Source organism: Budorcas taxicolor, chromosome 19, assembly GCF_023091745.1.
Source record: "Budorcas taxicolor isolate Tak-1 chromosome 19, Takin1.1, whole genome shotgun sequence".
In the NCBI taxonomy this organism is placed as follows: domain Eukaryota; kingdom Metazoa; phylum Chordata; class Mammalia; order Artiodactyla; family Bovidae; genus Budorcas; species Budorcas taxicolor.
In genome coordinates this window covers 20,760,680-21,023,990 of record NC_068928.1, presented here as the reverse complement: position 1 = coordinate 21,023,990, position 263,311 = coordinate 20,760,680, and the positions used below count along the sequence as shown (strand labels likewise).

Genomic DNA, 263,311 nt, shown 5'->3' with positions numbered 1-263,311 from the left:
GAAATGGAAGTCCTAGGTCTGCCATTAATCATGTGGATAATCTTGGGCAGGTCATTGGATCTCCCTCAGCCTTAGTTCCCTCATCTGTGTAAGTTGGACTAAATCCATACATAACAACCCTGTAGTCTCTGAGAATTACTTAATGTTAAGAAGCTTATGTTCTGATTGCAACAAATTAATTCATCTGAGTGTATTTTCTATCTCACTATTACACCTTGCAGGCAGTTGCTGTGTCTTTCCTCTGTTGTTAGCCTAATAAGGAGGCCAACAAAGATCCAAGGAGGCCAAAGAATTCTGTGATACTTTGAGGAATTGTCTGAGTTTTATTTATTAAATTGGCTTTACTAGAGAAGGTAACTATGGTTGATGCAAAACTTATTAAAGGAGAAACTAGAAAATGTAATGTGTAAAATAATTTTCTACCTTTTAAAATTCAGGAAAAGAAACTTCCTCTGAGAGTATTACTGCTTTGTAAGTATTAATTACTCTTCACAAAATCCCAGACAAGGAGGAAGGTAATACTAGCTCCATATTATAGTTTAGAAGTGGGAAGTATCTCAACTTTTATGAGTTAAGTGGAGTGAGTTAATAGCAAAATCATGGGCTCCGGGATAAAGCCTGGATTCCATTTAACCTCTTTATGGTATTCAACCTGCTGGCTCCACCCAGTCAGAATACACAAGTACACTCTCCTCACATTTCCATATGTCCACATCTTCTCTGTGTCAGGCTCCCGTTTAAACACCGCTTGTCCACAAAGCCCTCCCCAATCCTTGAAAGAAAGTAAGCTCTCCTTTCTACCATGTAATTATTTTTTCCTTCTATTACTAAACTGAAGACTGCTTAAGAGTGCAATCCACATTTGATTCAGCCTTATGTACCATTCAGCCAAGTGTCCTATGTAGTATGCACTCAGTGATGTTTGATGCCCAGATAGATGAATGAATGAATAGATTTTTTATCCTAGCAGCACATGCATAACTATATTAAGTATGGTCTTGTACTTGATTATCATTTTATTGTATTTTTGATTCTTAACAAGTTATTTTGTAACAAAACAGGCTTCTCTCTAACATTCTAATTCTCTTAACATCTCTAGGTGTCAAAATTTAGAATTCCAATATTATATTTATGGCATTGCTTTTACCAGCTTAATTTTCACGAGCCTTGGCTGGGACTTGGAAACAATGCATCTTGTTTTGATGACTTTCTGATGGGCCAGAGGCCTCAAATGGATGTCACATGATGTTTGAGCAGATCTAACAAAGAAGACAGACAGTTGATCCTCTTTGTTTCAAGGAGCTTCCCTCCCCTCTCCCTCCCTCCTTCCTTGTGTGTGTGTGTGTGTTTGTGAGCATGCGCATGTTCAGTTGTGTCCAACTCTTTGTGAGTGTGTGTGAGAGAGTGTGTGTGTGTGTGTGTTTGTAAGCATGCGCATGCTCAGTTGTGTCCAACTCTTTGCGACCGACCTCATGGACTGTAGCCTGCCAGACTCCTCTGTCCATGGGATTCCCAGGCAAGAATACTGGAGTGGGTTGCTATTTCCTTCTCCAGGGTATCTTCCCAACCCAGGAAGCGAACCCCCATCTCTTGAGTCACCTGCATTGGCAGGCAGGTTCCTCTCAACCCTGTTAGATTCTGGAAATATTTTTGAGCTTTAAGGACAAGTAATAATTTCCTTTCTTATATCAAGTTAATCACAGCAGCATCTAGTAAATACTCAGTTTATATTGGAGTGAATGAAAAGGCAAATAGTGGAATGCATTGTAGCAAAGTGGAAATAGCATGAGCCTCTGAGGAACAAAAACCTAGTTTAAATAGTGATTCTCTTACTCTCATTTTGGATGAATTACTTGACTGAGTCCCTCTACTTTTATCTGTAATATGGAGATGATAATACTTAAGATTTTTCAACACTCTTGTTTTTAAAAATGTTTGTCAATATACATTCTGATTTTTTGTTTGGAAAATATGGTCATCATATTTTAGTTCTTAGACTTTTCACTGTGAAATTTTTAAACTATGTACTTCTGGACACATTTTTTAAAATAAAAGGTACAGACATGAGATTTAGAGGAAATTCATGTAATTTAGTCACCAGTTTGTTTAATTATGAAAAATAATAATACCAAATGCTGTATTTTTAAAGATTTTCTATGATTCACATTAGAAAATCAACCAATCTTCAACTAGACTTTTTCAGTTGTTCACTTGCTACTTTGATCTTGTTTTTCTGCCTATTTATTATTTATGTAGCTTAGATAATTAAGAATCATCTAAGAGGTCATGAGTATCATATTGCACCATTTAAGTTTTTCTTTTTACGATATGATCTCATTTATGTAAAATTAATCTGTATTTACCTGTATGTTCACAAGAGGAGCATGAAGTAGAGAGGCCAAGATCATAACAGAGATTGTGCCAATGTGATAACATTTCAAAGTGACTTTAGTTAGGATGTGGCTAGATTTTTATCTCATTCTTTTCCATATACCTTCACTGATGCTTATGACTAGCAATACATTATTTAATATGGAATATCTACTGTAGTAGGAATCTAGAAGAAGTCTGTGTGCTGTGTTAGGTAATATGGTAGTATTTGCAACCCAGATTCTCTTGATCTTCTCATTGTTTCCATGTATTTCTCCAGTTGCTTTTGAAATATCTTCATTCATTGATTTATTAATTCTAAAAATATGTATATTTGATATCACTCTGTATCAGGTACTGTGCTAGGCAATAAGCACCTACTGTTCTAGTCAATCAAGTATTCTTTGATGAATAAAGCAAATATAGATCCGTCTCTCATGGAGCTTATTCTGTATAGGAGTGAACATAGAACTATGCGTGTAGACAAATATGTAATTACAAGTTGTAGTAGTTCTGTGACTGAAACAAAAAGGAGCAGTGCTTAAACTGGAGATTAGGAAAGACCTCCCTGCAGAAGTCAAACTTAGTGGGGAGGAGCCCGCCATAAGAAAATAAGGAAAAGACTAGTCTAAGCAGCGTGAATAGCATATCCAAAGGCCCTGAGGTGGAAAGAGTTTGGCATATTTGTTGAGTCAATGAAAAAAAAAAACACTTGAGAAGTAGGCAGGGGCCAGATGTAAGATTTTATAGGCAATAGTAAGAAATTTGAATTTTTTTCCCCCCAAGAGGGTTATGGGAAGCCATTGGAAGGTTCTCAACATGGGAGTGACCATGACTGTAGGAGATAAAGAATGGAAGCAGGCAGGCGAGTAGGGAGGCTATTGCAGGTAAGACAAGAACAGATAGATTTGAGGCAGGACCTGGAGGGCTTACTGATAAGTTGGATTGAGGGTTGGGGTGAAGGAGTAAGTCAGAGACTACTCCAGCTTCATGATGAGAGCCACTGAGCTGTTGCTTGTACCTCTTTATGAGATGAGGAATTCTAGGCCAGGGCAGATTTGTGGAAGGTGGAGTAGGGGTTGGGATAGGGAGTTCACAGGTAACTGTGAGATCCCCACTGGAGATGACAAATAATTGAACATGAGTCTGGACCTTACAGGAGAGGTTTTGGCCTAGGGGTGTACATTTGGGAATCATCAATGAACGGTTGGTTTTTAAAGTCCTGTGACTAATAAGATCACCAAGTAGGGAGAATTAGACAGAGGGCTCAAGACCAACTCTATAATCCTTTGAGATTCTGCAGCATTATAACTAAATTTTCTGACCCAATCAGGTGTTACCCGACAATCACAGAGAATTCTGCATCTCTGTGTTCTCCTGTCACAACTCACAGATAATAAATGTAGCAAACAGAACCATGTGGTTTTTTGGTTTTTTTTTTTCTTTTTTAGCTAAAAATCCCTTGTAACTATCTGTCTTTGGTATATTATAAACTTTTCTGGAATTTAGTTGTGAATTTTGAATGCTTGTATTTTTTAATTAATTAATTAACTAACTTATATCTGTGCTGTGTGTCCATTGCTGAGAGGGTTTTTCTGCAATTGTGGTGAGCTGGGGTTACTCTGTAGTTGGTGGTGCGCAGGCTTCTCATCGCGGTGGCTTCTCTTGTTGCAGAGCGCAGGCCGTAGGGCACTCAGACTTGAGTAGTTGCAGCACGTGGGCTCTAGAGCTCAAGCTCGACTCGGCAGTTGTGGCACACAAGCTGAGTTACCCTGCGGAATGTGGAATGTCCCCAGATCAGGGATCCAACCCATGTCTCCTGCATTGGCAGGTGATTCTTAACCACTGAGCCACCAGGTAAGCCCAAACACATCTTTTTTAAGAGAGTACAGATGTGGAAAGTAAAAGAAACTGGCCAAATATCAAATATTTGAAGAACTTTTCCTAGAAACTTGTTTCTAAATCAGTCAGTTGGTGTTTTGTCAATAACCTCTTCTAAAAACAATATTGAAGGAGTTAGGGGGAGAGGAAGACCTTCCCCTGGATTAGAGTTTCCAATTATTTTAAATTTGCTCTGTTCAGGTCATTTGCCCTATACTAATAATAGGTGTTGATTGATGTTTTCCTTGGTATGTGATGTCAGTAAGGTCAGCTTTTCTCTTGGATATGTGGTCTGTGTGTATGTGTGTAATTTATTTCTATGTGTTTGTTCCACATGTTTCTTTAGAGATTTTTGAGTCCCTTATACATTTTAAAGCCTATTTTTAAAAATTGTATTAAAAGCCAACCTACCCAATTCCATTTCTCTTAGGTTTTTAGGTAACTCATTAGTAAGTATAGCTATTTTGTTTTGCTTGCATGTTGGCTTGCTTGTGTGTTTCATTAATGCTGTAGCTCTAAAACTCATCAAAATTGATTTTTAAAAATTCTTCTTTCAAACATGAAGCATTTCAGAATCTTATTATTTGTACCTCACCTGACCTGCCTCTTGAGAAACCTGTATGCAGGTCAGGAAGCAACAGTTAGAACTGGACATGGAACAACAGACTGGTTCCAAATAGGAAAAGGAGTACGTCAAGGCTGTATATTGGCACCCTACTTATTTAACTTATATGCAGAGTACATCATGAGAAACGCTGGACTGGAAGAAACACAAGCTGGAATCAAGATTGCTGGGAGAAATATCAATAGCCTCAGATATGCAGATGACACCACCCTTATGGCAGAAAGTGAAGAGGAGCTAAAAAGCCTCTTGATGAAAGTGAAAGAGGAGAGTGAAAAAGTTGGCTTAAAGCTCAACATTCGGAAACCTAAGATCATGGCATCTGGTCCCATCACTTCATGGGAAATAGATGGGGAAACAGTAGAAACAGTGTCAGACTTTATTTTTGGGGGCTCCAAAAATCACTGCAGATGGTGATTGCAGCCATGAAATTAAAAGACACTTACTCCTTGGAAGGAAAGTTATGACCAACCTAGATAGCATATTGAAAAGCAGAGACATTCCTTTGCCAACAAAGGCCTGTCTAGTCAAGGCTATGGTTTTTCCAGTAGTCATGTATGGATGTGAGAGTTGGACTGTGAAGAAAGCTGAGTGCCGAAGAACTGATGCTTTTGAACTGTGGTGTTGGAGAAGACTCTTGAGAGTCCCTTGGACTGCAAGGAGATCCAACCAGTCCATTCTGCAGGAGATCAGCCCTGGGATTTCTTTGGAAGGAATGATGCTAAAGCTGAAGCTCCAGTACTTTGGCCACCTCACGCGAAGAGCTGACTCATTGGAAAAGATTCTGATGCTGGGAGGGATTGAGGGCAGGAGGAGAAGGGGACGACAGAGGATGAGATGCTGGATGGCATCACCAACTCAATGGATATGAGTTTGAGTGAACTCTGGGAGTTGGTGATGGACAGGGAGGCCTGGCGTGCTGCAGTTCATGGGGTCGCAGAGTTGGACACGACTGAGCGACTGAACTGAACTGAACTGATGCCCAAAAAATATCTTTTCAGCTACTAAAACTTTTCATCTACGCTGTAGGCCCTACTTTTGTGCTCCATATCACCATGTTGTGAGAGCTCTATTTCTAGTTGTTCCTGTACCCACCTAACCATATGTGAATATTATCACCCTTTTTTGCTGGGAGAGGGAGCTTTGGCTTTTCTCTTTTAATGGAGTCTTAAGACATATGAGTATACACTGATTTTTATTGTTGCTATTGTTTCTTGGATGGGAGACCAGTTTTCATGCTAATGTACTGTGCGATTATGTCCAGTGGGTACTACTAGTCACCAGTTCCTATTGTGAGATGCTCAGACAAGCTTAAAGCTCTAAACTCTCAGTTTTCTAGAATCAGAGCTATAATTAGTCTAAAACCAACATGTACATAATTCAAAAGAAATTGTTTTAGCCTTTTGTCACTTTAAAAACCTAGCATCTCTGATGGACCACTGCTTTTCATCACTATTTTTCTGATTTTAAAAACTGATTCAGACTTAATAAAAGATTTAGCTGAAATAAGACTCTCCTTGTGTTTTGCTAAGATACTCATTTCAACATGCTATAATTTAACTGTTTAGCTGTTGAATATTCGAGTTGCAATATATATATGATTCCATAGGGAATATTTTGTACATAAATCTTAAAATTTTTTTGGAGTATAGTTGATTTATGATGTTGTGTTACTTTCTGCCATATAGCAAAATGCATCAGTTATATATATATATATATATATATATGTACTTTTTTAAGAGTCTTTTCCCATATAGGCCATTACAAAGTGTTGAGTTCCCTGTGCTGTACATTGGTCCTTATTAGTTATCAATTTTATATATAGAAGTATGTCTGTATTAATCCCAGTCTCCCAATTTATCCCTCCCTCCATTTCCCCCTTGGTAACCATAAGATTTTCTATATCTGTGATTCAGTTTCTTTTTTTTTTAATATATAAATCTTTATATACATCCATGATTATTTCTTTAAAATAAATTTTGGAATTTTCTCAGTCTGAGATAAGGAATATCTTCAAGATTTTTGGTGCAATATCATATTACTTTTGAGAAAAATTTTACTATTTTATACTCCCTGCCATTGGGAGGTGAGAGTTCTCCTTCTTTTCCTTCAGAGCTTTGGAAACTTGGATAGTCTATTATTTTTTCCAGCCTGAAGGATGAAAATTGTTTTATTTTGCATTTTTGATTAACTAATGAGGTAGGACATGTTTATTTTCTGATTTCTTTAGAAAAATCAAATGAGTCAGAAAGCACTAATGTAGATAGGATAGTATGCCTTCATTCCACATGGATATAGAAAAGATCTGCTTATGTGGCTGTAAGAGAGTGTATTTTCAAGCCTTATTATCTTCAGAGACTAGACGTAGTTTCATTTTCACTATGAATATCTCCAGCTCTAACCAGTGTTCACTAGGATATTAACATTCTGAATCCAGTATTTTAGAACATAAATTTGCCAGTTCTCTGAAAAGACTGGACAACAATTGGAAAATTCAACAGCCCTTCTTCATTGACTTGCTTATGCTCTACCAGTGGGCAAAATGCAGGCAAAACTGCCAGCTGCTCTGCATCTGCAGACATTTGTGCAGAACTAATTTTAATAGCAGATGTTGGAAATTAAAAAAAAATTGCAGCCTCCCCTCTGAGAAAGCCAGACCTATCCCGTGACTTCTCAGATGCCCCATAACCCCATTAGCCAGAGTTTCATTCCTAAAATTCCATATATTGCTTCCTTTCCTTCTCATGTGAGCAGTTTTAGAAATGCTTAAGGGAATCTCACAGCTTCAGAAAGTCTTGAGACTACTTTAGTTGCCACCCTGTGATGTTGTCGTAAGAAGACTCTGTGTACCCATGAAAGATTCTATTTTGACCTTTGAAGATACCCAAACTTCATTCGCCTTATGTCCATCATAAGAAAGACTACTTCATTTTGTATCGAGGTAAAAATTACAGGTAGACTTCCCTGGTGGCTCAATGGTAAAGAATCTGCCTGCAGTGCAGGAGACACGGGTTCGATCGCTGGGTCAGGAAGATCCTCTGGAGAAGGAAGTGATAACCCACTCTAGTATCCTTGCCTGGGAAATCCCATGGACAGAGGAGACTGGCAGGCTACAGTCCATGGGATCTCGAAAGGGTTGGACATGACTTAGCAACTAAACAACAACAGCAACAACAGTTCTGTTCACAAACACTTTGTCAGACATATTTCACAAATATTTCTCCCAGTTTGTGAAATTTATCTACAGTTGTAGATTATTTTTTGTTTTTCTTAAATATATTTTTCAGAGAGCAAAAAGCTTTTACTTCTGCTGAAATCCATTTTATAATTTTTTTCTTTTATAATTTGTGCTTTTTGCATCATTAAATCTTTGCCTAACCCAGTGTGGTAAGGATTTTCTCCTATATATTCTTCTAGAAGTTACACCTATATTTTGGTAACCATTTATAGTTGTCACAACTTGTTTTCCCAGTTGATGAAATTAGGCTCAGAGAAGTTAAAACCATTTGCCTAAGGTCATTTACTCTTTAGGTGTCATTATGTCTTCTGATTCTAAATTCTGTGTTTTTCTTGTTGTACAAGTCTGTGCATATTATGTCAGAATATGTATACAGGAAGATCATAAACCCATGTTGGTCTAATATATCCTCAGGGTAATCATTTAGTTTGTCAGTTCCTAAGCAAGATCTTGCCTTCTCTCTTTCCTTCTGGGATCTACCATTTGTTTAGCACATCAGTCAGAGGGCAGGTAAGGGAGAAATTGTTAAATTTGCTAATCAAATGTTATTTTTTTTAGTGCCCCCTTAAAAAGTATTATCTAATTACTTGTATTCAATACAAATTTTGATTTATGGACCACAATATTAATAATATAAGAATGCATATTGAAGAGTCAGCCAACAAATATTTATTGAGTACTTGTTATAAATACCAGGCCCTGTGTGTAGTTGTTGGGTATATAGAATGAGGGAATTAGGTACACTTGATCTTTTTCCTCATGAAACTTGTAGATTAGAGGAGTAGCTTTCAAATTCTTAAGACTGAGATCCACAGTAAGAAACACATTTTACATTATGACCTGGTATGCTTTTGTAGGTGTTCTTGCATGCATATCTAAAACAGAAGTTTCATGAAACAGTTCTTTGTCTTCTTTCATCCAATGTACTCTGATATTTTCTATGCTATTCCAGTTTAAAAAAAAACAAAGCTATGTTGCTGCAAATCACTGAATTGATTTCACAAGCTGTTCATGATTCTCTCAGCCTGCAGTTTGGGGAAAAAAAAGAGTTGAAGCTGGTTTGTTACTGTGTTTTGGGGAGATTTACCCACTGTGATTTGTTGCCAAGGGGCTTGCAGGGAGAACATGAGATTCCCAGCTGCCCTTTGGCCAAGTGGGACAGAAAGTAACTATACTTTCCCCCTAAACACACCAAAACTTTCAGAATTTCAAAGGAAGTACTTGCTTACTTCCTTCTCAAGATTCTGTAGTGCTGGAAATGGCAAATTTATGAGGCCCCATATTGAGTTAAGAAGGGCTTCTCTGGTAGTTCAGCAGTAGAGAATCTGCCTGCCAAGCAGAAGATGTAGGTACAATCCCTGGATCAGAACGAGCCCCTGGAGAAGGGAATTGCAACCCACTCCAGTATTCTTGCCTAGAAAATCCCATGGACAGAGGATCCTGGCAGGCTACAGTCCATGGGGTCGCAAAAGAATTGTATACAGCTTCGCAACTAAGCAACAACATGGATTTAGGAGTAAGTAGGAAATAATTGTCTAAGGAAATCTGTCACTCAAACTCTAATGCTACAACATACACAGAAACCTGTATAACTGTTTCAGTAAGAAAATTTTAAAGTTTCTTCATTTATTGTTCCGAATTGAGGAAGCTGGGTATACTGAGTGTTGTTACTTGGCTAGATGTAAATTATGAACAGTCCTCAGAGAAGGGACTTTTATGAACCACAAGTGACCTTTTATTTTGCATTTTTACTTTATCAAAATATAAATGTTTCTTATCTTTTAAGCAGACAATTAACTTCAGAACATGAGAGCGGTCTATCCATTTATTTCAATTTGTAGTTATTCGAGGATTAGAGAAGGAAGGGCGTTGCTTCAGTAATTTGAAATTAGAAACTTTTAATCGGAAGAAGTTATATTCAGTTATATTTTCTAGTCTGATTTCTACTTAAGTGGGACCTTAAAATTTGGGTTTTACTTAGTGGAGGTTTCTTTTTGTAACTCCCAATGGGAATGTAACACTATAGTAGGGTGATTTTTTACTTTGAATCTTTTTAACCACATACCTTTGACATCCATATGAGCTAATTAACATTGATTTGAGGACTAACAGAAAATGATTTAAAGTTTCTGGAGGGTGTAATATTCCATTGCATTTCTTGATGGGCTGGTGCCCTTTCTAATGGGATTATTTTGTTGTGGCAAAGGGATGATAGTAAATTACTGTATTTTAAACAATAATTTTCTAATATGCAATACAATAAACAATAATTTTCTAAGATTGGTTTAAATACCAATCAAGAATACCAATGTTCTCGTACCATTATTCTCCATCTAGAGAGCAGGAATAGTGAAAATAAAAAAATGGGCCTAGGACAACTCCCCAGTCTAAGCCTTCTCAAGTTTTTGCTTGTTTGTTTACTTTTGTTTCCCCAGTTAGAAGAAACTAGTATATTGAAAAGAATTTCCTTGGTTATGAGAAACAGATTCCATCATCTTTAGAGGATGTGTTAACATGAGAACTAAGATATTTCTTTAATGGAATTAATGTGTTTTTTTAGAGAAATTTTTCTCCTAGGAGACGATTTTATGCTGGAATATCCCTATTTCTGCCAGTCCAGACCAGGCTCAGACAACTGTGGCTGTCAGAACCTGACTGATGTAAAAGACATGGCACTTGTCACTTTGGTTTGCTTAGGGTCCCTGCATGGGCCTGGAGGTCTTCTTGTGCTGACATGTCCCATGCAAGAAGTCCATACATAAGCTCCAGGTTTTCTCTAGGATCAGGATAATGACTGTCATACATTCTGGTGCTTTAGTACCTGTTCCTGCTGCCCAGGGATAGATAAAGGGCTGCGGTTTCAACTGGGCCTGGGCTCTGTGCAGAGGTTGATGTGGACTTTGATTTCCATGGGGGACCTCCCTGCACTTTGCCTCTACTTTTTTTTTTTAAATTTTTTTTTTTTCAGATTTCAAATCATTTTACTTTATTTTACTTTACAATACTCCTTCCCTGCAACTATCTTTTCAGAGAAACTCCCTTCTGAGAAAGTAACTGGAGGGTTTTATTCACAAGGGTCTCTAACCCCCTGGGCCTAGGCAGAGTAACTCTTCCCTTATGAGTTCCCCAATCCTGCATTCATCCTTGATATTCTCCTCTTTTGAGTCTCTAGTATCCTTGCTTCTGTCAGTTGGGGCAAAATCCATGTCCTGGCTCTTCCCTTTGGCCTGAAGCTTAAGGACCCTGAGGTCCAGAGGTGTTTCCCTCTGGCCTCCATAAGGACACACAGCACCTGGGAAACTGCTGTGATCTCAGTGGAAACGCTATGAGACCTTAGAAGCCAACTCATCTGGATTGAGGACTACTGCAAGGGGATAGCCCTGTGGCTGGTGGTGGAGCCCTACCTCAGATGTGAGCTTTGACTAACCAGCAGTCTCCTCTTTAAGGCATGGTTGGCTTGTTTGGGCTTCCCTGGTGGCTCAGATAGCAAAGAACCTGCCTGCAATGCAGGAAGTCCAGGTTTGATCCCTGGGTCAGAAAGATCCCCTGGAGAAGGGAATAGCAGCCTGCTCCAATATTCTTGCCTGGGAAATCCCATGGACAGAGGAGCCTGGTGGGCTGCAGTCCATAGGGTCACAAGAGTCGGATACGACTGAGCAGCTAACACACTGGCTTGGATTTAGGGTAACCAACATAATTGATTGTAGGAGACACTCCTTTGTTATTGGATCCCCTGGATCACTTTAGCTTTGGGGAGTTTCTCACAGTGGTTCTTAAGATGTCTTCCAGTTGTGGTTTAGGAGATAAGACGCCCTGGGTATTGACCATTGCCCTGAAATCTCTGGCTCATGAAGCAATTTCTGAATTGATTTCCAAAATTCTTTTTTCTAAAGTGGAAACTGAACTCAGAGACATGCCACCTTTCTTTGATGGGTTCTTCCCTCCAGCTTCTCTTCTGGCTCTGGAGCATTGCTGTTTTATGTCTGGAATCTCTGAGACATTTCCACTCTCATCTCTCTGCTTGTTTCCTTTCATTGCTCAACTTGTAGTCAGCTCTGAGCTGCTATTAGCCCTCCACAAAGTCCCATTTTTCCAGATTATTTTTTATGATGCTGGATGAGAGGGGCTGAAAAGTTTTTTTTTTCCTGAGAGGAGTGGGGAGGACTCCACAGGCCCATGACTAGAATGTGATAGGGACCCTACTCAGAATTCTCTGGTGGAAACAAGATTTGATGTGATCACTTTATCTCTGATCTATATGAGTTTTCCCCAAGGACTTTGGCAGTCTCACTATGATGTCAGCTGCTGAAATGTGGGTGACGGAAGAGAAAAAGATTAGGACAGATTCCGTAATTGGTCTTCTCTTGCCTTTAAATGGACATGAGTTTTGAGCAAACTGCAGGAGTTGGTGATGGACAGGGAAGCCTGGTGTGCTGCAATCCATGGGGTCACAAAGAGTCAGACATGACTGAGCGACTGAACTGAACTGCCGTTAAACAGCTTTTTGAATACAAGTATCGTGACAGGTAAGGCCTACCTTTGCCATACCTGAAGCTGAAAGTGATTTATTTTAGCATATGTTGAGAGTTTGGATCAAGAAAGAAGAGCTTCAAGATGATATTCAGGTGATGTTCCCCTTGGATAGTTTGAACTGTTGGTGTAACTATTTATCTAGAGAAAATTTCTTCGGAAGATGATAACCTGAGGTGTACAACCTTTCAGCTTCTGGACAGCTTCTCTCATCATAGTCCAGTTTATCAATCAGAATGAAAAAATTCCCTTTGTGCATTGTGAAGATCTTGTGGCCAGAATGCTATATAGGAAATTAATTACAAATCATGGCTTATTTTACTCCCAGTTCAGCCTGTTAGGTATCTCTAGCCTTCCTTGCTATCAACCTAGATTCTTCCTCCAGTACTAGAGCTAAATCTTTTAGTTCTCTAATTTATTGCAGAAGGAATCAAGCTCTTTACTTACTGGGAAATAGGTCTAATCCTTGGTTCTCAGTAAAAACTGTTCTTTTCACAATCATCTGAAACCTGACTTGGTAATGTCTCAGGACTCTGTCTCGGTAACAGCAATCTTTCTTTCCTGGCACACATCCCCAGACAATTGTCCAAGGAGGCTTTTCTCTCCTTTCTTACTCAGTGTCTTCTTGTCTTCAAATTCCTCTTGTTTCCTGAATTCCCCTACTTTCTCTGAAATAGCTTTGTCTTTGCTCTTCAAACCTACGTTCCCCAAAGGAATAAAGAGCTTCACCTCTATGCACACTCTACAGAAGCTTGCAGTGGTCATATTACATGGTATACACATTAGCATCTCTAAAACCCAATTCACTGTCATAGCCCAGGTTTCAAATTAAGCTACCCACAAAAAATTTTAAGTGTGTGTGTAGCGGGGGGGAAGGGATTGGTGTGATTAATAATTGTATTTAAACCACAGAGAGTGCTCATACATTGGTCTGAGGAGAGAAATAAAAAATTAGAATTTTGAGGTGTTTGAGGCTGTAAGATAATATGCAGGATGATTTACAAATAATTGGGGGTCGACAAGAATTGTATGCTTTCGGCAGATGTGGAGTTAAGCTTTCTGTACCTCCTTGTTTTGTTAGCCTGCTGTCAGCTCATGAAGTTGTCAGAATTGGGTTTGTTTTTTTTTTTAACTCCTACGCAGAACAGGAGAATAAGCAGCTAATTTGTCAGTAGCAGAAGCCTAACCAAAAATGGGAAATAATAGAATATTTGGTTTGCCTAAATCGAGACACACTAGTCTTTATAGGTTAAATATAAACTTTTGAGCCACTTAACTAGCAACTAGAGACATAAATCTAAAAGTTTTCTTTTGTATCTTGAGATTCCAGTCTTGAAGTTCTGAAATGCAGCTGCAACTCTCATTCTTTCTGTGGGCTTGCAGCAAAGGTTGAGTATCTACCCCCAGCCCCCAGCTTCTTTGCTTTTATCTGTGTTTATGAACTTACTACTTGTTTATTAATTTCTTCTTACTTCTGTGGGTGATTGCTTTTCATAATCCATCATAGTACCTAAGCTTAGTTACCTCATATAGGCATTCATTGAATACAGGTAGTAAGTTGAATAACCTGTGCATATGAATAACTGTTTATGTCTCACTGTCCACTTTCCTTACTTACCACTTTCCTTTTGTTGGTTTTGCTATCCAGAGTTAGTTTTGGAGTGGTACGATTCCATCATTCTGGACCGAAAGCAGTGATTTAAGTGCTATCTACAGATGCAAATACTTTAGTTCACTGGCTCTCTGACTTTAACATATATTTCATGTGTATCAGAATCACTTGGAGGGCTTGTTAAAAAGCACATTTCTGGGTCCTAACCCCAAATTTCCTAATTTGGTAGGTCTAGAATGGAGCCTAACCAGTTCACAAGTGAGGCATCACCTGGTGGTCTGGGCACCACACTTTGAGAATTACTGCTTTTTGTAAAATAGATATTTTTCTATTTCAGAAACATCTTCTTGGAGGACAGATGGTCATATCAGGAAAAGAATATAAAAGAAACCAAACTTTGTGGAGATCACAGGATTTCGTGGGCTTTAAAAAAATATATTCAAATTATCTCTGTGTGAGGGTGCGAATTTGCTGGTACAAGTCACGTGGCATTTGCAGAGGGTCTGAAATACTATCATAAGTGAATATTCAGAGAATTAAAAGCAAAACCTAGATCTACAGAATATCCATATGTCAAGTCATTATGTTGTATTCCTTAAACTAATGTTATATGTCAGTTATATCTCAGTAAAATTACAGGGAGATAAAACTATGATCCATACAAAGATTAGAGACAGTTCTAGGCGATTTATCATTATTGTTATTGTTTAGTTGATAAGTCATGTCCAGCTCTTTGGTGACCCCATGGACTGCCAGGCTTCTCTGTCTGTAGGATTTCCCAGGCAAAAATACTGGAGTGGGTTGCCACTTCCTGCTCCAGGGGATCTTCCGGACACAGGAATTGAACTAGTGTCACCTGCATTGGCAGGTGGGTTCTTTACCGCTGAGCCACCAGGGAAGCCCCAGTTTATCATCAGGCTGAACTGGGTTGTGTGCTCTAGGCCGGGGATCCACAAACTTTTTCTGCTAAAAGCCAGACAGTAAAAGTTTAGGTTTTGCCAGCCTTAAATGGTCTGTGTTGCATATTCTTCTTTGCCTCTTCTCTAAACAAAACAAAACAACCATTTTAAAATGTGAAAACCATTCTTAACTTACTGGTCATGTTAAAATGGGCTGTAGTTTGCTAACCCCTATCAAGCCCATGAAGGCTCAGAGGAGAGGGAGAGAAGTGAGGCTGAAGTCATCATTTTGAAGCTTCCTGAAATTCTGGGATTTGAGTGGTGCTTTGAAGGATGGCGAAAATTTAGATTGAGAGATTATTTCTGAAAGGAGAAGTGATAGCAAAATGAGCTTGTGATGTTTAGTATAAAGGGCTGTAAATTAGATACAAAGAGTGTAGAGAGCCACAGTACCTTTACAGATGAAATGGACTAACTGCAAGCCGGAGTTAGGGAGTCCTGTGGCATGAATCCTTGGACAGTCTCAGCCACTGACAAGCCAACCTGCTAAGTAGCTCTGAGAAATGGAGATGCTCTTTTGGCTTAAAGACTCCATGTTGACTTGGAGCCCAAGGAAGGCAGTGTCTCATGTAACAGTTGGCTCTTCAGTAAGAGCTGTTACTACTATGACTAATTAAAGAACAAACATCATGTGTTTAGGGTTGTGAAGACTATTGGTCTCTTAACCAGAACTATACACAAAGATTTTAGCTCATCTTAATTTGTATTATTGCTATTGGCAACAAAGAAGAATTGTGATGAATAATGCTAAGTCACTTACTCATTCACTGAACATTTATTGAATGTTATTCTGTGCCAGGCTCTAGAGATACAACTTGAGAAGATCCCCCTTCTAGTGAGAGAGAAGCAGTATGTATAGAAATAATTACAGTAGAGTGAGGTAAGGGTTAGAAAATGTATGTGCAGGGAACTATGGATACTTAGAAGAAGGAACCACCAGTTCACTCCAGTTGTCAAGTTGACTCAGTCTAATTATTACTGGCCATGGATTATATCCTTAATACTAGGCAATTATCTTGCATATGTGTACTATTGATTATAAAGAGGCCTGTGTAAAATACTGTGGTTGGATCAAATCCAATTCCTCATCCAGAAAAAAACATTTCAAATATTCTACTGTTGCTGCTAAGTTTTTAAGATCCTCTTTTAAGTGCAAAATATTGGGTTGGCTAGAAAGTTCATTTGGGTTTTTCTGCACAACTTGGAAAACTGAACTTTTGTTTTTTAATAGCTTTTATTGAACTACATGGGCTATATACTTAAAAAAAAAAAAGCTGACTGTTTTTTTGGCTGCACCTGAGTGGCATATAGGATAAATTCCCCCACCAGGCATCAAACCTGTGCCCTTGGCAATGGAAGCACAGAGTCTTAACCACTGGAAATGAAAGTGAAAGTCGCTCAGCCGTGTTCAACTCCTTGTGACCCCATGGGCTATACAGTCCATGGCATTCTCCGGGCCAGAATACTGGAGAGGGTAGCCTCTCCCTTCTCCAGGGGAACTTACCAACCCAGGGATCAAACCCAGATCTCCTGCACTGCAGGTGGTTTCTTTACCAGCTGAGCCACCAGGGAAGCCCAAGAATACTGGAGTGCATAGCCTATCCCTTCACAGCGGATCTTCACAACCCAGAAATCAAACCAGGGTCTCCTGCATTGCAGGCGGATTCTTTATCAACTGAGCTATCAAGGAAGCCCCCTTAACCACTGGACCACCAGGGAACTCCCCAAACCAAATGAAGTTTTTTACCAGTGCAGTAGATAGCGCTAGTGTTGCTTGGTCACTTAATTTTGTGTTTCCCACTATTCTGATGTGAATATTAAATTCTAAAACACAGTAAAAATTCTAAAACACAGTAAAAGTTGCAGAAAAGAAGATTCTGTGGTAGGCAAAAGAAAAATGCGCTCCCCCAAAAGAGTTGTCATCTGTGAACCTGTGAATATATTATGTTACATGGTAAAGAGGGGAAATTAGAGTTGGATGGAATTCAGGTTGTTAATCAGATGACTTTAAAATAGGCAGATTATCCTGGGTTATCAGAGTAGGGGACAGTGTCAACATAAGGATAATTAATAAGTGAAAGAGGGAGTCAGAGAAGAGGCTGGACTGATGTGATCTGAGAAATACTCAACCTGCTTTTGCTAACTTGAAAGATGGAGAAAAGGGACCACAAGCCAAAAAGTTCAGATTGCTTCTGGACACTGGAAGAGACAAGGAAGCGTGTTCTGTCTGTATTAGTTTGCTGCTGCTGCTAAGTCGCTACAGTCGTGTCCAACTCTGTGCGACCCCATAGACGGCAGCCCACCAGGCTCTCCCGTCCCTGGGATTCTCCAGGCAAGAACACTGGAGTGGGTTGCCATTTCCTTCTCCAATGCATGAAAGTGAAAAGTGAAAGTAAAGTCGCTCAGTCGTGTCCAACTCTTAGCAACCCCATGGACTGTAGCCCACCAGGCTCCTCCGTCCTTGGGATTTTCCGGGCAAGAGTGCTAGAATGGGATGCCATTGCCTTCTCCTAGGGCTGCCATAACTAACAAGTGCGGCTTAACAACAGGAATGTATTTTCTCTCAGTTCTGAAGCTGGGAGTCAGAGATCAAGGTGTTAGCAGGATTGATTTTTTCTCTGAGGCCTCTCTCCTTGGCTTGTAGATCTGTCTTCTCTGTCTGCGGATGATCTTTCCTCTGTGTGTACCTGTGTCCTGATTTTCTTCTAAGGATGCCAGTCATACTGTGTGACAGCCCACCCTAATAACCTCATTTTAATTTAATTACCTCTTCTCCAGATACAGTCACATTATGAGATACTCGGGATTAGGACTTCAATGTATAAATTTGGTGGGGGTGGGGGGACACACTTCAGTCCATAACACTACCTTAGAGTCTATAGAAGGATCATGGGTTGGCCATCACTCTGATTTTCGGACTCCTGACCCCTGCAATTATAAGAGAATAAATTTGTGTTGTTTAAGCCATCAAGTTTGTGATAATATAGCAAATGAGAAAATAAATACAAGTCACCTGAATCTAACAATAGTAGATTGATTAACTAAATTATGGGACATCTATTAATATACAATGGAATATCATGGAGCCATCAAAATCTTGAAGTAAATGTCCTTTGATGGATGAGTGGATAAACAAGATGTGGCATATACATACAATGGAATATTATTCAGCTTTAAAAGGGAAGGTAATTCTAATGCCTGCTACAACGTGGATGAACCTTGGAGATATGTTAAGTGTAAACAAGCCAGTCTCAGAAGACACACACTGTATGATTCTACTTATAAGAGATATCTAGAGTAATCAAAGTCATAAAAACAGGAAGTAGAATAGTGGATGCCAGGGGCTATGGGAGGGGGAAATGAGTAATTTTTTTTAATGGGTATAGAGTTTTAGTTTTGCAGGATGAAAAAGTACCAGAGATTGGTTGAACAACAATGTGAATATACTTAACACTGGTGAACTCTACACTTAAAAACGTTCAAGATGATAAATTTTATTTTACCACAGTTTTAAACATTTTAAACAAAGGTGAGTTTAAAAGGCAATAACAGAAAAATAGATGCAGTGTGTTTCCATTGTGTGCTTTAGAGAAAGGATATGTACACATGTAACAGGTTTGTGTACAGTATATCTCTGAAAAGATGCCCAAGAAACTAGTGTAGTGAATACTTCTGGGAATGGGGTTGTAGAGAACTAGGAGGTGTGGGGGACAGTGATGGGAAGAAAACAAATATTCTCCAACAGCTTCGGAATCTTGTTTACCATGTACATACTAAAATAATGTTTTTACTTAGTTCTTAGATACAGAGAACAGATTGGTAGTTGCCAGAAGCAGGGAGTGGGCAAAATGGGTGAAAGAGTGAAAAGGTGCAAACTTCTAAAATAAATAAATCATGGGAATGCAATTTTTTAAAAGGAGAAAAAAGAATGGTTTTAAATGTGTAAGTTGGGGTTAGGGACTGCAGAGAAGGTTTTCTCAGCTGGGTCCTCTGAGTGTGTGCATGCTCAGTCACTTCAGTCATGTCTGACTCTTTGCAACCCCATGGACTGGAGCCTGCCAGGCTTCTCTGTCCATGGGATTTCCCAGGCAAGAATCCTGGAGTGGGTTGCCATGCCCTCCTCCAGGGGATCTTCCCGACCCAGGGATCAAACCCACGTCTCTTGCATCTTCTGCACAGCAGGCAGACTTTGCAGGTGGCTCAGACATTGCAGGTGACTGAGCCACCACATCTTTAGGCTACAAGATTGCTTTGTTCAATCTAGTTACACTTCAATGTCAGGATAAGTAAGACCTATTTCTTATCCTGACCTTTAAATGTGAAAAGCTCTTAGCCCCCAAGTGGTCATCAGGTTTTAGGGCACACATGTGTTTTATTTTTTGCTGTCTGAAAGTATATTTTCAAAGTCTCTAGTTCTTTAAGAACAACTGCAATTTATTCACTTAATTAGAGCCCCTTAAAAAGTTGGGAGGAGAAAAGAAGGAAAAAAGGAAAGGTAAAAATATAATAATCATAAATGTTTTCTGCTTCTTAAAATCACATAACCTGTAACAAAAATAGAATAGAAGAGACAACAGTACAAACAGGTTTGGGCTCTTGTGGGGTTATTTCTTAAGACTTCTGCTTGCCAGTTGTTAGGTAACTGCACAAGTTAACAGGCTTCAAAACATCCTCCTTAGTACATGAGACTTTGCATCATACATTCCATATAAAGATTGCAACATTTTATTACTGTAATTGTTGCTCAGAAGCTGTTCCAAATTGAAATTTCTTGTATATATGAATGTGTTTTCCTTACCTGCAGTGTTAGCCCTTGTTTTTCTCCAAATGATACTTGGCCAAAGGGCCATATTTCCACGGAGCCATATCCTTATCTTTGTGGTTTATGCATCTCCATATAAGCTAAAAAGTATTTTTGGAACCTGTTCAGTTATCTTTCCCTTTTGTTTGGAGTTTTACTATAGCTAATCTAGAACCAAGTAAAGTGCTTATTAGTTCTTAGTAGGGGTACGATAAGTGGTAATGAATACCCATTGTGAGTTCAATACTTCAAGGTTATGTAGGGAATGCCAGTTTGTCTGGATTTAGAAGTAAAACACTTAAAATTTTGTAGAAACAAAATTTCCCTTGATGGCGAAAGTTCCTTTGAAAGAGAACTTAGCCCAAATGTGTAAGTGTTTTACTTTCAGGGAGATTATTATTACTTTAGTTATATGTATTATTATTGGCAGCAGTAGTATTACCAACATGAGTAGCTAAATTATGTTTTTCTTATATCATCTCTCATACAATTTTTCCAGTGACCCTATTAGATAGATGCTATTGTTGTGCCCATTTTTATGGATGAGGAAATTAAGCTTAGAGAGATTAATTAATGTGTTCAACATCACATGACTAGTAAGTGACAGAATCAGGATATAAACTCAGTTAAGATTTGGGCTTGATACTTTCAATGCAAGAATATTATTAACAGTTTGACTCTATTGTCTTCAAAATTCCTACTAAAAATGACCAAAGGAATATTGTAAAAAGGAAGATAGGAAGGAAAGACAAAAAAGAAGGGAGAAGAAAATTGATGCCTGCACTACAAACTCGGCACAGTCGCTGTTGTCATGTTAGAAGAAACACTGCAGGACTTTCTACAACATGAAATTCAGGCAAGATCACCTGAGAAGGGCCTACTTTTAGGTTGAGGGAAGGGCCTACCCACCTGAGAAGTACTAGATGTAAACTAAACTCACCTGGGGACTGAGTTTAAGGAAACATCTTTTATTCCTAGCTTACTAAAAATATTTGAAGCCAAAAATGACCTTTAATTTTATCAAATGTCTTTTACTATTTAGATAATCATACATTTTTTCTTATTTTTCATAACTATGTGCTAAATTATATTAATAGAGTTCCTAAACATTCATTCTTAGGATAAACTCTTTATATTGTCAGTGGAAATAATAAATAGCCTATAATAGGAATAAAAAAGTTTGATTTCAGCCAAACTGAGGGCTATAGCCCAAAAGACAGCCTCGCAGAGAACTGTGAGGAACCACTCCGGAGGAGCATGGGTTTCAGCATAGGTTTATACCTTGTCAGAACAAGGAAAATTAGACAAGTCAGAGACACGTTTCTTCAAGATTTAAAAAAACAAAAACAAATCAGCATGTATACAGCCAGTCAATATGGCCTTGGCTCCTGGGAAGAACTCTTATCATCAAGGGAGTACCAGCATTGGAAGGAAGGCACTTAATCTTTATTTTTAACATGGACATTCTGTACTTCTGGTCAGTGCACCTTATTTTTTTTTTAATGATTAAAGCAGATGTACAATGTATGTTTGATAGGCCACGAACAGGCTGTTTAGTTAGCATAAAATTCCAGTTAAATCATGTACAAGCCAGAATGACTTCCACATACCTCAATAGGTAGGAGTTTCTCCTATCAATTGTCATAAGCAGTTAATTGAATTTCAATTAATAAGTATGTAGGAAAGTCTTAAAATAACTTTAGGAATGCAGATGCCATTATAGGACCTCTTACTTTTTTAATATAGAAATTTATTGATTTATAATATTAGTGTCAGATGTACAGCATAGTGATTTTACTTTTATAGCTCATACTCCTTTAAAGTTATTACACAGTGCTGACTATATTTCCCTGTGCTGTACAATATATCCTTGTTTCTTATCTACTTTATACATGGTAGTTTGTATCTCTTAATCCCCTACTCCTATCTGGCCCCTCCCCTCCCTCTCTCTACTGGTATCTTCTAGTTTGTTTTCTATATCTGTGAGTCTGTTTCTGTTTTGTTATATGCAATATTTGTCTTTCTCTGCCTGACTTATTTTACTAAACATAATACACTCCAGGTCTATCCATGTAGTTACAAATGGCAGAAATTCAGTTTTTTAATGGCCAATAGTCCATTTTATATAAAAGAACCTCTTTCTTAAAAGGTCATTTTGGAAGAGCTCATGTAACCATGCTGCAATATATACAAGAATGAAAACCTAAAAATTGTCAACTAGTGTAATTAGGATTAAAGGCTATGGTTTTTCCAGTGGTCATGTATGGATGTGAGAGTTGGACTGTGAAGAAAGCTGAGCACCGAAGAATTGATGCTTTTCAACTGTGGTGCTGGAGAAGACTCTTGAGGGTCCCTTGGACTGCAAGGAGATCCAACCAGTCCATCCTAAAGGAGACCAGTCCTGGGTGTTCACTGGAAGAACTGATGCTGAGGCTGAAACTCCAGTACTTTGGCCACCTCATGCGAAGAGCTGACTCATTGGAAAAGACCCTGATGCTGGGAGGGACTGGGGGCAGGAGGAGAAGGGGACAACAGAGGATGAGATGCTGGATGGCATCACTGACTCGATGCACATGATTTTGGGTGAACTCTGGGAGTTGGTGATGGACAAGGAGGCCTGGCGTGCCGCGATTCATGGGGTCACAAAGAGTTGGACTCAACTGAACGACTGAACTGAACCGAACTGAATGTGTACTTTTCTCTCTTGACAGTGACAAACCATGTTTGATATGCCTGATATCATCTGTTGTGATATAAGGAATTTGGGAGAATTGAAAGCAGCTTTGATTTCTGCCTTTTTCCTTCAGATATTTTGTTATTTATTAATGCATTAGCTTTTCTAATATGACTTTCAGAAGTAGTCACATATTTTGTAGACTGATTTTTTTAAGACAAAGGAGAATAAATATTCTTATTTTTTCCTCCTCCAAAATGCAAAGCAGTAAGAAAGAGACTTTGCATTTGCAAGACCTAAAAATGATTTTAAATATTTAATTGTTTGTTTACTTTCTGAAAGAGGAAGAGAGGAGAAATGGAATATGAGACTTGGTTGTAAGGACAAAACCCAAAAGTAGGCAAAGGATCAGGGTGGGAAAAGATAAGAAGGAAATAAAACAGAAGACAGTTACCAGAAGTAGGAACTCTGAACTTTACTCTGTTTATCTGCACTCTAAAACTCATCTCTGCAGGTATTCTACAAGTCAAAACAGTCTCAGCTTTGAAAATACAAAATATCAGTCAACCATGATAGCCATAAAGTAGTTGTGTATGATTAAGTTTCAGCCACAGATAGTCACAATTTTTTTGTTTAATAGACTTATTGAGATCTGATTGATAAACTCGACATAGTTAACATATCCAGTTTGATGAGTTTGGACATGTGCATACATCCATGAAAATCATCAATGGATAATCAAGGTAATAAAAATATCTATTAACTCCAAAAGTTTCCTTAGGCTCCTAGGGGTTTTGTTGTTTGTTTTGTGGTAAGAACATTTAAAATAAGATGCAGACATCTCTTCAAGACCCTGATTTCTGTTTTTTTGGATTTGTACACAGAAGTGAGATTGGTGCATCATATAGTAGTGTGAAGTTTTGATGACATAAGTGTATACGTCTCTATGTAGGGATAACTCAAGTTTCCAGCAGCTGTTACCCAAACAGCAAATATTAGAAAGAACTTAATGGGTCACAATTGGAGCTTTTGTGTGTGTGCTCCTTTTAGTCATAAGGAAAAAATTCTCTTGTGTTACCAGCTAATTGTTTCACCCCTTTGTCTCATTTTTCTTATCTGTCTTCTAGACAGATTTTGAAAAAGAGATTGGAGAGTGGAAGAAAGGTTTTAAATTGTTTCCTGGCATATATCAGTAGGACTTGGCTAGGGCACGTTTTTTGGCTCTCCTTATAAACACTTGTTAGCAAAGGGCTAATGAGGCTGGCTAGGCTAGTTCGAACCCCTAATCGTGTGCCCTGTTACATTCGAAAGCCTGTCTCTAAACAGTCATCTTATACATATCTTTGAATATGAGGACAAGTGAACACAAACTTACCCTGTTCTGGAAGAAGTCCAGAGTACATACTCTGAAGGGTCAGTAGCAACATTTTTACAGAAAAAGGACGTCCCATGGCCCAGTTGGAAACCACAGAAAATGCTTCGGCTAATCCAACATGCCTCACTTTTCCTAACCAATCATCTTGTTGGCTTTATTCTCTCCAAAACAGCCGTTACTAATCAGAATCAGCTTCTCACCTATGAGCTAACAGCAACACAGTGATTTCTGCTGGTCTTTCTCCTCATGCTGTGGCCCCAGTATCTGGATCTCTGAAATAATCTCGTTTGTGTTACAGAGCTCTCACCTGGAAGACAGTGAATCCGCAGCGTTACTTTGCTGTGAATGTGAAGACTCAGAAATCTTTAGTGATTCCAATGTACGTAGGTATTTGTCTTTCTACAGCCTTTGGTGATTCAGGTGAAAGTTTTTAGAGTAAATTTGGCTCTTCAGCGCAGCTGAGATAGTGCCAATTATTTAATCTTTATCTGTTTGGCCTAACTCAGCCAAATAGCTTGGGAAGGCAAATAAGTGACTTGAAATGAGGGTATGTATAAATAGCCTGGTATATGTGTATGTGCAATAATCTCCCCTCAAAGCATATCTATCAAAGTAGATAAATGCTGTACCCTGGAACCTTAAGTAAGTCTTCTTCACTAAGGAATGTTGTTGTTTTTGTGGGTTTTTCACATTTTTTTATGGTCTTTTCCCTGTGACAGCTGGTATTGGTGCTGCCACTGGACCTTTATCCCCCACATACAAAGACCTAACATATCCTGGCTGTTGATAACGTTAAGACAAAAAAGTGTTATAAATCCTAGAGAGTCAGCCAGATCATCTCAAACTTAGAACTATCTAACTACATATCATGAGGTATTGTAAATTATATTGATCTCATCTGGAGCCTGGCCTGCTACAGTCCATGAGGTCACACAGAGTTGGACGTGACTTAGCCACTGAACAACATCTGATTCCCAGCATAGTTTTCTGATTATTGCAGATTACCCACAGAATCAGGCTGAAGTTAGAGAATGACTTAAGTTGACTACATATCGCTTTTAGTAGGGTAACTGCCTTTGCAAGCCATAGTTCAAACTAGGTTTTACAAACCTCGATCATAAAATCTGGATTCTGTCTATTCCAGAATGCTTATTGTGCATAGTAGATATTCTATAAGTATTGTTAAAGTTTCATCAATGAAAACTCTCTCTCGAAGTTGTGCCTGTGAAGTATACCAGCATAGTACTGCCTGCTTTAAACTGTCTTTACTTCACCTTCATGGCACAATGAAGATGATCATTGGTTTAGGACCTTGTTCAACCATTATGTTGATTCATCTGGTTGCACTTCATTCAGCACTGATGAAGAGTTTGAAATGGCACGAAGTCAGTTATTGTGACTCACTAATAACTCACTTCCCTAGGACTTGAAAACATTAATGAATTCACATGAACACTCATTTATTATCTACATGTAGCAGATGACAGACTGAGGGTGGAAAGGTTATATTCTTTGCCTAGTGTTGTGCGATAAGCAGGAGCAGCGCTGACATCAGATCTTAGCTGGCAGCCGTCAGTGAGCGCATTATCAGCAGGCAGCATTATCAGTGATGGAACGTGTACTGGTCTCCTTACATGTAGTATCCTACAAGATTTATTTGGTTCAGTCTGCAGTGGGGTCCTCTGCACTTGGACTGAGGATGTTTTTAATCCTTCTTGTTTTGGCTGACTTTTGTCTTACAGAGATTGGTGCATGGCAGTCCACATAAAGATTTTTATGAAGTTGGACACATAGGGAAAAGATTCTAGTTTTAATAGTTTTCCCCATTAGGAAAAATTAGATGGGTATATATATTTGCAGATTACTCTGCATTGCTTGCTTTTTTAAAATATTTATTCATTTATTTATTTTTGGCTGTGCTGGGTCTTTGGTGCTGTAAGCGGGCTTGCTCAGGTTATGGAGGGCGAAGGCTACTCTCTAGTTGTGGTGTGCAGGCTCTAGGGCACGTGGGCTCGGTAGTCTCAAGTTCAACGACCCTAGAGCATGCTGACCTCAGTTGTTTTGGCAAGTGGGCTTAGTTGCCCCATTGCTTGATTTTATTGCCAGAACTTTCAGTCATTTAAGTCAGGTTTGTTGCCTCTCTGAGAGGCAAAAGCAGTTTCATGTACTTGACTGGCTTCACCTGTGAAGGTACTGGATCCTCCTGTTTTGTTTGTTCAAGGAGTGTTTCCCACACTTTTTTTTTTCTCACCTTCCCATTCCCACTCTGCACATCAAAGGAGATTAAAAAGGTCCTTCCCAATTTGAAGGTTTAAACTCTAAAGCAAAATTATTTGCAGAGCAAACTGACTGAAATCCCCACTTTGGATTTCCTTCAAAGAAAATGGTAGGGATCTTGGTAACTATTTGAAATAGAAGTTAACTTGTAATGAAAAGTAGAAGATAAAGAACTTCTTCAGTCAACCTTGGGAGAACAGAAATATGAACTTTGGTGAGCTATATTCATTCCTTTACTTACGCATGGATTCATTCATTCACCAAGTCTTGATTGATTCTCATGTACAAATTCCCAGTCCCAAGGCTGTGGGAGTTAGGCATAAAATATAAAATCTACCGTAAGAGCAAACATACAGCTACAAGGTAAATAAGGTCTGAGAATCGAATGTAAAACATGGTGACTGTAGTTAACATTGTATTTTATAATTGAAATTGCTAAAAGAGCAGAACTTAAATGTTCTCACTAATGTATATATGAAAGTGAAAGTGAAGTCGCTCAGTCGTGTGCGACTCTTTGCGATCCCATGGACTGTAGCCTACCAGGCTTCTCCGTCCATGGGATTATTTATATATATATAACCTGTATATATACATATATATTACATATGTATAGATATACTCACCAATACTAATATATATATATATATGTATATATACATATAAAGTATTAACCAGATGAGGGGAATCATTTCACAATGTATTCATATATAAATCACCACAGTGTACACTTTAAATAGCTTACAATTTTATTTGTCAATTATACCCCCAGTTAAGTGGAAATTAAAAAGAATTTACTCTAGGAGAATGTTTAATCTACCATTCAACAGGTTAGTCTCATGGTATTCATGGAAATGCAATACATGGGGAGAAGAGAAGAGATCTGTGGGTGAGTGGAAGGAGATTTGGCTGGAGGCAGAGAAGGGATGAGGGCTTGGAAGAGGGCTGGCTGCCTGACATCTCCTGAGGGTTTCATGAAAGAGAAGAGAGGAATGTAGAGAGACCTCTGCCCCTTCCCTGGTCCCACTCAGCCTCTAGGGAACCAGATACAGGGTAGAAGCAGAAGCAGCTAATTCTCCCTCTGCTATGCACAGGGTCTCTGGAGGCCTCCATAATGGGAAGAGGGACTGCCTGCCCTAGAGCACGGTGAACCTGTGACTGACAGAGGTCATAAAGGAAGAAGACACTGGCCCAAGCAGCAGGAGTTTCACTTTGGCTCCAGATAAGAAAGAATGTAGACAGGGACTAGAGCAGGTTGGGTACTGGTGGCTGCAGCAGCCGCTGAAGACTCCTGAGGCTCTCTTCGTTTCCCATCCTCATACCTACTGCCCTCCTGCCTTAAAGGAAAAGAGCTCTGCCTGACCCGGGTTTCCAGTTATGGTGATTGTGGACTTCAGCTGAAATAACTGGATTCATCCCCATTGTAGGTTATTTCTTCCCTAGCCTATAGGTCAGGAAAATGCTTGTTGTGTTAGTTTATCTCCTAAGAATACAACTTAATTCTTTCTCTCCTTTCTCTGCTCTTCTGACTCCTCCCCTACCCTACCAGGCAGGAAGAGGGATGGATACTCCTTTGCTTGGATATTATACCCTTGGAGGGAATGCACTTTCCCTGTGTGCAATCAAAACACATTTTGTGTTTGAATAGCCCAGTAAAAGGGAGAGGTGTTAAGCTTTTTGTTGTTAAAGAAAGAAAAGGAAAGCTACCTTCTAGAATTGAATGTGGAGAAGGCAGATGAAAAGAAAGAAAAATCTAAAATGTAGAAACTATTTGGTTTAGAATACTTTTTTTTTTTTTTTACTTTACAATATTGTATTGGTTTCGCCATACATCAACATGAATCTACCATGGGTATATACATGTTCCCCATCCTGAACCCCCCTCCCACCTCCCTCCCTGTACCCTCCCTCTGGATCATCCCAGTGCACCAGCCCCAAGCATCCCGTATCCTGCATTGAACCTGGACTGGCGATTCGTTTCTTATATGATATTATACATGTTTCAATGCCATTCTCCCAAATCATCCCACCCTCTTCCTCTCCCAGAGTCCAAAAGACTGTGCTATACATCTGTGTCTCTTTTACTGTCTTGCATACAGGGTTATCATTACCATCTTTCTAAATTCCATATATATGCATTAGTATACGGTATTGGTGTTTTTCTTTCTGGCTTACTTCACTCTGTATAATAGGCTCCAGTTTCAGCCACCTCATTAGAACTGACTCAAATGTATTCTTTTTAATGGCTGAGTAATACTCCATTGTGTATATGTACCACAGCTTTCTTATCCATTCATCTGCTGATGGACATCTAGGTTGCTTCCATGTCCTGGCTATTATAAACAGTGCTGCGATGAACATTGGGGTACACATGTCTCTTTCAATTCTGGTTTCTTCAGTGTGAATGCCCAGCAGTGGGATTGTGGGGTCATAAGGCAGTTCTATTTCCAGTTTTTTAAGGACTCTCCACACTGTTCTCTATAGTGGCTGTACTAGTTTGCATTCCCACCAGCAGTGTAAGAAGGTTCCCTTTTCTCCACACCCTCTCCACACCCAGCATTTATTGCTTGTAGACTTTTGGATCGCAGCCATTCTGTCTGGCGTGAAATGGTACCTCATTGTGGTTTTGATTTGCATTTGTCTGATAATGAGTGATGTTGAGCATCTTTTCATGTGTTTGTTAGCCATCTGTGTGTCTTCTTTGGAGAAATGTCTGTTTAGTTCTTTGGCCCATTTTTTGATTGGGTCGTTTATTTTTCTGGAATTGAGCTGCATGAGTTGCTTGTATATTTTTGAGATTAGTTGTTTGTCAGTTGCTTCATTTGTTGTTATTTTCTCCCATTCTGAAGGCTGTCTTTTCACCTTGCTTATAGTTTCCTTTGTTATGCAGAAGCTTTTAATTTTAATTAGGTCCCATTTGTTTATTTTTGCTTTTATTTCCAATATTCTGGGAGGTGGGTCATAGAGGATCCTGCTGTGATTTATGTCAGAGAGTGTTTTGCCTATGTTCTCCTCTAGGAGTTTTATAGTTTCTGGTCTTACATTTCGATCTTTAATCCATTTTGAGTTTATTTTTGTGTATGGTGTTAGAAAGTGTTCTAGTTTCATTCTTTTACAAGTGGTTGACCAGTTTTCCCAGCACCACTTGTTAAAGAGATTGTCTTTTCTTCATTGTATATTCTTGCCTCCTTTGTCAAAGATAAAGTGTCCATAGGCGCGTGGATTTATCTCTGGGCTTTTTATTTTGTTCCATTGATCTATATTTCTGTCTTTGTGCCAGTACCATACTGTCTTGATGACTGTGGCTTTGTAGTAGAGCCTGAAGTCAGGCAGGTTGATTCCTCCAGCTTCATTCTTCTTTCTCAAGATTGCTTTGGCTATTCAAGGTTTTTTGTATTTCCATACAAATTGTGAAATTATTTGTTCTAGCTCTGTGAAAAATACCATTGGTAGCTTGATAGGGATTGCATTGAATCTATAGATTGCTTTGGGTAGTATACTCATTTTCACTATATTGATTCTTCCGATCCATGAACATGGTATATTTCTCCATCTATTAGTGTCCTCTTTGATTTCTTTCACCGGTGTTTTATAGTTTTCTATATATTGGTCTTTAGTTTCTTTAGGTAGATATATTCCTAAGTATTTTATTCTTTTCATTGCAATGGTGAATGGCATTGTTTCCTTAATTTCTCTTTCTATTTTCTCATTATTAGTGTACAGGAATGCAAGGGATTTCTGTGTGTTGATTTTATATCCTGCAACTTTACTATATTCCTTGATTAGCTCTAGTAATTTTCTGGTGGAGTCTTTAGGGTTTCCTATGTAGAGGATCATGTCATCTGCAAATAGTGAGAGTTTTACTTCTTCTTTTCCAATTTGGCTTCCTTTTATTTTTTTCTGCTCTGATTGCTATGGCCAAAACTTCCAGAACTGTGTTGAATAGTAATGGTGAAAGTGGACACCCTTGTCTTGTTCCTGACATTAGGAGAAATGCTTTCAGTTTTTCACCATTGAGGATAATGTTTGCTGTGGGTTTGTCATATATAGCTTTTATTATGTTGAGGTATGTTCCTTCTATTCCTGCTTTCTGGAGAGTTTCTATCATAAATGGATGTTGAATTTTGTCAAAGGGTTTCTCTGCATCTATTGAGATAATCATATGGCTTTTATTTTTCAATTTGTTAATATGGTGTATTACATTGATTGATTTGCAGATATTGAAGAATCCCTGCATCCCTGGGATAAAGCCCGCTTGGTCATGGTGTATGATCTTTTTAATGCGTTGTTGGATTCTGTTTGCTAGAATTTTGTTAAGGATTTTTGCATCTATGTTCATCAGTGATATTGGCCTGTAGTTTTCTTTTTTTGTGGCATCTTTGTCAGGTTTTGGTATTAGGGTGATGGTGGCCTCATAGAATTTGGCAATAAGGAGTTCATGATCTGAGCCACAGTCAGCTCCCAGTCTTGTTTCTGTTGACTCTATAGAGCTTCTCCATCTTTGGCTGCAAAGAATATAATCAATCTGATTTCGGTGTTGACCATCTGGTGATGTCCATATGTAGAGTCTTCTCTTGTGTTGTTGGAAGAGGGTGTTTGCTATGACCAGTGCATTTTCTTGGCAAAACTCTATTAGTCTTTGCCCTGCTTCATTCCGCATTCCAAGGCCAAATTTTCCTGTTACTCCAGGTGTTTCTTGACTTCCTACTTTTGCATTCCAGTCCCCTATAATGAAAAGGACATCTTTTTTGTGTGTTAGTTCTAAAAGATCTTGTAGGTCTTCATAAAACCATTTAACTTCAGTTTCTTCAGCGTTACTGATTGGGGCATAGACTTGGATAACTGTGATATTGAATGGTTTGCCTTGGAAAGGAACAGAGATCATTCTGTTGTTTTTGAGATTGCATCCAAGTACTGCATTTCGGACTCTTTTGTTGACCATGATGGCTACTCCATTTCTTCTGAGGGATTCCTGCCTGCAGTGGTAGATATAATGGTCATCTGAGTTAAATTCACCCATTCCAGTCCATTTTAGTTCACTGATTCGTAGAATGTCGATGTTCACCCTTGCCATCTCTTGTTTGACCACTTCCAATTTGCCTTGATTCATGGACCTGACATCCCAGGTTCCTATGCAATATTGCTCTTTACAGCATCGGATCTTGCTTCTATCACCAGTCACATCCACAACTGGGTATTGTTTTTGCTTTGGCTCCATCCCTTCATTCTTTCTGGAGTTATTTCTCCACTGATCTCCAGTAGCATATTGGGCACCTAATGACTTGGGGAGTTCCTCTTTTGGTATCCTATCATTTTGCCTTTTCATACTGTTCATGGGGTTCTCAAGGCAAGAATACTAAAGTGGCTTGCCATTCCCTTCTCCAGTGGACCACATTCTGTCATGAACTCCTTATTGCCAAATTCAGACTTAAATTGAAGAAAGTAGGGAAAACCGCTAGACCATTCAGGTCTGACCTAAATCAAATCCCTTATGATTATACAGTGGAAGTGAGAAATAGATTTAAGGGTCTAGATCTGATAGATAGAGTGCCTGGTGAACTATGGAATGAAGTTCGTGACATTGTACAGGAGACAGGGATCAAGACCATCCCCATGGAAAAGAAATGCAAAAAAGCAAAATGGCTGTCTGGGGAGGCCTTACAAAAATAGCTGTGAAAAGAAGAGAGGCAAAAAGTAAAGGAGAAAAGGAAAGATAGAAGCATCTGAATGCAGAGTTCCAAAGAATAGCAAGAAGAGATAAGAAAGCCTTCTTCAGCGATCAATGCAAAGAAATAGAGGAAAAGAACAGAATGGGAAAGACTAGAGATCTCTTCAAGAAAATTAGAGATACCAAGGGAGCATTTCATGCAAAGATGGGCTCGATAAAGGACAGAAATGGTCTGGACCTAACAGAAGAAGAAGATATTAAGAAGAGGTGGCAAGAATACATGGAAGAACTGTACAAAAAAGATCTTCATGACCCAGATAATCATGATGATGTGATCACTAATCTAGAGCCAGACATCTTGGAATGTGAAGTCAAGTGGGCCTTAGAAAGCATCACTACAAACAAAGCTAGTGGAGGTGATGGAATTCCAATTGAGCTGTTTCAAATCCTGAAAGATGATGCTGTGAAAGTGCTGCACTCAATATGCCAGCAAATTTGGAAAACTCAGCAGTGGCCACAGGACTGGAAAAGGTCCGTTTTCATTCCAATTCCAAAGAAAGGCAATGCCAAAGAATGCTCAAACTACTGCACAATTGCACTCATCTCACATGCTGGTAAAGTAATGCTCAAAATTCTCCAAGCCAGACTTCAGCAATACATGAACCGTGAACTCCCTGATGTTCAAGCTGGTTTTAGAAAAGGCAGAGGAACCAGAGATCAAATTGCCAGCATCCACGGGACCATGGAAAAAGCAAGAGAGTTCCAGAAAAACATCTATTTCTGCTTTATTGACTATGCCTTTGACTGTATGGATCACAATAAACTGTGGAAAATTCTGAAAGAGATGGGAATACCAGACCACCTAACCTGCCTCTTGAGAAATCTGTATGCAGGTCAGGAAGCAGCCGTTAGAACTGGACATGGAACAACAGACTGGTTCCAAATAGGAAAAGGAGTACGTCAAGGCTGTATATTGTCACCCTGCTTATTTAACTTCTATGCAGAGTACATCATGAGAAACGCTGGACTGGAAGAAACACAAGCTGGAATCAAGATTGCTGGGAGAAATATCAATAACCTCAGATATGCAGATGACACCACCCTTATGGCAGAAAGTGAAAAGGAACTAAAAAGCCTCTTGATGAAAGTGAAAGAGGAGAGTGAAAAAGTTGGCTTCAAGCTCAACATTCAGAAAACGAAGATCATGGCATCTGGTCCCATCACTTCATGGGAAATAGATGGGGAAACAGTAGAAACAGTGTGAGACTTTATTTTTCTGGGTTCCAAAATCACTGCAGATGGTGACTGCAGCCATGAAATTAAAAGACACTTACTCCTTGGAAGAAAAGTTATGACCAACCTAGATAGTATATTCAAAAGCAGAGACATTACTTTGCTGACTAAGGTCCGTCTAGTCAAGGCTATGGTTTTTCCAGTAGTCATGTATGGATGTGAGAGTTGGACTGTGAAGAAGGCTGAGTGCCGAAGAATTGATGCATTTGAACTGTGGTGTTGGAGAAGACTCTTGAGAGTCCCTGGACTGCAGGGAGATCCAACCAGTCCATTCTGCAGGAGATCAGCCCTGGGATTTCTTTGGAAGGAATGATGCTAAAGCTGAAGCTCCAGTACTTTGGCCACCTCATGCGAAGAGTTGACTCAGTGGAAAAGGCTCTGATGCTGGGAAGGATTGGGGGCAGGAGGAGAAGGGGACGACAGAGGATGAGATGGCTGGATGGCATCATGGACTCGATGGACGTCAGGGAGGCCTGGCGTGCTGCGATTCATGGGGTCGCAGAGAGTCGGACACGACTGAGTGAGTGAACTGAACTGAACTGGCCTCATAGAATGAGTTTGGAAGTTTACCTTCCTCTGCGATTTTCTGGAAGAGTTTGAGTAGGATAGGTGTTAGCTCTTCTCTCAATTTTTGGTGGAATTCAGCTGTGAAGCCGTCTGGATCTGGGCTTTTGTTTGCTGGAAGATTTCTGATTACAGTTTCAATTTCCATGCTTGTGATGGGTCTGTTAAGATTTTCTATTTCTTCCTGGTTCAGCTTTGGAAAGTTGTACTTTTCTAAGAATTTGTCCATTTCTTCCAAGTTGTCCATTTTATTGGCGTATAATTGCTGATAGTAGTCTCTTAATGATCCTTTGTATTTCTGTGTTGTCTGTTGTGATCTCTCCATTTTCATTTATAATTTTATTGATTTGATTTTTCTCCTTTTGTTTAGAATACTTTACATTTTTAAACTTCAGGTTTGCTTTCTCTTCTAGGGCAGGGCAGGTGTCTCAGAATATAACAGTACCCTTCTAGTGGCAACATTTACGGAGGTTTTCACATGCAGTGGGGTAAGAGAATTGCTTTGGGAGAGAGAGAATATTTAACTTGGCTAATACTAAATTCAAGATGAAGGATTATATAATATTAATAAGTTATTAGCATTAAGATAAACCCTGGTTCAAATAAGTAGCCAGCCTATGGTTTGAAGATAAGAGTCTTAATCTTCAGGTTTCTTTGGAAGCATCCTAGTTTTCTTGTATGTTTTAAGTCTTAGAATATGGTGGTGGTGGTGTTTAGTTGCTAAATCATGTCCAACTCTTTTTGACCCCATGGACTGTGTCCTGCCAGGCTCCTCTGTCCATAGATTTTCCCAAGCAAGAATGCTAGAGTGGGTTGCCATTTCCTTCTCCAGGGGATCTTCCCAACCCAGGGATCGAACCTTTGTCTCCTTCATTGCAGGTGGGATTCTTTACTGCTGAGCCACTGGGTAAACCCAGAATATGGTGTAAACCCAGAATGGTAAAAATAATGAATGATTTGTTGGCTTAAAAAGTAAAACTGCACTTAGGAGGGGAGAACTGGAAATTGCTAGGAAATCTTCTTTTCTAAATCTCTAGAAATTGTGAGCACAAACAAGATGTTTGTAGATAAACCTACAGCTAGAGTGATAACAAACTGGTTGGTTGGAAAGTGATAATGGTATGTGGGCCAGCGAGCATGTGCACCTGGTCATTTCTGATGATTTGTGTTTACCCTCTTCCTTTCAGCTCCCTGTACTGTGTGTGTGTTTTATTTCTTTTTCAGACTCACTTGCAGAGACACCATTTCACTAGCCAACACACACAAATGTAAAAAGAATTTAAAAAGGGAAATTCGTTGCTAAGGCTGTGTGGGTTTTATTACGAGTTTCAAACGGCCAGTTAGCCAACAGCGAACAGCTGTCTGACCAGAGTTCAGAAGGATTTGAGTTTTTTCTGCCTCACTTCTGCTGCATAGCGAAGAGATTGCTGACTAGAGCACCTGGTCAGAAATTAGGTTAAAAGTGTTGCTAGTGGCAGAAACAGCTTCACCATGAACAGTATTCTTATTTTTTTCCCTTGGAGGGACTCTGATCCGAAACATTATGCTAGTAGAAAGCCTCCTATGATAATTTTTGTTGCTGTTGTTCCAGAATAAAGCATATCTCAACTGTTTTTATCCTAGAATAACAAATGAGAACTAATTTTCAACTTTTCTTTTTTTAAAGTCTTAAGTGATTTGAAGAGAAATGAGATTTGTAGGAATCTTTGGTACAAAGGCTACTTTAAAAATTAGCTTTATAGTTTAACTCAGTGGCTCTCATCTTGGCTGCATGTTAGAATCATCTGGTGACCTTTTAAAATAATTTAATAAAAGGGTCTTACCTCAGTCCAGTTAAACCAGGATCTCTGGGTGGGACCCAGATATTGGTATTTTAAAAAGGCTTCCAGGGTTATTCTAATTTGAATCCAGGATTGTGAAAATGAAAGTGAAAGTGTTAGTCTCTCAGTCATGTCCGACTGCAATCCCATGGACTGTAGGCTGTCAGGCTCCTCTGTCCATGGGATTCTCTAGGCAAGAATACTGGAGTGGGTTGCCATTCCCTTCTCCAGGGGATCTTTCCAACCAGGGATTGAACCCAGGTCTCCTGCATTGCAGGCGGATTCTTTACCAGCTGAGCCACTAGGGAAGGGTTTAGAACCACTGTTTTAACTCTAGCTGTGCTAATTTTTTTAGCTCGTAGAGCTCCAATCTACGACATTTGTAACCTCTAAAGAGTGAATAAAATGTAAGATGGAGTGGAATAATAAGAGTTGACCATATGCATTTGCTACCTCAGGTAGAATGCAACTAACTTTTATTCAGTGAAATTCCCTGGCTAGGCTTCTGTTAAAAAGAGAAGCAAGATACTGAAATTAGGTGGGTCAAATCCTACTAAGGATTTTGACAAATCCTGTGTCAATAAGGGGTAAAGTTTTCAACAAGTCTACTAAGACTTACTCTTCTTGAGTCAACAGTGCTAGGATCTGGCATAGAAAAGAATCAAAGAGCACTTTTACACTCTGTGAATTATATTTTTATTAAAATAAAATATACATACAGAAAGGTATACTTTCATGTTTATCTTGAATTTTCACAAACTGGAGTTTTTACAAACACACCAAGAAACTGTGTCACCTGGACCTAGATCAAGAGACTGAGTATTACTACTCTCCTCCACCAGTTCCCCTTCCTCCATCACCTCCTCCTTGGTTCCTTCCCATCACTACTCACCCTCTGGCCCTCACCCCGTAGAGATAACCACTCTCCTGAGTTCTTGACCATATGATTTTGATGTAGGCATCAGGCTATGCTCTTTAGATGACCTCTCTGAACTCCAGAATCAGAGATAAGCATTGTGTAACCTTTAAGAAAAATTAATTGGAGGATAGTTGCTTTACAATGTCGTATTGGTTTCTGCCGTACAACAACATGACTCAGCCATAAGTATGTGTATGTCCTCTCCATCTTGAGCCTCCCCAACCCCCTCTCACCCCACCCCTCGCGTCACAGGGCACTGAGCTGAGCCCCCTTTGCTCTGCAGCAGCTTCCCCGCTGTCTGCTGTGCACATGGCAGTGCACATTTGTCAGTGCTACTCTCTCAACTCATCCCACCCTCTCTTCCCCCCACTCCATGTCCACAAGTCCATTTTCTACATTTGCATCTCTGTCTCTGCCCTGCAAATAGGTTCATCAGTACCATTTTTCTAGATTCCATATATAGCATCATGTAATCTTTAAAGAGTTCAGGCTAAGATTCTAACAGCCTGAGTCAGAGTCCCAGCTCATAGTTAAGTCACTCTTATTGGCTGTGTGACTCCACTTGACTAAGCCTCACTTCCCCCATCTGTAAAACAGGTGTAACAATAGCACCTGTCTCATAGCATTGTTAGAATTAAATGAGATGGTTTCTGGGTCTGGCACATTATCTGTGCTGAGAGCAGAGGCAGATATAGGATTCCCTGATGTCATCATCTCTTCAGCAGAGTCAGGACAATGCCACTGTTGTCCGTGGGCACAATTAAGTTCATAGTCCAGCTCTGGGGGGAAGGAGGAGGAGAAAGTGGGCATCCTGACTGTCTTTGCTTCTCTTCACCATCCTTGGTTTGGCCTGTGGCATGACTAACTCATGGCGACCTGTAAAATATGTTATTTAAATTCATAAAATGACTACTGCAGGGCCAGAAAGTTTTTCTTATCCATCTTAGAATTTGCCATAGCGCCTGGCACAGTGATTTGCAAGTTGCATGTAGTTTTGTGTCTTGGCTAAAGGAATCTGAAAACGATGCTTCTAGCACATCTTGCTTTCCTGTGCTGGATTTGTGTTGGTCTGGTTTCTGGTCCTTCTTTTGGCCAGAGACGTATTTTTGAGACATCTGGCATGAGACTATGCAGAATGTTGCAGTTAAACAACTACAGGCAGAAACCAAGAACTTGGCCTAATTTTATAAAACCAACCAAATAAAAGCTCTAGCTGAGTTATCCTGCTTCCATGAACTGAGGCCAAGGCCTGATCAGGTATATTTTCCCTTTGTTTTGGTTTAGGAGAACAAGCAGAGCAGGAGATGGCAGGAATTGTAGGTTTTTCATTAATAAAATTGTACAGACTTAAAAAAAATTATATCTTGGAAATAATTTGCCCTTTGAAAGGTTAGTGAGACAATTTGTTGAGCACTTACTATTTACTGGATGTGCTAAATGATTTTCTTATAACGTCTAAAATCCAAGTCTCTGAGCATAAGTACTTTTAGTATTTCCCATTTAAAGTTGAGAAGACATAAGCTTGCGTAAGATATGTGAGTATGCTGATACTGGGACCCAAGTCTGCCTGGCACTCCCTGCTTGAGCCCTTAACTTTGTGCTGGATTGCCTTTACCCTTGAATAGAATGTTGTTCTCCTGCTAGGAGGTCAAGAGCAAATGAAACAGTAGGTCTTAACTCTGGCTTTGCAGCATAATAATCTTGAAACTTTGCAGAAATACAGACAATCAAATCTCACTTTAGGAAGTTCCTAGTTCAGTGAATCTTAGATAATTCAACATTTTTATTCTTTACAAAGATCCATAGGTGGTTCTTTGTGCACCCAGAGTTAAGAATAGTGATTCATAGAGATTTCCTCCAGAGAAGGCAATGGCACCCCACCCCAGTACTCTTGCCTGGAAAATCCCATGGATGGAGGAGCCTGGTAGGCTGCAGTCCATGGGATCGCTAAGAGTCGGACACAACCGAGCGACTTCACTTTCACTTCTCACTTTCATGCATTGGAGAAGGAAATGGCAACCCACTCCAGTGTTCTTGCCTGGAGAATCCCAGGGACGGGGGAGCCTGGTGGGCTGCCGTCTGTGGGGTTGCACAGAGTCGGAAATGACTGAAGTGACTTAGCAGAGATTTCCTCAGTTAAGACTCTGAGCTCTCAGGTTTGATCCTTCGTTAGGGAACTGGATCCTGCGTGCTGCAACTAAAGGTCCCCGTGTGCAACCAAATAAGTAAATAAAAATTAATGAATAAAAAAAAAACAAACTTCAGTACTTTGGACTTCCCTGTTGGTCCAGTGGTTAAGGATCTGCCTATAAATACAGAGGACATGGGTTTGAACCCTAGTACAGAAGATTCCACATGCTACAGGGCAACTAAGCCAGCCACAGCTACTGATCCCACTCTTTAGAGCCCATACGCCGCAACAAGAGAAACCACCACAATGAGAACCTGGTACCCTGCAACTAGAAAGTAGCCCCTACTCGCTGCAACTAGAGAAACCCCGGAAGCAGCAACCAAGACCTAGCAAACCAAAAAAAATTAAAAATAAATATGTCTTAAAAAAAAAAAAAAAAGAATAGTAGTTCATAGAAGTTCCCTAGGGAGGATTTATAAGATTACAGATTTGGCGGCACTTGAAGACTGAATTTGAAATATAATAAAGACATATGTTGTTAGAAACGTAGAGAAGGAGGAAGTAGCTTAATAACAATCAAGTTTTGTGTTTTAGGAAGTAAGATAGTATTTATCACCAGAAATTGGATATATCACCGGGATATTTTGTAGCCAGATTGATTTTCCATTCTTTCTATGAATTTCTAGAGTGCTGCCGCTGTTACGCTCAAGCAGTCCTCCTCAGCTTAGTTTGCTCTCCCAGTCTGTTTCCTCTGTGCTAGGGGTGAAATGCCGATTTCAGAGCCATTAGGCAAGAACGATTAACCTTGGAGAGAGCAGTAATGGCTCTGATTGAGATGTCATGGGAGAGTTGTACACGTAACAAATTCTTAACCTCAGTGGATCTTGTCTTCTGAGTTCCTCTTAATGTCTTTTGTTTATGTTTTTATAATCTCACGGTGTGCTTTGGCGGTAGGGGAAGTCTAGTCATTCTTCCTTTCACTTTACAATTAAGAAAATTAAGTTACAAAGGCCATGACTTCTGAGAACTGTAACTGAAATAATGGCTTAACATTTGTTGAGCACGAACCATGTGCCTCACTCTGTCCTAAATGTTTTTATGTGTACTCTCTCATACTACGTCTCTGATATGAATAGTTATTTATCCATGTTTTGAGATAAGAAAACGGAGTTCATTTATTCTACTCTTACTTGAGTGTACTCTGTGTCAGTCCCCATGCTGAGAAATGAGTATCCAGTGATGAACAAGTCAGACCCTACACTTAACGGAACTTACAGTCCATTGGGGAAGACACATAATAAAAATCAAATAATAATTCAGTTTCAACCTGTGATTGTGCCATGAAGAATACAAATGGGGAAATAGTAATAAAGAATAACGAGGCAGAATTGTGATTTTGATAATCAAGAAGGGCCTAACATGGTGATATTTTAGTTCAAAATAGTTATGAAGTTTACTTAGAGTCCTATCTAGTAAGTAGTAAATTTCAAGTCTGATTCTGAAAGCTCTACTCACCATGCCTGCTGCCTGTCAGACTTGTACTTGAAACCTACCCCAGGTTTGTGACTCTCCTCTCTGGTCTGACCCAGCATTCATACCATGACACTGTACCAAGTTTCCAGAAGGGGTATCCTAAAGGAAGAAATTAAACAGTAAGATAATTTTTTCAGAAGTTTGCCTCCTAAAATGCTTCTTTAAAAAGAGCCCCAGGAGGCAGCATAGAGAAGGGGGAGGAACAAAGGTGGCGAGTAGTATGTGAATTTCAGCAAATGATAGAGAGATGCAAAGAAGCTGAGCATCTCTGCTGTAAATACACTAGATATATTTGCATGAGGAAGTGCCCTCTTGGCATGCATGGGCCAGGGTAGATGTTCCACTTGGAATCAACATCTTATTTCCTGGCCTTGCTGCTGCTGCTAAGTCGCTTCAGTCGTGTTCGACTGTGCGACCCCATAGACAGCAGCCCACCAGGCTCCCCCGTCCCTAGGATTCTCCAGGCAAGAACACTGGAGTGGGTTGCCATTTCCTTCTCCAGTGCATGAAAGTGAAAAGTGAAAGTGAAGTTGCTCAGTCGTGTCTGACTCCTGCGGCCTACCAGGCTCCTCCGTCCATGGGATTTGCCAGGCAAGAGTACTGGAGTGAGTTGTTCCTGGCCTTACTTGAACTTAATTTGAAGGCCCTGATATAGGGAACCAAGCAGAAGACTGCTCATGGAAGATGCTAAGAAGTGTTAGATGGTGCCGAGAACCTCAAGGTGCTTGGAAAGAATGTAGGAGGAAGGGAAACCGTTCCTGGGGAGGGAAAGGACAGAGGGAGACAGTCTTGAAATACCGTCTTGAATTTAAATGCTGCTGTCTTCTTCTCACTCTGTTGTAATGCTTGATTTGCCAAGTTACTGTCTTAGAATTTTCCAGCAGAGGCCTCTGCATTGCCCTTTGCTCCAAAAGAATTTGTTTACTTACTCTTTTTTTCCTCCCAGGAAATAACAGTTCTTCGGCTGGTCAGTTCCTGTAGAACTGTGATGCAAGTTTTTAGATTCTAAATTATGAGCCTAACTATTTTGATGTAAATAGTGCCTAGTGTAATTTTCTGTTTGGATAAGATTTGTGCTTGATATTCATGTATACATCTTACTTGATTGTATTGGTAAAGGTTATAAATTGATTAGATCCTGGCAATCTGACAGTTTAGTTATAATAATCCTTAAACTCTGACCCAGAAATCTAATTCTTAAAAATGTCCTCTGAAGAGATTATTTAAAATGAAAAGTATATGTACTAACATAGTAATGAATATGTTTAGTAGTAGGAGAGAGGGGATGGTTAAGTAAACTATGGTAATATTAATTCAGTGGAGCCATTACAGTGAAAAACATGAAAACTAATTTTGTGAGAAATTATATTTGAAATGTTAAGTGAAAAAGTAAATAAATGGAAAAATTAAGTTGCAGCTCTACCTCACTCTTATGACAAAATAAATTATAGCCAGATCAGAGAATTAAAGGGCTCAGACATTAAAGAATCTACCTGCAATGCGGGAGACCTGGGTTCGATCCCTGGGTTGGGAATATCTCCTGGAGGAGGCATGGCAACCCCCTTCAGTATTCTTGCCTGGAGAGTCCTCATGGACCGGAGGAGCCATGACTGAGTGACTAAGCACAGCACAGCACAACAAAGAACTAAATGTAAAAACAATTTGATATTACAAGTTAGAACATACAGGAGAAACTTTTTTCATAATCTTGGAGCAGGACAGACTTTTAAAAAAAATTGACACAAAACTCAGAAACCATAAAAGAAACTTTGATAAATTCAAATATAAGAAGTCAAAACTTCTACATTAAAGGATCCTATAAACAAACAACACATTGGGAGAAAGATTTTCAACACATGACAAAGATCTAATTTCTATAATACATAATGTGTTCTATAATTTTTTAAAAGACCACAAACAAAACAATGTGCAAAAGTATTTAACAGACTTTCACAAAAAAGGATATACCAATGGCTCTTCAACATATGTAAAGATATTCAATAGTCTTCATAACCAATACCATTTTTTACCTCTCAGATTGGCAGAGGTCAAAAAATTTTGATAATTGCATTGTGTTGGCAGAATCACAGGGGAAGCAGCATTGCTATTTATTGTTGATGGGGTGTAAATTAAAATTGCCACCATTGAGGACAATTTAGAAATTGTCTATCAAAATTCTGAATGCCCCTAGCATTTGCTCCAGAAATTTCACTAGGAGAAATTTATCCTCCAGAAATATTCCTATATGTATAAAAATTGATATTCAAAGCTATTCATTGCAACATCATTTATAATAGCAAAAAATTAGAAATATCCTAAATGTCCATCATGGAGTTTCCATGTGAACCAATGTGAAGTTATCTCCTATTGTGAAACGATACCACCAAGACAACACCACCAGGACACGAAGCAATATGTGTATCATTTGTGTAAAACAAACAAAAACTCAAAACCAAAACAGGTGAAAAAAGAATATATTTAGATTCTTATATATGCTTAGATTGTATATGGTAATAGACAAAAAATGGAAAACAGCAATTGCTCTTAGGGAGAAAAACTTGGCTGGGAAGCAGATATAAGGTAGATATTTATTCTATTTATCATATTGTCGTTTTTTAAAATAAAAAAATTTATTGAAGTATAGTTGACTTTGAATATTAATTTCAGATGTATAACATAGCGATTCGGTATCTTTATACATTCTGCACTATACAAAGTTAGTATAACATGGACTGTTCCCTGTGCTGTACATTATATCCCCACTTATTTTATAACTGGTAGTTTGTACCTTTTAATCCTCTTCACCTGTTTCACCCATCACCGGATTCTTGGTTTCCACTGATCTGGTACTGAGCCTCTATCCTGAACTATTCTGCACTATTTAAACTACCACTTCCCTGAGTGGTCCCTATGCCTTAAGGGCATGAGCTTAGTTTCCATGTTTTGTGTATATGGTTTAGTTCAGTTCAGTTGCTCAGTTGTGTCAGATTCTTTGTGACCCCATGGACTGTAGCATGCCAGGCTTCCCTGTCCGTCACCAGCTCCCAGAGCTTGCTGAAACTCATATCCATTGAGTTGGTGATGCCATCCAACCATCTCATCTTCTGTCGTCCCCTTCTCCTCCTGCCTTCAATCTTTCCCAGCATCAGGTCTTTTCCAAGGAGTCAGTTCTTCACATCAGGTGGCTACAGTATTGAAGCTTCAGCATCAGTCCTTCCAATGAATATTCAGGACTGATTTCCTTTAGGATTGACTGCCTTGATCTCCTTGCAGTCCAAGGGACTCTCAAGAGTCTTCTCCAGCACCACAGTTCAGAAGCATCAGTTCTTTGGCACTCAGCTTTCTTATGGTCCAGCTCTCACATCCATACATGACTACTGGAAAAACCATAGCTTTGACTAGATGGACCTTTGTTGGCAGCGTGATGTTTCTGGTTTTGAATATGCTATCTAGGTTGGTCGTAGCTTTTCTTCCAAAGAGCAAGCATCTTTTAATTTCATGGCTGCAGTCATCATCTGCAGTTGCGCATGGAATTCTCCAGGCAAAAATACTAGAGTGGGTAGCTGTTCCCTTCTCCAGGGGATCTTCCCAACCCAAGGACCGAACCCAGGTCTCTTGCATTGCAGGTGGATTCTTTACCGACTTAGCCATCAGGGAAGCCTGTGTATATGGTTACCTTTCACTTATTCTTTCAACAGATATGTACAGAGTACATCTGATGTGCTAAGACGCTGTGCTGGTTGCTGGGGATATAGTGTACTTATAACAAACACGGTTCCTCCCTTGGAAATTTACATTCTCCTAGAGAAAGTTGATTAAACAGCTAATAATTCAGTGTCTTTATAAATTTTGATTGTGATAGACTCTGAAAAGAGGAAAGCATACCATCCTGTGAGAATATGGCCAGACGAGACTGACCTGCTGAAGGTTAGTGGTCAAGGGAGGGCTTCCTTGGAGAACTGGTATTTTGAATTGTGCTCTGAAGGATGAGTCAGAGTCAACCAGAGAAATGTTGGGTGGAGAGAGTGGGGAAGAAAATACTTAGAGGTCAGGAAACTTATTCAAGAAATCAAAAAAAGGTCAGTGAGGTTGGAACATAGAAAATAGGGAGGAAATAATAGAAAATGACGCTGGCGAGGTCAGCACAAGCAAGATGATGCAGAGCCTTATAAACTAAATTAAGGATCTTAGTCTTTATTAATCAGACAGGAAGAAACCATCAAAGAGTTTTCAGCTAGGGGCATGAATATGGTACCATTAGATCTACCTGGCTTTACTATGAAGAATGGACTTCCAGTTGATGGACTGATTGATTGATTTTAACCATAGACAGTTGGGGCATTGTTTTTTGTTTTGTGTGTGTGTGTGATTTGATTTGGTTAACTCATTCGTTGGGCGACAGTGCTCTTAATAAGAAGGCTTCCCAGATGGCACAGTAGTAAAGAATCTGCCTGCTAACACAGGAGATGCAGGAAACATGGGTTTGATCCTTGGATTGGGAAGACCCCCCTGGAGGAGGAAATGGCAACCCACTCCAGTATTCTTGCCTGGAGAATCCCATGGACAGGGGAGCCTGGCAGGCTGCAGTTCATGGGGTTTCAAAGAGTTGGACACGAAGACTGAACAGGCACGCACACTCTTAAGAAGAGGGAAGTTGATAGAAAGGCAGTATGGTGTGGTGGTGAAGAGTGTGTGACCCTGGGTAAGTCTCTTTCCTTCTCTAAGTCTCAATTTCTTCATCCAGAGACTGGAGATAATTAATAGTATTTCTGCCTCCTGAGGTAATTTTGAAAATTGAATGAGATAATATCTGTGAAACACTTAGATTAAGGTTGGGAACACTGTAAACCTCTATTAAATGTTGGCCATTGTTGCAGTCTAATAATCTCATGAAGTGTTTAACTGCTGTTCTGAGAACCACCCATTCTTGGTGGTCCATGGAGTAGCTTTCCATCTAGCAGTCACAAGTGGGCTTGTCTAGCCATCACTGCTGGGCTGTAGTCGTCTAGCCTAGTCAACTGGTAGAGAAACATCACGTCTGACGTTCAATTTCACAAATGTCGCTTGGAGATGGAAATGAAAGCTGAGGACTGGCAGCTTGCTTTAACCCTAGCTATGGTTTTGCTTTGAAGCTGGCTTTTGAAAGGTTTCTGACACTTGCAGGAAATCAATAGAATGTAGTTGTTGCTTGGAAACGCCTGTTATCTCTTTGTTTCCCACAATACTAGGTAACTAATGTGTGTAATTATACAGCTGAGCAAGGCTTCAGGTTGATCAAGGTTAATTGTTGACAGTATTTGAAATGTTAATAATGTCTCCTCTAAAACTGCTTTTCCAAAATAGACCGCTCCAGCTTCACAAAAGGTTTAAATGCCACTGATTTCTTCATTCAGTGAGATGTAATTCTAGGCCTGGAATCTGGGAGCTTCCAATTTAATGTTTTCTAAGAAATCAGTGCCCAGAAAATGTGTTTTCTCTTCTGCTTTAAAATTTGCCACATCATGTGATTATAGAAATTCTCATTGCCTGACTTTTGTTATCATTGCCTGTTCTCTAAAATTATACATTTCTGCCTTTGATTTATTTTGTGGAACTAGGCAGAAGGGCTAAAGCATGCCATTTTTTAAGAGCCCTGGGAAGTTTGGGTAGGTGGGAATCTATTCTGAAAGTTCGCAGTGGATTCAGAGTCTGCCTAAAAAGTCTTTTTGTGTTTAAATTTGTCTTCTATCTTGAGAACATAGGAAGGCAGAGTTTTAAAGGGAGTTTTGCTGCCAAATGCTACAGAGGGAAAAATTAAAAGTTTCTTATGTAGTCAATGAGATTTCCCTGCAATCAAGTTTACTTACTGAATTTGTCAGAGACTTCCTGTGATGAGATGGTTCACAGATGGTGGATAATTCATTTTAAAAATAAAAGAGAGCCTTGTGTTTTGTTCTTTCTCTTGTCTAACATGATGTCTCCCCCTGCCTAGCTGCCTTTTCTGTCTCTCTGTGCTCTAAGGGAAGACCCAAACGTATTAGCTAAATTGTTCTGGCAGCAGACAAAGTACTGGGTGAGGAAGGAGTTGACCAAAAATAGGGCTTTCCCTAGCTGTTGCAGGAAGATAAACAGAGGTTCTACCATATGTAACTACCTTCTTTAAAATGATTAACTAATGTGTTATGTAGCATTACTACTAAAACCTAACGTGGTGTGGTGATCTGTTCGCATATAGATTCTATAGGTGTTGGTTTTTTTATGTACTCATTCATTATGTTTTTGTTTTTCTTTCATTGCTTTGTGTTTTCCTATCCAGCTTTAAAGGAATGTAGCGCATCACAGTGTGTTCAAACCTAGCGTGACTGCGTGTTGTCTCTGACCTTGCAACGTTACTCTTTTAAGCATAGTAATCAAGTTGTCATGTTATCATTCATTTGGAAAATGAATGATTCTTAGAAATCATCCCTTGCTTTGGTTCTGTAAGATGAAATTTTCTTGTTAACTACTTAGATTTGTACTCAGAAGAGCTTTATGCAAAATAAATTTTGTCCCAGGATTTTCCTATATATGTTCCCTAGTATGTTCTTACAGTTGACCTGACTTACCATCAGCAACAGTTTGTAATAAGTAAGCCAAGACCACATGAGTTTATGTTTATAGAATTTAATCTCACACATCAGAGGTGAGGGGAATGATGGAGGAAATGGAATAACAGAATCCTCTAGGTGTATAGCTGCTACGTTTTTGGTATGGTCTGCTTTTCTTCTGGGAGCTTATATGCTCTACTTCATGTGATTCTAGGGGGGCTGACGATCACTTGGCCCTGCTTTTCTACCACTGGGATGGTCATATGCCCATATACCCACGTCAGACTGGTCAAAGTACCCCTTTTCCCTGGATACCATGATTGGTCCACACACGGTCAATTAGAGTCCTGTTGAGAGAGAGATGGATGCTGGGGGTAAAAAGTTGAAGTTCTGTTTTCTGGACTCTGCTTAAGTGAATGATATATGCTTGGTGTGGTTGGTGGTCATCTTACTGCCACATAGTCTAGTCAGCCTAAGAAGAGGAAGCAGGCAGAGCCCAACGAGAGAGGGAGAGTAGAGACCTAATAACATCGTTGCATTTTTTAAATTCCTCTTGGATTTACCAATTACATGAACCACTAGCTTTTTTGTTTTCCTTAACTCACATTGCTTCTTGTATAATAAGGTATCCTTATGTATTACTGTGGTAGTCATTTGTGTTTGCCAGTATTTCTGGGTCTCCTTACTCTGGATAATGGTAGAATTATACTTCCTTGAAAGTTGGGCATGATCATGTGACTGCTTTGGCAAATGAAATATGTGACTCTTGTCTCTTCTAGATGGAAGCCTTTAAGAGCTGATGCATAACTCATTATATTCAGTTCTTCTTGCCATAATGACTAGTCATGTCCCAGATAAGAGAGGGTAACATGGAGCAAAATCTCCACCAACCTAAGATGGACATGTAGCACAAATGAGAAACTTCCTGTTTTAAGTCACTGAGATTTTGATGCTGTATGTTGTTGTAGCCCGTCTAACCTGATACTTGTTTGGAATATATTTTTCTATATTAAAATTTTCTGGGACTTCCCTGGTGGTCCAGTGGCTAAGACTCTGCATTCCTAATGCAGGGGGCCAGAGTTTGGTCCCTGGTCGGGGAACTAGATCCCACATGCTGTAACAAAGACCTGGAACAGCCAAATAAGTAAATATTTTTTAAAAAATGTAAATAATTCAGGTGAAAAGATCTTTTAGTATGCCATCTAAGAACACTAATGTCCACAGAATGAGACTATTAAACTATTTAGTATAGTATTTAGTTACTGTTAGTTAAGCACTAAGCTACAAGGCTAAAAGTGAACAGCAGTGTTTCCTGGTTTTGTTGTTGTTGTTTAGTCGCTATGTCTTCTCTGACTTTGTGACCTGTAACCTTCCAGGCTTTTCTGTCCATGGGATTTTCCAGGCATGAATACTGGAGTCGGTTGCCATTGCTTCTCCAAGGGATCTTCCCAGGGATCGAACCTGCATCTTCTGCATTGGCAGGCGAATTCTGTACTGCCTAGCCACCAGGGAAGCCATTTCCTGGTTTACCCTACAGAAACTAAATCTGCTTTTAGGGCTGTGACCTCTGACCAAATTATAGTTGCCTTGTTTTGTATTATGTGGCAGGACAAAGTCTATAATGATAGGTGTTTAAAACTCAGACACTATGTAAACACTCTAGCCTTACCCATGACAGTTTCTCTTCTGTGGCCAGGACAAGGATGGAATCTCTGTAACCAGACCTTGCTATCTGAAAACAGAGAAACCAGACAGGTAGGAAGAAATGGTTTAAGGACAGATCGAACAGTCTGATTTGCAGCTGCGTGTGTGTGTGTAAATTATTACGGTCTTCGGTATCTGTGCTGGACTCCCCAGCTTATGTGAGGGACAACATATTCTCATGGACAAAGCACAGTAGTGATCTTTCATTTTCACCTGTTGATGCTCTAATTTTTCTACCTTTAAAGTGGAAATAAAAGGTTTTTCCTTTTCTTACCTCTCCCTGATGGTCCACATGGGAAAATGTGGTTCATAATATATTTGTCAGGAATCTTGGTTGAGAACAACAGAAACTGGCTTAAATAGAAAAATAAAGGTCATTTGTTGTTGAAAATAAAGGTTTGTTTGTTGTTTCATGTAGCAGCCAATCAGAGGGTACCATCCTTGCCCAGCCAGAGGCTGGCTTAAGAGTGAGCATGTGTAAAGTTCAGATGAGAAGACAGAGTGCAGGGTCACGTTTGGGGAGGAGACCACTGGGACAGTTTTCCACATGCATAAGAGACACAGAGGAAGAGCTGTTTTCTTCAGCTGACTGTTGTTGATCAACTCTATTGTGATTTTGCAATCAAGTGCATTCAAAATGCAAAGTGCAGCATTCCTAATGTCCCTTTTAAAAATTTAAACTATTGTTTATTTTAATATATCACATGAAATGTCTTCAAGCTGTGTCTGTTTGATTAAAGCAACTTCAGCTCCCCAAGTCAGTTTATTTTTGCATAATGCATAGATTTTATTATTTATAGTCTGTGTTTCATCTGTCTAGAAAACACTTTTCGTTTTAGTTTTCAGTGGAGTAGAACTAAAGTATTTAATTTTTTCACAATGATACCATGGCACTTTTTAAGAGTTTCTGAGGAAACCTGATAGAAATTGCCCTTTAGGGGAAAGAGAATGGGCTCACTGATGTCCCAAACGGTTTGATTTCATAAGCAGAAACATTAGCTCACCATTAGTACCAACACAACAGCATGATATGGTTGCAGTCATTTTGCAGACGTGATTAGGTAGTCAAGATTAGCCCATTTTATTGGTATGGTAAGTATGGCCAATCTAGATCTCACTGTGATCATCGGGCAGAATTGGAGCCAGGTTGACTTTCCCAAAGCCAGGAGCTGTATATTGTGCATTAAATAAGATTTTATGGGAATGAGGATTGGAAGAAACCAGAACCAGTAGAGAGGGAAGTAAAAGAGTACCTGGCTCATATGAACTTTTTCTTCAGTGATTATATGACATCATTTTAACAAAAGCTTTTCATACATAGTAATATATACCACTTAAAATTTGCTTAATTTAATAAGACTGAAGAAGTGCAACACTTTTTAAAAAAGGTATTATATTAACTGGAGGATAATTACTTTACAATATTATGATGGCCTCTGCCTTACATCAACATGAATTGGCCATAGTTATACCTGTGTCCTCTCCCTCTGAACCCACCTCCCACCTCCCTCCCCACTCCATCCCTCCTGCGTCATCATACAGCAAACTCCCACTGGCTGTCTGTTTTACATATGATAATATATATGTTTCAATGCAATTCTCTCAAATCATCCCACTCTCTCCTTCTCCTACTGTGTCCAAAAATCTGTTCTTTAGGTCTGTGTCTCCTTTGCTGCCTTGCATGTAGATCATCAGTACCATCTTTCTAGATTCCACATATATGCATTAATATACAATATTTGTCTTTTTCTTTCTGACTTACTTCACTCTGTATAAGTTGCAGGTTCATCCACCTCATTAGAACTGTCTCAAATGTGTTCCTTTTTATAGCTAACATTCCATTGTGTATCTGTACCACAACTTCCTTATCCATTCATCTGTCGATGGACATGTAAGTTGCTTCCATGTCCTAGCTATTGTAAATAGTGCTAGTGCAACACTCTGTTAACTGTCTCAGGGCCCTGAGACTGGGTCACATATCACTGGAGATGCTGCAGGGGTAGGTTAGTGACCAAGGAGGTAGCAGCATTTGTGAAGAGGGCCTTGGTGCTTCTGGTTCTGTGACTGTATGAAGTGTGTCCTTTGCCCTTAGCTACAGATTTGACCCAGCTCATTATTTAGCACTTGTTTCCAGTCTCTCATCACCATGAATTCTAAGGCTGATTAGGCATAATACATTTAGATATTCTCTTGGTTGTTATTGACTTGTTTGATGGGTTGGTTTTTGTTTAAATCCTTTTTTCTGGATAGTGGATTACAATATTCACCCTCCGTGGTTTTTCATTATTTTGAAGTCCAGTTTACTCATTTTTCTTTTCCTTATCTAGAAACATTTTTTTCATAGTTTATTTGTCCTGATGACTCATTCATTCAATTAATATTTATAGAGTATCTATTAGGTACTTTACTCTCAATAAATCAGAATAAGATATAATTACCTATAATTATAATTCAAGGAAAAAGATAAATAGGAGAAGAAAGAACAATAGCTTTCCTTTTGGAAAGGAGAGGTCAGATCCAGTTGAGGGGGATCAGAGACTTTAGGATTTTCTGTGATTTTTTTTCCTCCTTAAGATGCAAGAACCATAATATGTTCTTCATGAAAGAAAGTCAAAGCATACTATGTTTTTTGACTGAGGCGTTTCCGTGGGACATGGTGCAAAGAATAATTTGAAAAGAGTTGGAATTCTAAATGGACTCTTACAGATGCTTGTAGATGGTACAGGAGAAGAGAAAAATGAAAGTGCCAGAGTTCCCACTGCTGATGGTTCCCTGGGTAACAGAGGCCAAAACTGCTGCACAGTCCAAGGACCCCTGGGAAGAGTTAGAGGTGGCAAGGGGCTGAGTTTAATCTGAATTTCATAAAAATTGAAATTTTGTGTTCTTTCTTGCTAGCTTTCTTATCAGTGTTCAGTCGTTCACTCTTACCGACTCTGTGGCCCCGTGGACTCTAGCCTGCCAGGCTTCCCTGACCATGGGATTCTCCAGGCAAGAATACTAGGGTTGCCTTTTCCTTCTCGAGGGGATCTTCACAACCCAGGGATCCAGACCTCATCTCTGCTGTGTCTTGTATTGGCAGGCAGATTCTTTACCACTACCGCCACCTGGGAAGCCGAGTTTTCTAATAAGCTTCCTTGTAATTTAAATCCTAAAGTCTACATTGATGACCTCTGGTTGAGGTAGTCTCCAGGGCAGCCTCATACAGAAAAATCAGGAGAGATGTTTTATTTCAGTTTGTTTTATTCAGTAAACCAGTGAAGAGGAATGAAAGAAAGAATTGAGGAATAACTTCTAGAAGGGAGTTAGGATTTTTTACATAACTGCTAGGACCTGGGGCAGTCTGTCAGCGTGGTGAAAACAGGTGCTACTATTTTATCTCCCAACTATTGGTAGTTGCAGTTTTACTTATGCTTATATGATTGATTGCTTCCTTTATCAAACTGAAAACATAGCACGAAAACATTTTGTTTGCCATTTCAACTAATTTTAATAGGTTGAGAGGTTTTTTTTAATCTATAGCACACTTTATAACTACTATTGATATTTTATGCCATAGTTTCAGTTGACTTTGTTCAAGTTGTATGAAATAGCAGTCTGTACTGTTTCATTTTATTGACACTGAGTAGCCTTGGTTCCTCTTCACTTTCTGCCATAAGGGTGGTGTCATCTGCATATCTGAGGTTATTGATATTTCTCCCGGCAATCTTGATTCCAGCTTGTGCTTCATCCAGCCCAGCGTTTCATGATGTACTCTGCATATAAGTTAAATAAGCAGGGTGCCAATATACAGCCTTGACGTACTCCTTTTCCTATTTGGAACCAGTCTGTTGTTCCATGTCCAGTTCTAACTGTTGCTTCCTGACCTGCATACAGGTTTCTCAAGAGGCAGGTCAGGTGGCCTGGTATTCCTGTCTCTTTCAGAATTTTGCAGTTTATCGTGATCCACAGAGTCAAAGGCTTTGGCATAGTCAACAAAGCAGAAATAGATGTTTTTCTGGAATTCTCTTGCTTTTTCCATGATCCAGCGGATGTTGGCAATTTGATCTCTGATTCCTCTGCCTTTTCTAAAACCAGCTTGAACATCTGGAATTTCACGGTTCACGTATTGCTAAAGCCTAGGTTGGAGAATTTTGAGCATTACTTTACTAGCGTGTGAGATGAGTGCAATTGCGCGGTAGTTTGAGCATTCTTTGGCATTGCCTTTCTTTGGGATAGGAATGAAAACTGACCTTTTCCAGTCCTGTGGCCACTGCTGACTTTTCCAAATTTGCTGGCATACTGAGTGCAACACTTTCACAGCATCATCTTTTAGGATTTGAAATAGCTTAATTGGGATTCTATCACCTCCACTAGTTTTGTTCATAGTGATGCTAAGGCCCACCTGACTTCACATTTCAGGATGTCCGGCTCTAGGTGAGTGTGAGTGATCACACCATTGTGATTATCTGGATTGTGAAGCTCTTTTTAGTACAGTTCTTCTGTGTATTCTTGCCACCTCTTCTTAATATCTTCTGCTTCTGTTAGGTCCATACCATTTCTGTCCGTTATTGAGCCCATCTTTGCATGAAATGTTCCCTCGGTGACCCTAATTTTCTTGAAGAGATCTCTAGTCTTTTCCATTCTATTATTTTCCTCTATTTCTTTGCATTGATCGCTGAGGAAGGCTTTCTTATCTCTCCTTGCTATTCTTCGGAACTCTGCATTCAAATGGGTATATCTTTTCCTTTTCTCCTTTGCTTTTCACCTCTCTTCTTTTCACAGATATTTGTAAGCCCTCCTCAGGCAGCCATTTTGCTTTTTTTCATTTCTTTTTCTTGGGGATGGTCTTGCTCCCTGTCTCCTGTACATCACGAACCTCCATCCATAATTCATCAGGCACTCTGTCTATCAGATCTAGTCCTTTAAATCTATTTCTCACTTCCACTGTATAGTCATAAGGGATTTGATTTAGGTCATACCTGAATGGTCTAGTGGTTTTCCCCACTTTCTTAAATTTCAGTCTGAATTTGGCAATAAGGAGTTCATGATCTGAGCCACAGTCTTAAAGCGTAAAGCTCAACATTCAGAAAACTAAGATCATGGCATCTGGTCCCATCACTTCATGGCAGATAGATGAGTAAACAGTGGAAACAGTGTCAGCCTTTATTTTTGGGGGCTCCAAAATCACTGCAGATGGTGATTGCAGCCATGAAATTAAAAGACACTTACTCCTTGGAAGGAAAGCTATGACCAACCTAGATAGCATATTAAAAAACAGAGACATTACTTTGCCAACAAAGGTCCGTCTAGTCAAAGCTATGGTTTTTCCAGTAGTCATGTATGGATGTGAGAGTTGGACTGTGAAGAAAGCTGAGCGCCAAAGAATTGATGCTTTGGAACTGTGGTGTTGGAGAAGACTCTTGAGAGTCCCTTGGTCTGCAAGGAGATCCAGCCAGTCCATTCCAAAGGAGATCAGTTGTGGGTGTTCATTGGAAGGACTGATGCTAAAGCTGAAACTCCAATACTTTGGCCACCTGATGTGGAGAGCTGACTCATTGGAAAAGACCCTGATGCTGGCAGGGATTGGGGGCAGGAGGAGAAGGGGACGACAGAGTATGAGATGGCTGGATGGCATCACCAACTCGATGGACATGAGTTTGAGTGAACTCCGGGAGTTGGTGATGGACAGGGAGGCCTGGCGTGCTACGATTCATGGGGTTGCAAAGAGTCGGACACAACTGAGCAAATGAACTGAACTGACTGGTTTATAACTTCATATTTTTTCCTTCATTTCAGTACCCATGTTTCATTTCAAGTAAGTTGGGAGGCTTTGGGTTTGTTTGTTTAAGTGCTGAATCAACTTTTTCTGAACTTTTGTTTTTCAGTCTTTTGTTTATGGAAGACAAATAAAGTTAAGCGGCATGCTTGTATTCTTAAGGATTACACCAGGTAGTCATAAGCATCTGACCTTCTCTTAATATTTTATTAACTTCCACCCCACCCCCACCACCAATTAACTTCTGTCTTAGTTTTCAATATTCAGCAATGTTAACTTTAAACTTACATACAGCAGTCCTCTGCACTCAGATCTTTCCACCAGAAGTTTCTCTAACAGCAGAGCAGTGTGGATATATAAAGTTTAAAGGAGCTTAATACAAGGCTGGAATGTATTTGAATTCTTATGATTTACTTTAAATTTTGTGCACTTGTTTATGTATCTGTATCTCTGTTACTGCAAAAATAATACTTCTTATCAAGTAAAATTGATGCTGCTGAAATATGCCTCAGTCTAGAGGCATCAAGGAAAAGCTCTGGAGAAGGGGACATCTGAGCTACAGTCTGAAGGATGAGTAGAAGTAAGCAAGCAAAGAGGGGAATGTATTTCAGGCAGAGGGAAGAATATAGCAAAATCTAAGAAATAATATGAAACCTGTCAATCCTAAAGGAAATCAACCCTAAATATTCATTGGAAGGATTGATGCTGAAGCTCCAATACTTTGGCTACCTGAATGCATAGAGCCAACTCATTGGAAAAGACCCTGATGGTGGGAAAGATTGAAGGCAAAAGGGGAACGGGCTGCAGAGGATGAGATGTTAGATAGTATCACCAACTCAATGGACATGAATTTTGAACAAACTCTGGGAGATAGTGGAGGACAGAGGAGCCTGGCATGCTGCAGTCCGTGGGGTCACAAAGAATTAGACACAACTTAGCAGTTAAACACAACAACAAGAGATAAGGTGGCCTAGCTTATTAGAAATACTAATTTTAGAATAACAAATTTCATCTGCAGTTGAAGTACATAATCTCTGACAGTAAATGTTGTCATTTTCCCAGGGGAAAGAAAGTGCTTGCGATGTGAGCATTGGTCAGGAGTGGAGGAAAACTACTTCCAGCTAATGGCAAAAACTCAACCTCCTAAACAGAATTGTCCTTGCACCTTTAATCATGACATTTTGTAAGAGAGCAAAACAGGAAAAGTGCTTATAGTACTTTGCAGATCTGTCTTAGCATCTAAATGTGTGATGGAATTCTTCGTCCTCTTATGTAGATATTAATATTGATGCTGTGTTCTAGTTAGTGAGACCCAAGGAAAAAGTTGGCTTAAAGCTCAACATTCAGAAAACAAAGATCATGGCATCCGGTCCCATCACTTCATGGGAAATAGATGGGGAAACAGTGGAAACAGTGTCAGACTTTATTTTTGGGGGCTCCAAAATCACTGCAGATCGTAACTGCAGCCATGAAATTAAAAGACGCTTACTCCTTGGAAGAAAAGTTATGACCAACCTAGACAGCATATTCAAAAGCAGAGACATTACTTTGCCGACTAAGGTCCGTCTAGTCAAGGCTATGGTTTTTCCTGTGGTCATGTATGGATGTGAGAGTTGGACTGTGAAGAAGGCTGAGTGCCAAAGAATTGATGCTTTTGAACTGTGGTGTTGGAGAAGACTCTTGAGAGTCCCTTGGACTGCAAGGAGATCCAACCAGTCCATTCTGCAGGAGATCAGCCCTGGGATTTCTTTGGAACGAATGATGCTAAAGCTTAAACTCCAGTATTTTGGCCACCTCATGCGAAGAGTTGACTCATTGGAAAAGACTCTGATGCTGGGAAGGATTGGGGGCAGGAGGAGAAGGGGACGACCGAGGATGAGATGGCTGGATGGCATCACGAACTCGATGGACGTGAGTCTGAGTGAACTCCGGGAGATAGTGATGGACAGGGAGGCCTGGCGTGCTGCAATTCATGGGGTCGCAAAGAGTCGGACACGACTGAGCGACTGAACTGAACTGAACTGAAGGATTCCTCCCAACACCCCTGTATGACAGCTCCTCAGCCTGCCAAGACAAAGGCACATGTAAGAGCCTCTGTTGATGTCACCTTACTCTTACTTTGTTGTTGCTCTTGTTCAGTCGCTCAGTCATTTCCGACTCTGTTACCCCATGCACTGCAGCACTCCAGGCATCCCTGTGCTTCACCATCTCCTGGAGCTTGCTCAAATACATGTCCATTGAATTGGTGATACCGTCCAACCACCTCATCCTGTGTTGTCCTCTTCACCTCCTGCCTTCTATCTTTCACAGCATCAGGGTCTTTTCCAGTGAGTTTGCTCTTCACATCAGGTGGCCAAAGTATTGGAGCTTGAGCATCAGACCTTCCAATGAATATTCAGGACTGATTTCCTTTAGGATTGACTGGTTTGATCTCCTTGCTGTCCAAGGGATTCTCAAGAGTCTTGTCCAACACCACAGTTCAAAAGCATCAATTCTTCGGCATTCAGCTTTCTTTATGGTCCAACTCTCACATCCATACATGACTACTGGAAAAACCACAGCTTTGACTATATGAACTGTTGTTGGCAAAGTAATATCTCTGCTTTTTAATATGCTATCTAGGTTTGTCATAGCTTTTCTTCCAGGAAGGAAGTATCTTTTAATTTCATGACTGCAGTCATCTTCCATAGTGATTTTTGGAGCCCAAGGAAATAAAGTCTGTCACTGTTTCCATTGTTTCCACATCTATTTGCCATGAAGTGATGGGACCAGATGTCATGATATTAGTTTTTGAATGTTGAGTTTTAAACCAGCTTTTTCACTTTGCCCTTTCACCTTCATCAAGAGGCTCTTTAGTTCCTCTTCGCTTTCTGCCGTAAGGGTGGTCATCTGCCTATCTGATGTTAATGATATTTCTCCCAGTAATCTTGATTCCAGCTTGTGCTTCATCCAGCCAGGCATTTCCCATGATGTACTCTACATATAAGTTAAATAAGCAGAGTGACAATATACAGCCTTGACATACTCCTTTCCCAAGTTTGAACCAGTCTGTTGTTCCATGTCGAGTTCTTACTGTTGCTTCTTGACCTGTATACAGGGGATATAAGTCGTTAGGACTAAGTACCTCCCCAGTTGACCAAAATGAGTACCTAGATTGAAATCATGGTCCAGATAATGTATACACATTATCATGCTATGTCATGAGTAGTGTTTACAGTGTTCCTGAGATGGGTGGGGAGGATTGAGGTAAATTAGCCAGTGATGAGCACTGCCGTCAGCATTCCAGGTATGCATGTCACGTATAAGCACATGTGCCTGTTAGCCAAGCCAGATTCCCAAAGTATAACTTTTGCACCTGTCCACTTTGCAATTAAGACACATTTTATACCACTTAAGCTATTCTGTGAAAGATTTATCTGCTGACTAAAGGCTTTTTCCAAGGTTAAGGCACTAGAAGTGGTCTTTAAGCAGCAATGGTGTTCACTCTTAATGTTTGCTGTGGATACCAGTTCCAGGGATCCACCGGTTCCAGTAGGGTTTGACTTGTCTGCCCTCTAGTGGAGATGTGGTTAAATTAACCAGTGTATCCTGGCTTTAGGAAAAATACCTAATTTTTCTCAATTGGCTTTCCAAATTTTAGTCTTTTTTTCTTTTTCTTTTTTAGCCTCTGTTCTCTTAAAGAATTTTAATTACCACCAGAGCAGCATATTTATAATTTTTTCTACTTTCTAAGATTCTGATAAATCCCTTCTCTGGCTTCCTCCTAGGATCAGGTCTAGATTGCCGCTCTCTGCTCTTTGCAGCTTACCTCGAGGCAAGCCCTGGGTTTCAACTCAGCTGGTCAGCTGACCAGCAGCCCAGTGTGTCAAACATAATCCCCCTGTTTGTTCCTCTTGTCCCTGTCTCAAATGCTCTGTCAGCCTCTGTGCCTCTTCAGACATTCCTCTTCCCTCAAGATTGGACTCAGAGCTCACTTGTTCCTGTGAACCCTGGACCCGTGGTGATAGCACACTTTCTAAACTCCAGGGACGTGTATTTCCTGTGCCATACATTTGCACTGTACCTGTTGCGTCATTGTTTCCAATATAACAGCCTTATTGCTTCAGGCAGATAAACTCCAGCGTAGTATTATCTCGTATTTCTTTGTATCTCTGATGGACTCTAGCAGCTCTGAATGAATCAGTTTATTATTTATTGTTATGCAGGAGACCCCGGTTCGATTCCTGGGTTGGGAAGATCCGCTGGAGAAGGGATAGGCTACCCACTCCAGTATTCTTGGGCTTCCCTTGTGGCTCAGCTGGTAAAGAATCCGCCCGCAATGCGGGAGACTGGAGTTCTATCCCTGGGTTGAGAAGATCCCCTGGAGAAGGGAAAGGCTACCCACTCCAGTATTCTGGCCTGGAGAATTCCATGGACTGAATTCCATAGTCCATGGGGTCGCAAAGGGTCCGACACAACTGAGCAACTTTCACTACTACTACATTCAAAGATACTGAGTAACGTGACATATTTCCCCTGTTGGTGGCTTAGAATGATGTCTAGATTTAAATATAAATATTAACAAAATAGCAATGTATTTCCCCCTAATCAAAACTGACAGCAGTACATCTGTTTTAAATATTCTATTCTCTTTTTGGTCAGAACCATTAACAGTATTTATCAACTCCTTATTTGGGAAGTGATTAGTAATTTGGAAACAATCATGCTTGCTTAGTTTAGTAATGTTTGATAAGTAATCAGTGTTGTTTCATTACTATTCTGCATTTGTTCTTTGACCTTATTTCTGAATAATGTTTCAACTGAATAACTTTGGTTGATCATACTTTAATTCTTTATGTCCATAAACAATTTAAAGGTTTAATATAAAAAGACTCTTCATAAGTGGATTTTATTTAGCTTCCCTGGGTGTTATCAATGCCTTTTATAGCTTAAATTCCTTGTGAAGAAATGGTAATCATGTGTAACAGATGACTAGTAATAAGAGCAGAAGGCAAGCCAAGTAATTGGGGTATAGCTAGCAGCACACACAAACAACAGAACAGATTATAGAGGCACTGCCTCCAAGGTGAAGCCAAGATCAGAGTCAAGAATTTTAAACCAAAGTTTAGAGAGCAGAGGAGATGTTGAAGTGGTATTCAGAATATTTAGCAACTAGTATGGCATAGCTATCAACCAATCAGAATAGGCAGGAGTCAGACCTAGACGTCCTCCACATTGCCTGGCACTAATCTGATTGTTGAAAAGCTATGACAAACCTAGACAGCATATTAAAAAGCAGAGACATTGCTTTGCCAACAAAGGTCTGTATAGTCAAAGCTGTGGTTTTTCCAGCAGTCATGTATGGATGTGAGAGTTGGACCATGAGAACTGGACCATAAAGAAAGGTGAGCACCAAAGAATTGATGCTTTTGAACTGTGGTGTTGGAGAAGACTCTTGAGAGTCCCTTGGACTGCAAGGAGATCAAACCAGTCAATCCTAAAGGAAATCAGTCCTGAATATTCATTGGAAGGGCTGATGCTGAAGCTGAAGCTCCAATACTTGGCCACCTGCTGCAAAGAACTGACTCATTAGAAAAGACCCTGATGCTGGGAAGGATAGAAGGCAGGAGGAGAAGGGGATGATGAGGATGAGATAGTTCAATGGCATCCCCATCTCAATGGACATGAGTTTGAGCAAGCTCCGGGAGTTGGTGATGGACAGGGAAGCCTGGCGTGCTGTAGTGCATGGAGTTGCAAAGAGTCAGACACAACTGAGCGACTGAACTGAACTGAATCTGATTGTTGCTGGATCATGAAACAATCTGAGGGGCTCTAGGCAGCCACTGTTTACCATTCGGTATTTCAGCGTGTAAGCAGTTAGTACAGTTGTACCACTATGTCCTGGCTGAACATAAGACCATATGTCCATCTTGAGACCTCAGGCTACGGTAAAGGAAATGGACCAAATATGAAGTCTTCAAAGAGTAGGAAGTGAAATTTCACTTTAGTAGTAGGAAGCAGAATCTGGACAGGGAGATAAAGACAAGGTCTAAGACCCCTATTGGTGTACCTGGCATATTCCTGTCATGCAAGAAGAGCAGTTTGTTCTGATAGAAGGGTTATTTGTCCTTCCCAGACAGAATCGTGATTCTGCTGCTTACTCTTAGGTTACTATGAGCAAATTATCTCACTTCCATGAGGCAGTTTCTTCAGCTGAAAAGTAAGTGTTAATCATGCCTGTGCTGCATTTATCCTAGGTTGCTTCAAATGAGATAATAGTCATGAGAAGACTAAATTATGGAGCAGCACAGAGACAGAGTCTTATGATGGATGCTGCTTGCTCTCTACCCCATGTTTAAGCGCTCTTCTTGGATTGACAAACCGAGAATATGACCAATAATTTAATGGCGATGAGGCACATGATATACTGAGTTAATGTAAGGTGGAGGCCTAATTTTGCCACTTACCGGTTACCATACCTTGAGCAATACTTATTATTTCATCTAGTATCCTCTGAGCATTTTCTGTGTGACTGCTGCTCTGCAAACGTAGTTCTGCCCTTACAGAGCTTACAGTCTAGGACGGGAGCCATAGATCTTTCGGGAGAGCTGAGTTTCTGTCATCACTGGTCTCCCTGGCACCTTTCATGGCACAGTTACCTGGAGAGAGTAGTAGCTTTGTTTACCCTGAACTTTTGATATTTTTCCAAACTTTTAAGACAAACATTTTCAATCTAAACTGCTTGTCAGTTATCAAGAGCTTTGAAAATGTGCAGATCCTAGGGCCCCACGCCTCATGGTGGGCTGGTACATGTTCAAAAACGTGTTTTCCAGGTAAGAGCTGCTTTGTAGCATTTGCTAATATTCCTAGTAAAAAAAAAAAAATAGTCCCACCATAGCCAGTTTCAAGCTACCAGGGTGAATCTCATAAGATCCCTAAAAATCTTAACAATTGGCTCCAGCACACCACTGGCTTCACCTCAGGGCTAAAGAATAAAAGTCTGTAGGTGTGAGGCCTGGAGATTTGTGTTATTGAAAAAGTTCTGAATGGAGCCAGAGTTAAGATCCAGTGACCTGTGAAGTTACCATACTGCATGCTTGTCAAATGTGACAGGTTCAGAACATGATAAGACTTGTTGCTTTTTCAAACCAAGTAGCCTCAAGGAGTCGGATCTCTGTGATAGAAAAAAACAGTCTAGCTACTCTGAAATTATGGCAAGTGGGGGGTGCAGGTGGGGTTAAGTTGCCTGTATTAAATAAAAAGTTTAAGTAGAATAAGGATTATAAACAAAAGGCATCCAGTAACAGCTCCGCACCCAGAGCTCGGGTTTTCTAGAGGGCAGCAAGCAACTGTACTGTGATACCTCTTCAACTAGCTGTTGAGCAAAGACTTGGTGTTCTTCAGAAGCAAAGTCACATCAGCAAAGTTCTAATCAAGCTGGCTTTCTTATCACTGAGGAAGTACCTCATTAACCATTCCAACTGTGATTCATATGTATTTGTATTTGGAAGGAATTCAAAGGAAATACTTGAGAAATAGTAGGTGTCTCACAGAGGTTTTCTATTGCTTGAAATCATGGGCAATAAGTTCTTTTACAGCTTCTTAAAACTTGTCATAATGACGGCATAGTGTGGCTTTGATTTCAGAAATAAGGATTGCTCTGTATTCTGGCTTCCTTATTTTTACTTTAATGTGTCTTACATCTTCCTGAAATATGACTAATTTGAATCTCTGTTTTGAATCTTAATCCCAGCAAGTATCACACACCTGAATTAAAACAACTTTAAAACAAAGTCATCTTATATTGGGACTGCTGATTTGATTAGGTTTGAGCTTCCTACATACCAGCTTCTCAGATGTAAGTGCCCAGGTTATTCATCCTGGTCCTGGACAGTAGTGTGTGTGTGTGAATGGCCACACTTTCAGGTCCTTTCTTATCTTCAGAGAGGACACTTCATTATAGACACCAGACTATAAAATTATCCATATGGCCTTCCATGCATCTTGTACTGAATAAGAATCATCTTCTTTATTCTCTTCTCTCCTGGATATTTCTGTGGCCCTAGTCTTTAGAAGTTCTACTTCATTAACTCTTCAACTGCCTTTTTCCTGTCCTGTTCATTTTGCCTACATACTTACTTGCTAGTCATTGGTATTGAGAGGGTATCATAAAGATGACTATGAAGTCTTTGCTCTTTCCCCCACTGAAAGATAGAGTCTAACTCCCCTCCCCTTGAATCTGGGCTAGACCTCTTTAAAACACCAGCAGAGTATGGCAGAAGTGACACTGTGCCAATTCTGTGCCTAGCCTCCTGGAGTTCTAAGCTCCCGTGCGAATAGACCAACCCTGAGGCCCTAATGGACTTTGAGAAGACCCAGTCCTTAGGCGTTCTAGTTGACTGTCCAGTTGAGCCCAGCTTAAGTCTTCCAGGCTAAGATGTCAGGCATATGCATGAAACTGCTTGGACTCTCACTTAGCCCATCTTCCAGTTATATACCACCAGAGTAGCACTGAGTGACCTTTAGCAGTACTATGTGGAGCAGAAGAATCACCTAGCTAAATACTGCTTGAAGTTCTGACCCATGAAATATAATAAATTAGTGGTTTGTTATAAAGCATTAGATAACTCAAACATGATTCCATCCCCGTCTTCTTTCTCTCTTGTTTCTTAGAGAGAATCTGAGCCTTCTCTTAGCAGTAGCCAAGTGGCAGTATGGTGCCCTATTTCCTCCTCAAGCCTGTATCCTTCACATTTGCTTCTTTCAAAAGCCAGAAGCAGGATTTTCCTGATTTCAAAGCTCATGTTCACTCTTAGAAAGACTACTAGACTATTTTTTCCTGACAGATACCCTCAGTTTTTTCCCAGGGACAGAAGTGACTGATGAATAATTTGAAATCCAGTTAATGAATAATCCACAACCACTTTTTGTGACCCTAGGACTGTTATCTTAATATTCTACCCTTATGGACTCATAACATCAGTATTACCTGATAGCCTTAACCTCCAGTACCCATCCTTTTGTTCCAGGAGTTCACAGCTGCTCACCATTCCATACACGTCCAGACTCTTACTCCTCTTTCTATTCCTTTTGCCAGCTCTTCTGCCTGAAATATTCTTCCTCCTATTTTCCATCTAACACAAACCCACTAATTCAAGCCTAGCCTGAAAATTAACTTCTGTGAAGCATATCCAAGCCCCACAGTTAGTCATTTCCTCCTCTGTTGTTTCTAGAGCACTTTGTATATAAGTGTATATACAGCTTCTGCTGTAAGCCAAATGACATATAATTTTTGGCTTATGAAACTGTCTCCCCTACTACGATATGAACTATCCAAGGACAAGGGTGCTTCTGCTTACTTTGAATTCCTGGTGCCTAGTACCTAACACATCATAGGTGGTCAATTAATGTGGAATGAGTGAATGAATATATAAATGAGAGCAAGTGAATGATTCTCTCTGCTTAACCAAAGGAAAAGCCTAAGGTATTACTTCCAGATCTTCATCACAGGCTAACTCCTGAGCAACAAAAACTGTTCTATTAACCGGCTAAGGGTAAAACATAGCTGGCATAGTCCTTACTAGCTAAGAATGCACAGCCAGTTAGCTCCGTGTTTGCATGGTTTTAGTTCACTGCTCCAATCATGCATTCATTCACCTCTTTATCGAGTTCCATGTGCACATAGGGCATTGTGCTAAACACAAGGTGAGATGCAAAGGGAAAATAAGGCAGATTACAGTTTGATGGTGGAGTAAAACAAGAGCCCAGTGGTAACTCACAGACAGGTCTCAGTAGTGCCATAGGAAGCATGCACAGTAATTGTCAGGTTTGGAAGGAGGCAGACAGCCTCTCCAGGAAGATGATAACAGAAGCATCATGAACTACTGACTTTTAAAGCCAGCTTTTAAGGTTGCAGAAAGATCTAGGAGGGTGGGAAAGGGCCTTCCACCATGATGAAACAACATGGACCTTTGAAAAATGATGAATGAATCTACTTGGATTGGAGTGTAAAGAATTTTGGTATGGAAAGTGTAAAGAACTTTGGACCATAAAGGTTGGGAAATTATTGCTGAACACCTACCTAGCCTGGTGTTTTTCAAGGCTAGCAGCACTTCCAGCCTATTTCTCAACAAATATGACTGAGATGTTTATGTTCTTTTTCAAACATCTTTTACTTAAGTGACCTACTTTTGTGTTCAGGTATTAAGATTAATAAGACTGTATTAACTTATCAATTCATACTTAATGGTTCCTGAATACTCTAAAATTGTGTATTATGTTTTAATTGAAATATAGTTTATATACAGCATTATATTAGTTTCAAGTGTACCACATAGTGATTCAATATTTTTATAGATAACACTTCATTTACAGTTATTACAAGGCTGTATTTCCCAGTGCTGTCCAATATATTCTTTTTATTCATTATGCACAGTGCTTTGTATCTGTTAATCCCATGCATCTACCTTGCCCACCCGTTCCCTCTCTCTCCACTGGTAACCACCAGTTTGTTTTCTATATCTATGAGTCTGTTTCTGTTCTAAGTGTTCATTTATTTTATTTTTTTAGGTTCCACATGTAGATGATAACATGGAGTATTTGGCTTTCTCTAACTTATTTCACTGAGCATAATACCCTCCAGGTCCATCCATGCTGTTGCAAATGGCAGAATTTCATCTTTTTTATGGCTGAGCATGGACAGAGGAGCCTGGCGGGTTACAGTCCATGGGATCACAAAGAGTCAGACACAACTTAGCAAGTAAACAACAGCAACAGTATTCTATTTATTCCATTATATATATATATAAAACACACACATACACACATATGGCACATCTTTCTCCATTCATCTGTTGATGGAAACTTAGGTTGCATCCGTATCTTGGCTATTATAAATAGTGCTGCTGTGGACATTGGGGTGCATGTATCTTTTTGAATTAGTGTTTTCTGAATATCCTAAAATTAAATGCATATTCAGAATCTCACACCATATTGTTTATAGGTCAATTTTTCCTTTAGAACATCAGGAAGAAATTGTACTCTTTAAATAAAAACTACTTAACAATAGTATTCTGGAACATTTTTTAAAAAGTCAACAAACTTGTGTTTAATCATTTAATTATTTCATTCTCCTTACCCATCAAAAATGATTCTATCTACTTAGAAGAATTGATAGTTATATCTACACTTTTCTCCTGGTGTTTTCTAATGTTCTGAGCACACTGACTATTTGCATTTTTTTTTCTTTTCTTTTCTTTTTACCAACAATATGTCAAGTAATTTGACAAGATAGGTGGTTTTATATGGTCTAGTGTACACACTTGTTACAATAGAATGGTAAGCATTCTCCCTTTAGCTACCGTTTAACTGCCACTATTCAAGGTAACTGTGTTACCTGATCATTAATCCTGCTGAATAAGCAGTGTTGAATCTTTGTATTTTTGGCAGTGAATTCCATTGAAATAAGCATAGTTGAACACTTTCTTCATTTTTTAAAAAAAATTCCATTTTACCTTGCCTTGACATACTGAGTTGTTTTTTTGTTTTTTTTCCTAAGCCTCTTTTTCCAAGTAAGATGAAAGGGAAGCAAATAATTCATTGGCCTGACTATTGTAAAATTATCTGAAAAAGAAAAAAAAAGGTCATTTGGGGATGTTGTGTTAGAAACACTGTTCTGGCTTACTTTTTTTCTGTGCAAAAGGAATTTTCCATGCCTTTGACACTATTTTAAAGTGTAGACGTCATAGAAGAAAGATTACAAAAGGATATTGTTTTATTATAATCCTTGAGAAAAGTTATACTTTCTTCTGCAGTTCCCTTCCCACCCCCTGTCCTGGGGTTAAGGTACCAAAGGCAGATTTTTAGTTTAGAGGCAGCTATTTATAGCAGAAATAAAGGCCTGTGTTCAAATTGTGACTCCCGTCATTTATTGGCTTCGTGACATTTAGCAAGCCCCACGGCATTGTGGTGCACATTAAATAAAATAATGTATAAATTATCTGGCCTGTAGTGGTATTAAATAAATGTTAGTTCACCTCTGTCGATGTAACTGGTTTTGGCTCTTTGCACCCTCCAAGGAAGCATAGTTCCCTTAGGCTCCAAAATCTAACATTTGTATTTGCTTATGAATCTTTTCATTTTCATTCACGCAGACTTTCCGGGTTATGACTATTGACCCTAGAGACGATTGGTTCTTCACTGTTCTTCACTTCCCAAAAGGCATCCTTCTAAACCTAAAACTTCGCCTAGAGGCAGAGTGTAATATACCATGACACTCTCCCTGTCCTCGCTCTGAGGGTACGATCTTCGCTGTCTCCTGATGTTTGTACAAAATAATGGGCATACCTGAAATCAATCATGAAAATAAAATGAGAATAAAAGCTATAGAGCTGGCCGTTTCTGCCCAGGAATGGAGGCAGGATGATGTAGAAGTAATGGGGTGGTTCCATAAACTGAAAATGTGGGTGACTTACCAGAAGACAATACTCGTATTGTTTGAGTTATTTTTCCCGTATTTTTGTGTTTGCCAAATAGGGCAAAAGTGACCAGAGTGCAAATATAAAATGTCAGAAAGGAAATTTAAAGACAAAGTTAGCACCTCAATATCATTCTCTCATCTTTTCTCACACCTTTCCTTCATGTTGCTATTCTTGTCTCCATGAAGATCTATATAATATCTTAACATATAATAATTCCTAACCTAGATCAGGGTGAATGATATCCTTTTTCAGTGTGTTGGGAGGCAGTATTTTATCAGTTTTAATTTTAGCTTACCACATGAGTTTCCTTGAGCAACTTCTTTCCTTTTTGTGAATTTCAGTTTCTATAAAATATTCATATTTCATTGAGCCTAAATTGCTGTATGACACCTCAATTATTTGATGTGCCACTATAAAAAATAAATACTGCAATTAAACGATGATTCAATGCTATTTAGTTGCATTGATTGTAGATTTAGGTGTATGTGTCAGACTTGGTGAAAACTAGGGTACGATCAACCTTCTCAGTTTTTAAGGAATAAGTTGGACAATGTACTTAAAAGTATTGAGCAAGGCATCTGGAATGTTATAAATATTCAGTAAGTAATAGTTCATTAAGGTGATGGTCATGTGATCAAGAGAACTTTCAAAATGGTGTTCATTATTTAGGTGGTTCTTTGGGGATCAGAATCATTAATAGGTCACCTTGATGATATTTGTTGGTGAAAGAATGCCCACTTGTTTTAATTGAAAGTAACAGTAACATAACATCTCCAGTTATTTTTCAGAAGTATTCTTTTCATTATGAATACTTTGTTATTAAAAAATTCATAGGCTATTGTTAAAGTTTCCTCCAGGAATACATTCTGTTGATATATCAACCCAGTGGGTTGGTTGAAGTCACTTTTTATGGACAGAATTTAGTTTAAGTATACACCATCAATGAGATACTCCCTACATGTAAAGGTTAATTAAATTGCATTCATTGTTGGTATTATGATATGAGACCTCAGATTTTAAGTAATTTTTTTCTTATTTTCCTCTCTCTACAGGAGGCAGACAGTGGGGAGGAGGAATGCCGATCACAGCCCAGGAGGTATGTTTGTTCATTACATCCTATAGCATTTCTATAGTGTTTTTTCTCTAACTCTTTTTCAGTCTTGTCAGATGAGTTTGTCCTGGTTTTCCAAGATGGTTAGTTGATGTCTCAAAATGGAATTGCTTTAAGAATCCCGTTACTGACTCAGATTTTAAGTGGTGGACTGCATTATGTTGTACACGTGAAACTAATGTAATTATTATATGGCAAGTATACCTCAATATATAAATTAACTAATTAACTTAATTAAATAGTAGATTTCTTTTTTATTTTTTTAACCAGAAAGGCCAATATTGGCCTAGCTTTGACCCAAGTCTGTAAACCTATCTTACGTAATAAAAAAGAAAATTTTCCTTACCTAACTAAAGAACGTTTCAGCCTTCAGTTTTGTCCTTATGTTTGTCATTCATTTTGACAGGTTTTGGCATTTTTTTACAGATTGGTTAATACGAAGGATATACTAATTAGCTTGTGTGTGCGTGCTCAATTGGTTCAGTCGTGTCTGACTCTTTGCAACCCTGTGGACTATAGCCTGCCAGGTTCCTCTGTCCAGGGAATTCTCCAGGCAGGTAGAGTGGGTTGCCATGCCCTCCTCCGCTAAGTAACTTACCCAGTCTTTTAAAATACAGTGAAACTTTTTTCCTTCCTCTCATGGAATAGTGGGCATCTTATAAGGATACCAATACTTGCTGTCATTAAAAGAAAAGAATTATGAGAGATATCTAGGATGTATATAATAACGTTTCTGTTATCTTCTTTAAAATGCTTTTTATGGTTATATTAAAGATTTAATAATAGTTCACTGAAATCCTTAAATATTTGAAAGTTTGTAGCACTGTCAATGTTGTAACGCAACAAACTATATTTTATGATATTTTAGTTTCTCAAGATGGCATAGAATTCTACTTTCTTTCTTTTATAAGTACATTAGTATACTGTGACCCAATAGGCTATATCTTTTGTATGAAATAAGCACCTTTTAAAAATATTTGTTTAAATGTCTGTGAAATTAAAAAAAAAAAATTTAAATCAACTCACTTGAGGACATTATGCTAAGTGAAAAAACCCGGTCCCCAAAAGACACATACTGTATGATTCCACCTATATGAGATACCTAAGGTAGTCAGATTCTCAGATATGAAACGTAGAATGTTGGTTGCCAGGGTCTGATGGAGGATAGATGAGGAATTATTGCTTAATGGGTACAAAGTTTCATTTCTGGAAGAGAAAAAGTTCTTGAGATGGATGGTAGTGTTAGTTGCACAACAGTGTGAATTACTTAATCCCCTGTACATTTAAAATAGTTAAGGCAAATTCTATGTTATATGTAGTTTACTATATTTAAAAAACAAATGATCTATTCATGCCCACTGGGTCCTTTTTATGATAGCTAATTCTGGTGATATGTTGTCTTTCGCAGAAGATAGGCATAAAAATATCATAACACAGTTGTAGAACTGAAAATCAGGTTATGTATTCTTACCTTTTTGGTAAAAATATAAATGGATGAAATTCAGTTCCAGTCTTTCCTTTTGCATATTTATGAACTCATTGCTTTTCATCTTCTTTCGTTCTGACCCACTTTGCTGACTGGAGAATAAACAAAGCCATGTAACATGCCATTTTGACTTACAAATAGCTGTCTCATGCGTCAGCCTAATAAAATTTCAAGGTAATAAATGTTCTCAGTTGTGTCTGACTCTTTGTGACCCTGTGGACTGTAGCCCGCCAGGTTCCCCTGTCCATAGGATTTTCCAGGCAAGAATACCAGAGTGGGGCGCCATGCCCTCCTCCAGGGGAGCTTCCCGATGCAGAGATCAAACCTGTGTCTCCTGCACTGCAGGCAGATCTTTTCCACTGGGGCTTCCCTGGTGGCTCAGAAGGTAAAGCGTCTGCCTGCAGTGCGGGAGACCCTGGTTTGATCCCTGGGTTGGGAAGATCCCCTGGAGAAGGAAATGGCACCCCACTCCAGTACTCTTGCCTGGAAAATCCCACAGACAGAGGAGCCTGGTAGGCTACAGTCCATGGGGTCCTCAAAGAGTTGGACATGACTGAGCGAATTGACTTTCTTTCTTTCTTTCTTTTCCACTAGTGCCACCTGGGAACCCCCAAGGTAATAAATAAAAGTGAGCAAAAGGAAGATACCATTGAAATAAATCTTTGAAATCCCAAGATACCTTTTTTAAGATAACTAGTTGTGGAAGGAAATAAAGTACCTTAGATCTAAATTTAGAAAATATTTTAATTATAGTAGAATTCTCCCATTTCTGTATATATCAACTGTAAGTAAGTAGGTTTGCTACTTCAAACCTAGCAATGAAAGTTTTGTAGCAGGTGGGGAAGACAGAGAGCAAGCAGTGTGGGCCAGAGGAATATCAGAAAATATCCTGGTAAGTTCTGGGTATTGGATAAATGGGATGTAGTTAGGAGAACAGAAGAGCATTCCATACACAGGAGGATGGGGAGGTGGGAGGATATGCCCAGAAGGATGGAAGTAGGTACTAATGTGTTCCAAGGGCAATAAGAAGATCATCGTTCATATCTTAAGAGTGGAACAACTTTGATTTGGTAGATCTTTGTCTAAAAGAATGCATGACTGCTGGATAAGAGTCTGGCAGTGTTATGCAGTATGAGAGGAGGCAGGAGAATGAGCTAGAAAGCCATTGCAGACAGATGGCTAGAGATAGGCAGTCACCTCCCTAACTGATAGCAGCATGAAGACAGAAACTGTGTCTTTTATCTCAGCATCCACAGCAATTAGCCTATAGTTGGCACTCAATAAATGCTCATTAAATGAATGAACAGGAATAGAAGATTGGTTGATATCTTTACTAGAAATGGTGTAGTTGAAAAAGAGAACTTGTAAGACGATGTATGAAGAGTTCACCTCTGCACATGTGAAACAACAGGGCAATAGTCAAGTGGAAATAGCTTAAAGAGGGCTGAAAGAAAACGTAGAATTAGGACATGTCTTTGTGTAAGATGTAATTTCAAATGGTGGTGGTTTAGTCACTAAATCGTGTCCGACTCTTGTGACTGCCCACCAGGCTTCTCTGTCCATGGCATTTTTCAGGCAAGAATACTGGAGTGGTTGCCATTTCTTTCTACAGGGGATCTTCCCAACCCAGGAATCAAACTCAGATCTACATTGCAGGCACATTATTGCATTGCAGGTAGATTCTTTAGCAACTAAACTATGAGGGAAGCCCTAATTTCACATGGTGCCGTGTTACTAATGCATTCCTTTTGTAGACACATCTTTCTTCCAGATCTCTGTCTCTGGTACCTCATCAGGTTTTCCTTCTCTTGCCTTTGGTCTGTTTCTTTTTTACTTTCGAGATATGGCTTCATTTCAGCCTGTTCAGTGAAATAATTTTTGTATGGATTTAAGTATCATAATGACAATAAATACTACATTACCCATCTTTTGCTGTGGAAAGGAAACAGGTGTACTTCTACCTGAGTGTGTGTTCTAGTTAAAGAATTTGTTAACTTAGAGAATAAGAGTATTATACCTAAAAATTTTTTAAAGGTGGTAAAGAGGAAAAGTCTATTATAAATATAAACTGTTAATTTATCCTCATATATATATTTCGGGAGGGGGGCTTCCCAGGTGACGCTATTGGTAAAGAAGTAAAAGTGATAGTCACTCAGTCATGTCCAACTCTTTGCGACCCCATGGACTATACAGCTCATGGAATTCTCCAGGCCAGAATACTGGATTGCATAGCCTTTCCCTTCTCCAGGGGATCTTCCCAACCCAGGGATCGAACCCAGGTCTCCCACATTGCAGGCGGCTTCTTTACCAGCTGAGCCAAGGGAAGTCCAAAGTTGCTCAGTCATGTCTGACTCTTTGCAACTCCATGGATTATACAGTCCATGGAATTCTCTAGGCCAGAATACTGGAGTGGGTACCCTTTCCCTTCTCCAGGGGATCTTCCCAACCCAGGGATTGAACCCAGGTCTCCTGCATTGCAGATGGCTTCTTTACCAGCTGAGCCACAAGGGAAACCCTTGGTAAAGAACCTACCTGCCAATGGAGGAGATGTAACAGATGTAAGTTCGATCCCAGGGTCAGGAAGATCCCGTGGAGGAGGGCATGGCAACCCTCTCCAGTGTTCTTGCCTGGAGAATCCCATGGACAGAGGAGCCTGGTGGGCTACAGTCCATAGGGTTGCAAAGAGTCGGACACAACTGGAGCGACTTAGCACACAGCACATATATATTTTAAAATTTTAAAACAATCTCATACTTATATAAAAATTGTTGATACTACAAAGAACTTTTTATTTTCTGAGCCACTGGATAGTAAGATGCCCCCATCACGTCACTTTTCTGTTTTAAGAAATAAAATGATATTATTTCACAGAGAAACCTTTTATTGAACTTAGAATATGTACGTGCGTGTGATTGATTGATTTATAAAAGGAAAACTTTCCCATGTGTTAAAAACCAGCTCTAACTGATGATAGTGAAGCTCTACATCTTTTGCTTTTGGCCTGTCTTAAGTCTGAATCTCCGCCTCTCTCCACATGGGTTGCTCTTCTGATCCAGAAAACTTTCAGCTGTTTATAAGTGTTTTGATGTGGCCACCAGGGGGTGTAGTGAGCCATGCTCCCATCCTCGAGTTCTGCCACTGTGTGGTAAGTGCACAGTTTGGAAGGTTCTTTCCTAGCCACTCAACAAGAATAAGAATTTTCGTTTCACTGAAGTACTCTTTGTTTCTGAAGAATGTGTTCACAGACTCTATTTTATATTTATCTGACATGTTCTGCTTCTGAGAACAAGAGGCATTCCTTTTAAATCTGATTTGAAAAACTATCGCAGCCACATGAAATTAGGTATATCTGTTAAAGCTAAATAGTTAATTCTACTTTTTTCCCGCAGATGTTATTCTTCAGGGTATAAACAACAAACAAAAGTTGCTTCCCATTAATTCTTGACTTGGCCAAACTAAATTTTTGAAAAGTTGTTTTCTTATAAAATTCTGGAGACTAATGAAGTGTCATATAATACCTATTGCTTCTGGGAGAGGATGCTGGGAAGATATTGAAGAAGGAAGCACCAGGAATCTGCCTCTCCACTTTGACAACAATTGTACTGGAGAATCTGTCTGATGTAACATGAGTTTGAGTAGACTCCAGGAGTTGGTGATGGACGGGGAAGCCTGGCATGCTGCAGTCCATGGAGTTGCAAAGAGTCAGGCATGACTGAGCAACTGATTGTGGAGCTCTGTGGTCTATTGAAGGCTTGCAACCTCCAAGGAAAGAACTAGAGGGTAAACTGTGATCAATTTTAGCTCTTAACTCTTAGTAACTACTCATCCCTCACTCTCAGCTATATGGTAAATAGCTGTGTATATGTTCCTGGTACAGCTTGCATACAGCTTGTATTAATAGAAAATGGGGTGAGCAAAAAGGATCCTATCCTCTGGATATCAAGATATCAGGGATCTGTGATCTGATAGCTGAGTGCCCCTTCTGACCATTGAGGTACAGACAAAGAGGCAGGCAGCCACTGTTGTGGAATAATCCCCCTTTTTGTTGCAAGCCCCTCTTCATGCTGAAGTGTTTCAGGGATTTAAAAGACTAGCACCTTTTTTTCCTCCCCTTTCACTTTTTGTCTTTCCGCCTTTTGAGAGTCAGACATTAAGGATGAGGACTTCAAAAACATCTCATATGGGGGAAAATTGAACATGTCTATGTATGCTTAGGGAAAAGCTCAGAAAAGACCTGAAAAGAGCTTAGGTTTACATCTCAGCCTAATCCTCGGTGAGATGGCCTTGTCATCATGCTTAGTTGCTTAGCCATGTCTGACTCTTTATGACCCTTTGGACTATAGCCCACCAGGCTTCTCTGTCCATGGGATTTTTCAGGCAAGAATATTGGAGTGGATTGCCATTTTCCTCCTCCAAGGGATCTTCTTGACCTAGGGATCAAACCTGCGTTTCCTGTATGTCCTACACTGCAGGTGGATTCTTTACCTGATGGCCTACAACAATCAAAAAGACAAAAACAATAACAAAAAATAGTAAACCCTAGGGAAGGTGAAGAATCAGATTTCCAAAGTTACTACATTATTAGATTCAAATGTCTTGTGTTCAACAAAAAAATCACAAGGCATACAAAGAAACAGTAAAGTATGGTCCATTCAAAAGAAAAAAATAATAGAAACTGTCCCTGAAAAAAAGATGTAATGAAGATATACTATACAAAGACTTTAAAGCAGGTATCTTAAAGACATTCAAAATACCAAAGGAAAATGTGGAGGAATTTACAAAAATGATTTGTGAACAAAATGAAAGTGTCAATAAGGAGATAGAGAGTCTAAAAAGAAACCAAAAAAGAATGTCTGGAGCTGAAAAGTACAGTAACTAAAAAGAATTTCACTAGACAGATTCAAAGGCAGAGTTACCAGGAGAGAGAAAGGAAAATCAAACCTGAAGATAGGGTAATGGAAATGATCAAGTCTGAGGAACAGAAAGAAAAAAGACTGAATAAAAACAAGCAGAGCCTAAGGGACTTACGGGAGATCATCAAGAGGGCCAACATATGTGTCAGGAGAGTTCCAGAAGGATGAGAAAGAAGGAGGCAGAGTAAATGTCTAAAGAAGTAATGGCTTAAAACTTCACAGTTTGGAAGTTTCCTGGTGGCCTAGTGTTTAGGACTCTAGGCTTTCACTGTTGTGGCCCAGGTTCAATCCCTGGTCCAGAAACTGAAATCCTGCAAGCTGCATGGCACAGCCAATGGCGGGGTGGGGGGGGGGGGGGGGGGGGAATCTTCCCAAATTTGATAAAAGACATAAATATCCAAGAAGCTCAACAAACTCCAGGTAAGATGAACTCAGACTCACACTAAGACACATTATAATCAAATTTCCAAAAGACAAAGAATCTTGAAAGCGTCAAGAAAGAAGTGTATCATCACATACAAGGGATCCCTAAGGTTAGATTATCAGCAGATTTCTCATCAGAAACTTGGAGGCCCAAAGACCTATGAACCAATACATTCAAAGTTCTGAAAGAAAACAACAGTCAACCAAGAATCCTACATTTGGCAAAACTTCCCTTCAGCAGAGAAAGAGAAATTAAGACTCCAGATAAATAAAAGCTGAGGAAGCCTGTGACCATGAGACCTGCCCTGCAGGAAATGCCCAAGGTTTCTCCTGCCAGGTGAAAATGACAGGACATCAGACAGTAACTCAAAGCCATATGGAGATATAAAGATCTCAGTAAAGTAAATACACGGGCAATTATAAAAGCTAGTACTATTGTAACATTGATTTGGAACTGCATTTTTTGCTTTCTACCTGATTTGAGACTAATACACTTAAATGAAAAAACCTTCAGTTATTAGTGTAAAAACTAGTGTTACAATAACTTTGCTTTGTAACTCCATATCTTGTTTTCTGCATAATTTAAGAGACTAATGCATTTAAAAGAATTAATAGTTTATGTTTTGGGATCCACAATAAAGGTGTTGTGACATCAGCAACTGAAAAGAGTGGAGACAGAGCTGTAAAGGAGCAGAATTTTTGTATGTTATTGAAGGTAAGCTGGTATAAATTGAATTTAAAGTGTTAAAACTTTAGGTTGTTAAATGTAATCCCATTATAACCACACACAAAAAATTAGCTATAAAACATATGCAAAAGGAAGTGAAAAAGGAATTTAAACATTTCACTACAAAAATGCAGCTAAACACAAAAGGAGACAGTAATGCAGGAAATAAGGAAAAAAAATGTTTAAAGGCACATGTAAAATAAATAGCATAATGAGAGAAGTGAGTCCCTTCCTATCATCAGTTACTTTGAGTAATTTCTCCATTGTAGGGAAGGGATAGTTTAGGAGTTTGAGATGGACATGTACACACTACTATATTTAAAATAGATAATCAATCAGCAAGGACCTACTGTATAGCACAACGAACTCTGCTCAATATTATGTGACAACTTAAATGGGAAAATAATTTTAAAAAGAATATATGTATATATAACTGAATCACTTTGCTGTATACCTGAAACTGTCACAACATTGTTAATCAACCATCATATAAAATAAAGTTTTTTAAAATACATTAAAAAACAAAATGGAATTATATTTTTAAAAAAATCTCACCTTCCTCCAGAAAATTTTCAGGAAACTTTGAAAAATTAATAAAGTTAATATACTTTCCTTCTTGTTCACTACAAGTTATTTGTTTTGGATGAAAGAATAAGAGGCTATTAGGGAAGATTTATTCTATACACTTAATTCAAAACTGCTGAGTTCAATATGAGGTCAAGTTTTTATTTTCCTTCTCTCTTTCTGATATTCTTATGTTTATGGGTTTAAACAGTATAAACTGTAGGAACTCCTAATATACATGATTTTTCTTACCCTAAAACATAGTTACATAAACATATGCATCTACACACACAAAGTATACACATACACATACATATTTAAAACTATATGTATGTATCAGCTGTATGTGTTTGTTTTAAAGATATTTTAAAGAAAATAAACACTTCAGAAAGATTTCCTATTATAATTCAAACTCTCAAATCACCATCATCATCAAATTCCTAATCACTTCAACATTTATATTTCATTATCTCAGAAGATGAAGAGTAAACCATCTGGTGGAAAGTTTTTACAAAGTAAAATTAAGAAGCATTCATTAGAACTAATGTGTTGAATATTAGTATTATTTGTAGGCTATTAGTCTTCAGAAAAGATCGGAGAAGGCAGTGGCAACCCACTCCAGTACTCTTGCCTGGAAAATCCCGTGGACGGAGGAGCCTGGTAGGCTGTAAGTCCATGGGGTCGCTAAGAGTCGGACACGACTGAGCGACTTCACTTTCCCTTTTCAGTTTCATGCATTGGAGAAGGAAATGGCAACCCACTCCAGTGTTCTTGCCTGGAGAATCCCAGAGACGGTGGGCTGCCATCTATGGGGTCGCACAGAGTCGGACACGACTGAAGCGACTTAGCAGCAGCAGCAGTCTTCAGAAAAGATAGTTCAAAATGCTTACCACACTTTCATCAGGTGCTTAGCAAATAAGATTTCTGAAAAACAAAAAATTTCCCAGGTAAAAGTGAAACCTTATCCCAGTGCAGCATCTGTTTTTCAAATTGTAATTTAACAGGAAATCTATATAAATGTATATAATCTATAAGCATGCAAATACTTATATTATACCTGTGTAATGACAAAAAATTGGACTACATTATTGTTTTTTTATCTTCACTGTAATGATATTTCTATGATAAAAATCCAGTTCTGTTTGAGCCTTCCTTTCTATCTGTAAAGTGAGGATTGCATCTTCTCATCTATCTTACAGGATTGTTGAAAATGCAAGCAAAATTGTTCATAGGAAAGCTTAAATGAATATTCAGCACCAAATATTAAGGCAAGATATAAAGTGATGGTACTTTCACTAGTATTTTCTAAATTCTTTTCCATTTTAATTTCACAAACTCACAGTCTTATTCTAATTCTGTGCTATGACTTGCACCCTGTACATCATCTAGTATTAAGATCATTTGCCAAGGAAAAACAAGAAGAGAAATTGTCAGACTTCAAATTACCAATAAACTTCTTGTTTAGTACAAACCTAGTGTTGAATTAGAAATGAGCATTTCCCATCTCTGAGTCAAATCTGATTCAACTTGGATGATTACCAAAAGTCATAGCTGTAGCCATTGGATGCTAAATGTAAAACCCTGTTTAAAGGTACTGATCATCTTGCTTCATTCAACAATGAATATTTATTAAGCAGGCTCATCTGCTTGCTTCTCTGACTCACTGCTATTCCACCATCCTGAGGCAAAAAGATTGTATTAATAAACATAACTGGCAGACTATTCTGGTATTCATTATTCACTGGGAATTTCCTCAAGCCAAGGAATCATTTGGAGGGAGAAGAAAGGACCTGTTACCGATTACCTAAAACAGCTGTTCTGCTGATACACCAAACAAACGATCAGGAAATTTAGAAACTGTGTAAAACACGTAATTGGTTATGAGCCACCTTTGCTTATAATAATCCTTACTGTTCAGTGGGAAAATTCTCACCTCATGCTCTAACAGAGCTCTCTGCTTCCCTTTCCCAGCACTTCCAGCGCTGTTGTTACACATTATTTGTTGTCTGTTCTTGCCACTTAAACTGAGTGAGAGCAGAGATAATATCCTGTTCACGATTGTATCCTTAAATTCTGGTGCATAGATGGTACTCACTAATTTTCTGTAGAAGGAATAAATGAAGAACTATACTTTCCACCCATTTTTCAGACTTTGGGAAGAGATACTTAGCCTCATTGAGCCCATTTCCTCCACTCTGTAATAGAAAAAAGAATATTTTTTTTTGCATGGATTTGAGATATAAGGGTTAAATGCCTATCATAATAATAGGCACTCAGCAAGAGGTAAGGTATTATTATTACTGTTAATCCTTTTTATCATTATAATCTGAGCTCTTCTAAAACTAGGGTCATAATTTTATGTTCATAAAAAACAATTTGTTGTTGTTCAGTCGCTAAATCATGTCTGACTCTTTGTAACCCCACAGACTGCAGCACACTCGGCTTCCGTCTTTCACTCTCTCCCAGATTTTACTCAAACTCATGTCCATTGAGTCAGTGATGCCATCCAACCATCTCATCCTCTGTCATCCCCTTCTCCTCCTGCCCTCAATCTTTCCCAGCATCAGGGTCTTTTCCAGTGAATCGGCTCATGGCATCAAGTGGCCAAAGTATTGGAGCTTCAGCTTCAGCATCAGTCCTTCCAACGAGTATTCAGGGTTGAAGTAAACAAATCTTTATAGTATTTCAGAAACCATCAAAATCACTAATAGCCTAGTTATTCACCACCCCCACCCCAAAAAAGACAGTTGATACATTAAAATTTTCAAATAAATTTAAATATACCTGGCAAGGGCAATGTGGGTTTAGAAGGGGGGTTGTTTGTTTGCCATGCCCTGCCTTGCGGCATGTGGGATCTTAGTTGCGCTACCAGGAATTGAACCCATGCCCCCTGCAATGGAAGTACAGAGTCTTAACTACTGAACCACTGGAGAAGTTTCAGGCCAATGTTTTTCTTGGTGTTTCGTTTTGCAGAACATCCCTCTAAACAGTTGAAATATGTAATCAATGAAATCACTTTTAATATTCAACTGAATTAAATGGTGATTGTCTTAAATAGATTAGTATGTAAATTCCACAGAATACCAAAATAATTTTAAGAAAACCAAATTCCAGGCTTTCTATTAAAAGGATGGTCTATAACATATATACATTACATACACACAATACTGCTACATCTTTACCCACATAAAATTTTTATCATTGATACTCTCTGGAACAGGAAAATACAGGCCATGTAAAAGATAGGAAAGGCATATATGGCAGGATTACAAATAATTACATATGAAAATATGATGCCAGTAAGAAGTTAGTGTGTTACTGTTTCTAAGTTGGATATTTTAGTTTGATCCCTGGGTCGGAAAGATCCCCTGGAGAAGGAAATGGCTACCCACTTATGTTCTTTCCTGGAGAATCCCATGGACAGAGGAGCCTGACAGGCTATATACATTCCATGGGGTCACAGAGAGTCAGATACAACCAAAGCAACTTAGAGTACAGGTTATCTGTGATTGAAAAGAAGAAATGGTTCTTGTTTTTTTTTTAATAAAAAAAATAACCTGTTGGCTAGAAGTTACATATGAAATTCCAAGTCCCTTAACTGTGTGTGATAAGGTAGCTATGCAGGAGCTTAAGTTTTAGAATACCAAATTCCACCATGGAAAGCTCATTAACTGGATTATTTCCGAGCCTTCCCCAACCCGAGACTTTTGTTTGCTTTTTATATTACTGTAGTTTATTTGGGGGTATATTAAACTTTCAATGCGATATAGCAGAAGGCAAGCCTACGCAGATCTCTTCAGATGTCAAAAATATGTCAAGAATGAGAAATTAAATTATCCTTCACACACACACACAATTACATTTCTAGAAATTTCTGGAAAATAATTTCTGAGCCAACTTGGTGTGAATCTTCTAGGTTCAAGTATGTGAACACATCTTTGGAAAGTTTTTAATATGCAGAGGATTCTAATTGTCTTATTGATATCTGTACATTTTGTAAAAATACTCCTGTTTCTTGAAGTTTAGACTTTAAATATTGTACCCTGTTTCAAGACCAGTTATTTGGACAATGTTTTAATTTGTCATAGGCTTTTACCTCTCTCTATTGGCTTGTTTCCCTCATGTTATAAACATGGTCAGATCTTTATCGGACCAAAAGAAACTAAAATATAATTTTACAATTCCATTTCATAACCTTGTTTTCAGCTCACACTACAAGTTTGTTTTGATTTCTGAAAGGACAGTCTATCTTTACTGCCTCCTTTGTCAACTCATATTCACTGTTTCACCCATGAAATCTGACTTTTTGCCCCTTCCATCACTCCAGATGGTGTTCTTGTTAAGATTGCCAGTGAATAATTTTTGATCCCAATCTTAAATGACACTATTGCCCATTCCTCTATGCAGTTCTTACCTCCTTTGGCTTTCTTTTTAAAAAAAATATTTGACTACGCTGGGTCTTAGTTACAGCACATGGGATAGTCAGTCTTCATTGTGGCATGCAGTATCCTTTGTTGTGACATATGGGATCTAGTTTCCTGACCAGGGATCGAACCCAGGCCCCTGAACTGTGAGCATTCTTTGCTGGTTCTCCTTATACCCTCTGCCCACAGTGTCTCAGTTGGTGGTTCATCTCTCAGAAGTAATTTTTCTCCAGAGACTATCCTTACCTGACTTTTATTTCCTGGAATAGAAATTTTCAACCTTTTGGAAAACGTGGAGTTGTTTGAAATGCTAGGTAAAATGCTAGAATTTTTCATTAGAAAAATATGTACATACTGCTTAATTGTACATACTGTTTCAAGGATACTTGTGGCTTCCCGTCCTCAAATCTATGTATTGTCCCTCAGTGACCCTGTCCACCTCATTCTTCATTCCTCTATGCCCAGAACTTTCAAATCTATTGAGTTGGCCAAAGAGTTTTGTTTTTCCATAAGATCTTACCTCGGATCCCATTTTGAGCTCTAAACCCTTATTTCTAACTGCCTACCACCTCTTATATGTCCTGTGATTATATTTATTGTATTTATCAGATTTCTCTTCCAAAGTTTCCTCCCCTTTTAAAAAACAGTTTTTGCTTGGGTATAGGTGATTTACAATGTTGTGTTAGTTTTAAATGTACAGCAAAGTAAATCAGTTATACAGGTAAATATATTCACTCTTTTTTTAAGATTCTTTTCCCATCTAGGCCCTTACAGAGTATTGAATAGAATTTCCTGTTCTATACAGTAGGTCCTTATTAGTTATCTATTCTGTATATAGTAGTATGTCTGTGTCAATCCCAGCCCTCTAACTTATTCCCCCTTACCCCCCAGTTTACTTTTTACATCTGCGAGTCTATTTCTGTTCTGTAGATAAGTTCATTTGTAGCCTTTAAAATTTTTTTTGTAGCCTTTTTTTTAGATTCCACAAGTAAATGCAATATCATGTGAGATTTGTCTTCTGTGTCTGATTTACTTCACTCAGTATGACAATCTCTAGGTCCATCCATGTTGCTACATATGGCATTATTTTGTTCTTTTCTATGGCTGAGTAATATTCCATTGTATATATACACCACATCTTTCTTTATCCATTCCTCTGTTGATGGACTTTCCCCACTGATTCCACCAAGCTTGTTCCCTTTGCTGTGATTTCGCTGTGTAGTAGGTAGGGACAGTAAGGATCTCATTCATCCATACATCAGTTCAGTGCAGTTCAGTCGCTCAGTCGTGTCTGACTCTTTGTGACCCCATGAATTGCAGCACGCCAGGCCTCCCTGTCCATCACCAACTCCTGGAGTTCACTCAGACTCACGTCCTTCGAGTCCGTGATGCCATCCAGCCATCTCATCCTGGGTTGTCCCCTTCTCCTCCTGCCCCCAATCCCTCCCAACATCAGAGTCTTTTCCAATGAGTCAACTCTTCGCATCAGGTGGCCAAAGTACTAGAGTTTCAGCTTCAGCATGATTCCTTCCAAAGAAATCCCAGGGCTGAGCTCCTTCAGAATGGACTGGTTGGATCTCCTTGCAGTCCAAGGGACTCTCAAGAGTCTTCTCCAACACCACAGTTCAAAAGCATCAATTCTTCGGCGCTCTGCCTTCTTCACAGTCCAACTCTCACATCCATACATGACCACTAGAAAAACCATAGCCTTGAATAGACGGACCTTAGTCAGCAAAGTAATGTCTCTGCTTTTGAGTATGCTATCTAGGTTGGTCATAACTTTTCTTCCAAGGAGTAAGTGTCTTTTAATTTCATGGCTGCAGTCACCATCTGCAGTGATTTTGGAGCCCAAAAAATAAAGTCTGACACTGTTTCCACTGTTTTCTCACCTATTTGCCATGGAGTGATTGGACCAGATGCCATGATCTTCGTTTTCTGAATTTTGAGCTTTAAGCCAACTTTTTCACTGTCCTCTTTCACTTTCATCAAGAGGCTTTTTAGTTCCTCTTCACTTTCTGCCATAAGGGTGGTGTCATCTGTATATCTGAGGTTATTGATATTTCTCCCGGCAATTTGATTCCAGCTTGTGCTTCTTCCAGCCCAGCGTTTCTCATGATGTACTCTGCATAGAAGTTAAATAAGCAGGGTGACAGTATATATGTTTGACGTACTCCTTTTCCTATTTGGAACCAGTCTGTTGTTCCATGTCCAGTTCTAACTGTTGCTTCCTGACCTGCATATAGATTTCTCAAGAGGCAGGACAGGTGGTCTGGTATTCCCATCTCTTTGAGAATTTTCATTAAGCTTAGTTTTCTTTAAATATGCTACTTTACCTATAAAATTATGAAAATATCAACCCCAAGGAATAATTGCTATTAAATTAGGCCACTCAAGGTGAAGTACTTTATAAACAAATAATAAATAATATAATTTCTTGTAATGTACTACAACAATATAGTCATTGAATGCCACTAAGAGGAAAAGAGTTTTAGTTCATTGCTCTTAGTTATATGAAAAGAGCACTAATATTGGAGTTAGACCTATGTTTATATTGGTTGCATGACTTGAGATAAATACATTCATTCTTTGAGACTGTTTTCTCTTCATTAAAAAGAAATTAGTATTCTTATTGTCAGGCAAAAATAATATACAAATATGAAAATGTCTCAAACAGTAGGCAAAGTTCTAGTATATAGTAGTATATCACAGTGCATGCATGCTAAGTCACTTCCTATGAACACTGAACTGAGGAGAGTAGGTACCTGCATAGAGAGAGAGCAGAAGGCTCAGAGAAATTCAAAGGGGTTGTGCGGCTTCAGCTAATGTTTTAAAATCTGAAAAGTGAAGTGTTAGGATGTGATTGTGCTGTCTTCTGAGCATCTGGCGGTTTGTTATCCTCTCTGTTCTTTGTTGTAGGTTTGAATATTTCACAATCAAACATTAAAAGGCAGAGTTGCTACCTAGTCTTCTTTTCCCCCAGCAAAGTATTTTTCACTTCACTTAAGATCTATTGTCCAGTTGGCCTTCCAGCTGAGGTGGTGTGAATCAAATCTGGCAATACTCTGTTCTGTTAGTTGAAGTACTAGCTGAAGAATGATACAAAATGCTCCCTTTCTACTGAGAATTGAGGGGTGTAACTTTTGCATCCTTCTTGATTTTTGCCTAATCCAAACAGGAAAAAAAAAAAAAAAAACCCTTTCTGTTTTATATTTAAATTCCTTAAAGATATTTGACATGGTTGTTGAAAAGTACATAATTGTATGTAACTGTGTAATTTTGCATGTTGATCTGATTTCAGAGAAGAAAGACATGGCAAGTGAAATGTGGCCAGGGAAGCTGATACATGAAAGCTTAAAGAGATAATGTTGCTGCTCAGCCAGGTCTTGGAAATTTGATCAGTCTAAACAAACTGCATAGTACTAAATTGCTTGTGAAAGGGCTGAATCAGTCCTGCTGCGATTTGAACTTTTGGCTCCTGAAAGTCTAGGGCAGGCTTGAAAGTAAAAATAAAACCCTTACATACTGGATTGTATTCCAGGCCTTCTACTGTATTCTCTGTATGAAGAAGGCATCTACCCAAAGAGCAGAGGCGGCAGAAAGATGAGGTAGTGAAGATGAGTCTTAGGGATTTCTCCCCATATCAAGAGCTGCCAGGGGGAGAGAAACTCTATCATTAACATATCAGTTCCTTTAGGAAATATTTATGTAGAGCCCTAAGAAGAATGTAGTGGGGTGTGGGATAATAGATCAACCAACTAGAATATACTTAATACTTATGACTTGTCTGGCACTGTGCTAGGCTCTATGAAGTCCACGAAAGAGAGTTACTCTGTGTGATTTGTTTCATCAGAGAGGTAAATTATGTGGCATAAAACAGAGAAGTGAAGTGAAAGTCATTCAGTCATGTCCGGCTCTTTGCGACCCCATGGACTGTATAGTCCCTGGAATTCTCCAGGCTAGAATACTGGAGTGTGTAGTCTTTCCCTTCTCCAGGGGATCTTCCCACCCCGGGGATCAAACCTAGGTCTCCCGCATTGTAGGTGGCTTCTTTACCAGCTGAGCTACAGAGAAGCCCAGGAATACTGGAATGGGTAGCCTATCCCTTCTCCAGGGGATCTTCCTGATCCAGGAATTGAACCGGGGTCTCCTGCATTGCAGGCAGATTCTTTACCAACTGAACTATGAGGGAAGCCCCTGAAACCCTGGATAGAAATGGTCTCAGTTCAGTTCAGTCGCTCAATTGTGTCCGACTCTTTGTGATCCCATGAATTGTAGCATGCCAGGCCTCCCTGTCCATCACTAACTCCCAGAGTTCACTCAAAGTCAACGTCCATCGAGTCGGTGATGCCATCCAGCCATCTCATCTTCTGTCGTCCCCTTCTCCGCCTGCCCCCAATCTCTCCCAGCATCAGAGTCTTTTCCAGTGAGTCAACTCTTCGCATGAGGTGGCCAAAGTACTGGAGCTTCAGCTTTAGCATCATTCCTTCCCAAGAACACTCAGGACCAATCTCCTTTAGAATGGACTGGTTGGATCTCCTTGCAGTCCAAGGGACTCTCAAGAGTCTTCTCCAACACCACAGTTCAAAAGCATCAATTCTTCGGCGCTCAGCTTTCTTCACAGTCCAACTCTCACATCCATACATGACCACTGGAAAAACCATAGCCTTGACTAGATGGACCTTTGTTGGCAAAGTAATGTCTCTGTTTTTCAATATGCTATCTAAGTTGGTCATAACTTTCCTTCCCAAGGAGTAAGCGTCTTTTAATTTCATGGCTGCAGTCACCATCTGCAGTGATTTTTGGAGCCCAAAAAAGTAAAGTCTGACACTGTTTCCACTGTTTCCCCATCTATGTCCCATGAAGTGATTGGACCAGATGCCATGATCTTCGTTTTCTGAATGTTGAGCTTTAAGCCAACTTTTTCGCTCTCCTCTTTCACTTTCATCAAGAGGCTTTTTAGCTCCTCTTCACTTTCTGCCATAAAGGTGGTGTCATCTGCATATCTGAGGTTATTGATATTTCTCCCGGCAATCTTGATTCCAGCTTGCGCTTCTTCCAGCCCAGCATTTCTCACGATGTAGTCTGCATATAAGTTAAATAAGCAGGGTAACAATATATATCCTTGACGTACTTCTTTTCCTATTTGGAACAAGTCTGTTCCATGTCCAGTTCTAACTGTTGCTTCCTGACCTGCATATAGATTTCTCAAGAGGCAGGTCAGGTGGTCTGGCATTCACGTCTAAAAATGGTCTCAGAGAAGGAATAATTCGAATAGGGAGGAGAGTAAGACTCATGTATAGGAAGATAGGATAGAAACCACCTAATTATGGCAAGGATTTGTTTTGGGAGAATGGCTAAAAAATAGTTAAACTGATTGTGCTGGAGAAGGGATGGAGTTGAGGGTAATATGCCACAATGGCTGGATTATAGTAGGATTTAAATCACGGAGGATCTGAAGGCCAGAAGAAGAGCTTGGATGTGATCTAAAAGGGAATACAGAACTCTTTGGGGATTTTAAATAGGGAGTTATTATAAAAGTGTTTAACTCTTAATCATTTTGATAACCATCTAAAGTGCCTGGCCTATAGGTATTCAGGGTTAGTCCAGTTGTATTCAGTTAATCTGTCAATAGTATGTTGACAGATTGAATTGGACCCATCTCAGCCTAAAGAGTGGGATTCCCAGTTGGCACAGTGATAAAGAATCTACCTGCCAATGCAGGAAATTCAGGAGGGTTCAATCCCTGGGTCGGGAATATCCCCTGGAGGAGGAAATGGCAACCCACTCCAGTATTCTTGCTGGAAAATCCGTCTGTGGGGTCACAAAGGGTCGGACATGACTGAACACACATACAGTAGCAGCCTAATGTGTAGGCTTCTTATCACCTTGATATTATTAGCCGGTTCATCTTTTTCTTTAAGTGTAATGAGGAGTGATAATACCTACCCAGCTAGTAAGTAGGTTTATTTAATCAAATGAGATCATGATCCCATCATTATCCACAAATACAGTGAATGCCTCCTTCATGTAAGATGCTGTGCTAAAAAAAAAAAGAACTAGGGAAGCAAAAAACTGTAGAGGTGTAAGTGCTTTGAAAAATATCTTGTGATGAATATTAGTTTGAAATACAGAGTTCTACAGGATCTGGTAGCAAGAGAATGGTATACAACAACCAGATCATCTTACTACTATATTTAGTACTGGGTTGCTGCTGCTGCTGCTAAGTCACTTCAGTCATGTCTGACTCTGTGCCACCCTATAGACGGCAGCCCACCAGGCTCCACCGTCCCTGGGACTCTCCAGGCAAGAACACTGGAGTGGGTTGCCATTTCCTTCTCCAGTGCATGAAAGTGAAAAGTGAAAGTGAAGTTGCTCAGTCGTGTCCAACTCTTAGCGACCTCATGGATTGCAGCCTACCAGGCTCCTCCTTCCATGGGACTTTCCAGGCAAGAGTACTGGAGTAGGTTGCCATTTATTGTCAGGACCTGCCAGCTATAGCTAGGATCAATTAGAGAAGGAAACACAAGGTGCAGGAAGGTAGGTGTTTAAGGTCCCCAGGAGTTCTTCCTGTTGGCAATAGACCTTTTCAGACTTAAACCTGTTCTGTAGTGAACCTATATAATCATGCAGACAGTGTAGAATATTGATTAACAAAACAGGTTCTTTCTGGAGCCAGAATAACTTGCTGAATTCAAATTACTGCTGTATTACCTTAGACAAATCAATTAACCTCTCTGAGCCTTGTAAAGATAATCATAGAAGCATAGGGTTGTTTGTGAGAATTGAGATACTTCATGTAAACTTTTTTTAATTTTTTATTTTGTATCGGTGTATAGCTGATTAACAACATTGTGATAGTTTGAGGTGAACAGTGAAGAGAATCAGCCATACATATACATGTATCCATTCTCCCCCAAATTCCTGTTCCATCCAGGCTGTTACCTAATATTGAACAGAGTTCCATGTACTGTACAGTAGGTCCTTGTTGGGTATCCATTTTAAATGTAGCATGTGTACATGTCCCAAACACCCTAACTATCCCTTCCCCCCAACCTTCCCCCTGGCAACCACAAGTTCTACACAGAAACTCTTAATAGAGGATCTGTGCTGTGTGCTTAGTCGCTCAGTCGTGTCTGACTGCAACCCCGTAGACTGTAGCCCCCAGGCTCCTCTGTCCATGGGATTCTCCAGGCAAGAATACTAGAGTGAATAGCCATTCCCTTCCCCAGGGGACCTTCCCAACCCAGGGATCGAACCCAGGTCTCCCACATTGCAGGCAGATTCTTTACCATCTAAGCCACCAGGGATCTGGTACACAGTAAATGTCAGCTCAGTAAATATCATATTGCTTTTATTTTCAAGCCTTTCTCAGCTCCTCTAGATTCCCTTTTATGTTACTCCAGTTTATTTCCTATTTTTCTGTCTCTGTCTCACCCCATTTCAGGACATTGATGGTATTAAGCCACATTTGGCTTGTTCATCTATAATACCTTCAACATCATTAGCATCAAACAAGATCTGAAGATATCTTCTGAATTAAAAATTACATTATCTTCAAAATAATTTAACTGCTATATATATTTTCTTACAGTCTAATTCTTTTAAATTCTCTATGATAATTTTTTCGTAATATTTTTCTTTATAATTTAACATTTTTCTCTAGTTTTTTAAAGTATATTTTACTTTTCTCATACATATACACTTATGTAGACACATATATATACTGCGCTGTGCTTAGTCGCTCAGCCCTGTCTGATTCTTTGCAACCCCACGGACAGTAGCCCTCCAGGCTCCTCTGTCCATGGGCATTCTCCAGGCAAGAATACTGGAGTGGGTTGCCATGCCCTCCTCCAGGGGATCTTCCCAACCCAAGGATCAAACCCAGGTCTCCCTGCATTGCAGGTGGATTCTTTACCATCTGAGCCACCAGGGAAGCCCAACATATGTACATATATATTACATAGATTTAGTTTTTAATGTATTATGTAGAAGAGGTGTAGAAGAGAAGCTTGGGCCCTGAGTTAATTTAATAGATCATAGAGTGAGAGTAGACACAGAGATTCCAGAGGAAAATAAAAAACTAAACCCTTTAGGAAGGCAATTTGATAATGTCTGCCAGTTCCTAAGATGTTTAAAATATTTTAACTGCTAATTCCACCTCTCAGCATCCGCCCAACAAATATATTCACTTTAAAGCCCAAAGATTGTGTGAAAGTATGTTCATAGTGATACTGTCTATAATAGTAAAGACTGGAAACAATTTAAATGTCCAGTAGAGGAGTATTTAAATTATCTATAATTTTAAAATAGAATATGAAGCACTCCTTTAAAAGAATGAGGTACATCTTGATAAACATGGAAGAGTATCTAAGATACAGTGATAAGTGTGGAGGGAGCACAAGGCATAATAATATGTATAGATAATTATGGCTTGTGTGCATGTATGTTTCTTACAGAACAGCTATAACATATTAATGTTTGCTTATGCAGGAAAAATTTCTGGAAGCATTAACAGTCATCCCTGGGAGTAGGATGATGGTGATAAGAAGAGTGACTTTTATTTTATCTTTCTACTGAAAAAAAAAAAAAGTTTTTGAGCCTGTGTTTGAAAGGCTGTGTTTAAATTTTTTTTTTTTTAATGTTTAAAGAGAGTGAGGATTAAATGGTTAAATGTTTTGTAAGGTGTGTTGGATGTGAAAAGTGATCTATAAACACCTACTATTTTTACTAAACAATAGAGTTGTGAGGCCTTTGTAACGTGAAGAAAGCATCATTTCAGCATTTCTTCCTACTAGAGCATATGGTAGTTAAGACTATGGGGGATGAATGCCTTAGATCTGCCTCTCATGGAGTTGATATGCAGATCCTTTCAGTATTTCCCATTGCTCTTATGGTGGAAAGTTCCATAGAAAGGATTGGAAGGGCTCAGTGACATTGTTCCATCCAGTGTTTAAAACTATTGTCAGATATTCTTTTAAATAAAACTATTAGCCACATAGTGATTGCAAAACTTGATTGCTTTGAAGAGCCTTTGTTTACAGAGTTTGGTTTATTGTATTGCATGAAGAGTGCCTTTGACTAAGTGTAGCAAGATACCTCTTGTTACTGTCTGGGCAACAAGTTTGAAAATTAAAGGTATTATCTTGAGAGTTCTAGCCTAGCGTTTTACAGATTAACAGGAGACAGATTGTTGTGCTACTCTGGTACAGGCTTTTTGTTTTGTAACTCTTTAAAGTATTGGTTTTCTCCCTTTTAACACTCAGGAGATTAATTTACTATTTATTTCTCTAGATGAAGCCGTTAGAGAAAACATAAAAATACAGTTAGGTCTTCTGATTGGTATAATCATTCTTTCTTATGACTAGGTATTTCGAAAATAAAGTTATATACATTAATACTATTATTTCAAAGCTTTTTAAAAAAAGGCAAAATCCCAGTAGCACTGCAGATGTCATGTTACTACAAGATGACAATATGTAATTAACTGCCTGGAAAACAATGATGGTAAAGACTTCCTGAATGAACTGGTGGTGTATAGGGGAAGTATATTTGTATTTTAAATTTCATTCATTCATCTACTTCTCATCCCAAATACAAACAAATACAACACTTTCTGTTATCAGAGGCTGATTGGCCAATTTATGGATGGTAACAGTAACAAAAATGGTGCTGTCCTGTTCACAAAGCACTTGTGTCTGTGTATCTTAATAAACCTGTGAGGTAAGCATTACCATCCCACTTTAAAGAAACAAGGGTTGGGACAGGGTAAGTGTTGCCCATGGACAAAGTAGCTAGAATCTAGAACTTTCTGATGTCACATTCATTGCCATTTTATTTTTTTTTTTAATTTTTGTTTTTACTTTATTTTGCTTTACAATACTGTATTGGTTTTGCCATACATATTAATATTGCCCACTTTAGCTGTTTTTCAGCTTGATGGAAGAGAGCACAGGGGTTTATCTCTAGTTCAACATTTTCATTTTCTCAGTTAATAAACTAAAATGCACAGTGGACTTTACCCTAAGGTTGCCAGATTGACTTCAAAGTCTGCTTGCTCCCTTCAATGCACACAGAGCTTTCTTAATGACCTAAAGAAAAGCACATAGGTCTTTTGCCTATTAAGGGTTTTACCTCAGAGAAACAGTCAAAAGATAAGATTACATGGAAGATTTAGAAAAACAAAAAAAGTTTTTAATAAAAATGCAAAAATATATGATAGTCCTACACTCTGATCTAAGATTCTTCACTGAAGACTCCAGCTCTCTGATTTTATTTCTGAAGTCTTCCTCAATCTTTTTGTTAGCTCTCTTAAGCTTACAGAGCCATTAAGGCCAAAAGAGTAGATTTTTGTGCCAGGTACTCTTTTCAGTGCTTTATATCTTTCAACTTAATTAATCCTCACAATAACTTCATAAATTAGGTACTAATACTGAGCCACAGATTAAGTAACAATTTAAAGTTCATAGCTAATAGTGGTTCTAGAATTCAAGCCCAGTCTGTTAAATTCTAAGGCCAGAATTTTTAACTGTTGAACTATACTACTTTGTAACAGGCAAGTTTGACCTTGGCGTACCAAATGAAGCAGGGCAAAGGCTAACAGAGTTTTCCCAAGAGAAATCACCGGTCATAGCAAACATCCTCTTCCAACAGCACAAGAGATGACTCTACACATGGACATCATCAGACGGTCAATACTGAAATCAGACTGATTATATTCTTTGCAGCCAAAGATGGAGAAGCTCTATACTGTCAGCAAAAACAATACTGGGAGCTGACTGTGGCTCAGATCATGAGCTCCTTGTTGCAAAATTTAGACTTAAACTGAAGAAAGTAGGGAAAACCACTAGGCCATTCAGGTATGATCTAAATTAAATCCCTTATGATTATACAGTAGAAGTGACAAATAGAATCAAGGGACTATTAGATCTGATAAAGTGCCTGAAGAACTATGGATGGAGCTTTGTATCATTGTACAGGTGGCAGTACCCAAAACCATCCCCAAGAAAAAGAAATTCAAGAAGGCAAAATGGTTGTCTGAGGAGGCCTTACAAATAGCTGAGAAAAGAAGAGAAGTGAAAGGCAAAGGAGGAAGGGAAAGGTATAACCAATTGAATCCTGAGTTCCAGAGAAATGAGAGATAAGAAAGCCTTGTTAAGTGAAGAGAAAAACAATATAATCGGAAAGACTAGAGATCACTTCAAGAAAATTAGAGATACGAAAGGAACAACAACTCATGCAAAGATGGGCATAATAATGGACAGAAAGGGTAAGGACCTAACAAAAGCAGAAAAGATTAAGAGGAGGTGGCAAGAATACACCGAAGAACTGTACAAAAAAGGTCTTAATGATCATGATGATGTGGCCACTCAACTAGAGCCAGACATTCTGGAGTGTGAAGTCAAGTGGACCTTAGGAAGAATTACTACAAACAAAGCTAGTGGAAGTGATGGAATTCCAGCTGAGCTGTTTAAAATACCGAAAGATGATGCTGTTAAGTGTTGCACTCAATATGCCAGCAAATTTGGAAAACTCAACAGTGGCCACAGGACTGGAAAAGGTCAGTTTTCATTTCAATCCCAAAGAAGGTGAATGCCAAAGAATGTTCAAATTACTGCATAATTGGGCTCATTTCACATACTAGCAAAGTAATGTTCAAAATCCTTCAAACTAGGCCTCAACAGTGCCTGAATCGAGAACTTCCAGTTGCACAAGCAGGATTTAGAAAAGGCAGAGGAACCAGAGATCAAATGACAACTGTGCTTTTGACTGTATTTACAACAACCTGTGGAAAATTCTTAAGAGATGAGAGTACCAGAACACCTTACTTGCCTCCTGAGAAACCTGTATGCAGGTCAAGAAGCAACTGGACATGGCACAATGGACTGGTTGAAAACTGAGAAAAGAATACGTCAAGGCTGTATATTGTCACCCTGCTTATTTAACTTATATGCAGAGTATGTCATGCAAAATACTGGGCTGGATGACACAATCTGGGATCAAGATTGCTGGGAGAAACAACAGTAACCTCAGATATACAGATGACACCACCCAAATGACAGAAAGTGAAGAGTAGCTAAAGAGCCTCTTGATGAGGGTGAAAGCGGAGACTAAAGAAACTGGCTTAAAACTCAGCATTCAAAAACCTAAGATCATGGCATCTGGTCCTATCACTTCATGGCAAATAGATGGGAAAACAATGGAAACAGTGACAGACTTTATTTTCTTGGGCTCCAAGACCACTGCGGACAGTGACTGCAGCCATGAAATTAAAAGACGCTTGCTCCTTGGAAGAAAAGCTACGACAAACCTAGACAGCACATTGAAAAGCAGAGACATCGCTTTGCCGACAAAGGACAAAGCTACTTTTCCAGTAGTCTTGTACAGATGTGAGAGTTGGAACATAAAGAAGGCTGAGCGCCGAAGAACTGATGGTTTCAAACTGGGGTGCTGGAGAAGACTCTTGAGAGTCCCTTGGACAGCAAGGAGATCAAACCAGTCAATCAGTCCTAAAGGAAATAAACCCTAAATATTCATTGAGAGGGCTAATGCTGAAGCTGAAGCTGAAGCTGAAGCTCCAATACTTTGGCTACCTGATGCAAAGAGCCAACTCATTGGAAAAGACCCTGATGCTAGGAAAGACTGAGGGCAGAAGGGGGCGACAGAGCGTGAGATGGTTGGATAGCATCATCAACTCAGTGGACATGCTGCTGCTGCTGCTAAGTCGCTTCAGTCGTGTCCAACTCTGTGCGACCCCATAGACGGCAGCCCACCAGGCTCCCCCGTCCCTGAGAACACTGGAGTGGGTTGCCATTTCCTTCTCCAATGCATGAAAGTGAAGTCACTCAATCATGTCCAATTCTTAGCCACCCCATGGACTGTAGCCTACCAGGCTCCTCCATCCATGGGATTTTCCAGGCAAGAGTACTGGAGTGGGATGCCATTAACTTGAGCAAACTCTGGGAGACAGGGAAGGACAGGGAAGCCTGGCATGCTACAGTCTATGAGGTCGCAGAGTTGGACACAACTGAACAACTGAATGACAGTACTACTTTAAACTAAGTGACTGTGTTAAGTGGATTAAATCCATTTCTTAGGATCTCCAGATTGGATGAAATTCCTTTCCTAAGGTTCCCAACTCTCCCCAAAACAGATCTTGGGATATTTTCTTAGGGTTTTATTATCCCATTTTACAGATGAAGTTAAGTGAGTTGGCCAGAATCTTGGATTATTCAGTGACTCTGTTAGAAGTAAATTTATGTCCTTTGGTTTCTAGCCCACAGTTTTTGAGATTATAAATTAACACTGTCACCTTTGAGCTCACTAGCTATTGTCAATTCAAGTGGTCCACCCATGTTGAAATTTTGTTACAGCAACAAAAGTATGTTTATATCCTTCACATTTCACCTTTGGGTCTTCCCTGGAGTACAGTTAGGTCACTATGCAAGTCCCTAGTTTTATACAGTTTTACAGTGTTTATACCTTATGACACATGAAGACATAGTAGTGGAGTATGTCTTAAAAGAGACATCTATTGCAATAAAATTTTTAAAGTGCTATTAATTATGAGTCTACAAAAAATTTAATTTGATCATTGCTAATGCTATCAAGAGCCAAGTTAACATTTTAGAATATTCATATTTCTGACCCTTGAGATGATAGGCAAATGACATGACCAAATTCATTTCATATCCACTAAACTCAAGCAGTAGTGTAAAGAAATACATCGATTTTTCTTCAGGGACTTTGTGCAGATGTTTTCCTTTTTTTTTAGAGAAAGCCCCTTCTGACTTCATGTGGAGTAGAAAACTAGCTTAGTTTATTTCATGCTGCTCAATTTAATTTGGAATCATTTTTGAATTCCCAGATGCTTGGGTACAGAGCACTTCTCCCTGGAGCCTTGTTTCCTGACAGTGGAGAGTAAAGGATTAAATTGAGCTGAAACTAAACTGATTGACATTTTGACACTCTGCAGATTGTGAAAAGAAAGAGAATTTGTTCAACTTTTAGAAAAAGTAGTAGGAAGGATTATTTCCTTAAAGGTACCTCAGTCTACAGAGATGATTTTTTTTTTTCTTAAAAACCAAGAGGCTTGTTCTAGCACTTTGCCAATTTTCTATATTACAGTTCAAAATGGGAATTTAACTTTGAAAAGCCTTTGAAAAGGCCTGGATGGGGGTGCTAAAACAGTCTCCTTCATTTGTTGAATGGGCACTGACAGGTCTTTTGAGGGAAAACAAAGGACTGTGCACGTCTGGGGTGTCACTATAGGAACCTATTTGTAAAAGACAAGTATACATATTTATGAAATCTTTATCTCTGTCGCTTTTAAATGCCAGATATATTAAGTGCTGCACTGAGTAAACATCTCCTGCTGACTTCTTTTCCTGACAGATACAGATGATTACCATGCCGTCATCCTTCCTAAACTGCATCACTTAATGTTGACTTCTCTGCTGCGTCATGAAAGGAACTGGACTCACCTTAACAGTGCTGTTCCAAACAGCCTGTTACTTTTTTTTTTTTTTAATCACTGCAGGAGGCTGTAATAAATTACAGCCTGGAAGAAGTTTCAAACTGGCAAGTTTGCCAGTTATTTAAAGCAATTTATTTTGGGGTGTATCAGCAGATTTTTTTTCTTACACTGCCATTTGGGTGCCTGCTGACACAGCCTGAATAAATCTTTCAAAATTTTTCCTTCCTAGAGATGGATGAAGATCATGATGCACTGGACTCCAAAGTCCAGACCTTTTATTAACTCTTCACTTGCCAGCTAGTTCCTAATTTAGGTATCTTTTTCCAGCATGAGTTTGCAATATTTGAAGTCCCTCAGTGCCTTGGTAGTAATTTTGTTTTATGGAAGGATTAACTTTCAAAAGAATGATTCTGATTATAGACACAGAATTTATAGTTTAGATTATTTCATTACTAGTGTTTTGAAAATTGCCAAACTGCCCATTGGGAAAAGAGGTCTGAAGTTTTATATGAAACAAAGACTTATTTCTTCTTGATTCTAGCATATGCTCAGTAGTAAAGTGAGATCTTCTTAATTTTAGTCTCTTATATTTCTAGTTTCTCTTATTTTTTTCTCATGAAAAAAATTCTTATAATAGTGAAGTCGCTTTTTAAAATTGTTAATTTTTGTCTCTGGAATTCTTATAGCATCTTATATTGATGTATAGTTTAGTGAGGTATTCATAAAAGCTAAATATACCAATGCCCCAAAATACATATTCTGATCAGACAGTAAGGACAAGAGATAAGGGAGCTAACTTTTATTTACCGTGTGCCTGCAGGGGGGCCAGTCCCTTTTGTCAGCCACTACACACAGTGTGTGGGAGACAGAGAAAAGAGATTCTCCTTTTACAAAGAGCTGGTCCCTGTTCGGGTAAAAGGCATTGCTCAGTGAGTAGTTAGGAAAATCATAAAGCATCAAGGAATAGGTTTTAGTGGGAAAAGCCCTAGATCAGGAGTTATGAAACAGGAGTTCATATCTAAGTTCCTATATGTCATTTACAAATCAGGTCATCTGGCTAGACTGTGAGTGTTCCCACATCTCTACAGTGAGGATATAATCTCTAGCTTGTCTTCTTCTCTAGATCATTGCACACAACAGTTCTCAATGCGGGCTGCACACTGGAATCACCCGGGAAGCTTTGAAAAATAGTCTTTTGGATCCCAGTTCAGTTCAGTCACTCAGTCGTATCCAACTCTTGCGACCCTGTGGACTGCAGCATGCCAGGCTTCTCTGTCCATCATCAACTCCTGGAGCTTGCTCAAACTCATGTCCATTGAGTCGATGATGCCATTCAACCATCTTATCCTCTGTTGTCCCCTTCTCCTCCTGTCTTTAATCTTTCCCAGCATCAGGGTCTTTTCCAGTGAGTCAGTTGTTTGCATCAGGTGGCCATTGGCCCATCTGGATCCCAACCTTAAGAGATTTTGATTTGATTGGTCTAGGGTGCAGCCAGGCATTGGGATTTTTTAAATCTCCACAGCTGGATTCATATATGCAGTTAAGGCTGGGAATCCTTAGATTGTAAGATGGTTAGGAGAGCCCTTATACATTTATTTACAAGCATTAGCAGATGTTAATTGACATCTCATACACTAGTAAAGTAATGCTCAAAGTTCTCCAAGCCAGGTTTCAGCAATACGTGAACCGTGAACTTCCTGATGTTCAAGCTGGTTTTAGAAAAGGCAGAGGAACCAGAGATCAAATTGCCAACATCTGCTGGATCATAGAAAAAGCAAGAGAGTTCCAGAAAAACATCTATTTCTGCTTTATTGACTATGCCAAAGCCTTTGACTGTGTGGATCACAATAAACTGTGGAAAATTCTGAAAGAGATGGGAATACCAGACCACTTGATCTGCCTCTTGAGAAATCTGTATGCAGGTCAGGAAGCAACAGTTAGAACTGGATATGGAACAACAGACTGGTTCCAGATAGGAAAAGGAGTATATCAAGGCTGTATATTGTCACCCTGCTTATTTAACTTCTATGCAGAGTACATCATGAGAAACGGTGGGCTGGATGAAGCACAAGCTGGAATCAAGTTTGCCGGGAGAAATATCAATAACCTCAGATATGCAGATGATACCACCCTTATGGCAGAAAGTGAAGAAGAACTAAAAAGCCTCTTGATGAAAGTGAAAGAGGAGAGTGAAAAAGTTGGCTTAAAGCTCAAAATTCAGAAAACTAAGATCATGGCATCTGGTCCCATCACTTCAAGGCAAATAGATGGGGAAACAGTGGAAACAGTGGCTGACTTTATTTTTCTGGGCTCCAAAATCACTGCAGATGGTGATTGCAGCCATGATATTAAAAGACACTTACTCCTTGGAAGGAAGGTTACGACCAACCTGCTGCTGCTAAGTCGCTTCAGACATCACTTTGTCAACGAAGGTCCGTCTAGTCAAGGCTATGGTTTTACCAGTGGTCATGTATGGATGTGAGAGTTGGACTATAAAGAAAGCTGAGCTCCGAAGAATTGATGCTTTTGAACTGTGGTGTTGGAGAAGACTCTTGAGAGTCCCTTGGACTGCAAGGAGATCCAGCCAGTCCATCCTAAAGGAGATCAGTCCTGGGTGTTCACTGATAGGACTGATGTTGAAGCTGACACTCCAATACTTGGGACACCTGATGCGAAGAGCTGACTCATTTGAAAAGACCCTGATGCTGGGAAAGATTGAGGGCAGAAGGAGAAGGGGACAACAGAGAATGAAATGGCTGGATGGCATCATCGATTCAATGGACATGGGTTTGGGTGGACTCAGGGAGTTGGTGATGAACAGGGAGGCCTGGCATGCTGCGGTTCATGAGGTCACAAAGAGTTGGACACAACTGAGCGACTGAACTGAACTGAATCGACATTGTAGATACTTTTTTCCCATCAAAACTTCAACTGTTTTGCTTTAAAAAAAAAAAAAATCAGTTAATCTCTGCGTCTTCCTAGCCCGTAGCACATAGGAAGCCATTGATAAATATGTGTTGCATTCTCGAGTGTACAGCCTTTTAAGTTTTAAGGTTATTTGAAAAATGGGATTTGTTTGCCATTCGTGTATAAAGCCGATTAAGAGACAGGACCTTTCTGTTGAAACATTCCAAAGAAATGCGAGCCTTTCTTGGCCATCCACACCCTATTCCGTACCCTCAATCTCAGGCTCGCTTCACTCCTCCACTCAAGCCGAGGCGGCTTGGTGCCGACCCTCGCTCCGCAGGTCCGGACGCCGGCTGCGGATCCGGCGTGTGCGACGAGCTCCGGGGCGGGGCTTCGGCGGACCCGACCCTCCGGCTCTCGGGACCGCCCCGCCGGCGCGCTCAGCCCCGCCCCGCCCCGCCCCGGACGCGAGTTGGGGTGGGCTGCTGGAGGCGCCCGGCCGCTGGGAGTCCGCGGCCGAGCCCCACGGCTGCGGCGGCTGCCTCTGCGAGACCCGGCGGGCCCAGCTCGGCCGCCGGGAGCCCGCACTGCCTGCGCTTCCAGTCCCGCGGAGCCCAACGCGAGCGCCTCGTGCCCGAGCCGGGCGGGGGCCAGGATGCTGAGCCGTGCGCCCTGAGCCGGCCCCATGACCCTGAGCACGTTGGCCCGCGAGAAGAAGGCGCCCCTCGCCTGCACCTGCAGCCTCGGTGGCCCCGACATGATCCCCTACTTCTCCGCCAACGCGGTCATCTCGCAGAACGCCATCAACCAGCTGTGAGTGCCGCGCGCCCTCCGCCCTCTGCGAACGGTCGCTCGGAAAGTTTGCTTTTCAGCAGCCGCTTTTCCCAGCAACTGGGAGCAAGCAAGGGTGAAATCGCACCCTGCTCGCTTGCAACTCCCGGGGCCCTCAGGGGCAGCATAGTAGGCTGGAGATGTAGAGTAATTCTTGGAGGCGGAGTGTCCTGAGGGTGGGAAGGCGGACAGAAGAATCCTTTGGGAGAATTTCTGGTAAACTTTGAGAGGATCTGAAAGTGAGGTCGCCCCAGGGAAATTGCGATGACGGAGTGACAGCCGTTTGGCATTTTGGAGACTCGGGCTAAAGCGGTCTGTAGCCTCTCAGCCGCCGGCCGGAAACGCTAGGACTCCCCTGCGGGTCCCGCTGGTGCTCAAGCTCCCGTGTTTGTTGTCTTGTTTCCTTGCTTCAAATAAGTTTGCTTGTGACCGTAGGTTTCTGTTGCAAGCCGTGCACACGAAGAAGGGCAGTTCATTTTTCACACTGTCTGGTTGTAGTCTGGAATTATTTGATAACGCTGGATTTTAGTAGTAGTTTGACTCTCTTTTTGTCTCCGCCAGTAGTAGTACGCGCTTACAACCGAAGCCTGCAGGCACACCTTCAGTCGCTAAAGTGCAAGATCCCGTTGCATCTTTAAATCATCACAGTTTTCAGAGTCTCTAGAATTGTTCCTCCCTTCCTTGGTGGTTTAGCTATTTCTGAGAACTGTGTGCTCAAGCTTGTGGTTAATCTCACCTCACATTTAAAAAAGGGCAAAATAGAGGAAATCCCATCTATTCAAGTTGCATCATTAAACTGGTTGAGAGGGTCAGGGTTACTTTTAGCTGGCAGCAGTTTGGTCTTTGTAGTGTGTTAGCTCTCACTCCGAATCACCTACTGAGGTTTTCCCAGACTCCTGGCACTTAAGCCACTTCTGTCTCTCACCAAGGTCAACCCTAAAGAACTTTTTAGTTTCACGTCCAACAGTAGAAACTTTGCATTATCCTTATATTAAAGGTCTCAAGAATAGCCTGTAAAGTGATTTCTGTGGTGGTGGTGGTTTAGTCGCTAAGTTGTCTCCGACCCTTTGCGACTCCATGAACTGTAGCCCGCCAGGTTCCTCTCTGTCCATGGGTTTTCCCAGGCAGGATACTGGAGTGGGTTGCCATTTCCTTCTCCAGGGGAACTTCCAGACCCAGGGATCAAACCCAAATCTCCTGCTTGGCAGGCAGATTCTTTACCATTGAGTCAGATAATCTTAAATCTAATTTATTATTTTAACAGTTTCCTCTGTTACCAAATCAAATTTATATTTTAACTTTTCCATTTTGTGTTGGTTCCTGGTGGTGTACTGAAAAAAGCACACACCCAATATAGTGGTTTTACTGCTCTGTTATAAACTCTATACAATTAAATTAAATTAACTGTTTACTTTTTTTTTTTAACCTTGTAGAGGGAGGAGGGCAGCATATGGGATCATAGTTCCCAGACCAGGGTTGTAACCAGTCCTCCCCTGCAGTGGAAGCCAGGTGTTTTAACCACTGGACCACCAGGGAAGTAAAAAGGAGGGAGGGGGAATGAATAATCTGAAAATGGGTAACCAATGGCAAAATAAATGTGAACAATACTTTAAAAATAAAAAAGATAATGGAAGCAACCCACATGTACATTAAGGGATACATGGATAAACATAATGTGGTCTGGGATACAACTGAATATTATTCAGCTGTAAAAAGGAAGGAAATTCTGACATATGCTACAACATGGATGAACTTTGAAGACATCATTCTGAGTGAAATAGGCCAGTGACAAAGTACAAGCACTGTATGATTCCACTTACATGAGGGAGCTGAGCATAAGTAATCTGGTTGCCAGGGTTTGGAGGAAGAGAATGAGAAGTCTGTATCTAATGGGTACAGAGTTTCATTTGCGGAAGAAGAAAAAGTTATGGGGAAGGATGGTGGTGAGAACTGCACAACAGAGTGAATATTTAATGGCACTGAACTATACACTTAAAAATGGTTAAAATGGCAAATTTTATATATGGTTAACTACAGTTAAAAGATTAAACAGAATTTAAAAGGCAGAGCTTCTGAGCTTTGCAGGGGAAAGGAGTTTTGAATCTAGCGTACACGTTTTTTTTTCCTACTAATTAGTGTCTTGGGATACATTTGACTTATTTTCTTAAACTGTAAAATGAAGACACTGTGGTTCTGACCCCAGAGGATTATAAAAGATTATGTGTGTGGTAGGTAACAATTTACAAATGATAAACTCCTGCACAGAAAAGTGGGTAAATTGAAGTTAAACAAAAACTAAACTGCTGCCATTCATTGACCACTGCCACTGTGCTGAGTTTAGTGTGTATTATTATCTCATTTAATCATCACACCCACCCTATGAACTAATTTATTCTGTTTACAGATAATGAAGCTGAGGCTTTAAGTATTTGCTAATAAATGACAAAACTGCCCTTAGAATCGAGGTGTTTCCTAGGCCAGTGCTCAAAACCACTGTAGAAATGGTCTTCTGTCTTAGCAATTGCAAGGTTACTTTTAAGACCTATCTTTAACTTAGTAGTGAAAAACATACTTGCTCCACTTAGAGTTTTGCTGCTAAGGTAGGCAGTCTTCTCAAGAATTCTCAGATTATTTATCTTTCATTTTTGTCTCTCTCTTGCCACTTTTTTTTTCTTGAGAGAGTCTTGCTAATGTTCACTTCTTCTAAAGTGTATTTATTAGTATTGCCTTAGCCATCGTGTTTAATTTACACTTACGGTGTTGCCCAGTCCATCATCATTTAAAAATCTTTAAAGACCATTCCAAATAAAACCCTGAATTTTGTTAACTTAAACATGCACATTTTTGGTTCCTAACACAAAAGTTTTAAATTTGGGATCCATGGTTACTGAAGCTATGAACTGGCTTTAGAAGTTTAATGAATTCCTTGAGATGATATGGAAATATTGGGTAGATACATATATTTAAAAAAATCAGGTTCTCAAAGTGATGTGATCTCATAGAAGGTGAAGAATCTCCTTCCTAAAGAGAAGTATGGTTTCTGAGGCCTGGTTTAGTAAAAACTTAGTGACTGAGCGCCGAAGAATTGATGCTTTTGAACTGTGGTGTTGGAGAAGACTCTTGAGAGTCCCTTGGACTGCAAGGAGATCCAAGCAGTCCATTCTGAAGGAGATCAGCCGTGGGATTTCTTTGGAGGGAACGATGCTAAAGCTGAAACTCCAGCACTTTGGCCACCTCATGCGAAGACTTGAGTCATTGGAAAAGACTCTGATGCTGGGAGGGATTGGGGGCAGGAGGAGAAGGGGACGACAGAGGATGAGATGGCTGGATGGCATCACCAACTCGATGGACGTGAGTCTGAGTGAACTCCGGGAGTTGGTGATGGACAGGGAGGCCTGGCGTGCTGCAATTCATGGGGTCGCAAAGAGTCGGACACGACTGAGCGACTGAACTGAACTGAACTAGCTGCTGTGAGCATTTCCCTGTAGTGCCAGATATGTAAATAGCAGTGATGAATGGGAGCAACTAAAAGGTTAAGAGTTAATTAAGGTCCTTAAGTGAAGACCAAATTTTAATTGTCTGTTTGGGGGAGGGAGTACACCTGAGTTCTCTTAGCCCAGGGGTTCTCTTGTCTCTGCTGACGACCCACTCGTAAGAGCTGTTCTTCCTTTTCTCATTGTTGCATTGGATTTGCTCTGGGTTTAGAAACCAAGTAAACCGTGTAACAAATCCTATGAGAATTGTGTCAGCATAAAAAGACCTCAAGAAGATCTTAGGGGCTTTCCTATGAAGAAAGTTAATGACCTTTAGAGGAGGGCCTTTGGGATAACCAGTTTGGTGATTTCACATGCTCTTTCTTATTTTTTCACTTTTAATTGTGGTATGTATATACATATAGGTGAAATTAGAGAATAGTGTGGGTATTACTGTGTTTATTGGGAATTCTATCGTTATAAAATTAAGGCCTTTCCTTACCTTCATGTAAAACTCACCAAATATACTGTTATTTCTTAGGTGCTCAATGAAGAACATTAAGGAGTGATTGAATTAACTCCAGAAACCAAAAATAGTTACTGTTAAAAGTGTTCATCCTACTAGAAAAATATATGTGAGCAACCCAGAGCAGCATCTGATCAAACTTCAAGAGTGTGGGATCAGACTGCTCAAATGATCCTGAAATTCCATACCCTTGCAGAGTCTACACACGGTTTCATATACAACAAAATTTAAACATCTGAAAAATACATGAGCCTATTTTTTTTTTTTTTGAATCTGTGTTATTTTTAGAGAGCCAACATTCAATCTCTGAGAAGTAAATTTGCTAAGCAAGGGGCCAAGGTTTTTCTGGTGTTATTGTTATAAGCCAAACAAATAGCTTATCCACAAACAGGTGACTATTTTTGTGTCCTGAAAAGTTCAGGGAAGGATCAAGAACTAGTAGATAGAACACTGGCAAGGGCTATCATTAAAAGTGTTCCCATTATGAAAACCGCTGATCAGAAGTCTGGAAACTTGAATGTTTGAGACATTGCTTGATTTGTTCATGAGGTGACCTTGAGCTTTTTATCCTTGACCCAAAATACTTGTATTTATTTACTTGGTTGCATATATGAGTTTGACTTCCTAGCTTCACATGAGTGCTTTCTGAAGCTTGAGCTCAGCAACAGAGAGCATATTGAGATAATTATCTAAAAGGTACCTTTCATAAAATTGAAAGATAGAAGCAGTTTTATTTTTTGTGTTTATAATACTAATGCTCTTTTAGTTCTGCAAGTGATTTCACACATGCTCTTCTCTGAACTTAAGCTTGTGTCAGAATCACCTGGATGGTTTATTAAAACACAGGTTGCTGCCCACACTCCCAGAGTTTCTGATTCTGTAGGTCTGGGGTGAGACTAGAAAATTTCAGTTCCTAACAAGTTCCTAGAGGATGCTGGTGATGCTGATCCAGGGACCACACTTTGGGAACCACTGCCTTAAAGTATTCCCGTGAGGCAGATTGGGTAAGTCGTCATTCACACTTTGTAGAGTAAATAAACTGAAAAACCAAAATGGTGAAGTGATTGGCACAGGGGTTACATGATTTGTTCTTGGTAGAACTGAAACTAGAACCAGCATTTCCTGTCTCCAGATCTAGAACCCTTAACACTGCTCCACTCAAAGTCCTGATGCATATGTCTTTGTATCTATGTGGGAACATTTCTTTAGATAAAATTCTAGCAGTGGAATTTCTGGGTCGGATGATATGTATGTGCTAAAATTTTTATACATGCTGCCAAGCTTTGCAGTTTGCTTTGCCAATTAGCTCTTACCAGCTTATAAACCTGCATAGGTGTCTTCACCAACCCTGGTAATATTAATAATGATACTAGATAGCAGTTAATTTTCTACTGAGTTCTTACTGTGGACCAGGCATTGTTTTGAGCACCATGCATGTTATCTCATTCTCTGTTCTTAACAATGTTGACTTAGGTGTTATCCTCAATTACAGATGAGAGGCACAGAGATGTTAAGTCATTTGCCTGAGATAATACAGCCAGGATGCAAACACAGGCAGCCTCAACCCAGGACCCCTGCTCTTAAACACGCCTCTGTATTTCCCTTACTATTGAAGAGCTTTTTAGGATCCTTTTGTATTTTTATTGGTCTTGTGCATTTTTCTTCTGTGATTTGCATGTTTGAACTTTATTTTTCTGTTGGTATTTTTTTTCCTTTTTCATGTATTATTCTGTATATTCTGAATATGTTTAACAATTATTTTCCTGACTCTAGTGCTTGTTTTTTCATTTTGTATCTTGTATAAAAGTTTTTGACTTTTATGTAGTAAAATCTGTCAATAATTTTCTTACGATTTTTCTATCTGACTTTTAAAAAAACCCTTCCCATCCACTCCCAAGATTATAAAAGTACTCTTTTGTATTCTTCTAGTGTGTCTACCCTGTAAAAATATTTCACTTTTTAAAACTGGAATTTATCTTTACAGACAGACGTGGAGATAATATGAATCCAGTTCCAGATACCACAATAAAGTGAATGTGACACTAAAGCGAGTTACACAAATTGCTTGCTTTCCCAGTGCATATAAAAGTTATGTTTACACCATAGTCTGCTAAGTGTGTAACAAAAAGCAGTACTTACCTTAATTATAAAATGCTTTATTTAAAAAAAAGAAAAAAGCTAACCATCATCTGAGCCTTCAGCAAGTCTTGATGTTTTTGGTAGTGTAGGGTTTGAAATATTTCGAGAAATAGCAAAATGTGACACAGAGACATGAAGTGAGCAAATGCTGTTGGAAAAATGGCACAAATAGACTTGCTCTGCATAGGGTTGCCACAGACCTCCCATTTCTTTTTTTAAGTGGTATCTGCAGAACGCAGTAAAGTGAAACACAATGAAACAAGATACGCTGTTTTTATTGTATGAAGTAGAGCTCTATCTTTACCTTTTTTCCAAATGGATACTTGTTGAGTCCAGTACCATTTATTTAGTCCAGTCTCACTTCCCTGATTTGAAATGCTATTCATATTATATATTAAAATATATATATTAAAAAGTTTGCTCTCATACACCAATACCACACTTTTACTTAATATAGATTTAATTGACATTTTGGTATCTTGCATCACAAGGCCTGCCTCCGTGTGTGTGTGTGCTTTACTATCTTAACTACCCTTGCTTATTTTCTAGATAAGTCTTAGAAACAACTTGTCAAATTCTACTCTTAAAAATCCTATTGGGATTTTGATTTAAATTGTACTGAACTAGTTTTGGGGAGAATTAACAGCTTTACAGAATGAGCCTTCCCAATGAAGAATGTGATATCTGTTTATTTATTCACTTTTTTAAAATGCTGTTCATTTAAATTTTACACTTTTCCTCATATAGTAGTTAGACATTTTTTATTAGGTGTATTCATGGGTATTTGTTTATAAAGTTTTTGTTGTTCTTGTGAATAAGCTCTTCTTTCCCATGACTTTTTCTAATCAGTCCCTATAGGTGTGTAGTAAAACTGCTTTTTATATTTGCTTTTATATCAGACCACCTAGCTGAACTCTTGGTCCTTATATCTAACAGATATTTTAGTTGATTTTCTTGACTTTACTGAATGGATGATTATATCATCTGTAAATGAGTTTTCTCTGAGTGTAACTCTTTGTTGCTTCAGCTTAGGCTCTAGTATGTTAAAGAGTAGCAATGCTCCTGGTCTTGTTTTCCATTGTAAAAGGGATGCTTTTTATGTTTTCTGAATAGATGTACTGTGTGCTATAAGTTCCAGCATAGATCACTTATCAAGCTGAGGGCATTTCCTACTATTCCTAATTTCAAATATTTTAAAATTAGATACAAATACTAAATTTGATTAGATTTTTTTTGGCCCTCTATTGGAAGGATAACATTTCCCCCTTTCTTGGCAATGGAGTGACATAACTGAGTTGTGAAAGTTGAATCGTCCTTTAACGCTGTTTGCATTACTTGTTAACATACTGCTGGAATTGGTTTACTAATACTTTTAAGATTTTTTTCTCAGATATTTGTTGAATCTTTGGTGTTATCTTTGTCCAGCTGGTATATGATCTGTAGAATGATTTTCTCGCTTTAAAGCAGTTCTTTAGCAGCAATTCTGTACTTCAAAAGCCTAGAACCAAGAGGTCCTACTCTAAGTGTTATAATTGTATGAAATTGTTTTGCCTTTACATTTTTCAACTTCCTTGTTCTATTTAATAAGTGTCTTTATCATCTTTGCTACTTCTAAAATCTAGATTTCTCCTCTCAGAAATGGACAAAACATAGTTGTAATAATTGATAATTCAGTTACTGAAGCCACACATTCATTTATGATTTAAGCGCTTTTTATCTCTGGTTGGTGGGCAAAGAGATTAATAATAATGTTGATAGTTTTTAAAGACATGATATGTCTCTTTGATTTTAAATCAATACCATTTTCGTGATTGTTTCTGATCCTTAAATAGGTAGGTAATATAGCTTTAAAAGGTAAAATATTGTGTAAAGTGTGATCAGTTAAGTTCGCATCAAGTGTATTAATCTCCTAGTGTTATGGGCTTCAAATACAAAGGAGAAGTTAATTTTCCATTGTCAGAGTAAAAGGTACATTTGTGTTTTTATTAGTAGTAATAACTTTGTGTGACTTTACCCACACTTAGACTGCTTTGAAGTAAGTAGAGCAATAATTGGCTTGGAACAGAGTGGGAGGAAGCCCTCAACTTTGGCCACTAACTGCATAAAGAAGATGAGCAGGAATAGTGAGGTCGTGATGCACTCAAGTCAAGATTTCTTTGATAAAGTCTTAATGAATTTTTATTTTCTAAATTACTGTTCTTCAGATTTTGTGCTCACTTGTAATCACTCCTGAAATGGGGCAATTTCTGTAGATTTACAGAGAAACCATTGCCCAAAGCCAGATAATTAAGGATGTTGTCATTTTCTGGCTCCAAGAGCTGTTGGATCTTGGAGTAATAGAAGGGCTAAACTGCAGATCCTCTTGCTCTGTCCCTTCTTGGGCTTCTCCAGTAAATGTGAATCTTCTTAATTACCGTATGTAAAATTGCCTTGGGGCTAGAGAATAGTGGTGTAGATGCTATCACACAATGTTTCTGAATTCCTGCGTGTGTGCGTGCTCAGTCGTGTCTGATTTTTCTTTGTGACCTGTAGCCCGCCAGGCTCCTCTGTCCATGGGATTACCCATGCAAGAATACTGGAGTGGGTGGCCATTTCCTCCTCCAGAAGATCTTTCCCACCCAGGGATCGAAAGAACCACCATGTCTTGCATTGGTCAGTGGATTCTTTACTTCTGAACCACCTGGGAAGCCCTTCTGGATTACTAAGATGAAAGCAAATTAATAATAATAATTAATATCCTAACTACTTTCAGATAGAGTTAGCTTTGCAGTGTTAGAATTATACAGGATGTTGCTTCCACTAACGTAATTAGGTTTAACTTGAAGAAGTATGCTAAAAGCATCAAGGCGTTTTTAGGTGTTCCTGTGATTTGGAAAGGATGTAGTAAATGATTTATAAATAGATTGCTAGTACTGCACACCAAAGGGCTTATTTGGGCTCACTTCCTTTTTGCAGGTTGTGGGAATTTGTTTTCTGCATTAATCTGTTTTCAGAGGGCTGTGACCCTTCTTTTAGTCACCTGAGGGATTTGGCGTTAGTTGTGTGTCTGTTAAAACTACAGAATCCAGAGGCTTGAATTACTCTCCAATAAAGGGAAACCTCAGTGTTAGCCTGTACTAGAGTAGGTTTTTTTTTTTTAATTGTAAGTTCGGTTTTTCAGTTATAGAAGACACAGAATTATTAGTTGGTTTTTTTTTTTTTTGATGATGACCTTTTATGAAATGGTTCAAATTGTTGCTTATGTTTTTGGGGGGAGTAATATCTGCCTCGTTTCATTAGGGCTAGGGCTAGAGATAGTTAATAAGAAAGAAAAATAAAAATTTCAGTTATGATTGTTACTTTCATCATTTGTACTTAATGTTTACTGACAAAGATTCATGATCCATAACAGCATATTTCAAGCCGTAACAATTCTAATTGTGGACTTCACATTGCTTCTTCTGTGGTGTCTGTATTCTTAAAACTTAATGCCACAGACAGGCCTGTTTACAACCTAAGAAATGTCAGCTAAAGGCTGAACAGGTTTATGAGCTTAGCTTCTTAGTTGCGTGTCTCATCTTTGTTCTTTAAATTTTGTATAATAAAAGCCAGTTGATCTTCATAAGGAATAAATTGAATATGAGTATTTCTCATTTTTCTTCACTGATTTTAAATAAGTATCATTTATAACATAGAGCTCTTAAGAGAGATGTCATTTCTTTGGAACTCTCCTCTGTTCCAGGCATCTTTAAATTACTGTGTTTCTCTCAAAGTTAATATATCCAGTTCTTATGAACACCAAAAAAATTTTGATTTGCTATTATTATATCATCTTTATTTGGGGGGAAAATTTAGTTTGAGAAGTTGGAACATCTATGAGGTAATGTGAATTCTCAGTGTCAGTTTTTCTTCCTAGGAGGGGAATGAAATAGATTCTGACAGTGTATGAAACTGAACTTTTTGGTCATCCCTTTGACCAGACTTGGTGTAGATCATTTTATCAACCCCACCTCTGTGATGCTCATTCCTCCCCAGTGAAATCTCACACTCAATTCTTAAAGTGTCCCTTTCATTAAATATTCTATTTAGAAATTCTTGAAAGGTATCTTGGATCACTCATTCAGTGTCTTGTCACTTGTTATTGTGGCTGATAGTAATAGTCTGGTGTGTGGAATGAAACAGATCTGAATTTCAGTCAGTTTCACTACCTACAGGCTGAGTAACCTTCAGCTTATACCCACCATGAAACTTGGTTTCCTCACCAATAAAATGGAGATTTTAGTGTCTATTAATATTAATTAATGTAGTTTGGGCTTCCCAAGTGGCGCTAGTGGTAAAGAACTCACCTGCCAATGCAGAGGACATAAGAGACCAGGTTCAATCCCTGGGGCGGGAAGATTGCCTGGAGAAGGAAATGGCAACCCACTCCAGTATTCTTGCCTGGAGAATCCCATGGACAGAGGAGCCTGGCAGGCTACAGACCATGGGGTCGCAAAGAGTTGGACATGACCAAAGCAACTTAGCATGAAATGTAGTTAATTTAATTAAGTGTAATATTTATAAAGTACTGCAAACACTAAACACTCAGTAAATGACAGCTAATATGTTTGCCCTTTTGAACATGAACCAGAGTATAGGAGAAAGAATTAGAGTGGTATGACAGCCTGGTAGGAGAAATTCCATTATTTTCATCATATTCTGGGCAAAGGGTGGGATATACAAAGAAATACAAGACATGGTTCCTGTGGCCAGGATACTCAGTCTGTTGAGAGATATAAGACAGATTAATTAAAGGATGAATAAGAACACAATTCAGCTAAGTGCCAGACGAATGGTGCAATTGGTGCTCTAAGTATTCAGAGGACAAAAAGTTATTGTAAGTGGGCCGATTAGTAAAGACTTTATGGTAGGATTTGACTTCTGACCTTTATTTCTGGCCCTCTTACATGTCTTGATTAGTGTAAGCAGAGGTAAAGGGTACTTGAGCCGTGAGAGAAAAGGAAGACTGATGTAGCAGATGTCACAGCTGTAAAGAGTCGGTGAATGACTGCTGTTAATCATTTGTGGTAGGAAGCAGAAATCCAGAAAGACTTTTGTAAAGACCGATCATGCTCTTTAGAAAATAGCTCTGAGCATATTTTGGATATATCATGTGGGCAGAATTTTAATCAAGTTTTTATCGAGTACCCACAGACTACACAGCACAGTAACCAGCATTTGCAGACTCTACATAGCTGATTTAGGAAGGCTGCCAATTTTACAAAGGCTGTTGTTGAATCAGTACCAGTGGCTGGGAGCGCACTGTGAAATCCCCACAGGCAGCAAGAGAACAGAAGTCATGAAACTATCTGCTAGTGGTTTTATGGTTAAAAAGAAAGGAAGAAGGGAAGAGGGGAGGAAAGAAACACATTCAAGTAACCCAAAGCAAAACCTCATTCCCTGCTTTCTCCAGGTGCTGAGCTCTAGATATGGTTACATCAGCACCATGTGGTAGGCAGGGTGGTTCCCATTGGCACAGAGAGAGGGCTTGTGATATTTACAGTGGTGTGAGCTATAGGGGGAAGGGTGTGCTGATTTTGTTCTTAATGGCTTGGCTACCAGTTTAATGGCCTGGTTGTCAATTAATGGTTCATCTTACTTAGCGTTCTATAAGCAATATACAGCTCCTTAGTTTTAAGTATACATAGAAACCATCCTAGTGGACAGGGGGCTCTTTTACGTGTATATGAGTGAGCCTATGGTCAAACATCAATTAATAAAGGCCAAGTCTCATCACAAGGAAACATTTTTTCTGTTTCTTTAATTTTGTATCTATACGAGATGATAGATGTTCACTAAACTTACTGTGATAATCATCTCATGATTTATCTAAGTCCAGTCATCCTGCTGTACAGTGTGTCAATCATATCGCAATAAAACTGAAAACAAACAAACCAGAAACTAAAAAATAAAGACCAAGAACTGTATAAATGCCAGGTTACACAAGGCCCAAATTATGATAGTTTAGTAATACTGATTCAAAGAAGTGTTACTGCAGCTACTGAAAATTTAGCAGATTGTGCCTTGTTATACTCTCCTGCACTGAGAGAAATGGCAAACTGAGACTGTATTTATTTCCATTTAGTGATTCTAACTAAATGAGTTTAAACTGAGTGTAATTTTTTCCCCCAAAGTTAAAGAAACACTGACGATTGTAGACTGGCTTGTTATGATCTCTCTATAGATTGAAATCCGTGGTCTTAGTCTTACTTTATTTCTTACCTCCTTGGAAATATATTTGAGCACATCTGTTGAGAACCTACCTTAGTCTTGGCTCTTAATGAGCTTGGGGCCTGTTCACTTTTGTGTCTCACCTGTGGTCCATCTCAGTTATGATGGAAGTCCACTGTGCTCACACTGCTGGACGTCTTCATTGCCATTTTAGACACTTGGAGAAGTTCTCAGCAAGGCCATATGCCTTGTAGTCCGAAAATGATGATGTCGTAAGAATGTTTATGATGCTTTTTAAAGAAATGGCAACACCTAATCTCTCCCGCAATTAAAGTCAGAATCAACCAGAAAATATTGAATATCAGTGCTCTTCTTTGTGGCAGCCTTGCAAGTCAATTTGGGGACATTTTTCAAAGGGAGAGTCTCTGTGCTTTAAAAACTTGCCTACCTTATGTGCTGTAAAGTTGATATCTCATTCTTTACCACTCAGTCAGCTTAAAAGTGAACTTGTCCTGAGTGAGTGATTTTCTTAATGGAACTGGTCTTACTGGTACTTAAAATCAACAAAGCAAAAGTATTGGCTATTTTTTTAATATTGCAGATAATTCATGCTTATGATAGAAAAACCAGAAATCCTCCTCTCCCCAAAAAGCATTACCCTTATTCTTATTTTCCGAAGATCTTTACTGTTGTGTTAATATCCACAATTTTCTCTGTATTATATCCTTTTAAAAATGGGATTGTCGTCTATCTTCTGCTTTGTAATCTGTTTTGTTTTTTTTTCACTAAGCATATTGGGGACATCCTGCCATTGTCCTCAAATGCATTTCTTTCATATCCTTTCCGAGAGTTATTTGTTTTCCATAGAACTGAATTCTGCCCTATTGTTGCACAGTTTGATTGTGTTCAGTTTTTTTGCAGTTATAAACAAAGCCTCACTGAATGAATATCCTTGTGTCTAAATCTTTGCACATATCCCTGAAGGAAATACCCTAAAATTCAATTCTGGGATTGCCAGACCAAAGGGTATACATATCTCTAGAACTTTTGGTACAGACTGCCAATTTGCTCACCAAAAATGTTGTACCTGTGTACGGTTTTAGTAATTGTACCTCCAGCAATTTAGGAATTCATTTTCATAGTTCTCCTGAAATAATAATAAGTAAAATCAAGGTAGAAGCAATTTTATCCTTCAATTCATCTGAACCAATTGAAGACACAGGAAAATTGATCCTTATTTGTCTTTCCTATCAGGAATCACTTTCATTCCCAGTCACTGATGGAAAATAATTTGTAAGGTATTTGAGTAGAACTTGCCAGAAGATGAAATAATAGTACATTGATAAGATGAGGGAAAAACTAATTATCCGTAGATGGTGTTGAATATATATGTAGTGTTTGTGAATTTAGGTTTGCGCCCTGTGTTGTTTTTTAAATTCTAAAATCATCACCATTTTTGATTTAGGGATTTTTGAGCCAAAAGATAACTGACTTACTTAGGGTCCTGCAGCAAATTTACCTTGAACAGCATTTCATTGTTTTCTGTTTAGGAAGTGTTAAGTGGCATTGCGATTTCCTAAAGTTCTGTCTTACTAAGAATTGCTGCTGCTGCTGTTCATTTGCTCAGTCGTGTCGGAATCTTTGCAACCCCATGGACTGCAGCATGCGAGGTTTCCCTGTCCTTCACTATCTCCCCGAGTTTGCTCAGATGCATGTCAATGCTGCCATCCAGCCATTTAAAAAAATGATCATATATATATTAGTTTGTTAATGCTTGTAACTAAACTTGTGAAGTTAGAATTTCCTCATCTGGTTTGTAAAAGCCAGTGTATATTTCTCAAAGTTGGACAGAGAAACTTTTTAGGGAACAAGCCATTTAAAATCTTGAAAAAAAAAAGTTTTCATCTTTAAGGCTTTTTGAGTATTGAATATAGGAGAAAGGAGAAGAGTTGTATGCATTTTCTAAAGCTCTTAAAGAATCTTACTTTGAATGTCTGTGCAGATCTAAACAGTATCCAGAGGGGCTTCTGGCTGACTTAAAGAAAAAGAGACGGGAAGGAGAAAGGAATGTTAGAACGCAGGCCACACTTGCCTGCTGGATTCATTAGCATTGGTTGCCTGCCTCTATTTGAAACTGAGCTCTCTCCTTAATGAAGGTGTGTGTTTAAATCACAGGCAGAGAAAGTTTTGGGGTGAAGTTTCACTGTTTTGTAGTGGCAGCAGTCCTGGACATGCTGCTGGAACACAGAGGATGAGTTCAACACCTTCTCTACAGATAGTATCTCTGCCCACAGCTTGTCTCTTTTACATAGCGAGCCTTTGTTCACTGGAGAGTGGACGTCTGTGGGTTGGCCAGTCCAACTCCTGTCGGAGACTGAAGGTGACTGATAAGCAGTCCAAAGGTCACAGTGGACCAGTATGGGGTCAGTCTGGCTTTAAGCGGAAAAAGGGAGGCATCAAAAATTGAATTGCCTTGTGGGAAACGTTCAGTTCATCAGCTTCAGCCTTTCAGCTTCAATCAGAGAAAAGCCACCAGCTGTCTCTCAGTCCGAAGGAGCAGGAAAGAAACAAAACGTTATTTAAAGGGTGTGATTTAATTGAACTGGATTGTGTTAGGGCTTTCACTCCAGAGACGATTTCTGTGGCGCTGTCACTCTGCTCTGCGTACTGTGAGGCAGCAGATAATCAGATCAAAAACTGAAGGTAGTCCGCAGTCACTCGGGTCTTTGGTTGGATTTCAGAATGAAACGTCACATGAGCTTCAGGTATTTCACTTGCTAACATCACCATTTGGCCTGTTATCACTCGGGTCTTTGGTTGGATTTCAGAATGAAACGTCACATGAGCTTCAGGTATTTCACTTGCTAACATCACCATTTGGCCTGTTATTAGAAGGTGATGGGCCACAAAATAGGAAAGGCAAATAATATTTGCATTTCTAATTTGGTCTGCTGCTTTTTAATTAAATTGGCTTTTACTAGGTATTTTGCTAATTTCAGAATTCAGATACTACAAATAGGTGATCACCAAGCTAATTAAAAGTCTGCTACTACTGCTGCTAAGTCGCTTCAGTCGTGTCCTACTCTGTGCGACCCCATAGACGGCAGCCCACCAGGCTCCCCCGTCCCTGGGATTCTCCAGGCAAGAACACTGGAGTGGATTGCCATCTCCTTCTCCAGTGCAGGAAAGTGAAAAGTGAAAGTGAAGTCGCTCAGTCATGTCCGACTCTTAGCGACCCCATGGACTGCGACCTACCAGGCTCCTCCATCCATGGGATTTTCCAGGCAAGAGTACTGGAGTGCGGTGCCATTGTCTTCTCCAAATTAAAAGTCTACTTGTTAATAATTGTCCTTTAAGTTAGCAATGGTCTTTGTATGCATTCATTGAGGTTGTAAGCGATTGTCCTTGTCCTCTAGTCTAGTGGAAAGACTGCGAGCAGAACTAGCTACATAATTTGCAGGGCCCAGCAGCTAATGAAAATAGGGCGCCCCCCGTTCAAAAAGCATCAGAGCATTGAATCAAGTGCAAGGCCCTTTCAAGCACTGACTTAATGTGGCTGCACAAGTCACATATTCATGAAATGGGCTGTGACCTTGGGTATGAAATTAAATAGACTCACAGTCAGAACTTGGCTACTTATTCCACTTGCTACCTGTTCTTGGCTACTAATTTGTGTCTTTCTGAACCTGTTTCACTTTCCATTTTCTATCTTCCTTTTCTGTCTTTTCCTGTTCTGTTCCATCCTCTCACCAAAGTTGGAGAACTTGCAGAAAGAATTGGGAGTGCGTATACTCTGTCTGTAGTCCATGGGAACACATTCTGTAATACTAGTTCCTTCCATTTTGCTGGTGAAACAAACCAGATTAGGATTTTCTCTTAAGGGAAGGTAATCAATTTAACCAAAATTAAATATTCTGTGTTAAAGTTTAAAAAGTGCTTTCCTAATTAACATTTGATTCGAACAATTACACTTTTGAGGTAGCACCCCCTCACACACGTTTTATATCAGTAGATCAGAAATGTAAGCTTCAGAGAGGTTGAGAGATTTTTTTCAAGTTCAGCCAGCTGATAAGTGAGATTCCAGTCCATCCCTTTTCATGTGGTGCTTCCTCACTACTTCATTCTGCCTCTGCAGTTCTGCAAGACCAAGGGTTAGGTAATAGAGTAACTTACTTTCTCAAAATTGATCGGATTTACAGAATTTTCTGCCAGTTTTCCAAAAATAACTGCTGGGATATAATCATTAATATTTGCAACAAGTTTTTACTTTTTTTATTGCCTATAACCCTTTGAAGTAATATTTTTGCATCATTTTAAAGGAAAGACATTGACGTTCAAAGAGATTAAATGACTTGTTCAGGTTATGTAACTAATAAATTCAAGAGCAGTGACTAACATCCAAGTCCTCTTTATATCTCATGCTTTTTTACTGTGCTGTATTTGCCTCTGATTAATTTTGTATCTCTACTTGGTAAATACCTGTTCATTTATGTATTGATCACCTACAATGTTCTAGGCACTGGGAATGATCCAAAAAAACTAACCCTGAGCTTTTAGAACTTACATTCCAGAATGTAAATAAACTATTGTAAATAATCAGCTTATGATACAGTTTATAAAGAAAAAGTAAAGCAAAACAAGAAATGAAAAGTAACCTGGAAGGAGTGCTGCTTTAGAGAAAATGGTCAATAAACTGATAAAATTTTTGAGCCACAAATTAAAGGGTAGACATTTGGTATAAATAATCATTTCTTAGGTATGACAGGTAATCTAAATAAACAATATGAGGTGACTGTATTTATGAACATAATAGGAACAGATAAAGATTGTTAACTTAAATAAACATTAGCCTTCATGGTACTTATACCTTGCCTTTAATCCTCTCTCCCATGTAGCATGGATTCTAAAATCATAAGATCAAAAAAAATTAAATCTAGTCATTTCCTTCATGCTGAGTCACTAGCACATAAAGCAGTGTTTAATGTATTAGTGATGTTGGATTGTTCACACTGTTAGAATATGAGGACTGTAACAGCATGCTGCATGAAATGGCATTCTCTGGGTAGCTATTAAAAAATTCCAGAGTATCCAGCAAGTTTAGGAAATGCAAAACTTCACTGGTCAGATTTGACTTTAATGAATTTCAAAATCTTGTCCAAAATCTTCTATTGTGCTGAAATCCTTTTGTATCTGGTACTGCAGGGCTTCAGTAGGTCTTCAGCCTAATGCTTGGGAATCTTTGTGATATAAGCAAGTTGATTGTAGAGGGATTTCCAGAGGCAAGGAGGCAGGGTTATGGAGCAGGTAAGGGTCTTTTCATAGGATTTTCCCGTTGTGTGCTTTAGAATGGCAGGAGTCCAGAGTATTATATTAATAGAAGACCCTTAGAAAGTCCCAGCCTTATCTATTCATGTGGGTTTCCTCTGGCTTCAAAGTTAAATCCAAGCACCAGTCATTCAGTGTTTGCCTCTTGTTAAAGCTGAGTTGTTATCTGCTAAAAGATGACAGGGTGGGAGGTGGGTACTGTTGATTCCCAATTGCCCATCTCTTCAGAGCAACTATTAATAAAGTTTCCTTTAATCTGGAGTTTTAGACTAAGTTCATGAATACAGTGAAATCACTTGAAAAAGTGGGTCTGTAGATCAATGATTAGTACATTTATTTCTCTGCAGGAAAAAGCCATAGTTTTCACTAAATCCTCAAAGGAATGTAATAACCTTGCCCTCACCCCAAATTAAGAACCTGGAATAGACTGTTGTGGGCATTTGACGTAGAAATTAAATAAGGTGTTTTTAAGCTATTTAACCTTACCAGTGAGATTCATTTATCCATTTTTAAACAAGCACTCATGATTTTCCCACAGTGAAAGATTTTGACCTACCATTTTCTCTCTATTGAGGATTATGCAGCCTTTTGAATTCTCTCTCTCTGATAATCTTGGAGTAGATAATCTAAGAATAGTATTTGCTTAAAGAAAACAGAATGTTGCTGTAAAGCCTGAATGTTTGTATTCTTCAGCAAATAGTCACAACCTATTTGGTGAGTGAAAAGAGAAGCAATATTGGTGTACAGTATTTCTGGTGCTTTGCACTCTAGGAAGGCAGAAATGACTTGAAGTTGTTGCTTTGAAGGAAAAGTTGTCAGAAGAATTAGGAGAATTTCTAAATACATTTAATCCAGATACTTATTAAATTATAAAGAGCTCGTTGAGAGGTTTGAGGACCGCTGCCCTGGGCTTAGATATTTAGTGGAATGAATATGCTGTTTGTGTTGTGTTCTGAGGGTCAAGAATTCCCCAACCCATTAAACCATTCTTTGTTATTAATGCCAGTTTCCGCAGTTTACAATGTATAGTTACGAATTCTTAGACCTGTGAGCCATCAAATGTTATGTGGCATTTTTGCTTTTTTGTGATCTCATGCTATTTATTTATTTAGGCCCTAATCCAGTGCATCTTTGCTGTGGCAGAAAAAAAAAAAAAATCTGCATTTTGCATGTAAAGCCACAAGAAAACTCAGATCAGTTTCTCTCTCTTAGAAATTAAACACCCTTTAGAAATGAAACTTATTTATTTAAATCTTAGTATTTTTTCCTCCAAAAGGATTATTTCAGTGTCAGTTGAGAATATTTAAATGCAGTTATTTTTCATTGAGTAGGATTTTAATGCAGAGGAAACAAGAGTGGAGTTTTTTCATAATTCATCCTATTTAAAATATTAAATATGTATCTTATGTTGCTTTTAGTTTAGAAGTATATACTAGAAAATGAATATACAAATATGGTATATAAGCTGTATGTTTGTTTTCTCTTTACTGACTGTTCTTTAAATATGTCACTGTAGAAATGTTCAAATATGTATGAAGAGAAAAAACATTCTAAATATTGCCTTTTTAGCATTGACCATGAAACTGAAAAAAATGTAGGCCTCTTCAGTGACACTAAAAACTTTGGGAAAACATCCAACATCTGCTTATCTTTCCTGCAGTGGAAATGTTCATAATTGCAATGTGCAGTTTCCTTTGAATGAAAATAAATAAATTTCTATTTGTTATACTTACATTTCAGAAGCATGTTTTACTGAATTCTTTAAATGTATTTAATTTTTTTCCCTGACAGTTGGGGAGGTACCAAAAACATCTGATGGTCATTAGGGTCTTCTTAGCTTTCTTTCAAGGGCAATTGTGTTTTTCTTTAAAATATTTTCCTAAGGCTCTTTGTTTTGAGTCCAGGTTTAGGGTCCCCTTATAGAATATGTCCACCCAAGGAGATTCCTCTGTTACCTGCATTACTATGTCCTTGACACACTTCAACACAATCTTTATTATAAAATCCCTGTTCCATAAGCTTTTTCTTTTTAAATACACAAGTCAGTTTTGTCCCCGTTTGGTTCTTTCTTTGCTGGATGATGGTCTAAGAGGCTGTCAGCTAGACCCTGCTGGAGGACTGTACCAGGCAGACCCTGGTGTTTTTGACACCAGGGAATTCCCAAGTTGAAACCTATTTGTTCCAGTTCCCAGGAGACCAAATGGCTGAATATTTTACCCTGTTGACCTAGACAGCTCTTTGGCTGAGGCATGGTGACCAGTCCTGGCTAGTGAGTTATCTTTCCTTTAGTCGTGACTGTGGTGAAGTTACGTATGGTAGAGACTGTTGTATGCATACTAGAGGTTATACTTCTGTTCATAGTGAAATACAGTTGAGCATTGGTTGTTCTGTTGGTTTCCAAGGAATGCATGCATCAATACAGGGTTGTTTTTGTGTGTGTCTTTCCCCCTCAGCTGAGGAAATAACCCCACTGTTGTGACCCTAAGCCTATAACTGAGTCTTCTATCTTTAGTGGGGCATGCATACCTTGTCTAAATATAGCAAGCTGTGGACTTGGCTGATATGGAAAGAGACAGTAGAATGACCTTAGCTGGTCTTCATTACTAGTGTTACAATTATATTTAAAGAAACAGAACTATTCTGGTTCTGCCTATAGGTAAAGATGCTTTTTCCAGCTGCTCAGCTTCCTTGGGTAAAAAGTTTTATGCACTAAACCAAAAAATGTGTTTTAAAAGCTAAAGTGAATCACTTCAGAAAGAAACCAGGAGTTCATTCCATATGAAAGCATGCCTGAGGGGCAGTTTCCTTTTCTATTTCATTGACCAAAACTTAACATTTCTTCACAGTTTCAAAGATAAAGCCTAAGCTTCATGTACTTTAGGATAATAACTTATCTTTATATAATTCTGACACTTGTTAACTTTCTAGAAACCTTGCACAAACTCTCTGTCAACAAGTGACTAAAGTTTGTGCATCTTTTCATCTTTTTCTTTTTTAATTGATCAACACTCTAGTAGGGAAGGGATGGGATTCCATTTGTAGAAAAATTTTCCAGTGGAAGCAGGAATCCAGTGAACAGATTAACTATTTGCTCACTAAGAAGGAGAAGCCTATAGGATTTAACGTCATTTAATCTATTTCTGCTTTATTGACTATGCCAAAGCCTTTGACTGTGTGGATCACAATAAACTGTAGAAAATTCTGAAGGAGATACCAGACCACCTGACCTGCCTCTTGAGAAATCTGTATGCTTCTCAGGAAGGAACAGTTAGAACTGGACATGGAACAACAGACTGGTACCAAATAGGAAAAGGAGTACGTCAAGGCTGTATATTGTCACCCTGCTTATTTAACTTCTATGCAGAGTACATCATGAGAAACGCTGGACTGGAAGAAACACAAGCTGGAATCAAGATTGCCGGGAGAAATATCAATAAGCAGATGACACCACCCTTATGGCAGAAAGTGAAGAGGAACTAAAAAGCCTCTTGATGAAAGTGAAAGAGGAGAGTGAAAAAGCTGGCCTAAAGCTCAACATTCAGAAAACGAAGATCATGGCATCCGGTCCCATCACTTCATGGGAAATAGATGGGGAAACAGTGGAAACAGTGTCAGACTTTATTTTTTGGGCTCCAAAATCACTGCAGATGGTGACTGCAGCCATGAAATTAAAAGACGCTTACTCCTTGGAAGAAAAGTCATGACCAGCCTAGATAGTATATTCAAAAGCAGAGACAGTACTTTGCCGACTAAGGTCCGTCTAGTCAAGGCTATGGTTTTTCCTGTGGTCATGTATGGATGTGAGAGTTGGACTGTGAAGAAGGCAGAGTGCCAAAGAATTGATGCTTTTGAACTGTGGTGTTGGAGAAGACTCTTGAGAGTCCCTTGGACTGCAAGGAGATCCAACCAGTCCATTCTGCAGGAGCTCAGCCCTGGGATTTCTTTGGAAGGAATGATGCTAAAGCCGAAACTCCAGTACTTTGTGCACCTCATGCGAAGAGTTGACTCATTGGAAAAGACTCTGATGTTGGGAGGGATTGGGGGCAGGAGGAGAAGGGGACGACAGAGGATGAGATGGCTGGATGGCATCACGGACTCGAAGGACGTGAGTCTGAGTGAACTCCGGGAGTTGGTGATGGACAGGGAGGCCTGGCGTGCTGCAATTCATGGGGTCACAAAGAGTCGGACACGACTGAGCAACTGAACTGAACTGAATGTGCTGTTGTGACCTGACCTTTTAGGGGAATTCTTTGAGAGTTACTTCTGCTATGAATCACCTAGTTGGTCTTTTTGACTGATTAATATGATGAAAATAAAGTGATCTCCTCTTGAACTAATGGAATGCTTTTACAGTTGCTAGTGGTAATCTCCTAAAATTACAAACTTTAAAAGTTTATAATGTTGTTTGAGAAAAATGAAATATAATTGCTTCACGCCATATTATACAATTCAGTGGTGACAGAGCAAGAACTCTAGGTCACCTGTGAGTCCCTTGCATTTTCCTCCTCTCTACCTTTACATGTTTCCATACAGCAGGTGAGATACTAACCTTCTCTTTTATAAATAGAGAATCTGCCTAAAGTGCTAAAACTGACTCAGTGGCACCGAGCCAGGTGTCAATTGAGATCAGAAAATCCAGGGCAGCTGAGTCCTGGCCAGGTGTGCCCCTGCTGCCTCTTCCAAGTCAATGAAAATATGACCTGAGAACTGGAAATCTATTTGTAGAAAGGTTTGATACAGCTACCTCATCACAATTTTTTATCATCTTTTAGTCTGACACCTTGTTTAGTGTTATGATCCCACTTATAGAAGAGAAATAAGAAACAAAGTTAGCTGGCTATTACAACATGGCAGCTTTACTGTGATTTAGGTATATTCCCCAGGTTTACTAGAGTTGGTGATGGACAGGGAGGCCTGGCGTGCTGCGATTCACGGGGTCGCAAAGAGTCGGACACAACTGAACTGAACTAAACTTCCTCTGGATAGTCTGTGGTTCATCTTTAATGCAAATTCTTTTTAAGTTCTTCAGAGCTATGTTTTACACAACTATTGGTTTTAGAGATGAGATTAATTATCTGTGAGAGCTGTCTTCTCATCAGTTCAGTTCAGTTCTGTCGCCAGTCGTGTCGGCAATCTCTGGTTCCTCTGCCTTTTCTAAAACCATCTTGAACATCTGGAAGTTCATGGTTCACATATTGCTGAAGCCTGGCTTGGAGAATTTTGAGATTACTTTACTAGTGTGTGGGATGAATGCAATTGTGCGGTAGTTTGAGCATTCTTTGGCACTGCCTTTCTTTGGGATTGGAATGAAAACTGACCTTGTCCAGTCTTGTGGCCACTGCTGAGTTTTCCAAATTTGCTGGCATATTGAGTGCAGCACTTTCGCAGCATCATCTTTCAGAATTTGAAATAGCTCAACTGGGATTCCATCACCTCCACTAGCTTTGTTCATAGTGATGCTTTCTAAGGCCCACCTGACTTCACATTCCAGGATGTCTGGCTCTAGGTGAGTGATCACACCATCGTGATTATCTGGGTCATGAAGATTTTTTTTGTACAGTTCTTCTGTGTATTCTTGCCACCTTTCCTTAATATGTCTTCCTATAGATTGTCTTTAATAATCTAACTTAATTTAACTGAGAGCCAAAGAGATTTAGTATTACCGGCCTAGCAGTTCTTCACTGATGTCCTGTTCTAGTGTAATAGAGATGAATTTGTAAAATTCACTTGCCTTCTCTTGATTGAAGTCAGCTTCCAGATTCTGATTCATTTTTTGCTTGTTATATTATGTGCAGACAGTTAACCTTGCTTTCTTTATGATCGATTGAAAATGGTGGTTTTAGAACTTAGTTGCATTATCTTCCGTTTAACTTGACCCCTGACTATATCATCAGTATATTGTCATATCCGTTGAGTAGGGGATTAGGAAGGAGGGAAGTCTTTTGTGTAAAAGCATCCTCCTCAGCTGTTCTTCCTTGATGCTAGAAGTTTGGTGCCTGGCAGGAAACGATATAGACATGCGTGATAACAAAGTGACATGAGGAAGAATTGCCTGTAAGTTTCCCTGGCTTGTGCAGGATGATGGGCTGTCAGCTGGCAGATAGGTTAAGGCAAATTTGATCTCCAAATCTGAGGATTAACAAAGTAAAACAAGAGAAAGTTGAGATAGTGAAGAAAAAGAAAACAAACCTGTTTTGAGAAAAGTTTGGACAGAAGCAGGTGGTATAAAAGTTAATATCCATGTAAATAAGACTTTTTTTTTTTTTTGATGCTCCTGGGTGAGAGTCTGTAAAGCAATGAGATTTGTTAAAGGAAAGAGTTTGTCTGCAGAGTCAGGAGATGCAAAAGAAAAAGATATTCTTAGATTGCAAGGAATTGGCACATATCAAATCTTTCTTTTTTAGACTTTCTTACAGTATAAGTTTTAAGTAAAATTTCCATCTGTACCAAAAAATAAACTAGACAAATATCCCCAAGATATCCATCTTCTCTTCATTCCTGTTAGCTCACTGATTGACTACCTGTCTCCTTCTTGCGTGGAACACTAAAGTAACATCTGTTTCCCTCTTTCTAAGTCTCAACCCCTTCCAGTCCATTCTCCATGCTGTAGTTAGAAGAATCTTTCTGGTAATGCAAACTTTGGATCTCTGTCATCCTCAGAGTTAAAGTCCAAATTCTTTGGCAAGTCATATAAGACCTTTTTAATCTATGACCTACTTACCTCTGTCCATATTTACTGCAACCCTGCCTCTTATTCTTCCACCATATAGTGAGATTATATGAGCAATTTGGGTAGCTTTAGCCAAACAAGTTTATATAAACCTACAGATTATCAGCTCCATTGTCATGTCAGCAGTAAAGGGAGCTCACATAAGACTTAGAAGAGGCTACTGTGCCTGAATAAGAAGTTTCTAAAATCTTTTGTAGTGAACTCACTCAGAAGGCAGATACAGGACGGTAACCCATCCAGCATACTCAACTTCTCAGAAAAGGGAAGTTCAAGACAGAACACCAGCTAGAACTTTGTACGAACTCTGCAAGTTGAAAGTTCTGTGAATAGAAGTTCCCTTCTTTGCATCAGGAGTGATGGAAGGCTGCAGAGAAGAACACTCACACAGCCTGTGTACACACAGACACCAGAGAAAAGGTTTTGGTTTTGGTTTTTAATTTTTTAATTGAAAAATAGTTGCTTTAAAGTGTTGCATTAGTTTCTACTGTACAACAATGTGAATCGGCTACAAGTATACATATATACCCTTGCTATTGAGCCTCCCTCTCTCCCACCCCGATCCCACCCCTCTAGGTCACCACAAAGCACGGAGCTGAGCTTCCTGTGTTATACAGCAGCTTCCTGCTAGCTGTCTTATTTTATACATGGTAGTGCATATATGTTGGGCTTCCCAGGTGACTCAGTGGTAAAGAATCCACCTGCAAATGCAAGAGACACAGGAGACGTGGGTCATTTCCCAGGTCGGAAAGATCCCCTGGAGGAGGAACTGGCAGCCTACTCCAGTACATTCTTGCCTGGGGAATTCCATGGACAGAGGAGCCTGGCGGGCTACAGTCCATAAGGTTGCAAAGAGTCAGACACAACTGAGTATGCACACAGCTAGTGCATATACGTCAGTGCTACTCAGAGGTTTTATAGTGAGTGACTTTCGTACTTCATTAGCCTTCAAAGTGGACATGAGTCTTTAGCATCATTTCCATTGTCATTTTCAGATCACATTTGTTAAATACTCCATACATAGTATTAAGACTGGGCACTATATAAAGCAGTGTGCGTGAACTTTCATTGCCTTACACACGAAAAAAGCCAAGAGTGTAGACCTAGGAATATACATCTCATTAAACAGAAACAAAGTTTAACAATACGCCAAAGCAAGGCGGTGGAACAAATGAACGATTGTATTATCTTTGCCTTTACATGAATTTTTCTGTACATGATAAGCATTTTTATTTGGAATTGAAACAAGAAGGGAGGAGTAGGGCAGCCTGCTTCCCACTCAGATTTTTATACAGTAGGTTGTGCCCTCTCTCTTCTACCACAGAGAGAGAAGCTCTCTCTGCAAAGTAATTGCGGTGCTGCTGACAAAGAACCTTGATCACTTGAAATGGACAGAAGGGCAGCTTGGGTCATCCTTGTTTGCCTAGCAAACATTGCTGATGGCAAAGCGTTTGGGGCAGAGAGGTGGCTCATAAATGAGGAACTTATCTAAGAAACTGCGGCTTTCTCAGCCCTGAGGGTACTAATTGTTGGTTTCATCACAGCTCACTTTCTCTCAAGCCCCACCCATCACTTCAGAGAACTTGTTGACGACAGCTTGATTTTTTCAAGTCTCGTTACAGTGGTAGATGTCTGAAAACACAGCTTACGCAAAACATCTGTGTGCTTGAATGTGTTCCCACGGTGTGTTTTCCTGTACTGCCCTCTCCCTTCCCTTTTGGGGTCCTTTTTTAAAGTTAAAAACACAGGATAAGAATCATTAAAAAGATATTTGCAAAAAGAAATTGCCATCTCAAAGCCACCATTCTTACAAATAGCCATTTTCACTCCTGCCATGTTACCTTCCCATTCTTTACATGCATAGCTTTTTGCCTGGTTATATCCTTTTTCTTAAGCCACTTCCCTGTTTTCTTCCCCCTGATCCCAGCCTCATCTTTTGGTGTTTGGTCTTGAGTTACCGAAAAGGCATTGCAGCTTATCAGCATTTTGTCAGTGAGTCCTAGTTCTCTTGTTTTCCTTTCCTACATCCTAGTGGTTTTTAGAATGTGGCTAAGATCCAACTTTTATCTTTAAAAGTGAGATATATATGTGTAGGCTTTTAAATTTTCTTAACGTCTAAAAACTGCTGTTTTAAAGTATATTGATTTTCAAGGCACATTGCTGTGCCCATCCCATGGCAGCCTGGAGTAGGAAAAAACATATCTACAAACTAGAAATACTGATTTGCTGCATTAAATATATTTATTAAAATGTTAAGATAAGCATGTAAAATAGAAAATATATTCTTTACCATGGTAGATGAGAAGAAAGGAAATATACAAGAAAAGCAAAAACTGAGGAAATAAAAGAACAAGTTAGTCCATATATCAGTATTTATTGTAAATATAAATAAACATGTGTGCCCAGTTGTGTCTGACTCTTTGTGACCCTTTGGACTGTAACCTACCAGGCTCAATTCATACAGCCCCCATAAAAGGGGGGAAAAAAATCTGCACCTTTAAGAATACCTTCAGAGACTTCCCTAGTGGTCCAGTGGCTAAGACTCTGTGCTCCCAATGCAGAGGGCCCAGGTTCGATCCCTGGTCAGGGAACTAGATCCCACATGCCACAGGTAAGACCCAGCGCAGCCAAATAAATAAATAAAAATTAATTAATTATAATTTTTTAGAAAGAAAACTTAAAAAAAAAAAAAAAAAAGAGTACCTTCAGCCACCTTTCTGTTAGACATGCTGTGGTCCCCTGTGCTTAGATATTTAAAGGGTAGCCCTCTATGGTATGTAGGGTCCCCTGAGGACTGAAAAAGTCCACAAGACTTACATATAGCCTTGCTAACTATTTGTTGCCATGTTAGAGGATAAAAGGATTGCTGCTTCCTTCCAATCACTGTGCAAGAGAATTGCCCCTGACAGTTAGAAATCATTTCCTTTTGTTCCTTATGTTTTCCTGTGTCCTGAGTTGCATCATGGGGTAGTTCTGTGACCTAACTCAGCCAGTACCTAAAAACATCTAGGCAGCTGGTGTAGGATTGTTCTGTATTGGAGCAGGTATGTGATGATTTATCATTTTTCCCTCCAGCACATTTAAACACATATGAAATTTAAATTTACTCTTGGATCATTTTGATTTAAATATTTTCCTCTTTTCCCAAATCCAAATATTTGGATTTCTCATTGCTTCATATTGCATACTGGAGTATTGCAAAATACCACTGTGTGATCTCTTGGTCCCTAGCCCTCTGATTTCTCATGAATGCTATCTGGAAAATAAGGAAGAAGGTGCTATAGGTCATTGCTTTCTTTCTAAGTTTATCCAAAAAGGTACATCTAGTGTATTTGAAAAATTATTAAAATTAGATCAGGTATCAAGAAAGCTTAATAAATTAAATTTGCAAGGAAAAATAGGGTACATTTTTCATCTGTATTGGGTGGTACAATTCTGTGATGATTCTGTAAGAGGGAAGACTGTAGGAATCAGGGAGCATGAGATCTGTTATAAAATATGAGTTGATTAAGGTGACTGCCTGCTGTTTGCTTTCTCTTTTCCCATTTCTTTAACAGCTCTTTAAATTGTCCTTTGAACTTTGGCCTTTTGCTGTGTTTTTCTCTTCCTTCTCATTCTCTCCCACCTCTCACTCCTTCATCATCACCACTAGTATTACTATTCAGTAAAAGGTAACTGCTTTTGTAAGTCTCAGAACCTAAGCACTGGTAACAGCATTCCTCCTGGATTTCATTGTGTGTGCCAGGAGGCTGTGTAATGTGCATTGAAACAGATACAAATATAATAAAAGGATTTGGCCAAGGACTTTAAAAAATCAGACAGTACAGTGGGTGGTAAAGCAAACCAAGGAGAAGATTTAAAAGAGGAGTCAGCGTACTTGTGACATGCCTTTCTCTATTTCTCTTTATTTGATAGTTTGATCAGTATCTATTTGATCACTATCTTTGAGGGACTTTTAAAAGTGCCTGCTGGGTCTTCCCTAGCAGTCCAGTGGTCAAGACTCTACGCTTCCACTGCAAGGGGCGCAGGTTCAATTCCTGATCCTGCATGCCATGTGGCACAGTTCTCCTCCCCAAAAAAAGAGTGTCTGTTGGTAAATAATTTAATTTTCTTTGCCTAAGTTAGAGAACTAGAGAAGAACTGGTTAGACAAGCAAGATGATAGACTTACAGACTGGTTTAAATTTTTTGGCCAGTGAATTTTGAGAATTACTAGTAAGGTTGTAGTAAAGTACCACTGAACTTACTTAATTTAAAACCAAAACATAAAACCTTGGTTTTCTGATAATTTGAGTTACTTCTTGGAACCCTGCCAGTACCCTGGTAGGTAGGCTGCAGTGGGCCTGAATTGTACAAAACAGGCAAAGAAAGAACTCAGACTGCTAAAGAAGCCATGGAGTAGAGTTGCAAAACACAAAGCAAAACAACATAACTTGGAAACAGGCCAAAATTTGACCCCTGCTTTGTCATGCTGATTGTGTAATTGGTAAGCTTAGGGAAGTTATCCTGCAAACCTTTCTTTCTTCTGTGAAATGGGAAGAATAACTTCTATTCATAGAGTTATTGCAAGATAGTGATTGTAAAGTGCCAGGCACCATGCCCAGCACAAGATGGGAACTCAATAAATGCTCATTACAGCATCTGCAAGTTTACTTCATAGTACACTCAGAGCCAGCACCAAACTACTTCCACCAACTTCTGCTTCCATCACAGAACTCCCTAACAGAGCATTCTGATGGACATGCCATTATACCTGATTCCAGGTTTTCACCAAAAAAAGTTTGTGAAGTAATGGCCAAGTTGTTCCCATTGTCATCAAGAAATAATAGCTATTTCAGTTCAGTTCAGTTCAGTTGTTCAGTTGTGTCCGACTCTTTGCGACTCCATGAATCGCAGCACGCCAGGCCTCCCTGTCCATCACCAGCTCCCGGAATTCACTCAGAATCACGTCCATCGAGTCCGTGATGCCATCCAGCCATCTCATCCTCTGTTGTCCCCTTCTCCTCCTGCCCCCAGTCCCTCCCAGCATCAGAGTCTTTTCCAATGAGTCAACTCTTCGCATGAGGTGCACAAAGTACTGGAGTTTCAGCTTTAGCATCATTCCTTCCAAAGAACACCCAGGACCAATCTCCTTTAGAATGGCCTGGTGGATCTCCTTGCAGTCCAAGGGACTCTCAGGAGTCCTCTCCAACACCACAGTTCAAAAGCATCAATTCTTCAGTGCTCAGCTTTCTTCACAATCCAACTTTCACATCCAGACATGACCACTGGAAAAACCATAGCCCTGACTAGATGGACCTTTGTTGGCAAAGTAATGTCTCTGCTTTTGAACATGCTATCTAGGTTGGTCATAACTTTCCTTCCAAGGAGTAAGCGTCTTTTAATTTCATGGCTGCAATCACCATCTGCAGTGATATAGTAGATGGTAAAGAATCTGCCTGCAATTCAGGAGACCTGGGTTGGGAAGATCCCCTGGAGAAGGGAATGGCTACCCACTCTAGTATTCTTGCCTGGAGAGTTCCATGGACAGAGGGGCCTGACAGGCTACAGTCCTGGGGGTCGCAAAGAGTCAGACCTGACTGAGTGACATTTTTTTAGACAGCCAATGGTACAGGTCTGAGGCTTTGGTGATAAATCTGAGCTAGAGAACTCATTTGGGAGGTGAGGTACCTCCACAATGGTTCCCAGCGATTCTTTGCTCCCAGTATTTGCATCCCATATAGTTCCCTCCAACATTAAATAGGAGTGATCTATGTAACTAATAGGATATTGCAGAAATTATGGGGTGTCACTTCCAGGGTTAAGTCATGAATCACTGCACTTCTGCCTTGTTCCCCTTGGGATCACTTACAGGGGAAAGACAGCTGCCATGTCATAAGGTCACTCGAGCAGACAGACCATTGCATGGCAGAGAATTGAGGCCTCCTGTCAATATCCATATAAGGGAGCAGTTTTGGAAGCAGATCTTCCCACCTCCGGACTAGGCTTCAGTCAACTGCCTTCTCATAAAAAACCCTGAATCAGAACCACCCCGCTGGTGTGCTCCTGGACTCTTTTTTTTTTTTTCTCTCTCTCCTTAAGATTTATGTATTTTATTTTTTGGCTGCACTAGGTCTCTGTTGCTACACTTGGGCTTTCTCTAGTTGCAGCCAGTGGGGGCTTCTTTTTGTTGCAGTGCACCAGCTTCTCATTGCTGTGGCTTCTCTTGATGTGGAGTACAGGCTCTATGAATGTGGGATTCAGTAGTTGCAGCCTGTGGGCTCAGTAGTTCCAGCTCGTGAGCTCTAGAGCACTGGCTCAGTAGTTGTGGTGCACAGATTTAGTTGCTTCAAGGCCCGTGGGATCTTACCAGACCAGGATCTCACCAGTCTCCCTTGCATTGCAAGGCAGATTCTTAACCACTGGACCTAAATTAGGGAAGCCCTGCTCCTGGACTCTTAACCCACAGAAACTGTGTGAGGTAGTAAGTGGTTTTTGTTGTATTAGGCTTTCAAGTTTTAGGGTAATGTAATTTATTGTCTATCAGTAAGATAACTAGTCAGGAGCATCCTTTATAGGACAGGGTGGGCTGGAGAAGACATCAGAAGAGTATATACAGAGCAGAAAGAAAAATGACAAGGAAATGATCAAAGATGACATATGTAAGAGTTTGGAAAAGACTAGGAGCCCACAAACGAAAAGCATAGTACCAGTACTAAGAAAGTGAGACTATTAGAGGAGATAGAAGGTTATCAACAAAGTCAAATGATCAAGAAAGATGAGGACTGACCAGCGTCCATTGGATTTGACTAGCCAAAGAAGATCTCCACTGGAGTGCCTTGGAAGCTGAATCCCATATGAAGTGGGGACACTGAGACCTGTGTCACTTGCCCTTCCCTGTCTCTTTGGTCTCATCTTCTTCCACATATCATTGACTTACACACTTGAGTGCTGTTAACTTCCCTGCTATGGTCCAAACCAGCCAAGTACACATCAGAGCCTTTGCATTTGCTGTTCGGTCTGCCTTTAATATTCTTTTCCTAAACAGCCACACGACTCCCTCCCTTACTTCCTACAAATCTCGGCTCAAATGTCACCTTATCAGAGAGACATTCCCTGAGCATACCTTATAGCACAGATATACACAGCAGCCCTCTCTGTTACTCTGCTCAGTTTTGCTCCATAGCACTCACCATCATGTGAAGTCCAAAGGGGCAGCCACTGCTCAGCCGTGGCCAGTTGTTCATAGCTGTGAATGTGGACATAAGTGTTCAGATTTTCTGATCTTTCAAGAGAAGCTGGAAATTCTGATTTTTCAGTATAATTAGTTGTCAGTGAGTTTCAAAGCCCTGTGATGGTCAGACTATCTGCCTGTTCTAAGAGAGGTGAGTCAGGTAGGGTAGGATATCTGGCAGAGGATCTCAAACTGGGATTCAGTGTCTCAGAAGCCAAGAGGAATGAGTCTCTTAAAAAGGAGAACATGATTTGCTAGTGCCTGTCAGGGCTCTAGGTGCTAATGAAAAGCAGAAACTGGTGTTAAGCTAAGACTAAAGGATTTTTGTCCTTCGGATCTATCACTCAAGAAATCACTGGCAAACTTGGATGGGGAGGACTTTCAGAGGTGGGAGAGAAGCAAGGTGGCAGTAGGAAAAATGACTGCAGTGGAAGAAAATGGAGACAGAAAGTATAGACTCCTTTTTTACAGAATTTCAGTAATAAAGGAAGAGAACTTAGAAAGGAACATAAGAGCAAGTAAGGGTTTTGTTTTAAGGATGTGAAAGAACAGACCTGAGCATGTTTCTGGGCTAAGGAGAAGTCACTCGAGAGAGGGTGACCAGTTGATACAACTAGAGACAAGAAAATGGGGTCAAGGATGCTGGTGAACAGATTGACTTTTGACAGCTGGATGCATCATCCTCTCAGGTCAGAGAAAGGAGATAAGTCTGCAGAGGAGGGAAGTTAATTGGAAGCAGTCACACCAGCTAGCCTCCATTTTCTTGATGGTGTAAAAGACTAGGTTAACTGGAGAGTTGAAGAAAGCAGGAGTTGCAATGGGACTTGAGAGCAGGGAAGGTTTGGAGCAGGCAGGGGAAGAAATTGGGGGGTGGGAGTGGATCTGTAGGTGTTACTGCCCAGCTGAGTCAACTCACTGTTGCTTCTGTCATCTCTGACACCTCTGTCACTGAGGCCATGGATGTGCCCTAGCATCCAGAAGCACGAAGCATCCAGAAGCACGATTTCATAATCTCCTTAAGCATTTTTTTGGGCTTCCTTTCATTTATTCAGTATATATTTATTGCACATCTGCTTAATGTCAGGTACTGTGTTAGACTCTAAAGAGAGAATATTAAACAAGGCAGTTGTTCCTGCTCAAGGAGCATACAGATAATCATAAATAAGTCTCATCAAAGAATACTATAATTTTAAGCTGTAGTGTTATGGAAGGAAGTCAGGAACAAAAAGAACAGATGGTAGGGAAACCTGTTAGGAAATAAGACACGGGACTAGGTTGGTTAGGGAAGGAAGAAAAGCCAAAAAGAGATGGAAGACTTGGAAAGAAATTGAGGAATCAAGGGGCTAGAGTCTCCACCAGGTTGAAGAGTGAGTGAACACATGAAGGTCACAAGAGAGGGGGTTGCAATCAGTAACTGGGAGTTTGATTTCTGAAATCAAGTCTGTAAAAAATCCAGTGCCTTTGAAAGGGATTCTGGGAATTAGAAGTTTAAATGGAGCCTAGGTGACCGTCTTTGAAGATCAAGAGGAGGAGAGAGATTTGGGGACAAAGCTGTTGGCTGTTCATCTGTATGAACAAAGGAATCTCTTAAGATTGTTGTGGGAAGCAGGGTGAAAAGAGAGAAGATGGAGCAAGGTAAGGAGTGAATTAGAGACAGTGACAAGGGTGTCAGGAGGTGACAGCAACAGATAGTAAACGGTACCCTGAGCCTCACAAGAGGCTTTGTGTGAAAGTGAGAGAGAAATTGTCAGAAAGTAGGGGTTGACGTTTTGGCCAAGTGCTTAAAAGCCCAACTTGCATTCCTTCTGCAGGTGTGTTTTAAATACCTGGAAAAGCATTTGTTGAATCATGCAAATGAAATGATATTTCAAATGCTGAGCAGTTTTTCTGAGTTAATCTCCTTTTGTTTTGTTTTGTTTTGTTTAATCCCCCCAACTATTTTAAAATTTGGTGCTAGGTAATGTGGGTCATGTCTCTTGGGTGACCCATAAGTACATCCAGCATGTTACATACTGAGAAAGAACCATTAAGGTCATTTCGTTTTTGGTTCAGATAGCTTTTATGCTTTACCTTTTTAAAAGAGAAGTATTAAGTCTAGAGTTTTGGGCCACAGCACTGATAAGTTTTATTAATTCAGCTTGTAACAGAAATGGTTTCCTTTGAGCTGAGGTGGTTTCTCCCCTCCTCCTCAGAGCACCTTTTGGAAACAAAACTCCCTCTACACTGTCAGTCATCAGAAGTGCCTGAAACCAACTCCTTTCATAGGCACCTAGGGGTTTTTTGTGCGGGGGTGTGGAGAGGGGTGTTTGTTTTTATTTTTCTGAGCAGGGGTGGGTAGACTTTTGACAGATGGCTGTTGGAGATGAGGCTGAGACTTGCTAGAGTAGCTGCAAAGGGACAGAGATTGGAAGGCGGCAGTGATGTCACGAGTCCTGGTCTCTGAATCTTAGCTCACACTCAGAAGTATTTGGGGGCCAGAATGCTCAGTGTGAGTCCAGGAGCAGTGGCTGCCTGGAGGAGCTGGAGAGAGTGGCTGCTCTTCCATGTACCCAGAAATTAAAATAATTTTATGTGTGTGCTGGACTCACAAAATGTGCTAAATTAGGCTCACCTACTACCAGTTGGAGCCATGACCTGGACCCTCTCTGAGGGTGCTCCAGCTCTGACCTGTCATTACTTGGTAGTACTTCAGAAATCCAAACTGACAGCTAAACATTTTAGATCCCTGGAATCCAGGAGGTCAAGTGTGTATGGGAGCAGACAGCATCTAGAAAGACATACCTTTGGTTTGAGAGAAGACTGCAGAGGAACCCAGGGCTAGGCAGGCAGCCACTGCTTTTCACATGTCGACTTGCTTGCCCTCCTGCCTAGGCTTCATGGTCTTCTTTCATTCTTTTTTTTTTTTTTAAGCAATGTTTGATATCCAACAAACATACTAAAGGAAAAAGAAAAAAGAAGCAACTTTAAGAAACTACATGAAAGTGTTTGCCTCATGGGAGTATGTCTAAATATTTCCCTGTTCAGACCTAAACTTTTGTCCTCAAGATACCATGAAAAATCAAGCCAGTATATCACACCAGGCTTTGCAGTGAAATCCTGCCTTTGTTCTCGTTAGATAAACTGACCATGTGTTTTTAGCTGCTGGTTGCTTCAGATGATTAAGTCATCAAATGTGTCCTATTTTGGTAACCTCTAACTTAGGATAAAGGGTTATGGTGCTGCCCTGGGTTTCAGATGACTTGGACCTCCATTTGTGCGCCACTGCTACCTAGCTGTGTGACTTTGGGCAAGTCGTTGGATTCTCTGAACTTCAGTTGATATATCAGATTCTCTCTTGCAAGCTCAGAAGTGAATATTAACTATCTTCAGCAAAATTTTTCTTAGAAGGGTGTTGCTGCTGCTGCGACACAGTGTCCGACTCTGTGCGACCCCATAGACGGCAGCCTACCAGGCTCCAGCGTCCCTGGGATTCTCCAGGCAAGAACACTGGAGTGGGTTGCCATTTCCTTCTCCAGTGCATGAAAGTGAAAAGTGAAAGTGAAGTCGCTCAGTCGTGCCCAACTCTTTGCGACCCCATGGACTGCAGCCTTCCAGGCTCCTCCGTCCATGGGATTTTCCAGGCAAGAGGACTGGAGTGGGGTGCCATTGCCTTCTCCGAGAAGGGTGTTAGAGCTTACCTAATGGATGAGAGGCTGGAAGACCAAACCTAGTAAACGGGCAGGAGCCAAGGACATTCAAGGAAAAGCCAGAGTAGGCATAGACTAGTCTCTACCTTGCCACTCTCCCCATGGTGAATGTGACCATCCCCCACTTTCCTTACTCATGTGGGTCGCCTGCAGGAGATTCAGGAGGCAGTTTCCAGCTGGCCAGGCTTAATCCACATGCATCCTGCAAGGCCCCTTGCAGCTCCAGAGTTAGAAGGTCACCATGACTAGGTACATTGAGGGAGATCCCAAAAGGTGACTAGGGTGACATTAGGCAGGAGAGCTCTCTATTATTGCTTGTCAGCCAGAAACCGCGAATGGCAACTCAGATGTACCCCCATCTCTAGAAATGGGAAGGTTGAATTGTATGGCCAGTGGTAAAATTGTTGATCCTAGATTGTGTTTCTGTCTGGACATTTCTGAGATGCACATGTTTGAGGCAAGAATGAAATAGTTACAAGATCTTATCAGTAAATGAACATTCAAAATGATAAAAGGAATATCCGGTGGGGCGGGGGTCCTTCTAATTTATGATCTGTAGGAAAAGGACCAGGAAGATTAGTCCTGATGGAATTTGTTCCTCAGCCTTGAACAAACAGACCTTTTTTTTTCCTTCTCAGATTGTAGAAAAGTAGGAAAGACGGGTAAATAGCTGCATCTGAAGGTACTTGTGCTGGGCATTGTGCAACAGAGCTTTAAGTGGAAGACTAGCTAGGACTGAAATAGTCTGATGGTTGTAGTTAGTGAATAAGAACTGGAGCCATAAGCTGTTCTCCCCTTTGCCAGTGATTGGTTTACTAACATATGCCAGGCTCTGCTTATCTGCTGATGGAGAAAAAAATCCTGCTGCTGCATTCACAGGCATGTGTCTGGGAGTTTATATGCGCTGGGTGGGGAGAAAGTTGCAGGTATCCATTGCCATTCCAACATTGTCACTGGAACTTACCACCTGTATGTTGGGGATTGGGTTGGGGATCGTTTATTTACAGAGAATAGTACATACAATGTTTGGGTTTGGATTTTCTCTCATTGTAATTTCAGTTTCTTTAGGATTACAGAATCAAACTTTTCTCATTACCTGGAAGTTTGCTTTTGACTTTTGTAGCCATGTGTCATCCATCAAGCAACAATGACTTTCCCTTCCTGTTTTTTGAATTTAGCCAGACTTTTTCAGTAAGTGCTAGTATTCATAGCTCTGTAGTCATTTGGCCTCTGGTCTGATATTTGAAACTTTTATTATGAAATTACCTTCTCTGTGATGTGGTCACATTGATTGGGGACATGAATTCTTTTCCACCTAATGGGATTGACATGGCTGCCCTAGTACCTTGAATCTGAAAATCAAACACCTAAATAAGCAAAGAAAAGTTAATCAGGAAAGGGAGAGTGTTGTTATGAGAATGAAATGTATTTGATAGTTTTCTCATAAATTAGTATTCTTCAAGATAAAAATATAAAACAGTTCAGGAAAATTATGTGTATTTGAATTTCACATAAATGCCAACAGCTTACCTTGTGCAGTTATATTTTGTGCTTTCAGTATTACACAATAATTTACCTATGAGTTTTGGCTTTAGGCAGAAATGCCAAGCAAACTCAAGAACTTGGCATTAGAAACATTATAAACGTGAAAATCTACTTTCTTCATTTTAATGTTAAAGTGAAAGCATTACACCCACTATATGAAACTTGATTTCCCATAGTAAATGATTCATTTCATCTTGTGTGTTACATGTAAAACAGAATAATGTCTGTCAGACTCACATGTAGCAGTTTGCAGGTGTGTTGCTTTATTTTGACCAGCCTTCCTGCTGGTCATGGTTGACCACCCTGGCCACATTCCTCAAAAATTTATTCTAATCTCAAAACAGTTAAGTGTTTTCTTCCCTTAGTTGACCTTCTCTACACTTTGCGGGAGTAGAAACTGCCAGTTCACAAATTTCATGCTTTGGAAAGTGCTTTTGATTGGGAGGGATTGGCACAGAGTGCTTCCCCGAATTATTTAAAGCAGAGGATTCGTTCCTCTGTTTTTGAGACTAAAAATGCTGCCATCATGCCCAGTTCTTTTCTCTACTGTGCAGCCCATCTGGATTCATCTCTCAGCCAGATGTTCTCCATTCCCTTCAGTAAAGTCTTTCTGTTCGTGGCCTTGGTCAGGGAACAGAAAGGGAATGAGCAGAGCTGAGATCTGAATGAATTTCTGTCCTTTGCTTTCACTTATGTATCTGCTTTTAAAATCTGTTCTGTCGAAAAGCTCTGTAGGGAAGACATTGTGTTTCATCTTCTGTAAACTATATCATAAAACTAGAACGGCATAGTAAAGACTGATTCAGAGCATGAACTTTCAGATCAAACCTTGGTTTGAATCCTGGCTCAGAGGATTGCTAGCCAGCTGTATCATCTTGGGCAGATAATTTACCATCTCTGAGCCCCTCCGTCTCTTATGTGTAAATTGAGGGTAAAAAATAGTACCCAAGTAACCTTGTTGTGAAGGTTAAACGAAATAGTGTGAAGTGCTTAGCTCAGTGCCTTGCATACAGCTGGCATATACTCAAGTTAGCTATTAGTAGCTCAGTTCATCTGTCAAACAAGGGATGATTTTCCATTTGATGAGCAGGTGATCTTAGGGCAGGACACAAGTAGATGTTCTTCAGTTGTATCCCTGATAAAGATTGGAGAACTTCACTGTCACTGTGTTAGAAAGATGATCCTTGTCATTCTCTCATCAAGCAGTTAGTTACTCTCCATCTTTGGATTCAGAGAGTGTTCTTTATCTTGTGTTTTCTTAATATAGGAGTTAAGTCCTCTGAGGTTTGTGTTTAACTTGGGCATCTGTAATTATATTGGCTCCATAGAATTTACTGGAGGAATCCTCTTCCTAGGCCAGACTCTAGAGAACTGGTCAGTTCAGAAAACGTATAAAAGTTTTCACCTACTCTTCTCATTTTAGAGACCAACTCTGTGCTGATTGAATCTTCAGCCAGCTGCTTCAGAAAGATGAATATTTACATAAATGAGTCTCTTGTTACCCTAGCAAGATATACTCAGCCTTTACCATACACTGAAGTACATGTGATTAAATTTACATATTAGTTTCTTCATATGCAAATAAGGCATTTAATTTTCAAGTTGAAATCGATCCTCCTAAACTCTGGTGGTTTTGAATTTTGTTTTTTCACTTCTGTGCCACCATGCTACCATCCCATCTTTGATAGCATTTATAGAACTTTGACTTTTTTTTGGTGATGAGAAGGGTTTTTTGTAATTAGCCACACTTTCATTCCTGATCCCTTGTGACCAACACTTTTGTCCCCTTTATGCCACTTTTGTGATCACTGGGGAGTCAAAATTTGAGACCACAGAATAAAGACAGTTGATCATACCTCCCAGAGTGCATCTGCCGTGATTCTCTGGGGGCCTACATTGCACCGACTAGGGCAGCTCCCAGCCCAGCTGGATCTGCTGTGCATTTTGTTGTATCAGAACAGTTTATTGAGATTTGTATAAAAGACTCAAATAGAACGGCATCTTTTCCCTTTTACCAATCGTGACTTTGACTCCTGGTTTTTCTTTTATAATCAGGAATTTTCCAGGTAGCTTTGAGTTAACCACAGACTCTTGTCCTCCACCCCAACTCCCCCCTTGTGAAAGCGCTACGTACGTTTTGAAAAAGGGCACTTAGATATATTTTAAAGCATATGCAACAAATGTATCTAAGAGCAATATTCCAGAGCTCTAAAAACCCGGAAGTTGGTGTGTTTGTCAAAGAGAAAGTACCTTTGTCTCACAAAAGGAATGACTGAAATAAGCTCTCAACAAATATACTTCTTTAGTGTTTGATGTAGAGACCACTTTGTGTACTGGAAACCAAAATGCCCCCGGCTGTAACTTGCCTGCTGATAGGTAGACTGGTTACCTTTATTTTTATAAGATATTTTCATTTAGTAAAGCAGACAGTTGCTGTGTTGGCAGAAGTGTGAATGTCATTTCCTGTCTGTGGTGTACCCCACTCATCCTGTCACTTAGACATTTTGTTTTAGGTTGTTCCCGTAATGTGAGTGAAACAGAGTGACCTGCAGCAGGGTGACATGTGCACACCACGAATGTAACAAGAGACAAAACTTGTGCAACAGACCACAAGAGCGCAATGCTTTATTTAAAGATGAAAACAAAACAAAGGCAGCCCCTCCCAGCCAGTGTGCAGAATTTTAAAGTGGCGTCTGTGGAGTCTTTGTTTTTAGAAGACAAGTTTGAATCTATTTGGCAAGTTACCTCAGAGGTTTATCAGCTTCACACCACATGATTAAACGATAAAATGAAGTCAAGAACTGACATTATAAAGATGATTTAATTTCATGTGCCAATTATTTTCTTGTCAAACATTTATATTTTACAGTCCAATAATATGCCACATATTTTTAATTCTATAATAATTTTTTTTAGCCTGTGAGATTACAGAATTTCTATTTTATTGTTAAATTACAATTTACAATTACAATTCCTGTTGCAGTGATGGGTCAGAAAAAACTATGTGTGGGTGGGGAGCGAGGGGGGGGAGGAAGAACCCTGGAATGATTCATTTATTCATCAGGTATCTATCGAGTACCTGATACATGCTTGGCACTGTTTCCGGATACAGTCCTGAGCAAAATAAAACTCTTGCTCTTCATAGAGTTTATATTCTATTATAGGGAGCTGACCACAATCAAGTATATAAGTGAATACATATAATTTTAGTTTATAATAAATATCCTGAAAGAAAACAAAACAGAACAACAGGATAGAGTATGCTGGAACTGGGGGAGGTGATGATATGGAGCTGTGACATAGATGGTGACAGGCCAGGAGAATAATGTTCCAAGTAGAAAGCAAAGAGCACAAAGGCCCCGAGAAGGGCCTGAAATACGGAACAGAAGGAAGGCTAGTGCACCCAGGTCATAGTAGAGAAAAAGGGAGATGGTATAAGACCAGGGAAGTAACTCCTTATCAGCTGTTACAGGGCCTAGAAGTCCCAGCTAAGGACCTTGGGTTTTATTTATACATACAAAGGGAAGCTGTTGGAGGGTTTTAAGCAGGGAGGTGATATTATATGATATATGTATCCATATATTTTATTTTTAAAGCACTCTGGTTGCTCTTTGATAAGTGGATAGTGGTGGTACAGAAATAGTTGCAGACAGACCAGTTTAGAGGCTTTTTGCTGATATAATGTCTGGGGTTAGTTTCACTTCAGGGTCAGGACAGAGGCAGAGGTATAGAAGAAACAAGACTGGCCATGAATGGAAACTGGAATGTATGAGAACACAGGGGCTCATATATGATTACCTCTACTTTTGAATCGATTTGAAATTTTCTGCAATAAAACCCTTAAAAGAAAACTTTTCAAACAGCAGTCTAAGTGAAAAACAGTGGTGCCCTGGACCGTTGTCAGAGTGGTGATGGAGATACATGGACAAATTCAAGTCTCATAGGTCTTGCTGATGGGTTAGATATATATTGTCAGACATAGAGAAGCCAAGAATAGTTGTTATATGTTTGTCCTAAACAACTTAGGTGGATGTGGCCAGGGATCAGATTTGCAGTTCTTGCCTAGAGAATCCCAGGGATGGGGGAGCCTGGTGGGCTGCCGTCTATGGGGTTGCACAGAGTCAGACATGACTGAAGTGACTTAGCAGCAGCAGCAGCAGCAAGAGATTAGTTTTGGCAGTATAAATTTGAAATGCCAATTAGATTTCCAAGCAGAAATGTCAAATAGGCAGAGCAGTGTAATTTACAATACATTAACTAACCCTGACTGGAGTACTCAAAGACAGTCTTGGAATCCTTCATTATGTGTATCTAAACTTTACCATTAATGGTTTATAAGTTCTGTCCTTTTTGAATTCTGTAGATAACACTGAAAGGCTTAGTCTTTTGATATGAAATAATGCAGATACAATTTTGGGTTTTTTGTGGATATCCACTAATAATTGTGCTTTGAATAGCCTCTAAGCAGTAATTCTCCTTCTCTGTTGAGCTATCATTCACGTGAAGGATCATATCAATACCCAAGGCACACTCTGTGAGGTGAACATACTTCCTGTGCACTATGCCTTTTCAGCGCTATGGAAATGCAAGTTTATGAAAGTAAAATTCTGAGTAACACTTTAGTGAGATTGTGTGTGTTTTAAATCTTATAAATCTTTTTTTCGCAAACTTATATCCATTGTTGGTAGCTAAGTATTACAACACATTTCACATCTGATTAGAACACTGTTGAAATACCATTATTGACAACCATAGATCTATGAGTTGTTAAACTAATATTTATTAAGGGCACCACTCCAAGAAGTTTCTTATTCTTACTGACTTCTCACAAGAAGCTCAATTCATTTATTGATCTCTCTTTTATAGCTAAAGAAACTTAGGCCCTCTAAACTCATTCAGGTAAGAAGTAGCAGAGCTAGGATTCAAACCCAGGCAGTCTGGTTCCAGGCCCTTTACCCTTGTTTCTAGAACCTTCCCTCTTAACTGCTACTATGTAATGTATGTAGAATAGTGTGAATTTTGTTCCAGAAGAATTGTCTGTACTAGACAAGACTGTGAGTAACCAGAGTTTCTCTTTTTTCCTTTTTTTAAATTGAAGTATAGTTGATCTACAATGTCATATTAGTTTCTGGTGTACAACAAAGTGATTCATACATATGTATACATGTTCTTTTCCATTGTGGTTTGTTACAGGATATTAAATATAGTTCCCTGGCCCATACGTAGTACCTTGTTGTTTATCAGAGTCTCTTTTGATTTTATTTTTACTTCGTCCCATGAGATTGGAACTTTAGAAGAGGAAAGAGAAAATAATCCCCAAGTCAGTCTTCATCTTGCTCTTTCGTTTTTCTTCCTTAAATTACTTATTTACTTATTCATTTGTACTCTTTTCCTTGCAGCATCAGCGAGAGCTTTCTAACTGTCAAAGGTGCTGCCCTTTTTCTACCACGGGGAAATGGCTCATCCACACCGAGAGTCAGCCACAGACGCAACAAGCATGCAGGTAAAGCTCCGTGTATGCCATTCCTTTTCTTGGCTTCTTTGCCTTTTGTTTTGTCTTAGAAGACTGACTACCTCCATTGCCATTTCTCCAGCAGTTCTGTAATAGTGAAAGAAAGCATTGTACTATGCTGTAATCACGTTTCTTTCGTGCTCATAGACCATTTTTCTGGCACTTAGCAGAATACCGTATACATGAAGTAGATGTTCGATAAATTTTTGTTGGAAAAATAATAAGGTACAAAAAGACGTTAATGACGTCTTAATGTGATTTCTTGAGTAAGATTTTGGTAATCAGCTAAAAGATGTTCAGATGTTTCCTCAAATCCTATGCAGTATCAACTGACTAAAGACAGTATTTGTTTTTGTCTGCTCTCTAGGGAAGTCACAAGACTAATATGGTATAAATTACTAATTTAAAGTAAATTCAGTGTCACTATTGTGATAACAAGAGTTATTATATCACATATTTAAATACCAGAGTCTATGTCTTCATTGTGTTCACATTAAAAAGACTGAAAATGTAATTCAGAAGACATATAGAAACAGGGAGTCATCAAATAAATGTTCACTTAGGTATGGGTACAATGCTCTGATTTTGAAATAACCTGCTAATATTCCTCACCCTGGTGGCTCAGACGGTAAAGCGTCTATCTACAATGTGAGAGACCTGGGTTTGATCCCTGGGTCGGGAAGATCCCCTGGAGAAGGAAATGGCAACCCACTCCAGTACTCTTGCCTGGAAAATCCCATGGACAGACGAGCCTGGTAGGCTACAGTCCATGGGGTCGCAAAGAGTCAGACACGACTGAGCGGCTTCACTTTACTTTTACTTTTTAGACTTCTCTAGAGTTAGGTAGGTGCATCTGTGGTGATGAGGTTAAGAAATAATTGAAGAAAGTTTGTCTCAGGAGAGAGGTCTCCAGGTATACAATATCCATAGTTTAGGAAGATAACCAGCCTTATGCCTCTCTTCTAAATAGCAAGTCTAATTTGTATCATTTTGGGGGAAAAATAAAAGTTGGTTGTCCTCAGGACAACAGAGAAACCTCAATCAGTGCCTACACAAAGAGTATCTGCTTATTGTCCAAAAGAGGCCATTTGGATGACGTATTACCTCGAGGAGTCGAGGAAATTAGCATTAGTAAGAAAAGAACAAAGAAGACTGTAAACCTTGAGTGTGTAGGTCAGAGGTGAAAACCAGAAATCCTGGGTCCCATTGAGCCAGTAGTTGAGTTTAGCTCCAGTCCAGATAATCTCGGCTATTTTAGTGGCTGCCCTACTTCTTGTTTGGGGCTTCATCTAGTTCAAAACGTAGCAGCTCAGAATTATAATCCAGCTCATTGGACAGTATTATCCTCCTACCATAACCCCAGCCATGGAAAATTTTTAAAAGAGGCACGCGAAAAAACACCCCCAAAACTTCAGTGCACAGAGGAAGTAGACCCAGTTGAGCTTTGTGTTTCTGTTTGCTGTGGATATTTATCACTTACAGTAAAAAGAAGATGAAATATTGGCTTAAGTCCAGCTTGTCTGACTAAGATGTTAGTTAAATTGCTCTGTGGCATGTAATGGTAAGTGGGGTCGCTGCCACCCAGGTTTCTACTTGACCTTGTCCACTGAGCTTTCTCTATACCAAAAAGAAAGGCAGATTTAACAGAAACTGAATGGACTTTATTTGTGATTCAGACCAGAACAGATGAGGCAGTGTGAGTATAAATGCAGCTCATAGAGCCAGACCTTCGCATAAGCTGGGAGCTCCCTTGGCCAAGTCCACAGTAACTGAAAAGATGATTGCAGAACTGGGGCTTCCTCTGTCTCATGGTACTTTCTTCTGCATGTTTCTCGAACTAGTTAAAATTTTATCTGGGCTTCATTAAAAATGTCCAAGTACTTTTTTGTAATCAAAAGGCAATATCATAAGTGAGTGTCTGCTAACATTTTACAGAGGAACAGCCAAAAGTCTATAAAATCAAACAAATCTAAAACGTCACTACCAGCAGTGAGATATATGAAAGCAAAATGTAGAAAAGGGATATTAATGGTTTGGGTGTGTTGCCTCTGTTAGTCTCTGTGAAGGACGGTTTCCTAGTAGGAAGCGCCCACTTTGTTCATGGCAGTGCTTTTCACCACTAACAAACCTGAGCTTCTACATGCCCCGCTCGCAGAAGCAGCCCCTTTGTAGGGGTAAGGCTCCCTGACTTTGTTGAACCTTCTGAGAAGCCAGCTAGATCTTCGGGCCAGTAGTAGCTGGAGTGGGGATTTACGCTACTCTTTGCCCAGAAGGGCTTCCCAGGTGGCTCAAGTGGTAAAGGACCCACCTGCCATTTCAGGAGAGGCAGAAGACGCAGGTTTGATCTGTGGGTCGGGAAGATCCCTTGGAGGAGGAAATGAGAACTCACTCCAGTATTCTTGCCTAGGAAACCCCATGGACAGAGGAGCCTGGCAGGATATAGTAGTCCATGAGGTTGCAAGAGTCAGATATGACTTAGCAACTGATCATTTGCCCAGAAATGTTTTTCTTCTCTGGAAGTTCTCCATCCTGAAAATTCTTCCCTCAGGTTATTTGTCTTCATAGAACAAAAGGAAAACTTAAGTTTTTAAAAAGCCTGAGCTGCTTACCTCAATTATAGCTAGTAATTGTAGGCATTCTACATTGTTTATACCTAACACTTTGTCTCCCCACTCATTCTTTTTTTTTTAACAGCTTTATTGAGACATAAATACTATATTATTCACCCAATTTATCCATTTAAAGTGTACATTCAGTGATTTTTTTTCAGTGTATTCACAGAGTTACACAGCCATCATCACAATCTAATTTTAGGACATTCTCGTCACCCCAAAAAGCAACCCAGTATGCATTAGCAGTCCCTCCCTATATCCCCCACCCTCTCCTATCCCTGAGCAATCGCTAAGCTACATCCTGTCTCTATAGGGGTGTTCCGTATAAGGGGAACCATATAAACAATCTTTTGAAACAGGCACCTTTCACTTGAGACCTGGCCCCTTTCAAGACTCATCCATGTGATAGTATGTATCTTTCTATGATAGAATAATATCATAGTGTATGGATATAAACCACATTTTATGTATCCATCCATCAGTTGATAGACATTTGAGTGTTTTCCATTTAGTCCTCCATTTGAGGACTAATATAGTAATGCTGCTGTGAACATTGTATACACGTGTTTGTGTGGACACGTATTTTCATTTCTCTTGGATTTCTGCTATGAACCCACACTGGTTCTTGCACATGAGACTTATATTGTGTCTCTGGGTTTGAAGTATAATAGAATGAACCTGGGCAAACATAGTGACTCTTCTTTTAACTTTGAAAGTTGAAAGATTCTTCAATAGAAGAAGTAAAGAAGCCAACAGTAAAATGGGGGAAAGGGCAAAAAAGCTATTCTTTAAGAGAACAAAAGAGGGGAATTCCCTGGTGGTCTAGTGGTAAGGATTCTGCATTTTCACTGCTAAGGGTCTGGGTTCCATCCCTAGTCAGGGCGCCTAAGATCCGCAGGACAGACAACGTCTGTTTGCTAGCCTACTTTTTTTTCTTCCTATCTCTCTCCACTTCTTGCACATATCAGTATTTCATCTCATAATTAATAGCTATGAAGTTACCTAGAGGAAAAGTATGTATGGAGATTCCAAGACCAGTGTGAGAACAGGTTACACTGGCATCTGTGGTCATGCAGCTGCGTTAGTCACTTTAGACTCTCAAAAAAGGGTTGGGCAGGAATGAAGGTTTTTTGTTCTCTTCGTCTTCATTTATGACAGCACATTATCTAATTATCTTATACTAGCCAAAGCTTCCCTGGTGGCTCAGACAGTAAAGAATCTGTCTGTAATGCAGGAGACCCAAGTTCAGTTCCTGGGTTGGGAGGATCCCCTGGAGAAGGGAATGGCTACCCACTCCAGTATTCTTGCCTGGAGAATTCCATGGACAGAGGAGCCTGGTACAGGCTGCAGTCCATGGGGTTGCAAAGAGTTGGACACGACCGAGCGACTGACACACAGCCAAAGCTTCAGATTTCCTAGTACAGTAGGGGATATGAGGAAGTCTATAATAGTTTGATACAAAGAAATTTCAACTTAGTTTTATAGAACGTATTAAAACTAGTGAGGATTGAAATAATGATTGACCATTTTAAAGCACCTAATGATATGTTCACTAGAATTTATATCCCTTGAGATTTGCTGTATTTGTACACACACACATGCATTTTTCTTTTTTTTTTGACCATGCCATGTGGCTTGCAAAATCTTAGTTCCTGACCAAGTATTGAACCCACGCCCTCAGCAGTGAACACAGAGTCTAACCACTGGACCACCAGGGAATTCCCAAGATTTGATGTATTTAATGAGTGTGTGCTCAGTTGCTCAGTCATGTCCAACTCATGGACTGTAGCCCTCCAGGCTTCTCTGCCCATAGAACTTTTCAGGCAAGAATACTGGAGTGAGTTGTCACTTTCTCTTCCAGGGGATCTTCCCAACCTAAGGACTGAACCTGCACCTCCTGCATTGGCAGGCGGATTCTTTACCTTTGCACCATCTGGGAAGCCTATTTAAGAAGTACTGTCTTTTTAATATCAGCTACTAATGTGGAAATCAGTTTCAACTGTTGACGTTATTCCAGGGAGAATCTAAAAATCCTTTTAATTATAATTTTTGCAGCTGAATATTACAGTTACAAAAATCGGAATGGCAAAATGGTTAGTTTTTTTTTAAGTTAGGGATGATTCTAACACTACATACCATACACCTCAGTTTCAAGATTCCCTTAGTTCCACATTCTGTGGCCCTGAAAACACAGCCAGTGTTTTCAGTGTTTTCAGTGTTTTCAGTGTTTCTCTGCCCATCACTCTCATCAACATCAGTCATAGTACAAAACTGTGATTGGTCTCAAGTGCAGCTAGGACAAACACAAAGCAAATTTTAATGTAGTATAAACTTAAAAGTGAATGTATGGAGATGCAGTCCACCATTCATATAAAGACACTCAGTTTCTCTGTCTAATTAGAGTCCCTCAGTGAACCAGAACTTTCTTTTACACAAATTATTAGGGTAGAAGGAATCCTCTCTCTTAACATTACAATGGAGAATAATTATCCTTTGTTTTGTAAATTTCACCAGGTGATCTCCAACAGCATCTCCAAGCAATGTTCATATTACTTCGCCCAGAAGACAACATCAGGCTGGTAAGTTAGTGGTATTATTATAACTTTCTTCTTCTAAAGGCTAAGATAGCAAACATTAAACAGTCATTGTTATGTCCCAGCACAGTGCTGGGAACTATGTGGACTAGAAAAGAAGAATGACATCAGCAAAGAGCTTAGAATGTAATCGGGGATGTGAGCTAATCTGAAATAATGTGAAATAATTTGATGATCCAAGACTTGCTGAGCACCAGTTTGTGAGTTACTGACCATAACTCACACATTCTGAAGCAGTGATGCTCAAACTTCAGAGTACATCAGAATCACCTGCAGAGCTTGTTAAACTGCCATTTGCTGGACTCCACCTGAAGAGTTTGATTTGGGGAGAGGGAGGCAGTAATATTTACATTTTTAGCAAGTTTACAAATATTGCTGATGCTGCAGGTCCAGGAATCACACTTTGAGAACAACCCCTCTAAAATCCATAACCGTCACCTGCATGTATTAAAAATAGAAATTTGTGGATAGTTTCCAAAAATTGTGAGCTTTGGTAGAGCTAAAGTTGAGATCGATCACTCACTTTATCTTCTTCTCATTAATAAAATTCCAAAGTTGGGATTGCACCTCCAAATGTTAAAATAATTTCAACCGCAAGAGACTTGGGAAAGCATAAGGGAGCAGTTAAGAAGGCTGAATTGGCAATTAATTTTTTTTCTTTGCTGCTGAAATATGCAACTTCAGCTTCTTTACATTTATAAAGTATAAATTCAAAAAATGTAACTGAAGCCTTTGAATGAATTCAGAGTTCAAGTGATAAGCCATTTTACAGCAGTTGTTTTGAATTGTTGCAAACACATAGTCATTATGTTTCAGATTATTGAGTGAGTCATCTTCAAGAAAATGAGTGAATACATTGTGTGACTTTGGACAAATTAGCACTTTTCTAACTGAAAGAAGTATTTGTAGACTCAAAGCAAAGCCTTTTGTTTTGAGTTAAATTTGAAATGCTGAAACTCTCATCCTGGGGATTGTGCATAAGGTTAAAAGTTTGCTAGTCAACTGAAAGTACTGCTTTTATTTTTTTTAATAATTCAACAACAAATAGAGGCACTAAATCCCACATTTTGCTTTAGCATTGAAAATAGGACTAAACTAATTTTTCCTCCAGGAAAGCTCTGCATTGTAAATACAGTCTTAAGCATTAAATTTAGTACTTAGGAAAACTGTAGCTGATAAAATGAAGACAGTGGTTTTATAGTACTCTTACAGATTATCAAAGACCCATTTAGGTTTTTTTTTAAATAGACTAGGAAATTAAGAACTTTCCTAACATTTAAAGTAACATTAGCTAATGTTTTTAACTAGAACTGAGGTTCTGGCAAGGTACTACTAGAAGGCGCCTTTGAGTAATTTGCAGGAGAATTTAAGAAAATGAGTTTTTTGGTTTTGTTATATAGTACATTGATTTTTTTTTCCAAAAAGAAAATGTTTTGTCTTTAATCAGACTGTATAGAAATTCATAAAGAACAGAGTAAAAAGCACTTTGTATCCTGTACCCCAAGAAAGTCATTCTTACTATTTGGATGAGTATCCTTCTAGTCTTGAGTGTATGTGTGAGAGTATGTGGAAGGACTAATGCCAACGCTGAAGCTCCAGTACTTTGGCCACCTGATGCGAAGAGCTGATCCACTATAAAAGACCCTGATACTGGGAAAGACTGAGGGCAAGAGGAGAAGGGGGTGACAGAGGATGAGATGGTTGGATGGCATCACCGACTCAGTGGACATGAGTTTGAGCAAACTCAGGGAGATAGTGAAGGACAGGGAAGCTTGGCCTGCTGCAGTTCACGGGGTCACAGAGAGTCCAACTGGACTTGGCAACTGAACAACAACAATGTGTCTGATGCTCTGCAATCTGCTCTTACTGAACTGGGTCATTGATGAAAACAGCCAGATTTGAGCGTCAGAAAACCTTGCAGTCTACCTAAAGCATGATCTCCGTAGTGCTGACAAGCAAAAGTATAAAGTAATTTAAAACTTATTTCTAGGTTGTATGTGCTTATAAAGGTGACAGTGGATCACAGACTTGTCAGTGGTTGAATGAGACTTGGGGGAGGGACAGTATATGTTCGAAAGGCTGATCAGTTCTGAGCAATGATAAAAAATGTATTATTACTGACCTTTATAACTGTTACGTTTTCTACACTTGATCTGAGCTCAGAAATGAAAGAAGAAAAAAAGTGTGTCATGTCAGATAATGCCTTTGTTTTTTCTCCTTTTTTGAAATAGAAAGCTAAAAATATAAATGTTTTATAACCTGCTTTCATCACACTTTGCTGTGGATATCTTCCCATGTCAGTAAATAAACCTGCTTTTAATGCCTACACCGATATAAGTCCTAGAGTTGTTTTTTTGTTGTTGTTTTTTAAGAATTTCATAGAGATTTAAAAATAAAATAAAATCCAGAGACTCCCTCAAGCTCCGTTCTTTTGAAGACAGTGTTCTTTAGTCTATTAGTGTCGCATCTGAAGTCTGTTTTAACTTTAGATATTAACTTTGCTTTGTTCTTTTGGCTAGAAATTAATATTTACATACTTTAGAAACCTTTCTTTCTGATGGATTGGGTGAGCTGCATGTCTAGACATTGGGACTTTATAATGTGGCTTCCCTCAGGGTAAACATGGCATGCAGGGGCATGATGTAAGACTAGGGGGAAAGAGATTAAAGGTGCACCGTAAACTTCAGGAGTATTTCCTAACTTGGGTGATGCTGACGAGGGAAGTTATTGTATCAGTTCTTGAACTGCTTGTAATCAGATAAAGCATTTAAATGGGGGAAGTTTTACCATTCTTTGATAGATGAGCTTTAAGAACAGTGGGGTTCTTATCTCTCAAAAAGTGTTGTGAGATGATTTCTCAGACCTAGGATTGCTGGATCTAGTTCTCCTGAAACTTGTATTAGGATTCCAAATTTAGCAATAAAGGGACTTTCTTGGAGTACTTTTCTCAGTTGCTATTGCTGCCACCTTTTAAAATCCAAAATGCTATTTTATTTGGATAATTAGAGTAAACCTCAGTAGTATCCTTTTCAATGAGAGCTTCAGTTAATCGAACGCATTCAAGTCATTGTCTTATTCAGGCCATCTATTCCATGGAAGTTCTGGAAACTGAGGGAATACTGGAATTGCGGCCAATTCTAATATTACAGTATTATCTGCAAAATGCTATTTTTAATTATATTTCTCTGATTGGCTTGATGAATTCAATTATTAGATATTGTTAAATTCCCCCTAACAGAGGAGTGAAATAGATCTCAGACCTGGGTGGGTATTAGGTTTTTCTTTATCCTGTGGTTCTTACATTTTAATTTAATTCCTTAATCTAGAATCTTGAAGCTTACAGGGGATTTTGAAGCCTCAAGTTGACTTGCGGCTTTGCAAAAAAAAATAATTATTATTAAAATTTTAATCTTACCTTCTAATTAGGACATAGGTATTAAATTAACATGATGGCTTCCTGACTCCCTGATTAAAGCTCCATTTCTACTTAGTAAAAATTTAGTAATAGCTGTAGGTACCATCTAGAGGTCCATGGTCAAATCCCAAGACCTCTAAGTGCAATTCTTCCATCTAAGAAGCTAAAAATGGAGTGAATCTGTGATGTGCCAGTTGTTGTTGTTTAGTCACTAAGTCATGTCCAACTCTTTTGTGACCCCATGGGCTGTAACCCACTAGGCTTCTATGTCTGTAGAATTTCCCAGGCAAGAATACTGGAATGAGTTCCCATTTCGTTCTCCAGGAGATCTTCCCAGCCCAGGGATTGAACCCATATCTCCTGCATTGGCAGGCGGATTCTTTACCAGTGAGCCACCAGGGAAGCCAGTAACTCAAGCCTAAATCAGAATGAGAATGACTGAGACCTTTCCCATTAGGTTTGGGATCTTCTGTTATGGTTAGACTAAACAAGGGAGGGCCAAACATTTGAAATGCTCTTTACATTTTAAATAGATACATAGATAAACAAACACACACCTCACTTGTAAAAGAAACACAACTGATGTTTTATTTGAATATCACAAACTTGCTAACTTGGCCTGGTAACTTACAAAATAGGTAATATTTATGGAGTTTGTTTGTTTGTTTTTGTTTTTACTTGTACTGGCTTCCGCTTAGCTAGTCAGTCCCCACTAATAGATGTAGAAGTTGTAAATAAATGACCAGAAGCACAGTTCAGTTGTCCCCATCTGCATGTGAGCCGTTTTAGAAATCTTCAGAGCTTTGACAGCATAAAAGGCCTCTAACATACATATTCAGGAAACTGAACAGTTAGGGCTTGCCAAAACAGGCCCAGGTTTAGATATGTAATAATATCTAGGTATGTAATAACACCTGAGATCTTGTTTATTAGAAATTCTAGTTTACTTGCACCAGGTGTTTGGTTAATTTAATATTTTGTGGAGTGTTTCTAGAATCTCCGCCTCTACGCTGCCTCCCAGTCCGCCTCATGTGCATTTGCTACTACCCATTACTCTGTGCGTATAATGCTCACTTGATCTGAGCCCATGGGACTAGACCTTTGTCGGTCTAAATATTAGTTACCTCTTAACTTCTCACAGGTGAATTTGGTTTGAAATGTTCTGTTATTTCATGGAACATAAAAGTCAGCAGTATAGCTCTCTACCTGCTGCACGGAGTCAGGATGGTGGGAATTACATTCTTGGTCTATGAGCTCTTACTGGAAACAAGCTTTAATGTAGCTACTTTGGTGTCTATGCTCACAGGTAGCTTTTCCTCGGAGAGTCAGAGTAGAGGCAGGAAGACAGCCAGGAGCGCCTCACCTCTGCCTTACTAAGTGGGTCATTTGATGGCTCTTTATTTTTTTTCTTTGCCTATGAGACCATCACCACAGTCTATGCCATGGACATATTCATCACCTCTGATTGTTTCCTCCAGAGACTTCTCTGGTGGTCCAGTGGTTAAGAATCTGCTTTCCAATGCAGGGGACATGGGTTCAATCCCTGGTTGTGGAACTAAGATCCCACATACTGTGCAGTGTGGCCAAAAATCAATAAAAGTTCCCTCCAACCCTCTCTCCGTCCATCTTCCTCCTCCTCCTTACAATGATGATGATGGCAACAATTAGCAGAAGACCTACCCTCTTAGCAAACTTTTTTAGTAGACTTTATTTTTTAGAACAGTTTTAAGTTCACTGTAAAATAGAGCAGAAGGTTGCAGAGACTTCCCACACACCCTCTGTACCCCCTCATGCATAGCCTTCTCCATTATTACTGTTTCCTACAAGAGCTGATTACAACTGATGGACCTGCACTGACACATCGTTATTATCAAAGTCCGTGGTTTACATAAGAGTTCACCCTTGGGTGTTGTACATTTTACAGGTTTTGACAAATATATAGTGACATGTGTGTAGTCCACCACTTTAGTATCATACAGAGTTATTTCACTGCCCTAAAAATCCTTAGTGCTCCTCTGACCTCTGGCAACCACTGATCTTTTTACTGGCTCCATAGTTTTACCATTTCCAGAATGTCATAGAGCTGGAACCATGCAATAGATACCTAGCCTCTTGTTGTTGGCTTCTTTCCCTTAGTAATGTGCATGTATGATTCCTCCATGTCTTTTCATGGTTTGACAGCTCGTTTCTTTTTAACACTGAATAATGCTTACTCCTTGGAAGGAAAGTTATGACCAACCTAGATAACATATTCAAAAGCAGAGACTACTTTGCCAACAAAGATCCATCTAGTCAAGGCTGTGGTTTTTCCAGTGGTCATGTGTGGATGCGAGAGTTGGACTGTGAAGAAAGCTGAGCACCAAAGAATTGATGCTTTTGAACTATGGTGTTGGAGAAGACTCTTGAGAGTCCGTTGGACTGCAAGGAGATCCAACCAGTCCATCCTAAAGGAGATCAGCCCTGGGTGTTCATTGGAGGGACTGATGCTGAGGCTGAAAGTCCAATACTTTGGCCACCTCATGCGAAGAGTTGACTCATTGGAAAAGACCCTGATGCTGGGAGGGACTGGGGGCAGGAGGAGAAGGGGACGACAGAGGATGAGATGGCTGGATGGCATCGCCGGCTCGATGGACATGGATTTGGGTAAACTCCAGGAGTTGGTGGTGGACAGGGAGGCCTGGTGTGCTGTGATTCATGGGGTCGCAAAGAGTCGGACACAACTGAGCGACTGAACTGAACTGAACTGAATGTTCCATTATCTGGGTGTACCATAGTCTATCCATTCACCTACTGGAGAATATCTTGTTGCTTCCCACTGTTGGAAGATCTTAAGGTAAAACTTAGGCATCATGTCCTCTTACTCCAGATATTTAAGAAAAAGATATAACCAACAAGGCCATTATCATGCTGACAGTAAGCTCTTAATGTCGTCCAAGACCATGTGCATATTTGAATTTTCTGAAGGCCCTTTTAAAATAGCATAATTTTGACAAAAATAATATAAACTTCTGATATCTGAAACAAGAAAATCTTATAGTGCATAATCTGTAAGAGTTTAATAGAGCATACTCCTCTGGGATATTAAACTTTGCTTCATATTATAATTGTTGGTGGGACTTGGATCTGTGAGTCACAGATCACATTCCACTCTTGGGTCAATAGAACATGCCAGGGTAATTGTTACTGTTATAAATTATCCTAACAGTAAATGTTTATTGAGCATTTAGTATATGCCAAGCATTGTACTTCACATGCATTATTTCATATGATTCTTATAAGCCAGTGGAATACCTATTATTATATCCCTTCCAAATAACTTACTGAAGGCTTTGTAGTTAATACATGAGTTGGAATTTAAATTTAGGTCTCCTAACTATGGCTCTGCTGTCTCCCTGAGTATACTTTAAAATGGTGATATAAAAAGGGTTGAATGATCTTAAATTGATCTTGTAAATTTCTTAATTTCCAGGCTGTAAGACTAGAAAGTACTTACCAGAATCGAACACGCTATATGGTAGTGGTTTCAACTAATGGTAGACAAGACACTGAAGAAAGCATCGTCTTAGGAATGGATTTCTCCTCTAATGACAGGTATGATACCTCAAATGGGAGGATGGGGTAACCTGTTTTTGAACAACCTACTCCAGTTACCTTTTGAGTTATTACAAGAACATTGTATGCAGTTCTACCTCTAAAACGTTAAGCATGTAGAACTAGAGAACATCAAAAGTATCTTAGACACAATCTTTAGAGACAGAATTTTATTTAGTGATGTCTTTGGTTTTGTGTCCCTGATTTACCACTGTTCCTTACCTTCTTCCTCTCATCTTTAGGTGGTAATGATATAAAGAAAATGGTTTAAAGTTCTATCTCCAAGGAAGAAAAAAAAAGGGTTTTCTTTGCAGTCCACTTTATTTTAAGCCATAATGACTCACTTGGTGATCCTGGGGCACACATCCTTTGTGATTTTGCACCAGTAGGTTCCGGGGGCCAAGAGAGCCCCCTTTAATTCCCGTCTCTTTCATTCGTGGCCTTATACCTTGCTTCTGTCAGATGTCACACTTCCTTTTTTCTTCTTCTGAGTTAGAGAGGAGCAGGGAAGGATGATTTCTAAAACTCAAAACAGAACCTTTTATAATATTCACCTTTGACTTTAGCAGCACTTTACATCCTAAGATTAAAGATATCGCACAGAACCTGGCTCCTTTGTGCCCTGAAGGTTTGTTGCTTTCTTTTTTTATCTTCCCACTTTTTCTGGAGAAATCTTAAGAAGACTGTGGAATGTGGCTGCTAAGCAGATCTTTGCACTGTAGATAATAAGCCTCAGGAAATCCTGCCAGATGTCTCAAAGCATGGACTTCCTGGTTCAGGACTAGAGTGCAATTGTGGAGTAGCTAGGGGTGTGACCCAGGCTGGGAGAATTTAGCCACAGAGAGCAAAGAAGACTGAGAGCTCTTCTCATTGTCCTGATGTTAGAAGGAGGAGGGGGGAATAAATCACACTGTCACCAGAAAGATTTTCAAACTAGTGTTTACCTGAGCTTGAACATAGCAGTCAGGCTGAAAATGATTTGTGGGTTCACCAGGATCACAGGGCCAGAGTTGTTACCTTGTATACCACTTACAGCCTTTAATTGCAGTGCCCTAAAATTACACAGGATTGAAAACCACATTTAGGAAGCTTTTTCTCCTGCCCAGTTTTAACCTCTTCTGTTAGCTAAGCAGCAGATCTTTCAAGAAGTATTCACCCTATAGGAATACCTATCTTGCCTACATTCATTAGTATTTTAAAACCCCTGACTTGGGTTTTTATCTTTATCTTTCTAGATCTGTACTGTCTAGTATGAGAGCCACTAATCACATTTTAACTATTTAAATAAAATTAAATAAAACTAAAGTTTCAGTTCCTCTGCCACAACTAGCCACATTTCACATGCTCTAGCTCTGTGTGGCTTGTGGCTTGCGTGTTGGGCAGAACGTTTCCATCGTCACAGAAAGATCAGGTGGACAGTCGTGCTTTCCATCTTACTTCTGTTGTTTGGTTCTCCCTGACCACTCCTTTGGAAGTCCCATAAAACAGGAACTGGAGCTGGGTGGACACATCATTTGAGTCTTGCCTGAGAGAGAGAAGGTGACTACTTCAGATTCTCCTGACCCAGAGTGTGAGAAGTCAGGTGTCCAGTGCTATCTCTCTTTCACTTTGTCCTAAACATTCCCAGAAATCATAAAGAATGCTTATTAATGTGAGTGTCCAGTAATTTACCCTCAGTAAACTGTATCTGTCTTTGGTAATAGTCCTGCCTGAATCATATCTGACCAACAAAAGAAAATTTTCATTTATGGAAGACAAAATGTGATAAGGAAAGTTAGAGAAACTAGTTTTAGTTCTGTTTGGTAAATTTGATATTATGAATTATTCCCCTATACCCTCTGTTTGAATGATCTTAGATAGTAAGAAAAATGCTGCCTACTTCAGAATACCATTGCTCAGGTAATCTAGTATCATTTCTGTCTCAGCTGCTGTTTAAGAAACCTGTATCCTTTTGTATCTGAGAATACAAAAAGTTAATGTTTCAGAATGGTATTAAACCAGAGTGGAACCCAGGATGTTTATGACATGCTCATTCAAAGGATTCTCAAAATCTATTACAGCCAATTTATTTAGCCTCTTGCTAAGATTTTTAAGTATTGTGTTATATTTTAAGTAATAAATTTTTTAATAAAAAGTATAGCTTTAGTTTCCAAATTGCATTTGATATGTATTTCAAGTTATAAAAGAGCTTTATGATGTTTTAATTTTTCCTCATTCCACCAATACCTTGAACATGTCTGATACATAGAGGCACTCAATGAATATTTTTTAATGAGATGAGTATCTATTAAAAGAAGTAACTATATTTTAATGGAGAAAATCTCATGTGACTCAAGATAAACTAGATAAAAATAGGCCTCTCTTTCAGGGCTCTCTTTCCTGTCATGTGATGAAGCTACTCCTTAATGTAAAAAAAATTCTAACCTGAATACAAGCAGAAAATGTGATGTTTGGTTCCTGCATATCATTGTCACTTGTCTAAAGTTTAACTGGTGTCTGGTCACGAGCCCATGGATCACACTCCTTTGAACCTTTGGTACCTTGTTACTTAATTTCCCGATTTGTCACTTAGCTATCGCCCCTTCATATTAAGCATTTGCTTTAAAGAGAAAAAAAACTTAACTCTAAAAACTCACTCAACCTTGGGAAGCCATTTTCAAAACAGGTTTTCTCTGCACCCATCTCATCTATTCAACAAAAACAGTGGTGGAGCTGTCTTCCTCCCTCCAGGGCCTGGCACAAGAGCTGTTCAGGAGTTCAGGCCCAAGGTTACAGTGTGCATAAGCTGTTCAATCTTGATCTGAATCTCCTACTCTGGAATCACTAGTTGGATTGTGAGTAATGCAGGCCAGCAAGTGTGGTGCACATTAGACGCAGCCCAACTAGGGGACCGCCTCCCTTAGCCCTGCAGTGACTCCAGCGATAGCCCTCCAGTGACTCCGTGTTCCCTGTATTGCTTTTAATGCATTATCATGATGTCCCCCTCCCTGCCCTGCCAAAATCACTCTCCTGTTTTATTAGAGCACCCACTGCAGATTCATATTCAACGTTTGTTTTACATGACAATACAGTCATATGTATTTTTCACTTAAAATTTTTTTCTCACCTTAGTGCTCGTTTCAGCAGCACATATATTAATACTGGAACGATACAGAGAAGATTAGCATAGTCCCTGAGCAAGGATGACACGCAAGTTCATGAAGTGTTCCATATTTTTTAAAAAACATATATATATATTTTTTTTTTCACTTTAAATATGTTAGATTTTTATGATAACCCTATGAGGTTTAGGTTTTGTTACCTGCATTTTAAGATGAAGAAATTAAGGCTGAGAGGGGTTAAATAACATGTCAAAAGGAATTGAAATACTGAAGGAGATTAGGTTCAGATCTTTTGACATAGTATAACTAACTGCTCAATAAATGGTAGTTGTTACATTTAGGCACTGTTGCACACATTTTTTTTTGGTGTGTTATCTAATTTAATCTTCAAAACAGCCCAATAAAGAAGGTATATTTTATCCCAGTTTTACAGATAGGAAACTGGAGCACAACACAATTAATTACACGGTTAATGTCAGATTCCAGATTCCAGAGCCCCTCTGACTCCAGAGCCTGTATTCTTAACCATCCTTCGCTGTTCCATCTTCTACATCCAATGTTCTTTCTCCTACATCATGCTGCTTTTCTAGATATATTGGCAGGGAGAGAGTGTGGGAGCCTTTGGGAGATTAGATGGAAGGGAAAATGGCTTATGGCAGCCTTAAGGAGAAGAAGTGGCAGAAGTCTAAGGTAATTATAGTTGTCCAGAGAAGTGGTGTGGTAGAGACTAAATTGGGAGTCCATGGTGTCCTATCCCAGCCTGTTCCACTAACTTAAAACTAATTTCCTTCCTGGAATAGTGTGTGATCCTAGAGCTACCCCTTTGTCGGTTGTTGAGAGTCCTGTTCACTCTGTACTTGAGCAGTGCTGTTTCAGTGCATAGCCACCAAGCACTGTTTTATTCATTTAAATGGCACTGTGTCTATTTTGTCTCTCTAAGCCATCAAGCATTACTTTTCCCTTTTAGACTACTGAGTATATTCTGTCATTTAATAAATCTATGTAAACCTCGGAATTAAAATTGAGCAAATCGCAGTCAGAGATCTGCAGTAACCAGCAGTAGCTCTTGGTATCAGAAATGATTCTTAGAGTTGACTTGGGAGCTGTAATCTTGGGCTGAGCCCTGCCAGTAGCGCATCAGCCATCACCTGGTCTTTTCAGACAGCAGCCATTGGCAACACAGCAATACAGGAAGTTGAGTCAGTTAAGTTTTCTTTGTTAAATGTAAAAGTATCTAACTAATAAATATAGTTAGTTATATAACAGATGCATAACAGATACTAATATAAATATCTAACTAACTGTTTAAACACCTGTTTAAAACAGCTTCTGGTACATACATTGGATTCATTGTAATATGTTAGAAATTTCTCCACCTGTGTCAGAATTTAAAACTTAGGGACTTATCCTTTACGGTGAAAGAGTTAAAAAAAGAACTGCTTCCTAGGGTAATAGAAAGTAACTTATGGACTGTTTCTTGTCTTACAGTAGCACTTGTACCATGGGCTTAGTCCTGCCTCTCTGGAGTGACACCCTAATCCATTTGGATGGTGATGGGTAAGAGCTTTCCCTTTTTATTCTCCTACAGAAAGCCAAGGGGTGGGGTTCCATCTTAGTGCCCATTCATTCAGCTGAATGGGAGGCCCATTGTACCCAACTGAACTGTCATATCAGCAGCTCAGCGAGTCCTTTTAAACTCCTGTTTTGTAAAGTAGAGTAAAAATACAACTTGCCAGAGCCTCTCACTTCTGTTCTTCTGGGCCGACTATGGTAAGAATCCAAACAAAGACAAGCTAGTCTGTTGGCTCACTCTTTAGTCTGAGCATGTGGGACTGTTGCAATGCTCTCCCAGAGGATGATATGTTCTGTTTCAAACAACCTCTCGCTGCCTCTGCCAGCTGTCAGCCTACAGTATAACCCATTTCTGTGCCAGTTCTTTCCAGTGACCCCCCCCACCCCCACCTCCTGGTGTTTTTAGAATGTGTCCCCAAGAGACCAAGATGTTTGCTCCAGTTTATAATACCAGGGTCAGGTTTACTAAGAACCTGCAAGACTTCCAAGTAGAAATATACAGCAGAACAGTTTGTCCATAGCTACAGATGGGAAACGGTATGTAATTCCCTCACTCTAAGGTGGGAGTCCATTCATGTTGCTTGGTAGATAAAATCAGACCATTTGTTGAAGGACTTTTCAGTCAAGTCCTACTCCAGTTAACTTCTACACAAAGTACTTGATACCTTCTCCTGAGCCAGCAGTTGCTAGCCAAGGACACAACCTTGAAAACTCACAACTGAAATAACCTACTCTCACTTAACGGATTTTTGTTTCATTCTGTTTTCCTCAGTGGGTTCAGCGTCTCAACGGATAACAGAGTTCACATATTCAAACCTGTATCTGTGCAGGCAATGTGGTAAGAGGACTTTTAATATCTCTAAAAAGTTTTTTTTAGTGTTATTGGAACAGTATTTTGTGAGAAAGTGTATTTGAAATGGAACAGTTCTTTATGAAAATGCCCGGTGATCTGTTTGTGTGTATAGGATTTTGTGTGATCTGTTTGTGTGGCCATGATGGTTAAAGATGACCTAGAAGTTCAGTTTTCAGATGATCGCTATGGAAGGCCTTCAGCATTGGTAAACAAGTAGCCAGTGGGAACTGGACTTTATTAGGGACACACTGACTCAGTGAGTTGGTAGCCATCTAGAGCTGCATCTGGAACATTCACGACTGTGCATTAATTTCCCCTTTCTTAGGTAATCAGGGATAGCATTGATGGAGTTACATTATATATCGATGTTTCCATTTAAATTGTTGGCAGCTGTTTGTGACACTATTTATATAATGCACATAAATTCTAGAAAAAACACTGTAGTTGTTAATAACCATCAGCTGATATACTGACACTTCTGGGGTTACTTACTGTGTGTGTCAGGCATTGAGTGCTTTACATAGGATTACATCTAATCATCACACCAACTCCCCAAAATAATATTATTAGCTCTTTATGATGGGCGAGAGAGGTCACATAACTGGCCTACAAGTATCTCTTACATTTAGACAGAATAGACTCTTTTTCTCTTGTTCTGGATTATCTAGAAAAATGATCCAATATAAGCAGGGAGTGATGTGATTCTTAAGATTCAGAGTCATCCCCCGGTCAGGGATTTGAGTTTCAGTCCCTCATTCAGTTGCCTGTTCTGTAGTGGAAGTCCCCAGGAGGAGCAGAATGGGCAGAATGCAAGCCAAAGGAGAAATAAAGGAGCCTGAAAAAGACTCCAGGGAGATCACTTACCCCTGAATAACTGGATTGATAGGCTTGAAGTGGGTGCAGTCCTAAAAGAGAGTCCACTGAACAATTAAATCTTATCACCTCATACAGTAATTGAGATAGGACAGAGTTTCAGGTCATGTGTTTAGACCAATTTTTAGTTTTAGGCCATATTTCAGTGATAAATTTCTCATAGAAAAACTCATAACCTCTTTTGACTAAGATTCAGTTAAAAGCAACTGACCTGCAATTACACACTGCTGTATTCAAAATGGATAAATGACAAGAACCTATTGTATAGCACATGAAATTCTACTCAATGTTCTTTGCCAGCCTGGATGGGAGAGGGGCTTGCGGGAGAATGGGTACATGTATATGTATGGCTGAAGTCCTTCACTGCTCACCTGAAACTACCACAACATTGTTCATCAGCTGTACCCCAATACAAAATAAAACATTTAAAGTTTGAAGGGGAAAAAAAAGCATCTGACCTGTACCAAATAAAACCCAACAGCCTAAGTCCCATAAATGCAGTGTTCTCAGCTGTATTTTGGGGAGGGATACAAAGCAGTCTTAATTCTTTAGGATTCGAGTAATTCAAGCTTTGATGTTTTAAAGTAGACTGACTAGTCCTAGCTCTGTTAGCTTATTGCAGAATAAACTTTTTTTGGTGTACCACATGGGGAGTAGTGAACTGAAAGTCACAGGAAAACAAAAAACCCTAGTAGATGACGTGTGAATCAAAGCAGCGTTTAAACCAGGTGTTTCCTTCACAGGAAGGTGGTTACTATAGCCTCTCTCTCCCATACAGAGCTGAAATACAAGGTGGCTGTGCCTTGAATGTGTTTTAGGGCACTTGTACCAAATACTTGTGGCATATGCTTTTGAAGCATGTGTTTCCTGGATGAAGAAAACATGCATTGAATATCCTGTATGTTGCACTAAGCTGGCTTTTACTTTAGAATATGTGTTCATGCTCAGTTGTGTCCCAACACTTTTTGTGGCCCCTTGGGCTGTAGCCTGCCAGGCTCTTCTGTCCATGGGATTTCCCAAGCAAGAATGCTGGAGTGGGTTGCCATTTCCTCCTCCAGGGGATCTTCCCAACCCACACGTCTCCTACACTACAGGTGGATTCTTTACCTGCTGAGCCTATGGGTGACTAGAGACTTGAATCTGTGTAATGAAACTGAAATTTGCTGAGAATCGGCTTCAGTTCAGTTCAGTCACTCAGCTGTGTCCGACTCTTTGCGACCCCATGAATCGCAGTACGCCAGGCCTCCCTGTCCATCACCAACTCCCAGAGTTCACTCAGACTCAAGTCCATCGAGTCGGTGATGCCATCCAGCCACCTCATCCTTTGTCGTCCCCTTCTCCTCCTGCCCCCAGTCCCTCCCAGCACCAGGGTCTTTTCCAGTGCGTCAACTCTTCGCATGAGGTGGCCAAAGTACTGGAGTTTCAGCTTTAGCATTATTCCTTCCAGTGAACACCCAGGACTGATCTCGTTTAGAATGGACTGGTTGGATCTCCTTGCAGTCCAATGGACTCTCAAGAGTCTTCTCCAACACCACAGTTCAAAAGCATCAGTTCTTCGGCGCTCAGCTTTCTTCACAGTCCAACTCTCAGAATTCGGCTTAGTTTTAGTAAAAGGAAGCATTTTAAAAGATTCTGTGATTTTGTTCTTTCGAGAAAATCTAATTCCCTAGTAGAAATGGACTGGCATGTGTTTCCAATCAAATTCGTCATAATTTTATTTTTTAATGTACATTAGACGAGATTGACAAGGATTCAGGAAACAGCACTGTCATAGCCTCACTGATGGGAAAATAAACTGGAGTGATCTTTCCGGAGAGTGATTTGCCAGTACGCTTTACCATTTTGTATACCCTTTGTCATAGTGATTCTGCTTCCAAGAATTTGTCCTGAGGTGATAATCAAGGGTGTGTGCAGATTTTTAACTGTAAGAATCTTTATCAGTTGTTCTAATAGTATCAAAAAAATGGAAAGCAATTTTTAAATGTCTAAAAAACTAGGAATCAATTAAATTCCAGTACATCCATGTTTCTAAATATGCAGCCATTGAAAATTATCTAGTTGAACATTTATTGACGTGGAAGAATATTGACAACAAAGTGTAAAGTAAAAGAACAAATTAAATGGTATGCAGAATATGATCATGTCTTTATTTTAGATCTCTGCAGAGATAAACAGACTGGAAAGATCTATACTAAAAGCTTAACAGTTGTTATTTGTGGGTGGTCAGATTACAGGATATTCCTGCCTTTTACCTGAGGTCCCTAAGTTTTCTAAAATGAGCATGATCATATTTGTTATGAAAGAAGAAACAGTAAAAAGGCATTTTTAAGCAGAAGATGTAAATATATTGGCCACAGAGTTCTCTCGTAATGTCCTTTTCCCTTGGGAAAGAGATATTAATGTATAGCTAATAAGGCATTTCATTCAACAAATTTTAACTTTGAACTAGAAGGCTTTTTTTTTTTTATTTTAAAGAAGGCGTTCTTTTAGGCTCTTGAGATACATCAGTAAACAAAAACATAGAAAGAAGCCTGCTTTGGTTTTTCCCAAGTATATAACCAAAACAATATTTTTCAGTTTTGTTTACCTTTCTTGAGTTCCTAGATTTGGAGTCAGAGATCTAATTAGTCACAGGATAACCAGAGCTGTTCTTAGAAAGTAGCTCAAGGGTATGAATAAATGGCTTAAAGTGACTAGGAGACTAAGGCAGCAAGAATGACAAATGTCACTAGAGCAGTACATCCTGGAGATAAAAGGGCTTGTCCTCAAGGCTTAGGGACATCTGTCTCTGTGATCTTTGTGGAACCTCTAAGAATCATAGGGAATATATGCTCTACGTGACCCTGTGCCAAGAGAAACAAACCTTTGTGTAGTAAATGAAGTAGATCTTTCATTCTCTAGTGATATGGGCCATAGCGTGGTTCCAATTATAGCTGTATATAACCATAACTATATCTAACTGGGCCTCCCTGGTAGCTCAGCAGTAAAGAATCCACCTGCCAGTGCAGGAGACACAGGAGATGTGGGTTCAGTCCCTAGGTTGGAAAGATCCCCTGGCGAAGGAAATGGGAACCCACTCCAATATTCTTTTTTTTTTTTTTTTTACTTTATTTCCACTCCAATATTCTTGCCTGGAAAATCCCATGAACAGAGTAGCCTGGTGGGCTACAGTCCATGGGGGGTCACAAAAGAGTTGGACATGACTTACCAACTAAGCAACAGCAACAAATATCTAACTATATATATTGTGAGCTCATGGTGAGCTCCGCAGGTACTTGGACCTATTTTCCACTGGTAGGTTGTCAGTTCTCCTACTCCCCTCCACCCCCCCACCACCTTTATAATGCATCATATTTTTCAGCAAGAAATGTCTAATTGATTGCTATGAATAGATAATATAGCATTATTAGAATCAGAATCAGAGAATCTTGATTTCCAAGCAATAGATTCTCCAGAGGCCCAATTCTGTAAGATTTTAAAATTGGAACAGTTGGGGGTATACATGGATTACTGGCCTTTAGGTATCCCCATAGGTCTCCAGTCTCACTTCCCAACCTATCTTTCAGGTCTGCACTGCAGAGTTTACACAAGGCTTGTGAAGTGGCCAGAATGCATAACTACTACCCCGGCAGCCTGTTTCTCACCTGGGTGAGTTACTATGAGAGCCATATCAACTCAGACCAGTCCTCAGTCAACGAGTGGAATGCTATGCAGGATGTGCAGTCCCACCGACCTGACTCTCCCGCGCTCTTCACAGACATGTGAGTCATCTTGCTGGGGATCCCAGACATTGCCTCTGTTGGGTTCTCAGGGGTTTGGAAGCAACATGTTCCTCCCTCATCTCTCCTCTTAGGGAATGAACCTTAAGAGTGATACTAGTCATTGTTGACACTACAAATCTGCCACACAAAGAACCCTGTTCTTTCTGTTGTACACCGGAAGAGTCTCACCTGGGCACAGCGGAGTCTCCACAGTTAAGGGCTGCAGTACCATGAAGTCCCATTAATTCCAATTCCACTAATTGGAAATTTGAGTTTAAAGGAGTTCGGCTGAGCTCTTGTCTTTGCATTATCTGTAAAAGAAGCATTTGCTAAGCAAGTTAATGACATTGAGAAGCTTTAGCACAGATGTTTCTAAACACTTCAGAAAACGTTTCCAGTCAATTTAAAAGAATACTGACATTGTTATGCTGAATTTTTAACTGATTTCTGCTAAGATTTTTTTAAATACATTTTATAATTCGTGTCTTACTCAGCCCTGCATTTGACTTATCAGGTCTGTAGATTTTTCATTAAATCTCACTGCTGTGCTGTGAATTGGATAAAGACCTAAAGTTGAAGCTGATGTTTATTTCCTGTTAGTTAGGTCTGTGTGTTGAAACTTATGTGACTGTTTTGGTAATTTTTTCATACCTAGTTCCTGCTTTCAAAATTAATCAGGATGTTTATTTTGTTCTGAATTGATCTTTCAATACCTCCAAGGTATTTTCTACATCTGAGAAAGAAGAGTAGCGACTTACTAAAAGGATCTTACATCCCTTCACCTTCAGATTCCTGAAGTGACACCTAAACGGTTCATTATTTTTTAAAGGCTTAATTTAGATAAGAAATGCTTTTTTACTAGAAAAAAGTGAAATTTCCAAGAATCGTGTGCAGAGAATCGTCATTAAAAAAGTGGAAACTTTTCTGTGTAGGATATGATTGATATGAGGGTCAGTTAGTACTAAGTAGCTCTAGTCCCTTCAAGATTCCACAGTGACTAAAAAGATAAGCATAGTATGGCCTTCAGAATTGGGGGCAGTGTTTTATTGTTGTTTTGGTTTTGGTTTTTTTATTTTGTTTTGTTGTTGTTGTTTTGGACATGGCACACAGCTTGCAGGATCTTAGTTCCCTGGGGTGGAAGCTCAGAATCTTAACCACTGATTGCCAGCAAAGTCCACATGAGCAGTGTTATTGAATTACTCTTTATGACTGGTTGATGGGTGTCAGAGGAACAGACGTCTCATCTGTTTTCGTAAACAGACACTTAGAGAAAACCTTTCTTTTCATTTTTCCTGATTTTATTAGAGAGAATTTGAAAATTATAGTCCCAAAAAAGAAAGAAAATGAAATTGCCTATAATCTCTCTCTATCCCTGAGCAAAAATAAATAAATAAATAAATATGTGAAATATAGTCCCTGGCACATGGTAAAGACCCATTAAATGTTAATTCTTCATGTGTACAATATAACCACAGTCTTAAGATACATTTAGTAAACAAGTGTCTGTCTATAGTAAAAGAGACTGAGAGCGGTAGGTCAGAGTAATAATGCCAGAAGGATTTTCAGTGATTCTTGTCTTCTTTCTGTATGTATGTATTTTCCAAATTTGTTTTTAGTGAAATTGAGGGAGAAAGTATGTTTGTGATGTAATGTCTTTTCCATTCCCTCTTCTTTCCTAAGTTGACTAGAAGAGCCTTAAAAAGAATGCTGAGGATACAGAGAATATATGCCAAAATGGACTTAAGTGCACCACTGTGAATAAAGTTTATATTATGAAATACAAGGAAAGTTGGGAAGGGAACATAGGTATATGGTTCCTCCGGTGTAGGTCAAATGTTATACTAGGCACTTCATCCATAGTATCTCATTTAATTCTCATAAAAACCTCATGAGACAGAGAGTATTACTGTTCTTTTATGGAAAAGGAAACCAGGCTCAGTGAAAGAAAGAAATTTGTTCAAGGTCATATAAATAGTAAGTAGCAGGGCTGGGGTTAAAACCCAGGTGTGGACTTCCCCTGGTGGTCTAGTGGTTAAGAATCTGCCTGCCAATGCAGGGGACACAGATTTAATCCCACATACCATGCAGCAGCTAAACCCACGCCACAACTCCTGAGCCTGTGCTCTGCAACCAGAGAAGCCACTGCAGTGAGACGCCCTCGCACCGCAGCTAGAGAGTAGCCCTTGCTTGCCACAACTGGAGAAAGCCCACACTCAGCAAAAATAACTAAACCCAAAATTTAAGAACACAAAACAAGCAAAAAAAAAATTTAAAAGAAAAAAAAACCACCCAGGTGTATTTGCTCCCAAACACTCTGCTCCAATAAGTGTGAAGGATTGGGAGAAAGGCTGCTAAACTAGGGAATCGAACCCATTGCACTCAGGTGCTAAAATTTGGTTTTTTTAGACCAATGTTTATTTTTAATAGACAACTGAAATGTGTAATTTTCTACCGTTAGCTGTGTCAAGGAAAAGTGGTGGGGAGCGTGGTTAAGCATTTTATTCCTGGTCAAGACTGGGGTGCTTGAGCTGATTGACAGGGGAATGGCATAGGTGTTAGCTGTACTCTGCAGGGTTCATGAGAAACTTATGAGTCCAAGTGGTAGGGAACCCCAAGGTTGTAGGCTCAGAGCATCCATCTTTGGAGATTATACTGAAGCTATTTTTGCAGCCAGTGATAAGGCTGTAGGCAGCAAAGGCAGGCAGGATGCCTGAAGGCTTAGTCCATTTCCATCTCCAAATAAGGAAGTACAGAACGGATACCTTCTTGAGTAGGTAGGAGGGAAGGCGGAGGCAGAAAGAGCTCCCTGTGAGCCCCACCCAGATGCTGCATCTTAAGGAATAATGCTTTTAGAGAGAAACATCCCGTTATGTTGAACCAGTATCTTTCTAGTAATTGGAGAATCAGCCTCCTAGTTTGATTTCATAATAAAGTTCCAAGGGAAGTTTTTATTTTTAAGAGAGTTGGAAGACTAATAGAAGCAGCATTATCCTGCAGGTAGAGTGTTAAGCTGGGCAAAGAGTTCTGGTTCTCTTGCCATCATAAGTGATGGTTGGCACATCATTTAACCTCTCAGTTGTTGTTTCCTTTATCTGTGAAATGAGGATAATAATTTCACAGAAATACTGCAAGAGCTTTTGTGAAAAAGGAAAATATTTTGGATAGGGTACTCTAGGTAGTTAATCGTTGAAATTCATTTTGGAAGAGAATTTGCTTCATTGAAGAAGGCAGAAATCACTCTTCTCTCTTTCCCAGTCATAGCAACAAATGATCAGCACTTGGTGGCATTTTTAAGCCACAAAAGACGCAGTTCCATAGTAGGCCATACCCAGCTTGGTTTTCTAGCTCAACAAGCGGTGTTGAGGGTTACTTGATGGAAATGGTCCTCCATTAAAGTACTACACTCAGTGTAGCCTATTTGTCTTTACTCCTTCTTGGATCTTTATACATGAATGTATTTATGGGCTTTTAGACATGGACAGTCTCTTCAAGTAATAATTTCTCCCTGTTACATTCTATACATTCTGAAAAGAAACTTTTTAAAATACCAATTTCTTTTTTCCCTGCCTCCAGAATATAAATTTAAGATTAACAAAAGGAAAAACCTGATAATTTGGAAACGTAATCTCATTATCTTGGTCAGTTTCCTACCTAAGAAAAATCACCATTTCTCTCTTCTCAGACCAACTGAACGTGAGCGGACAGAGAGGCTAATTAAAACCAGATTAAGGGAGATTATGATGCAAAAGGATTTGGAGAATATCACATCGAAAGAGGTAAGAGACCTTGAGTCCTCATTGTTCAAGGCTAGAGGTAGATTAATAATGGAGGGGGGGGTGCTGGAAATGGTGAGCAATTGAAAGTCCAGAGGGACCATTCAGAGATTAGTACAGTTATGTCATCTCTGTTTCAGATACGAACTGAACTGGAAATGCAAATGGTGTGCAACTTGCGAGAATTCAAGGAATTTATAGATAATGAAATGATAGTGATCCTTGGTCAGATGGATAGCCCTACACAGATATTCGAGCACGTGTTCTTGGTAAGTCTTAGGGCCTTTAAATTTAAAGGGCTGTGCCGAACCTCGTCTCTACCAACTCATGGGGGGCAATCATCAAATTTTATTATACTTAAATAAAATGTAGCTTATGTTAAAAACAAAGGTAATAAATACCCAAACCTCATCACCCCCTAATTATTTGACTGCATTTTACTGTTCTGTGCTCTAAAGGTTATTTACGTCTGTTGTGTGGTGGAAAGGTTATATAATGGTATGCTTCTGCTCATTTCTTCCCAGTTACTCAATGACAACAGTTGACTATGGTGGGAAATTTACACCAAGGAAGTTGGCAGATGCTACACATCAAGGCTTTTCTCCCCATGGGTGGTTAAAGATCTCATGCTGTTGGAAGTAATAGTCAGTCACAAAGCAGACCAGTCCAGTGTATACAAATAGAGTGATCCTTGGACGTAACTCTTTCACGTCTGCCAAATGGGTCTAAGGTCGGATGCATCTGAACAGAGCAGAAAACCACCTCTAACAGAGACTATTGGACTTTCAAAATATTTGAAACCCTGCAGCTACATTTTCAGTCCCTCACTTACTTTTTGATTACCAAATCTTCAGTGACTTAAAATTGTTCTTGATGGTGCTGGACATTCAGTGACTTGTAATTAGCCCAAGGAGAGCTCTCTGACAGATGGATTAGGAAAGATTCTGAAACCCCAAGACCGGTTTATCTCCCAAATGTTAAAGAGTTCTTGTTTTCATTTGTACATGGTAGTGGGAACAAGGATACACAAGGATAATTAAAGTCAGTGGAGAGCACCAAAACCTCACTTTTATTTCTGGTTCTCACATACTTTGACTAAAAATGCTAACAAGGAACTAAGTCGATTGGTTTGAATTTCACTTCCTTTCTCCGATAAGGACATTTGTGAGCTGTGAAATGATTAGAAGCTGGGAAACAGGAAAGAGGAATAAGTGCGCAGGAACTGACTAAACTGGATCATCTCACCCTGAATATGAGTTTATTTCACCCAGCAGTTAGACTTCATGCCATTGAAGGCTTGTGCCCTGAATTAACTTGTTGACACTTTGGAGTGTGTGTGCTTGTCGAGTGATTCATGGGGTGTATAGCTATGAAATTACTCATGAAAACCTGTGAGCTGGGAGGGGAACTTCTTTTCCATTACTTTAACTTGACCAATGTGTGTTGCCATTTCTGGATATAGATCATACGGCAAAACTGTCATTGACCTTTCCATTTGTGTAGCACCTGGCTTTGCTGACTTTTGTGTGTAATTCTATGAGGGTTTAAGTATTCCCGGTTCTTGTATCCTTGGAAAGAATTTTTTTGTGTTGTCCATAGAAAACGTATGAGTCATTCATTCAAATGGACCCTGCCCCCAACTGTCTCCATGTAACATGACTAATTTTTATGACAGGCAAGTGCCTGTAGCCAAAAATAACTCGTTAGAAAGTGACCAAAGCTATAAAGTTGGAGTTGCTTTTCCACTGAGCTTGAATCTTAATACCTAAAAGGATGCAGACATGATAAATGTCAAATTCAGTCACTATCTAGCTATTTAATTTCAGACATACTTCCCTGTGTTTCAGATGCCACCCTCTCAAGAACTACCTTCTCCCTACCTCTTCCTCAAATGTTACTGTTTTAGGACATATAAATACACGTTAATAGTACTTTAAACAGAAAGAACAATCCAGTTCTCCCCCAGATTAGTCTCTAATCAGCTAGAAAGGCCTTTGAGCATTTGTATCAATAGATTCATCCTATTATTTCATGATTATTGGCATAGTCTTCTGTCTTGGGTTTTTCTCTTACTACAAAAATAATTTGGTTTCATTGCAAAAAATTTAGACAACTTTAGAAGATAATAAACGACATTTAATCAACACCAAGAGAGATAAACACCCTTGTCCTTCCTTATATAATACTGCCTTCTAGCTCTTTTTTACTTTTTTAAATATGTATCTATGTGCATATTTTTGAAAAAGGGAAAATGTATTCAGCTTCAGATATAATTCTGTTTTCTTGAAATGGACATGCTCTTTGCCTTGTGAATATTTTTCTTTTGTAGGGGGCAATTTTCGAACTGGAGAATTCTGAAATTTAACTTATGCAGCAAAATAAGTGCACGAATAGGTTGTCTAAACATCTTATTGTACCTCTTCCTTCATGGCTTCCTCCCTTTGTTTGCATCGCCACATCCTGTGTCCAAACCCGTATCTCTTCTCCAGTGAGTCTGTGCTCCGCTGGCTTTCCCTGCAGTTGACTTGGAAAAAGAGGTCTTATCCAAACTGCAAGTGGTGGTGTTAATTTTCTGCAAAGTCATTTCGTCTTGTTCATAGCTGCCATGCCTGGAGTGCAAGCAGATTGTGTGAAGGGAGGCAGCAGGAATTCTCCCTGGCCTTAGGAAGAATGCTCAGCTCTGTAGTGCACTGCACAGAGATGTTTATTCGGAAACGTGTCCAGCTGATATTGAGAAGAAAAGTATAGAGCATAATTTAAAGAAAAACTTGCTTCGAGAAGACAGGGTTGATTGGTTGGAAGCCAGGGTATTTCCAGAAAAAGTTTTTCCCCACCCTTAAGAGTGTCCTACTCCTCTGAGTTGGAAGCCTTTGCCCATCCAAATCTCAGTATCAACAGCTCTCCTGGAGGCTGTCCGATTTGGCTGAGAAAATGCTAGATGTGAACAGAGATCCTTTGCAGAAAGGCCGGCAGCTTTCTTAGTTAAACAAGGGAAACACGGAACTATTGGACAGGCAACCAGTAGTTTTCTTCGTGAATAAAAAAGTAGTCAGACGTTTACCACTGATGGTTATCTTTTTCAAGATTTGACATTACAAATCCTTTAAAAATAAGTTTCCATTTCAAAGAAGCATTAAGGTAAGTCTCTTGTTCAGGATTTTTGCCCTTCAACTGGAGATGTGTATCATCAACTTTTTAGAAGAAGAAATTGTAGAGCTTGTACCACAGTAAAGTGACTCACAGCATTGATGCTGTAGCTATGGTATGATAAAGATTTGGACAGGCATACCAGTCCTTAGAGATTCTGTGTTGAGCTGTATGGTCTTAGCAGAACCCCCAGTATAGTCCTCCTCCTTTGCCATAAATGTGCTGTCCTCTTATATTTTGCTTGGAATACTTGGTCCCCAACAAGGCTATTTCCTAAGGATAACATTTGGAAAAAAACAAAAAAAAAATCAGTCACTTCAGTCTTTGGGCCAGAGTACAGTGTGGGTGAACCAAAGTGAAAGATGAAAGTGAACTTACTTTAAGATGTATTGCAGTTTTTTAAGATTTCATTTTATACTTCTGTACAATTAAAATACACTTAGCATAATTACATAGAACTCAGTGAAAACCCCCATGGAAGTATGTTGTTGTAAGCCTGAGAAACATGGAGAAAAATAAAAAAGATTGAGTTTGTGGAGGACCCCAGGAGGCTAATATGCATGGCGTTGGTATTAAGGACAGAAAAGTAATGACACCATGTTGATTGCAGTTCTTCCAAGCTGAAGCAGCCCTAGGCAGAGCCCAGGTCACTTGCTGTGAGCCTCACTAAGTCAGTAGCTGATGAATTTAATTTCTTTTGTTTCTGGGTATGTGTCATTTCAGATTGTCAGATTGAAGTTTCTCTGGACTGGTGGATGTAAACCGTGGACTCTTCCCATCACGTCAGGGTTATTTCCATCTAGCTGGACAGAATTCTGTAGGGGATTTAGATTTCTAAATTAAGAAGTGAGGTGGTCACATTTCCCTGGCTCCGGTTTAGCCACTCAACCCTTATTGCTTGGCTTCTGTCTCCTTGAAAGCCCTGTTTTTATTCTTCTTGCATGTTTCTTTGGTGTGGGAGTATTTTCCAGTGTTGAGCACACAGTCTTAAGAACCTTTTATACATGTTTATTTTAAAAGCAAGTCAAGTGAGCCCTGGTCTCTAGAAGAGATCAGTCCATCACTTACTGGCCTTTTCCTACAGCATCCTTGAGGTCTGCTAGTTCAGTGGCCAGGTTGCAGATCACTTGTAATGTGAAGGTAGTGCTAGAATGACACTTGACAGTTTTCAGAGTGCTTCACTTACTTATCTCATTTGACCATTTATTCAACTGTCATTTGATGATCCTCTTTATTGTGCTAGGCATGAAGCTAGATATTTGTGCAGTCTGATCTAAATAAGGAGTGGGTAATGACAATATCAAGAGAAATACTCACAGAAAGCCAGTGGAGTAAGATTACCAAAGTGACCTGGTTTAAACAATTAGAAGAGGTCATTAGCGAGAGTGATGAGGGCAAGAAGCCATGGTATTATGGGTTGAAATACATGGGAAATGAGGAATTATAGAAAGTGAGCATTATATTTCTGGGGCGTCTTTGCCATGAAGGGAAGAAGAGAAGGACAATGTTTAGAGGATTTAGGATGGAGAGAGGGTTTTCCATTTTAAAATGAGAGAAAGGTGGTGGGGGAGAGCAAGGTGGGGGTGCTGGCATATATACTCAGTCGTGTCCAACCTTTTGGACCCCATGGACTGTAGCCCACCAGGCTTCTATCTCCGGGCAAGAATGCTAGAGTGGATTGCCTTTCCCTTCTCCAGGGGCACTTCCCGACCTAGTGATCGAACCCTGGTCTCCTGCATCATAGGCAGACTCTTTACCATTTGAGCCACAGGGAAGTCTGTGTAAATGGGAGAAACATTACAGTTCTGGAGGCTGTAGTCTGAGATCAGTGTGGCAGCGTAGTCAGGATTGCTCTTTGTGTTCTCATGTGGAAAAAGCAATGGGAGAAACTTTACAGTTTGAGGGGAAGGTATCCATCCATTAGATTCCTAGGGCTAAAGTGGGGGGAGTGTTTTATTTTACAGATAGTAAAGTGAAGACAGGTTAAGCAGTTTGCCCAAGGCCCCCCAGTCAGAGGGGGAGTCAGGACTTGAACTTGAGTCTTCTAATGCGAAATTCCACTTAATGCATTTTTCTGGAATAGATAAATTCTTATTTTAAAAAACTTTGCCTTTTCAGAAGACATGAACAGATAGCTCAAAGGTAGAAAGTGGACCTAAAGCATTGAATAGTTGCTCACTTTTACACTTACGAGAAATGCAAATGAAAATTACACTGAGATAACATTTCATACCTATCAGTTTGGAGAATATTCAAAAGCTTAACTGCACATTTTATTGGCAAGGCTATGGGGAAAGTGGCACTGTGATGCAGAGTGGGTTTGAGGATACGTTGTAAAGTGAAGAAAGCAAAGAACAAAAAAAGTAGATGTAGTACAGTACTTGTGTGTAAGTCAGAAGCAATAATACATATTTGCTTACATGTTTTCAAAGTACAGCATACGTAGAATAAGCCACAAACTAATAAAAATGGTTTCCCATGGGGATTGAAGAGATAGGAGTGGGAGTGAGACTTCCAAGTTCACTTTTTAATAAACTTTTGACTCTCAACCTTTTAAAAGTCTTGCATATTCAAAGAAAAAATTGAAAACATGGAAGAAAAAACACACCCTAAAAGTCAATATAAGCAGGAGCAAATGAACCCACATGTATATCAAACTGATAACCTCACAGAAAAAAAATTAATTCAGATAGCTTAAGCATAATACATACTCTGACTATACTCCTTCAGTTCAGTTCAGTCGCTCAGTCGTGTCCGACTCTTTGCGACCCCATGAATTGCAGCACGCCAGGCCTCCCTGTCCATCACCAACTCCCGGAATTCACTCAGACTCACGTCCATCGAGTCAGGGATGCCATCCAGCCATCTCATCCTCTGTCATCCCCTTCTCCTCCTGCCCCCAATCTCTCCCAGCATCAGGGTCTTTTCCAATGAGTCAACTCTTCGCATGAGGTGGCCAAAGTACTGGGGTTTCAGCTTTAGCATCATTCCCTCCAAAGAAATCCCAGGGCTGATCTCCTTCAGAATGGACTGGTGGATCTCCTTGCAGTCCAAGGGACTCTCAAGAGCCTTCTCCAACACCACAGTTCCAAAGCATCAATTCTTCAGTGCTCAGCTTTCTTCACAGTCCAACTCTCACATCCAGACATGACCACTGGAAAAACCATAGCCTTGACTAGATGGACCTTTGTTGGCAAAGTAATGTCTCTGCTTTTGAATAAACTCTCTAGGTTGGTCATAACTTTCCTTCCAAGGAGTAAGCGTCTTTTAATTTCATGGCTGCAGTCACCATCTGCAGTGATTTTGGAGCCCCAAAAAATAAAGTCTGACACTGTTTCCCCATCTATTTGCCATGAAGTGATGGGACCAGATGCCATGATCTTCGTTTTCTGAATGTTGAGCTTTAGGCCAACTTTTTCACTCTCCTCTTTCACTTTCATCAAGAGGCTTTTTAGTTCTTCTTCACTTTCTGTCATAAGGGTGGTGTCATCTGCATATCTGAGGTTATTGATATTTCCTTAGTGTGATATAATAAGAAAAAAAAGAAATGCAAAGAAAATTTGAACTTAATATTTTCATTATTGGTTTTGGTATTGGTGTGACAATGTTAAAACTGCCTTGTTAGAGCAGATGTGATCGTGAGCAGACATTATTTGAATTCTAGATGGGTTAGTTTTCGTACCTCTAAAAAATGAAGGTAACTTTCTTACTCTCATCATTTGTAAGAACTGAATATGATAGCATTTAAAGTCCCTGGCACGTAGAGAGGAAACGTGGTAGCCGTTATTGGCCTTCTTTTTAGAAACTGTGCTTCTCCCCTCATAGAACTCCTTTTCAAGTATTGTATTTGGTCCATTTGCTAATTCTCTCTCCCTAACCTTGTCTTTTTGGTTCTGCAGGGCTCGGAATGGAATGCCTCCAATTTAGAGGATTTACAGAACCGAGGGTAAGCACACAGAGCAATTGCTGACACCTCCAGGTGGCAGATATCACTGTTTTATCTTTGCATTTTCCCTACTGAGAGGTGTCAGTGAGAAAGTTTAAGTTTGAGAGTTGCTTCCAGTTGGTTCTTTACTGGGCGTAACCTAATAAAAATTAAAACAGCTATTCTCCCACTGTTTCATCCCCCTCCTCCCAAGAAAGAGCAACTGTTGCAGTAGAAAGTCTTTCAAAGACCAATGTGTAAGCCTTTCATGCTGTTTAAAAATCAAACCCAGTTATTGGGTTTTTTTATTCAGAGTAGTATAAGGTTTGCAGCAAAGTTGGGGGGAAGGTACAGAGATATCCCGAATGTTCCTGCCCCCACACATGTGTAGCCTCCCCCCATTTTCAACATCCCCACCAGAGAGGTACATTTTTTATATCCCGTGAACCTGTGTTGCCACCTCATAGTCATCGAAAGCCCACAGTTTATGTACAAGTTCACTCTTAGCGTTGTCTCTTCTGTGGCTTTGGACAAATGTATGATGACCGTGTGTCCATCACAGTGGCATCATACAGAGTATCTTCACTGCGTGAAAAATCCTCTGTGCTCTGTCCATTTATTCCCCACCCCCACCCCAGGCACCCATTGGTCTTGTTACTGTCTCTCTGAACTGTGGTTCCTATTTTTATGCAGGAGTACACAGAGCCACATGTGTTGGGTTTACAGCTCTCTAATCAACATTTATTGAGTAATTTCTGTAGGCCAAGCACAGCTAGATGCTAGGAATCCAAAGAAAAATAAGTCTCAGTCCCTATCCTTTTATAGTAAGGTGCATGAAGACTAGGTAGGTTATAAATATAAAATGAACAGTGTAAAATTGAACAAGAAGACTGACTTGTATTAAGAAATGTGTTCCTAAGCAGTATGGTTATCTTTGATTGTAGCAGCTGAGACCGCAGTGAACCTTCAACAAGCAAAAAGCCACTCTTCTTCCTTTTCACTTCTTAGCTAATGCCTAAATCTTCCATCAGACTCAGCTTTAGGTCAGATCATTAAGAGAAGAGAAAATCATGTCTGGACATTGGCCATGCTAACTCTTCATTTGGACTGAGATAAGACCTACTGAAACTCAGAGATAGTGATGACTCCTTGGCTGATTGCTGGCTGCCTGTTTCCTCAGTTACAAGTCAGCCTTCTGGCTATCTTGAATGTGATTAAATGCATACTTCTACTTCTCCCTCAGAAGAAAGACAAGTGATTATACAAAGAGTTTTGGGGGAGGGGGAATGGAAATCTGGTTACTTAATTTTAAGGTATGAAAATAAAGAGAACTTGGAAAATTTAAGTTGATGAGGATTGAATCAGTAGTTCTTGAAAGCAGAGACTATATCTTAGTTTTGTGTGAAACATAACAAACTTAGAGCTTTATACCAAAAGGGTGCCCAGTAAGTGTGAAGGAATGATAGAAAAATTGACAGACTGTGATCTGCAGGCAACTAGCAGCTGATGGAGTGTTCAGTAGGAAATCTGACTTGATAGAGCACTGCCTGCCAAATCCATTAGCAGCATTCATGTATGTATGTACCCTGACTGATATCCCCAGCTAGAGATGAGACCTGTTTATCTCATTTACTACTTACGAGGATAAATTATAAAACACAGAAAACAGACAAGTATGGTTAGATGCTCAGGCATCTACTTAGATCTTGTTTCTTAAATTCACTGGTTGCTGCTGCTAAGTCACTTCAGTCGTGTCCGACTCTGTGCGACCCCAAAGACGGCAGCCCACCAGGCTCCCCCGTCCCTGGGATTCTGCAGGCAAGAACACTGGAGTGGGTTGCCATTTCCTTCCCCAATGCATGAAAGTGAAAAGTGAAAGTGAAGTCGCTCAAGTCGTACCCGACTCTTAGCGACCCCATGGACTGCAGCCCACCAGGCTCCTCCGTCCATGGGATTTTCCAGGCAAGGGTACTGGAGTGGGGCGCCATTGCCTTCTCCAAATTCACTGGTGCTTCATCTTAAGTGGATGAAGAATTACAGTTCAGGGATCTGTATATAAAACATGTATATTCCCCCTGTGGATGATTTAAGGGATTTTCAAGTGTAATTTTGACAATAAGGCCATTTTCTCCCAATCGACTGACTTTAGAACTCCCCCTAAACTGCTGCTCCTTTACAGAAATGGCAAGTAAGATTCAAGGAGTGTCATTTGCAATGGGTAATGGCTGCCTGGATTTCCATAATGAAAAGATTGGGAAACCCTGTCCTGCTATAATCCCTTACTGAAGTATGGGACTGGGGATGGGAGAGTTGTTCATTTTTATTTTAAATGAAATAAGAAGTGTGCTTGTCTTTTTTTCTGACAATTTTGAGATATAATTCACATACTTTATAGTTCACCCTTCAGTGGGTTTTAGTATATTCACAGAACTGTGTAACAGTCCATTTTAAATTTTTTTCCAACCTGAAAGGAAAACCCCTGTAGCAGTTACCCTCATTTCCCGCCCTCCTCCCCAACTCCTAGAAACTACTAAATCTACTTTCTATCGCTATAGATTGGCCTATTCTGGACATTTCATTTATATGAAATTATACAATATGTGGCCTTTTAAGAATGGTTTATTTCACTTAACATTGTATTTTCAAGGTTTACAGTGTTGTAGCATATATTACTGCTTTCTTCCTTTTTTATTCCATTGTATGGAGATACACACACACACTCCACATTTTATTTGTCCACTCATCATTTGATGGACATTTGGGTTGTTCCCACTTTTTGGCTTTGGGTGGACATGTTTTCATTCCTCTTCGGTTTATAACTAGGAGAGGAATTACTGGATCAGATAGTTACCTTTTGGAGAACTTCTAGAATGTTTTCCACAGGTGCATGTTGCTTGCCTTTTATTATTTTTTAATTAATTGGGGAGGGCGGGCTTCACCACGTGGCTTGCAGGATCTTAGTTCCCCCAGCAGGGAATAGAACCCGTGCCCTCTACAATGCAAGTGTGGAGTCTTAACCACTGGACCACCAGGGAAGCCCAGCTTGCTTTTTAAATTAAAAAGGAAAAAAAAAATCCTTTCTAGTGATGGACTTTAATGCTCAGTTGAAACAGATGGAAATCACGTCCCAGAAAATTTTCTGTTGCCTGACCTTCACCACGGGTTTGCTTCACCATGGCTCTCCCTTTCTGTAGTCCTTCCTCTGACTTCAGAGACTGGGTTTCTAGAAGTCCGTGTGTGGTTCTGAGAAGGAAATCACTTCTACAGAGAGAAACGAGTGACTGTGTTGTATTGTTGAAGTAGGCAACAGTGATGTCTTAAGGCTACACAGCACTGCAAAAAGATAATCCTTTGGCAAATTAAACCCAAGCATTTATTGAGATTGCACAGTGGGAGAGACAGCAGAGGAAATTTTTGATACAGAAGCCATTTTCTGCAAACCTGGAAGAACTCTCAGACACATCTGCTGTCATAGCAGCCAGGAATGCAGCCTTGAGAGCCGAGAGAGTTTGAAGTCCAACTTTCCTCTGACCCTCCCAGCCCTGGCCTCATTTGCCTTTCATGTAGTTTAAAGGGAGTAATAGAGCAAAAAGCCGACAATCTGGCATTTAGAAAGATAGGAAATGTTTCCTTTTATTTTTTTTCTTAAGATACATGTTAATAATCTGATTTAATACACATGACTTCCACAGAATAAATTTTGTTGCTGGTATAATTTTTGTGACTGAAGAGAATTTGTCAGATGACCGGCTTCAAGTTGATTCTTTGGAGTAAATTTCAAGGCATATTTTCAAAAGACTCTGAAAGATGAGATTGTATAACTACACACAAACTGAAAATGGAATTTAGATGTTGAACTTAGTAGACAGCTTCTCTGTTAGTTAAATCCCTGAGACCCAGCTACGCCCAGGACCCTGTTATAGATTCTATATTAAGTATAGCCTCTTAGGGTTGTTTTGTTTTGTTTTTGTTTTTTAGCTTTCTTCCATAGTTTGGTACGTAATTTCAGCCTCAGGAGTAAACCAGTTTTAAATAAGAACAACAGTGCTGGGAATTGGATTTCGCCTGAGTAATAGAGCTCATATTCTCTCTTGGTTTCCTCACAGGGTTCGCTATATCTTGAATGTCACTCGAGAGATAGACAACTTCTTCCCGGGAGTCTTTGAGTATCACAACATTCGGGTGTATGATGAAGAGGCCACGGACCTCCTGGCTTACTGGAATGACACTTACAAATTCATCTCTAAAGCAAAGTGAGTCACGGTCCCACGTGCACATTCGGACTCCTCTTCCGTTTGCACCACACGTGGCTGGGGCCTGAAAGCTGTAGATAACTTCCTGATACTCAGGGAAGGGAAGTAAGGAAAAAAAGGAGACTGGGATTTCTTAATCCTAGGAAAAAAGATGACTAGTGACTTAAAACTTATGCTTTAAGTAGATGAACCCCCTGGAAGATGATTTCATGTTGGCTATTTCCATTGAGCAGAAAATGAGAGAAAATAAACTCAAGCTGCAGCAAAAGAAATAGAAATGAAAGAAGAAAGAAATAGAAATGAGAGAAGGAAGAAATTCTGAAGTTGCCAGTGAGGACATTTGAAAGTTATAGGATAGAAATCACTTCAGACAGATGGAACCGTAGATCCTCCTCTCTGAAATCAAGGAGAAAGACACAGCAAGCTTTCGAAATCTCTCCCCCTGCTCTTTACTTTTCTTATTGCCGTCCAGTTGCTAAGTTGTGTCCAACTCTTTACAACCCCATGAACTTCAATACACCAGGTCCTCTGTCCTCCACTGTCTCTCGGAGTTTACTCAAATGTATATCCGTTGAGTCAGTGACGCTATCTAACCATCTCATCCTCTGCTGCCCCTTTCTCCTGCCTTCAATCTTTCCCAGCATCAAGGCCTTTTCCAATGAGTATTAAGTCCTTGGTTGTCTTCCTTTTACTGAAACGATTCCATAGTATTAATTTAGGGTTTAGTATTAATTAGTATTAATATGTCAACACTTTTTTTTAAGTCCCTGGGGATTTCCTTGCCAGTCCTATGTATTCCTTCAAAAGAAACCCTCCGTGAACGTGTTGCCCACGCTCCCCCTGCAGGTGTGGCGACACTCAGATGCTCCCTGGCAGGTGAGAAGCACTTCTGTTTTTAAAGTCCTCCAGGAATGATATCACACCTCACTTAAGGACCTTCATGGTCAGAAAATGCTTCCTCACAGTTACCCTGAATTCCCATTCCCATACTCCAGCTTTGAGCCCATTCTCTCAATCTCCTAGAGGTACCCGAAAAACTTTTGTACTGTTGAAACTTCTTACGAAATTATTCCCAATGATAATACCACTCATAGAATGCTTCCTGTGTGCCATATACTTTACACATATTCTCTCCTCTGTTTGCCAAAACCCAGAGAGGTGTATACTGTCTTCCTTCTGTACAGAGGAGGACAGAATACAGAGATGAGGTTCAAAGAGAGATTAAGTAGTAACTGGTGGAGACAAGACTTGAACCCAAGATCGTGCCTCATTTCAGTCCATCAACTATAGGAGCAGTCTAGTTCCTTAAGGAAAGGGGACTGGAAAAGATGAGGCAATAGTCAGGGTTACAGCCAAAGAGGCTCGAGATCGAGGCGAGGCCCCAGTCCCAGTGAAGAGAAAGGCTGATTCCAGCAGGGCTGAGGTTGAAAGGAAATATGTGAAGTGCCCACGTTACATTTACCGAGAGGCACACACTCTCATGTCCTTTAAGTGTAGGTCAGCCTCTGAGAGCAAGCGCCTCCATAAGTGGTACCCTGGACATCTCATTTGGACATCTCAGCCCTAATCAGGGCCCTGAATTCCAGACTCTGCCTACACTTGGGTGAGTTTAGGAGTCCTAATGTGATGCTGGGCTTAATCTGGACAGTCTAGCACTTGAAGTAAGGGGGTGGGACAAGCGCTGAACCTGAAAGATGAAATTGGGGTAGGTGAGAACCAACTCCATATCCTTCATTACCTGAGTTAGAAGCCATTCACTGAAAAAGCCCAGCTCAAAATGTAGAAATGTTTTCATAGGAATGGATTTCATAATTGTATTTTTAAGATTGGCCAAGTTTGAGTACCTTCCTTGCCTGCAGGCAAAGACCTGAAATTCAACGTATTAAAGTTGTCAGAGCTTGATGGGAAAATACAGAACACATGTCTGAACTTCCATCTGAGTCACTGTGACGTGGCTTCCCAACTGTAGTCTAAATGAAACCTCTGTGGTGCCATAAGCAAAACAAATATTTCCTAGTCATTTGGGATCATCTGAGTACACAGAGACACACAATGCACCAGCCGTTGGGACGCTAAAATATTACCTTTCTTATGAGGCTGTTTAAATTATTCCAGACCACGCTCTACATTCTCATAGCTTATCTGGCTGGCTCTCTCATCTTGGCACTTAACCTCATGCCTCCTTTCACTGGTGCTTAACTCTTTCATGTGTCTCTGTCTCCAGCAAAAGGATTATAAGCTTCTGGAAGGAAGCGTGTCTACTGTAATACAGTGAGTGAGTGAATGAATAGATTTCCTCTGTTGGGCTCACATGTGCATTTTTCAATTTATTGGGATAACCCCTTGGGAAGGATCCCAGCCCATGTGTACTAGTGATAAGAGTAACTGTCCTTTTTTGCAGATTTTAAAATGTTGATCCTACTTACAGCTGACAGATAAAATCAGCAGATCCATAAGTTTGTTCATACATTTAGCAAACATTTGAAGACTTACTCCAGGCCAGACACTGTGTTGTTAGTAGAATTAGCATAACCAAGTCATGTTCAGATCCGAGGTAATTAGCTCTGGCATAAGACTGAGTTTTGTTTGTTTGTTTGTGTCACTCTATGGGAAATTTGTTTTCTCTTCTACCCCATTAAAAAAGAAGAAACAAACAGCTTGTTATTCATGCCACCCTGCTGGCTGAGAAAGCCATGTGGTGCCTCACGTGGTCCTGTCCAGTTCCCCAGGTTATATAGCCGGTCCCTAGATACCGCAGGGGTGGTGGTGGTGTGCAAAGTAATATCCAGGGCTGCATCTGAGTAAAGAGGAGAGTCAGTTTCATTTGGTCTGTGCTTTCCTCCTGGGACAGAACTCTTGCTAGAACTGGAAGCAACTCCCAGCGTTTGGATAAATTAGATGAATCACCAACACACCTGTAACTCAATAGCCTGCCAGCCGTGAAATGTGCCCTTGGGGCCGAGGGGACTGGCCTGCAGCCACACACAAAATGGGGTCCAGTTTCTAAACTGAAAATTCTCCTTCTGTGCTCTGTGACCAACTGTCATTTCAATTACCGTTCTGAATTTTAATTGTCCACTTCTCCCAGAGAATCCTACCCTCCAGGGAAAACCTGTTACTCATTTTTGCATCCCAGACCTTGCACGTATCACACATGGTAAATGCTCGGTAAATGTTTGCTGAACTAAACATTTGCTGAACTAAAGAGGCTTAATATTGACACTGAATATTGTTTGAATGCACCAGGATTGCCCCACACATGTGATTAGAGGTGCACACGAGTGCACTCAGGTGGGGTGAGTTACATAGCAAGAAAGTGGAAGGGCTGAACAGAAGACATGGACACATTAGGAACCCAGCTTTTCAGGTGTACTCACTGTAAGGACTTTCCTTGTGGTCCAGCAGTTAATACTTCACCTTAACCTGCAGCAGGCTGCAGGTTCAATCCCTGGTCGGGGAACTAAGAGCCCACATGCCTCACAGCCAAAAAACCAAAACAGTAAGCAGAAGCAGAATTGTAATAAGTTCAATGAAGACTTTAAAAAATTATCTATATCAAAAATCTCACACACAAAAAAGATAAAATGTACTCACTATTGCGTTTTCCTCCTTACCTGAATCCCCCAAACAAGGAAACATGGATCTAAATGCCTCGTGCACTGCAAAATGGGGGTGAGTCGCTCGGCCTCCACTGTGATCGCCTATGCAATGAAGGAGTATGGCTGGAACTTGGACCGAGCCTATGACTATGTGAAGGAAAGACGGACAGTGACCAAGCCCAACCCCAGCTTCATGAGACAGCTGGAAGAGTACCAGGGGATCTTGCTGGCAAGGTGAGTTCCTTAATTGACTTGCTCAGATTTTTCCCTCCTTTATGCTCCCCAGGGCACAGTGAAATGTCCTTCTGTGCACCTAGTCCTCAGCCTAATTTAAGTGTGTGATGCATTTTGAAAATTGAAATCTCTATCCATCTAGTTTTTAAAAAATAAGTACCAGAACTTGATTGAGCTTAGCATGGAGCAGTAGGCATTTAATCTAAAGACATTTAAAAGGTGGAAATAAGACCCCCTTATTTCAGTTCTCAATTAGGTGCAGGTTTTAATAAATACTTCTCAACATCTTCTAAGGTCAGATACGGCTGCTGTATCAAAATGGATACTGATTGCTCCCAACGTAGGGCTAGGTATAGCTGAAATTCTTAGAAAAATTTTGACCCAATGTTTTAAAACAAGTGCCTCCTGCTGCTTTGGACATTGTTTTTCCCCCAGTGTTTGCTTTCAGTGAGCCTTGTCCAGTAATTTCAGTCATGGAACAAATCAGCAAAACTGGGATATAAGTAATCCATGTGAGGTATGAAGTTACTTCCCAGAAATAACTCTTGTCTTCTTTTTTAAGATCTTTCAGTCCATTGTTATATATGTTTTGCAGAAATACAGAAAAATACGAAGGGAGAAATCATTTATAAACTCCGTACCCACAGACAGCAGTTGACATTATCTTATCTGTGTCTCTAGGTCTTTTACCACATATATTGATGGCTATATTTTTCTTTTTACAAAACCTGTTTTTCAGCCTTACCTCTTCACTCAGTATTGGGCCTTTTTTTTTATCTGTAGCAGCATTTATGGAGCACTTACACTTAACTGTCACTGTTCCTCGCCCCCCCCCCACAGCTTTATTAAGATGTCCATTATATTGATTTCATAAATTTATATATTGCAAACTGATTCAACCATATCATTAGCTAATACCTCCGTCCCCTTACATAATTACATTTTCTTTTTTGTGGTAGGACTATTTAAGATCTCTGTTAGCAACATTCTGTGTTGTTGTTATTCAGTTGCCAAGTCGTGTCTGACTCTTAGGGATGCCACGGACTGCAGCACATCAGGCTCCTCTGTCTTCCGCTGTCTCCCAGAATTTGCTCAAATTCATGTCCATTGTGTTGGTGATGCCACCCACCATCTCATCCTCTGCTGCCCTCTTCTCCTCTTGCCTTCGGTCTTTCCCAGCATCAGGGTCTTTTCCAATGAGTCCGCTGTTCACATCAGGTGGCCAAAGTATTGGAGCTTCAGCAACGGTCCTTCCAGTGAATATTCAGGGTTGATTTCCTTTAGGATTGACTGGTTTAATCTCCTTGCATCCATAGGACTCTCAAAGAGTCTTCTCCAGCACCACAAATAGAAAACATCAATTCAAGTATATAATACAGTATTATTAGCTATAATCACTATGCTGTACATTAGATCCTCAGAACTTGAGAATTTCACCACTGGAAATTTGTGTTCTTTGACCAACATCTCCCCATCACCCCCTAACCCCACTCATCCTCTGGTAACAACCACTCTATGCCACTCTTTTTCTCCGAGTTTGGCTTTTCCAGATTCCATGTGTAAGAGGTACTGTACAGTATTTGTATTTCTCTGTCTACCCAGAACTAGGTCTTGAATATCTTCCTGTATCAATAAGAACTGGCTGTTTCCACAATAATTTGGTAATTGGTTGTAAGGTGAGTTATTAATTTTACTACATTATTTATTACCCCTTTAGTGGGGGTGGTGAAAACCACCTTCAGCAGATTTCAGGAAAAGGATTGAGATAGTAAACTGAATTCAAGGGTCAGTTTTCTGAGATGCCACGTGCTGGAGTTCTGTGGAGTGCTGTATTTTGCTGTGTTTTCCCACATTGGCATGTTCTGAGTAGTTTGTTAAGGTGAAGGCACAGCTGCCTAGAAGCAGGCGGAGCTGATGCCAGAGTTCGACTCCAGTGAGTCTCATGACTTGGTCTTGACTCTTGAATCTGGGCGGTGTTTCCCCTGATGTTAAAATGTTAAATAGCCTGCCAGCCTATCCCGGCCAAAGGACCACCCTCCCACCCCCGTGGTATTGTGAACATGTGGCCACAGCACTATGGTTTCCACTAAAAACCCCGCCCAGTTACTCAGTTCTTGGCATGATTTCATCCAAGCCGTTCTCTTAGGAAGCTGGGAGGATACTGAAGTCCTCCATTTAAAAAGAACTTATAGGTCTTTGGGGCCAGATTTTGATGACATTTTTAGGTCAGATCAGAAGATAGGGGACAGAGCAGTTCTTTTTGGCACAAGAAAGAGTCATCTGAAGGTTGAATGATGCATAAATATTGTATATTCCCAGATGCACACATGACAGATATTAGGCAGTGTCCTCACATGACCTGTCGAGAGGAAGAACACTCTGTGTCCTGCCAATTTCAGTATTTATTCTGGAATCCCAGGCTACTGCAAGTTGTTGGATTGGGTTTTTCTAGCATATGTAGTTTTTCTTATATGTTAAAGGAATTGCAGAAAAATCTCAGATGAGGATAGGAAGGGTAGGATTAACCCACACATCCACCCTGCCTCTTCCCATTCCCTCTTGGTTCCATCCTGCCTTTCTGGTCTTGATTCACAGAGGGAAGGGCAAGCCCTGGGGAGTGAGGAAACCACAGAATTTTGAGTCAGTAGATCTGGTTTCTGTTTCTGGTTCACCCCCTTGTTGCAGCTTTGAGAAGTTAATTCTCAGTTATCATCCTCACCTGATCCTATCTATAAAATGAAAACCAAGAGACCTGGCTCACAGCGTTACGGTAAATAAAAGTGTGTATAATGTATAAAACGCACTGTTAAGGGTTTTTCAGACGTGCTTCTCATCACATGCCTCCTGCAGGGCTGCCCAGAAAACACATAGGCATGTGCCATCTGTTTCCTCCAACCACTGCCTCCCACCACCCACAGACACACTCACTCCACTTGAAACTGCAATGGAAGTGTCCTGGAATTGTCTGTATTGTGATGTTTTCTGAATTTTAAAAACTGAAGTCTAGTGCTGGGGTGTCACTTAAGCGACTTTCAGCTGCAAGTAATAGACCGTCTCCATCAGTTGGGAGTCTCAACAAGAAGCCGCATACTCAGATTCGGATTCTATGAGGAAGACTTTTTAAAGGGACTGATTACAAAGGCATTAAGACTGTAGTGGAATCAAGGAACTTGTATCAGCAGAGCTGTTTGGTAATAACTTCTGGGCCCAGAGTAGGGGGAGCAGTTACTAGAACCTGGAAGAAGACTCCTGGAGAAAAGACCCCTTCAGAGAGGCAGCAGCCTTCAGTCAGGGGCTCCAGCCAGCCAGAGCGGCCCTGCGGGTAAAAAGCTAGGAGAACAGTGGCCTGCCTCCACTCTCCTCCCTCCAGTCTCCTGCTGGGGCTCCCCATCAGCCAAACCCTGCGGAAGTCAGAAGACAAGGGGCCAGTCGAGAGGAGTCATACAGTCTCCAGGGCAGAGAGCAGGGTGGAAAGTGGATCAGCTGAAGAGTAGATCAGCAGGAGTACACACTGGATACCCTGCCCAACACCCAGCTGTAGGTAGTTTAGAAAGATTTACCATCTCTTGCAGCAGGAAGCACCCAAGCAGACTGTACAATGGCTTGGGGTGGCATCAAGGACGTCGGTCGGTGCTCTCTTCCTGCTTTCCTTTCCCTGGCTAATGGCTTGGTCCTTGAATTTGCCTTATGACTCCAGACAGGTGCCGCATTTCTAGGCATCTCCCTAGAAGTTCCACAGCATCTGGCTGAAAGAATGGGCATTTCAACCAGAGGGGAAGACATTTTGCAAAAGCTCCCCAACAGTCTGCCACCCACTCCACCCTCACAGGACCATTGACCAGGACTGGGTCATACTCGTAAAACTAATCACTGACTAGGAAAATAGAATTTCCTGGGCTGGTTAAAACAAACTCACGGGGAATTTCTTGCAGTCCAGTGGTTACTACTCCCTCACTCTCACTGCTATGGCCCGGGTTCAATCCCTGGTCGGGAAACAGAGATCTCACAAGCCACATGGCTGAAAAGATAAAATAAATTCATGTTCACCCTCTGGTGTTAGGGAAGTACCACATTCCCTGTGGGACTTAAACACTCAAACCAAATCGGGCCTCTGCCAGTAAGGAAGATGAGTGCAAGTGCCTCCTGGGCATATAGCTGCTCAGGTCTGCAGGCTATGATGTATTGTCAGGAATACAGCAGTTGTAAAGCTACCTGCCAAGCCGACTGCCGAGTGGGTTGGGCCTCAGAGAAGCTTGCTTACCCAGCCCCAAAGAACTGCTTCAGGGTCTGTATGCTTAGAAGAGCAAAGAAGAAGTCCCAGAGGCCTGTGACTGTCTGAAGCTCTGCCAAGCCTTGTGGTTCGATAACCAAGAGAGGAAAGTCCTTGGGAAAATCCCGAGGACTCACTGTATTTGCAAAGAAATTCCATTTCCTGTCCAGGCACTCAGACTTCTTGTATTTCACATCTTCTCCCAGGAAGCATGCCGTGGTTTTCCCACAGAACTAGCAGCCTAATCCTGGCATTGTCAAGCCCCATTGGTTGTCTAGAGTGGCACAGGGTGCTTAACTTGAGAGGGCAACCCTCTGTTGGATGGTATTAGCTTGGCATTTCAACCTCTTGGCTAGAAAAGAAGTTTAACACAGTGACAGTAGGCCCCTGTAGTGATTTATGAGGTGGTTCCAGTCTCTTAATCAGGATATGAGAATGTAGACCAAACATTGAGAGTCCCCGTGAAATTCAAGGGACTTTTTGCATCTTTCAGTCTGTCTTTAAGCCTGGGGAAGGCTAATATTTCATATTCTCCTTTAGATCTGAAAGTGAGGATGTTTATCACAAAGGTACTGACTGTTCGTATCTAATTTTATGTTTTCTGTTGTTATAGCTGGGGGATAGGAGTGATGCAGGAGGAGTGTGTGTGTGTGTGTGTGTGTGTGTGTGTGTGTGTGTGTGTGTTGAAACCCTCCATTAAGCTACCAGCAGCCCTGATTTGTTATCCTGGACTCTGATCATTAAGGTATCTGGCAGATTTATATTCCATTTGACAGGTTCAGCTTTCATGTATCTGCAAGCTGGACCATGTGTCTGAGATATTAGATCCCAGCATATAAGGCGTGAGGAAGAAAAACTGGATGGTGGCCAGGGGGAGTCTGTGACATGTCCTCATAGGTGTTTTGACTCTTTGTCCCTGTCACCAGGGCCAGAGAAGATAGAGCTGTCTTTGCCAGTGGAGACATTAGTCTAGTTAGCTGGTACACAATGGTCAGCCAGCAGGAGGGAACCTGAGAATGAGAGAACATGGATTCCTGGTCAAGTGACAGCCAATCACAAGAAAAGTTTAAAGGATTTTCTTAATAGCGTTTCAGTGAAATAGTCTTAGAGCATTTAGGACCATGCACAGCTCAGAAGATGCTTAGCTGATGCTTTCTTTCCCTCTTCCTTCTCCTCTTCTCTGCAGACTGCCTAATGCCCTGAGAAGTGACCATAAACCCTCTGATTTTACTACAACTGATATTCCTTTTTTAGCAGTATTTTCCTCTACATAATATTCTCAGAGTTGGTACTTCACCAAACATGTAACAATAAGAGGCTTCCCAGCTGGCACAGTGGTGAAGAATCTGCCTGCCAACGCAGGAGACAGAAGAGACACAGATTCGATCCCTGGGTTGGGAAGAAATAGTTCCCCAGAGTAGGAAATGGCAGTCCACTCCAGTGTTCTTACCTGGAGAATCCCATGGACAGGGGAGCCTGGTGGGCTACAGTCCAGGGGGTCACAAAGGAGTCAGACATGACTGAGTAACTAAGAAAAAGTGGAGGCAAGAGAATGGGATAGCATATGCATCCTGTCGTTTAGATTTCCTTCTTGCTCATTTACTAAGTAAAAGGCCAAATTCCTACCCAGAATGACCCAGTCATTTCACGTGTATCAGTGTGTTTATGTGAGTCCAAATTCAAGTCAGAGGCCACTCAGGGAGGAAAAGAACCTGAGACTTGGTTGCATCATCCAGGCCACAAACCAGCTCTGAAGTTCTTTTTGACCTTGTTTACTTGTTGCCTCGGGCTTCCCTGGTGGCTCAGATGGTAAGGCATCCGCCTCCAATGCGGGAGACCTGGGTTCGATCCCTCAGTCAGGAAGATCCCCTGGAGAAGGGACTGGCTACCCACTCCAGTATTCTTGCCTAGAGAATTCCACAGACAGAGGAGCCTGGCGGGCTATAGTCCATGGGGTCACAAAGAGTCGGACCCAACTGAGCAACCACCACTTACTCACTTTTTACTTGCTACCTACCTGGAGGATCAGCTGAGTATAAATGTTAACAGTTTAAAGTAACAAATATGATCTAATGTCTTATATCTTTCCCTACTGATGGAGTATTAGAATAAACTGGCTTGGGAAGAGGCTTCACTGGGAGGCAGTGTAGTGTTACTGAGTAAAATTAACAATGCACACTGGCCCTATGACCCACCTTTCCCCCTCCTATATGTAAACACCTTTGAGAAACCAAACTGTACCAGGCACAAGAATGTCCACAGCAGTGTTGTCTGTAATCATTTGTAGCCTAAAACTGCTGGTCAGCAGGGCAGATAAATAAATTGTGGCTTACTGTCTACACTATAAAATTACAGCTACATCAATGAATCTTAAAAACATGTTAAGCCCCCCCCAAAAAAAGTTGTAGAAGAATACACAGTATGATTTCATTTATGTAAAATTCAAAACGTGCAAACCAGGCTATGTATTGTCAGAACAAAACGTGATGACACAATAAGGAAGAAGGAGGGTGTGATCAGCACAAAATTCAGGTCACTGGTTACTGACCTCTGCGTTGGGAGAAGGATGAGAAAGGGCCTCATGGAATAATGGTGCTTCAAAGGCCGTGTCTTGACTGTCAGAGACCCGCCTGCCACTCTCCCTGCAGGTCCTACTGCAAAAATAAAAAAGGCAGCAGAATCAGACTTATTTTTGGATCAGGATTTTTCTGTCTCCTTTACAGGAGGTGTCAGTATAATTCCAGAGCTCTGACCCAGTATTTTCTGATGATTATCTTCTGCAGGAAGGGAAGGAAATCCCTGCTGGGTAAAGCAGCTATGATGTCAGCCACTTCCTCTGAGACTGGCCCTGTTTGTGCCTATTAGCATAACATCCGTCTCTCATTGGTTAGTGACTTACAGGCAGTTCTTTAGAAACGTACTTTGGAGGGTTCTCAGGACCAGGAAGATAAGAGTTGCCTGGTGACATAAGCTGTTGTTTATGATCAGGGTGAGAACAGCTCCTCCCCTCAGAGATAGGCTTCCCAGTGATCTGTCTGCATCACAGGAGTCATCCCACCATGGTGGCTGAGAGGACTTGGTGCCAGTTTGAACATCCTCACGACAGGCAAAGAGCAGAAACTGGAGAACACGGTCATTATTTAGGTCAGGAAACAGGGTGTCTCGATTGAAAAGAAGGAACTTTAAAGCACAGGGGCATCCATTGGTCGCAAAGGCCCCACCTATCCAACCAGTTCGCTGGCACCCGCCTATCACCACTCACGAGTTTGGGATGTGTGATATGTTGTCTCCTCCTAGGGGTGGCTGGAGTTCGTGCAGCTTGGGAAGGGTGAAAAGCCTACCTCACAGCCAGCTAATTGATTATAGCTGTCTTCATAAATAAATTGACCTGCTCCCTACCCGGAAAAGCACTCTTCTGCTGGGCAGGCCTGAGTCAGACAGAGCCCCACCCAAGCAGCCAACAGGCGGGGGAGCTGAGAGCAGGTGCAGAGCTGAGAACAAACAGGGGTTCACATTAGTGCAGGCGCATGACTCGGCAGAGATTCACGGGCAGCCGAGGCAGGTATGGCCCTGAGCCCTGAGTAAGCTGTCCTGGGCTGTTTCCCATTCCACCCTGAGGTGAAGTAACTCTTCATCCGCTGTGAGTCGTGGAAACCGCACCCCCAAATGCCACATTTGGCAATCTGTTCCCTGGGCCAGCCACAGGGCCACCTTCCTCTTTTTGATTGGAGCCTTGGGAACTGTGCTTCCTGTTAGAGCGGGCTTTGAAATGAGATCTCATCAGACCTCTCCACAAAATCAACCACAGGGTGGACGTGTGTGTAGTCTTTTTGGCTTACCTCCTTTTCCGGGGTCACTTTAGCTTGGTGATTTTTATCCAGATATCTTCATGAAAGGGGCCTGTACTTTATGCTTATCCTCTTCCTCTCTGTTACCATCCTTCATCTCCAGATTGACTAGCCTCATCTTTGCCGCCACAGTGAAAGCTCCGGGTCCTAACCACTGCACCATTAGGGACCTCCCTCATCTTGGCTTTCTAATTCAAGAAAGACTGTCACCCTCCTCACACTTCCACATCAGTGATTAATCCTCTATCAGCTCTTTATCTCAATTATGAGGACTTATGCTGGGCTCCATTAAAGTGTTCCTCTTTGTATTATTTGGATGCTGTTTTGTTTTAGTTTTTCCCCACAGTTATTAATACTAAACATGCTCATTTTTAATTCACAAATCACAGACATACTACAGAGTGTAGAATGTAAAGCCCTCCCCCAAAGTGAAAGCCCTGCCTTCCTCAAAATAAACACTGTTACCAGCTTAATGATGCTCCTGCAGATGTTTTCCTACATTTATTCTGACATGGGACGTAATGTTCCAAGTGTGTTCAACATGCTTTTCACTTAGTAATACACCTTGGACATCGTTCCATTGAAATACTGACTCTTTCTAATAGCCTCATAGCATGTAAGTGTACGGAATGTAATTTAAATAAATTTTTTTGGTGCCATAGTGTTAAAGTAAGCATCCTTATGTATATAGCTTTGTGCATTTATGTAGTAGTATTTCTCAAAGTAAAAATTTTAAAGGGAAAGTTGCTGGTGAAAGGGTTAAATTTTGAGAGCTATTGCCAGATTTCACTCTTTGAAATTCTACAGTGCACACCCTTACCAACCATGTATCATGAGAGTGCTAGTTTGGCCAAACCATCATCAACACTGACTGTTAACCATCTTAGCTCTTGTAAGTCCGACCGTAAAAAGTCGCATCTCATGTTCATTTGCCTTTGTTGTTGTTCTGCTTTGTTTTTGTTGTTTGCTGTTAGTAACATTGAGCCTCTTTTCAACTGTTGATTGCCTACTCCCATTGGGCATTGACCAAGCATCTTTCAGGATGAGATTTACATTTCTCTGGGAGCTGTTTCCTGGGAGGGTATTGATTGTTTTCACAAATCAGAATAAGTCATTTCCTATGTGTGTCCTCCACAGCAAACAGCGGCACAACAAACTCTGGAGATCGCATTCAGATAGCGACCTCTCGGACCACCATGAACCCATCTGCAAACCAGGACTGGAACTCAACAAAAAGGAGATTACCACCTCAGCAGACCAGATTGCTGAGGTGAAGACCATGGAGAGCCCCCCACCCATCCCTCCCGTCTTTGTGGAACACGTGGTCCCACAGGATGAGAATCAGAAAGGCCTGTGCACCAAAGAAAGAATGATTTGCTTGGAGTTTACTTCTCGGGAATTTCATGCCGGACAGATTGAAGATGAATTAAACCTAAATGACATCAATGGATGCTCATCAGGGTGTTGTCTCAATGAACCGAAATTCCCTCTTGACAACTGCCATGCATCCAAAGCCTTAATCCAACCTGGACAGGACCCAGAAATGGCCCACAAGTTCCCAGACTTAACCGTGGAAGATCTGGAGACGGATGCGCTGAAAGCAGACATGAGTGTCCACCTGCTGCCCATGGAAGAGCTGACGTCCCGCCTGAAAGACCTCCCCATGTCCCCGGACCCCGAGTCACCAAGCCCCCAGCCCAGCTGCCAGGCTGCAGTCTCAGATTTCAGTGGAGACCGCATTGACTTTTTCAGCGCTCTAGAGAAGTTTGTAGAGCTTTCCCAAGAAACCCGGTCCCGATCTTTTTCTCATTCAAGGATGGAGGAAGTGGGTGGAGGAAGGAATGAGAGCTGTCGACTGTCAGTGGTGGAAGCAGCCCCTTCTGAAGCGACCACTGATGGGCAGAGAAGCAGCTCTTTGAGTAATACTCCCCATGCATCTGAGGAGTCTTCAGTAGATGAGGAGCAGCCAAAGGTAAAGACTCTCTTTATGGTTCTGTCCCTACTTTTGTTCTCTGTGAAGACAAAATATTTGGGATTCTGCTCTGTTCACTCTATTTTTGATATTGATAAAGACTGAAGAAGGCGATATAGGGGAGACAGTCTAGCTGGGACTTTCTGGGAGAACTTAGAGTTTAAATATAGTTATCTTTTTTAAATCAGTAGCATTTCAAGGAATTTATCTTTCCAGGCTTTTGGTGTCATTAGAAGCATTTCTGAAAGGGGATGAGGGAAGAAGGGATTAGCCAAAACGCATGTCCTCCCAGAACAAGGAGAGGTCTCCCCTAGACCTCTGCAGTTCAGATCAAATCTCAACCAGCAGGGAGGTGCCAGGGACTCGCCTGCTGCCTGAGTGAGACCCGTCTCTCTGAGAGGATAGATTTGTTTGGGGAAGTTCTTTCTGCCTCAGAAAATTGAAAGACTGGACATGTATTAATAGTTGTTGGAGTAGCAGCTAATTCCCATGCTGAGTTCTTGCTGTTGATAATGTATCTGAATTGTTCCTCACCTTGCCACCCTGTGATATTCTAGAATTGAGAGATGGTTTGAGGAAATAATTTAAGAGCAGACAGAATCCCAAGATTCTTCTCAGTGGCCGATGAGTTCCTATGAGCCATCTCAGACCAGGGAGGGGAACAGTTATTATGTGTGAACAGTTACAAGATTCACATTATTATTCTCATTTTGACTTGAAATTGGGTGGTATCTTAAAAAAATGGTATCTTAGATTGATAATGGGAAGTAAATGGTGATCAGTTTGCTTTGACATAAATCAAGTCATTAAATGATTTCAGTGGAGCTGACTAGACTCTTGACATCTCCTGATATCCACCTACTTAAATTTACCACCTCGTGTACTCCTCATCTTCTCTCTTCTTAACCAACCCAGGGCAGTTGTTGCCTCTGCTTCTGTCTTCTCTTCTCCCCCAAAGTTATGCCTCTATTTCATTTCTACCGGGAGACCAGAATGCCCAAGCTCGCCTTTGGACTAATGGATGCAGCGGCTCTGACAGAAATAGCTTTTCTGCAAAGTTCCTGGTCATATGAGCTCTCTCTCCACAGCCCCTGCACCACACTGGGCCCGCTGTGGCTTCTCTCCCAGCTTTGGCAAGTTGGCCTCTGCCTGATGTCCCAGCACATTTCTCCCAAAGGCATGACTGACCTTGCTAGTCTGCGCTAGCTCTGACTCTTGAAGGAGAAAGACCAGAACAATTCATAGGAAAATACTATACTTTGAAAATTTACAAAAATGCTGCCAAAATAGATTGAGGCCCAGAATGATGTTGCTTTAAGAGACGTCCAAGGGCCATCTCTGAATTCTGAGATTCTTAACTGTTTCACAGTAGGGCTTGATTTCGCACTGGCCAGTTTTCTCTGGCTTTGTTCTAAACCCATCCGGGGACTTGTAACTGGTGGAACAGTAAAATGTCAGAGTCACGGTTTCTCAGTTTGCTCAGGTATGTGGCTGCACCAGCCACGGAAGGAGCCCCATGAAACATAGGAATTGTGCTCACATGCTGGGATGCGGCCACTGGGAGAAGCAGGGGGAGGAGTGGATAAGAGCTGGCAAGATAGGACAGAAGAGAGCAGTGAGACTCCAAGTCAGACATCCATCTCCCTCGGACTCTGGGCATATGTAAGGCAGCCACTGAGCCCTTCAGTGGAACTCTTCCCCTTGAACCAGATTAGGCCAGAAGTTGATAGGCTACAGAAGAAAAGTTTCGTTTACCCCAGGATGGCCTGAATCTAGAAGGCTCAAGGTCTTCAGAAAATAAGGATTATAGGAGCCTCCAGGGCTACTTGCTGTTTACTTTTGGAGCAAGCTATTGGAACAGAAGCCTATTAGCAAACAGAACAAAAGTTTAATAGGCAGTGACACGATGTATGACTAATTTTGTATCTCTGCCTTTGGTGAATCTGTTCTTTTCTTGTACCATGAAATAGAGTGTAACGCCAGGCGGAGGACAGTTCCAGGCACCCCAGGATTTGTGTCCTCAGAGCCAGAAGGTTCTCCTGGATCAGAAGCTAGTGAGCAAACAATCTGGCTCTTCCAGTCAGTTTACCATAACCTTCTCACTGTTCCCTCTTCTCAGGCGATCTCAGAACAGGTCAGCCCAGACATCTTCATGCAGCCACACTCAGAAAATGCGATGTCAGTCAAAGAAATCGTCACTGAGATTGAATCCATCAGTCAAGGAGTCGGACAGATTCAAGTGAAAGGAGATGTGCTGTCCAACCCCTGTCACACACCAAAGAAGCACATCGTCCACGAGCTGCCCCTGGAGAGGGCCCAGGCCGCCGAGAACAGACCTGGACACCTGGAGCAGTGTGAAGGTTCCTGCCCAGCCCAGCCTGAACCAGCCAAAGACTCAGGGAAGGGGGACCCTGAGGGGTGTCCAGGGGCACACTCCTCCACCACGGAGGTGGAAGAAGAGGAACCAGCAGAGGGGGAACAAGAGCTCTGGGGCCCCGGGATGCCCGCGGATGCCAAGTGGTACCCTGGGTCCGTGAGGCGAGCCACCTTGGAGTTTGAGGAGCGCCTGCGGCAAGAACAGGAGCACCATGGTGCTGCCCCCGTGGGGACCTCGCTGTCCACTCGTAAGAATTCCAAGAACGATTCTTCGGTGGCAGACCCGGCAGCGAAAGGGAAGAGTGACGAAGCCGCCCCAGAACTGTCATATGTCCCCAAGGAGCCAGAGACAGGCAGGGGCCAAGGGCGATGCGGTGGGTCTGAGTCTGGCTCTTTACCGCGTCCTGAGCAGCTTGCCATCATCCCAGCCCCTGAGCTGCGGGAGTCTCACCCAGCGCCAGCACCTCAGCATGGCCCACAGCATGAAGGCGTCCTGCGGGAGCCCAGGACTGGGGTCTCAGGCCAGGGGCCCGAGACACCAGTGGCCCCTGCTCCCTTTCCCAAGAAGATAGAAATCATTGAATACACCTACACAACCACATCCGCTGATCCCGGGCCAGGGTGGGAAAGAGCCAGCAGTGAGAAGAGTGGGGCGCAGGGACTGAGGACAGTGAAGGTGGAAGAGACCCTCACTGTCCTCTGTGCTCTGGATGAAAATCTGAACCGGACGCTGAGCCCCCACCAGGCTCCTCTGCACCCCAGAGTGCTACCTCCGCCTCATTCTTCCTCTCCCCAGCACGAGCACTGCAGGTCGGTCGAGCTGCCCCCAACCCTGAGCAGCCCAGCAGCGCCTGTTGTCAGTCTCACGACCCAGCCATGTGGCGCCAGCCCGGATCACCTGCACCCCCAGACAGTGGTTCACCTGGAAGGCTTCACAGGGCAGAGCAGCACCACAGACAGTGAGCCCTCCACCGAGCAGGGCAGCCAGGAAGAAAGTCAGGAGAGCCCCCTCTCCAGGGGTGATGAAGTGCCATATCAGGGCTCCCAGTTCAGTAGCGAAGACCTGCATTTAATCAGCCAACTGGGTAATAATATCGGGGAGCAACTAGAAAAACTGGACCCAACATCTGTAGCCCATCAGCTCCCACACAGCTCCAGTAGCGACAGTATAGAGAGTCTCAGTCAGAGCCCCAGGGTGGTGAAGGAACGCGCTAAAGAAATCGGGTCCCGAGCAACTTCCCAGGTAGGGCTCCCCAAGCCACTCCAAATGAGGCGTTCAGCTTCCCTTGCCAAGTTAGGTTACTTGGACCTCTGTAAAGACTGTTCACCAGAGAGGGAGCCTGTCTCCTCTGAGTCCCCTCATCTCAAACTGCTTCAGCCCTTCCTCAGAACGGACTCAGGCATGGAGGCCCAGGAGCCCCCAGAAAACCCAGACACTCCCCAGAACCGAGAGCCCACCAAGTGTTTCATAGAGCAGCTCAGAACCACAGAGTGTATCGCGCAGAGCAGGCCAGTGGAGAGGCCCCTTGTACAGTATGCCAAAGAGTTTGGTTACAGTCAGCAGTGTTTGCTCCCCAGGGCAGGACCTGAATTGACTAGTTCGGAAGGAGGCCTGCCTTCGGTACCGACCCAGGGACTGCAGGACACCAGCCCGGCCCCGGGGCTGGCTGTGGCGCCCCGACAGCAGCACGGCAGAACTCACCCCCTTAGGAGACTGAGAAAAGCGAATGATAAAAAACGGACAACCAACCCCTTCTATAATACCATGTGATTCTGAGCCTGTACACGTGACTTTCTAAAAGAAATGTTTGTAAAAGGGGCAGGTGTAATACGTAAAGAACCATGCACTTTATTGGTTAATTTTATAATATTTTGGTCATTTTACTGTTCCTGGAGCATGCAGGGTTTGTTCCCCAACCCCACCCCGTGTGTGTGTGAGAGAGAGAGTTTGATTTGGACAGCAAGGCCATTTTGTCAATTTTTTTTTTTTTGAGAAAATTCGAACCTCAAAAAAATACTCATTTTCAAAGAACACCTTTATCCAAGGCAACGTGCTGTTTTTCAATCAACTGCCACCTGCTCCTCATTTTGCCCTCCGAGGAAAGGCCTGCTGGCTTGATTGAGGAAGGAAGCAGATGGGGAGGGTGGGGATGAAGCTGGAAATTGGAAGCACTGCCCTAGGCCTGTGTGATGAGGGTTTGGTCTCCAGACCTGATGCATTGGATTCAGATTTGCTGAAGGGGGCAGCTTGACGTCAGCGTGTTCTCAGCCCAGCCCATTGGGAGTTCCCAAGGTGGGCAGGCTCTGCTTTGCTTTCAAAGAGGGTCTTCCAGAAATCATCTCTTCTGGTCTCCAGAGTGTATCATTACAAAAAGGCATGATAACAGCTGGCTTTGTAAACCTATCGAGCAAATACTTTTTTTTTTTAACCCCAAGCAAATAATTTTATTAAATTTAAAATGACCTCCAAATGAAATCCAAGAGGTCCTCTGTAGAGGGAAGCCAAATAAGAGGCGGTGAAATAGGGGGAGGAGAGGTGGTCACGCCCAGTATCTTCCGGGTGGATGGACTCCACTAAGGTGGTCATCCTACCCTTTCTTCCCCACCCCCTCTTCCCCCCTAACTCCCAGAAATGTGCTCTGCAGCATCTCCCAATGAGAAAACACGATAGGGACAAGTTTGAAAAACAGCAACTGAAAATGTGTTTGTGTTCTAAAATGAGTGCAGATGTAGGGTTTTAACCCTCTCGTTACTTGAATAATTCTGTGGGCCTTTTGAGTTTCATGGCCATATTTTTTCCAATTTATTTTCCTCCCTCATGCTGTTTCTCCCAGCGCTGCCTATCTTTTTTTAATTTCATAGATATTTGAATTGTTACATGACCTATGTATAACCTCTATCGAATGCAAAGGTTTTTCTTTTTAATATTATCACTGTTAACACTTGACATAAGTTTTCTTTTTTTCTTTTCCTGGAAGATTTGTCATTTCTCTAGTTTATATACAGTATTTATGTACATAATGTCGTCACTTTGTTACCTTGTTTTGTTGTTAATGTTGTAGGGTCTTTTTGATTTAATCCATTTTAAGGAGTAAAGCTGCAACTGGAAGACATACAGATACCACAGAAATAAAACTCATGGGTGTTGGTAGGAATCTGCGGAGAATCTGTGGACAGTGGTGTAATTTAAATGGAGACTTCTAATCACCAGCTCCTGCCAAATTATGCGTTAGTAACTTCCTCCTCAGAGAAACCCCCAAAGGCTCCCAATTAGATTGCAGCGTGACTGAAGGCTGATGCCTCTTTGAGACTGAAATCCCAAAACGTTGGCTGAATCAGAACCAGGGAGCATATGTGAGTGTTACTGCTGCCCAGGTCAGAAGCCCCTAATAGATTGGGCTGAAGAGCCACAGGGAGGCCTCGGCAAGGGCAGGTGCCCCTAATGACCACATTTAGGATGCTGTTGCTTTGCTGCTATTGTGGAGGTCCTTAGCGCAGGAGCACCTCCCGTAAATACCCTGTTTCAGCTTCTTAGAGAACACATGTTGAGCCTGGAAGGAATGCCTTCTGCAGCTCCTCAGAACCACAGAGGCCTACAGATGGGCTTCCTGTGTGCTCTGGTCGATGGCCACATCGCTGAGAGACACACCAAGCACAGAGCTGAGGTTTAGGCTTGGGATTCTTCACAGCACTGAGAGAAGACAGATTCACAGGCTGTGAATGTGATGTCAGAGGCCAGAGCTCGGTGAGGCCAGGGTGACCTGAAGGAGACAGCAGAGATGGGCTGAGGCCACTCCTAGGTGCCCAAGACGAGCTGTGAATCCAGTTGCCATGAGGAGGCCATGGTTGGGTCTGACGTCCCTGCCAGGAGGCCAGTTAGACAGAAACCTCCTGTTCTAAGTGTTTTTTAAGGTGTAGTAATAATAGGTACCTCTGCTGTTCCAGAATAGTTTCTTCAGTGTTCAGATGTATCATCCACGCAGTTTTGTGACTCCTGGATATTCAGTGTGTTGTAAAGTGTTATGCTAGGTGGCATGTTCCAGTGTGAGGAGACTTGCAAGACAGGGTTGTGAATTTCCAGGGCTCATCCACTGACACTGCCCTGTCTGGTTGAGGCAGTTCCATCACCAAGATGATGGGGAAAGGACAGGGAGCTGTGCAGGATTGTAGGAGGAGGCTTGGCATGGAGGTAAAGAGTCGTGTCCACTCGGTGACTCCCCTGAGATGGTGACATCCCTCGTATCAAGAAGTACACACCTGGGCGTTGACAGTATTGCACTGTTCTCGCCATGGTGTTTAATGGTCACTCTCACTGCATTAAATAACAACAGAGATGCGGGGGGTGGGGGGAACCCTCAAACGCTGTGAAGAAAAAAACTTTTTCTTAAGTGGTGAGGAAATGGTCTTGCTCTGCCTTTTTTAAAAAATAATTATATTTTTTAATCATTTAATTTACCTGCCTAAAGAAACATTCTCTACATGAGGTCTGTAATTCAAGCATGCCATGGGGTTTTGCCAGCCCTTAGACTCCCACAGCTGAGTGTTCTTGTGCTATTTACGTAGCTGAGTTCTGTCCAGGGGAAGTCCATGATAGCCTATCAACAACTTTCCAAACTGTATTCTCTTCAAACGGTCTGATAATCTCGGGTGACCTATTTCCCTTTTCTGTTCATGGAAAACTCAGACCCAAAACAGCAGGTCTGGGCGATTGACAGAGATGAGTAGAAGTTTTGACCTCTCGCTCAGTGCCTCTTGTTCTCTTTACTTTGAAAACTACCGTAGCCTGACTCAAAGTTTATTCTGGAGGGCTGTGTGATTGTGTGTGTGTGTGATTGTGTGTGTGTGTGATTGTGTGTGTGTGTATACAAAGTCACATTGTGGTGCACGGGGTGAAAGCCCTAGGGCACACAGAGTTTGAGCTGTAATCTGGATGGCGCTCTGGTCAGCAGGAAGAAGCCCCCCCTTTTTGATTTTAGAAACAACTTGGGCATGGTGTGTGCTCTAGCAGACACAGGACTGTACTGTAGCCATCCTCATCTCACCTCATTTGGATGGCCTTTCAGATTCCAAATGTTTGGGATCACTCCTAACATTTCAGGCTCTTTACCTAGCATTCTCCTGCTTCTGTACCTGTATCCCAGCTGGCATTTCCTCTTTCTTGAGTTTTGGGAACTACCAGGAGCCCCAAGGACAGTCTGAGGATGACCACCCAGGCTCTGGGGTCCCCCCTCCTGCTAAAAGGCCCTCGACAGATGCCGTCAGATAGACCTGAAGTTGCTGAGTGGCAGCTCACAGAAATCTTGATTTGTTCCAGCTGAGGATTTCAGTTCTGAAGTGATCTAGCCATGTTTAGTAAAGATTTTTTTTTTGGTGGGAGTTATTACTCTAAGAAAGCATTATGCAAAAAGGGTCATTTTCAAGGGCATTTTCAATTTTTAAAATAAAGCCATTCTTTGGCTTTTTTGAACAACTGTCTGTGGATACTTTGTTTACATTGTGAGTATTAACAGGAGCATCATCTGGATGGCCGCTCCATCTCCTCCTCCAGGCACCCGCCCTGGCCGTCCTCACACAGCGCAAGGCCCTGTGGTCAGCCCTCACAGGGAAGTGGGGGCAGCCTGGAGCTGATTTCCATCTGTGTCCTGCACTCCCAGCCAACACGCTGTGTGGAAACAGTCATTTCCTCAGTGATGGTGTGGTCTTACAGTGATGGTTGTAATGGTGAATGGCTAGTGTTGTTTTTCTATTTTGTTTTGCTTTTTGATGGTAGATGAGATGAAATCTTAGCTCTTTCAGCACCAATCCAACTTAAGAGCATCTTGGATTCATTTTCCCTTCCAAACTAAAAGATCAAGGCATGTATTAGGCATAAATGTATTTGCTGCCTCAACTCATCCAGGGGCCGTATTAGAATGAAAACTTGCCTGCCAGCAGAGCAGGCAGCTGCACACTCCTAACCCTTCTCTAGGGCTTGGGGTCCCTGGATGCCATGGAGGGCTATTGCAAGATGCTTCTGTACTTTTCCAGCCTGGAAGTGGAGGGTGACTGGGCCTGGCTCCTGCTGTGAAAAGAGAACCAGCCTCATTTTCTCCGTGCCCCAGAAATCTGGGGCAGAATTTCTAAACTGGAATCATCCCTCATCAGCTTGAAGATGCCCCAGGAGCTATGTGACTCAGGCCACCATCTGTGCCCTCACAACAGCACTAGCGGCGGCCTCCTGTACCCGGGGCTTAACCCGAGCTGATGACTCGGTCTGGAAGCTGGGCAACTAACTGGCCCTGAAATGTTTCCCCATCAGTAAGTCTACAGGGAATTGTTTGGTTTTGATGTTCTATTGGAATTTGGTTCGCTTGGCATAGCTTAAGGTGCCTTTTCTTTTTTCCTTTCTACTTTATTTTGTAGGACTTGTTGTAAAGGTAGAAAACAAGTCCCCAAAGCCCCTCCCACTGACTGTTAACCTTTGCCCAGGCAATCCCAAACTTTTATGCTCACATTTTATTAAATAAAGCAGGTGCTCCCTGGAATCTCTGGGACCTTTTTGAGGCATTTGAAGCAGAATATAGAGTGGTCTCATCTCCTTCCTTAATCTTCCTGCTGGTTGGGATGTTCCACTTGTATCATAGATTTTTTATTATTGATGTGCTCCGCTGTTTTTAAATGTGAACTTGTGCGCAAATGTGCAGATTCAATGTTCTTGTTACAGATTGAATAAATTTTTATTTTGAAGATGAAGCGTGTACTCAATCAAGTGCAACAAAAGAGGGGGGTGGTGAGAAGGTGGGGGGATTGGAAGAGAACACTGATGGTAAACATGAATCAATTCTCACTGATTGCTCTCCCTCCCTATAAGAGAGCTGAGTGCTGGGGAAAAATACAACTTTCTACCTCTCACAAAACAGGGACTAGATGGGAAATGGGGTCATGAAAGGTTATTTCAGATAGTGTGGCTCCAATCAAGTGACCAGGCTGGGAACTTGCCTGGTCAAAGAGGGTCTTGTCAAAGCCACCACCTGAATGTTAGAATGAATAAGCAAAGGAACCAAAATTCCTCCGCCATCTGTGGGACAAAGGGTCTGCTCGGGACAGCTGCCGTGACCTGGCCCAGCAGAGACTGGATTTCTTGGGTAGGTGACCTCTCTGGACATGAATGAGAGTTCAGAAGCTTTTGCTCGGCACAAGGCACCTCAGCTCACAGAAAGGTTTCTAGAAATGGGATGTGACTTTCCAAAGTAAAAGCTTTAACCCTCTCCCACCGTTAGAAAAGAAGCACTTAATGTCAATGCTAGAGGAAGAGAGATGGGGCTAAAGAGCAGCTCTCTAAAAAACAGGCTGGGGACAGGGCAGGAAGGGGAGGAATCCCCTGGTGGTCCAGTGGTTAGGACTCTGAGCTTTCACTGCAGAGGGCACAGGTTCAATCTCTGGTCAGGAAACTAAGATCCCACAAGTTGCACGGCACAGCCCCAAAATCCACAACAAACCAGGCTGGGAGGGAAGGAGTCTCCACTTCTCCCAACCCGCCAACAGACCCACCATGAGATATTTAGTGATGCCGTTCATCACATATAAAGCAGTGCTACCATCTAGGGAAAGCATTTCCAGAGAAAACATTGCCTTGTCAGTGTTTTATGGATGATATGAATCATCCATATCAAATGAGATGAGCACACCACTGGTGTCCGGCTCGAGTGCCAGAGTGCCTGATGATGAAGGCAAAGTCCTTTCACAAAATATTCCACAGGTGCCTGGAGTCCCAAACCCTGATCAGTCGTGGCTTTCTATGCCTGTCTCCTACGGATTGCAGTTTAGATGGATAACGGCAAGGGAAAGCACCAAGTCCAAGGAGCTTCTTCCACTGATTGATTCTTCGTGCCTTGGCTCCACCCACCCATGGCTCTGCCAGGCCTTGGCAGCCAGAAGGCTAGAGGGCAGCGCTGAGCCTTACCAGCTCTAAACAATATCTGAGTTCCTGCTCCTGTACCTGGAGAGCACACCTCCCCCACTTCCCAAGTGCTGGAACTGAAGGCAGAATGGATTGAAGGATTCCTGCTTCCTAGTCCCAGACCCTTCCCTCTAGAATGGAGTGCCTGACTCTTTCTAAAAGGGAGAAAAGGAGAGGAGAGAAGGAAAAAAATGCCATTTCAAGGTAGGAGACAGCATGTCACGTAGCTTTTCTGCCAACAAGTGGTGCAGAATTGGAAAGAACCTAACCCAGCCCTCTTCATTTTACAGCTCAAGAAAGCTGCAAAAATAGGGTGACTGAGCAACGGCTAAAACTCCAGTTTTGTAGTTAGTCCATGCGTCCTTTCCTCTGTGCCACAAAACGTAATTCTTGGTATCAGCATTTGTGAGACAAAGTGACATTCTCCTTCAAGGAGAGACGGAAATGCATGGTGCTGGGCTTCCCTGATGGCTCAATGGTAAAGAATCCCCCTGGTCTCAGAAGATCTCACATGCTGCAGAGCAACTAAGCCCGTGCACCACAACTATTGAGCCTATGCTCTAGAGTCCAGGAGCTGCAACTGCTGAGGCCGCATACCCTAGATACCGTCCTCCACAATGAGAGGCAACTAGAGAGGCCCCAACTCGCCACAACGAGAGAAAAGCCCAAGCAGCAACGAAGACCCAGCACAGCCAAAAAAAAAAAAAAAAAATGCATGGTGCTGAAAAGCTTGACCCAGACACCAGAACTCTTGGGTAAGAATCTCAGCTCTACTATCTCTGTTTCCTGCCTCAGTTTCCTCATCTGTAAAACAGGGGTAATAATAGTACCCATCTCAGAAGACTATTATCAGAATGGAATTAGTAAGTGTAATGTCTGTAATACAGTGTGTAGCTATTGTTATTAAGGAGCTACTGAGTCACTCAGGTCTTTCCCTCCTAATCATGTGCCCGGAATCTTTAGGTAAAAGGGAGATTCTTCATAAACTACTCTTATGCCCCACTCCAATGCCATAATCATTCCTGAAGTACCCATAACAAGTGTCTGGCCCACAAGCCACTGAATACTTGGACTCTTCCTGAGAAACAACCCTTGTGATCCATTTGAGGTTCCCACCACCTTCCCTCCTTTTACCCCTAATGCTGACCTCTACCTTCTGGAAGGCTGTGTTCCATTGATTTCCAGGTGTGTCCAGAGAAAAACTTCCCTGGTGGCTCAGATGGTAAAGCGTCTGTCTACAATGCGGGAGACCTGGGTTCAGTCCCTGGGTCGGGAAGATCTCCTGGAGAAGGAAATGGCAATCCCCTCCAGTATTCTTGCTTGGAAAATCCCATGGATAGTGGAGCCTGGTAGGCTATAGTCCATGGGGTCGCAAAGAGTCGGACACGACTGAGAGACTTCACTCACTCACTCCTGGAGAATGAGAAGAAATTGCTGGTCGCCTGTGCCCTCCAGGGCCTCGTGATCTAAAGGAAGAAATCCAGGCAGCAGGTGAGACTGCTTAAAGAGCAGCTATTAGGGACTAATTGTTTTCACTGGCTGCATTTTGATCAGATTTCTTTTTATCTCTTCCTTAATCTTGGTCTAACTCAGCTGGTAAAGAATCCACCTCCAATGCAGGAGACCCCAGTTTGATTCCCAGGTGGGGAAGATCTGCTGAAGAAGAAATAGGATACCCACTCCAATATTCTTGGGCTTCCCTTGTGGCTCAGCTGGTAAAAAATCTGCCTGCACTGAGGGAGACCTGGGTTCCATCCCTGGGTTGGGAAGATCCCCTGGAGAAGGGTAAGGCTACCCACTCCAATATTCTGGCTTGGAGAATTCCATGGACTGTATAGTCCGTGGGGTCGCAGAGTCGGACACGACTAATCTTGGTCAATACTCAGATCCAAGGGTCTTGAAGGGAGTGGGAGGTGGGTAGGGGCTTCCCCGGAGCACAGTAGAACACCAATACAAACAAGGCCCTCAAGACTTGAGGAGTCAGGTTTAGTGTCTAAAATCTGGCCAAAGACCTGGGCCAGCTGCTTTTTCTTGAACCTGGTGTTCACTTTTTTCTCCATTCCTACTCCCAGTTTTTAGGTTGCTTTCTGCCCTGTTCTGTGGAATCCTCCCTAAAGGGGTGAAATGTCTAGTAGAATGACAGTGTATTAATAACAGCAACAATAACATTCACAGCCCCCTGTCAGGGACTCTCCCAGCTGCCCTGGGCCAACCTAGGCCCTCATCCAAGGGTCCCTAGAGCATCCTCGGGGCTCTCTCCTCGGTGGTATGTGGACGTGCAGTCCCACAGCCCCAGCCTGCCGGGACTGGCTAAATTGGGACTGTGATTGCAGCAGGAATGCAGCGCGAAGGCATCTGATCTCGCGCGGCCGCCGGCTCTAAGAGGAGCGCGCCCCCTCGTAGGCTCGCGTCTCAGCGCCCAGCTCTAAGGTCTAGGAACCTGCGCCTCCCCAGCTCACCCGGTAGGCGCGGAGCCCGGAGAAGGATCACGCATAGCCCACGAGCACACAAGCAAAATTACTCTGGACGCTTCTCACAGCCCGACGGACGAGTCGCGCAGCCTGTTCGGCGCTCGACTTTCCCGCCGCTGGAGGGGCGGGGCCTTGTGTCCCCGCCCCCGCCGAAGGCCCCGCCTCCGCAGGTTGATGGCAGCGGCAGCTGGGACTGCAGCGGCGCCCGGCCCCGGGAGTCGCAGGCAGAGGCCGGAGCGCGCAGCCGAACGCCCGGGCCCCAGACGCCGCGGACACCCGGAGAGGCAGTTCCGGCGCCCTGACGCCTCCCTCGGCCTTCAGCGCACCGCCAAGCCGCTCCGCAGAGAAGTCGCAGCGTGAGCACCCCTCGGCCGGCCCAAGACCAGGTACTCCCCCCGCCCCCAAAACACCGCCGCCGCAGCCAGTGGAGCGGGCGGGGTGTCTGGAGGGGACAGAGGTCTGCGCTCCCTCCACCCGCCCCCGCCACCGCCGCCAAATTCGGTCCCGGGCGGGGCGGACTTGGCGTCTATATTTGGCCGGACAGCGGCCCGCGCGCCCTCAGGGCGCAGACACCTCGTCTCGCAAGAACGCAGTGCCGGGGCCGGAGGAGGGTGCGGGGAGGCCGGAGGCCGGGCCTGAGGCCGGGGGCTGCAGAAGCGGCTTGAAGGGCACAAGGATGCCCGGTGCTGGGGAGGGGCTGGAGGCAGCGGCTGCGGCTTGGGAAGCGCTCGGTGTGGTGCCTGAGGAAGAGCTGAGTGCAAGCTCCTAGCGGGAGAAGAGGCACCTCACCCTCCCCATTCCACTTCTGAAAATCCGGCTCTGGCCTGGGGAGGGGTTCGAGGACCCCAGCCGCAAGAGTTTAGCAGGAGAGAGGACCCAGAGGAGAAGTGGGACTGAAGTATGGCGGGCAAAAGCCAGAATACCGTGGTGAGGGCCTCTTAAGAGAAGCCGGTGCGAGAAGGGTGGGAGGAGGACGTCTACCTTACGGCGCGTTCCTCCCACTCCCACCCGACCCCCAACAGCATGGCAGGAAACTGAGGACAACAGGGGCAGGAAGGACTCAGGTTAGCTGACAGGAGGAACTCCTCCTTGGCAAATTTTTAGAAAAAGGCAAACCCCATTCGCCTAACCTATGCCAGAGATGCTGAACTTAGAATCTTGGGGGGCTGCAGTCCTAGCCCCTCAAATGGCCTTAAGCCAGGAAGTCTCTGATTCTGGACAAGACGCCTCTGGGAGATAAAACACTTCGATGAAGAGATACTCACCCAAGGCTGGCAGCCGGAGGGCAGCCTGGTGTTGAGGCTCCTCCCAAAACCGCTTGAAGGTCCAGGAAGCTTTCAGGCCCAGTTAGCTTCCACTGTTGGCCCCAGTCTAAGGGCCGGTCTCTAAGGAGAAGTCAGGTCCCCAGTCCAAGTCCCTCGAACTAAGCGAAGAACTCCCATATATTAATCACCTTGAAGAAAACGCCTTGCTTCTAGGACCAGACTCTATATTAATTTATACCTGACTCTTGGCAAGATAATCCTTCTCACTTGCCACTCCCCCAACTCTTCCTCCCTCCCACAGCTACAGGACTAAGGACCAAAAGCATTTCTGGGCACTGAGATCCTTCATCTCTGGCCCCAGCTATGAGCCGGCGCGTGGTTCGGCAGAGCAAGTTCCGCCACGTGTTTGGACAGGCAGCAAAGGCTGACCAGGCCTACGAGGATATCCGTGTGTCCAAGGTCACATGGGACAGCTCCTTCTGTGCCGTCAACCCCAAATTCCTGGCCATTATTGTGGAGGCTGGGGGTGGAGGTGCCTTCATCGTCCTGCCTCTGGCCAAGGTGAGGGATGAGGGGAAGGAAGCAGGTGAAGGACACCGACTGTGACTCCTGGGGACTCTGGACAGCAGCCTGTGTTCTCACCTAGCTCCATTCCTAATTTGGCAGGACAGTCTAGGTGGACTGACTGCTCCCTATCCCCCAGTCGCTCTGGGACCGATTGGGAGGCTCCCTCACCCCTCCCAGAACAGCAGCATCACATTGGTCCCCACCCACACACAGCCCATCCCTTCTCCATGCAGCACATTGTACCCAGCAGGGACCTGGAGGGGGTGATAGATAGTTGGGAAGCAGTGGAGTCAGGACCTGGCTGGCTTCTGTTTCTATTCTCCTGATGCCACCCCCCTTCGTGTTTCTGGCCTCTGGATCTTTGTACCCAGCCCGGGGTGACTACTGGATTAAATCACACCGCAGAGAAGCACAGTGAGGACAGGGTCAGGCTCTATCCAGAATCCTTGGCTGCCTCCCCCTTTCTGGTTCTTGCAGTGAGGTAGAATGAGAGCAAAAGGCAGGGGGACATGACATATCAGGCCAGAGCCCCCAATACTCCAGGGGTGGGGGCCAAGCAATGACCATCACCTTTACTGAGCAGCCTCAAGGCCCTCAGCCATCCCTACCCATAGGCTGTCCACTCCAAGGCATGACCTTAACCTGGATTCTGGCCTCTACACCTTGTTAGGAGAGGCCCCACAGGTGGCAAGGTCAGGATGAGGCCTGACAATAGCCAGTGATTCACTCCAAGACAATGCAGACGCCATCCAAGGACACCATCCCCAGGGCTCAAATTTCAGTGGGAGCCACCCCCTCCCCCAGTACAACCACCATTCCAGTGCCACACAGCCACCCCTCTTCCCTGCCACCTGGTCTGGGTCGATGTCAGCCCCTGCAAAGGCCTCAGAGCCCCCACAAACATACCATAAAGATTAAAAATAGATGGGCCTCAGCTCAGGTTGGGAGATAGCAGGCACGAGGAGTGCCTGCTGCTTGTGGTTCCAAGGTAAAGCCAGTGACTAGGGAGAGATCTGCCCAGTGAAGCTAGGAAGGAGCTATGCAGCCCTGCACTGCATATAACCTTACCTTGACCTAGTCCATCAGGGGTTTCCTAGAGATATTTCAGGTGCAGGGGACAGGCCCAAGAACAGCGTCCTCCAAGGAGGTGTTCTTGGAAGAGCACTGGACTGAGAAGTCAAGTCTTGGCTCTACCAGTATCTTACTGTGTGTCCTTGGCTAAGTTATCTTACCTCTCTGCCTCTGATTCCTTGATTAAATGACTTAGACTCTACCTTCAGGGAAGTAGAGGAAGTAGGCTGTCTGGGTTTGAAGGAGCAGAGAGGGGGTGAGTTCTGCAAAGAGACAACAGATAACATACAGTTGAGATGTAAACAGGTCCACTCCCCCCCCCCCCCCCCCCGAAAACACACAGGAGAATAGCCCCATATCTCCTTCTCTGACCCCTGCAGACAGGGCGAGTGGATAAGAACTACCCACTGGTCACTGGGCACACTGCCCCTGTGCTGGACATTGACTGGTGCCCACACAATGACAACATCATCGCCAGTGCCTCAGATGACACCACTATCATGGTAGGCACCGGGTGGATGCTCCTGGGCTGTGGGGCAGGGGAAGCAGGGAGGGCGGCCTCACCTGTGCTGTGTAAGGTGGTAAGGGAGGTGCTGAGTGCCAGGACCTGCCCTGCCCAGCTCCCAGGCTATTTTCAGCTACATGCCCACCCCCTCCCAGGATGCACTGCTCAGGACTAATAATAGCCGTGGCCACCTTGGAGCCTGAAGAGCAGGGGGGCAGTGTTCTGAAGTCTCCCTGCTCGGGGGAGTAGGGAGGTCTCTGGAGAGCTGACAGCGCCCCCTCCTGGCTCCCAGCCGTTTCCCGTGCCCCAGGCGGGCACCATCGCATGTTGTCCTGTATCTGACTCTTACCCGGCTAGAGGGCCGGTGGAGTTGCGGTGGAGGTGGGGGATTAGGGGAAGAAGTGAAATCTCTCAGTCGTGTCCTGTTCTTTGCGACCCCATAAATTTTAGCCTGTAACCCCATGAACAGGCTCCTCTGTCCATGGGATTTTCCAGGCAAGAATACTGGAGTGGGTTGCCATTTCCGTCTCCAGGAAGTAGGGGAGGAGCAGTGATGAAGCTGGCTCCTCATCCCACCTACCCTACGCCTTTTCCTTCCACCCAGGTGTGGCAGATTCCAGACTATACCCCTGTGCGCAACATCACAGAGCCCATCATCACACTGGAGGGCCACTCCAAACGTGTGGGCATCCTCTCCTGGCACCCCACTGCCCGGAATGTCCTGCTCAGTGCAGGTCTGGGGGGCTAGGGAGGGGTCCCTACCATAGATCGGGGGCGGCGGAGGGGGTGGGAGTGGCAAAGGCAGGGCCCAGGTGATGATGTCTGGCCATTCTGGGCAGGTGGTGACAATGTGATCATCATCTGGAACGTGGGCACTGGGGAGGTGCTCCTGAGTCTAGACGACATGCACCCAGACGTCATCCACAGCGTGTGCTGGAACACCAACGGGAGCTTGCTAGCCACCACCTGCAAGGACAAGACCCTGCGAATCATCGACCCACGCAAGGGCCAGGTGGTGGCGGTGAGTGCCTGGCCTGGCCACTCCCCAGCCCCTACATCAGGGGGCAGCTGTCAGGCCTCTGTACCCGCCCTCCCCTGAGCCCTGTTTCCAGCGCTCACCTTTTCCACCTCGATCCCAGACCCCAGTCCTCCCTTTAGCCCCCTGCCCTAAGTAAGCCTCTAGCTCCGCTGGTCTCTGCCCGGCTCCTGTTTCCCCCCTTCCCTGCATCTCAGCAGCCCAGATGAGGGCTGCCCTATTCGAGACTGAGGAGGGGAGAAGCTGCAGACTCTATCCTCCCACCAGACCTTGCATGAACCTGAGCCCCCGGACCCCTCTCCCCCAGCCGTCACGCCTTCTTCCCGGGTCTGGACCCAACCCTGGCTCGCAGGCAGGCCCCTTTCCAACCTAGTTGACCAGCCGGGTGGAGGGTTGGGGGCCATCCCCGTGCATTGTCTGTCCCAGCTGGGTGGCCTGCGAGGGCGGTGGCACCTGCCTCACCAGCCTCAATCTAACCCGGGGCTCGGGCAGCGCGGGACACTGCCCGTCGGCGCGTCCAGCGCGGCGGGGCCGGGCGGAGCCGTGCGCGCTCTAACCCACTAACCCCGCGAGCAGGAGCGAGCCCGGCCTCACGAGGGCGCCCGCCCGCTGCGGGCCGTCTTCACCACAGACGGGAAGCTGCTCAGCACCGGCTTCAGCAGGATGAGTGAGCGGCAACTCGCGCTCTGGGACCCGGTAGGCCAGGCCGCACGCGCTCACTCCTTCGCTGGGTCAGCTGGGAGCGCCCTCCCCGGCCGTGGCCCGCGTCCAAGAGAGCCGAAGCGGAGCGGGGAGCTCCGGTCTGGGAAGAGCCTGGCCGCGCTCCGGGGAAGCCCACAGACATCTCCCCTGCGCTGAGGGCGTTTAAGGGCTCAGCATCTGCAGAGACGCGTGCGCGCCCCGCGCTCTCCAGGCCTGGGGCCACCCAGGGGGACCCCAGGAAACTGAATATTTAGGGCCCCTTTTGTCTCCGCCCCCGCCCTCACACCTAAGTCAGCAAGTTGGTTGCCCGGCCCTCCAGGCTTCCTAGGGCAGGCAGCTGGGTGACGCCTCTCCCTGTCTCCTCCCCCCCTCCCCAGGAGAGGTTTGCGGCCCACGAGGGAATGAGGCCCATGCGGGCCGTCTTCACGCGCCAGGGTCATATCTTCACCACGGGCTTCACCCGCATGAGCCAGCGAGAGCTGGGCCTGTGGGACCCGGTAACGCAGCTGGACGCTTGGGGTGTGTGCCCCGGGGACTGGCATCACGGGGGAGGGGCCAGGCGCCCCCCACCCGCAGGGCATGCCCACCTGGACAGGGCTGGAGGCTGCTGCCCCCTTGGCAGCGCCTGCCAACCCCACACCCACCCCTCTGCCCAGTTTTGCTGCGTCGCCTGAAGGAGCCCACGCTGGCGCCCCTACCTGGTGATGCCGAGTCCCTGGGGGTGGTTTGCGGTGACTGCATGCGACGGCACAGGGGTCTAGGTGCGGGGGACCAGGAGTGGTGTCCAGAGGTTGGGTCTGCAGTTTCGTTCACCAGAGCTGCCTTGGGAGTGCGAGGGCATCAGGGAGGGCAGGCAGTGTCCAGGAGCTTGGGGGCATCCGGAAGCGGCACCGAGGGCAGGCTGGGGCTGGCGGTTCACGCCTCCTGTGCTTGGGCAGAACAACTTCGAGGAGCCAGTGGCGCTGCAGGAGATGGACACAAGCAACGGGGTCCTACTGCCTTTCTATGATGCCGACTCCAGCATCGTCTACCTGTGCGGCAAGGTGCTGGTGGCCGGGAGGGGAAAAGGGGCCGGACGGAGATGAGGGGGGCCTGCCCGATACGGCTCTGAACTGACTGGCTTTGCAGGGCGACAGCAGCATTCGGTACTTTGAGATCACTGAGGAACCGCCCTTCGTGCACTACCTGAACACCTTCAGCAGCAAGGAGCCGCAGAGGGGCATGGGCTTCATGCCCAAGCGGGGACTCGATGTCAGCAAGTGCGAGATCGCACGGTCAGCAGCTTTGCCCTTCCTGCTCACCTGCCTCTGTCCCCACGTCCCATCTGGGAAGATGCGGGGGCTTCCCCAGGCGTGTAATCTTTGGAAAGGAGTGGGCTGGGTTGGGAGGTTGGGGTCAAACAGACTCGTTTCCAGTGCCAGCCACAACGCTACACGCTTGACATTCTCTGAACTTAAGTTTCTTAACCTGTTAAGGATGATAAACACCCTCTCAGAGGCGTTTTACCAGTTGGATGTGTTTAAAGTGCCGTGCATCTTAGGCGCCCAGCAAGTGCTGGCTTCTAACCCCTTCAGTTCAGTCGCACAGTCGTGTCCGACTCTCTGCGATCCCCCTTGGTCCCCAGCAAAAGTGAAGGGAGTGGGAGCCTGAGCGGTTGCTGATCCCCGCTCCCTTTTAGGTTCTACAAGTTGCACGAAAGAAAGTGTGAACCCATCGTCATGACTGTGCCTCGCAAGGTGAGTTGATCGCGAGAGGGTTGGGCAGAGCTCCGAGGCGGCAGGGAGCGGAGCAGGCCAGACTCTGCGCTTGTTCTCCTATCTCCCTACCCCCGCAGTCAGACCTGTTCCAGGACGACCTTTATCCAGATACTCCGGGCCCCGAGCCGGCCCTAGAAGCAGACGAATGGCTATCAGGTCAGGACGCCGACCCCGTGCTCATCTCGTTGAGGGATGGTTACGTGCCTCCCAAGCACCGCGAGCTGCGGGTCACCAAGCCCAACATCCTGGACGTGCGCCCGCCCTCTGGCCCTCGTCGCAGCCAGTCAGCCAGCAATGCCCCCTTGTCGGTAAGGCCCCGCCCGGCTCCACCAAGGCCCAATCTGCAGCCCCCTACGGCCCCGCGCCCAACACCTCTCCTGTCCTCTGCGCCCCGCAGCAACACACCCTGGAGACGCTGCTGGAGGAGATCAAGGCCCTGCGCGAGCAGGTGCAGGCTCAGGAGCAGCGCATCACGTCTTTGGAGAACATGCTGTGTGAGCTGGTGGACGGCACGGACTAGCGCAGCGCCACCGGGGAGGTCCAAGCCAGGAGGCACAACGGGGCGGAGCGCCAGCACACCCGCAGGCCCCGGCTTTGGGTCCCGAGCTCCGCACTCCGCCCCCTAGGCCTGGGCGGGGACTGGGGAGGGAACTCCGCCCTTCGCGGGAGTTCTGGACAATTGCAGAGACTCGTGTCCGTCTGGCGCCCGCCTGGCTGCATACCTCATCCCGGATTTAGGCAGGAGCTGGCCTTGGAAGGGCCTCAGCAATGGTGCTGCACCGCAGGCAGTGTCCCCTTTGTTCCTCGCCCAGGGCAGAGAAGTGCTTAGTGTTAGCGCAATGCTTGGAGATGGTGGGGAGCTTGAGATTGACCTCAAAGCGGTAGCGATTCGACGGGTCTCCCCAGACTGGGGAAAATTACACTTCTCCCTCTAATCAGCTCACTTGACCCCACCACCCTGAGTGGTCAACTGAACGGGTGCCACCCCAGTTCTACCAGACACAAACATTGGCTGTAGAGCTGGTCCGCCGGGCTACACCCACTAGTCCATGGCAGAGGGCTCCCTTCCTTCTCCCCACCTGCGGGGGAGAGGGCAGCTTCCACGTGGCACTTTCTCAGAAGAACCAACCAGCAAACTGGCAAAAGGAAGCAGGTTCCACCTCCACTACACACACATACACACACACCTCCCAGCCCTCTGCTGTACACACACACACACACCCCAGCCCTCTGCTGTACACACACACACTCCTCCCAGCCCTCTGCTGTACACACACACACACACCCCTCCCAGCCCTCTGCTGTACACACACACACCCCCCCCAGCCCTCTGCTGTACACACACACACACCCCCCAGCCCTCTGCTGTACACACACACACTCCTCCCAGCCCTCTGCTGTACACACACACACACCCCCCAGCCCTCTGCTGTACACACACACACTCCTCCCAGCCCTCTGCTGTACACACACACACACACCCCTCCCAGCCCTCTGCTGTACACACACACACCCCCCCCAGCCCTCTGCTGTACACACACACACACCCCCCAGCCCTCTGCTGTACACACACACACTCCTCCCAGCCCTCTGCTGTACACACACACACACCCCCCTCCCAGCCCTCTGCTGTACACACACACACACACCCCAGCCCTCTGCTGTACACACACACACACCCCCCTCCCAGCCCTCTGCTGTACACACACACACACCCCCCTCCCAGCCCTCTGCTGTACACACACACACACCCCCCTCCCAGCACTCTGCTGTGGCCTTGACTCTAGGAGGAAAACAAGATGCTCTGAATGAAACATTTACCAAGTGCTCAGTCTCTGCCTCCTGCATGGGTGGGGATGCGAGACCCCCAGCCTCTGTAAATGCCACCGCCAGAATCCTGGAGGCCCTGACAGATGAAACCCTCGGCTCAGGACCCACCAGACACCCTCTTACTTCAGAGCCCTCCCCACTCTGAGGTTCAGAAGGAACCCTCAGCCCGCGGGTGGGCAGTCTTCCCCAGTAAAGGCAGGTAGGAAAAACCTCGGGTTTGAAGCCTCTTTTATTTGTGCCTCAGAATCAGTCTGGTGCCCCTGGCATCAGGGAAGGGGGTGAGAGGAACAGCTTCTCTTTGTTCTTTTTCTTCCATCCCTTTTGTGTCCCTTCTGAGCCTCACTGGCTGAGCCAGGAAGGCCAGTCCGAGAGAACCCAGATAAGGGTGTGCGGTGGGCCCCTGCCCCCGGCGGGGTCTGTGCTTCTCTGGGTGGGTGGGGTGGGGCAGAGGGGAGCCGGGGGTTAGCACCATTGGATGAAGGGTTTTAGAGTCAGCCCCTGGGTGGGGCAAGTGGGATGCACAACCACAGAGGGCTAGCAGCAGCTGGTGGGAAGGGGTGGGTAGTGGTGCCACGGCCCTGGGCGACCCCTGCCTTGTGTTTGCGCCGCACCCACTATGCCCCTCATTCGCCAAGACACCATGAGGGAGCCAGGCCTTGCCCAGACCTAGCCTCCTCCCTGATCACAAAAACGTGCCTTGGGGATGGGGACTCCAACCTCTGGCCGCCCCCAAGAGAAGCTGGGACCACCCTGAGACCCGGGAGGGGTGTGGGGGCTGGGGGAGCCTGGCACCCCGCTAAGTGCACTTGACGCTGAAATGCGGGGGTGGGGGAGGGGCTGGGCCCTGGACGTGCTGGTTTGTGTCTGGGACAAAGCGGCAACACAGCACGTGGGGAGCTCAGCTGCATCCCCCCTGGGGATGCAAAGGCTTCACGGGCAGTGTCCTGGAGTGGGGTCAGTGAGCAGAAAGGAGGACCGGCCAGAAGGAGCAGAGGACGGGGACCCTGCTTCTCTCAGGACCGTCTCCCCCTCAGGACCGCCTGGTTCCACCCGTGGACCGGTCCGAGCCCAGGGGAGAAGAGTGGGAGGGGGGTCAGGATACAGCAAAGCAAGGGAACCGGGCCGTACCAGCTGCCTCCAGGGCCCTGGCCCGGAAAGGTACTCCGCGGCCGGGCCGAACCCCTCCCCGTCGGTTGACGGGTGCGCCGCTGCGCCCGCGAGGCGACCCCTCCGGTCTCCAGACGCGTCTAGGCGAGCGCGCGCGCGGGGCGGTCCTCGCTCCCGGGCGGGTTCCGCGGGGCGTGGCCTGGGCGCCCGGCAGAGGGCGCTACTGCTCGGTCAGGGAGAGCCGCAGGATGCGCTCCAGCTCCTCCTCCTCCTGGCGCGCGCGCCGCCGCCGCTCCTCCTGCTCCTGCGCAGACAGCTCCATGGCCAGCCGCAGCTGCTCGTCGTAGCTCCGGAACACGTGGCCGCCCGGGCCTGGGCGCGGGCTGGGCCGAGGGCTGGGGACCGACGCCAGGGCTGCGCGAGGTCCGGGCTGGCGCTGCGGCGTGGGCGGAGCGCTCCTGCGGGACAGGTAAAGAGACGTCTAGGGCCCATCTGCCCAGAAGCGCGGCGGGAGGCAGCGTGGAGGCCCTCAGACACCGCGGGCCTCGCCACCCACCAGAGGATCTGTGAAAGCTCTCAGGCCGCCTTTGGGCTGGGAAAGGACGCCACCTTGACACCAGCATGAGGGGACCGTGGTTTCTCTGGGCCATGGGGGGCTGCCCAGCTGGCAGTGGCCGGACGCGCTGTGGACAGGGTCCCGGTCGTGTTCTCTATGTGTGTGGAGGCGGGGGTGGGGGCATAGACGCTTCAAAACCCTCTGAGGACGGGCGGGCACCGACCTGTCCTGCCGGCGGCCTTCGTAGGACATGGGGTGAGTGCCCGGTTTGCTGTTGGTGAGCGCCTCCCAGATGGTGACCTGCGGGGCGCGGTTTGAGCCCGTTAGCTGTGGTGGCGGCGCCGTGGTCCCGGTGGGGAACCCTCCGCGCGGCCTCCGGGGACGCACCTGGTCGTACTCACTGCCCGCCTCAAGCAGGCTCTGCTGGATGGCGAACTGTAGCAAGTCGTCGTCGTCTTCGCGGGTGGTGGCCTCTCGCTGGCCGCCCAGCACGCTGTAGCCGCGCGGGGCCTCGAACAACGCGGGGGAGATCTCGCAGCCGCGGCACGAGGCTGGGGGCGCCAGGCCGGGGAGGCGGGGAGGGGGTCAGAGTGGACCAGACCGCCCCCTCCCGCCCGCTCCCCAGGAAAGCGCTCGGTGGGGGCCAGGGGAGTGGGGGTAGTGAGTGAGGGCGGGCTCGGGGTCTCACTGGTGGAACTGGAGCTGCTGACGCTGGAGGAGTCGCTGCCTGGGGAAGGGGTCTCGCTGCTGGGACTGCCTCTCACCAACGGCACCGGCTCGTCACAGCCATTGAGGTTCCCGAAGGTGATGCGGGCGTTGAGGATGTGGAAAATCGGAATTTCTGAGGATGAGCAAACCCATCAGGCGCCACCCCCACCCACTCCCTCCCACCATGGGTACCCCCTCAACCTCCTAAGAAGCCCCACTCTCCCCAGAGCAGCTCAAGAGGAACGAGAGTAGAGGCCTCACCAATCTTGACGGGGAATCCCGGAGGCAGGCGCAGGGTAATGAAATCCCGGAGCTTGGCGAAAAGTGCGTTGCTGACGGCCATGAGGTCAATGATGGGGGCCACCTGCTCACACAGGGACAGGGGATGCTCCTCACACAGCCACAGCTTGGCCTTGAACCTGCCCCCCACCCCGCAGATACCAAAGGGTGAGGGCCATTGTAGAAGCCACGACCCCTCCCCCAGCCCTGCCCAGCCCCAGCAGGGGCCCTCACTTCTGTGTTTTGGTGGTCAGTTCCATGGGGCGACCCATGTCACGGTTTCCAAGCTCAAAGTTGGGGTTGAAGTACTCTTCTGCAGTGATGGCAGTGGGGTTGGCTTGGCTCAGGGTCTGAGTGATCAGGGTCTGTACCACACAGGGAGGAGCTCATGAGCCCTTCTCAGTTCCCGAGGCCAGGCCAGCCACCTGGTATTACAAGCCCCAAATCTGTCTCCTTTCCCCCCAACTCCCCACCACTGTGGAGCCGACAGGGCCTTGGGCATTGTGGAAAGAAAGCAAGTCCACACAGGATGCCTCCTCCTGATCCCCATCCACGCCCTTCTACACAGGGGTACCCCTGGCACACACTCACCCCGTTTTGGGGGCCCCCATGCTGCTCAGCAATTCCCAGGAAGGACTGCAGAGGTGTCTTACAACCTACGAGAAACACGACGTCTCAGAGGACACTGCAGCCCCTCAGAAGGGACAGCACCCAAGACCCAGGGAGGAGGCTGGTCCCTGGTGGGGAGGGAGGGTGGCTCACCCACACCACACACTCAGGCAGGCACCTTCACCTGAAGGTGCCTGAGGACTCCAAGGGGGCAGGGGCAGCTGGAATAAAAGTAGGCCTGGGGCTCAGGAGAGACTTCCCCAAATGTCACTCTCCAGGCTGTGACACTGGACAAAAAATACCTGGGAGCAGTTTGGGGGTATGCATGTGTGTGTTTTCCTTCGGGGGCTTCTGTAGTAACTTCATTTTGTTCTCTTGTGAGGTGGGAATTCCATTTTCCCACTTTAAACAGACTAACTGGTGCCCAGAGAGTCAGGTGTAGTATCAGCGGGCACAGAGAATTAGCAGCAGGGCCCATGTCTTCCTGCCTCCGGTGTGTCCTATTAGACTGGAATGGCTGATAGTATACGTGACATCCCCCCACCCACAAATCCAGTGCAGATATTAGTAATCAATTATAGCATCCCTTCCCATTGAGCCCAAATGATGCCTTAGAATCTTATCAGCACTCTAGGCAGCCACTACCAATCACTAGGATTTGGCATTTTAATTGAAGCCTACTTGCCTGAGTAAGCTATCCGGACTCTTGCTAGTGTGTCAGAGGAAATACTGATTAGAGGGGCTCATGTGGGAGCTGGTTCCTCCCCACACCCCTTTTCCCCATCCCCCACCCACCTCTGCCTGATTACCTTTGACCTTGCCCTTGTGCTGTTCTGAAAGATGCTCTGTCCGTGTCCGCGTGATGAGCTCCACGTTGGATGCCCCATATACCTGGGGACAGATGAGGAAAGGACTCGCTGACAGCTTTGGTACTTCTGTCCCTGCCCCTGCCCCCAAGGGCATCACAAACATTTCCTTTAAGGAATGATCAGGGGAGGGAGGTACCGTTTGTTCCAGTCCAGGCCTTTGGGCAAGTAATTATATGAAGTTATTCATTCATTTTCCTATTCATTCAACAGACATTTTGTGAGGACCATTTCTAGACCAGGCACTGAGGCAGGCATCAGGGATACAGTGATGAACAAGCATGGCCAGACATGATCCCTGTCCTCTTGAGGCTCACAGTCTTTTTGAAAAGACAAGAAGACAGTGGATGGTAATAACCCAGTGTGACATGTCCTCTAGATGGAGAAGCACAGGACTGTGGGAATAAAAAGCAGAGACCATAACCTAGCCTGTGAACCAGGGAAGGCCTCCAGGAGGAAAGAGCAACAACATAGAACCCTGCACTGGTTAGCCTCTTCACCATGTGACCCCACGTGGGTGATGTGAGGGTCCCATTAGTGACTGTGGGAGATCTCCCTCAACAGTCTGCTCAGGCGTGAAGGCCTGGCTTTGGAGTCAGCCAGCAGATCTGGCCGACCTTGTGCCGGTTACTTTAATCATTTTAAGCTTCTGCTTTGTCTTCATAAAATGGGCCAGTACTCTACTTCATAGAGTTGTTGTGAAGATTAAATGGGGAACCATAGAAAGATTGATTAAAATCAACCTTTTGTAAACCATCTGTAAAGTGGGAATAATAAAAGCACCTACCTTAAAGGGTTGTTGTGAGGATTAAATGAGTGTGTGTGAGATATACACACATATGTACATAGACATGTGTACATGTGTACAATTGACACACATACATACATGCACATACATTTAAAATGTCAAAACAGAGCATTGCACGTGAATGTAATGTTTTTGTTTTACTTGCTACATCAGGTCTGACTCTTGCAACTCCATGGACTGTAGCCCACCAGGCTTCTCTATGGGATTTCCCAATCAAGAATACTAGAGTGGGTTGCCATTTCCTTCTCCAGGGGATCTTCCCAACCCAGGGATCAAACCTGCATCCCCTGTATTGGCAGGCAGATTCTTTACCCTGAGCCGCCAGGGAAGCCTGAATGTAGTATTAGGTGGACCAGTAAAGGCCAGCTCTTCTCATCAGTTGCCTGTTAGTCTCAGGCTCTTCCCTCCAGACTGTATTGTCTCTGTACCTCCAAGGCTTAGAAACTGGTCAGGAAGCCCCTGTCCTGCTTACTGTAGGCAAGAGTGTGGTGGATCTGGCACCTCGGAACTGTGACCTCACCTTGGCTTCATACCCATTCACTATCTCGGTCTTCTCACTGCGCCAGCCCAGGATGCCTGTCTTGTTCCTGGGAAAGCAGAGTGGTCTAGGTCAGGGGGCACCCACCAGGCTGGCTCCAGGCTTCCCAAGGCACGCCCGCTTACCTCTCAAAGGAGATGTTTCTGGTGTCCAGTTGCGTAGTGACGACAGGTGCAGTGAGCCGGCTCAGCACCTGCTCCTCCGTGGGCTGTGCAGCAGCCAGCAGCAGCTCACGGTCCTGCCCGGCCAGAGCCAGGGTCTCCGTGTACACCACGCGGCGGTCGTGGTCAATCTCCATAACCACGGCACTCGCGTCTGCCAGCCCCAGAAGAGCTCAGGGAGTCAGGGCTCACGTGGGGGTGTCCCCAGCCTCCCCACCCGGCCCTGCCTCCCACCTGCCTGACCTTGGCCCCTGAAGATGAAGCTGCGGTTCCCTCGCTGCCACGTCATGTGGTCAAAGCCCAGGAGTGTGGTGTCTACCCGAAGGTTCTGTCCACTCTTCCACACTTTGTAGGTGTCACTGGGGCAGATCTTGGACACCAAGGGCACTGAGTGGATGAGAAGGTCAGAGGTGGCTTCAGTTTGCCTGGCGCACCAAACCCCAGAACATGGGGGTCAGGGGTGTGTCTGGGAATGGGTAAGGGAACTGGTGGGAAAGCAACCTCTCCCCCAACCAGCAACCCCCAACAAATGCAGACCACAGTCACTCAGATATGAGCAACCTAAAGTCGGAGACAGGCATGAGTCAGCCACCACTAAGTCCCTAGTATTCACCATTTAATTCATTCAATCTTGCATCCAGTCTTCTAACAAATATTTATTAAACACCTCCTCTGTGCCAGGCACTGGGGATACAACATTGAACAAGACAGGACCCCTGCCATCTTGGAGCTTACCTTCTAGCAAGGGATGACAGGTAACAAACAGACAAATGAGCCAGTCATTACAAAGTGAAGGAATTAATAACGGAATGGAGGCAGCGTGGAAAGGCCTCAGGAAGAGTTAGTGTTGAGCTGAGAACTAAAAGGTGGGAGGGAGCCAGGGGCGCGCAGTGGGAAGAAGGCTCCAGGCAGGGGGAGCAGCAAGTGCAAGAGCCCTGGGGCGGGAGACGACCCGAGAGGCCCCTGGCAGTCCCTCTTACCCCAGCTAGTGAACTCCCATTTCATCTCCACGTAGAAGTCCTGGGCCTGGAGGATGAAAAGGAGAGTGGCTATGCCTGCACTGGAGACAGGGTTCGAGGGCCACGGTGGGGAGGCGAAGAAGCTGGCCCTCACCTTGCGCAGCTTCTCCAGGAGCACGGGGATGCCCGCCAGCCGCTTCACCACCCGCTGGTAGTCCCGGTACCGCAGCACCAGCTGCACCAGCTCCAGGTCCCGGGTACTCACAGCTTCCTGAAGCACTGGGGGTGAAGGTGGGGGGGTGGGCAACGTCACAGGGCAGGACCCTGCCTAGGGCTCCCTGCAGCCAACCAGAGGTGACGATATGGTGCCGGGAGACCCAGGCTGTGGGGTGGAAGCGAGCAGGGGTGCCCACCTGTCCAGCCGCTGCGATTCTCCCTGCCCACATCTGCGCCGTGCGCCAGGAGCACGCGGGCACACTCGAGGTGCCCCAGGGTGGTGGCCAAGTGCAGGGGAGTCCGCCCCCGGGGATCCAGCTGCTCAATGTCCACCTGGAGGAGGTGAAGCGGTTGCCCTGGTCACGTCATGAGGCAGCCCATCTAAGCCTGCCTCAGGATTCCATTAATGATGGAATCAAGGCAGTGTGGAAAGGCCTCCGGAAGATACAGCGATGAGCTATCTGTCTCTAGGCAGGCAGCAATCACCTAGTTGTCCTGCCTTGCCTGTCTCAGAAAGCAATGGGAGAGACAGGCACAATGAGCTGGGGTCAAGTGGAAAGGGGCTTGCAGGACAGGGCAGGAAGTAACTCTGAGAAGGGGAGGAGCTTCCTTTCCAGTTCACGTAGGTGCCCTGACTGGGCTCACTCTTCCAAGGTCCAGTGGTTTGCCTGTGACGAGTAAGCTTGGGGCTGAAGGGTGATCTAGAGAGGCTACTGGCCAGGGAGGGCACCTGAGGCCTGTCCTAGGTGTCCAAGACCACACCTTCAGGAAGGGCCACCAGTTTAGATCATTGACATTATCACTGTGAGGTTTTAGCACAGCTGCAATGATACATTACCAGGAATAAAAGACTATGTTCATGGTACACCTTCAAATCCATGTCCTGTGCCTATGGGACACTAACATTTTTTAAAATAAATCCTGTTGTTTTGTGAATAGCAGTTATATTGCATGAGATTTTTGTTGGGTGATAAAACCATATGTTTATTAAATATAAACATTTAGATACACTTCAGGAGACTAGGACTTCTGTTTAAATATGTGAACTGACCACATGCATGTAACTACTCTTCTCTGCCCCAAAACTTGATTAAAACGCCAGGGAAAGGCTTCTCTGCCGACATGAATAAATAACTGAAATTACCATCCCACCCAGAACAGAGAAAACTATTGCTTGAAATAATTGTTTTCAGACATTAGGCAACAATTAGTCCAGGACTGTGATCCCCCAAGTAAGACAAACAAGGTGGGACCTATGATTGCCTAAGTCTCTACTTGGAGGAATATTCCAAACAGCCATTCAGAGAGGAGAATCCCCAGCAGAGCATGGTAGTCCACTGAGGAGCTGAGAGATAGCAGCAGGGAGGCTGAGGTAGTTAAAACTTGCAGGGCAGAGTTCCAGGAAAAAGTAAGCTATGTTTTGTTTTGTTTTGTTTTTTAAAGAGCTCCAGAAATCTGCATGTGGTTCTTTTGAGTCTTTGCTAAATATTAAACTTCACATTTTCAGAGTGAAACTGAACAAAACCAGGCAGAAAAGAAACAACAGACTCAAGGAAAAAAATTCTCAGAGTTGAGCCATAGCAGGGAAGCATTCAAGCTCCAGCCTGCTAGAGTAGAGAACTCTTGTTGATTACCCAGGGTATTCAATAGAGAGGTATTCAAAAGAAGGATTATACCTTAGAAGTTGTTCAGATACCAAGTGTCCAACTCTTTGCAACCCCAGCCTGTCCTTAAAGACCCACCCAGGCCTAATTTTAAGAAAGATAAAAAATAAACTCAAAAGGATCAAATTGCTTTGCCAGTAACTTAAATTAGGCTGCCAGAACAAAGCCTAACACTCCTTTAAATGAAGACAGCAAAATCCCGATGCTTAACATCACAGCATTTACAATGTCCAACGTCCAGTTAAAAATTACTAGATATGCACAGAAGTAGGAAAATATGACCCATAATCAGGAGAAAAATCATTTAATAGAAACATTCTGACATAATAAAGATGAATGGCTCAATGTGCTCAAAACTTTAAAGAAAAACAACATTCACAAAGGAAAAATTAGGAGATAAAATGTTCTGAAATGAAATTTTCACTGGGTAGAGTTAATAGCAGATTAGACACTTCAGAATAAAAATAAGTGAATTTAAAGATACAGCCACAGAACTATACAAGCTGAAGAACAGAGGAGAAAAGAGGCACTGAAAAAACATTCAAACAGCCCCAGCAATTTGTCAGACATTATAAGGCATTCTAACATATGTATAATTGGAATCCCACAGGATCAGAAAGGAAGTGGAGGAATAAGACAAATTTAAAGAAATAGCCAAAAAATTTCCAAATTCCATTTAAAAAAACAGCAAAACAACCTACTGTAGCGAGTTGAATACTGGTGCCATCTCCCCCACCAAAAAAAACACCCCCAAAATATATCTACATACTAACTGCTAGAACCTATGAATGGGACCTTATTTTGAAAAAGGGTCTTTGCAGATACAGTTAAGGATCTCAAAATGAGATCAGCCTGAATTATCCAGGAAGACCCTAAATCCAGTTTTATGTGTCTCTGTAAGATGCAGAGAGACGTTCCATGTGAGAGGAGGCAGAGACTAAAGTGACGCAACCACAAGCCGAGGAACGCCAAGAGCCACAGGCAGCTGGAAGACGCAAGGAAGGGTTCTCCCCTAGAGCCTTTGGAGAGAGCGGTGCGGGTATCTTGCTTGAGTTTAGACTTCCAACCTCCAAAATGATGAGAGAATAAATTTATTATTTTAACCCACCCTGTCTGGTAATTTGTTGCAGAAACTAATAAAGTGACAAATCCACAGAACCAAGGAACTCAATGAATCCCAAGGAAGATAAATACCCAAAAGCCCACACCAAGGCCCATCATAATCAAATGCTGGAAACTAGTGATAAAAAGAAAATCTTAAAAGCGTTTTGAGAAATGAGACACACTATGTATGGAAGGACGAATACAGGAAATTCTACATTTTTTTAAAATCAGAAACCATGCAAGCTAGAAGACAATAGCATGAAGTCTTTAAAGTGCTGGGGGCGGGGAGGGGATGGGAATTGTCAACCTCGAATTCAATATCTTGTGAAAAATATACTTCAAAAATAAGGGGAAATAAAGATTTTTGTGGACAAATAAGAACTAAGAGAATTTGTCACCAGAAGGCATGTAAGAAATGTAAGAAATGTTAAATGAAGTTATTCAAGTAGAAGGAAAATGATACCAGATAGAAACTTAGATCTACACAAAGGAATGAAGATTGCCTCAGAAGGTAAATGTGGGACTTCCCTGGTTGTTCAGTAGTTAAGAATCTGCCTGACAGTGCAGGGGTCTCAGGTCCGATCCCTGATTGGGGAACTAAGATCCCACAGCCCTCGAGGCAGCTACCCTGCAATGAAAGATCCTGCATGATACAGCAAAAATCCCACCTGCCACAACTAAGACATAACACAACCAAATAAATGTTTTCTTTTTTTAATAATGCCAATAAAATATTTAAAACCCACAAGAAACTGGCCAGAGCATTACAACTGACTTAGGGGAAGAAAGGGTACTAGAACCCAGCCATTCACAGAGGGAAACCCCAGTCAAGCTAGAGACCCCCACTTAACACCCTTGAAAGGTGAAGAGCATGCAGGCAGTGGGAACAGCAGAGGTGGGAGAAAGGCTCAGAACTGAATACTGGGGGGCCTGGTTAAACTTTAGAACCCCTGGTTCCCTCCCCAATTTTGTAAAGCTGGGAGATGCCCCCCGCCCCCGCTTCTCTCCATGGGATGCCAGGGGGTTTATCCTCTGTAGAAATTGTGCTGAGAGACTTCCCTGGTGGTCCAGTGGCTAAGACTCTGCACTCCCAGTACAGGAGGGCTGGGTTTGATCCCCGGTGAGGGATCTATTAATCAATGATCAAAGATCCAGTGGGCCACAACTAAAGACGTGATGCAGCCAAATAAATAAATAAAAATAAATGTTAAATAAATTGAGCCTGATATATACTGAACTTGGTCTGAGGATGAGGTCATGAGACTGAAAACTGATGAACAGTGTAAGTCCAGTCCCCACTCTGCCTGAAGTCCTCATCACTGGCAGCCAGGCTGCACGCTGCACTGTCCCATCCCACCCCTAGCAGGAAAGTGGAGGAATCTTGGAGAAACCAGAGGCACCAGAGACCTCTGGGTACAGACATTTGGGGATCCTAACAATAAGCAGGCCAGTCATCTTAGAGCAGCACCCATGTATTAATAAGCTCCACGTCTCCATCCTTAATTATGCCCTAGCAGCCAAGGGTGACCGGACACTGCCGGTCCAGAAAGCTGCCCAACATGAAAGAAAGACACCAAAGCATGCAGATAGGTGCTAAAAACAGAGGAAACAACTGTCGATGCAGGAAACAGAAAACTGGAGGCAGGGACAGTCATTTACACCCTCAGAAAAATACAAAAAGGAAACTGAATCCATGAAACAGAACAGGACTTTCTGACCTGTGCTGCTTTCCCTTGCTTTCGCCACTCCAGCTGTCCCTGGACAGCTTCCCCCGTCCCAGTTCCCCCATCACAGTAAACAGCACCTCAGGTCACTCCTTTTCCAGGGAAGGCTTTTTCTCTCTTTTTCTCTCACCTTCCATATCTAATCCACCAGTAAAATTTGACCTTATAGGCTCTACCTTCAAAATAGATCCAGAGTCATTTTAGCTGTTACCACCTTCAGGCTACCCTCCTGGTCGTAGCCACCCTGTCTGTCACCTAATTCCTCCCACTCGTCTCTCGGTTCCTTAGGTCTGTTCTCTCTAGGGCCCATCACAGGTACCTGTAAAATATTATTCCTCAGGTCCCAATGCCCTTTAGCTCAGAACCTCTCGGTGGCTTCCCATGCAGTTGAGGATAGAATCCTGAATGTCTCTGAACTCACATGCTCTCCCATCTCTCCAAGCTCCACTCTGGCATGTTAGCCTTCCCTGGAACCATCTTCTTCTGGGTCCTGGTAGCCACAAAGCTTCCTCCCTCACTTTATTAAGGCTACCGCTCAGATGTCACCTCCTTGGAAAGGCTGTCCCTGACAAGCCAGCTCAAGTGACAGTTGCTATTTGTCTGTCTGTTGTCCCTTCTGCTCCAGCTCTCTTTCAGCATTAAATCGCCTGCTTATTTCTTCACTGTCTCCCTCTCGTAGACTGTATGTAAGCCCCATAAAGGAACTGTCTGTTTTGTTCAGTGCTATATCCCCAACTCTGGACAGTGTCTGGCACATAATGGGTGCTTCATAAATATTTATTAAGCAAATGCCTAGATGACTATTTTTAAGGGACATGGGGAAGGAGGGCAAGGCAGTAAAGAGTAAAATTGATTAGCTAGTAAATAGCTGTAGAAGTATGTTGTTTATAATATGAGGCAAATAAATGAACTGCCTAAAGAGTTCAAAGTGGTTGCCTCTGGGGGTGAGATGCAGAGGTGAGGAAGGTAGGGAACTCCTTTGTCAAAAATAAAACATTTTAAGTGATTTATATAATTTGTATAACCTTCCGTTGGCATTTCTTTGTCTTTAAATATACAAGGAGCCTCAAAATTAAAAAAAAAAAAACAAACCCAAACTGTGCCCGGCCCCTGTGCCCTCTGAGCTGTAGCTTGGAGTCCACCAGCTCCCCAGAGAGGAGGGCAAAGCATTATTTACTCTCTGCCTCTTACAGGTTGAGCTGGGCCCCTCAGGGTCCAACCTGGGTGGAATCCTGAGTTCTGGGATAGGAGTGAGGCAGCATCCACAGATCCCGAGCGGGCTGGGTCACCGGGGTGTCAGGAGGAGGGCTTCCCACAGGCCGCAGCTGAGCCATCATCCTCCCACCGGCCCTGCCCCAGATGCTGCTGCTGCTGCTAACAAGGCCCCAGGGAGCCAGGAGGGCCAGCCCCAGGGCTCCAGATGCCACCCGCCTCCCCCTCAGGTGCTTCGGCTCCAGGCTGCAGAGGCCGGTACAGGCCAGAAACGGGTGCCCGCCCTACCCCCGCTCCTCCGGAGCTCTCCTGGCAGCACTCCCCAGGGTCCCCAGGGCCCCGGTGTGTTCCACAGCCACGGTGAGCCCTGTGTACTGTCAGCCAGGCTCCAAAGAAGATCCCCTGCACCCATTCAAAGCTGGGCCCTCGGTGGAAGCGGCACCTTGCAGAGGGCCCAGGTGGGAGAATTCATTAATTTCCTCGTCAAAGGCCTGCTGCTGTTTAATTGCTGGAATGAAAAGGCTTCCCGTGAAACCCAACCCCCAGCCCTTAGAGGATAGAAGCTCTGCACCCCAGCCAGCCTCAGCTGGAGGCCCAAGCAGGGACTTTCGAGTTTAGGAGCTGAGGCTCCCTGGGCATAGTCTCCCTGTTTCCATTCAGGCCCCCGTCTGCACACACACACACACAGGCTCCTGCATCCACAGGCACAGTACATGTGCACCCGAGTGTACAAGGGCATGTGTCCAGCTGCCCTCCAGCCTGCAGGCTTCTACTCATGTGTAACACACATAGATGCCAGCACATTTGCACATGGACACTCCTTGAACCCACGTGCACTCGCAGAGTATTTTTTGAAGTTGTTTAGCATTAGCAAATCTTTTTGTTAGGTGAAACCTTATAAGAGGGCTACACAGTAAACGCAGGTGCTGGAGGAGCAGATGGGCTCCTTTCCCTGCTCTACCCCCACCCCAGGGAGGACAGCCCAAGTCTGGTGTGGCCACCACCGCTTCTGTGCTTTCCCACCAGGTGGGCCTGAGCTCTCTCAAGGGGAAGCGAGGCAGGGTGCTTCCCCGTGGACAGTGGAGCTGGGCCCGTGGGGGTGGCACCTGCTGAGTCCCCCTCCATTCTGCCCCACGCAGCCCCTCCCCCTCATCCCAGACACATTGATTTTTGGTTTCGAGGGTTTGTGGCTCCCTTTCCCGAGCTTCCCAGCTCATCAGCTGTGGTGACAGCCTATACCGGGGACTGCCTACTTTGCCAGGAGATGCAATCACAGGTGCTCCTGGTCACAACAGGTACCTTGGGTGGGACAGCCTCTGTCTGAGCATCCAGGGGCCCCACAATCCCAATCTCACCGGGGTGTCAGGTCAGAGAGATGACCTGGGGAAATCAGGAAGGAAGACTATGGTGGAGGCGGCCGCCAGAAGAAAGAAAATGTTCCCCTAGGGCCACCATCCAGTCCCCTCCAGAGTGGTTGCTGCCCAAGAAGAACCTTGCTCTCCTTGGCCCTCCCACAGGGAGCTATTCCCGTCTAACCTCCACCACCTACCCCCAGGGAAGCCCAGGGACTTGTAGCTCCAGAACCAAGGCCATGCCCAGTTGTCTGGACCTCAGGCCTCATGCCAGCTAAGGGAGAACTGGCACATCCGTTACCCTACAACCTCCTGCCCCCTCCCAACCTGGCAGAGCAGGTGCATGGCAGAAAGCAGGGCACCCAGCAACCGTTGTATTGCTGGGCATCGGCTAGGGGCGATCATGGACACCTCCCTTCAAAAAACCTCTGCTTAGCACCTCCCTCTCCCCACCACACCCTGCCGCCAGCCCCTGTGAACTTGCTCAGAAGGCTGCCATGCCATCCCCCTCCTCCTTGGCCAGCACTGCCAAGCCTGCCCACGGGAGGGCCTCTGCGGGGCTTTCTTGGAGTGAAGAGGAGACTGCTATGCCAAATGAAGACCAGGGAAACCCAGCTGCTGTGTGTTTGAGGAAAGCCTGGCTGTTTTCTGTGACAGTGGGTGCCAAGAGGACCAGAGATCAGGGACCCCCAGATGAGATGCCTGGGGTTGACAGGGTTTCATTAGGATGTTAGGTGGCCACCCCCAGACCCCTCACCTGCAGGAAATGCCTGGGGAAGGGGCATCCTTAGCTCTCCTAGCGAGTCTGAGGCCTGGAGAACTAAGCAGTGCACATCTGGATGCAAGGATTCCGTCCAGGTCAGTCCTGGAGTTGAAACTCTGCCTGGGGGCTCTCCCACCCAGACTGACTGGCATTCCCTTCTTGGCACCCTGGTGCAAAGGAGAGGACTGATCTGGCTCCTTTGTGGCTGAAGAAGGGTTTATCCTCAACCAGTGCCCTGTATCCCCTCAGGGCTGGGATCAGGGCAGGCAGTGTACATTTCAGGAAGACACAAATTCACCAGGGTAAGGGGATGAGTGGGTGGGGTTGGGGTACACCTGGTTCCTGCAGCAGCCTGAAGGGACCACACTCTGGTCCAAAGGAGCCCTACCTGCAGCAGGCTCTGGCGCCCCTCTCCAACCCCACCCCAGCAAGAGGACTGCTGACCCAAGGACTATCAATCAAAAAGGCCTGGGTGAAATGGCCTTTTCTTCTAGGGCATTCTGCCTCTCTCCAGTCTCTGCAAGGAAAAAAGCACCCTCCTCTTGGGCAAGGGAGCACGATCAAGGTGTTCTGGACATTCAGCCACTAGCCTTCTGCCTAACAGTTCTTCAGCCAATCATCAACCATCCCACTGGGAAGTTCCTCTCAGGTCATACTTAAATCCCTCCAGCTGTACCCTCCCTCAGGGTTGTGTCTTCTCTTGCCCTCAGGGGAGGAAAGCAGAGACAAGCCAGAAGAGGCTGAACTGATTTAGCACCCTGCACATCACACTGCTTCCCTGTTCACACTTGCATCAGCACAACTGGGGTCTTTGGGAGGGCGTGGGATGTGCCTGGTTTGTTCATCTTTGTCCCCAGGAGCTACCACTCTGACCTCGCTTCCTTTACCAGTCCGAGGAGCAACCTGAAGCGTCCTTGTGGAAGTGGAGGTAGAACGGAAGCGGACACCCCAACCAGAGGTGAAGGCTCAGGCCGCCCCACCACTTCCTGCGCTTGCCGCGCACAGCTGGGTGTCTTGCTGTTCTGAGGGCCCGGAGGCCGACGTGAAGACAGGCGCCGACCCTCACCTCGCTTGCCTGGCGATGTCCTGCTCACCTCACTCTTCCCTTGGGAAGCAGACAGCTCCTCAAACTGAACTTCCTGTGACTCAGGAAGTGGCCCTCAAAAGGCATATTCCCCAAGGGGCAGCGCCTGAGGAAACCACTCCCAGTCCATGGCCCCAGGATCGCAGATCCAGGCCAAGTCTGCAGGCCTCAATGGAGATACACCAGGGCCAGCTAGGCCCAGCTCCGGCTCCTGCCTCCCCACCCTGGAGGGCAAGTCGTTTCTGCCAGGAGAGCCTGCCTGTGACCTGGGCCCAAGGGCAGAGTTGGGAATTAATTGTGACCTGTGCCTGCCTGCCTCTGTCCTGAAGAATGGCGAGGAGACTCCATCCCTGATAATATCTTCTTGGAGGCCACCGCCCAGCCAAGGCTGGCTGACCCACCCATTCTCAATACTAGAGAACCAGGGAGCCGCTGTGTGTACAAAACCTCAAATCCTGTCCGGGGGCCAGTGGGGCCCCTGCTTCCTCAGCACCTAGAAGCCAGGCCCAGCATCAGAGGGCAGGAGAGCGCCTTTCAGCACCTGGACAAGGCCCTCCAGGGCTTCACCCCAGAGGCTCTCCCTCTTCACTCCCCATTCCTGAGCAGGCGCTGGGGTCGGCGGCGTTCAGGGGTTCAGCCCAGAGTGAGCAAACAGATAAGCGCTCCTCGTGGAGAGGGTAGAGGGCACTGGGTGGGGCAGGCACGCCTGGGAGTGTCCCGGCCTAGTCTCGGATCCTTGACCTGTGACCTCCTGCCTACGCAGGCCACCTCCGCACACTCACGCGGGAGGTGTTGCTGCCGGGCTGAGTGGAGCGGACTCTCCCACCGCGTGGAGCTCTGATGGAGCCGGCAGCCCCTCCCCGCAGCCCTCATTGCCCCGGCGGAGGAGGGGCAGGGCGTCCCCTACCCCAATCAGGGAGGGTTCGGAGCACGTGTGGACCGCCCGGCCGGGCCGGAGCGGAGCGAGCGGGGGCCGCTCCCATCATCCTCTCCAGGTCAACAGCACAAATGCGGCGCCGGCGAACAAAGAAGCGCTGCAAACTCGCCAGGGGGGCGGGACAGCCCGCGCCGCGCCCCCTCCCCAAGCCGGGCGGGCTTGCCGGGCCGTGGGGTCCTCGCGGCGCCCCGACGGCGCTCTTACCTGGCCGGCGCGGACCTCTTTCTCCAGCTCGCGGTGGCGGTTGTGCCACACGAGGTAGTGTAGCGGGTACTTGCCCTCGGGCCCCTTCCTGGCGGAGGCGTTGGCGGGGATCATCGCCCGCTCCTCATACCGGGGCCGCGGCGCCCGGCCCGGAAGGAGGGACGGCGCCAGAGCCGGGGCCCGGGGCCGCGGGGCGGGGGGCCGGCGCTGCCTGCTCGCAGGGCTGCGGCTCGGGCATGTGCGAGCGGCGCCGGCGGGCGGGGGTGGCGCGGTGCGGGCGGCGCGGGCCGCGGGCGTCCTCGCGAGGCGGCGGCGGCGGGCGACGCGGAGAGGCCCCCACCCGCCCGCGGAGGGCGCGGGCACTCGGCGGCGCGGCGCGGACTCGCGCCTTGCCTCCCACACCCCCGCGCACAAAGACGCCGCTCGGCGGAGGGAGCAGGCGCCCGCAGCGGGCGCGGGGGCGCTCGGGGCGCGGGCCCCAGGGACGCCGCCGCCGCAGGGACGCGCGCCCGCGGCCCCCGGCACCCCGCAGCTGCATAGCCGGGCCCTCAGCCCGAGCGATCGGCTAGGGATGCGGGGATGCGGGGGAGAGAGGAGGGGGACGCGGATGCCCTGGGCAGCGCTTGTTATCACTGGGCCCCGCGGCATCATGGGGCTTGTAGTCCGCCTCGTGGAACTAGGGGGTGGTGAGTGGCCGGAGAGTGTCCCGCACTGTCCCCCTGATCCACTGAGACAGTGGGGAGTCAGGCCTGGCCGGGTCGGAGGCAGCGTCCTGACGTCTGATGGACTGCGGTGCACCCCCACCCCCTGGCATTTTGCCTTTTGCTGGGGAGGGACGGGGTTACAGGCCTTCCTCAAGCATTAGGGGGCGCGGGAAGGTGTGGCCTTCAGGCTTGAGTTTGAGTCCCAGTGGAACGTGAACAGGATCCAGATTCCAAGAAAAAAGTGACTGGTGGAAAGAGTCTTGAGAAAGATGCGGGGCGTTAGTGTGCAGTGCCAAGGGTCATTGGAGCAACCAGAAATCTGGCACCTGAAATACTACGTAGGAGTCTTCCTGCCTTCTTTTAAAATTAAACTCCATCTTCTGCATTTGACTTTAGAAAGACGGTGTCTATTAAGGATGGGAGAACACACCCCTCCCCCCATACACTGCTCTCTGCAAGGACCTGAGTAGGGCTGCGTGCGCAGGGACTGCAGCAGGTGGCAGCTCCCCACCTCCACCCCGTGTGGTCCCCTCTGGAGAGGAAGCACTGGTTCCAAAGACTATCTCCTTCCTGAATAACTCCAGGGCAGAGAGATCTTTCCAGAAGGGTGCTTGCAGATGCCTCGATAAAAGTGAAATTGCCCTCCAGGCCAGCCTATTGCAGGAGCTAGAAGGACCTGGGGCTTGGCCCAGCCCCTGGAGGCGGGGAGGGACTGGGGTGTCCGAGGGAACCTGAATTCCTATTCCTCCTTACTAACTGCCTGACCTTAGGCAAATTGCTTAAATTTTCTCAGACCACTCATCTCTAAAATGTGTCTCTAATACTACCTCTTGGGGTTAGCTAAGGATGGCTACTGACCTGGAAATGATGCATCCCTCCCCTCACCAAGCCCACTGGGCCAGGTGGCGGGACCAGGCACTGCGCCTTCTGGAGCCCACCTTAGAACAAGACAGGAATCAGGGATTCCATACCAGCCCCACTTAGAACAATCCAAGAAGCGTTTGTGTGGGAGGTGCTAGCGAAAGCTTGCAAACTCTCCGTGCCTCTCTCAGGTTTCTTTGTGTGGTCTTCTCTCGTTCCTCCTCCACACCCTGCGGTGCCAGGCCCCGGCGCGGAACGATGAAGGAGGAGTGGACTGCCTCGCCCCTTTCTCCAGGCTGGGAGGAGCCAGTTGGCATCTCCCGCCGCCGGGGACCGCTGCCCACCTCCACCACGAGGGGTCACCAGAGTGCCGTGGCTGCAGCCGGAGTTGGGGAGGGGGCTGGAGCGGGGAAGGGACGGCCAGGAGTGGCCAGGAGAATGCCTGTACATTTCCTCATTAAATTGTTTTTTACAATCTTGTTGTTATCCTCTTTAACTGTCTTGCTTCCTGAGATGGCGAAGTCTCCAAAGGGAAATTTGGAAACCCTTTTATCCCTAAGCCCCAGGCCCAGAGAAGCTCGTCTGTGGCGGGCCTGGGGGCTTCGGGAACAAAGTTTGGAGAGTGGATCCGTGCTTCGGCCACTCCCCGGTAGTCCCAGGGCCAACCAGGAGATGGGGCTAGCGGGGTCGGGGGAACCGAGTGACTCATCCTTCTTCCTCTGAAAAGGCTTGGAGCTCAAGGAGGCGGGGAGCTCAGCCTGGATTGGGGGGCGGGGGGGCGGCATCCTCTGGGCAGCCGGAGTTTCTCTTTTCGCCAAGTGGCCCTGGACTCTAAACCCAGGTCGCTTTTCCCTAGCCTGCGCGCTCCAGCTGCCACGTGCTCGAGACGCGCCCACACAGCAGAGAAACAAAGACAGCCAAGCAATGGAGCTGCCAGCAGCCGCCTCGACATTTAATAAATGAAATTCCATAGCTGGGGGTCGATCAGGGGTGAACGGGCGGCCACAGCTCGTGGGCTGGGCGCCCAGTAAGAGCGGCCAGGCCACTCCTCCCATCACCAGGGATGGGGCCACCAACCCCACGGACTGACTCCTCGGTGAGGGTGCAGCACGGGGCGGCAGGTGGTGCCTCCCCACAACCCCACCCCACCCCGCGAGGTATCTGTGCTCGCAGAAACCCTGCCAGATGAGCGGCTGGCTATGGGGGGAGGGGATGCCTGCAAGATTTTTTTTAAGGTGCGATTATAAATACACCCTGTGGATCTCAATCTCAAACAAACTTGTCAATCTGGGCTGCAGAGAAAGGCGATGGAGGCAGCTTTGCATATATTTCGGGTGGTGTGACTCATGAGCATTACTTGTCTCCCCCAGGGAAGCAGCCTGCCACCCACAAGTCACTGCTGCTCTGGCACCGCCGGGATAAAATGAGCCAACTCCAACACCCCTGCCCCAGGACTCCCCTCCAGCCCCCTTGCTTTTGAGCAGGACTCCTGGCCATGGGGAACCCTCCCCTAACCTGGGGAACCTGCCTTAATCGTGTCACCACTACCCTGGCCCTTGTGCCTGGACACCCTCGCCCTCTACCAACAGAGCGCTGGCCTTTTGCTGCTGCAGGGATGGGGGTTGGGTGCACGTGGGGCACACGTGTATGGGGGAGCATGCTCAGTGCAGGGGTGCACCCATGTGAGGCCTGCGCCTCCTCTCCCTGTCACCCCCACCCCTCCAATGAGTCTCTCCGTGAAGTCCAGGAAGAAAGACCACCACAGAAAGGATCCCTATATGTTATATGCCCACGCCCTGGACACACACCTCTGGTGGCTCAGAAATACCGTTGATGTATACAACACTGATACCAAGTGGATATTTCTGCACACAGGCACAGTGTTCACTCCTCAGGAGGTCTTCAAAAAAAAAAAAAAACCTGTCCAGATTCTTTTCTCTCTGGATGAAAACATGGAGGACAGATAGATATCTTTTTAGCCCAGAGACCGGGGGATTCACTGCATGACCTCTGGCACCTGGCCGTCCATATTGTTGGCGGTGGGCTAGTCAGCAAGAGTGTGACCACACACACACACCTGGACACACAAATGTGGATACACGGGAGGACCGGAACGCACAATTCAACCCAAACAGACAAGCGGGTACCTCGAACCACAGCCCCTGGATAAGGGGGGCCCGGGCCCTCCAGCTCCTCACTCTTCTCAGATGCCCAAGGGTCACTGTCCCTGGGCCCGAGCTCCTCAGGCCACCCTCAGCCTCGAAAATGAAGGGGACGAGGCTGTGAGGCGAACTCGCAGCGTCTGGGCGGCAGGGGCGCACCTAGGCCCGGGCCGCAGGCGGCGCTGCGCGCTCGGGCCTGGCGGCGGCGGCCCCTTTAAGGGCCCCCGCCCCCTTCCGCCCGCGCTCCCGGCTTCCTTTCTCCGGGAGGAGCGGCGGGCTGGGCCCGGCGGCGGGGCGGGTGTGCGGGCCGCCCCTCCCCCGGTGGGCCGGGCCTGCGCCGCTTCCTGCAGGAGCGGCCCGGAGCCGCGCAGGGGGCGGAGAGAGCGAGCGGCGGCGGGGCGGCGCGGGGCGGCGCGGGGCGGAGGGCGCCCGAGGGCGAGCGGGCGGGCGGGCACGGCGGGTTCCGGGCCAGCCCCGGGGGCGGACGGTTGGCCGGGCGCGCGGAGCCTAGCCGGGGCCTTGCCGGAGCCGGGCCGGGCAGCAGGGGCCGCCGCCGCCCGGGCCCGCCGCCCGCGCCCCCCACGCTGGCCCAGAGGGCTGCGGCCGCGTCGCCGCTGAGGATGTCCCGGAAGGGGCCGCGAGCGGAGGTGTGTGCGGACTGCAGCGCCCCGGGTAAGCGGGGCCGGGCCGGGGGCGGGACCGCGCACCGAGGCGCCGCCGGGCGGGCGCCGGGGCCTGGCGGGCGCGCCGTGCGGGGCCGGAGGGCGGGGCGGGGCTGGGGGCTGCGGCCTCCGGTCTCGGCCCCCGCCCGGGCCGCTGCGGAGCCGCGTCCTTGGAGGGAGGGCCGCTCGGGGGGCCGCGGTTTGCTCGCGTCCGTGGACCAGCGAGGAAGGACATTCCCGGCGCCGCCTCCCGCCCCTCAGCTGGCGCCCCCCACCCTCCCCCGCTCCCCCCGCCTTCCATCTCTGGATCCAAACGGAAGCGCCAGCCTAGGGTGGCCAGGAGGACTGTGGCGGAGGCCGGCCGGGCTTCGGAGGTGGGGGCGAGTGTGGTTTTGTGTCCTCGCAGGGCCACCCCCGCGTCTTGCACCTGCTGCTCTCCTGGTCTGCGCGCCCGCAGGAGTGGCGGAGGGCAAGGGGCAGAAAGCCGGGCAGATGGGCCGGCGTGGGGTGGGGGTTGTCTGGATTCTGCTTTCTCGGGAGCAGACGGCGGGGTGGCTGCTCCTAGGACTCCCTGCCCCTGGCTCCCAAGGCTCCTCGCAAGGCCTGGTGTTCAGAGCCACCACAAGCTTGGGCATCGTCCCCTGAGGCGTCCCCAGGCCTGGTAACGGGACAACGAGCCTCAGCTTTTCCTGTGCTCCAGTAAGGCCTGCTTGGAAGGTGGCTTGGCCATACCCCAGCCTGGGCACAGACCTCTCTCCCTGTCCCCTAGCCCAGCCTGACCAGAAATGGGTAGGGAGCATGTGGAGGGGTGCCTACATTCCCGGGACCCACCTGGCTTTGTGGCCTGCCTCCCGGCTGTGTTTTCCGTGCTGTTTCCCTTCTTCCCACCGAGTCAGGTCCAGGCTGATGTGAAACCCCCCTGACCTGCCAAAGAGGTGAGGAGAAATGACCCGGAAAGGCTGCTCCCTTCTGATGTGGGGGGACACTGCCAGTGATTGGACTCTGCAGCTGCCTTGGGGAAACGAAGCCCTGGCCCTTGACCATCCTCTCTTTAGAAAAGGAGCTATCTCGCTGGGAGACCTCCGGGCAGGCTCAAGGGGGATCCATGAACTCCAGGAGGACTCTGGGCACAATTAAGTGGAGAGTGTGGGCTGCCGTTTTGTGGCCCATCACTTCCTGCTACCCTTTGGACGGGCCCAGGGCTTCCCTGGTGGCTCAGTGGTAAAGTATCCACCTGCCAATGCAAGAGACCTAGGTTCAATCCCAGGGTCGGGAAGATCGCCTGGAGAAGGAAACGGCAACCCCCTCAAGTATTCTTGCCTAGGAAATCTCATGGAGAGAGGAGCCCGGCGGGCTACAGTCCATGGGGTTGCAGAAGAGTCGAACACATCTGAGAGAGGACCCCAATAGGTTGAGACCCACAGATGCGCTGGTGGTTTCAGTGGCTCCAAGCTTGAGTGTTTGGGCACTGTGGGAGCCCGGCAGCTGCATGGCGGTCTGCGTGGCTGTGACCCTGAGGCCTCCTCTCAGGGCATGTCATGGTCTAGAGGTCCCTGAGGAAGCTGTGTGTCCAGGGATGTGGTGTGTCCTTACCTCTGGTTAGTTAGAAACTACTATTTCTTTACCCCCAACTGCAGGCAGGTCTGGGGGATTAAGGGCTAAGAGGAGAGCTTGCCTTCTGTGTGTTGGTCCAAGGCTGTTCTGCCCCTCTGCCGGGCTGCCCCTCTGCCCCGCGGAAGGAGGGAAGGAGCATTGGTGGGTTGGGAAGGTGTGGCTGGGAGGGGGTTGCTTAACAGACACTTTATCATGGAAACCTGGATTTTTATGTTGCCTTTGTTTCTAGCTTACTCTCTGACTCATGGCAAGACTTTTCTCATGCTGAGTCTCAGTTTCCTCAACTCTGAGGCCAAGAAGTTGGAGTAGAAATGGTTTTTGAGGACCGTCCCATCTCCAGTCTGCGGTCCTGATTCTGGGCAGGGGGACGCAGGGCAGCATTAGCAAGGCCGTTGTCCTTTCTCCATTGCCTTTGACTACTTGATTGGAAGCCTCTGGATGCCCGGTGGGCATGGGCAGGAGTGGTGTGTCTCTCATGTGTTGGGATGCCTGGCTCCTATTCCTGGTCCTCATCCCACAGAGTCCTGTGTGCTCCTGGGAACCTCCCTACCCCCACCCCACCCCCGGGCCCCGATCCAGAAAGCAGGTCAGGAGGAGGCAGGTGCTGAGGTGAGGATGTGAGGCGTTTAGGGTGCCAATAAAATCTTGCTCACCTCAGCACCCAGCATGGTTTCTAGCACAGAGCAGGCATTCCCCCAAGGGATTGGAGGCTTCTCAGGACCCTGACTTCTCCTTGGGGCATTTTTCAGTCTGGGACCTGTAACAGCCCAGGTAAGAGGCTGGAGGGAAACTAGCAGTTTGGAGCCCAGGCCCAAAGCCCCCTCATTGGTGTGTGGTTCCCACCTGAAGTCGTAGGCCTCTCACTGTATTCGGAGCCCTGCAGACCCAGCCCTGGGAGCAGGGTTGTTGTCTCTTTGTGAGTGGTGAATTTGCGGGGTCTTGAGGTAAAAGGTGAGATGAGCCTGACGCCAAAGAGCCCCATCCTCCTCCCAGGCCTGGGTGCATGAGACAAGTCTTGAGTGTGTTGTGAGCGTGGCACAGCTGCCAGCCCTGGCGGCTGGTGCTGTCTCGCCAGGCACCATCTGTGACCCTGCCTGCCTTGGGAACCCTGGAGGATGTGTGTCTCCCCTGTCCCGCCCGTCCACTCTACCTGCCACACAGCCGGCTCATCTCTAAAGGGCTTTAGAGCAATCCAGAAGTAGAGCCGGCGCAACACTCTAAAGGGCTTTCTGTGTCAATGCCAGCACCGCCCACCCCCCCGCCCTGGCCCCCACAGGGAACCACCACTGTGACCTCTGTCCCCATGGAGTAGATTACTCTTGCCTGCTTTCAAGATGATGGGCTTGTCCCTCTTGCCCAGGTGCCGAGATAGGAAAGGCTGGCCACTGGCTCCAGAGACCACTGGTGGCTTTGGGTGGTGGTATGAATTCCCCTCAGTAGAGGCATCCATGGGCTTGGTGCTGCTTCGCATTATTCCAAGACTCCTTCCACCTGGCACACACACGGGACCCCTGCGCCCCAGCCCCACTGGGAAACTTGGCAGATGTTGAGGAGGTGGCCGCACCCCCTAACCCTCACGTTCCCTGTCCTTTCTGCCCTGAGTTTGGTCCTGGAAGCCTTTTAGCGGGCATGGGTCCCTTAATCTCAAATTGCAGTAGCCGTTTGACTTTCAGAACCCCTTCCTGGCCTTTCAGCTTTGAAACTGGTCTAGGTGGGGCATGGGGACGCCAGCTGGGGGAGGCCCAGGCCTCTTGGGCAGAGGAAGTAGGGAGCAGAGTGACCCAATTATGTCACCCAGAACTGAGCTGGCACCGTTGTGCCCCAGACCAGGGCAGTGTTCCCCTGCCCACCTGGTTCAGGTCACTGTAGGAGAGGGGGGACCCCTCCACCAGGCTGGGAGAGTGGAGAGTTGGACCCCTTTGCCCAGATCCTGGTCCCTGCCGCCTTCAGGGGTTAGTGTGTCTGCTCTGGCGCTGGATGGCTGGCCAGCCCGCCCAGGCCTGGCTCCTCCAGGAGGACCATGGGCTTGGGGTGGAGGCCTGAGAGCGGCCCATTTATGATCCTGGCCTGGGCGGCTCCCTGCTGACAGGAAACCCCACCATTTCAACAGGAGGAATTTGGGCTGCGTCATTTCCAGCTTCCTGCCTGGGCTGGCCGGAGGTGGCTGGCAGGCAGACCCCTGACCCAGTGGGGTTTGGAGCGGGGGAGGGAGCGTTTCTTGCCTGGGGCCAGACCGGTTGGGTCAAGCCAGCGCTCCTGTTTGCTCTAGGGCTCCCCCTCTTGGCAGAGATGGTGGCCCCCAGAGTCAGCCTCCGATGAAGCTGGGCGGGGGCACCTCCTGCACCCCTCTGTCCTATTTTGGGGGCAGATCCCTAAAACCTAGACCCAGAGAGCGGGCCGCTCCTTCCTCTTCCTGTTTCTGTGCCGCGGAGGAGACTCCATCACCGCTCAGGCTGCTCTGACTCAGTTTCCTCACAGCCCTGGGGAGCTCTGATGGACGTCCTCGCGGGGAGGGGCCTGAGAACTGCCTTCTGCTGGGAGAGGCTCTCATCACCCCTAGCCTGTCCCCTCCCCCAGTGGGGACCACTGTGGACAATTTGAGCGCTAGGGGCAAGGCAGAGAGCCAGCCCCCCACCCAACCCCCCAGGATGGGGCTTCCTGAGACTGGCGGGGGGGGGGGGGGGAAGGGGGGGCTGGGCAGAGCACAGAGTCTGGGAGAACGTCTCCCCGCCCCCACTCTCCGGCCACACACAATGGCTGCTTTCTCCCCGTGACCTTTCTGCAGCCTGAGCTGTTTGCAGCTGTCTCCTCCCCCTCCCCGAAGGGGCCTGGGGTGGGAGGCATCTCTGCTGCCCTTGAGAAGGACCCCAGGAGCTCCCACCCTTCTCTGGTCCCTCTGCTTGCTTGCAAAGCTCACTTCTCGAAGAGTAGAGAGTGACTCCCAGGGCTCTGGCCCACTTGGGGTCACCCACTTTGGGGCTGCAAAAGCAGCTGGTGTGGACATCTAAATACCAGGGCTCACATCCCAGCAATCCCCCTCATGAGCTGGGTGGCCTTGACTAAGCACCCTAACATCTCTGAGACACGGGTTCCTTGACAGAGAAGTGGGGTGGGGCGGGGCGGGGGTGGGGGTAGAATTTCCCACCTTGCCTGACAGTTGTTAGAGGCGCCATACTGATGGCACTCCCAGCTGGTCCCCAGTGGGTGCTCGGCAAGTGTTGGTTCCTTTGCCCCCTCCATCCCCCTTAAGCAGGGCTCCAGCTCACCCATCAGTGATGGTGGTGGGAGGCTGTCATGAAAAGGCTTCTTACCTGCCCAGGTGAGGGCAGAGGCAGGTGTCCCTGGAGGGTGTGATGGGTCAGACAGGTGGACCAGTGACTCCAAAAGAAGCCTGGGTGCAGAGAGTTGTGGCACCGGTCCGGACACAGGAGTGTCTCCGGGGATGTGGCATGCAGTCCTTGGGGATTCTTGCCTCCTAGGGGCAGGGCTAGGGCGGCAGTCTTGTTCCTGGAGAAGGACTGTGGTCCTGGCAGCAGTGGTTGCAGCACAGGAAGCTGTGCCCGCTGAGGAGGCCCTGGGGACCACACCTCCCCAGGGCGCAGAGAAGTGTAGGAAAGGGCTTGGCTCCATAAGTGGCCGCTGGAGCAAGCCTTCGGGGAGTCCCTCCCTCCCTCCTCCAGAGCTTAGCGCCCTCCTCAGTGGCCCAGCTCCCCAATCCTTAGGGGAGTGAGTGTGCAAATTGTGCATGGAGAGCTAAGGGCCGTGCTCAGAGGCTCAGCCGTGTCTGGCTGTGGCTGAGCCTTGTCCCCGCCCGCCCCGCAGACCCCGGCTGGGCCTCCATCAGCAGGGGCGTGCTGGTGTGTGACGAGTGCTGCAGTGTGCACCGGAGTCTGGGACGCCACATCTCCATCGTCAAGCACCTCCGCCACAGCGCCTGGCCCCCCACCCTGCTGCAGGTACCCGAGGTGCTTCCTGTCTTTCCTCAGGGCTTGCTGAGCGCAGGCCCACTTCCCCGTGCCCACACACACAGCTGCCTGGGGCCCCCCACCCGTGGCAGAACCTAGTCCTGCCCCTTGCCGCCTGGGCACAGAGAGGCCACCAGGACTGGAGCCACACAGACCTGGGCGTTCACCCCAACTCTGCCACTTGTGAGCGTGCAGTATGGAGCTTAACCACTGAGAGCCTCCGCGTACCCACCACGACCCCTGAAGTGCTCAACCGGACCCACATCTTTGGATGGCCAGACTGGGTTGGGGGTGTGACAGTGCCAGGCACACAGTAGGCCTGTTGGTGCCGCGTCCAGTCCGGGGCTCGGAGGCGTCTGCTGGTGCATAGTGGGCATGCTCACTCTGGCGCCTCCTGCCCACAGATGGTGCACACGCTCGCCAGCAACGGGGCCAACTCCATCTGGGAGCACTCCCTGCTGGACCCCGCGCAGGTGCAGAGCGGCCGGCGTAAAGCCAACCCCCAAGACAAAGTCCAGTGAGTCAGGCGTGAGGGGTGGGGGCTGCGGCCATGCGGTCAGGACACGAGCCTGGGAGGCGGCTGGGTGCCTGACCCCTCCCGCTCTGCTCCCCTTTTCCTCCTGCGTGCCCCGTGCAGCCCCATCAAGTCTGAGTTCATCAGGGCCAAGTACCAGATGCTGGCTTTTGTGCACAAGCTGCCCTGCCGGGATGATGACGGAGTCACCGCCAAAGACCTCAGCAAGGTTTGTGGGGCACCTCAGGAGGGGACCAGGCCCGTCCTCACCCATGATGCCATCCTCACTGAGCCCTAGGTCCCCAAGGCAGCCAGGTCAGGCGAGAACGGTGGGCACAGTGGAAGGACAGGATTGCATGCTCAGGCCACGTGCGATCAAGGCCCCTCTGCTCTGAGTGCACATGCAAAGCTGAAATCGTCCAGCCACCACCCGAGAGCCAGAAAACGTTGGGCAGAGCCTCCATTTTCTCATCTGTAAAATGGAAAAGAGAGTATCTACCTCGTGGACAGTGTCTGTTCTAAGCTGAGCGCACTGCATGCGCGTGGTCGGTCAGTGGTGACTGACTGCAGCTGTGATTCCTGGACGTGAACTGCAGCCCTCGGTCCGCCCTGACAACCTGACTGCAGCCGGGTCCTGGGAGCTGGCCAGAGTCCCGAGGGGCCTGGACTAGGTGCTGTGGCAGGGAGGGGGAGGACACACACACCCATTTATTGCACACTCTGCTCCTCGTAGCAATTGCACTCAAGCGTGCGAACGGGCAACCTGGAGACATGTCTGCGCCTGCTGTCCCTGGGCGCCCAGGCCAACTTCTTCCACCCCGAGAAGGGCACCACACCTCTGCATGTGGCTGCCAAGGCAGGTCAGACGCTGCAGGCCGAGCTGCTTGTGGTATATGGGGCTGACCCTGGCTCCCCAGATGTTAACGGCCGTACACCCATTGATTATGCCAGGTAAGGGCCGGCCAAAGGGTGAGGCTTGGCCGGGTGTGGGCCGTGGACTGTGGCTGAAGGGCTGAGCCGTGTGACCTCCCCACAGGCAGGCGGGGCACCATGAGCTGGCGGAACGGCTAGTCGAGTGCCAGTACGAGCTCACTGACCGGTTGGCCTTCTATCTCTGTGGGCGCAAGCCGGGTGAGCAGAGTGTGGGGCGGGCCTGGTGAGGCCAGGCAGGTAGGACCCAGACACACCCCAGCAGCAGGTGCCATGGTGACGGAGCCCGCTGGGGAACAGTGTTGCTAGGCAACTGGCTCCTGTGAAATCGCTGCAGGCTCTGGCTGCAGCACGTTGGGGTAGGGAGTGGGGGTGGGCATAACTTGCAGCCAGTTCCCAGGGCCCTTAGGGGTGGCCTGCCCTCCTCCCTTCCCCTGTCCCTTCCGGTTGCCGAGTCCTGTTAATGGCAATGGGGTGGGCTTCTGGCTGATGAGGCCACCCAGCACCAGTGACTTGGCATTTTTATTTTTATTCAGATCACAAGAATGGGCATTACATCATCCCACAGATGGCAGACAGGTGAGTGCCCACCTGATGCCCCTTCCCAGAGGCTGCTGGGTGCCATGAGGATGCCCAACCCCCAGAACCCCCACCCCCAACTCTTCAGGCTTTAGGGACCTGGGACCCCTGCCCCCACCCCCCCTTCAGGGGTTGGAAGCACAAGCCTATCCCAGTCTGGTCTTCACTCCCTAATGCTGGGCAAGGCAGGTTAGAAATGTCCACTCAGCCTGTGGCCAGCACAGCCTGACCCCCATGGCTGTCAAGCACATAGGGCTTGAGTGCAAGAAACAGCCCCCCAACCCCCAGACCAGGAACTCTGGGTTCTGTTAGGGGCACTGACCCCAACTGTAAAATCTTTAGACAAATTTTTGCCCTTCAATGAAAACGTGGTGGACCCCGGGAATCTGACTAACTTTGGGGTTCTGCCAGGCTTCTGTGGTGTGTTCAGAAATTGGGCACGGGCTGGGGACACAAGGCCAGGAGAGGTGTTTTCCGCCCCTTGTGTGAGAGGCCCCAGGAGCCCAGGCTGTGGGGGACGCGCACAGGATGGGCGCCAGCGCCACCTGGTGGCTGCCCGTGGTGGCCGAGCTGTGCCTGCTGGCCTGGGTCTGGAGAGGCTCCCTCCTGCTCCAAAGCCCACGTGGGCAGATGGCTGTGGTCAGGCCTGGACCCCTCAGGTCTCTCGAGCCCCAGATCGCCTCTGTTCTGAGACCCCCGAAGACTCCACCCGTTTCTCTGGTCTGATTCTGCCTGGTTGTGTTTGCCTGCTGTGTGCGTTCGTGTGTTGTAAACACACATAGGCGGGTTCTCGATGAGATGCACCTTTGTGGCGCCAGCTGTTGTTGGCCCTGGAACACAGAGGTACCTCAGGCGTGATCCCGGCCCTTAAGGGTATCACCATCCCGACAGGGTGGCCAGGGCCCTAGTCAACTGCAGTCCTGTGTGGGGAGTGTGGCCAGAGAGGCAGAGGCACAGGCGTGAGAATGCTGTGCGAGGAGCTGCAGGCAGACCGCGGCTGGAGCACAGGAGAGGCAGGGGATCCCTGGAGCGGGACTGGACGAGAGATGGCGGGGGGAGTGGCTGGTGCTGAGCCCCAACGTGAGTTGGGACTGTCGTGAGAGCAGTGAGGCTCTAACATGGATGTGTGGAGTCTGCTCGGCCACTGGCTGGCTGTGTAAGTGCAGACAGGCTCCTTAATCTCTCTGAGCCTTAGTTATCTTTCTGGGCTGTTAAGATTAAATAAGATAGTACACGCAAAGCATTAAGGTTTTTTGGTTTGGGGTTCTTTTTTTGCCACGCCACATGGCGTATAGGATTTTGATTCCCCAGCCAGGGACTGAGCCTAGGGCCCAGCAGTGAAAGTGCTAAATGCTAACCACTAGATCACCAGGGAATTCCTTAGCATATTTTTAAAGTGAGCTTCTTGTTGAAGTGTGCCATACATACCGTTATTGAAAAAGCTTCTAAGGCCAGAATGGCGCAGCCGGATGTGTCCAAAATGCCCTGGCTTGTGGCTGAATAGAGGATTGCAGGGGCAGGACTGGACGCAGGAAGATGGGTGAAAATTGCTGCCAAAGACCAGGCAGGAGGATGAAGTGGTAGCACCTGGGAAGGCTTGGCCGGGGCCTGAGAATGCAGGAGGCTGCAGGGCACTCCTAGGAGCTGACATTGGTGCAGGGCGACTGGGTCACGCCAGCCGCTGAGGAGTGGGCTGGGGGAAGACGAGCTGGGTTTGGTACCCTCAGGTCTGGCGTGCACACAGAGTTGTGTCTGAGTGTGGCGCGGGAGGTGTGTGTGCCTTGCTCCTGGGTAATTGCCACCTTGTCCTGTTCTTTCCTCTGCTGCCTTCTCTGGACTTAGATCTCGGCAAAAGTGCATGTCTCAGAGGTATACGTGCCTGCTCGGGGGCAGGCCCTGGAGGAGGGGCGGGGCAGAGAGGCACTCGATGTGCAGCACCTGGGGTGTCATCTCCCTGGGGTCCCTGCATGTTCGGGAGGTCACTGGCAGGGGCCTGGCTGCCTCTCACATCTGGCCTCTCCCCTCCTCCCTGTGCCCATCTCCCTCCTTCGTCCACAGCCTGGACCTGTCCGAGTTGGCCAAAGCTGCCAAGAAGAAGCTGCAGGCGGTGAGTCTGCTCAGACAGGGCCCCCCATCCCTGACCCTCTGTTCCTGCTACTGCCCGCCCTCGAGTCTCCTGCCTCCCGCCTCCTGCTGTTAGTCTGTGACTCTGACTCTGCCCTCCAACGGCTCCCAGGGGACGGCTCCCAGGGGACTTCCTGCGTCTCTACCCTTAGGGGCACTGACTGTCTGCCCTGGTCTCCCTTTCTCCTACCTCAGAGCTGGGCAGACAGACCCCTGCCTACCCCGGTTTCCAGTTGAGACGGGCGGGGGGGAGAGCTGGGCAACACAAGGGACACATCGTACAAGGCCCTGGGGCACTGGCTTGGTGGGCACTGGGGCTGAACTGACAGGGCCTGGGTCCCCTTCTCTGCCTCCAGCTCAGCAACCGGCTTTTTGAAGAACTAGCCATGGATGTGTATGACGAGGTGGATCGAAGGGAAAATGATGCTGGTGAGCCAGGAGGGCATGGAAGTCTTGGGCAGAGGGGACAGAGGCCCTGCCAGCTGGAGAGGGCTGGGACCTGGGTGGCTCTTTCGCCAGGACTAGGAAGAGGTGCTTGGCTTGGTCTGCTTGGCAGGCCTGCCCGTGAGCCCCGCCAGCTGGGAGCCCAGTGGCCCCGGCGGGTGGGCAGAGCTGCCGAGCTGGAGGCAGCCAGCCTGCTCCTCTCCCCAGCCCCCTGAACCGGGGCTCCTCTCCACCCAGCGGCCGCCCTCTTTGGCTCTCTCCCCAGCCCTGCTCCACCCCTCCATCCCTCCTTCCTGGCTATAGCAGATTCCAGCCCAGAGGCGGGAGGGAGTCTCCTCGTTCTGTTGTCCGTCCCCAGCTGGCCTCGCCTCCCTGGCCCAGCCCTGCCTCCGTGTCCAGAGACCACTTGTGTTCCGAATACCAGTGTTGGGGGCCCTGCGGGCCTGGGAAGGAGCTTGGAAAGGGGTGCTCCGGCCCTCCCGCCCTGGCCTGTCCCGCGGGCCCAGCCCCCGTGGACAGTCCACCCCTGCCCCTCCCCCACAGTGTGGCTGGCGACCCAGAACCACAGCACCCTGGTGACGGAGCGCAGCGCTGTGCCCTTCCTGCCCGTGAACCCTGAGTACTCAGCCACACGGAATCAGGTGAGCCGCTGGACAGGGCCTGGGGCCCTCTCTTCCCTTGCTGGGTCACCACTGCGGGCCCTGCCCTTCCCTTCTCCGCAGGCCATTGTTTGCTGCTCTTCCCCACTCCTGGCCGAGGCCTCGCCCTGGCCTCTGGCTCCGGGATGTGGGAATGGGGAGGAGGCTGTTCTTTTGAGCCCTCTGTTCTTTTGAGCCCTCGGTGAGCAGCCCCTGGGTGCTGTCCCAGCCTCTGAGAGCTCCCTCAGGCCCTCCACGTCTGTATAACCCTGTGCTGGGCTCCTTGGATGGCCTGGCTGCTTTGTCCCTAACGCCTCACGTCAGCCACATGGGCCTCCTCACACCAGCCCGGCCCTGCCTCCCTTCCAGGGGCGACAGAAGCTGGCCCGCTTTAACGCCCGGGAGTTTGCCACCTTGATCATCGACATCCTCAGCGAGGCCAAGAGGAGACAGCAGGGCAAGAGCCTGGGCAGCCCCACAGGTGGGAAGGGCGTGGGCACTGCTCCAGGGTGCGCTCCCTCCCGGGTGGCGTGGTGCACGGGCTGCGGGCCTGGGACCTGAGTGACAAGCCTGTGCCCTCAGACAACCTCGAGCTGTCCGCACGGGGCCAGAGCGACCTGGACGACCAGCACGACTACGACAGCGTGGCCTCGGACGAGGACACAGACCAGGAGCCCCTGCGCAGTGCCGGTGCCACGCGGAACAACCGAGCTCGGGTCCGAGAGCCACTCCGCCCCCCGCCCTGACTCCTCATATTCTGGGCCCCCAGCAGCGATGAGGGGGCTGACTGGCCCGTCTCCCTCTGCAGAGCATGGACTCCTCAGACCTGTCAGACGGGGCTGTGACGCTGCAGGAGTACCTGGAGTTGAAGAAGGCCCTGGCCGCCTCCGAGGCCAAGGTGCAGCAGCTCATGAAGGTCAACAGCAGCCTGAGCGATGAGCTCCGGAGGCTGCAGAGGGAGGTGAGGACGGGGCTCCCAGGCCCTGCTGGGTGGGGAAGGGGCACGCTCCTGGAGGCGGCGGTGCTGCCCGGAGTTTCTGACGCCCTTCTCACTCTCAGATCCACAAGCTGCAGGCCGAGAACCTGCAGATCCGGCAGCCACCGGGGCCAGTGCCCACACCCCCTCTCCCCAGCGAGCGAGCCGAGCACGCACCCGTGGGGCCTGGCGGGAGCACTCACCGCAGGGACCGCCAGGCCTTTTCTATGTATGAACCAGGCTCCGCCCTGAAGCCCTTTGGGGGCCCACCCGGGGACGAGCTCACTACCCGGCTCCAGCCTTTCCACAGCACCGTGAGCCGCCTGCGGGCCCCAGGGGGTTGGGGTGGGGAAAGGGTTGGGACCAGCGCAGGGCCCCCTGTGACGCCCCCCCCCCCCCCCGTGCCACCCCCAGGAGCTGGAGGACGACGCCATCTATTCAGCGCACGTCCCTGCCGGCCTTTACCGGGTAAGCAGGGCCTGGGAAGTGGGTCCATTCCCACAAATAGGTTCTGGGCCCCAGCGGATGCCAGGCTCTGTGCAGGACGCTGGGCACAGAGTGACTGGACACACACGGTCCCAGCCTCACTGCAGGGAAGCCACAGGGCGGGGGGGTGGGGAGGAGGAGACTGACTCCAGCCCTGCCTGGGTTTCAGATCCGGAAGGGGGTGTCGGCCTCAGCTGTGCCCTTCACTCCCTCCTCCCCACTGCTGTCGTGCTCCCAGGAAGGAAGCCGCCACACGGTAACGAGCATCCCCAGGGCCCAAGGGAGGGACAGGCTGAGAGAGAGGTGTGCTGGTGAGGTGGGACGGGGGTCCATGAGCACACCCTTGACCTGCCGCCCCGCCCCTGTGCCCTCCAGAGCAAGCTCTCCCGCCACGGCAGCGGCGCAGACAGTGACTATGAGAACACGCAAAGTGGGGACCCGCTGCTGAGGTGAGGCTCCGTGGGGAAAGGGGATGGTGGCCCCTGAGCGTCCGGGAGGGTGTCTGCAAGGGGCCTCACGGCTGGAATCCTCCTCCCTCTCTAACCCCAGCCTGGAAGGGAAGAGGTTTCTGGAGCTGGGCAAGGAAGAGGACTTCCACCCAGAGTTGGAAAGCCTGGATGGCGACCTCGACCCCGGGCTTCCCAGCACGGAGGATGTCATCCTGAAGACGGAGCAGGTCACCAAGAACATTCAGGAGCTACTGCGGGCAGCCCAGGAATTCAAGCACGACAGGTATGGAGGTGGGCGGAGGCTCACGTGGGCCTCAGGGGTGTTGCAGAGGACAGGGCAGGGACCAGTGCGCTGCTGTCCCGGGACCCTTCCCTCACTTGCCCTTCCCCCACCGCCCAGCTTCGTGCCCTGCTCAGAGAAGATCCATCTGGCTGTGACTGAGATGGCCTCTCTCTTCCCGAAGGTACAGGGGACAGAGAGGGGAGCTGGAGGGGGTGGGTGTGGGGAGTCTGACGGCACCGGCCTGGTTGGACCCCTGGACCCTCGGGGCCCCATCGTGGCTCGTGGTTGGTTTGGCGTCCAAGGCCCGACCCCTCCACAGAGGCCCGCCCTGGAGCCCGTTCGGAGCTCCCTGCGGCTGCTCAACGCCAGCGCCTACCGGCTGCAGAGCGAGTGCAGAAAGACGGCGCCCCCGGAGCCCGGCGCCCCCGTGGACTTCCAGCTGCTGACTCAGCAGGTGATCCAGTGCGCCTACGACATCGCCAAGGCCGCCAAGCAGCTGGTCACCATCACCACCCGCGAGAAGAAGCAGTGACCACTGTCCCCGAACCCTCACCCGCACCCTGGGACCTCACTGGCCGTGGGAGCTGGGCCACCCCAGATACTCATCCCCGCCCCCACCGAGCCGCTGGCCCAAGTGCCCTTAGCGCTGCCACTGCTCCCGGCAGCCAGGTGCCCTGGTGCCCGTCCCCCTCGAGCCCCCAAGGATGGGGAGGTGAGGTGGCAGGAGCTTCTGCCCCCACATTCCATGCACCCCTCCCTGTACATAGCCCCCTACCCCTCTAGCGTGCAGGGGCCTGCAAGGCGGCACTCCCAACCCCATGCCCTCGGGGGCACCCTCAGCCAAGGGTCGGGTGGGGACACTCCAAGTGGGGCAGCTCCCCTGATGCACCCCACCCCCATGAGCCAGTCCAGCCCTCCTGGGGGCTGAGCCGGGGGGGGCATCCCCCCTTGTACATAATGCCTGTGGATGTCCCCACCCTGTAGCCACCAGCCCCCTGCTGCTCTCTCCTTCAATGCCAAACGGCCCCACCTAGGGCACAGGCCCCAACCTGTGTCCCCGGGGTCCCCAGCAGCAAACACTGGAAAAGTCTAATCTTTTTTTTTTTCCTCTCTTTTCCACCCCTTAATTTTAACGTTGTGGTAACTGAGTGTGCCTGTGTGTGAGTGTGCGGGGCGGCAGTGCCGTTCCAGAGGCCTGGCCCATCTGGGGTTTCGTGAGGGGTGAGGGGACCAGGGTTTGGCTTTGACCCCCCCCATCCTGGGGCCAGGGGCTGGGGGAGGGAACCAGCTGGGTCCTGCCCTCTGCCTCCCCTCATTGCTCCCCCCACTCATACCCTCTATGAACTTAAAGGAAAACCACTTCGCTCCATCTCTCTTCCCCTCCCTTATGGAGGGGGAAAGTGCCAGCTGGGGCAGAGAACTGAGCACCCGAGCCTGGGGCTGGCTCCCCGGGGTCCCCGACGAAGCTGAGAGCCCCTCCCTGTAACCTCTGAGAGGCCAGCGCCTGCGGTGTCTGGGTCCCTGCAGCCTGGGCTGCAGCCTGGGAAGGCAGATGACAGCACCTACCAGCTCCTCTCCCTGCCCCACCTCTGTCCCAGGGGCCAGGCTCTACCTGTGTGGTGGTGGGTGGGCTGACTGTCAAGACATGTGTCATGTACATTTGTATCAAAAATAAATAAGTGACCATGTGCTCTTTTCTGATGCTTTGGGAACTCTGGGAGGAGGGATCAGGGAGGTGCAGACCTGAAACGGACCAACCTGGCAAAAGTATGAAGCTAGTGAAAACGGTGACTGCTGCAGCCCCCATACTGAAGGGGAGGGAAGCCCCTTGTCTTCTGTTAGCGGGGTCCTGCAAATAATGTTTCAGTAACTACCACCAGCGTCCTGCCACCTGCTCGCCCATGGTGGTGGGAAGGGTCTACCACGTTACTAAAACCAGGATCTGAGGCCAGGTTGGCAAGAAGCGGCAAGCAGAGGGTGCCTGACTTGATGCTGTAACCCCCTCCCTACCTCAAACACGACCTACGTGACCTAGGACAGTGTCCCTGGCGGGAGTGAGTCTGTGTGGCCGATGCACAAGCTCAACTCCAACCTCTACTAAAATAATTTAATAAAAACAGTTTTTGCAACGGAGGCTTGAAACTGCTCCTTTCTCTCGCCTCCCTCTCCCCCACCCCATTCCCCCCAGCAAACCACACACAGGATCAGCCCATCTGCCGCGCTTGGGCGTGACTGCTCCCTCGGGCCGCCAGGGGGCGGCCCTGCGCGCGGGCCACGTGGCGGAGGTTGCGGCCTCCGGTGGGGGGAGGAGCCGGACCTGCCCCAGCGGCAGGGCTGGTGCAGGTCACTCGGAGCTGTCCCCGTCCGGGCCGCTGTCCGGCGTGGGCGGGAGGAGGGGTCTCCGGCGGGAGCGCTTGACCCGGCGAGGGGGTATCAGCAGCCTCCGTTTCAGCACAGCTATGGGCAGGAAGGGGAGCGGTCAAGGGCCGGGAAGAGCCCCGGGGGCGGGGCTGGGGGTGAGGGCCACATCTCACCAGCCACGGTGTCCCGGCTGTCCACCGTGGGCTCCCAGTAGATGCTCTCCCCGCGTCTGAAGTTTCGGTGCAGCCGAGTGCAGAGCGTGGCCAGCGTGAGCAGCACCAACAGGAAAGTCAGGGCCATGGCCGCCCACGCGGCCTCCTCCGTGCGCGGGGTGGGGCCGCGGGCGGCCCTCGGTGGCGCTGCTGCCCGAGGGGCCGGGGAAGCCTGACCCAGACAGGCACAGCCTCCAGGGCTGTTCTGCCCTTTGGGCAGCTGAGCCTCCAGCCTGGAGCTGACATTGCTTCCTGGTCCCCCTAGCAGCAGTGGGCCGGTGGGCACAGACCCGGCATTATCGCCTTCTCCCTGAGGTCCCAACATGGGCTGTTTGGCCTCCAAGCTCCCTGGGGAAACAGAGGGGACCCTCGGAGCTGAGGGGGTGGGCTGGAGACCAAGGGCAGCCCGCAGCCCACGTCTCCTGGCACCACTAGGAAAGAGCTGCCCATGTCCGCTAGATGCCACCTCCACGCCGGGTGGCCGCCAGCTCCGCAGAGTAAAGGCCAAAGCCGGGGCCTAAGAGGAGAAGAGACAGCAGTCACCGCCTCCCTGCCCAGATAACCCAATGGCACCACCACTCTGAGCCAGCAACCCCATGAGCACCATGCCTGGCCAGCACCCCTCACCTGCACACACCCTCGACGACAGCACAGCCTCCCTCTGCCCAGCGTGGGCACCAAGGAAGGGGGCCCAGGAACAGTGTCAGGACGGAACCCAGCTTTCTCTCTCCTCTGCTTCCGCTGCTGCCTCCTCTTCAGCCAGTGGGCAGCCCGGACCGGCTCCACCCACGCCATCTCCAGCGCTAAGCCCCATGCTGCCAGTACGAGGGGCTACGAAAGGAGAAGGGGACTGTTATAGCTAAGTCGAAGCTGAGGAGCAAGCAAGCAGAGGCCCTGAATTCCCCCTGCCCTGCCCAAGGCACTGCAGCCTCCACTGATACCAGACAATCACCTTTCAGCAAGCACTTACCCGATCCTGGGTGAGGCTGGAGTCAGGGGCCAGTGAGGGCTGGGCCACACAAGTGTGGGCCAGAAGGGCAAGCTGGAGTTTCAGCCAGGGGTGGGCACAGGGGTGGTAGAGGAAGCTGATGTTCTCAGCCTGCAGGAAAGGCATGGAGACATCAAGCCGGGCCCAGGTCCCTCCTGAGAGTTCCAAGTTCTCCCATCCTGGGGAGTCAACTTCAAGGGACTCCCAGGATGACCAGATGACCTTCCCACCTTCTGGGCTTAGGAAAGGATCAAGAGCCCTGGATACTGGCGTGCATGCCCTCTTGTCTCTGAGCATTCCTTTCATCCCTCCTCTCCAAGCAGTGCCACCCCTCAAAGGTCACAGCTTCCACGACAACATGCGTGGTTAACCCTGCCAGACTCAGACCACTCTCTTTAGCTATGTTCCTCTGCACCTGGCTCTACAGGTCCCCACCTGGGCTGTAACCACCCCCCCAGAGAGAGACCGGGTCTTCTATGTATTGACCCGTCAATATATATTCAGTCTCCCCAAAGTATCCGAATACAGGGCACACAGGCAGCAGGTGCACAATCTCAGGATGGAAACACTTCAATTATGAATCATTCTTTGATTGAGCTGACCTGATGCTCGGCATTTGTGCCGGAGGCTGTAGGAGATGCCAAAAGAGAACTCCTGGGCTCCGCTTGCAGGGAATACAAAGGAAACTCAGGGAAACAGGACTAATGCAAATGAACGAGCAAACTAATAAAGCTCAAAGTGATTAGCAGTTAAATTGTAAGAGACAATTTCAAGCATTACATGAATTTGGAGAAGGTGATGAATAAATAAGGGCTAATGTGCTCAGGCAAGGTCTCAAGGGAGAGCTGACTCCTGCCCTGGGCCTTGAAGAAGGGTGGGGATGGATGGCAGGAGGGCAGGGAGCTGACCCCCTTCAAGTCAGGTCAGGCCAGGTATAGAGGGGAAGGAGCCTCGCACTCATGGGTGGTGAGCAGATCAACACAACTGAAGGGGAACCAAAGCTGTGGATAGGTTAGACAAGGCTTACTGAACCAGGTAGAGCCAGAAAAACCAGATAGGGGGGTGGGGCCACGATAAGGTGGGAAATGAGGAGCCACTGGTTTCTGAACAGTTTGCAATGAAAAGGGCTGTTTGGGGAAAGGAAACGGATAGGCGGCATGAGCTCTGCTGGCCTGGAGATATTACAAGGATCAAAAATAGGTATTTCAAAAGGAAAACCAAAGGGACAGAGAAGCTATCCAACCACTGGCAGTGAAACACGCAGGCACACAAGGTGAACCCAAGGTCTGGTCGGTAACCTGAAGTACACACACTCCTTGTTGTTGTTTAGTTGTTAAGTCGTGCCTGACTCTTTTTGACCCCATGGACGATAGCCCACCAGACTCCTCTGTCCGTGGGATTTCCCACGCAAGAATACTGGAGTGGGTTGCCATTTCCTTCCCCAGGGGATCTTCCCAGCCCCAGGGATAGAACCCACGTCTCCTGCATTGCAGGCGGGTTCTTTACCGCTAAGCCACCAGGGAAGCCCATTACACACTCACACTCCTGACAGCTTCCTGTTTCCCAAAGTGCTATCCCACACAATTTGTTTACTCCTCATGGGGACCATGTGTGCTCAGTTGTGACCACCCTGGGCTGTAGCCTGCCAGGCTCCTCTGTTCATGGAATTTTCCAGGGAAGAAAACTGGAGTGGGTTACCATTTCCTACTCCAGGGGATCTTCCTGACCCAGGGATTGAACTCACATCTCTTGTGTATCCTGCATTGACAGGTGGATTCTTTACCACCAGTGCCACCTGGGAAGCCCATAATAACCACTAAGAACCTCTCTCACAGAAAAGCAGGGTCCAGAGAAGTCAGCGGACTTCCAAAGTCACACAGCAGAACCAGAGCACAGGTTGTTTCCTCCTAGGACTCTCAACCCCCTTGCAGCCTCCTGCCCACACAGCCAGCTACTCAACAGCATTCCTGACACCTCACCTCGCTGCAGAAGACAGAGGCCTAAGCTCACTGTCCTGGGACTAAGAGCACTGTTTCCTCCTGGAATGGGGAGCGGTGAGGAACGGAGCTAGTGAGCAGAAGAGATGGAGCCTGCAAGGAGTTGGCTGTTTCCAGCACAGACCCCGAGGATGCCTCCTGCTTTAACTCACCTGCTGTGGCCGCATCCGTGAGTAGGTCACTCTTGGTGACACCTGTACCAGGGAGACAAGAGAACTGAGAGGCCCCAGGGGACTCCGCTGGGGAGGTGGGGATGGGACACGACAGCAGGCCCGTGCTGTCATGTTGGGATGGTGACGCTGGTGACGAGGGCCCGAGGAACAAGGTGCTCAGAGGATGGCTGTGGAGGGCACCGCGAGGCCAGGGCGGGACTGAGCTACCCTTTCACGCTCCTCTCTCCCACCGCCCTCCAGGCTCCCACCTGTGGGGGCAGAGGCCACAGGCCCTCGGGACAACGGGCTCCCGCCTCCTCCGCCGCCGGTTCAGCCACCACCTGTGGGTTCAAGGCGCAGAAGAGCTGGGTCGTTTGGCCTCGGAGAGGGCTCTGCCGTCTCCCTCCCAGGCCCAGCACTCCAAGGGAGAACTCCGGGTCCCCCTCTCGGCACGCCCCTCCTTCTGGCAAAGCACTTGGAGACCCCGGGCCGAAGGCTTCTCGGCAGCGGGTCGCCTTACCTCACGGGGACTCAGGAGTCCTGCCAGGGCGGCCAGGAGCAACAGCTGGGGCGGCGGCGGAGGAGGCGCCATCCCAGCCCGCCCCAGGCCGGCCGGCCGCCCGCCCAGCCAACAAGGGTACGCTCGCCGCCTGGGCCTGCCCCCGCGCACCCACGCCACTCGCGTGCCCACGTAGACCCCGGGCTCGCGCGCGCGGGTCTGGCCCGATCCCAGACCGCGCGCCTTGACTCCCCGGGCTCGCGCGCCCCGGGCCTCGCCCCGCCCCGGGCCTCGCCCCGCCCGGGCCTCGCCCCGCCCGGGCCTCGCCCCGCCCCCGCGGCTCCGGGCGGCTCTGCTGGCTCCCCGCCCCGCCCCTGGGCCCGCCCACAGCCCGGGCCGCGCGCGCACGCGTCCTCCTGCCCAAGCCGGACAAGTCATCTGGAAGCGGGTCCTCAGCGCACCGCGCAGCGAGACAGCCGGGACCACCTCCCTCACCCCGAAACTGGTCCCAGCGGGTCTCCGCGGCCTGCAGGGCGCAGCTGCAGCTCCTGGGTGGGATCGCGGAGCGGGAAGGAGGGCGGGAAGTGGGACTCCTGTGAACTAGGTGGCCCAGGAGAGGAGACGCGTCCGCTCCTTCGGCAAACCCGCTTCAGATTCATCATTATGACTGCCTCTGGAAGAGGGGCAGAATCCTGAAATACAAGCTGCGGAAAGGAGAGGGTCCCCACTGCTCCCCTCGCAAATAGCGCCCGGACCCGGAGGAGTCTCAGAGGGTCTCGGGCCTCCACGCTCCCCAGGCCCTGAAGTCCCGGGAAGTTGCAGCCGGGCTGGGGGCTGCTTTGTTGTCCATGTCTGCCTCCGCTTTCGTGATAAGCCCAACCGCGACCCGCCGGTGCCCGAGGAGACTTTGGCCACCTCGCGAGGTGGAGTCACAGGCCTCGCCCCCAGCAGGGCGCTCGGCCCGTTGTGCCGCCCAATCCCCGGAGCCCATCTCCTTGGCCCAGCTCGAGATTTTGAGGGAAGACGGGAAAGTAGGTGGAGGGTGAGAGCTGTACTGTCCAGCCTGAAACTTTGAAATCGAACAAGAGCGCCTCCCACATCCACCGCCCCTGCCCCCGTGACTTGCAAGGGGTATTTCTTAACCGCCCCCCGCGCTCCAGAGATTGAGCTGACGAAGGGACTCAATCGATCCCCCGCCGCAGCCCGCTTGCGGGGTGACAGGCACCCCCCTCCAAGGGCACCCGAATGCATCTTTCTCTCCGGCTCAGGGGCTGTTTCTTTTGGTGAAGTCCTTCCTGGGGAGCGGTGTTGAGGGTTCCCTCTCCCTGCAGCCAGGATCCAGGGCAACTCCATGCTCGTGGGGGCGTCGGCAGGGCGCTCTAATGCAGGCAAAGGAACGAGAGGTCCCTGGCCCTCTGGGCTCCCGATGCAAGCCCGCGGTCGGGGCGGAACGCCTGCCCTGGCCCTCGCTGGCCCTGAGCCGGACCCTCTCCCGGCAGGAGTTATTGCGCAGTTGCGGGTGCCGGCGGGGCGGAGACAGACACCGAGGTCGGAAAGGACCGCCGGTCCGGGTGACCGAGGTGCGGGTGATGGTTCCCGCTGCAGCCGCGCCGCGCCGCCCCGCGGGAGCCCGGGGTCCGCGCCAGGAGCTGCGGTTCATTCGCTTCTCCCTTTTGCTGCTTCTCGGCAGCGGCCCCTGAGGGCGCAGTGACGCAGGGGCTCCCCGGGAGCCACACACCACGCGGGGCGGAGGGGTGGAGGCAGAGGATCCTGAGGCTCCCCCCGTCTCCCCCCACTCCGCCGCCCACACTCCGCTCCTCGGCTCGCCTTCCCCACTCCCTTCCGCCTCGCCGGCGCGTCCTCGCTGCCTCTCCGTGGCCTCCGCTCCTTTCACCCTCTGCTCCTGCCTGTCGCAATCGCTGTACAAAGGGCCGGGGGGCGGGTGAGGGGAGCCGGGCGCGAACTGGCTGCCTCTGCGGGGCCACGGCCAATCCCGAGTGCACCCTCTCCCTGCTCCACGGGAGGGCCCTGGGCGGCCGCCGCGACCGGGCGGAGCCGCGGGCAGAGCCGCGGGCAGAGCGGGGAGCAAGCCGAGGGGCGTCCCCGCCGCGACCGCCCGCCGGGGGCTCTCCGGCCTCGCCATGCCACCGTGGGGCGCCGCCCTAGCCCTGCTTCTGGCTGCGCTCGCCCTGCTCTGCCTGCTCGCCCTGCGGCTGCGGCGGCCCGGCAGGCGCGCCGTCGGAGCGAGGACCCTGCCAGGGGCGCGGAGAGAAGATCACGGGGAGGAGGTGGACGGCGGAGGCCCCGCGGGTCAGTTCAGCGACGGGCGAGAGCCGCTGCCCGGAGGCTGCAGGCTCATCTGTAAGCCGTCGGCGCTGGCCCAGTGCCTGCTGCGCGCTCTGCGACGCTCGGCCGCGCTGGAGCCGGGCCCGCGCCCCTGGCTGTCCGGGCCCCACCTGCAGACCCTCTGCCACTTCGTGCTGCCGGTGGGGCCGGGGTCCGAGCTGGCCCGGGAGTACCTGCAGTTGGCAGATGATGGGCTGGTGGCCCTGGACTGGGTGGTGGGACCTGTCGCCCGGGGCCGCCGGGCCACCAACGCCGGGGGCCTCCCGGCGGTACTGCTGGTGATCCCCAATGCCTGGGGGCGCCTCACCCGCAACGTGCTCGGCCTCTGCCTGCTGGCCCTGGAGCGCGGCTACTACCCGGTGATCTTCCACCGGCGCGGCCACCATGGCTGCCCACTGGTCAGCCCCCGGCTGCAGCCCTTTGGGGACCCGTCCGACCTCAAAGAGGCCATCACTTACATCCGCTTCCGACACCCCGCGGCCCCGCTGTTCGCGGTGAGCGAGGGCTCGGGCTCGGCGCTGCTGCTGTCCTACCTGGGCGAGTGTGGCTCCTCCAGCTACGTGACCGGAGCCGCCTGCATCTCGCCCGTGCTACGCTGCCGCGAGTGGTTTGAGGCCGGCCTGCCCTGGCCCTACGAGCGGGGCTTTCTGCTTCACCAGAAGGTCGCCCTCAGCAGGTGGGTATTGGGGGCCGCAGACGCGGTGGGTAGGGGTTTGGGGCTGGCTGGGAAACAGCTCTGCCTGGTACTGAATCAAACAGGTGTAGAGCAATTTGGGCAGAGTTCACACACAGTTTCTGAAGCGTCCAAACCCTCTAGTCTAGGCAGAATCAGAGAAGCAAATTTAAAAGCCACGGACCGACTGAGTCAGCATCATTAGCTGGAGCAGGAACTCCAACCCAGGGGGCCCCCTGGCCTCACCTCAGCTGCACTTAGTCCTAGCAACCTGAGCGCCTGATGCTGCGTATTGCCTAGTCAAATCAGCAAAGAGGGCTCTGGAAGCAATTGTGACTGACTCTCCAGAATGTTTCCTTATAGTCTCTGAGCCTGGAGGTGACAGGGATCAGAAATTTTGTGGTTATTTGATTTATTGAAATTCCTGAGACCTGACAAGTGTTTTGCATATTCCTAGGTATGTACTCAATATTTAATGCAAAAATTTTAAGAATGTTTAAACATATTTCTTTAAATCTCCAAAAAGAAAAGAATCTACCACCAGGGTGACAGGGAGACTCTTCCAATGAAAAGGCCTGGGTGACAGTCCCACAGCAAATAACCAGGCCTCGGCTTACACTGTTGCTTTCCTAGGAGATGAAGGGGTTAGCTAAGTTGCTGGAAATTCAGGATTTGAACCCAAATGGGTCTGACCCCACATCCCAGGTCTTTCTGCCCCACCACAGTGTTGCCATCATGTCTAGCTAATCCCTATGAGCCTCACTTTCCTCTTCAGTTAAAGGGAGTTACTAATAACCACCTCACAAGGTGGCATGAAGTAAGATAACCAAAGGGGCCTGGCACCAATACATGGTGGCAATTGTGATTTCTCTTTCTTTCCTTGCTCCATTTTGCCTCCCAAACCCTGAGCTCAACAACAGCCCACATGCTACCATGGCAACCCAAAGCCACTGGAACAGTCCAGGGGCAAAGTGCTCTCACATGGCCTAATTTTCAGTTTCCTTCCACAAATGACCACCATCAGTGCTGCTGACCCCAGGTACCAGCTGGAGGATACAGTGAGGGAAGTGAAGAGAAAAGCTGGGCCTTTAGGAACTGCCCTGCCCATGGAATTTGGGGATTGCCCACTTGGGGCAAGCCTCTTTGACTGTTTGCAGGAGGCACCTATCCAAATTCAGCTGGCTAAGGCTGAATTAACCCAAACTAAGTACTGAACTGCCCATCCTGGCCTCCTGTTCAGGGTGCCAGGCTCTCCCCAGGGAGGTGGAAACAGCAAATATATCCCTCTTTCCCAGAGCAGTTGCTCTCAGGCTCCCAATTGGGAACTCACCTCATAAATTAATTATTACACTCCCAGTTACTTCCTCCGCCACTCAGCCCTCTCTAGAAATACTTGCCCCACTGATCAAGGTCACACTCATTTGTCATCATCTGGACAGCATATTATGTTTTAAAAAAACAACCAAACTGGGCTTCCCTGGTGGCTCAGTGGTAAAGAATCTGCCTGCCAATGCAAGAGACATGGATTTGATCTCTGGTCCCGGAAGATCCCACATGCCGTGGAACAGCTAAGCCAGTTACACCACAACTACTGAGCCTATGCTTTAGAGCCCAGGAGCCGCAACCACTGAGCCCACGCAGGGAGAGCCCAAGCTCCACAACAAGAGCAGCCCCCGCAATGAGAACCTCGTGCGCTGCAACTAGGCTCGCCCCAACTAGAAAAAAGGCCGTGCAGCAACAAAGACCCAGCACAGCTAAAAATAAAGAAATATTTTTTAAAAAGCAAGCAAACTAATACAACTTGAAGTAAAATGTTAATGATGGGGGTGTCACATGCTGGTTTGGATAGTCTGAGCCAGTGGGTTCTAAGAGGGGTACAGGAGGTGACAGTTTGTAGCAAGCTCCCTACAGGGGTCAGAAGTTGAGGTCAGGAGGACAGAGGTCACAGCTGTAAAGTCAAATGCTGCCCCAGGACTGGGGAGGTGATGCCATGAATGACCATCCTCGCAGAAACTGTAATACAGGAAGGAGGGCAGAAATACCCTGATTGTTGCTATGCCAGCACATGTCATCAGACCTCCTCATTTGACCTTCTCCTTTGAGAAGCCAGCTAGCTGCATTTTATGTGAATTATCCTGACTTTATTATTTTTGGCCACGCCATGTGGCTTACAGTACCTTAGTTCCCTGACTAGGAATCAAACCAGGCCCACGGCAGTTTTAAGCACCCGACTGCCAGGGAATTCCCAAATCTCCTGGTTTCAAATGATGGCAACAATGTGGAAGTTTTTAAACACACTATATGGCCAAAGAAAGCCTCCGTGGTCAGACACTGGCCTGTGGGCAGCCATTCTGTAACAGGTGCTGTCAATTTATTTTCTCTTTCCTTCCTTCCTCCTTCAACTTCTTGCTGCCAGGTACGCCACGGCCCTGGAGGACACAGTGGATACCCGCAAACTGTTCAGGAGCCGCTCCCTGCGGGAGTTTGAGGAGACCCTCTTCTGCCACACCAAGAGCTTCCCCATCAGCTGGGACACCTACTGGGACCACAACGACCCCCTCCGGGATGTGGATGAGGCAGCGGTACCTGTGCTGTGCGTCTGCAGTGCCGACGACCCCGTGTGCGGGCCCCCAAACCACGTTCTGCCAACTGAACTCTTTCACAGCAACCCCTACTTCTTCCTTCTGCTCAGCCGCCACGGGGGCCACTGCGGCTTCCTGCGCCAGGAGCCCTTGCCCGCCTGGAGCCATGAGGTCACCTTGGAGTACTTCCGGGCTTTGACCGACTTCTTCCGGACGGAAGAGAGGATGAAAGGGCTCAGCAGGCGCCGAGCTTCCTTCCTAGCGGGCCGGCGTCGTTGGGCAACCCTGCCGAAGCGGGAGGTCTCCCCCTCTTCCAGTCTGGAGGAGATCTTTAGCTGGAAGAGATCCTATACGCGGTGAGACCTGACCTGAGAAGCCCCTAGCCCCTCAAGGAAGAAGAGAACTGCGCATGGCTGAGTCCTTACCAGGCAATGAGGACGGAACGTGGCCAGGCCGCTGCAGCCCTTTGCCCCTGGTCCAGCCCCTCTCTTAAACTGGTCCGTGGAAAGAGATGGAACCCCCCCCCCCCCCCCCGGAAGCTGGCGTTCACTGGCCCCTGAGGAGAACTCCTGCTCAGACCCTGCTCTGCACATGCCAACTCATCCTGGTTCAGCAGCGGGGCATTGCCTATCACTGTCCCCTGTCATTGACTTCATAAGCCAAAGAATAGCACCATTTAAGTCCCTGGACTTTAGGGAAAATACTCGCTCACTAGCAATGACACAGAGAAGATGAGTTTTTGTGAGCCATTGGGTAGGTCTGCCCTACAGGTTCTCAAGCTGGAGCCACTTGAGGTAGTGGGGACAGACAGGATGTTTGTGTCTTGGTCCCACTTCCCTCGTTTCTTTTTTTCTGCGGCTGTGGCTCTCCGCTGACTTCACGTGGTGACAGTTGTGGAAGCGGCTCACAGAGCCCTGTGGCTGTGTCAGTGAAAAAGGCCCGGAGGCGGTTAGTGCTGTGCTGAGACTGGGTTGGGGAGGCCAACAAGGCGGAGAACGTGAACACCTGCGTCTGGAACACTAAGGTCCAGCGTTTGGATGAGTTCTGCAAGTCTTGATTGGGAGTGGGGGGCTGATCTGGGGCTTCAGCCTAGGACCTCAAGACTCACTGGGGAGATTCCAGGGGTGATTAAGAATAGGAGATCCTCACAGGGTGTGCTTGACCATGGCTCAAGGAGCCAGGCTTTCAAACATTTTAGGTGCTCCTTCCAGTACCATTTTGGGGGATTACTCCAGAGAGCTCTAGCGAGAGGTGTTTTTCTCTAGAGATGTGAGCTTTCTCTAAGTGGTAAAAGTATAAACCTCATATCTTAGGTGGGTTTTTTTGGTTAGTTGCCCTCTTTTCTGACACTGTTGCTAGCCTTTCCCTCTTCAGAGCCTAGAGAGACATCTGGTACCAGAGAAAACAGAAGTTCCAAGAGATTGACTGGAGCTGACTCAGTGATTTATGAATATTTCACATTATCACGCCTTTTCTGCTCAGTTATTCAAAAGACTATCTATCCATGTAGATGAAGAAAAAGCTTCCCCCTGGATCTGGCCACGTACTGACTGATAAGCTTGGTGTTTTGAGGACTAATGCTGAAGATTAGAGTAAAATAAGGTATTGTATGGAGTGACCCACACAACTTGGTTTGGATTAAGCCATTAAGCAATACGGTAGGACATCCAGTCCGTCCCCTCCCCCGCAAAAAGGAAAGCTTTGCCCAGAAGTCTTAATTGGTCATCAAGAAAGCACATGTTTCTACAAGAGGCTCCATCCTGGCCTCACAAACAGGAAAGCAGTTTTAAGGAGGAGAGATGTTTACCATGTCCTAAGGCTTGGGATCGGAGAAGGCAATGGCACCCCACTCCAGTACTCTTGCCTGGAAAATCCCATGGATGGAGGAGCCTGGTAGGCTGCAGTCCATGGGATCTCAAAGAGTTGGACACGACTGAGTGACTTCACTTTCACTTTTCACTTTGATGCATTGGAGAAGGAAATGGCAACCCACTCCAGTGTTCTTGCCTGGAGAATCCCAGGGACGGGGGAGCCTGGTGGGCTGCTGTCTATGGGGTCGCACAGAGTCAGACACGACTGAAGCGACTTAGCAGCAGCAGCAAGGCTTGGTATGAGGAATTCCTAGGGCCATGATTTTAGGTTTGGATAATCTTCGCCCATTCTTGTTCTTCTAGATCAAATAAGAAGAAACTCTATAAACTAAGAATCTGAACTGGAAGGCAGACAACAGTCAATTGTCTAAGGCACATTATCCTGTCAGGAAAAGATCCCCCCCCTCCTTCCCCACTGCTTCTTCCTCTTCCTCCACGTTCCTCAGCTAACATTCTCTCACTATTTCTGAGCAGGAGAAATAATAAGGAAGTGAAGTGAAGTGAAGTCGCTCAGTCGTGTCTGACTCTTTGCGACCCTATGGACTGTAGCCTACCAGGCTCCTCTGTCCATGGGATTTTCCAGGCAACAGTACTGGAGTGGATTGCCATTTCCTTCTCCAGGGGATCTTCCCAACCCAGGGATCGAACCTAGGTCTCCCGCATTGTAGACAGACGCTTTACCATCTGAGCCACCAGGGAAGTCCAAATAATAAGGAGGTGAACCCCAAAGAAGCCATTCTTCTTCTGGCTAACCGCCTTGCTGTAAGGCTTGGTGGAGAACTACTGACGTCTGGCCAGCCCTCTCCCCCAGCATCTGGCAGTGGAGATTTCAGTTTATTAGGCCTTGCACTCCCATATGCAGGACCCTATGATAGTTCAGAACTCACTGTAAACCAAACACTTCAGTGGTTTTTTAAACACCCCCCCCACCTGCACCCCCAGGATTAAATGGCCCCTACGGGCTAAAGTCTGGATTGTTTCTCTAGGCCAGATACCTTGAGACTCTAGTCCTTTAAGAGCTTTTGGAGAAAGCATGGTTCATCTTTAACAGGAAAGCAAGCTTGTGGGGTGGGTATAGAGGAAGATACATATATCCTTAAAGTGATAAAAGTATGAACCTCACATCTGAGGTGTTTTTTTGGTTAGTTCCCTCTTTTCTGACACTACTACTAGCCTTTCCCTCTCCAGAGCCAAGCTTTCAGAACAGCCCAGTCCAGCTCCACTGATTGCCTTGGATCCACAGCCCTAAACCCCAGTTCTCCTCCATGCCCCTTGTGCCAGATGTACTCATAGCCGTTCTCAAAAAACTTCTCTTCCGTCTTCTCATCACTGTTTGGTGACATCATTGCTTTTCAGCCCATTTTTGGCAAGAAAGTGTACTTCCTGTTCAAGCAGGTTTGGGTGACTCTGCCCTTCATCTAATGATACAGGACTCACTCAAACTGGCTCCACTTTGGTTGTTAGCTAATTATATGAAACCAGATGGAAGAACCCCAGACACACATTCTGAGAGAGTGCAAGGCCCTTGGAAAAACT

General features: G+C 44.6%; 6 protein-coding genes, 1 long non-coding RNA gene and 4 other non-coding genes across 14 annotated transcripts; 8 read left to right on the top strand and 3 right to left on the bottom strand.

Annotated features, from left to right (window-relative positions):
* Window positions 1-98,296: 98,296 nt before the first annotated feature.
* On the top strand, window positions 98,297-201,437 carry SSH2 (slingshot protein phosphatase 2). Its single transcript, XM_052658768.1, has 14 exons — window positions 98,297-98,588; window positions 140,828-140,931; window positions 146,067-146,131; window positions 153,031-153,152; window positions 157,742-157,810; window positions 158,598-158,663; window positions 163,118-163,312; window positions 166,995-167,088; window positions 167,226-167,354; window positions 174,132-174,178; window positions 178,264-178,410; window positions 182,043-182,243; window positions 191,499-192,333; window positions 194,453-201,437. Exons 1-14 carry the CDS (start codon window positions 98,461-98,463, stop codon window positions 196,478-196,480), a joined length of 4,230 nt encoding a protein of 1,409 aa, XP_052514728.1. The 5' UTR covers window positions 98,297-98,460; the 3' UTR covers window positions 196,481-201,437.
* TRNAG-CCC (transfer RNA glycine (anticodon CCC)) lies at window positions 125,504-125,576 on the top strand. Its single transcript has one exon. It is a non-coding gene; the product is annotated as a tRNA-Gly (tRNA).
* On the top strand, window positions 148,021-148,100 carry LOC128065744 (small nucleolar RNA U2-19). Its single transcript, XR_008201120.1, has one exon. It is a non-coding gene; the product is annotated as a small nucleolar RNA U2-19 (small nucleolar RNA).
* LOC128065742 (small nucleolar RNA U2-30) lies at window positions 148,238-148,308 on the top strand. Its single transcript, XR_008201119.1, has one exon. It is a non-coding gene; the product is annotated as a small nucleolar RNA U2-30 (small nucleolar RNA).
* Window positions 156,263-156,369, top strand: LOC128065798 (U6 spliceosomal RNA). The gene has a single exon (XR_008201168.1). It is a non-coding gene; the product is annotated as a U6 spliceosomal RNA (small nuclear RNA).
* On the bottom strand, window positions 182,506-206,725 carry LOC128065573 (uncharacterized). Of its 3 annotated transcripts, none has more exons than XR_008201071.1 (5): window positions 206,385-206,725; window positions 203,796-204,114; window positions 189,062-189,167; window positions 185,804-185,989; window positions 182,506-183,573 (listed from the first exon to the last, which is right to left on the bottom strand). It is a non-coding gene; the product is annotated as an uncharacterized LOC128065573 (long non-coding RNA). The 3 variants fall into 3 exon arrangements; XR_008201072.1 differs by lacking the exon at window positions 206,385-206,725 and adding an exon at window positions 205,108-205,254; XR_008201070.1 differs by lacking the exon at window positions 203,796-204,114.
* Window positions 205,297-214,061, top strand: CORO6 (coronin 6). Its single transcript, XM_052658772.1, has 11 exons — window positions 205,297-205,505; window positions 206,686-206,945; window positions 208,403-208,525; window positions 209,132-209,261; window positions 209,367-209,548; window positions 210,643-210,762; window positions 211,204-211,308; window positions 211,394-211,539; window positions 211,944-212,001; window positions 212,100-212,330; window positions 212,420-214,061. The coding sequence occupies exons 2-11, from the start codon at window positions 206,748-206,750 to the stop codon at window positions 212,540-212,542; spliced, it is 1,416 nt and encodes a 471-aa protein (XP_052514732.1). The 5' UTR covers window positions 205,297-205,505; window positions 206,686-206,747; the 3' UTR covers window positions 212,543-214,061.
* A 4-nt stretch (window positions 214,062-214,065) lies between these two features.
* On the bottom strand, window positions 214,066-230,817 carry ANKRD13B (ankyrin repeat domain 13B). Of its 2 annotated transcripts, none has more exons than XM_052658770.1 (15): window positions 230,704-230,817; window positions 220,857-220,992; window positions 220,598-220,722; window positions 220,465-220,510; window positions 219,728-219,871; window positions 219,449-219,638; window positions 219,306-219,372; window positions 217,921-218,002; window positions 217,094-217,158; window positions 216,737-216,867; window positions 216,485-216,642; window positions 216,204-216,356; window positions 215,903-216,066; window positions 215,739-215,815; window positions 214,066-215,417 (listed from the first exon to the last, which is right to left on the bottom strand). In XM_052658770.1, exons 1-15 carry the CDS (start codon window positions 230,815-230,817, stop codon window positions 215,180-215,182), a joined length of 1,890 nt encoding a protein of 629 aa, XP_052514730.1. In that variant the 3' UTR covers window positions 214,066-215,179. The 2 variants fall into 2 exon arrangements, with proteins under 2 accessions (XP_052514730.1, XP_052514731.1); XM_052658771.1 differs by lacking the exon at window positions 230,704-230,817 and adding an exon at window positions 225,573-225,619.
* Window positions 230,818-235,038: 4,221 nt separating this feature from the next.
* GIT1 (GIT ArfGAP 1) lies at window positions 235,039-250,203 on the top strand. Its single transcript, XM_052657211.1, has 20 exons — window positions 235,039-235,102; window positions 240,529-240,662; window positions 241,076-241,188; window positions 241,309-241,414; window positions 241,919-242,136; window positions 242,222-242,316; window positions 242,652-242,694; window positions 244,753-244,801; window positions 245,175-245,247; window positions 245,806-245,903; window positions 246,270-246,381; window positions 246,483-246,616; window positions 246,709-246,861; window positions 246,960-247,190; window positions 247,291-247,344; window positions 247,532-247,618; window positions 247,738-247,811; window positions 247,912-248,094; window positions 248,212-248,275; window positions 248,414-250,203. The coding sequence occupies exons 1-20, from the start codon at window positions 235,051-235,053 to the stop codon at window positions 248,624-248,626; spliced, it is 2,286 nt and encodes a 761-aa protein (XP_052513171.1). The 5' UTR covers window positions 235,039-235,050; the 3' UTR covers window positions 248,627-250,203.
* A 19-nt stretch (window positions 250,204-250,222) lies between these two features.
* TP53I13 (tumor protein p53 inducible protein 13) lies at window positions 250,223-254,454 on the bottom strand. The gene is made up of 7 exons (XM_052657212.1): window positions 254,325-254,454; window positions 254,074-254,145; window positions 253,805-253,846; window positions 251,638-251,766; window positions 251,295-251,498; window positions 250,629-251,184; window positions 250,223-250,551 (listed from the first exon to the last, which is right to left on the bottom strand). The coding sequence occupies exons 1-7, from the start codon at window positions 254,394-254,396 to the stop codon at window positions 250,439-250,441; spliced, it is 1,188 nt and encodes a 395-aa protein (XP_052513172.1). The 5' UTR covers window positions 254,397-254,454; the 3' UTR covers window positions 250,223-250,438.
* Window positions 254,455-256,444: 1,990 nt separating this feature from the next.
* Window positions 256,445-260,264, top strand: ABHD15 (abhydrolase domain containing 15). The gene is made up of 2 exons (XM_052658834.1): window positions 256,445-257,325; window positions 259,739-260,264. Exons 1-2 carry the CDS (start codon window positions 256,445-256,447, stop codon window positions 260,262-260,264), a joined length of 1,407 nt encoding a protein of 468 aa, XP_052514794.1.
* The last annotated feature ends 3,047 nt before the right edge of the window (window positions 260,265-263,311 follow it).

Coding starts and splice junctions, on each gene's coding strand:
- SSH2 (XM_052658768.1), top strand. CDS start 98,461: ATGACCCTGAGCACGTTGGCCCGCGAGAAGAAGGCGCCCCTCGCCTGC. Junction 157,811..158,597: donor ATCCATTTGGATGGTGATGG/GTAAGAGCTTTC, acceptor TGTTTTCCTCAG/TGGGTTCAGCGTCTCAACGG. Junction 167,355..174,131: donor TATTCGAGCACGTGTTCTTG/GTAAGTCTTAGG, acceptor TTGGTTCTGCAG/GGCTCGGAATGGAATGCCTC.
- GIT1 (XM_052657211.1), top strand. CDS start 235,051: ATGTCCCGGAAGGGGCCGCGAGCGGAGGTGTGTGCGGACTGCAGCGCC. Junction 242,137..242,221: donor ACACCCATTGATTATGCCAG/GTAAGGGCCGGC, acceptor ACCTCCCCACAG/GCAGGCGGGGCACCATGAGC. Junction 247,345..247,531: donor TCCCTGCCGGCCTTTACCGG/GTAAGCAGGGCC, acceptor CCTGGGTTTCAG/ATCCGGAAGGGGGTGTCGGC.
- TP53I13 (XM_052657212.1), bottom strand. CDS start 254,396: ATGGCGCCTCCTCCGCCGCCGCCCCAGCTGTTGCTCCTGGCCGCCCTG. Junction 251,499..251,637: donor CCAGCCTCACCCAGGATCGG/GTAAGTGCTTGC, acceptor CTCCTTTCGTAG/CCCCTCGTACTGGCAGCATG. Junction 251,185..251,294: donor GTCGTCGAGGGTGTGTGCAG/GTGAGGGGTGCT, acceptor TTCTCCTCTTAG/GCCCCGGCTTTGGCCTTTAC.
- ABHD15 (XM_052658834.1), top strand. CDS start 256,445: ATGCCACCGTGGGGCGCCGCCCTAGCCCTGCTTCTGGCTGCGCTCGCC. Junction 257,326..259,738: donor CAGAAGGTCGCCCTCAGCAG/GTGGGTATTGGG, acceptor TCTTGCTGCCAG/GTACGCCACGGCCCTGGAGG.
- CORO6 (XM_052658772.1), top strand. CDS start 206,748: ATGAGCCGGCGCGTGGTTCGGCAGAGCAAGTTCCGCCACGTGTTTGGA. Junction 210,763..211,203: donor AGCTGGGCCTGTGGGACCCG/GTAACGCAGCTG, acceptor GTGCTTGGGCAG/AACAACTTCGAGGAGCCAGT. Junction 211,309..211,393: donor TCGTCTACCTGTGCGGCAAG/GTGCTGGTGGCC, acceptor CTGGCTTTGCAG/GGCGACAGCAGCATTCGGTA.
- ANKRD13B (XM_052658770.1), bottom strand. CDS start 230,817: ATGATCCCCGCCAACGCCTCCGCCAGGAAGGGGCCCGAGGGCAAGTAC. Junction 220,511..220,597: donor TCCTGGAGAAGCTGCGCAAG/GTGAGGGCCAGC, acceptor TTCATCCTCCAG/GCCCAGGACTTCTACGTGGA. Junction 219,639..219,727: donor CTTCATCTTCAGGGGCCAAG/GTCAGGCAGGTG, acceptor TGGGGCTGGCAG/ACGCGAGTGCCGTGGTTATG.